This window comes from Callithrix jacchus, chromosome 11 (genome assembly GCF_049354715.1).
Source record: "Callithrix jacchus isolate 240 chromosome 11, calJac240_pri, whole genome shotgun sequence".
In the NCBI taxonomy this organism is placed as follows: domain Eukaryota; kingdom Metazoa; phylum Chordata; class Mammalia; order Primates; family Cebidae; genus Callithrix; species Callithrix jacchus.
The window spans coordinates 117,384,516-117,597,597 of record NC_133512.1 but is presented as its reverse complement, the minus strand read 5'-3'; the positions used below and the strand labels follow the sequence as shown (position 1 = coordinate 117,597,597).

Below are 213,082 nucleotides of genomic sequence, written 5' to 3'. Positions count from 1 at the left end.
TGTTTAATTTTGTATTTTCGATGTAAGATTTTTATCATATTAGAGTATCTGACAAGTTTCACAAAACAAGAGGCTTAACTAAGTCTGATGTTCTCTGACATTTTCTATTTCTTTAATGAAATGGTGGTCATGGCCCACTAAGTTACTTTTGTGTTTCATCAGTGGGTAATGGCCTGAGACCCTGGTAATGGTTAAAAGTACAATTCTGAGGTCAGGCTGATGACTTTCAGATCAGCCTGATTTTGGCCGGGCAGCCCAGATTGTGTAACCTCTACCTGTCCTTGTTTCTTCATCTGTAAAATGGGGTAATGTTAGTACCTACCCAGGCTGGACACAGTGGCACACCTGTAATCCCTGCATGTTAGGAGGCCAAGGCAGGAGGATGGTTTGAGCCCAGGAGTTTGAGACCAGCCTGGGCAACGTGGCAAGACCCTGTCTCTATAAAAAGGTTTTTTTTTTTTTAAAAAAAAAAAAGTGGATGGGCTTGGTGGCTCACGTCTGTAATCCCAGAACTTTGAGAGGCTGAGGTGAATGGATCACCTGAGGTCATGAGTTTGAGACCAGCCTGGCCAACATGATGAAACCCCATCTCTACTCAAAATACAAAAAATGTAGCTGGGCGTGGTGGTGGGTGCCTGTAATCCCAGCTCCTCGGGAGGCTGAGGCAGAAGAATCACTTGAACCAGGAGGCAGAAGTTGCAGTGAACTGAGATAGTGCCATTGTACTCCAGCCTAGGCAATAAAATCCATCTTGGAAAAAAAAATTAGGGCGGGCACCGTGACTCACGCCTGTTAATCCCAGCACTTTGGGAGGCTGAGGCGGGCAGATCACCCGAGGTCAGGAATTCGAGACCAGCCTGGCCAACATGGTGAAAACTCGTCTCTACTAAAAATACAAAATTAGCTGGGAATAGTGGCATGTACCCGTAACCCCAGCTACTTGGGAGGCTACTCAGTTCAATCACTTAAACCCAGGAGGTGGAGGCTGCAGTAAGCTGAGATCATGCCATTGCACTCCATCCTGGGCAAAAAGAGTGAAACTCAGTCTCCAAAAAATAAAAATTAAAAAATTAGCCAAGTATGGTGAGAGGAGGCTGAGATGGGAGGCTCGCTTGAGCCCAGGAGGTTGAGGCAGCAGTGAGCTGTGTTTGTGCCACTGTACTCCAACCTGGGAGACACAGTGAGACCCTGTTTCAAAAGTTAAAAAAAAAAAAGGTAGTCCACCTACCTTGTGAGCTCTACTGAGAAAGAAGGTAATGTGCATAAAGGCTTACAATAGGGCCTGACACATCATGAGGGCTTAAGAAATGTGGGGAGTAGGTACTGGGTGTGATGACAAAGGGCCTAATGCACCAAATCTTAGGAGATGAAAAAATGCTGCCTGGAGGCAATGGTATTAATGTTGGAATTTGAAAGAATAGTAGGAATTATTCAGGTTAGGATGCAAGTAGGTGAATAGATGGAGTAGGGAGAAATGAAGAAGCTGGGCATGGTGGCTCACACCTGTAATCCCAGCACTTTGGGAGGCCAAGGCAGGCAGATCACAAGGTCAGGAGTTCAAGACCAGCCTGACCAACATGGTGAAACCCCATCTGTACTAAAAATACAAAAATTAGCTGGGTGTGGTGGTACACGCCTGTAATCCCAGCTACTCCAGAGGCTGAGGCAGGAGAGTCGCTTGAACCAGGGAGGGGGAGGTTTCAGTGAGCTGAGATTGCACCACTGCACTCCAGCCCGTGTGACAGAGCAAGACTCAGTCTCATAAAAAAAGAAAAAAGAGAAATGAAGAAAGTTCTGGGCAAAGGGAACAGCCCTTGCGACAGCTGTGAGGTGGCACAACTTCCAGGCTTCGGTGACCCGAGAGCTTCCCAGGTTTGAGTGTAGCCTGAGAAATGTCTGTGGCAGATGAGGTCAGAGATGGCAACGTGGATGAGATCACCAACAGCCTGCAGCCATCTCAAAGAATTTTAGACTTTAACCTCCGTGTTAATGGGATCTTATTAAGAATCTTAAACAGGGAAATGACATGATTTTCTTTCTTGAAAGACCATTCAAGCTGTAGTGTGGAGAATGGATTTGGAGAGGACAATTTCAGTGGCAGGGAGACCAGGAGGATTCCATGGCAGTGTCTGTAGGAGAGATGATAGTAGCTTGAACCAGGGTAAGAATTGACAGGGAAAAAAACAGTGGTTTTTTTGTTGTTGTTGTTTTGAGACAGAGTTCTGCTCTTGTTGCCCAGGTTGGAGTGCAATGGCACAATCTCAGCTCACCTCAACCTCTGCCTCCCAGGTTCAAGCGATTCTCCTGTTTCAGCCTCCTGAGTAGCTGAGATTACAGGAATGCGCCACCACACCCGGTTAATTTTGCATTTTTAGTAGAGACAGGTTTCACCATGTTGGTCAGGCTGGTCTTGAACGCCTGACCTCGTGATCCTCCCACCTTGGCCTCCCAAAGTGTTGGGATTACAGGCCTGAGCCACCTCGCCCAGTGTGGAACAGTTTTAAAGATATAATTGGGACCAGGCACAGTGGCTCACAGCTGTAGTCCCAGCACTTTGGGAGGCTGAGGCAGGTAGATCACTTGAGCCTAGGAGTTCCAGACCAGCGTGGCCAGCAAGGCAAAACTTCGTCTCTACTAAAAATACAAAAATTAGCAGGGCCTGGTGGTGGGCACCTGTAGTCCCAACTACTGGGGAGGCTGAGGTGGATCCTTGAGCCTAGAGAGGTCGAGGCTACAGTGAGCAATGATCGCACGGCTGCCCTCCAGCCTAGGTGACAGAGCGAGAACCTGTCTCACAAACAAACAAATCTAATTAAATGCGGGGACTCTAGAGAGAGGAAGGAGCAATGGATCATTTCCACGTTTCTGGCTTGAGCATCTGGGTGGCTGGTGGTGGCAGTCTCTTAGAATACAGTGGATAAAAATATTCAATTTTTGGATATGTTGAACCTTGATAATTAAAGCTTCCTGATTTTGTTAATCCGTTTTCTGACACCCTTTAGCCATTCTCTAATGCAATGCTTTTCACGTTATTATGTGCATAGGAATTACCAGGAGTGTGGAGGTGGGGATGCGAAAATGCAGGTTTCTAGGCTAACAAGCCAAGATTCTGGAGATACCAACTGGGTCCCAGGGCTGAAAACAATCAGCCTGAGTAATTGTGATGGAGGGAGACTCCTGACAACACTTAAGAAACAACGAAAACGACCCCTCTGTCGGGCGTGGAAGCCTGTAATGCCAGCACTTTGGGAGGCCGAGGCTCGCTTGAGCCCAGGAGTTCGAGACCAGCCTGGGCAATACAGGAAGACCCCCTCCGCCCCCCGCGTTTCTAAAAAAAAAAAAAAACCATGTGTCTCTACCGTTAGGTTGTTTTCCCACTGTCCACCCCTCCCTACTTCTCAGGCAGCTGCTTGGGGGTCCCTATTGCTTCGAATAAGCTCCGTGGGAGCCAGGACGTTGTCTTATTAACAGGTGCACCTTCAGCGCTCAACAGTATCTGGCACAGCACTGGCCCCCTAGAAATGTTCGCCGAACAATCGAATGGCTGAATACATTCATAGGTTGCTTTGTACAAAAACTTTTGCTTTGAAATATCTGGAAGAGTTCGAGATAGAAAAGCAGACGTCATTCCAAAGAGAGAGAGAGTGAGGATGCCACCGGGAAGGCAACGCCGAAAAAACCGGAGGAGAGCCACTTGCCGATCCCCCAGGCATAGTCTGGAGGTCCCAACTCCCGCGGTAGGGGGGCGAGAAATGCCACTCTTCTGATCAGCAACCATTTTGGGCCCGCTTGCGCCGCTTCTCCAGGGCGTCCGCGTTGTGCTAATCCAGTTGCTTTAGAGGTTCGGGTCCCCTCCAAGCCTTTGAGGCGCCCAGTGCACGCGACGCGGCGGCGGGGGAGGCCGAAGCTCTAGTCGCGAGCCCTTTCTGCGGCTCACCCGCCGAGCAGCCGCGCCGACCTCCTCATCATGGCGGCGGCCGGGCGGGGAAGCCGGGCCGTGCGTCACGTGCGTGCCCTCTTCCTCCCCTCCCCCTCCTCGGCGGCGGCGGCGGCGGCAGAAGCGGCAGCGCTCGCCATTGCCGCTGGTGGCAGGAGGCTGCGAGGAGCCGGCGCGGTCGCAGTCTCCACGGCGCAGGCCCACGGTAGCGCAGCCGCTCTGAGGTGAGTGCCCTACCGCGCAATCTCCAGCTATTTCAGCCCCGGCGCAGCCGCAACACGCCGCCCGCCCGCCGGCCGGCCGGCCCGCCCCGCAGCCGGCACCCTGCCGCCCCCGGCTCCGGGCCTGGGCCCCCGCCGGATTCGGCCCGCCTCGGGCGGGGGGCCCCGGCCCGGCCCAGCCAAACCGCCACCCCGAGGATGCGCAGGCCGCACTAGGCCCCAGGCGTCCTGGCGGGCTGGGGAGGGAGGCGCTGCCCTCCCGAGAGCCCCAGGGTTCCGGCCTCCCCCGCTGCCTGGGGCTCTCGGGACCGCGGCCTCCTCCCCGCCGTGGAACCCGGGGCCCGGCCTTCCCTCGGCTCGGGAGCGGGAGGCGCGGGAGAGTGCGCCGGGCCCGGGAGCGGGAGGTGGGCGGGCTGCGCGGGACCGAAGCCGCGGCTCTTCGCTCGCCCCCTCGGCCCTTCCCGGCTCTAGTCCGCGGGCGGGCGGCGCGGCGGGGCAGGGCTGGGGCGCAGGAGCCGCTGTCTCCTGCGGGAGAGGAGGCTGGCTCTTTGGGCGACCTCTGAAGCTTCCCTCCTGCCGGGGTGGCGTGGGCTTGTTACCCAGGTAGACTGGGGGACGCTGGAATATGGCGCGATGCCCACCTTCTTGCAAGTTAGGAGGCGGCCGGGGCGGCAGTTCGAGGAGGAGGGCGCAAAGTCCTTTTGTACGCCGAAATAAGGAGCGACATTGTGTTTTCTTCCCCAGCTGAGATGTGCCCGCGGAGGGGCCGCGGTTCTTCCTGTGCCTGGGGTGGTGGTCCCCTGGGTGGGGAAGAGGGGGAGTGGCACGCCCCTCCGAAGGAACCGAACCTTTTGCCACTGGAAAGACAGGGGCTCCGGGATGGCCGTGTGCATGGTATTTTCCCACATCCCCAGACCGTTTCGGGTTTGTCATTGTATGTTGTGCACTCCACCTTGCAATGATGTCTGCTGCCTCTCTCACCTGTTGTGTCGTGGCTGCTGGTCCCAAAGTTTCTGTAGTGCATTTGGCTGTTCCCACCAGAACTTGAAGTTGTTTAAAAATCTTAATATTTGGGGGGCTTCCAGTGATATCTGCTCCAACCAGTTGGAGGAGCTGTTGCCTGTTCTCCATTCTTTTCAAGCATTAGATTAGAATATATTAATTGCTTATTTTAGAACTGGTGTCAGTCGTGCTGAATTCTTTCTGTGGTCAGAGCAAAATTCACATTTTCCTAAGTGTTCAAATACCGTGTTTTGGGAAACGCCTAAGGAGAAAGATAGTGTGAGTGAGCCTATCAGTTTGGAAGGTGTTGGGCAGAGCTTTTGTCCTGGGACATCCATCATCTGTGCTCGCAATGATCCTTTTTCCCATTCCATCTCAGCCCAGCCTTTTAAAAAATTCTTTCTCCTTTGGGCTTGACCAGTAAGTTATTGGGAAAGGGGGGCGTTAGAGTCTTGGAGATGCTGTTTGGGTATGTGTGTTCGATTCATTAGTATCCCGACTCCCTAAAATTGTGTTTGACAGTTCTTGACAGGTTACCCCATAAGACAGTGAAAATATGACTAGTTCTCTCGGTGCATCTGAGTGTAATTTTCTTATTTTATGAGTGAGAAAGCAGACATAATTATCACATGCAATATAGAATATTTACTCTTGGATCCTAAATTGTGTACAGAATTTTTTTTTTCTTTTCATGGGACTTAGACAGTGGCTTTCAACAGGGGCCATGACCAAAACAAAAAACAATCAGATTAAGAAAACTCTTTACTTAATCTTTTGCCTCATCCTTACTTGAAGTCCTTTAATTCCAATCTCAAACTCAACATAGAGGAGGGATATTGACTTTATGTTTAGTAGTCAGTGGTCATATATTGGAGGGAAAATGACTTTCTTAGTAGTCAGTTGTCATATTCTCATGTAGCAAAGAAAATTTCTTATCCCCAAGCCATGGGTTTTTGTGAAAATAGTTGTTTTTCTTTTCTTTTTTTTTTTTTTTTGAGATGGAGTCTCTGTTTCCCAGGCTGGAGTGCAGTGCTTCAATCTCGGCTCACTGCAGCCTCTGCCTCCTGGGTTCAAGCAATTATCCTGCTTCAGACTCCAGAGTAGCTGGGATTACAGGTGTGGGCCACCATGCCTGGCTAATTTTTGTATTTTTAGTAGAGGCAAGTTTCGCCATGTTGGCCAGGCTGATCTCGAACTTCTGACCTAAGGTGATCTGCCAGCCTTGCCCCCCCAAAGTGTTGGAATTACAGGCGTGAGCCACTGCACCTGACTCAATAGTTTTCTTATAAAAATATATATATGTGTGTGTGTATAATATATATACACAATTTTTTTTTTTAAATTAGAGGTGCGGATCTTGGTATGTTGCCTATGCTGGCATTGAACTCCTGGACTCAAGCAATGCTCCCACTTCAGCTTCTCTAGTATCTGAAACTATAGGCAAGTGCCACCATGCTGGCAGGGGCTTTATAACAGGTTTTAAGGAAATGTAGCTCCTGTGTTTAAAGAAGGAACTATAGAAGTAGGAGATAATGAGGGCCCTTGTCCAGATATAGAAGGGATTAAAGGAGAAAGGATTTCAGGTTTCCTTCTGAATTCCTGTGTATGTTGTTAGAACCCCAAATTGTAGGTTTTTTGTTTTATTAGACCATAATTAGGCACTTGGCTAATTTTGTTAAGGAACTGAAGGCCAGCTTCCCGTGATTTCAATACCTGAATTTACATTGCCTGCACACTGTAGGTCCAACCAAATCTCTGGGTTGTCTTTAGAAACATTTTATGTGAAATAACCACAAATGAGTGACTTGTTTTAAGGGAAATTTAAGCTCCTGTGGTCTGGGATTAAATTTTTATACCTTTTCTTGTATGCAATAAGGCATTCAGTAAATGTTGGGGAATGATAACGATGAACAGTAATTACTGAAATTAATTTTTTTTCATGAGTATTTTGAAAGGCATGCTGATTTTTTGGTTTCTGAAGGGACTATGAACTGTCAGTCTTTAGAAACAGTCTGCAGTCCTACCTCAACAGGAAGTTAATATATACATTCAGCTTCTGTCAGATGTCTTTAGACAAGCCTAGTGCTTCATGCTGAAGCAGGCTTATTCATCTACACAGTGCTACTGTGAAAAATTGGAGGGTGAGGGGAGACTCTGTGGGCTGTTGAATTTCACAAATGTCTACTTTAGATGCACCTTTCCTGGGCCTGTAATCATCCAGGAAATGGGATATCTGAATTTAGATGTTTGTGTGTGACTATGTGTGATGCTTATTAACATGTATATATAGCGTATTTGGAAAATCAATCTTAAAATACCAATCTTTGATTTTGTAAAAAACATTTCAGAAAATGTTCTAAAGGACATTTTCCTTCTGTTCTTTCATGTTTTCCTTGATAGCTAAAGCTAGTGTTTTTAGTCTGAGCTTACCCAAATATAATTTTCCATGAATGCTTAGTAAAATGGCAATGAAAAAGAAACACACTTGTTACATTTTTTAGAAACATTTTATTTAGACCAAGTCCAATATTTTTTGAGTCTCAGGATACATGTTAATTTTTGTGCCCTATGTATCATACATTTCCTTATTAACTAGAGGGTGGATTACCCACTTTCTTGGGTTTTCAGTTAGTACTTTTATCCATCAGTATTCTACTAAGGTAAACAGACTGGAAGATAAATAGTAAAAGGAGGTGAAATCAGATTAATTTCAGGTGTTTCCAGAAGATTAAAACCACATTGAGATATCGGAAACTTTTAATCCTTGAGCAACAAGAATGCTTTGTTTGAAGTTATTTGAATGTAATATGGACAAAACTTGGGAAATGAATTTTTGACTACTCAAGGAATATAAGTGGATTGCTTGTAACTTAGTATATATATATTTTTCTAAAGTTCATTTCAGAATTAGGTTAATGCCTTTTTTTTTTCCTGAGACGGAGTTTCGCTCTTGTTACCCAGGCTGGAGTGCAATGGCGTGATCTCAGCTCACTGCAACCTCCGCCTCCTGGGTTCAGGCAATTCTCCTGCCTCAGCCTCCTGAGTAGCTGGGATTACAGGCACGCACCATCATGCCCAGCTAATTTTTTGTATTTTTAGTAGAGACGGGATTTCACCATGTTGACCAGGATGGTCTCAATCTCTTGACCTCGTGATCCACCCGTCTCGGCCTCCCAAAGTGCTGGGATTACAGGCGTGAGCCACCGCGCCCGGCCCTAGGCAAATCCATTTTTAACCTGACTTAATGCAGTGTAGTTAGCAAAACATCAGAAGGCTTCATCCTGTTGTCTTTATACCTAAAATGTTTTAAAATGTGAACATTTATGTGATACCAAGTAAACTTTCTATGACCCAAAGAAGGGCTAGGAATACAACCTTATAGATATGTTCTAATATATTAGAAAACAATGGCTGGGCATGGTGGTTCAGGTTTATAATCCCAGCACTTTGGGAGGCCAAGGCAGGAGGATTGCTTGAGATCAGGAATTAAGACCAGCCTGGGCAATGTAGTGAGACCCTGTCTTTACAGAATATTAAAAAAAAAAAAAAAAAAACTAGCTGGGTATAGTGGCATATGCTTGTAGTTTGAACTATCAGGAGGCTGAGGCAGGAGAATCACTTGAGCTTGGGAGTTTGAGGTTGCAGTGAGCATAATCGTGCCGTTGTGTTCTGGCTTGAGTGACAGACCCTGTCTCTTAACAAAAACGCCAGATTGCTGTTTAGGTAGGCCTACCACATTTGTGATCTCTTGAGGCAAATCTGTATTGTATCTCTAAGAGCAGTCAGCAGTCACTTAGAAGATAATCTGACTGTAAGAAATGGTCTGCTGAATCCCCGATCTGGTATTCTGCCTTGCCCAATCACAACATGGTTTGTGTAAAACTCCAACTGCTACTGAACCATCAGATAATTCTTGAGGAAGCTGCGTCTCGTAAGGAGGTGTGTGTGTGTTTGAGGGAGTGTGGTGGGGAGAAGAGGGGGAAAGAGAAGATGATACTAGGAAAAGAATATAGTTTTATAGATTGGGATGATCCCTGGAATTTTTTAGATGAAATATTCTCGAAGCTATAAGAGCTACTTTTGTATGGGTTATCAGTTTGCTGATTTAGACTATTTCTTGTAATTGGATTGTTTTATATGTAAGCAAAATATTTCAATTAATTCATGCATGCTGATTTCTGTGATTACAAATGTGAAAAGTTTGGCTGGTAGCTTAAGTGAACATTTTCTTAAGAACTCTTGAAGTGGTGCCTTTTGGGATAAACTATGCCAAGCCATTTTCTGAATCTTCATGAAGAATGAGCTTTATATGCATATATACTAAGACTGTTTTTAAAAAGCATATATTTTACTGTTGGTAATTGTAAAGTCTTTGCTTTTTAGAACTTTAAGAGTCTGTTTTGTTGCTACTACTGAATGCTAATGTGGTTAGGCTGGCAGCTAAACCTACAAAGAACAAGGGGAAGTGAGGAAATGTCCCTGTGAAACATTGCTTAAAACTATTTGAGCAGTGGACTAGAAATGGGGAGTTGGGGACTAGGGGACCTGAGTCTTGTTTTATGTTCAAAGGAGAGTGAAGCATTCTCTCCATTGAGAAATAACCTCCTTTAGTGTATTTTCACTTTGGAGTTTTGCCACTCATTCACCAAACAATGATTCCGGGCATGTGCTAGGTGCTAGAATAACAAATATTGGGCCTTGTCTGGTAGGGCAGAAAGGTATGGTGGGTTCAACCAGCTATGTTACAACTTCTAGAGAACCAAAATAGTGTAAAGAAAGAGTGGTGTGGGATTGTAGGAGGAGGGAGAAATTCTAGGGAGAGGAGAATGATACACAGAGAAAGGTGAGCTTAGGGAAGACTTTTCATATAGGGGAGTTTGAGTAGGACTTAGAAGGGTGAGTTTAGCTGCATTAACTGATGGAGAAAAGGGGGGCTGAGAGGAAGGGCATCAGAAATCTGATTTGAGAACTAGCAAGTGGATTTTGCTCTGTTTGGAGAATAGTGGACTGATAAGGTTGTGGCCTGATTGGGAAGAGTTTGTAATTTCATGCTTATGAGTGTGGACTTACTCTGTAGGCATTTAGGAACTGTAAGAGATTTGAGTAGGACATCTCTGGTTTTTAAAAATATGACGTGAAGGTTGGACTAGAGACTTGTGAGACTATTGAATTGTGGTGTTAAAGGACATAAATTCTGGAGATCATTTTTACTTCACAGTTGTCAGATTTGGGTTACAATTGAGTAAAGGGGAGAGTTAAAGATTACAGTTTGGTTATTGGGTGATGATGACGGCTTTAAGATAGGGAATGTATAGGAAAAACAGGATTTGAGGAGGAAGGTAATAGAGTGTGATTCCAGGTGTGTTTAGATATCCGGGAATCAAGAAATGTCAAGTAGGTACCTGGATATTTGGGCTGGAGCTCAAGGGGGCGTTGGGATCAATTAGGGGATTTGCATTTATCAGTATAATGCCGTATAGAAACTGCAGAAAGTCAGGCATGGTGGCTCACACCTGTAATCCTAACACTTAGGAGGCCAAGGCAGAGGATCACTTGAGGCCAGGGGTTCAATACGAGTCTGGGTAACATAGTGGGACCCTGTCTCTATAAAAATTATAAAAATTTGTCAGGTATAGTGGTAGCCACCTGTGGTCCTGGCTACTCAGGAGGCTGAGGCTGGAGGATGACGTGAGCCCAGGAGTTTGAGGCTATAGCAAGCTATGATAGGGCCATGCACTCCAGCCTGGCTGTCAGAGTAAGACCCTGTCTATAAGAAAAAAAAAGAAGAGGCAAATAGTACAGGTTGAGTATCTTTTATCCAAAATGCTTAGGACCAGAAGTGTTTCAGAGTTGTTTTTTTTTTTTTTCTTTTACTTTGTAATGTTGATATACCCATAATGAGATACCCTGGGGATAGGGCCCAAATCTAAACTAGAAATTCTTTTATGTTTCATATACATCTTACAACTCAAATGCAGTTTTATACAATATTTTAAATAATTCTGTGCATGAAACAAAGTTCTGATTCCATTCTGACTGTAATATGTCCCTGAGGTCAGGTGTGGAACTTTCCACTTGTGGCATCATGTCAATGCTCAGAAAGTTTCAGATTTTGGAGCATTTCAGATTTTGAATTTTTGGATTAGGAATGCTTAACCATATCAAGAGTGAAGGAAAAAAAAAAAACTAAGGGCAACCTTGGAGAGAGCATCTACGTCTGAGGGTCAAGTAGAAGAATAGAAACCTATGAAGTTGAGAAAGAGTGGCTAAACAGATAAGATTATAGGATTGAAGACGCTGAAGAGAGGAATGAGTGAATCTTGACAGGGAAGTTAGCAGTGGGAAATACCAGAGTTCACTGGTTTGGAGGGCAACGCCAGAGGATTGCTTAAACTCAGCACTTCGAGACCAGCCTGAGTAACAAGATGTCATCTCTTAAAAAAAAAAAAAAATTCATTGGATAAAAACTGGAGTTGGCATTTAAGAGATAAAAGATTTTCTGAATGTGTACGTATATATGTATATATTGTTTTTCTAGGAACCATGATAGTTTAGACAGAATAGATTGCCAGAGCATTACTAAATACAGGGGTAGGGTCTACAGAACCTAACTTCGTAGATGACCCATGCTTAGAAATAGGTCCTGTTCCTCACCATCTCTCATGGGAGTTGCAGCTAAAATGCTTTGGGAGATGATCCCCAACAACAGGGCTGCCTAAAAATCTCCATATATATTTTTTTGGCCCTTTTTTACGTTGTCTTACGTTCTGAGAATTGGAGATTTCATTTGAGTTGACAGTGTCTTAAAATACAAATTCCTCTTGCAGAGTTTTGAGGTTTCTGATATTAGTATGTTAAGTATGAGGGTTTTTAACCTAGGGTTTTATGGTTCTGGGGTTCATGTATTTTTGTTATGTGACCCTGAATCCCTTAAAATTGTATGAAAAGTTATGTATGAGTGCCTGTGTGATTTTTCTGGGGATAGAGTCCACAACATTTATGAGATTTTCAAGGGGGCTGTTGACAGAAAAGTCAAGGGCCTTTACGAAATGTTAATGATTAAATCAAGTGTTGGATGTGTTAGTTGGCTGAAATCAGTTATCTTGACCACTGGGATAGATCAAGGGAAAGAAATCTTGAGTAGGTGTCTCAGGTGAAGAACTTTAGAAAGATATGAGGAACTTCTTAGAGACGGGAGTAGGAGCACCAGAAGGAAGGTAGGAGGAATGCCGAAGCAAAGCTTAACCAATTTCAGAATTTTGTCAAGTCTCTGGATTCCTTGTTTTTTTTATACTCTCGGACTCACACTTAGTATATGTTTATTCATGCTCTGTAGTTACAGTAGGCTTTGTGAGGTAGGGGAATCAAATTACTATTGTTTTAAAGAGAAAGTATTTTAAAGAAAATAAATTGATAGATTGTGCTTTTCGGAAAACAGTTTCTCTACCAAGCTGGCTCACTTGTCAAAATTCATTTTTAAGTTAGGTTTTGCTTATGCTTTGGAAAAAATTTTAAATGCACAAATATTTCAATCTAGTGATACGGGGCAAGACATTTATTTTTTCCTTGCTTAACTTTTCTGACCATGAAATGAAACCACTATTGATGGTTTTTATAGTGTCTTTCTGAAATATGACGATTATGGAATACTTTGAGATCCAATATGATTTAATGCTAAGAAATTGCTGGCATTCACATTTCTAAAGTCATGAATAAAATTAAGAAATTGAAGCACATTATGTGTTCACTAGATCTTACATGATTTCCAAAATATTTCATTCTGAAATTTTAGATAACTGGTAATTTTTACTTCCTTCTCCTAATCTTTGGATCTTTGAAATTAAGAGACAGTTTTGTCAGCTAGGCCCTAGTTTCTGGGTCAGTGATGTCCAAACTTTTGCTTGCCACCCTCAAAGTAAAATAAATAATGCCACTTGGCATTGATTTGTGATTTTTCTGGGGAGAGGGTCTACAAGTTTCATTTATTTTACCAATAGTCTTGGTAACTATGTGAATAAATATGTTAGATAATCTTAAAGTTGTGTTATGTGATTTGTAATTAGCTTGTGTTTGTGGATGATCTTTACATTTACTAAATCTATGAAGGGCACAGATAGAATGGAGTAATTTGTCTTTTCCTTTGGGAACTTTTTTTGGTTCTTTCTTTCATTAAACAATTATAAAATAAAATTTTTGGCAACAGATCTTCCATGTAAAAATAGCCCACACATCAAAGAACTAGCCAAGATTTGCTAAGCAAGAACACCATCATACAACTAGTCTCTTGACCCAAAACTAGCTGTAAGCACGAAGTCTAAAGAAGAAGTAATTCTGATCTATTACCAGAATTTTGTGGTAAAGTGGCTGAGTGCTAAAATTGTTGTCTTTAATTTTTGGCTCTGTATTTTAAAAGTTTTTCTCCGTTGAAATGTATTGATAGTGAAAAATTTAGAAGAAAAACACTCCACATTAGTGATTATCTTTGATCTATGAGCTTATAGGTGATTTTCATTTTCTTTCTTGTACCTTCCATTGTTTTTCAAGTTATCCTTAATAAAAATGCATTAGCTTGTATAAACAGAAGAAATAAATATAGATAGTACAATTATGGCCCTAATGACTTCACTGTTAGATTTTGGATAGGCAAGTTACTTACCTTTACTGGGCCTTTTTCCCATTTGAAAAATGAGGAGGACAGAAATGAAATTTAAATATTCTTCTAAATTAAAGTTTCTTCCAAAATTGATCCTAAGTCTGTGTTACACGTTAATAAATATATTTTCCTCTTAAGCTTATGTCATATACGTTCATTGTAGAAATGAAGAAAAGTAGAAATCATAATTCTGCAATACAAAGATATTTTGATATGTATGGTTTAGAAATTTTTCTTTTCTTTTTTTTTTTGAGACGGGGTTTCGCTCGTTACCCAGGCTATAGTGCAAGGCGCGATCTCGGCTCACCGCAACCTCCGCCTCCTGGGTTCAGGCAATTCTCCTGCCTCAGCCTCCCGAGTAGCTGGGATTACAGGCGTGCGCCACCATGCCCAGCTAATTTTTGTATTTTTAGTAGAGACGGGGTTTCACCATGTTGACCAGGATGGTCTCGATCTCTCGACCTCGTGACTCACCCGCCTCGGCCTCCCAAAGTTTTTTTTTTTTTGAGACTGAGTCTTACTCTGTCGCCCAGCCCTGGAGTGCAGTGGTGTGATCTCAGCTCATCGCAATCTCCACCTCCCAGGTTCAAGTGATTCTCCTACCTCAGCCTCCCCAGTAGCTGGGATTACAGGCGCCTGCCACTGTGCCTGGCTAATTTTTGTATTTTAGTAGAGACAGGGTTTCACCATGTTAGCCAGGCTGGTTTCTAACTCCTAACCTTAGGTGATATGCCTGCCTTGGCCTTCCAAAGTGCTGGGATTACAGGCTTGAGCCACTGAGCCCGGCCAGTTTAGATATTTTTCTAAGCACACATGGATATACACAATACATACTCACACTGTCAGTTTATTTTCACCTTGAAACATTCTTAATGAGACAGTTACAGATCCATTTGTTTTAATGAAACATAAAAGATATTTAAAATTTTTCTTTCCTAATACATATTTGTTGAGGAAATGCTTACTGTTTAATGCTCTGTATGGTTTTGCTGAGGTAAGGGTAACTTGGAGTACAGGTGTAAGGGCTTGCCCATGAAAGCTTGCTTAGTGCAGAATGAAAGCTAAATACTGGGTTAACCTCAATTTTGTTCACATATTAACTTGCTTTTTCTCCACTCTGCCATGATACTCCCTGAGCGAAAATTTCTATTTGCAGGATAGTTTCTGAAGTGAAGAACCTGTCTCAAGATAGCATTGGTCTTTTATTTACCCTGGGACCTTCTGAGTTGTTAGTCCCATTGTCAACACATGAAGTATTAGTAGCAGCAATAGTATAACGCAGTAGTGTTAAAAATACCTGTTTGTTTTTAGCATCTGTAGGGTGTTCGAAAGATTTTGTATATATAAAATATATTCAAAATGCTGTGTAATTCAATTCATACAGTCAATGAAATATGTGATATATATAATTCTAATTCTGTGTAAAGAATAACTGGAACTTTCTCAAAGATATCTTTCTTAAAGATTTTATATGGTGGAATCCTGTTTAGAGCTAGTAGTATAATCCAATTTTCATGCCTACTCATTTAATTTTGTTTTTAATCCCTTTGGTGGCTGTTTTTTTTTTATATATATATACAAAATGGAAAGCAAATCTAGGGTAGTTTCTTAGTTACTGCATTTGGTTTCTAAAGTAACATCATTTTCCCTCAAGATACAGTAAAGCCTATAGAGGTGACAATGACAAAAAAAATCCAACTTGTTCATTCTCTTCCCTTCTACTTTGAAAAATTAGGATCTTTTCCAAAAGAACTTTTAGAATGTATGCTTGACAATTAAGATTCTTAAATCACTGTCTTTCAGACATCATGGAACGTGGAGAATCTGAGAATAAAAAATACAAACTTTTTCTCTCTTAAACTTCTGTATCTGAAAGGTATGAAAGCAAGAGCTAATTCTCACTTGAGAATCTGCCACAGTGATTGCTTACATTCTGAAGAAATCCATTTTGTCGCCAAATGGTATTTTTCATCTGAGGATACAGAACCTGTGGATGTAGAGGCCCAACTGAAGGGGACATGAATATCTGTGGATTTTAATCCCTCCCCTTGCCCCCCGCAAAGGATGACTAAATCCATCAGGTCTCCTCTCAAACACAATTTCCTTGGGGAAGTTTTACCTGGTCTCCCTATATTTTTGCATTTTTCCTTCATCATAGGTGGTCATTTGTATAATTTTATATAAGTTTGCATATTGTTTGATGGATGTCTGTCCCACCAGATTGTAAGCTCTGTGAGAGTAGATACCGTGCTTCTGTGCATTACCAAGCACAGGCCTGACACATAACAAGCAGTGTTTATTTGAATGATTGTAGAAACCTGGCAAAACTCATTTGTAACATTGTACCTTATGCTTTTGTGGATCTAATATTTTATAATTTTAGGAACTCAGGGTGGGAAGAGATTCTAAATCATCTAAGACAGCTCTGCTTTCCAAAGTTGAAAGTCTTCAGTCTCTCCTTGAACACATTCAATGATAGGAAATGTAACCACCTACCAAAAGTCTGGTTAGTCTTTAAGATATTTTGATGGTTAGAAAATTTTTGTTAAGGCAGTGCTGTGGGAAAAAAAAAATTTCTAACTGAAAGTTCTCTTTTTTTTTGAGACAGGGTCTCTGTGTTGCCCAGGAGGTTGCTCTCAAACTCCTGTGCTATAGGGATCCTCCTGCCTCAGCCTCCCAAGTGGTATCCCTAAAATTTTTACCTACTGATTTTACTCTGTTCTGTATGGCTTGCAAAAGCAAGTATAGTTTTCATTTTCCTTATTGTCTGAGTTGTCCCTATTTTAGTTTACATATCCCTAGATCCTTCAATCTTGGGAAGGTAACGGAATGCTGGAGAGTTTGTGGACTGTATTCATTTCCTGGGGCTGCCATGAAACCACAAACTTACTGGTTTTAAGAGACAGAAATGTTTTCTCTCACAGTTCTGGAGGCCAGCAGTCTGGAATGAAGGTGTCCACAGGGCAGCACTCCCTCAGGAGGCTCTGGGGGAGAATCTGTTCTTTTTCTCTTCTAGCCTTTGGTGGTGTTCCTTGACTTGCGGCTGCATCATTCCAGTTTCTGCCTCCATGGTCACATTGTCTCCTCTCTGTATAATCTCGAGCTGCTTCACTCTTAAAAGGACACTTGTCACTGGATTTAGGACCCACCTAGATAATTGAGGATGGTCTCAGAATTCTTGGTTACATCTCTAAAGACCCTTTCTTCAAATGAGGTAATATTCCCAGGTGCCAGTGGTAAGCATGTGGACATACCTTTTTGGGAGCCACCATTCAGTCCACTATAGGACTCTGGGCTTATATTTTGTTAATGCCACTTACTAAGTTTGCAACCTTGAGCATGTTAATTGACCTTTCTGAGTCTGAATCTTCTTAATTTTATTTATTTTTAAATTTATTACTTTTTTAGAAACAAAGACTAGCGCCGTCTCCCCAGTTGGAGTGCAGTGGTACAATCATGGCTCACTGTTGCCTTAAACTCCTGGGCTTAGGCAATCTTCCTGTCTTAGCCTCCTGAGTAGCTGGGACTTCGGCATGTGCCACCATGCCCAGCTAATGTTTTCATTGTTGTTTTAGAGACAGGATCCTCCTGTATTGGCCAGGCTGGTCTCAAACACCTGGCCTCAAGTAATCCTCCCACCTTGGCCTCCCATAGCAATGGAATTACAGGCATGAACTACTATCCCTGGATGAATTGCCTTAATTTTAAGGCAGGAACAATAATGCCTTTATTATTGATTTGTGAAGATATAAGGAAAATTCATATGAAGTACTTGGCACATGGCAGCTAACTTATTCAATGTTGCCAGTGTTGCCCTTTACTTACCAAACTACTGTGACTATAATGCACTGCTGTCAGGGTCCCTGAGTATCCTGTGTGGTGTAGAACCCGGCACAAGTTGTAGGGCTGGTCTGATAAATACAGACTACAGTGGCTCTGATTTTATTGTGTTCTGGACACCATTTAGCCAACTGTGAGGTAGTCTAAGTTTGAATTAGGTTTATCTGTAGCCACATCATACAATTGGCTCATTAAACCTAGAATTGGTCAAAACCTCTAAATCTTTTTCATTGGTGATTCAACCTGTATTGGATAGTTAAGTGTTTAGATCCAAGGGCAACCTCTAACATATTACCTTGTGTGTTACAAGTGTTACATTAAATCATACTGCCTAGTGCATAGTAGGAGTTGAATGAATGCTGAATTTAACGTTGCTGGGTGACTTAAAGGAGCATTTAAACTTACCTGCTTTGGTGCTATTCAGATTTCTTAAATACTGTGATGAATACAAAAAGGGAAAGAAGTAGCAACCACACCAATTATATTGGACAGATGGATGCATCTTGATTCTCCTTCTGTAATCAGGAAATCAGGTGCTGCTTCAGGTAATCAATGGCTGATCACCTTCAGGTGATGGACACCTTGCTTTAGATGCTTCTGTCAAGTGTGAGATGTTTATCCATTGCTAAAGTAACAAATGTACATCTAATGATTTTCGTATCTCCAGTATTTTTGGAATTTGCATTTGAGATAAAAGACAAGAGAAGTAGGCGAAATGATATTTTTAAAATATTCAAACCTAACTAGGTTAGTATTGAATTGAGTAAGTACTACGTGCACATGGTTAAAAGGAATACGGTAAAAAGTGGGTTGCCCAGTTTCTTTTCTGGAAACCACAACTACTACCACTGTCTTACATATTCTTCCAGGTAGGCTAAGCAGAAATTGTGTGTTTGTGCCCTTCCCTTTTTAAAAACACAAATGATAGCATATATGCATATGGTTCTCCAGAAAGTGCTTTTATTAATTAATTAAATAAATAATTAATTTTTTGAGGCAGGATCTCCCTCTGTTGCCCAGGCTGGAGTGCAGTGGCACAATCTCAGTTCACTGCAGCCTCAGCCTCCCCTGTTCAATCCTCCTACCTTAGTCTACGTGGTAGCTGTGACTACAGGTGCATATCGTCATGCTTGGCCTTCTTTTTTGGGTCGATACAAGGTCTTACCGTCTTGCCCAGGCTAGTCTTAAACTCCTGAGGGCAAGCAATCCTCCAAATTGTTGGGATTACAGGCATGAGCCCCTGTGCCCAGCAAAAGTGCTTTTTAAAAAAAGAATAATGTTTTGTATCCTGATCCTCAAGACCATTGTAGGGCTCCCGAGTTTTTTGTCCTATTAATAGATAGGGCACCAAATTCCTTAGCTTTCCATTACTAATTTGATTGTACAAGGTGCATTTTCAAGGGAATTGACTGTTATATAGTCTTTTGTGAAAGAATTGTCTTTATATGCTGACTCAGTTTCTACCAGGGAAATAAAACTAATTTTAATTCAGGTTGCTTATTTAGAAGGCAAGTAAAGAAAAACCCATCAATTGAAATTAGTTTAACGCATTATCTTGGTATTGCTTGTACCCTTTTCATGCTTGCTAAATGAATCACTCATTTTTATTATATTGACAGCAGAGCTAAATAAATTATTTCAAGAGTCTGGTAAGTAGCATAGGTCTAGTTTAGGAAGAGCTGGAATGCCCAGGAGTAGTAGGGCTCTGGCAATCACATTCTTCCTTGGATTATTATTTGTGTTTTTTTTTTTCTCTCTTATACTCTAAGCCAGTAGTTCCTGATCTTTGGTCTCATGACCCTTTTACTCTCATTAAAATTATTGAGGACTCCAAATATAATGGCTTTTATTTATGTGTGTTATAACTTTTGATACTATATTAGAAATTAAAACAAATTTTTAAAATATTTCTTAATTTAAAAAATGACCCTGTACATGTTAAAAAGTTAATATTTTAATTGTTAATATTTTATGAAAAATAACTTTTTTAAAACAAAAAGGAATTTAGTGAGAAACATGATATTTTACAGTTTTTGCAAATCTCTTGAATGCCTGGCTTGAGAGAAGACAGCTGAAGTCTCATCTGCTTTTGTACTCAGTCTGCTGTAGTATGTTGCTTTGGTTAAAGTATAAAAAGAAGATCTGGTCTCATACCAAATATGTGGTTGAAAGAGTATTTTAGGAGCCTTTTCAGATAATTGTGGATATTCTTTGGTATATTAAAACTCAGCAGTGGTAGTTTCTTAAAGATGAGTTGTAATTTGAAATCTGAAATTATAACTGTACTCTTATATTAAAGCCTATTGGTTTGTCATGCTCTATGAATGGATCTTTTAACCCATCTGTAATTTTGTAACATCATCTATTGGTGATTTGGAAAATATTAATTCATACAAGTTTATGGAGATCTTCCAAATATTGACACAAAAGTCACATTCTTTATCATCACCACTAATCTCATCAGAAAAGGCTTTTAAGTAATGGAAAACTTTCAGGCTCACTGTAGCAGATACAAGTTTTCCAAAATTCTAATTATCACTTCAAATATCAAATTTCATCATTGGCAACAAATATTGTCAGTTATTTTCATTGAAGTAACAGGCCCACTTTTAAATTTTGAGAAAATATCTGTAAAATACCGAGGTCTGAAGAACAATATAGTTTGTCAGCCACTCTTAAGTAAAAATGGTATTCCCACTGAAAAAAGCAGCTAATTCAGCTTGCAACATAAAACAAGGCATGCACGCTGTTTTTTGTTTTTTTTGAGACGGAGTCTTGCTTTTGTCACCCAGGCTGCAGTGCAGTGGTGTGATCACAGCTCATTGCCTCCTGTGTTCAAGTGAGTCTCTTACCTCAACCTCCTGAGTAGCTGGGATTATAGGTGCCCGCCACCACACCCAGCTAATTTTTGTATTTTTAGTAGAGACGAGGTTTCACCCTGTTGGCCAGGCTGGTCTCAAACTCCTGACCTCAGGTGCCCGCCTCAGCCTCCCAAAGTGCTGAGATTACAGGGGTGCGCCACCGCACCCAGCCCACACACACACTTTTTGAAACAGCCATTACACTTCTGAATGCAACTGGAGTGCTTTATGCATACTTTCCATTTGTTACACAGAATAGTAAAAAGACACGAACTTTGGGGAGAAGAGTCAATAAAATTAATATTCACTCTCATCAAGCACATTCTTAAATAAAATGGACATTTTTTCTCCTTTTTACCATGAGCACATGAAGGCAAAGGATATAATGGCTATAGTATAGTTTGTGATGTTACCTTAAATTGTGCTAAGTGTTAGTAGGTTTACCCCACCATTGCTTTTGCATCATAAGTGTAAATATAAATGCATTGAAAAAAGGCAAATAGCATTTTAGTTATTATGAAAATAATTTTGACCTCATTGATCACTTGAGTCTCAAGGACCCCCAGAGTCCCATGGGTTACTTTGAGAAATACTGTTAAGCTATTTGAGGGTCAAACTAATCATCCTAATATCCCCTTTCAGTTCCTGGTCCAGAACTTTACACAGAAAAGGTGCCCAAAGGATATTTGTTTAATGAATGTGGTATGCTGACATTTAAACAGGACAAAACTTGGTGAGTAAAATTAATGTAGGCAGTCTCCCATCCATCCAGGCGGTCTTGATCAGGCAGCTTTTCCATAGACATTTGTGATGACAAATGGAATGTATATGATATACACTTGGTAAATGCAAATGATGAAATAGAAGAACAAACTATAAGGTGATAGTACTTACAGAGCTAACAGTCTGAGCCTTGCCTGGCTCCTATTAATGAGTCCTCTATTTTTTGTGTCTTTAAATTTGTAACAGTCTCTTAGAGAATCCTCAACTAGGATGGATCTGATCTGAAAAGCAAACATCCAATTTAAATTTCAGTAGTTCTCTGCTTGTGCTTGATCTAGTAGTCTTTTCAAAAGGGATTATAGAAGGTGACTGTTAAAACAAATCATTTTGATTTCCCATAGTGAGTTAAGAAATACATTTTGTTCCTCTTCTGCTTTCTAAATAATATGTTGGGCTTCTTTCTGTTTTGTTGTTGTGAGACATCCGAGGAAACCTTTGTTTTCTATAAATCTTTATATTCTTTGGATTTGAAGAGGCGGTTTTCTGAATAAGAAAGTCTGACCACACTGGGTATATTGTCAGATTATTTTGTCCTTACAGAAATTAAATTGTAAAATTGGGTGAGGGCATTGCTTTAAAACATAGTATTTTTACTCTTTTAAAGAAGGTAGATTAATGAAAAGATTGATCAGTTCAAATACTTGGAATATTTAAACCAGTTTTATATTAACCTAAAAAATTATTTTGTAGACATTTTGAACTTTGACCTCCTGTTTGTCCTAAATTGATTTTAAATCAGTATCCAATGCTGAGGACCAATAAATGAAACACTCATATGTTGTCTTCAGCAAAATTTTTTATATTATGAAAATATTATAACTTTGAAGTTGATACTTAAAATACTTGAGCCGAAGTTTCTGCCTTTATCCTAAATGTGGAACATTTTCATGAGCTTTCTCATAAGTTTGCTTACTTGCTTTTCATAAAGTTGAGTGAGACTATTACAAGAGACCCAGGGACATCTTAACATCCTTGAATCTCAGGAACTTGATTAAAAAAAAATTTTGTTGTTGTTTTTGAGATAGGGCCTAGTTCTGTTGCCCTGACATGATCACTGCTAACTGCAGCCTGATCTCCCAGACTCAAGCAGTCCTCCCACCTGAGCCTCCTGAATAACTGGGATCACAAGTGTGCACTACCATGCCTGTCTTCTTTTTCATTTTTTTTTTGTAGAGAGGGGGTCTCCCTATGTTGCCCAGCCATCCTCTCACCTTAGCCTCCCAAGTAGCTGAGACTACAGGCATGCTGGTGCATGCCTGACTAATTTTTAATTTTTTTCTAGAGATGAGGTCTCACTATGTTGCCCAGGCTGGTCTTAAACTCCTAGCTCAAGCAATTCTCCCACCTTGGCCTCCTGAAGTGTTGGGATTATAGGTGTGAGCAATGGAGCCTGGCCAGGAATTTGATTTTTAGGGAGAAGCCTATTCAGTGTTTCCTTAAATTTCCTCTGCCTGGTTGTACCACAGCATACCATAAAATGATAAACTGAAACCATCTGATAACCAGGAATGGTTAGAAATTATTTGAAATCACCGATTTGGAAAATACCAGTCAGAAATTAATGCTATTTTTATGATATTCTTAGAAGACTGTTTGAAACTGACCAAAGTAAAAAATATTCTTTCAGAGTTATAAGTGTGTTTAAAATAAAAAAGCATATTCAAAATAAAGTATGTATTTAAGTTTACTGGACAGATTTAATCTTGAGTTCTGTGTGTAAGGCATAGACTGGAATGTTTGCTACAGATATTTTGTGGAACACAGATTCAGATTGCTGTTTGCTTAAACATATACATGACTGCTGACCTTCAGAACTGCTTTAAATTTCTCAAAAAAATTTCTCATTATATGCCAGGCTCAGTGGCTTGCATCTGTAATCTCAGCTATTCGAGAGGCTAAGGCAAGAGGACTGCTTAAGCCCAGGAGTTCGAGACCAGCCTGACCAACATGGAGAAACCCCGTCTCTACTAAAAATACAAAATTGGCCAGGTGTGGTGACACATTGCCTGTAATCCCAGATACTTGGGGATTTTTTTACGCTGAGGTAGGAAAATCGCTTGAACCTAGGAGGCTGAGGTTGCAGTGAGCCGAGATCCTGTCATTGCACTCCAGCCTGGGCAACAAGAGCAGAACTCTGTCTCAAAAGAGAGAGAGAGAAAAAAGATAAATTTATCTCTGATTTACTCAGTATTATAACCCCGTTTAAGTAGTTTGAAGAGATTAGGGTTAAGTCCTACTACTTTTGGTATGACTCCAGTAGTTGCCACTTTAAATAATTTTTGAAATACTTTAAGCATAAAAAAGGATATAGAACGATATGATAAATTCCACACACCTACTACCTAAAGTAATAAAAATCACAGTTATTGATGAAGCTTGTTGGGCACCCCTTCCCCATCCTAATCCCCTCCCTTCCCAGCTGTGACCATTATTCTCAATTTGGTATTTATCATTCTCCCCCTGCATTTTTACAAACTTTTTCTATATGTGTATGTATCCACTGAAAAAAAGTAACAATGTTTGGATTGCAGGGAAAACTAAAAAGTATAATGTTTTATATGTTTTTAAACTTTGTATAAGAGGTTAAACTTAATTGATACATATAGTTATAGTTTACTCATTTTAAATGCTGTAGATACTTGGTATAATGGAGTGTGAAAGTAATATATGTTTTTTGTAGAGAATTTTAAAAATGAAGGGAAGTATGAAGATGATAAAAATCTGTCCCCAGCTATCTGATACCACAGTCAATATTTTGTTTTTCCTTTGTGTCTTCTCTTCCCACTTAAATGTATGTATTTTTTGGTACCCTTTAATCTAGAAGGGACCTGGTTTTAAGGATTACATAAAATTGCAAAACAGCTACATAAAGCCTGTAATCCCATTTTAATTGATTCTTAGTTGAAAAGGGAAAGAAAATGAATGAGCATTATATATCAGACATACCTGCTAAATTTACTACCTATACCAGATATTGATAGTCTATTTCTTAGTATGCAAACACTGTAGAAGTGGCATTTGGAAAGAGGTTGTATTGCTGAACATGCTTTTAAATTTATATGAGATGTTTCTAGTAAACTGATTTTCCAGATAGGTGATGTGTATCTCTTTAAACATTAAGTACTGTTTTGGTTTTAACCATTTTTTATGGGAAACAGGAAAAGCAAAAGCAGCCTACAAGTATTTCTGTGCTCATTAAGCCAGAATACTGTGGTATGTTTACAATTTTATCTTTTCTTGGCAATTCGATGTCACTGTGGAAAGCACTGATTTACTGAACTGCATTGTGACTCCTGTTGTTCTAAATGCCTTTGAACTCTTGTGCACTTTTTAGTTAGATCTTTATTAACATACTATGCCACTACAGGGAGGGAGCTGGAAAAGCATGATACACAATTTAAGACAAGTGCCACCAAAGGCTAGTGTTGGCGAATGAGCTCCACCAAACCATTGTTTAAAGTGAAGAAGCAGTCGTCTGAGGCATTTCTCTCACCAGTGGCGGTAGGGGGAGGCCTCCACCAGCATCAGGGAATCTTCACTGGATGCAGCTGACCCACCCTCCTGACTGCTCAGTCTTCCCACCACTGTTCATCCTTTATTTACGTTCAGATGTGTTCAGCACTAGGTAACCATACTTATTAACTATAAGTGATATGTGTGCACAATATATATAACTGTAAGAATATTTATAAACTGTAATATATGCATAACAAATTTGTAATATATAAACTATAGATCTGTAGAAGTATTCAGTATTATATAACAGCAGGCTGTGGTGATTTAGATTGGAGGAGCTCCTGACCATGCCTGAAAATCCTTGTACCCCTCTTTGACCATACCATGATTTCTTAAGGGAATATTGTTTTGTTACATCTGTATTTAAAAATATTTATACTTTATTTTTTACACAGTTTTAACTTTATAGAAAACTTAAGTGGAGAATATGGAGAGTTACCATATCCTCTCCTACCCGTTTCTTTTATTAACATCTTGCTGTATTTGTTATAGTTGATGAACCAATATTAACAGAATTCCATAGTTTACATTCAAGTTCATTCTTTGTGTTTGTGCAGTCTGTGAGTTTTGACAAATAGATAATCATACAGAATGATTTCACTACTCCAAAAGTATCCTGGTACTCCCATCTTCCCTTTCTCTAATCTCTCACAACCATTTTTTTACTGTCTCTCTAGCTTTGCCTTTTCCAGAATGACATATGGTTGGACTCATACAAATGTAGCCTTTTCAAACTGTCTTCTGTCACTTAGCAATATGTATTTAAGATTCCTCCATGTCTTTTCATGGCTTGATAGCTCATTTCTTTTTAATACTGAATAGTATTTCACTGTATAGATATACCACAAGTTGTTTATCATTCACACACTGAGTGACATCTTGGTTGTGTTCAAGTTTTAGCAATTATGAATAAAGCTACTGTGAATATTTATTTGTGTGCTGATTTTTGTGTGGACTTGAGTTTCAGCATATTTGGGGAAATACCAAGGAGTACAATTGTTGGATCCTATGGTAAGAGTATGTTTAGTTTTGTAGGAAATTGCCAAACAGGCTTCCAAAATGGCTGTTTTGGAATACAAAATGTATTTTTAGGTTGCTCATGTGTTTTTCAAAAACACATTACTCAGGTATATTAATGGAATGCTTGCCTTTTGATAAGATTACAAGCAATTGAGGTCTGTAGCACTGGTTGTCCCTACATAAATAATACCAGCTGCTTGTACTTTGCTTGTTCTTGCTTTCTCTTTTATTTTTTTTCTTCTTCCATATGTTTTTACTCTCTTTATTTTGCTTTACCACTTCTGCTTTGTCGTGAGAAATCAGAGGACTATATTTGTGTACAAATTTAAAAGGCAAAGTAAAATAAGTCTAAGTCCTGTTAGGGATGGTTAAGATTATAGCATTAAGTAAGGTATTGTTGGAGCATTAATCTCACCATATAGAGTATAATCTTCAGAGATGGGAAAAGGGAAACAATACATTAACTTGCTTTCCTTTGTAATTTCTTAATTATAGGGCAACTGTATAAAATGTTTTAAGACTATGATAGAAGAGTTTTGGTTACATTTCTCTGAGAGACCTCTCTTCAGCTTCTGCTGTTACAGTTTTTTTGTTTGTTTGTTTTGTTTTTTTAAAGCACACACCACCTTTGGGAGGGTTAGAGATCTTGAAAGAGGACCAAGCCTTCCCTTAGAGCTAGCTTCACTCCATTTTGTGTAATTCTGTTTGTATGTACATTTGTACGTACCCCCAACTGCATCAGAATATCAATAGATTCTACTCTCCCAGGTGAAAGGCAAGGACTGTACCCAGTCTTATCTGGGGTATGTATCCAAATGACCTGAGACAGTCTTCCTAACATATACTTTTGGACCCCAGGGTTCAGACTCTCCTGGGGTGGAATCTTTTTGTTACCTTTCTGTCTGTCTGCTGGTTTGAGTGGGGATGCATGAAGGCCCACGTCTCCAGTGCCTCCAAGTGGTTGTCTGGGATTTGCATGAAGACATCTAGTGATGGGAGAACACACACTGCTTCCAGCCACTGTCTGTACACCCCCGTTAGAAAAATGATCTGTTGACCAGAATTCTGCCATAATTTCTTACCTAATTTTTTTAGGTCTAATTCTTCTTCCTCATAATGGTCTTTTAATATTTTATGAGAGAGATTTCTAAAGTCCTTCTTGAGATTGAAACACCTCTTATTTTTTTAACTGTTCGTTAATTAAGCATTTTCATAGTCCCAGTGAAATATAACAGGGTGTTTCTCACATCTTGAGAAAGTGGAGTGCCCATGACTACATACAGGAGTGGTCATTGTTCACATTGTGCATATGTTGCTTGTCATATGATGCTTTTTTTTCATACTAAGTTTATTGTGAACCAATATTTCTGGATCTGTTTACTTTTTCTGTGGTGATGACACAAGTCTCCATCATCCCATTTTTCTTCAACTGGTTTTTACCTTCTTTTTTTGAAACAGAGTCTCAATTATTGTCCAAGCTGGAGTGCCCTGGTGTGATCTCTGCTCACTGCAACCTCCTCCTCCTCCCAGGTTCAAGCGATTCTCCTGTCTCAGCCTCTCAAGTAGCTGGGATTACAAGTGTGGGCCACCACACCTGGCTAATTTTTGTATTTTTAGTAGAGATGGGGTTTCATCATGTTTGAGTCATGGTGTCAAACTCCTGACCTCAGATGATCCGCCTTCCCTGGCTTCCCAAAGTGCTGGAATTACAGGCGTGAGCCACTACACCTGACCTTTCAATGGGTTTTTTTAGATCAAAGTTTAGAATAATATGCTTATGCCTGTGAACATTTATCTTGTTAGATTATGCTCATTAAGCCATTGGAGTCTTTGGGGGATTTGATCAATGCATTGTTCCCATCTCTTTTCAGTTTTTTGTTTGTTTGTTTTGAGACGAGTCTTGCTCTGTTGCCCAGGCTATAATGCAGTGGTGTGATCTCAGCTCACTGCAACCTCCACCCCCCTAGGGGTTCAAGTGATTCTCCTGCCTCAGCCTCCAGGTAGCTGGGACTGCAGGCGTGTGCCACCATGCCCAGCTAATTTTTGTATTTTTAGTAGAGATGGGGTTTCACCGTGTTAGCCAGGATGGTCTCAATCCCCTGACCTTGTGATCTGCCCGCCTCGGCCTCCCAAAGTTCTGGGATTACAGATGTGAGCCTCCGCACTGGCCCACTTGTCTTCCCTCAATAGCTGATTCTAGTTTGTGTTAACCTCGATGGATAGGTATGGCTAAACATAAACCTCAGACAATATAAAAATGTATTCATTTGCAGAGCTACCAGGGTGCATGGTGTGCTTGAATCATATTGAACTTCAAGAACCATTATGTTTCTTTTTGATGTTTAGTTATACATTTATTACTTTTAATTATTCAGTATTCTTTTGGTATATTGGAGCCAATTTGTCTGTTTTCAGTTTCTCTTAAACTTTTAGTATGTCTTTGAAAAGCTTGCAGGCCCCAGTTACTGTGTCTATAATGCCTGTTAAGTAAAGTGACCCACAGACCAGTCAATAAGACAGGCCTTGACTGAAGAGTAATCCTTGGGCCTCAGTTTCCCAACTGTACAATGAGATACTTGGATTAATCACAGTGTTTCCCTTTGTGCTCTGGAGTTCTGAATATATTCAGAGGGTACTGCAGGAGGTGAGGATGAATAGCTTTAGCTCTCTGCATTCTCATGCCCTTCAATAGAATAAATTCCACTGTTATCTTACATTTTGAGGTTCCATACAGGATTCTGCCTAAAGAAAAAGCTCTGCTTTAAAAAAAAAAAAAAAAAAAGGTGCATTGGAAACCTCTGCAAAAAAGCAAGAAAGAAAATGGCTCTCAGAGGACATTGGGCAGCTTGGAAAGTCTATATGTGTCCCTCATTTCATGAGTTTGGAGGCCTCTGGTATTTCATTTGGTGAAAGGAAGAAGAACTTACGCTGTTTGTCTTTTATTTATCAAACCTAGACATAACAATGGTTATAAATGTAATCACATTCTTATGATTTTAATGGGAGAAAGAAATCTATAAAGCAGAAATAAAGTTCTTATCATCCACAGTTCTATTTTGCATAGATAAAAAGCATTCGTAATAGTTTGAGCATATCCTCTGAAATTATTTTGTTTGTTCACAACCATGTTTATTTACACTTTCAAACGATGAGACCGCACTCGTTCTAGCAGATTTGATAACCTGTTATTTTCGATTTCCATCATTTTGTGGACATTTTTTTGTGTGTGAGTACACATCAGTCTACTTCATCCTTTAAGAAGAGCTTGTCCAACCTGTGGCCCACAAGCTGAATGTGGCCCAACACAAATTCATAAACTTTCTTGAACCATTATGAGGTTTTTTTTTGGTGATTTTTTTTTTTTTTTTAAGCTCATCAGCTGTTGTTAGTGTTAGTGTATTTTATTTGTGGCCCAAGACAGTTCTTCTTCTGATGTGACCCAGGGAAGCCAAAAGATTGGACACCTCTGCTTAAGGCTTCTGTAATATTTTTCTGTACCAAGAGTTAATATTGTTTATTGCACAGCGCATGGAATCTATTCTAAAGTATGACCCTAGTTTTATTTGTACATTGCTACTGGCACACTTATTTTTTTTTTTTTCAGTAGTTTACTCTTTGGGGATGGGGGTTGTGATATGTGGTGTTTTTTCTGGTTGCTTCCATTTCCTCTGGTTTGACTACAGATCAAGACCTCAGTGTTAGCCCAGTCAAGCTAAAGATGCAGATTGCCCTTTTCTTTCAGTCAATAGCTAATTTAACGTCCCCTTTCATAGTTACAAGTCTTTTCTTCAGAACAAAATCTTGGCAGCAAGAGTTATGCTTGACACTTTGTTCTAGCATATTACTGCTGGTGAGAAAGACAGTTGACTTGTTTTGACCCAAGTGAAATTCCTTCTAAGAGACCAGGAAGGTAGATGATGAGCAGCTTTTGGGGGTTTGACAGCCAGCTGCAGAAGGTCCATTGTGGCCAGGACCAAGTAGCTGCTGATGAATGTGTGTATGGTGAATTACATTTGATGGCCTCTTTTCCCTTTTGTTTTTGAGAATTTTATCAAAGATCACACTGAGAAAGTAGTATTGAGAAAAATATTTTTTATTCCTATAGGATAATTATTACCTTCTCTAGCTTATACTTGTTCTAAATGGCAACATTGGTAGTAGTCATGGAAAACTTTTGGTGATTTGTTTTCCTAAACAGGATATATAGTGTAAATGTTATATAGATAGTTTTCATTTCTTTAGGAACTTAGCATTTCTTCCTGCCCCGCACCCCCGCCCCCAACCTGGGGATGTTACTGTAAGTTTAGTGATATCTTTTGTAGATTTAAATAAATTCTGAAATGGAGTTGTTATGCCTAGTTTTAGGTAAAATCATTTTAGTTTTATGTTCAGCTACGTTCTAAATCTCGTTTGTGTCAGTCTTCATGTGCTTCTTTACTTTAACATCCTCGGGTAGGATTCTAATGTGATTTTTTTCCTTCTTACTACTGTGCCTGTAATTTTGATTATATGATAACCTAAATTTAATTTTCTAAGTAATTCAAGATACAGTTTATGTCAATGAATTAACTCACAAAGCAAATATGGGAATTTTTTTTGAGACAGGGTCTCACTCTGTCCCCCAGGCTACAGTGCAGTGGCACAGTCTCTGCTCACTTTCACTGCAACCTCAACCTCCGGAGCTCCAGTGATCCTCCCACCTCAGCCTCCTGAGTAGCTGGGATTATAGGGGTGTGCCGCCACACCTGGCTAATTTTTATATTTTTAGTAGAGATGGGGTTTCACCATTTTGGCCAGGCTGGTCTTGAATTCCTGACAACTTATGGGAATTTTGGTTATTCAATCTTGACTCTTCTGTATAAACTTGATATCCTGTAATTGGCCTGGCTCCACTTTTACACTTTGTTTTTTGTTTCCTTGTTTCTAAATTTATATAAATAGTAATCTGTACAGGCTTTCATACCTTTTAAAATAATTTTTATAAATTGGTTTAATACAAACATAAAAATGGTGTGCCCAGTTCTCCATTTTCCCTAAAAAGTCAGCTTCTTGTCCCCCGAACTCTCTTTTTTATTATTTTATTGAGATGGAGTCTAGCTTTGTCGTCACTCAGGCTGGAATGCAGTGGTGTGATCTCGGCTCACTGCAACCTCTGCCTCTTGGGTTCAAGCCATTCTCTTGCCTCAGCTTCCCAAGTAGCTGGGATTACAGTTGCATGCCACCGTATCTGACTAATTTTTGTATTTTTAGTAGAGACGGGTTTCACCATGTTGGTGAGGCTGATCTCTAACTCCTGACCTCAGGTGATTGAAACACCTCGGTCTCCAAAAGTGCTGGATTACAGGCATGAGCCACTGTGCCCGGCCCCACCCCCCACCCCTTTTTAAAAAAAATATTTTTTTTCTCTTTGCATCTACTGAAAATGGGAATGGATAATTAGCTAAACAATTTAATATAGGTGAATAAGAACATAAAGTCAGTTGAACACTCTGGTGCTCACAGGAGACTTCAGCCTCACAAAACTGTTTTGGCAACTTTATGAACTGCATTTATTCCTGTGGCTGAGAATCATGCTGTCAGGCCTCTCAGTTTGTGGGAAGCAGTTCTCAAAGTAGCGATTGTATATTATCTAAGGCAGTTATGGATTGAGGGAACAGGAGGTGTCTTAGAGGGACCAGGATGGGTGACTGCAGGTACAGTTTGAAAAATCAATTTAACATGCCTATCATTTATAATACAAATTCAAGACTGGGTGCTGCTGTGGTTCGCACCTGTAATCCAAGTACTTTAGGAGGCCAAGGTAGGATCACATGATCTCAGAAGTTTAAGACCAGCCTGGCAACATAGTGAGACCTGGTCTCTACAAAAAACATTTTTTTCATTAGCTGAGCATGGTGGCTCATGCCTGTAGTCCCAGCTACTCAGGAGGCTGAGGCAGGAGGGTCCCAGGAGGCAAAGGCTTCAGTGAGCCATACTCAAACCACTGTACCTCCAGCCTGGGTGACTGAGTGAGACCCTGTCTCTTAAAAAACAACAAAACCCAAACTCACCATTCCCCTAGTAAAACCCAAATTTTGGCTTGAAGATGTATATTAATACATAATAGCTTGCATTAGCAGTTAAGAAACCCAAGCAAATAATGAGTGGAGACTCTGCTCGGGTACAAAGGCTGGATCTCTGGTGGAGCAGCTAGAACACTTGACCGGAAAGCAGGAGATGGGGGATCAAGTTTTAGATTTGACACCAATTAGAGATGTGACTTTGGGTAATTCACTGGGTCTTTCTTGGTCACAATTTGGAAAATGAGAAAATCAAACTAGGTAGTCTCCAAAGTCTTAAGCATTTTAGGTTTGCCTCTGGTTAAAGGAATTCTCTGTGGACAGTTAGATTTGACCAGTTATCAAGGTAAGATTTTATCATTTGGGAAGCCAAAGTAAACAGTTCCAGATTTCTCCGTCAATCTTTATCAGGGTATTATTTGTACATCCTAACAACTCACAGAGCCGTGGAGACCTTATGGTGAATAACCATGAGCCTCCTGCCGCTTCCCTTTTCTTGCCATCCCATCCCTGCTATCCAGAGACAGCCTTTAAAAACTATTTCACTATTTCTGTTTTTAGCTTTCCTTGTGGTTGCTTCCATAAGACTAAATAATATGTTTAGACTTCTGTTCCTTCATTTATCAACTTTAGACAGTATCTGTGAATTTTTTTGATGTGAAAAATGAGAATTTAACTCACTTTTTTACCCCTTTCTCTCCCTGTATATTTGATATAAAATCAAAGATTATTTGATATTTTTATTACTTTGGAAGTCACTTAGTATCTTTGTAATTTTATTTTTTATTTTTAAATTTTTTTCTTTTTTTTTTTCAAGGACTTCTGTCAAAATCTTTATAGTTTTAAATGATAAACTTAAAATTTTTGTTCCATCATCTTCCTGTAGGGCCTCTTAAGTTGCCATTTTGGAAATTGGGGTTGTAAGTGCCCCCTTCACATTGCAATTTTTATATTCTACCTTCTGACAGCTGTACTCTACTTACATATTGTCTAGGTTATAATAGATTAATATTTTTATTCTGTCTTCCATTTACCACCCAGTATTGTGTGCTTTCCTTTATATTTAGATTGCTGGTTTTACTGCATTCTCTTTGTCTGTTATGAACATATGCATAATCATAACTGTATGATTACTCAAAATGTTTATGTCCTTTAACAGCTAAGGAAGTAATTTGGTCTGTGCTTAAAGACTCAGCTTATTTTATTTTTTGAGATAGAGTCTCTGTCACCTAGGCTGGAGTGCAGTGGCACAACCTTGGCTCACTGCAACCTCTGCCTCCCAGGTTCAAGCAGTTCTCCTGTCTCAGCCTCCCTAGTAGCTGGGATTACAGGCACTCAACGCCACATCCAGCTAATTTTTTTGTATTTTATTTTCATAGAGACAGGGTTTTACCATGTTGGCCAGGCTGGTCTCGAACTCCTGATCTCAAGTGATTCACCTGCCTCATCCTCCCGAAGGGCTGGGATTACAGACGTGAGCCACTGTGCCTGGCCAAGATTCAGCTTATTAAACCATTTGTTTACTCACTTAATTCAAGAGGTATTTATTGAATACTACAGTTATCATCATAGTGCTATTTATAATACTGAAAAGTTAGGAATCACCTAAATGACTTCAGAGGATTAATAAACTACTGTACATTCTTACAGTGAATGCTCTGTAGACATTTTTTAAATGATACAAAAATGTTAACAGGGAATATTTTAATCTATATTAAATGAAAAAATATTTGTAATACAGCCATATAAGAAATTAGGGAAAATGCTGGAAGCATATACATAAAATTGTTAAGTTGGTAATGTGGCTATCTCAGGTGATAGAGATTTGTTAAGAATACATTTTTTTTTAACTTTAAGAAAAAATTAGATGGAGTGGAGTGCAGTGGTGCAGTCTCAAGTCACTGCAACTTCTGCCTCCCAGGCTCAATCCATCCTCCCATATCAGCCTCCCAACTAGCTGGGACTACAGGCATGCACCACTGCACCCAGCTGATTTTTGTATTTTTAGTAGAGATGGGGTTTCACCATTTCACCCAGTCTGAGAATACACTTTCTTTTTCTTTTCTTTTTTTTTTTTTGAGATAGAATTTTGGTCTCGTTGCCCAGGCTGGAGTACAATGGTGCAATCTCAGCTCACCGAAACCTCTACCTTCTGGCTTCAAGCGATTCTCCTGCCTTCTCAGCTTCCCTAGTAGCTGGGATTACAGACATGCGTCACCATGCCCAGCTAAACTTTTTTGTATTTTTAGTAGAGACAGGATTTCTCCATATTGGTCAGGCTGGTCTCGAACTCCCAACCTCAGGTGATCTGCCTGCCTTGGCTTCCTAAAGTGCTGGGATTACAGGCGTGAGCCAGTGTGCCCAGCCGAGAATACACTTTTTAAACTTAAAGATAATTAAAAAATTAGAATTGCCAGTCATAGTTTTTCTTGGAGTACTCATGCTACAATAATGTAGGAGTACCTGGTAAGAATTCAGTAAATATTTGCTGAGTGAATGAGAGAATGATTTAATTGCAGATTCCTTGGTCTCTAGTATTGGCACTTAAACACTTTCATAATTTTATCCAGAAACAAATCCAGTTATTTCAGAAGAAAACTCATGCATTGAACTGTCCTGCAGAAGCTAGGAAACAGCTTTAACTGAACGTTGGTTATGTAGTGTCAGATCCAGCAAAATTGAGCCTGTCACTGAAGCAGCCGGGCAACAATGCTGTTTCACAGTACGAAGAATCTGAATAAAAATGTCCTTTGTGCTTATCTGAGACTGGGGGGTTGGACTTGAGGCAATTTACATTGTTTTTCCATAATGGAAATTGAGGCAGCCTCTAATCCTGCTATCACACATGGCAACTACTTCTTTGATTTTTGGTAATTTGGGAGCAGCTGTGGACAAACAATTATTCTGCAAAAAGAGTCATGCCAGCTGCATTCTGACCCAGTTGCAAATGCTTGGGTAGACCAAACTTCCTACTTACCATCTTTCTAAACCAGGGATAACTTCAACAACTCATCTGCCTTTTACTGATATTGGTAGCTGCTGGTAAGCATCTATGTATTTGAGCATGCACTCTCTAATGCTTTTTTATCGTTGTCACCAACATTCACTAGGCACCTACTTCATTCAGGCACTGTGCCAGACACGGGGTTGTAAGTGGTACGGTGTTGTTATACAGTGTGGATAGACTGCTTTCATTTTGACAGGTGGGTCAGCATTAGCTTTATTTTTAGTAGACTAAATTGCAGTGTAAAGAAAGAATCTGGTGTGGAGGCAGTTGAGAGCTGTGTTCCTTTGGTCCCCAGACTCCCCTGAATCTGCTGTCTGGGTGTTCATTGATGTCCCCTTGCTATGCCATGTGCTTTCACAAGCTGTTGCTCCTGCCTGCAGTGCCCTTTTTTTCATTCTGGAGGCTGACAAGCTTCTGGCTGTAGACTCTGTCTTTTCCTTCAGGATGCCTGCCCCATGTCATTGCAGTTTTGTCTTCTCTGTGCTCCCTTAACCCTTAGCAAATATCACTAGAATAGGATTTGTTTTTTAAATGGCAAAAGCCTACATATTCATTCAGTCTTTCAGTATACACTTAAATTTTTTTTAAGCTCTTATATAACCCAGGGGCTTAGAGATATGTTTCAGTAAAGAAACATAGTTAGGCATTAGGTAGATAGGGTTATCTATAATGAGTAAAAGGACAGCTTTACTTTTGACTGTGAACGTCTGTAGGGCAAGGAAAAATACTGACAGTTTTTATTTCTATCTCCATAGTGCTAAATTCTCACAAGGCATGAATTGGCCTGAATAATTGTATGAGCACACTCTATTAGAAATTACTTTCATGCTGATAGATAATAGCCTGTGATAAGAAGCAAGTCAAAACTTTTTAGAATGTAGAACCGTACTGTTCAGTATTGTGGCCACAAGCCACATATGGCCATTTAATATTAATTAAAATTAAACGTTTAATTCCTTAGGATCTCACATGGTTAGTAGTCCACATGAGCAACTGCTGTTTTAGACAGCACACATTTAGAATATTTCCATCATTGCAAAAAGTTCTATTGGGCAGTGCTAATCTAGGACCTATAAGAGAGTTGACATATTTTAAAGCATTTGATGAAGTACATTCACTGAATTATTCTCTATGAAAAAATGTTCTGGCAGGCTGAAATTTCCTGTGCTTTCTTTACATTTTGTCCTTTGGTTGTGGCACCCTCTAGTGTTTTAGCAGTACAATCATGAAATAGTCTGTGATTTGAATTGAAGAACATTGGAATATTTTGGAAAATTCTGTATGTATATGCATTTTTCTAAGGAGGAGGTCTGTAGATTTTACCCATCCCCAAGAGAGTTTATGATTCAAAAATGATTAAGAACTACTCTATGATAAAGGCATTTGTATGGTCCAAACTTGTAATGTGATCTGTAAAGATTATTTCACCCGATGTAGAAAAAAAAAATCATGTAACTGTCCCTTTGATATTTCTTTGCTGTCCCTGTCTTTGTACATGGAATAATAAGTTACACTTATATAGCACTCACTATATACCATGTCCCCTTAAGCCCTTTTTGAAATAGTACTTCATTTTGTCCTCAGTAATTCTATGAAGTAGTTTCTGTTATTTTCCTTCATTTGACAGATGATACAACTAAGACATAGAAAAAATCAAATGAAACTTCTGTAAGTTGCTTGTAAGTGGCAGAGCAGGAAATGGAATGCAGTGTTCTGGTTCCAGAGTCTGTGCCACTCTGTTGCAGAAGCAAGGATGTGTTTAAGCACGTGTGAGGTGGAATGGAGAGGAGATTCTCCAGGCCCTTGTACATGCTGAGTCCAGTTGTATAATAAGAAAAAAGAATGAACTCTAAATCGCTCTTTCCCATGCTGGAAATGATAGCCATTACCCACTATTGATTTTCAGTAGGTCTACGTAGTCTGCTAGAGAGTTAGAGTTGTTGATTGAAGTCAAAGATGCCATTGCTACCAGATTTTTTTTAATTTGGTTTCCAAAACCTCATTTGTTCATCAAATAATAGGACAATCATTTTCTGTTTTTCAATATTATTTCTATAAAGAGACATTTAACATAGTACTCTGATGTTGATTTTGAGGTTTGCAGGAATCTTAGACTTACAGAGTAGCTAAGACAGACTCACAAACCTAAGTTTGTGTTGCTATCGCCTACTTTCCTGTCTGTACTCCCTTCTCACTTCTAAGTGTCTGTTTCTGTCTGTATGAAGTATTTTATTTTATTTTATTTTTATGTGTTTATTCGGAGAAACAGTTTCACTCTGTCGCCCAGGCTGGAGTGCAGTGGCACAATCTCAGCTCACTGCAACCTCCAACTCCTGGATTCAAGAAATTCTTGTGCCTCAGCCTCCCGAGTGGCTAGGACTGCAGGCATGCACCACCACGCTGGGCTAATTACTGTATTTTTAGTAGAGATAGGGTTTCACCATGTTGGCCAGGCTGGTCTCGAACTCCCATCCTCATGTAATCTGCCTCCCCTCCCAAGGTGGTAGGATTACGGGTGTGAGCCACTGCGCCCGGCCTGTGAGACATTTTATACTCTATACTTAGCAACTTTTTAATGATTTGTTCAATTTAAGATTGATCAGTGTCTGAAAACAGAAACTATAATTGTAGTCTTATAAAAATGTGCTTAGCATCACTTATTTACTGAGAGTATGAGAAGCCCAGATTGCTGCTTACCAGCACTCTGAGTAATTTTGAATGCAGGTACATATTTTCTTCTCTTTGTATTAATCAAGGCCTAGAAAACCATGTGTGGCATTTCAGAGAATTTAATTCTGGGATTTGGGTACACAGGTGTTAAAAGATGAAAGAGTACGAAAGACCCTGAGGTAATCCAGATAGGAAGCACTACCACCCATAGGGTTGTAGGAACAGAAGAAAACCTGGAATCTCAGAGAGGTCTTCTCGAAGCTGGTAATCTGATCTCTGAGTGGGATGCCATTCGACTGGTACTCAACTACCAGGAGAGAAGGGGCACAGCTGGAGTTTGGGAGGTGCAGCTCTCCTCTTGCTGGAGCGATATAGCAATGAAAACAACAAAGAAATCCCTTCTCTACCCTTCCAGGCTCCCTAGGTGAAACCTAACAAGATACTGGCAGGAACGTCTGGAAAACATGGTTGGCAGACTCAGCCCCAGAGCTGGGAACAGTGCAACTTGGGACAAGAATGGAAAACAGGGCTTGGAAGTGAGGGAGACAGAGAGAGATACAGAGAGAGACAGCCAGCACAGCCTTATAGGAGAATTACAGAAACTATAATTGCCTGGGTGTAGCTATAGTAATTAAAATGTGCAACTGATTACCTGCAATCATTTATTAAAGAGCACATTATGATAGATCTATTCATAGAGACTTTATGGACCCAAGCTCTGACTTCAGCAAGCTTACAGTATTTTCATAAAATCATCCACTCATCCCTAAGTCATTATGAAGTTGTGTGGTAAAGCCTGTTTTTCTTAAGTATTATGTATGTAAAAGCATCGTTGTTAACTGGATTCTTGCATTCTTAATAAGTGTTTACAAAGTTAATCAACATACTGGTATGAAAAATATTTGATTCGTCATTACAATTTTGTTAGTTTTAGATGCCCCAAATTAGAAGTTAGTTTTAGTCAAGGCAAGGCTATTTCTAAACTTGAACTCTGTTCTTAGAATAAGAAGGGGGCTTTATTTCTCTAGTGATGGTTTACTCTAGCATGTCATTTAATTTTAATTTTCAAAAGGATTAGTTTGGAAGACTGTATCATAGCTATCTGTTTTTAAAGCCTATTTCGTTAAAAGTCAAAGAATTACATTCATATGATAAAAGATCAAATAGAAGGACTTACAGTTAAAATCAATAGTCTTTTGCCATTCTTTCCCTATCCCAGGTCTCTTTTCAGAGACAATGAACTGCTTTTTGTTTATAGTTTAACTGTTTTGTTTATAGTATCATCAAACAGTAATGCCTCCATAACTCTAAATAATATGTCTATACCACTACTTCTTGGTTTCTCAAATGGGCATTATTGACTTTCTTTTATGGAAGATAAGGTATTTTTTTTAAGTACTTTTCTTTTCCCTTCTCCTTTTGATAATTACATTGTAATAGTAACTTTTTCCATCTCCTCCTGATAGTCTCTCCTGACTCCCTTGCCATTCTTCCACCTCTCCGCCCCTCTCCTGCCTCCAAATTTCTGTCAGCTTTATCTTTGCTTTTTCATCATCATGGTTCCTAAGTTTTACATTGTGTTTTGCATGATACTTCATTTTCTGTATTTTGGTCTATAGTTGGAGTCTGGATATGGAACTACATATACAACTATACCTTCATATATGTTTTTTTCTCTCTAGAGCCCAGTGGTGTGGGAGGATTTTTTTTTTTCTCTCCATATCTGATATCATCACTCATGTACTCTTTGAAAGAGAATTATCCAAGGTCAAATAGATTCTTCTTTTCTTATGTTCTATTTTTACTCAGAATTAAGCTACATTTTAGTTTCCTTCTATTTTCACTCTGACTTGAGCTGTGGAATTGTTTTATAATTTTTCCTGCTGTGTTGAGATGTCTATTCATTACTCTAGCGTCCCCTGAGAAGCAAACCCGATAGTTAACTTTAGGCTTCTGTAGGCTTTGTGAGAAAAGGTAAAATTTCTATCCAAGTTATGCAGTTTATATTCTGGATATGTCCAAGAACGTAAGTTGCATTTACCTAGGTTTTTTTGTTCTGCATTTGGACTGTAGACAAAGGTTAGGTCTCAGATTTTCCTTTAGGCAGTTCTTGCCGGTTTTTCTTTTGATATGATAATGCTATTGATTACACTAATGCCTTCTTTTACATTTAGTTACACTTTGATTAGATTTCCTGGCCTGCTGTTCTTTCTACTTTGATTTTTAAAATACTCTACACTTAATCTCATCCATTATATGTGGATTAGACTAAATTTAACTCCCTAGGACATTTCCTTTAAATTCCAATAGCTCCTTAGGTGTTATTGACTACAAGTACCAGGGTGCTCTGGGCCAAGACAATCTTTTTCTGTGTTCTCTTCCACTAACCCACCCATACTGGTACAGTACAAAAGTAGGAACGCTTCTGTACCAGATTACCCCCACCCAACCTCTTGTAGTTTATATAGTAAAGGATTTTTTAATTTAATTTTTTTTTTTAAGGGAGAAGGTCTGGCTCTGTCACTTGCACAGGAGTGCAGGGGCGCGGTCTTGGCTCACTGAAGCCTTATCCTCCCAGGCTCAAGCAGTCCTCTTGCCTTTGCCTCCTGAGTTGCTGGGGCTACAGGCAGGGGCCATGATGCCCAGCTAATTTTTCATTTTTTTGTAGAGGCGAGTCTCCCTGTATTGCCCAGGCTGGTCTCGAACTCTTGGGCTTAAGCGATCCTCCCACCTTGGCCTCTCAAAGTGCTGGGATTACAGGTGTGAGCCACTGTGTCCAAGAAGTACCTTCAGATGAAGCATATATTGTACCCCCAGGTGATGATCCAGGCTAAGAAAGGTTTTGGTAAAATGGTTACCATGTTAAGTTACTGTTTTGGGGAATTTTTTTTTTAAATGAAGTATTAACTAATCTGTTGAATGCCGCTGGCTCTGGGTGATGGACAGATATGCCCTTTTATTTGGATGTGGTTGAGTCACAGGTCCTTATGTGTTGCTGGTGTTTTTATTACCTTTCATATCAGTTCAGACGAATCACTCTCAGGTCCATCTGCTGCCTCTTCATTTTTGCACTGTTGTGAAATTATGTCAGGGGCCTTGGTTTCCTATAGTTTCCTTATTTTATGTCTAGGAGAACATTATTTCAGTTGCTGGAGTTAATATACGGCTTTTTAGATCCTGATTCAGTCTCTTACACAGTTAAGAAAACTATATCCTCAGAAATGACTGTCTAATTTAAAAATGAGGAAATCGAGGCCCAGTGCTTGTAGAACTAGTCAGGTAATGACTCAGGGAGGATAGAATCAGGAAGACATTGAGATTCTGGCATCAGCATTATAATTAATGTCAGGTACTTATTACTGGGCACTGTGTTCCTTACTTTATCTGGATTATCTCATTTAATCTTCATATCATTTTTTTTGAGAATAGGTAGTCTTTTTTTTAATCTAAAAAAATTGATAGAATTGTAGCTTAGAGGTAAAGTAACTTGTCCAGGGGTTCTAATTTTTTTGGTGATACTGTGCTGCTTATAAAATGCAGAATACTTAGTATGTTTTCACCTTTTGGCAGTTCACATCACTTTAGCTATTCGAGGAATCTAACTCCTCATGGAGGAAAGCTAAAATGCTTCACTAAATTGACTTGGGGGAGTAGGGTCTGATGATGTCCAGCAATATGTCATATGACCTATCAGTCATATCTGGCATTAACCAGCCTGCTTCCTTTATGGTTTTATGGAAACATTATAAGTATCATTCATAAGTCAGAAATACTTTTGCCTTTGATTTTTTACAGAGTGTTCTGAATAAAAATGGTTAGAGAGACCAGGCATGATGACTCATGCCTATAATCCCAACACTTTGGGAGTCCAAAGCAGGTAGATCACGTGAGTCAGGAGTTCGAGACCAGCCTGGCCAATATGGTAAAACCCCAACTCTGCAAAAAGACAAAAATCAGCCAAGCTTGGTGTTGCTCCTGTAATCAATCCCAGCTACTCGCGAGGCTGAGGCACGAGAATCGCTTAAACCCAGGAGATGGAGGTTGCAGTGAGCCTAGATCACACCACTGCACTTGCACTCCAGCCTGGACAATAGAGTGAGACTCCCTCAAAAAAAAAAAAATAGAGAGGCTGAAGAATGGGATAGGGTAAGAAGTGGAAAGAGATGAGGCCCTGGGCAGAAATGGCAAGCCTGTGAAGCAGACAGCCCTATTGATTTATGCTGTGAACTGCATTCTGGAGCAAAGAATTGAAATCCATTATGCCAAGTGCATGGCCTGCAAATCCCTTTGAAAAGCAATTAGGTGCCATCTAATCCCAAATCATTTAAAAATAATTTTAAAGTACTCAGAATTCTAAAATGCCCTAAGCAGTTTGTCTTGAAAACAGTGAAATGGATGGAAAAATAACATTTTAATGATATCTTCCTCCCATATATTTAATTGTGTGACTTAGTGTGTTAAATTGCATTTTAGGTTAGTACAGATCTGGGGGCTAGGATATATTCCCTTGGATATTCTGAAACTCACATAAAATAGGATATGGAAGGGCAGCTTATCAGGTAGTTTAAACATTCTTTTCTAATTTTGCCATAATTTCAGACTTTTGGAATAGTTGCAAAAACAGTACAAAGAATTCCCACGTACCCTTTACCCAGATTTTCCAAATGTTAACATTTTACCATGTTTTCAAAGACCTCAGAAAGGTAAAGATTTGGTTATCTACATAGAAACAAATCATTTGAAAAATAAAGACATAGCGGGATTAGTTTAAGAGAACAGTTACTCAGAGGAACAAAGGATCTTAGAATCAGAAGATCTCAGGATGGAGAAAGACTTCTATAATAGAGTAGGATCAAATAAGAGAAAAATTTTATATAAATAAATAATTACGTTCTTTTTACATGTAGCCATAGAAGTCATATTTCTATATCCATGTGGTTGACATTTTTTGGTAAACTCCAGATGTGTAGTGCTGTGTACTGTTACGTGATAGTCAAATTTTAAATGTGTGTATGTGTTTGTGTGGGTTTGTATTAACATGAGAGATGGTGTTGGTGTACAACTAAAGCACTCAGCTTTTCATCGTACGTCAGAATTTAAAATACATATGCCTTTGACCCAGCATTTACCTTGAAGAGTTTAATATTATTAAAAAAGAGAATTTATTTTTTAAAATAATCATCAAATAGTATGCAAAATTATAACTATAGTATTCTGTAAGATTAGTCACTTCTTTGCACAGAAATTACACAGATGTAAAGGGTAATTTAAAAACTTAGTTGGAAAATATACATAACAATAAATTTCCTATCATAATCACTTTTAGGCATACAGTTCAGTAGTGTTAGGTACATTCACACTGTTGTGCAGCAAGTCTCCAGAACTCTTTATCTTGCAGCACTGAAACTCTGTACTCCCAGCCCCTGGCAACTACTAGTCTACTTTATGTCCATGAAAGTAGGTACTCTAGGTACCTCATATAAGTAGAATCATATAGTATTTGTTCTTTTTCATGGCTGGCTTATTTCACTGAGCAGAATATCCTCAAGGTTGATCCATGTTGTGGCCTGAGTGAGAATTTACTTTTTTAAAAAAACTGGTTTTAAATAAGACTTTATTTTTTGGAGCAGTTTTAAGTTCACAGCAAAATTGAGTGGACATCCGGCACCAGAGTCGTACATTTGGCTCCACATTAACACATCATTATCACCCAAAGTCTGTAGTTTACATTAGAGTTCCCTCATGGTGTTGTACATTCTATGGATTTGAACAAATGTATAATAACTTATATCCACCATTATTGTATCACAGTAGAGTAGTTCCATTGCCCTGAAAATCCTCTGTGCTCTGCCTGTTCATCCTTCCCTTCCCCCTAATCCTTGGAAACCTCTGATCTTTTTACCATCCCCATAGTTTTTTGCCTTTTCCAGAAAGCCATGTAATTGGAATCATAAGTGTGTAGCCTTTTCATATTGGCTTTTTTCACTTAGCAATATGCATTTAAACTTCTACATTTTCTCATTTCTTTTTAGTGCTGAACGATAATCTATTGTCTGGATGCACCACAGTTTACCCATTCACCTATGGAAAGACATTTTGGTTGCTTCCAAGTTTGGGCAATTATTAATAAAGTTATAAGCATCCATGTGCAGGTTTTTGTGTGGGTGTAATTTTCTACTCCTTTGGGTAAATACAAAGGAGGATAAATTGCTGGATTGTATGGTAAGAGTATGTTTAATTTTGTAACAGACTGCCACACTGTCTTCGAAAGCGTCTGTACTATGTTGCATTCCCATCAGCAATAAATGAGAGTTCCTGTTGCTCCACATTCTCAGCAGCATTTGGTGTTGTCAGTGTTTTGAGTTTTCGATATTTAAATAGATGTATAGTGATATCGCATTGTTTTAATTTGTAATTCTCCCATGACATATGATGTTGAGCATCTTTTCATATGCCTATTTGCCATCTGTATATCTTCTTTGGTGAAATCTCGTCAGGCATTTTGCCTACTTTTTCATTGGGTTCATTTTCTTATTGTTGAGTTTTGAGAATTCCTTATTTTGGATAACAGTCCTTTTTCTGATTCATCTTTTACAAATGTTTTCTCCCTGTCTGTGTCTTGTCTTCTCATTCTTTTGGCAGTGTCTTTCACAGGGCAGAAGTTTTTTCTTAACGGAGTCCAGCTTAACAATTTTTGCTTTTATGGTTTGTGCTTTTGGCATTGTATCTTAAAAGTCATTGCCATGCCCGAGGTCAACTAGATTTTCTCCTATGTTATCTTATAGGAGTTTTATAGTTTTTTTTATTTTACATTTAGGTTTATGATCCATTTTGAACTAATTTTTGTGAAGGGTATAAGATCTGTGTCTAGATTTCATTTTTTTGGTGTGTGGTTGTTCACTTGTTCCAGCACCATTCATTGAAAAGACTAACTTTGCCAAACTAATGTATTGCCTTTTCTTCTTTCTCAGAGATGAGCTGGCTGTATTTATTTGGGTCTGTTTCTGGGATCCCTCTTCTGTTACATTGGTCTATTTGTCTGTTGTTTCACCAACATCACACCATCTTGATTACTGTAGCTTTATGGTAAGTCTTAAAGTTTGGGTGGTGTCAGTCTTCTGATTTTGTTCTTCCCTTTCAATGTTTTTTCTGGTTGTTCTGGGTCTCTTGCCACTCCATGTAAACTTTAGTGTCAGTTTGTCGATATCCACAAAATAACTTGTTGTTTAATCTAGAGAAGAAGAACTGAGATTTTGACAGTATTGTGTCTTGCTATCCATTAGCATGGAATATCTCTCTTTATTTAGTTTTTCTTTGATTACTTTCATCAGAATTTTGTATTTTCTTTTTTATATAGATCTTGTACATATTTTGTTAGATTTATACCTTCGTATTTCACTTTTTGATGGGTGCAAATGTAAATGGTATTGTATTTCAGATTCTGCTTATTCATTTCTAGAATATAGGAAAACAGTTAACCTTGTCCCTGCAACCTTGCTGTAATTACTAGTTCCAGGAATTTTTTATTGATTATTTTGGATTTTCTACATCAACAATAATGTCATCTATGAAAAAAGACAATTCTGTTTATTCCTTCCCATTCAGGGTACTCTTTATTTCTTTTTAAAAATCTTATTGCATTAGTTAAGACTTCTAGTACAATATTAAAAAGAAGTGGTGAGAGGAGATTTTCTTGTCTTTTTCCTGATCTTTTTTTTTTTTTGAGACAGAATCTCAGCTCACTGCGATCTCCACCTCCTGGGTTCAAGCGATTCTCCTGCCTCAGCCTCCTAAGTAGCTATTTTTTTGTATTTTTAATAGAGACGGGGTTTCACCATGTTGCCCAAGCTGGTCCCAAACTTCTGACTTCAGGTGATCCACCTGCCTCAGCTTCCCAAAGTGCTGGGGTTATAGGCATGAGCCACCATGCCCGGCCTTCTTCCTTATCTTAATGGGAAAGCTTCCAGTTTTTCACAATTAAGTATGATGTTAATAGTAGGTTTTTGGAGGCTGTTCTTTATCAGGTCGAGAAAGGTCCCCTCTTTCTAATTAGCATTTTCTTCTTTAAGACTGAATAATAGGCAGTATGTGTATACCACATTTTTTTACCCATGTATTCATCGATGGTTACTTGGGTTGCTTCCACATTTTGGCTTTTGTGAATAAAGCTGCTATGAACATGGGCGTACAGATGTCTATTCAAGACCCACCCTGCTTTCAGTTTCTTGGTGTATATATCCAGCAGTGAAATAGCTGGATCATGTGGTAGTTCTATTTTTTATTTTTTTTAGGAATTAATATGTAAAATTGTATATACAAGGACACATTTTTATACTGCATTGATGTTTGTTTTATAATAGCAAAAACTTGGAAACATTTGATCAGCAGGCAACTGGCATATAAATTACGACACATGCATATAATAAAGTATTATGCAGCTGTTTAAAAAGATATGGTAGATCTGTATGTTTTGACATGTAACAATGTCCAGATATATTGTAATATGAAAAGGACAAACAATATATATAGTATGAACTTGTTTTTATTTTAAATCTATGTATGTATGCTCGAAATTTATTTTTCAAAAATAATGAACTTCTGGGGTGAGGGGGAGTAGAGATTATAAGTGTGATAGAAGAGCGAACTTTTATTCTTACTGCTTTATAAATTATCATTTTGAGGTTTACAAGAAGCACAGTCTTGATGTTTTTTTTTTAGATAGAGTCTGGTTCTGTTGCCCAGGCTGAAGTGCAATGGCACAACCGTGGCTGACTGCAGCCTCCGACTCCTGGGTTCAAGCAATTCTCCTTCAGCCTCCCAAGTAGCTGGGATCACAGGTGCCCACCACCAGCCATGTTGGCCTGGCTGGTCTTGAACTTCTGACCTCAGGTGATCCACCCACCTGGACCTCCCAAAGTGCTGGGATTACAGGCGTGGGCCACCATACCTGCAAGAAGCACAGTTTTATAAGCAGAAAACCAATTTGAATTTTTGGGAAGAAAGTTGTTTGACCCTCACTTGTCTTTGACATATAAAGAAAATGTTAAGTATTTCAATTATTTACTAAGTGTTTTTATGCCCACAAGGTCAAATGCTAGTCACTGAGATATCTTAAATATCTTTTTATTATTATATTTGAATGTCTTTTTATTATTAAGGGTATCTGTTATTTTGTGATCTGAGGCATAAAATTAGTACAGCGATTTCCATCAAAATGGTTTCATATAAGGAACACCACTGGACCATTTTTATGTCACATTTGAATAGTGCTTCCCATTTCCTATGACTTGGTGTGGCACAATAAGTAGTAAAATGGAAAGTTTGTCAAGGTTCCTCTGCTCTTGAAGAAAATATCTTTAAGCATTGTGTTATATTACACACTGATTCCTGTTCTTTTCCTTTTTCATCTTATAGTAGAACTTCATGGAGGAACACGGAGTGACCCAAACTGAACATATGGCTACCATAGAAGCACACGCAGTGGCCCAGCAGGTGCAGCAGGTCCATGTGGCTACTTACACTGAGCACAGTATGCTGAGTGCTGATGAAGACTCGCCTTCTTCTCCCGAGGACACCTCTTACGATGACTCAGATATACTCAATTCCACAGCAGCTGATGAGGTAACAGCTCATCTGGCTGCTGCAGGTAATGTTGTTTGGATTAGAAGCTCTTCTTTAGTTTTAATTTTTTTGGTTTTGTTTTTTGAGACAGGGTCTCACTCTGTTGCCCAGGCTAGAGTGCAGTGGCACAATCGTGACTCACTGCAGCCTCGATTTTCTGGGCTCCAGTGATCCTCCCATCTCAGTCTCTGGAGTAGCTGGGACTGCTGACATGTACCACGACATCTGGCTAATTTTTGTATTTTTTATAGAGACAGAAATCTCACTGTTTTACCCAGACTGGCCTCAAACTCCTGGGCTCAAGTGATCCTTCTGTCTTGGCCTCCTAAAGTGCTAGGATTACAGGTGTGAGTTACCATGCCTGGCTTTTATCACAGTTTTTTTGAGCCTTGCAGTTATAACTTGAGCCTGTATTATACTGAGACTTGAGGTCTGGGATCACTTACTATTAGTGTTATGGCTTTGGTTTTATTTTTTCATCTGTTCTGCCCGTGTTTTGGCTTTAAACTAAAGCATTTATTCCATTTGCATTAAACAGGATGGCTGACACATATTTAGATTTAAATTTACCTTCTTTTCTATATACTTTCTATTTACCCTATCTGTTTTGTTTACTTTTTTCTTTCTTGGCATTTTCTTTTGTAGTAATTGAAAATTTTGTATTTTTTTTCTTTTTTGTTAGTTTGAAAGTTATAAGCTTTTACTATTAGTGATACCTGTAGAAATTATAGCATACATCCTTTACTTACCAATGTTTTATGTTGACTGGGCTCAGTGGCTCATGCCTGTAATCCCAGCGCTTTGGGAGGCCAAGGTGGGCGGATCACTTGAGCCCAGGAGTTTGAGACCAGCTTGGGCAATGTAGTGAAACCCCATCTCTACCAAAAAAAAAAAAAAATTAGCTGGGTGTGGTGATGTGCTCCTGAGTCCCAAGTACTTGAGAGGCTGTGGTGGGATGACTGATCACTTGAGCCCAGAGGTTCGAGGGTGCAGTGAGCTATGATTATACCACTGCACTACAGCCTGGGTGACGAGTGAGAGCCTGTGTCCAGTTAAAAAGGAAAAGCAAAAAGTTGTATATACTTGGTACTTTTAACCTCTACAGGGTAATACAAATTTCTTAGAACACTTGAATTTCATGCACCCACCATGTATGCTATTGTTGTCCTTTGTATTCATTTTTGGTGTACAGTTGGCCCTCTTTATCTGTGGGTTCCACATCTGCACATTCAACCAATTTTGAATAAAAAAAATTAGGGAAAAAATAAAAAATAACAATGTAACAATTAAAAATAATACCAGTAAAAGGCCAATACAATATAGCAACTATGTATATAGCATTTACATTGTATTTGGTATTGTACTTAACCTACAGGTGGTGTGGAAAGACATGCATAGGTTATGTGCAATACTACACCATTTTATTTCAGGGACTTGAGCATCTGTACAGTTTGGTACCCTTGCCCACGGGGTCTTGGGGGAAGGGAGGGGAAAGTCAAGATCCTGGAACCAATCTCATGAGGATTTGAAAAGACAACTGTATTTTACACACCACAAGACAATATTTTTATTTTATATGTAATGTTAATTTTTTTCCCCTGCATCTCCAGCTGGTCTCCTGAGATGGTTTTTCTTCTGCCTAAAAACACCTCTTAGTATTTGCTTTAGCATGGATCTGCTAGTAGGAAATTCTGTTTTTGCTTGTCTATGAATATTTTTATTTAAACTTCAACCTTGAAGTTTTCACTGAGTATGGAATTCTGGCTTGGTGGTTATTCTTTCCTCGTGTTGAAGGTACTGGTCCACTGTCTTCTGCATTCCACTGTTACTATTGAGAATTCAGCTATTTCATCTAACAGCTACTCTTTTGAAGATTCTCTCCCATATGGCCCACCCCCTCTCCCCACTCAATTGATTTTTCTCTTTAGTTTTTGTGATATATTTGGCTCTGATTTATATTTATTTATTTATTCTGTTTAGGATTTTTTATACATCTTGACTATGTGGATTGATGTCATCAATTCTGGGAAATCTTAGCCACTAGATTTTGCTTCTGCTGCAGTCTCTCTTTTCATTCCATGGCTCCACTTACTTATGTTAGTCTTCCTCACTTGTGTGTCTCTTACCATCTATTGTGTATGTACCACCTTTCTGTGTAGTTTCTTCTGTCTTTCAACTTGTGATTTTCTTCTTTAGCTATTGTATTAATCTGTTTTCATGCTGCTGATAAGAGATACCCAAGACTGGGAAGAAAGAGGTTTTAATGGACTTACAGTTCCATGTGACTAGGGAGGCCTCACAATCATGGTGGAAGGCAAGGAAGAGCAAGTCACGTCTTACATGGGTGGTAGTAGGCAAAAAAAGAGAGAGCTTGTGCAGGGGAACTCTTCTTTTTATAATCATCAGATCTTGTGAGACTTATTCACTATCACAAGGATAGCACGGGAAAGATCTGCCCCCATGATTGAATTACCTCCCACTGGGTGCCTCCCACAAAACATGGGAATTATGGGAGTACAAGTCAAGGTGAGATTTGAGTGGGGACATAGAGCCCAACGATATCATTCTGCCCCTGGCCCCTCCCAAATTTCATGTCCTCACATTTCAAAACCAATCATGCCTTAACCAACAGTCCCCCAAAGTCTTAACTCATTTCAGCATTAACTTAAAAGTCTACAGTCAAGTCTCATCTGAGACAAGGCAAGTCCCTTCTGCCTATGAGCTTGTAAAATCAACTTCCTAGATACAATGGGGGGTACAGATATTGGGTAAATACAGCCATTCCAAATGGGAGAAATTGTCCAGAAAGGGCTGTAGGCCCCACGCAAGTCTGCAATCCAACAGGGCAGTCAGATCTTAAAGCTCTAAAATGATCTCCAAACTTTTATATTCTTTTGTTATAAAACTGATTGCCTTTAACAGCACCCAGGTCACCTCTTGAATGTTTTGCTGCTTAGAAATTTCTTCTGCCAGATACCCTAAATCTTTTCTCTCAAGTTCACAGTTCCACAAATCTCTAGGTTGGGGCAAAATGCCACTAGTCTCTTTGCTAAAACATAACACGAGTCACCTTTGCTCCAGTTCCCAACAAGTTTCTCATTTCCATCTGAGACCACATCATCCTGGACTTTATTGTCCATATCACTATCAGCATTTTGGGCAATGCCATTCAACAAATCTCTAGGAAGTTCCAAACTTTCCCACATTTTCCTGTCTTCTACTGAACCCTCCAAACTGTTCCAACCTCTGCCTGTTACCAAGTTCCAAAGTCACTTCCACATTTTTAGGTATCTTTTCAGCAGCACCCCACTCCTAGTACCAATTTACTATATCAGCCTGTTTTCACACTGCTGATAAAGACATACCTAAGACTGGGATGAAAAAGAGGTTTTAATGGACTTACAGATCAACGTGACTGGGGAGGCCTCACAATCATAGCAGAAGGCAAGGAGGAGCAAGTCATATCTGTATGACAGGAGGCAAACAGTGAGAGACCTCTTTAGGACCACCACATCTCATGAGACTTATTTACTATCACAAAAACAGCACAGGAAAGACCTGCCCCCATGATTCAGTTACCTCCCACCAGGTCCCTCCCACAACATGTGGAAGTTATGAGAGTACAATTCAAGATGAGATTTGGGTAGGGACACAGCCAAACCATATCAGCTGTGTTTAAAGTGTTTTTTTGTGTGTGTGTGTGTTCTCTTTTCTTTGTTTTTTTCTTTATTTATTAAGGTGCTTTTAAATCTGTTCATTGACTTCTTAATTTTGATAATTGTTAACAGTTTAACCAAAACTACTAACCAAGTATTTTTTTTAGAATTTCTGTTTGTGTGTGTGTCCCAAATTTGCACTGAACAATTTCCAGTAGTGGGAAAAAAAATTTTTTTAACAAATATGATTTTATAATTTATCTAGTAATTTGCTCTTAAGTTCCAGTGAGTCTGTTTTTGTTACATGTTGTTAATGCCATTTCTTGTTCATGTTGGCTGTTTTCTTGGTGTACTGTTATATTTGAATGAATGCTGAATGATGTGTTTGGAAAATTATTTTTAGAAATAATTTAGGGTCTTGTATAATGTTATCTTCATTTAGAGAGGATTTTTTTTGCTTCTGCCAGCTGCCTGAGGGCACTAGCAATCCTGGATCATCTTAATCCAATTAAGGTTTTGAGATTTTTCTGGGCTACTAAATGACTTAAAGCTGGGCTACATTTTATATCATTTACTTTCTTATTTACATTTGAACATTTAGCACCATGGTGAAAAGACTTCATGTAAACTATGCCTTAATGGGTATAGTATTAGTATTGATATTAGAAGGGTATTTAGAAAAGCTGGACAAGAAAATGATCAGGAGTGGCCAAAATACTACATGTTTTGAAAATATGCTGTATTTAAGAGGAGGAAGATGCAACCTTATTACTGTCAGTTATTATCCACTCTGTATTTCTGGAGTGGTGAATTTAAAAATCAGTCTTAGCGGCAAAAGACTTAAAATGTTTGTAAAATATATTTTGTGAAATGCTTATATGTTCCAGCAGAGGGCATCCTAACATTAATGAATCCAGGTCCACTGCTTTTCTATGAAGGAAGATGCTTTTGAGACATGGTTTTGCTGTATTACTGTACTGCTTAGTCATAGTGTTAGGACCAGGAAAAGACTTAGTTTGACCCCTTCATGTGACAGATGTGGAAAGTGAGACACAGCTGGTACAGATGACTTACCATTTGATCATTCAATATTCAATTATTGTGCAGCTAAAATGCACAGTACATATATGTAATCTATGTAGACACTATGAACCAGCAGGTAAGAGTTTGCTTCTTAGAGGTGCAAAAGGCTTATTGGGAGGAGGGGGAAAGAGTTTGTTTCTGAAGGAGCTTTCATCCAGTGGTGGGGGAGGGCTACAAATAATAAAGTAAAATGATTAAAGTAAAAAAGAAAGCATTGAATGTGCTGAAGAAAATAATGAGGGAAGTAATGGAGAGGGAAGGATAGCAGGTTGCTGCTGGTTAGGGTGGTCTGGGAAGGCTTCTCCGAGGAAGCAGGTTGTGACTGACAGGCAGTTCGCTGTCAGCAAAGTGAAGTGCATTTCAGACTGAGAAACATTGAAAGCAAGGACTTGCAGATGGGAAATGGAAAGGAGGCCAGTGTGGTTGGAGCCCTGTGAGGCAGGCCTGAGTCAGACCACCCAGGATCTGGGGGCTGTGTGTGGTAAGGGATTTTGAGAGGCAACAGAGCACAGTGCTTACCTGCCCAGGCTCTGGAACCAGGCTTCCTGGGTTGGAATCCCGACCCCACTTAACCAGCTTGGGGATTTTTCTGAGGAGCTGGTCTATAGCATTTAGCATATCTGAAAGGTGACCCAGAAAAGGTAAATGACCATTCAGTATATTGAGTTGCCCCTCAAAAACACTTAGAATTCTCTGCAGCACAGACGGCCCCTGATTATTGTTGATTTTCAAAAAGAAAGTTGATAAGTAGTGCAACTAAATGAAATCTTCAAGTAATAAAAACAATATCTCAAGTTGGTTGACCTTTTTTAGTATCAATCATCAATTTTTTATTTTTTATTTTTATTTTTTGAGGCAGGTCTCACTGTGTTGCCCAGTGCAGTGGTGGAATCACGGCTTACTAAGCCTCAGCCTCCCTGGGCCCAAGCGATCCTCCCACCTCAGTCTCTTGAGTAGCTGTACAGGTGCATGCCACCATACCCAGCTAATTTTTAAATTTTTTTCAGACATAGCATTTTGCCATGTTGCCCAGGGCTGGTGTTGAACTCCTGGGGCTCAAGCGATCCTTCTGCCTTGGCCTCCCAAAGTGTTAGGATTCCAGGCATGAGCCACTGAGCCCAGCCCTAGAAGACTTCTTTTTAAACAAATTTGGATTTTTTTTTTCATTTTTTGAAATGATAAGGGATAGGGTAATAAAGAAGCAGAGAAAGATTCACATGGTCTGTAGACATAATTAGTACCTTGAAAGTAATAGTTCTGGTAAATTGTCCAGCAAGCAGAAAATACTTGAATATTTGAATCATACAGAGAAGTATCAAGATTGACATAACCAATGCACATGCACCCACTACCCAGCTTTGTCAGTTCAGATATTACTGCTTTGACATGTTTATGTCAAATGTTTTTCAAGAAATAAAAAGTATAGATGTGGTTGAAATTCTCAGTGGAACTCTTTCTAATCCTGCTCGCCTCCCTCCCTCCACTGAGGTAACCAGTATTCTAGATTTGGTCTTTGTCCTCTTGCATTTGTCTATATTTGCTATTATGTGTCTGTATGATTAAACAATATTTAGCATTGTTTTGCATGTGTTAAATTTTATATTAGATTGTGTCACTCTGATACCATTTCTGTAATATTATGTTTATCTCATTCAACATTATTTTTCTGAGATTTACTGTGTTGATAATATGGCTGGTTTTTTAAAACTGTTATTTGGTATTCCATTCATTATCTAAATATTTCTTTTGTTGTTGTTGTTGTTATTTTGAGATGGAGTCTCACTCTCTTGCCCAGGCTGGAGTGTAAGTGGCATGATCTCAGCTCACTGCAACCTCTGCCTCCTGGGTTCAAGCATTCTCCTGCCTCGGTCTTCCAAGTATCTGGTACTACAGGCACACACCACCATGCCTGGCTAATTTTTGGATTTTTAGTAGAGACGGGGTTTCACCGTGTTGGCCAGGCTGGTCTCGAAATCGACCTCAAGTGATATGCTCACCCTATCCTCCCAAAGTGCTGGGATTATAGGCGTGAGCCACCACACCCAGCCTGAATATTTCATATATTGGTAGATACTCAGGTTGTTTATAATTTTTTGTTTTGACAATGGACCACAGTAACACATTTTACATTGTGACCCAAAATAAATGAATACACCTATAGCCAAAACTATAATTTTAATGAAATAATACTTACCCCTACTACAAATTATATACTTGGTGATATGTTCTAGTATAGTCTATTAAAACAATACATACTCAAGAGCCACTGAAAGGTCACACAAGCTATAGCTTGAAAAATACTACTTGAGGATATACCCAGGAGGGGACTTGGAGGGCCAAAGATGTCCATTTTCAACTTTACTAGATATTGCTAAATGTCTCTCCAAATCGTATTTATTTACATCCCCACAGGCAGTGTGCTGTAGTGCCGGCTGCTTCTCATTCTCACAGTCGGTGTTGCCAGTCTTTTTTCATTTTTTCCAATCTAGTAGGTATAAAACGGTATCTCAATATTGCTTTAATTTGTATTGTTGAGCTAGAGGTTCCAGCCAGTGCAGTAAGATGAGGTAAATCACCATTTTAGATCTTTATTGACTTCTTGATTTTCTTTCTTTGCCTATTTCCTGTTTATACCTTTGCCCATTTTTCAAATCAGTTTTTGTTGTCTTTTTTTATATCAATTTGTAAAAATTATTGATATATATTTTGTATTCCTTTCCCAATAATACGTGTTGCAGTCATTTTCCTCCAGTTTGTTGCCTACCCCATTTGTTATTTTTTTGTTCATGAGATTTTTATTTCTATTATTATAAAATTTATTAATCTTTTACCTTATAACAGTATATAAGGTAACATTTTATCCTTTTGGGATCTTGTTCAAGGAGTTCTTCTTAACTCTGACTTTATAAAATATTCGATGGTAGTTTATTATAGAAATTATAATTTTCATTTTTAAAAGTTTGTATTTATTTTTTAGGGATAGGATCTTACTCTGCCACCCAGGCTGGAGTGCAGTGATGCAATCATAGCTCTCTGCAGCCTCAAACTCTTGGTCTCAAGTGATCCTCCTGCCTCAGCATCCTGAGTAGCTAGGACCTCAGGTGTGCAGCACCGAGCCTGATTAAGTTTAAAATTTTTTTTTGTAGAAATGGAGTCTTGCTATAGTGCCCAGCCTAGTCTTGAACTCCTGGTCTCAAGCAGTCCTCCTGCCTTGGCCTTCCACAGTGCTGGATTATAGCCTTCCTTTTGTTTTTCATTGTTTTGTTGAGGTTATTGTTTTACATTTAGGCCTTTAATCCACCTGGAATTTATTTTTGTATGTAAGGATCTAATTTCATTATTTTTCCATATGGATAACCGGCGTCATATATTTAACAACCTATCCTTTTTTTGTCTTTCTGACACAGGAGGATGTTTATGAAATCTGCAGTTCAGTTGCATTGGTTTGTCTGTCCCTGAGCCAGGTCCACACTAGTTTAATGACTATAGATATAATCTTTTTTATTTATTTTATCTCATCCTTCTAGTCAGTGGAGATATAACCTTAATGAGTATAGCTTTATAATTATTAATATGTGGTAGGATGAATGCCTTCAAATCCTTAAAATCTTATGAATCGTTTCTGCTATTTTTGGCCATTTGCACTTAATGTAAATACAAGGATCAGTTTATCAAATTCCACAAAATCCCATGTTGAGAGTTTTATTTGAACTGTATTGAGTTTGTAAATAAATGAAGCAGCTTTATGCCCAATAGCTGAAAACTGGAAATAGTCCCAGTATCCATCAGAATAATGGATAAACAAACTGGTTTACTCAAACAATGGAATATTACTTGGCAACAAAAAGGAACAAACAACTGATTCATATGGCAACATGGATGAATCTAGAAACATTCTAAGTGAAAGAAGTTTTAAATGAAAGAGTATTTACTATATGATTCCATTTATCTAAAGCTCCAGAATAGGCAAAACTCTAATGTACAGTGAGAAAATGAGAATAGTAGGTATCTTTGAATGCATAGTGGTGCATAGATATCTTTGAGAAGTAAGGATGGGAATTGACTGAAAAGGGACATAAAAGGACTTTCTGGAGTGATGTTATTATTATAGGTCTTGAGTTTCTTTCTTTTTTTTTTTTTTTGAGACACAGCCTCATTCTGTTGCCCAGGCTAGAGTGTAGTGGCATGATCTCCATTCACTGCAACCTCCGCCTCTGCCTCCCAGATTCAAGCAGTTCTGCCTCAGCCTCCAGAGTAGTTGGGACTACAGGTGTGCACCACCACGCCCAGCTAATTTTGTATTTTTAGTAGAGATGGGGTGTCGCCATGTTGGCCAGGCTAGTCTCAAACTCCGCACCTCAGGTAATCCTCCTGTCTTGGCCTTCCATAGTGCTGGGATTACAGGCGTGAGCCACTGCGCCTGGCTAGATCTTGAGTTTCATGAGTATATACATTTTTTTAATTTATTGAATGTATACTTGGATTTGTATATTTTATTATATGCAAATTTTACCTCAAAAGAAAAAAATTGTAAAGAAATATTGAACTCTAGCTAATGCTATGCCTGCTGAAGTGTTTACAACTCAGCAGCAAAAAACGAAAATAACCTAATTCTAAAAGTGGGCAAGGGACTCTAATAGACATCTCTGTTAAGAAGACATATAAATCACCAATAGTTAGATGCTCAACATCACGGAGAACAACAGTAGGAAAATACAAATTGAAACCACAGAGAAGAGACCACCTCATACCTACTAGGATGGCTGTTCAACATAACTAGTGGCAGTGAGGTTGTGGCACAACTGGAACTCTCATATACTGTTGGTGGGAATGCACAGTGGTCCAGCTGCTATGGAAAACAGCATGGAGATGCCTCCAAAAAGTTAAAAATAGAACTACTGTCTATGATCCTGCTGTCTCTCTTCTCAGTATTTATCCAACAGAATTGAAATCAGGACCCCAAAGAGATGTCTGCACTCCCTTGTTCATTGTATTGTTCACAATAGCAAGATGTGAAAACAGCCTAAATACCCATCAGTGGATGAATGACTAATGCAAATTCGATCTGCATGTACAATGGAACATTATTCACCCTTAAAAACAGAAGGAAATTCTGTCATATGTGACAACATGGTTCAACCTTGGGACATTATGATAAATGAAACAAACCAGTCATAGAAAGACAAATACTGCATGATTCTACTTATATAAGATATTTAAAATAGTCATAGAGACAGAGCAGAATAGCACTTGCCAGGGTCTGGGGTGAGGGACAGATGGGGAATTGCTCTTCAGTGATGCAAGGTGAATATGTTCTGGATAGCTGTACAGCGTTGGGCTTATAGTTAGCAATGATGTGTTGTACGCTTTAAATTTTAAGAGAGTAGATAACATGTTAAGTGTTCTTACCACAATTTTGAAATATAAAATGTTGGGAAATGCAGCAATAAAATTTTTTTCCTAACAGCTATTTATGATGGAAAGAAAGGTAAAAAGCAGTTGCTGATTTTTTATTTGCTTTGATGTTCTTTAGAGGGGTTTATTTAAGTCAGGCTGATTATATTACTAACAACATGTAGAGAAGTTCATTTAGGTTTACAGGGAGGCTTATTTTATTTGAGCGACTTAGACTTATATATGCCAGCATCCAGATGAGCAATTAAATTTCGTTTTTATTTAAGCCTTTTAAATAAATAAGGATTCACAAATAAGGATGAAGTTGAAATGTCTTTTAAAAAAGATTGTCTTTGATATGTTGAGGTCCCAGGAATCAGAGACTTCAATAGTTCCTTAGAGTCTACCCTCCATCTCCCCTTCAAAAGGCAAAACAAAACATTATACATTAGTTTCAGGGCAAGCCAGGCCAGCTTTGATTAACATTTTCTCACAGTGGGAAAGTTACCTCTTTTCTGCCAGAATGCCTTCGTCAACTTGACCTTGTGTTGAACATCTCCTTTTTGGGCACAATTCCCAGATCAACAGGAAAGTTTTTCAGTTAAGATGGTATTCATCCAGATACCCCTTTAGGTGTTGTGGGGTTCCAAGTATGAGTGATTCTCTCCAACTTCTTTAACTTGGCAGTGTCTTGGAGTAATGGAAACGGGCACAGGGATAGAAGTACGTATTGAAAGCTGTACGTTTTTTCAGTTTTGGCAAGCTTCCCTTCTTGGTGCTGCAGTTTTTTCTAGCACCTCTAAGAATATTGCCTTAACAGTATGGGATGCTGGCAAAACAAAACCAAACAAAAACAACGTCATGCAAAATTCAAACTGGTGTGTGGTGGGGAGGTGTAAGTCATTTGCTTTTTAAAAAGATTCATTGTATGTTTTATTGGTAAATCACAGTATGAATCATGTTAAGCAATAGAGAAGTGTATTGATAATATCAGGACCAATAGTGAAGTATATGGGTAATATCAGGACCATTCTCTACAACATATGAAGAAAGCAACATACTAGGAAAACATGTTAGGACAACATATTAGGAAAGCTATGCTACCTTGTTTGTACCTTTAATTGTTTCTGTCTTGAACAGTTTATAGGCTGCTGCCTAATCTCAGCATGTACGTTATTATTTCAGGTCCTGTGGGAATGGCCGCCGCTGCTGCTGTGGCAACAGGAAAGAAACGGAAACGGCCTCATGTATTTGAGTCTAATCCATCTATCCGGAAGAGGCAACAAACACGTTTGCTTCGGTGAGGGCTCCCTTATCCATACTGTTACTATTCCTCAAATACTTCCTTTAGATGACAGACTTAGAACATATGTTATTTAGTTTGTCAAGGATGCTTGGTTCGATTCCTTGATGACAGATAAGTCTTAAAAGTATTCTTACAAAATTAAATATATGAAAACCAACAGATACATGATATCACATGAGTTCATTCAGAAGAGTTATATGCCTGCTGTGTGCCAGGCATTGTTCTAGACATTGGGCATAGCAGAATGAGCAAAACAAATTGCCTTAAAGGCTTGTATTCTGCTAGAGGGGGGAAGAAAAAATAAACTTGCAATATTTCAGGTGACGATAAGTGCGATGGGAAAAAAAGTGGTGTAAGGAAACTAGAAAGGTCAGGAGGTAGGGGGACAGAGTCGCTTTTCTCATTTACGGGGTGGTCTGAGAAATGCTTTTTGGTAAGGCAGCCTTTGAACAGAGACATGAAGACGCCGAAAGAGCACCCATGCTGATGCTGAGGGGAAGAACATTTCAGGTAGGGGGAGGATCAAGAGCAAAGGCCCTGAGTTGTGAATGTGGTAGTTATGTGTGAAGAACAGCCAGGGGGATATGAGAGGATGTTCAGAGTAGCAGAGAAGAGATGCACCAGGAGATCTTTTTTTTTTTTTCCTTTTTTTTGATAGATGTGGTCTTGCTATGTTGTCCAGGCTGGTCTCAAACTCCTGACCTCAAGCGATCCTCCTGCCTCAGCCCCAAAATGCTGGGTTTTTTTTTTGTTTTTTTGTTTTTTTTTGAGATAGTGTCTCACTCTGTCACCCAGGCTGGAGTGCAGTGGTGCTATCTTGACTTACTACAACTTCTGCCTCCCAGGTTCAAGTGATTCTCCTGCCTCAGCCTCCCGAGTAGCTGGGACTACAGGTGTATGCCACCATGCCTGGCTAATTTTTTGTATTTTTAGTAGAGACAGGGTTTCACCGTGTTAGCCAGGATGGTCTCAATCTCCTGACCTCATGATCCACTCACCTTAGCTTCCTAAAGTGCTGGGTTTATAGGCGTGAGCCACCATGCCATGCTGACTTATATTTTTAAAGAAACATTCAGGCTACTGTGTTGAGAATAAATTCTGGGGATACAAGAATGGAATCAGGGAGACCAATTAGGAGGTGAATATAGTAATCTAGACCAGAAATGATAGTGTCTTAAAACATGGCGGCAGCATGGGTAGTAAAAAGTGATCAGGTTCTAGATATATTTCAAAAGTCAACTCACCATGATTTGTTCATGTGGAGTGTGAGAGGAAAAAAAAGAGTGCAGGGTGATTTTTGGTCTGATTATTAGAAGGATTGAGATGACATTTACTGAAGGAGGAGCGAACATGGCAGTGAGGGTGAGACAGAATCAGGAATTTGGTTTTGGACATGGTAAGTTTGTGATGCCTCTAACCATTAAGTGGAGATACAAAATAAGCAGTTGGATATATGAGTCTGGAATGCAAATGAGAGGCCTTAGCTGATGATATTATAAGCATATAGGTAGTATTTAGAACTAGGAGACTGGATGAGGTCACTTAGGGAGTGAGTGTGGACTGAGGCCTGAAGCACTCCACCTTTTAGAAGTTGGAGAGATGAAAGGAACCAGCAAGAGTCTAAGAAGCAACCAGTGAGTCAGGAAACAAACCAAGAAAGTGGTATCCTGGAAACCAGGTACAAAAAGTGTGGCAGGAAGGAGAGCGTCTGATCAGCTATCAAATGCTGCTGATGGGTTGAAAAAGATGCCAACTGACCGTTAGATTTAGTAACATGGAGTTCACGACTGAACTTGACAAGAGTGTATTTAAAGGAGTGGTAAGGATGAAAAGATTGGAATAGCTTTAAGAGAGAATGGGGAGAGAGGAAATGGAGGCAGTGAATATACACCATTGTTTCAAAGAATTCCATCAGATTTCTTGTTTGATAAGTGGTCCTTTGCTCACTAGTCTCTTCAAAGGGTAGAAGACTTTCCCAGGAGAATTCTGAAATGTAGAACTTTAAAATAATTTCCTGTGATTTCAGAGGGAAACACAATGTTTCTCTTTAATTCATTGTTACTATATTTTAACAAGCTGTTTTCAGGTTGACAGGTGCAGCAAACCACCATGGCACTTATATACCTATGTAACAAGCTGCACATTCTGCACATGTATCCTGGAACTTAAAGTAAAACAAATTTTTTTTTTTAAAAAAAGCTGTTTTCAGCCGGACATGGTGGCTCACGCCTGTAATCCCAGCACTTTGGGAAGCTGAGGCGAGCAGATCACCAAGGTAGGGAGTTCGAGACCATCTCAGCCAACATGGTGAAACCCCATTCCCACTAAAAATACAAAAAATTAGCCAGGCGTGGTGGCAGGCACCTACAATCCCAACCACTTGGGAGGCTGAGGCAGGAGAAGAATTGCTTGAACCCAGGAGGCAGAGGCCTAGGCGACAGAGCGAGACTCCATCTTAAAAAAAAAAAAAGCTGTTTTTATTTCATCCTAACTTGTGAAATACTATAGGACTGAGAATAATTGTTTATATCACAATGGAAATCTGAAGCTACAGCATTTTTAAAGTGTAGATATACCTTGGAGATACTGCAGGTTTGATTCCAAACCACTGCAATAAAGCAAGTGTCATACAATAAGTCACAGAAATTTTATGGTTTCTCAGTGCATAAAAAAGTTATGTTAACACTATACTCTGTTAAGTGTTGCAGTGGCATTATGTCTTAAAAAAACAATGTGCATACTATAATTTTAAAATACCCTTTTGTGTGTGTGTGTGTGTGTGTGTGTGTGTGTGTGTGTGTGTGTGACAGAATCTAGCTCTGTTGTCCAGCCTAGAATGCAGTGGTGCAGTCATTGCTTACAGCAGCCTCAATCTCCTGGGCTCAAGTGATCCTCTCACTCAGTAGCTGGGACAGTAGGTCCATGTTTCCATACCTCACTAATTTTTTCTTTTTGTAAAAACAGGGTCTCACTGTGTTGCCCAGGCTGTGCTTGAACTCCTGGGCTCAAGCAGTCCTCCCACCTCAGCCTCCCAAAGTGCTGGGATTCCAGGTGTGAGCCACTGGGCCTGACCCCTAAAACACTTTATTGCTAAAATATGCTAATGCCCATGGAGGCTGCACTCAGTCGTAATCTTATTGCTGGTTGAGGGTCTTGTCTTGATGTTGATGACTGCTGACTGATCAGGGTGGTTGCTTGTTGCTGATGGTTGGGGTGGCTGTGGCAATTTCTTAAAATAAGATAACAAATTTTGCCATATCGATGGACTCTTCCTTTCATGAATGATTTCTCTGTAACATGGGATGCTGTTTGATAGCATTTTACCCACAGTAAAACTTTCAAAATCAGAGTAAATCCCCTCATTCTGCTGTTGCTTCATTAATTCAGTTTGTGTAATATTCTAAATCTTTTATTGTGATTTCAACAATATTCATAGCATCTTCATCAGGAGTAGATTTCATCTCAGGAAACCACTCTTTGCTCATCAATAAGAAGCAACTCTCATCCATTCAAATTTTTTCATGAAATTATGACAATTCAGTTCCATTTTTAGTGTCCTCTTTTAATTCTGGTTCTCTTGCTGTTTCTACTGCAAGTTACTTCCTCCACTGAAGTGTTGAACCCTGTAAAGTCATCCATGAGGCTTGGAATCAAGTTCTTCCAAACTTCCATTAATGTTGATAGTTTGACCTCCTCCTATGAATTGCAAGTACTCTTAATGGTGCAGTCATTAAGGTGAAAGTACTTGCAATCTTGAAAGGTGAATTCATTCCAGGTTTGCAATTTATTTTACCCAGATCCATCAGATGAATCACTGTAGCAGCTATAGCCTTTCAAAATGTATTTCTTACATAATAAGACCTCAATGTTGAAATGACTCCTTGATCCATGGGCTGTAAAATGGATGTTATCTTAGCAGGCATGAAAACAGCATTATTCTTGTATGTCTTGGTGCATTCATTGTCAGTGGGCAACAATAGTTTGAAAGGAATCCTTTTTTTCTGAGCAGTGGGTCTCAACAGTGGGCTTAAAATATTCTATTAACCATGCTGTAAACAGATATGCTGCCATCCAGGTTTTGTTGTTCTGTTTATAGAGCACAGGCAGAGTAGATTTAGCATTTTTTTTTTTTTTTGAGACAGAGTCTCGCTCCATTGCCAGGTGCCAGGCTGGAGTGCAGTGACGCGATCTTGGCTCACTGCAACCTCCACCTCCTGGGTTCAAGCAATTCTCCTGCCTCAGCCTCGTGAGTAGCTGGGACTACAGGTGTGCACCACCATGCCCAGCTAATTTTTGTATTTTTAGTAGAGACGGGCTTTCACCATGTTGGCCAGGATACCACGATTTTTAAAGGACCCTAAAGTCACTAGCTGAATTAGCCCCTAACAAGGGAATCAGCCTGTCCTGACTGGGCGTGGTGGCTCACACCTGTAATTCCACCATTTTGGGAGGCCAAGGCTGGCAAATCACTTGAGGTCAGGAGTTCAAGACCAGCCTGGCTAACATGGTAAAACCCCATCTCTACTAAAGATACAGAAAATTAGCCGAGTGCAGTGGTGCATGCCTATAATCCCAGCTATTCAGGAGGCTGAGGCAGGAGAATCACTTGAGTCTGGGAGGTGCAGGTTGCAGTGAGCCGAGATTGTGTTCCAGCTTGGGCAAGAAGAGTGAAACTCCATCTCAAAAAAAAGACCCCCCAGACAGTATCTGTGAAACATAAAATAACAAAGCACAATAAAACTCGGTATGCTTGTAGCATTTTTGGACAAAATTATGTCAATGAGATATAAACAATGACTATATCAATAAGAAATAGTAAAAGCAAATCATTTGAGCCCCTTTTATTAAGCATGGAGATATGATAAATTCTGTAAGAGCACATCTTCGTTGTGATTTTTATTTATTTGTTTATTTTTGAAACAGAGTCTCACTCTGTCGCCCAGGCTAGAGTGCAGTGGCGCCATCTTGGTTCACGGCAACCTCTACCTCCTGGGTTCAAGCAATTCTTGTCCCTCGCCTCCCAAGAATCTGGGATTACAGGCATGTGCCACCATGCCTGGCTAGTTGTAATCTTTATAATTGTAAGTATCAGTAAGTGGTGTTGCTGAGTTCAAGAAGAATGATACTGTGTTCAAAATTGTGTCATGGCTGTATCCCCAAGGCAAAACCTTCAGTTGACCCTTCTATCAGTAGTCATTAAGAAAAAGGTATGTACATATTTTTGCTAAATAGGATAGAAAATCTCACATTCTCTTTTTCACATTTTACGTAAAAGAAAGCGCATCTGATTAGAGTAAGTCATTTGTGTCTATGTCACTATAATTTCTACCTTTTTAAAACTTATTATTCTTTTTTCCTTTTCTGATTCAGGAAACTTCGAGCTACATTAGATGAATATACTACTCGCGTGGGACAACAAGCTATTGTCCTCTGTATCTCACCCTCCAAACCCAACCCTGTCTTTAAAGTGTTTGGTGCAGCACCTTTGGAGAATGTGGTAAGTGAGAACCAAGCTGTTCGCAGATGCCCTTTGCTTTCCGTCAGTTGCTCCCATTCTTCTGATCCTCTGTGTAGTATAACAATTGGCATTTCTGTTACCCCTAATCCAGCAGTGCGAGCGGGGACTAGTTTTCAGACTACTTTATTCATATCAAAACAAGAAGATTATTACTATTTTTACTTCCTGTGTCAAGGTATTTTACCTCACTAGATGCAATGGGTGGTCAGGGGAGGGTTTTAGATTTGTTTTAGCTTTTCGGTACTAGAGAAGAGAAGACATGCCAGATTTCATGGTTGTCAACAGTGTGACAGTAAACGCTATTTCTCAGGCACTATTTTGAACTAGAAGCCTTCTACTATATTCTTCTAAGGAAAGGTCATAATACATCCTAATTGCAGGGCTTCAGGAATTTTTGGGAAAACTCAAAAATGTTAAGAAATAACGACATTTCAGAGATAGGAAGATGGTGTGAAAAAAAAATACAACAAACAGAATTTCTATCAACAAATTAGTAATTCTGAACTCAAAATTTAATGCCTATATTCAATATAGGAGACATCTACTAAATGTCAGTTGATAGAAATTCTGCTTGTTGTATTTTTTTCAAACCATCTTCCTATCCCGGAATGAGAGGGGGCAGGGAAACACGTTGTTTTCTTTATTAGGAAACTAATGCAGGATTTTGTAACAAAATGACTGATTTATATCAGAAACAAAATAGTAGATAATTCCAAGGTGTTGACTTCATGAGGGAAACCTGGGGGCACTTTATTGATCTTTATTTGAGTTACATATTTGAAATCTACATTTTTTCAAAGAATTGATTTAATACTCTGCTCCAAATATAGAAATATATTTGAACATTTTGATTGTATAATTATCCAGAGCTAATTTTATAAAAAATAGTCTTTTGCCCCTGTGTACTTATACAATAAGAACTATTCTTTCTCAGGCCACATTAACTTTGAATCATTAGTAGAATAATGATCTGTCTGGATTTAAATTGCATTTTGTTTTTATTAGGATAAAATTTGTTAGCTTAAAACGACATTTATTAGATGTCTGCCATATTGAATATAGGCTTTTTTTGAGTTCAGAATTACTAATCCGTTGATAGAAATTCTGTTTGTTGTAGTTTTTTCATACCATCTTCTTAGCCCCGAAATGTTGTGGTTATTTCTTAACATTTTTGAGTTTTGTTTTGAGTTTTTCCAAAAATTCGAAGCCCTACAATTAGGATATGTTACAACCTTTCCTTAGAAGAATATAGTAGAAGGCTTCTAGTTCAAAATGGTACCTGAGAAATAGCCTTTACTGTCACACTGTTGACAACCATGAAATCTGGCATGTCTTCTCTTCTCTAGAACTGAAAAGCTAAAACAATACTACTACTGATAGTGGTAAAGATGGTGCAATCTATGAAAACGATTCGTCTAGAAGACTCAGAAAAATACTTCTGAAAATTACTGCAAAAAAATTGTTTTTAAGTTTAGGGAAACTGTTGAAGTTCTCCATAGAATACAGGAAGATACAGACTCTGTTAAACAGTGTAGACTAGACTAAGATAAAAAGCTTTTACCTTTGACTGACTAAATATAGGTTAGGGAATGCAAGTACCAGTAAAATTTAGAAGCAGAATATATTTTCCAGAATACTAAAGAAAAAAGAAACAAGACCAAGTCTCTGTATAAAACACAGAAAGCAAGGAAGGAGTTTTTAAAAACTAAATAAAACACATAGTCTAGAACACAGTAATACAAGTGAGGCCAGTTAACTCTGTTATAAGCCATACATATAAATGGGTTAAACTGCCTCGTTAAAGGCATGATGTTCTTTCAGGTTGGAACGACAATCCAAATCAGACCCACCTCTGTTCAATGTATATGTCATACTCATAGCCGCTCACAAATGTTAAAAGCAGATTCAAAAGTAACAGAATCAAGAGAGTAAAAAGACAACACACAGAATGGGAGAAATATTTGCAAATCATAATGTCTGATTTTAAAAAACTTGTGTTGAGAATATATAAAGAATTCTTACAATTCAACAATAAAAAGACAACCCAATTTAAAAATAGATAAAAGGGCCGCATATAGTGGCTCACGCCTGTAATCCTAGCACTTTGGGAGGCCGAAGCAGGTGGATCACTTGAGGTCAGGAGTTCAAGACCAGCCTGGCCAACACAGTGAAATTCCATCTCGACTAAAAATACAAAAATTGGCTGGGCACAGTGGCAGGCACCTGTAATCCCAGCTACTCCAGTGGTTGAAGCAGGATAATCACTTGAACCCAGGAGGCAGAGATTGCAGTGAGCCAAGAACCTGTGCCACTGCACTCTAGCCTGGGAAATAGAGTGACACTGTCTCAAAATATAATAATAAAAATAAAAATAGGTAAAAGGTCTGAATAGATATTTCTCCAAAGAGATATAGTAATGGCCAGTAAGCACAAGAGAACTAATGATAAATAATCATTTGTTATTGATCACTATTTATCACTAGTCTTTAAATAAAGACTAATCACTAGTCATTAGGGAAATGAAAATAGAACCACATTGAGATACCACTTCATACCCATAGGGATGAGTATAATCAAAAAGATAACAAAAAGTGTTGGTGAAGATTTGGAGAAAGAAAAGGCAAAATGATACAGCTGCTTTGGAAAACAATTTGTCAGTCTATCAAAATGTTCAAAGTAGAGTTGCCATGTGACCTAGCAGTCTGTTCCTAAGTTATACCCAAGAGAACTGAAAACATGTTCACACACAAACTTGTTCACAGTGTTTATAGCAGCATTGTTGATAATTGCCAAAAAGTGGAAACAACTCAAACGTTCATTGGCTGATGAATGGATAAATAAAATGTGGTATATCCATAGGGTAGAATATTATTCAGCAAGAAAAAGGGAAGAAGTACTCATTATACCACAGCATGGAAGAACCTTCGCAACACTCTGCTAAGCAATGAACCCAGTTACAAAAGACCACATATTGTATGATTGCATTTATATGCAATGTCCAGGATAGATAAACCTTATTTATATAGAGAGAGTGGATTTGTGGTTGCCAGAGACTGGGGAAGGGGAAGGGAGGAATGGGGAGTGACAGCCAGTGGGCATGGTTTTCTTTTAGGGGGAATGAAATGCTCTAAAATTAGATTTTGGCGATAATTTTAGGACCCTATAAGTATAAAGTCATGCTTTAAATGGGTGAATTGTCTGGTATGGCAAACTGAATTATGACCCCCAGAGATGTGTAGGTCCTAATCCCTGGAACCTGTGAATGTTACTTACATAGCAAAAATGCAGTTGTAATTAAGAGTCTTGAGATGGGGAGGTTATTCTCGATTATCTAGGTAGGCCCTAAATATAATCACAAGTATCTTTATAAAAGGGAAACAAAGGGAGATTGGCATAGAAGTAGATGTGCTGGTGGAAGCAAGAAGTTGGACGCAATGAGGGGTCCAGAGCCAGTGATACAGGCTAGACAGAAGCTAGACAAGGCAAAGAGACGATTCTCCCTTAGAGCCTGCGGAAGGACCTGGCCCTGCCAACACCTTGACTTTAGCCAAGTGAAACAAGAAAGTAAATTTGTGTGGGTTTAAGCCACCCAGTTTGTGGTGATTTGTGGGAGCCGTAGGAAACAAATCCATATAGTGTGTGAACTGCGTATCAGTAAAGCTGTTATAAATGTTAAAAGTAAGATGTAAAATAGCAGGCAGAAGTCTGTCAGACAAATGCCTACAATAATAAATCATGGATCACAGCGTTAATATCAGACAAAGCCTAATTGTCGAGGCAAAAAAGTATCAACTGAGAACTCTGGGTAATTTAGTTTTAATAAGAAGTATTTAGTGGCGACATCTCAGCTCTCTGCAACCTCCACCTCTTGGGTTCAAGTGATCCTCCCGCGTCAGCCTCCTGAGTAGCTGGGAATACAGGCATGTGCCACCATGCCCGGCTAAGATAAGATGTACATATTTATAATGAACCTTTATATTCTTCAAGTAACTTTAAAACAAAAATGATGAGGCCAGGTAGTGGCTCATGCCTGTAATCCCAGCACTTGGGAAGCCTGAGGTGGAAGGCCAGGAGTTCAAGACAAGCCTGAGCAACATAGTGATTTGGCCAAGATTCCTCAACTTCTGAATAGTAGAGTCAGTGTAAGAGAAGTTTTTTGTATATATGGAAGACACAACATAAAACAGACATCAGAGTACTTCCAAAAGATGTGACTGAAAGAATAAGAAAGAGAAAACTCTTTCCTTGGATATCTTAATAGCACCTCAAACTCAGCATGTCTAAACTAAATTTAAATCCCGCTTCCCACCCACCAGCCATTAAGGTGTTTCCAGTATTTGTCCCCCCCCCGCCCCCTGCCACCCCCATCCAGTTACGCAAGCTGGGAACTTGGAACCATTTTTGGCATTTTTCTCTCTTCTTTACCCCATAGCCCATCATTATTTTGTTCTTCATTCATTTCCTAAATGTCTCTCAAACCAGGTCGCTTTTCTCTATTTCTTTTGCTACCACCCTAGCTATCAGATCTGATGTCCATCCAGGTCCCTTTTCAGCGGCAAGAGTTCCTTACTTGACTCTAGCTGTCCCCAGCCTCATCTTGCCTGGCTCCCCCAATTCACTCTCCACTCAAGCCACAAGGCTCTGTTCAGTCTCTTATACAGACTCTGCTGCTTTCCTCTGCAGAACTTTTGTGTCTATGCTCTTCCCTCTGATTTGCTCTCTTTTACCTGGTTTTTCACTTTATTGACTTTTACTCAGCTCAGTCAACACTTCATTCATGAAGCTTTCTCTGACCTCGCTGAGCAGGTCAGAGCACCTATTCTATCCAAAACTCTCACGGGACCTCTGAACACTTACTAAAGACACAGTTTTTTTGTTTATGTGTGAGATTATTCTATTAATGCCCATCCCAGCTAGATTACAGGGACTGGATCTACTTTGCCCTCCATTATGCTTCCAGTACCAAGCACTGTGCTTGTCACAGTAGTTCCTCAGAAATATTTGTTGAATGACTAAAGCATCTGAAATGGGTTGGCAGCACTCAGAAATGTTAAAATGCAGATTTAGTTGATAAAGTCTATTCCCACATTAGATCTAAATTGATACCTTAAGTAGTAAAGAGCTATGAAGCTGGATGTATCATCCTTTATGGCACATACACCCATTCTGTCGTCTAGGCCAGAGTGCAGTGGCATAGTCTCATCTCACTGCAACCTCTGGCTCCCAGGTTCAAGTGATTTTCCTGCTTCAGCCTTCCGAATAGCTGGGATTACAAGCTCCCACCACCACGCCCAGCTAATTTTTTGTATTTTTAGTAGAGACAGGGTTTCACCATGTTGGCCAGGCTGGTCTCAAACTCCTGACTTCAAGTGATCTGCCCACCTTGGCTTCCCAGAGTGCTGGGATCACAGACATGAACCACCATGCCTGGCCTAAACTTTGATTTTTTGAATGGTTCTCCACATTGATTTTTTTCTGTCTGTGACTCAGTGTCCTCAAATGTAAAATAAGGATGATAATACACACCTCACTTGGGAGCAGTAGAAATTAGTAAAAGTTGATTATCATCCTCCTGTATATAAAATGCTTAGGAAGACCTGGCATAAAAAGCATTGGCACATGGTAGATTTTAAAGATGCCATTCCCTGAGGGCATTCTCTTTGTGGCTTACTACCATTCATATACTTTAATGAGTTTTGTAGGAATAGGCTTAGAAATATTTTGTTGTGGAACACAGAACTTCCTTTAATAAAAAACAAAAAAGAAGAAGAACTGTGGGAGTTTCTGAAGGTGGAGCTCTTTCCTCAGTCGATAAGCCACAGCGTTTGGATGGGAATACCGGATATGACTAACCAGTTTTGCAGGTGCAGAAATCATTCCCAGTCACAGGGGCAAGAAAGAGGTAGTTCTGGGGTTGTCACCAGCTTCTTGGAAATTGTCCATCTGCCTTTGTTTAATCCTTCCTTCTTAGTAGAAAAGTGGACTCTGGAGGCAGTCTTGATTTCTTCTAAGTCATCCATTTATATAGATTTTGAAAAATGGCTTCAAATTGCATGCAGTTTGGAAGCATATGTGGAAAGTAGTGTAGCGAAAGCCCCGTTGCTCATGTGTTAGTCAACATATTTAATACTATCGGATACAAGGTATGATATAAGGATTCCATCTTAGTCTTTGGGGTTTCAGGGTTCAAAACTGGGAACCCCAAGGGACTAAGGGGAAACTACAGCCCTGAACTGAGGTAGAAGAAAGGAGGCAGACACTGGAGCTGGAGAGACAATAGGACGAAGCCAACATAACTTCAGGGGCCACAGCCTGCGGCCTGGCTCAAAGCCAGATGTGCTTCACAGTCACAGGTCTGAGGGCAGTTCTTTGTTACATACCTCAGATGACAGTATGTTTTTAGTCTCATAGGGGCTTGTAGAAAATTTTTTTTTAAGTTTTTTATGAGACCTTCCCAAAGACTCTTCCTTTATTACAGATAAGCATCAGAAATAGAAAAGAATTGTGGTATCTTGTCTGGTACTATTTTTGCAACCTAACTAAAGGCCCAGTAACTTATAGCAAACATTGTAAAAAGTAGCCAAGTGTGGTGGCACACGCCTGTGATTCCAGCTACTTGGGAGGCTGAGGTGGGAGGATCACTGTAGCTCAGGAGTTCAAGGATACAGTGAATGAGCCTGCTTGACAGAGCAAGACCCTATTTCAAAAAACAAAACAAAATAAAACTCTAATGCCTCTTAAATACCCTAAACAGCCTCCATTTCTGGTCATTATAAATGTTTGTTAATGTTTTACCTGTATATGTCTGAATATGTGAAATATTTTATAATATTTCAGCCTGGGCAATATAGTAAGACCATGTCTCATTAAAATACGTGTGTGCGTGCGTGTGTGTATGAAAAATAAAAGACCTGGTCCCTATGCTCAGCAATGTCAGGCACTGGTTGTGTATAGTGTGTTCTGGAAATAACAGTATAAGTGACACGTGCTTAATTGTGTCAGTAGGAATTTAAAGGAGGAAGATAATTATGGCAAGAATACTTGGGAAGTTTTTTCAGGGCAAGTGGGAATTGAATTGGGCCTTGAAAAATGGAATTTTTTTTTTTTTTTTTTTTTTGAGACGGAGTCATGCTCTATTGCCCAGGCTGGAGTGCAGTGGCGTGATCTCAGCTCACTGCAATCTCCACCTCCCAGGGTTAGGCAATTCTCCTGCCTCAGCTTCCTGAGTAGCATTACACCCAGCTAATTTTTGTATTTTTTAGTAGAGACGGGGTTTCACCATAGTGGCCAGGCAGGTCTCAAACTCCCGACCTCAGGCAGTCTGCCTGCCTCAGCCTCCCAGTGTTGGGATTACAGGCATGAGCCACCGCGCCTGGCAAAATATTGAAAGTATTGGATAAGAAGCAGGTTTATGTGGTGGCTCACCTCTGTAATCCCAGCACTTTGGGAGACCTAAGTGGGCAGATCACTTGAGGTTAGGAGTTTGAGACCACCCTGGCCAACACGGCGAAACCCCATCTCTACTAAAAATTCAAAAATTATCTGGGCATGGTGGTGGGTGCCTGTAATCCAAGCTACTCTGGAGGCTGAGGCAGAAGAATTGCTTGAACCCAGGAGATGAAGGTGGCAGTGAGCCAAGATCACACCACTGCACTCCATCCTGGGCAACAGATCAGGACTCCTTCATGAATGAATGAATGAATGTATGAATGAATGAATGTATGTATGTTTCTAGACGTTTCAAAGGAAAGAATTTGCTAGATGCCAAGGTTAATGATGAGTTGGGCAGCTAAAGAGGGAAGAAAGTGAGTAAAGCTGCTCAGTGTTATAGGACTCCATGGAGGTGGTATGCTGGGAGCTCAAGAGGTGTCGTTCACATAGTCTCCAGGGTTGGCAAGCACTACTGTATATGGCGGCTCTCGCAGAGGAGTATTGGGAAAATAAGTAATTGGAAAGAATGAATTGTGGGCCAGAGAAGCTTGGGCTTCATCCTGTAAGAAGTGGGGAACTATAGCAGTTTCTTGAAAAGAAAAGGTAAATGATAGTGATGTGGCTAACCGTACCAGCTTTGGAGCTAGATAAAAATTTGTTTGATTTTTTAGCTATACTTCTTACTAATATGATTTGGGGAAAGTTACTTAAGTTTATTAAGCCTCAGTTTTCTCATTTGCAAAATGCGTATAATAATATTTTCCTTATAGAATTATGGTAAGTAGTATTTGAGAACAGTGTATGTAGTGCTTAGCACAAAGTAAGTGCTCAGTAAATGGTGTTTGATGACAAGTGTTTCCAAAATTTCAAACGGCAATGGTATACAGAATGAATTAAGGGAAAAGAGTGGCAACTGATTTTAAGTGGTTGTTTACCATAGTTGTGAAACCAACTAGTTGACATATTGGTGTGAACTGACAAAGGCATAAGCTACGGTTTTTGGAATAGAAAGCATAAGTTGGAACATAAACGCATATTTTATTATCTTATCTATAACACCATTGATTATAAGATATGCTGTTATTTGTGTACTATGAAGAAAGAAAAAACCTTGATGAATATTGACACAATGGTATCACTTAGAATTTTTATTTTCCTTTTTTTTTCTTCCTGAGATGGAGTCTTGCTCTGTCGCCAGGCTGGAGTGCAGTAACGCGATCTCGGCTCACTGCAGCCTCCACCTCCTGGGTTCACACGATTCTGCCTCAGCCTCCCGAGTAGCTGGGACTACAGGCACACGCCACCACACCCAGCTCTCTTTTTAGTAGAGACGGGGTTTTACCATGTTGGCCAGGATGGTCTCAATCTCTTGACCTCGTGATCCGCTCCCCTCAGCCTCCCAAAGTGCTAGGATTACAGGCATGAGCCACCATGCCCAACTGGAATTTTTATTTTCTACTTATTGAAAGAGCTCTTTCAAGGCTTACTTTGACATAGCATTTAATCATATATCATTTTTGTATATGTATAAAAAGGAAAATATAAGTGAAATAAAGTGTTTTTGAAATTTCTTCACATTCAGAGTCCAACCCTTTTGAATTACTTCTTGTTTCAGTCATCATTGTCTGTGTTTTTTCATGTAATATTGTTCTCTGTGCCATCATGAAAATGGGCAGTGCTCTGTTTCTTTAAAAAGTGCTCTGTTATTGTCTCCGATTTCCCCCCTGCAAGCTGCAACAGGTTTGATGCAGGTGCTTCTTTTTTTTTTGAGATGGAGTCTTGCTCTGTTGCCCAGGCTGGAGTGCAATAGCATGATCCCAGCTCACTGCAACCCCTGCCTCCCAGGTTCAAGCGATTCTCCTGCCTCAGCCTCCCAAGTAGTTGGGATTACAGGCCCCTAGTACCACACCCGGCTAATTTTTATATTCTTGGTAGAGACGGGGTTTTGCCATATTGGTCAGGCTGGTCTCGAACTTCTGATCTCTGCCCACCTTGGCCTCCCAAAGTGCTGGGATTACAGGTATGAGCCACCGAGCCTGGTGGTGCTTCTTGATCTTACCAGAAATTGTCATTGGGAAGGTTATCAGACAACAGCCAAGACTCACATTCTCTTCTCAAATGGTGCTAAATGATTTGCTGACTAAAGAGGCCAGGGATAGCAAACATGTTGACATGGCTGCCGGCAGTGACCGCTATGCCCTGTTATTGCCTTGTCCAAAGCAATTTTAAGATTTATCTTAACTTCAGAAGACAGATAAATATTAAAGGAAAATGCATCTCAGAATTGATAAATCAGATAGAATTTAAACACTAGGTCAGTAATTCTGAGAAAGTTACTTAACTTTAGTAAGCAAGCTTAGATAGAAATGCTCCAGTTATACCTGAAGTTGTTTTGTTGCAAATTACTCAGGGATGCCTTATCAGAACTAAAAAAGATATTTTAAAGGAATTATATAGCACTGATAAGCTGACTCATAAAAATTGTTTGAAATTGTTTGAAACTGGCTAATAAAGAAGTAATAACCTAATGATTCCACTTTTGAATGCCAGGTGTTTCTAAAAGCTTGATAAAATTTGTTTTTATTTTTAATTTTTAAATTTTTACTTATTTATTTTTGAGACTAGGTCTGGCTCTGTAACCCAGGCTGGACTACAGTGACATGATCTCGGCTAACTGCAACCTCCACCTCCTGGACTCAAGGCATCCTCCTACGTCAGCCTCCCGAGTAGCTGGGACCACAGGCACATGCCACCATGTCCAGCTAATTTTTGTATTTTTAGCAGAGACAGGGTCTCACTATGTTGCCTAGGCTGATCTCAAACTCCTGGGCTCAAGGCATCTGCCTGCCTCAGCCTCCCAAAGTGCTGGAATTACAGGCATGAGCCACCACACAGCCTGTTTTTCTAGTATGATCATTCTTCCTATTGGCTTATACCTAACATAAGGATTTAACCTTATAAACCTTAAAGTTCTAAGACCAGAACCTAGGTGTATTAGTCCGTTTTCACACTGCTATAAAGAACTACCTGTGACTGGATAATTTGTAAATAAAAAAGGTTTAATTGATTTATAGTTCTGCATGGCTAGGGAGATCTCAGGAAACTTAACAATCATGACAGAAGGGGAAGCAAGGCATGTCTTACATGGTGGCAGGAGAGAGAGAGAGAGACAGACACAGATACAGGGTAGGGGATGCCAGGGGAACTGACAAACACTTTTAAAACATCAGCTCTTGTGAGAACTCACTATCACAAGAACAGGATGGGAGAAACTGCCCCCATGATCCGGTCACCTCCCACCAGGTCCCTCCCTCAACATGTAGGGATTTCAATCTAGATGAAATTTGGGTGGGGACACAGAGCCAAACCATATCACCAGGCTCCTAAGATTTGTTTGTGTGTGTCTGTGAGTAGGCAGCCTAAACACTGTCTAGCATACAGAAACAGCAGAAAATATAATCCTGTAAAATTGCTGTGGCAACAACAGCTACTTATGTTGCAATAAATGTAATGGCAATAATTTTTTAAACTTTCCTTTTTATTAGAGACTGGGATAAAACTGAATCTCTGGAAAGATAATGAGTCTAGAAGTTTGTGCTATTTTTCTCTCATCCCCTTATTGACCTATTTGGAGGATTCTTCAACTGCAGAAGTTGTACTATGTAGCCAATAATATTTATTTTTTCAGATGCTTGGGGTAGAGCATGGGAATTTTTCTTTTTTCATCCACATAATGAGATATTTATTTATAAGGAAATGTGTAGAGTCCAGCCAACTCACAGATAACCCAGGTTTCAAACACTGTTGGAACTTCTAGACAAACCTCATTGTCTCTTTCCTTTTCTTTTCTAAAGTAATGCCTTGAGCCCAGAAAGCAAGTTAATTTCCTATCCCACTTGTCACATTTCCATAATTCCATGGCTTCTTTGTTATTCCCAGGGGTTTCCTCATCCCCCTTATGTATCCTCCTAAGTGAATGAACCCATTTTTCCCCCTCCAAGTTCCAGGCATTCAGATGAACCCATTATATTGGTGGTTGGAGGACCCAGCATCTGTCCACCCTTTCTGTTCATGATAGAAGAATGTGGGCATGTCTCGTGTATTACCATTAAGTTTTCTGTCTTTTGAGAGACATTTCACTGACAGTAATGGGAATGCAGACAACGAACAGCAATATCTGGTTCCAGCCTGGGCTAGAGATAAAGGCATCATGTGTTGGAGGTTCATTTCTGTCACCAGGGCCAACAGAAGGAAGATTTGACCTATGAGGCTCCCTCTGGCCCAGGTCTTACCAGTAGTGGCACTCAGCTACAAAATACACTTATCATTTTTTTTTCTCTGATTCTTTTCAATCCAGTCTCTTGTATGCTTGAATCTCCTGTCTATTTGGTAGTCTGGCTTTGCAGGAACATAGCAGCAGTTTTGAATGAATAGATTACTTGCAGTTTTAGAATTGTAAGTCCTTGAAGATCTTGAAAATGATTTTGGTAATGAGCTGCCACAGCTGGCTGTGCATCCTATGGCCGGGAAATGCAGAACCGTGAATACCATGCCTGATAGACCCGGAACAGGCAATGGCACCTTCATTGAGAAAACGTGATTTTAACTGAGAAGCAGTATTTCTGGAAACATTTTCCACTGGCTCTTCTATTGTTGTTACCTGTAATTTCATCATCTTTTCATTTAATTCCGTTCAGCGTGATGTCTTTGGGACCAGTGGGTATTTGTATTTGCTTATAGAAGTGTCTGTTCTTAGGGCTATGCAATGGCTCGGAAGGCCAGCCCCACCCACTCTCTTGTTGCTTGGCACCAATCCTCCCTGGTTGTTGCGCATCTTGTTTACCTCTGCCCTTAATTCCCTGCAGGTGCGTAAGTACAAGAGCATGATCCTGGAAGACCTGGAGTCTGCTCTGGCAGAACACGCCCCTGCGCCACAGGAGGTTAACTCAGAACTGCCGCCTCTCACCATCGACGGAATTCCAGTCTCTGTGGACAAAATGACCCAGGTAAGAGGCGGGAGATGAGGAGGAAACACAAAGACAAGTGGCACAGGTGTGGGCGGGCCTCTGATCACTTTTCTAGTTTTGTCTGATGTGACCAGGGGATGAGATGCAGATTGGAGTCTGCTGAAACAGTAGCAGCCTTGGAAAAGACACCTCAGTGCCAGCAGAGTGCTCCCAACCAAGAGCATGGCTGTGGTCTCCTCTTTCTTCTGGCAGCTTTTGTTTTCGCCCTTTCACTTGGGCCTTTGGGTTGGATTTTAAAAAAAAACAACTTTTAGCTTGGGGTTGGTCTGAGAAGAACATTAGGAGTTTGATGAATCACAGTCAAAGTGGGCAAGTAAACTTTTAGCCTTTCAGGCTGCTCTGCTCCTATTTCAATGTCAATTCTGCATACTACCATGTTATCACTAAGTACAGCTCCCTTCCCCAGGAAATAAGAATGTGAAACTCAGAATAACAGTCTTTGAGTCATTGATTTCCTCTTCCTTTTAAAAATTTTTATTTAAATTTTAAAAATTTTATGATTTCTAAAGATGGAGTCTCACTGTGTTGCCCATGCTGTCTCAAAACTACTAAGCTCAAGCAATCCTCCTGCCTCGGCCTCCCAAGGTGCTGGGATTATAGGCGTGAGCCGCTGTGCCAGCCTGATTTCCTCTTTCTTTAAGAAGGGAAGTCAAAATGGCTGGGTGTAGTGGCTCACACCTGTAATCCCAGCACTTTGGGAGGCCAAGGCAGGTGGATCACCCGAGGTCAGGAGTTCAAGACCAATCTGGCCAACGTGGTGAAACGTCTCTGCTAAAAATTAAAAAATTAGCCTGACGTTGTGGCAGACACTTGTAATCCCAGCTACTTGGGAGGCTGAGGCAGGAGAATTGCTTGAACCTGGGAGGCAGAGGTTGCAGTGAGCTGAGATCATGCTATTGCACTCTAGCCTGGCAACAAGAATGAAACTCCATCTCAAAAAAAAAAAAAAAATAGGAAGTGAAAATGCACTTAGCCTGATAAATCAGCATACCTCAGAAATTTTTATGAGATTATCTTTTTAATATATTTTTAGCTTAGCTTAATCAAAATCAAACACCTTTTAACATATTTTCTCATCCTATTTCTTTTTTTGTTTTTTGTTTTTGACACGGGGTCTCGCTCTGTGGCCCAGGCTGCCTCTACCTCCCAGGTTCAAGCAATTCTTGTGCCTCCAAGTAGCCGGGATTACAGGTGCAGGCCACCAACCTGGGTAATTTTTGTATTTTTAGTAGAGATGGAGTTTCACCATGTTGGCCAGGGTGGTCTCAAAACTCCTGACCTCATGTGATCCACCCACCTTGGCCCCCTAAAGTGCTAGGATTACCAGCCACCATGCCTGGCCCACCCGATTTCTTTATTAATGTTCTTCTGTCTTGCTAAATCCACTTGTTAGGTTTTTTTCCTTACCTTATTCAGTCTTCAGCAGCATTTGACACAGTTGATTACTTCTTAAAGCATTTTCTTCTCTGTGTCTCTTCACCTCACCCTCTTCTGAAGATCCTTAGTCCTCACTGGGTGATCTCATCCCTCACTGGGTGCTCCCCTCATCCCTTCTGCTGGCCTCTCTGCCTCTTCTCACCTGATCATCGATAGGCTATTTACACCCAGCTTACTCTCACTGTTAGATACAGCTCACACCTGTGATCAAGGGTACACCACACACCTCAAACAGAACCTTTGGTTGTTCCTGCTCTCCACTTCACATCCCTTCCTCTCCAAGTGTTCCCCATATCAGTTAATGGGACTACTATCCATCTGGTTGCTCAGGGCCCAGCATTAAGTAATCCTGATTTCCCTGTTTTGCCCTCTCCCTCCACATCTAATTCAGCAGCAGGCCATGTCAGCTCACCTCTGAAATGTACCCTGACTCTTGCCATTCTTCTCAGTTCCCATCAGCACCCAAGCCCAAGCCCCTTTAGCATCTCTCATATAGTCTGTCTCACTAGCCATTGGTCTCCCTATTGCCACTGTGGTCTGCTATAGTCCGTTCTCCACGTTGCCATCATAGTAGTTTTTTTAAAAATTTAAATCATGCTGGGCATTGTAGCTCACATCTATAATCAAGAAGGAGGAGCCCTTGAGTCCAGGAGTTCAAGATCAGCCAGGGCAGCAGGGTGATTTTTGTCTCTACAAAAAATACGAAAATAAACCAGGCATGGTGGCACATGCCTGTAGTCCCAAATACTTGGAAGGCTGAGGTGGTAGGATTGCTTGAGTCTGGGAGGTTGAGGTTGCAGTGAGCCGAGATTGTGCCACTGCACTCCAGCCTAGGAGGCAGAGCGAGATCCTGTCTCAAATAAATGAGTGAATGAAATAGATGAATAAATTTATTTATTTATATAATTCAAGCCATATCACTTCCTAGTTTAAACTCTTTAATAGTTTTCAGCTATTTCTAGAAACAAATTTAGACTCTGCTGTGGCCTTGAAGGTCCTATGGTAATCTGGCCTCTTCCTGCCTCATCTCGTTCTTGCCCTCAGTCACTGGACTCCAGCCACTCTAGCCCTCTTTTCCTCAAATATCCTGCATCCATTCTTTGGCTTTTGCTATTCCCATTGCCTGAATATTGTTCTCCCAGATGACTGCATGATGGACTCTCTCTTATTCAAAGTCCAGCTCAAATATCACCTCCTGAGACAAGCCTTTCTTGATTATCCCACCTAAATGAAGCTTTCTTCTCCCCACCAAGCCGCTAATACATCCTCTGTCTTCTTGTCTGTGTAACACTTGTTACTACCTGGAATTATCTCATTTATTAACTTTTATACTTATTTGTGTTCTGTCTCCCCTGCTAGAATTTGAGGAATTTAGTTTCTATCCTTTACTTCTGTTCATTATAGCCGCTCAGCCTCTGAAATAGCATGTCATGTAAATAATAGTATCTGCTCAGTAAATGACCGCAGGGTTAGAGCAAAAATGAGTTAAGTGTAGTGGTGGGGAAGAGGATTGCAAGTCCCCTGGGCAGGTTTTTACTCAGTGTGGACACTGATGCTGCTGCACAGGGATGGCACTTTTCTTTTTTATTCCATCTGGACCAGCAACTTGGTCTGAAGTAATGCTGCATTTTATAAATATAAAGCTAAATAGTGATCTTTTGCTTGTTGAATTCATAGCCCTTTCTTTGGACACCAGAAGGATCTCTAAACCATTGTTCAGAGAGGAAAGCATTGTCTAAACCAAGCTTGTCCAACCCACATCCTGCAGGACGCATGTGGCCCAGGATGGCTTTGAATGTGGCCCAACATAAATTCGTAACTTTCTTAAAACATTTTGAGATTTTTTTGGTGATTTTTTTTCTTTAGCTCATTGGCCATCATTAATGTTCGAGTATTTTGTGTGGTCCAGGAATAATTTTTCCTCCAACATGGCCCCGGGAAGCCAAAAGATTGGGCACCCCCTGATCTAAACTTTTCGTTACTGTCTTTTTTACAGTTTCTATTATTCTGTTTCTGGAGGCATTCTGACTAGTTCAAGTAAAGAAAACATAAAGGGAATTATTTTTTTTTCTGGTTGATGTAAAGAATCTATTCTATCTCAGATGTAAAGTACATCTAAAGCTGCCTAAGCCTTTGGTTTCGAATACTGTGTTAGGTAAACTCCTGTGATGGGTAATTTTTTATCTTTTGTCACGTTTGGTATGTTAGGGTAAAGCAGTCTGAGGTTTTGATTATATTGAATCATTGTGGATACTGGTTTTTATGAAAATTGGCCACTGGCCACAGAAGTCAGAGCAAACAGTTTAGTTGTCATTTTGGAGCTAAGACAGTTGAAAAGTGTTGTTTTCCATTTTTTTCAAAACTGTACTCAGTCGAGCTTGGTGTGGTGGTGGGAGCTGGTTCTCAGTTGTCAAATACATAGATGCTTTATTGGAGCATTTCCTGTATCATTCGCTCCCTCCTTCCCCTTCTTACCAAAGATGATGACTAAAAAGTCAAACATAACAAATACAACGAAACAAACAGATGAGAAGGAAGAGTGAGCAGGGTGATGAAAAACCCAGCTCCCAGTTGAAGGGGAATTTCCACGTATTTGGATCCTGGCATTTTCCCCCCCTCACCGTTTTATTATTGTTTGTTTTGTTTTCCTCAAATACTTTTTTCTTAACTTGAGCTAAATAGCTTCCTTTTATAGTTGATCCTAAAGCCTTTCACTATTAAGGGGAGTAAAAGGAGGGTTTTTTTTCACACCCAAACCTAGATAGGTAAGGGTATATAGGACTACAAGCAGTTTAATACAGTTGGTGGGAATGCAAATTGGCACCCTTTCTCTAGAGCGCAGGTTGGCAATGCATATCAAAGTCTAAAACGTGTATATCATGCCCTCCAATTAAACACATATGTAAATTGTTTATTACAGCATGTTTACAATAGGAAAATTGGGTAACAGTGTGATCGGTTAAGTTACAATAGTGTTTAGGATTTATATAAGAAGAAGAGCAGCATAGCCCAAAAGAGATGATTCAGTGAACTATTAGACACTAAAAATGATGATTTGCTCTTTATTACAGTAGAATAATATTTGTGGTATATTAAGTTTAAAAAAACTGATTGTAAAGTAGTATTTCTTTTTTCTTTTCTTTTTCTTCAGGCAGAGTCTCACTCTGTTGCCCAGGCTAGAGTGCAGTGGGATAAACTCAGCTCACTGCAACCTCCGCCTCCTGGGTTCAAGCGATTCTCCTACCTCAGTCTCCTGAGTAGTTGGGATTACAGGTGCCCACCCCCATACCCAGCTAATTTTTTTGTATTTTAATAGACACAGAGTTTCACTATTTTGGCCAGGCTGGTCTCAAACTCCTGACCTCAAGTGATCTGCCTGCCTCAGCCTCCCAAAGTGCTAGGATTGCAGGTGTGAGCCATTGTGCCCGGCGTAGCATTTCTTATATACCGTAATTTTAGGGGGTTAGGGCTTTATTTTTCTGTTTCTTTTGGGAGATTTTAAGAAAAATTCTGGGAACACAGAATTGAGCTGATTTATCTCATTTTCTAAAACATTAATAAAAAATATGCCCGCCTCTGTGTATATACAACTTGGAGGGATGTACATAACATTAACATATTAACACTAATTATGCATGGTGGCATTATAGGTGATTTTGATTGTCTATCTAAATCAGCATGAATTGCTTTTATAATCATAGAAATACAAAAAAACTTTTCATATTTTATATTAAACTTGAATTTTTTAAAGTGCAAGTTTGATAATGTTTCTGCTTTGTCTTGCCCAAAGATTTTTTTTTTGAGACAAAGTCTCACTCTGTCACCAGGCTGGAATGCAGTGGCGTAATCTCGGCTCACTATAACCTCCGCCTCCTGAGTTCAAGTGATTCTCCTGCCTCAGCCTACCAAGTAGCTGGGACTACAGGCTCGTGCCACCACGCCCAGCTAATTTTTGTATTTTTAGTAGAGACAGGGTTTCACCATGTTGGCCAGGATGGTTTTGATCTCTTGACCTTGTGATCCACCCGCGTTGGCCTCCCAAAGTACTGGGATTACAGGCATGCACCACCTCACCCGGCCCCAAAGATTACTTCTATTTATGTTAGCATGAAGATGTTAACAACTCTCTTTTTCCCCCCTTATTTTTCTCAAATAGATAACTGCGTGTTGGAAGGCACACTGCTAAGTTCTTTACAGGGGCATCTCATTTAATCCACCCTTTGTGTGTGTGTGTGTGTGTGTGTGTGTGTGTGTGTGTGTGTCTTAAAAATTCTTATTTTATATTCAAGAAAGCGGAGCTCAGATATGATTTGTAGCCATAAAGAACAAATATATTTTACTGGACATTAATTCTAGATTTCAGAACATGTGGGTAATTTATGACTTCCTTGAAGTGATGAAATTCCAGAACTATCAAACTGGACTGTAATATGAATAGACTTGGGTTAACCAGACAGCTCTATTAATCATCTTATCTTCACTTATTCTATAGAGATGACTTGATATTGATGACCCTAACTTACAACTCTATATAGGATCCTAAGATACATTCTGAATCATCTAAAGAGAGTAAACTATATTCAATATTGTTTTAATATTATGTGTTCCATTATGTTATGTCCTTACAAATGAGAAAGTCAGCATGATTTATTGGAAAGAATACTAAGTCAAAAGATCTACTGTCTAGTCCAATTCTACTACATATAACTGTGGTTTTCACTTTCATCTTCTGATGAAATACATGCCCTCCTGCCTTAAGGAGTCAAAGGAAGAAAAATAAAGTTTGGTGTAGGAAAGTGTTTTGAAAACTAAGGCATCACACCAAGGTATTATTACTGATATTAATGGAAATTATATGGATTGCCTATATTCACTTTTGAATAAACTGAACATACCATCTCTCAGCCATGCTTTATTAAAGTTCATGAACCAAGAGTTTTAATTTTTCTCAACAATTAAATGGGACAATACAGGTAGCATTTTTCTTTTCTTTTCCCTGGTGTCTAAGGAAATAAAATATGTTTCAGATTGAAAATCGAGGCATAAATAGAAAATTTATGAAGCAAGCTAGTGACAAATAGAATTTAGGGTTGCTTTCATATTGCCAGTGCTTTTTAAAAAATCTTTTTGTGTAAAACTGTATTGTGTTCATTATTCAGACTGAATCTCTCAGCTAGTCTACACTAAACATTTACCTTTTTTTCGGAGACAGTCTCGCTCTGTCGCCCAGGCTGGAGCAAAATGGTGTGATCTTGGCTCACTGCAACCTCTGCCTCCTGGGTTCAAACAATTCTCATGCCTCAGCCTCCCCAGTAACTGGGATTACAGGCATGCACCACCACGCTAGGTTAATTTTTTGTATTTTTAGTAGAGATGGGATTTCACCATGTTGCCCAGGCTAGTCTCTAACTCCTGAGCTAGGCAATCCGCCACCTCGGCCCTCCAGAGTTTTAGGATTACAGGCATGAGCCACTGCGCCTGGTCAACATTTACTTTTTAGAATAATTTATTTACTTGCCCCCAAAACTCTCAAAAGTGTCTCCTATACGGATAGAAATTGCACATAACAATTTATGAAGGTCTGTGAGAACTAAATGCTCTGTTCTTTTAGGAAGCAGCTCTTTCAGTTTTTGGCTTTTGTCTTTTTTGTTTTGTTGAAAGTATGATTCTTTATTAGTAAACAGGATGTTTTTCCTGAAAAATTTGTTTTTGCTATCATAACTATATTAAGTTTTTCAGTATCTTCCTTTGGTGCCGTGACTTGGATTATAGTTCCTATTTTTTTGGCGGGGGATATGCGCATGTGTGTTAGAAAACTACGTAACTTTGGTATTTTTAGTGATTACAATGAAAACTTGGATTTCTAGGCACCTTTAAGAATAGTGGCTGGAACTTATTCCATATCTGTTTTAGAATTGGAGGAAGTGGAGATACAGCTTAGCAAAAGAGATCCTTAGTTTGGGATAGGCTCTGCAACCCCAGAATTCATTCACAATGAATGCCGTGAACTCCTTTTTCAGATTTTGAAAGTCAGGTTAGCAAATTTGTTTTAGGATACTACAGACCAGGACCTAGTGGATGGGCTGAGTCAGTGTCTCTGAAACTTGGGAGTGCAGCAGTCACCTGAGAAGTGGAGTTCAAACGCAGATTGGGAATCAGTAGGTCTGGAGTGGGCCTGAGGTTCTGCCTTGCTAGTGAGCTCCCAGGTAATGTCAGTGCTGCTGTTTTTCAGACTGTGCTTTGAGTTCAAGGAGTTACATCGCTTCTTGAAGAGTCTTTAAGCAATAATTATGATTTTACTAGTAGAAAATCAGTTCTGCTTTTTATCAGACTTGAGTCCTATAGGCTGCTCTTGTTCTTAGGAGGTGGTAAATCTTTTTGGAATCTGTATTAGAAGACATCCAGGCAAAGATTACAATTATAGAAGAAGCATCGTTGGAAAGACCTCTGCAGTATTGCTGATTAAAATCCACTCTTTTTTCCCTTCTCCTTTCCTTCTCCATCCCTGAACTTACTGCCTTCTTCTTTCCGTTACTGGGGCAATCTTTGTCACTTTAATATTCCCATGGCATGGTGATGCAACAGGATGGTAATTTTCAGCAGTTTCAGGTAAACCTTCTGAAACGTTCAGCACAGTGTTTGCTTCATTAGGAAGGAGTTATTCACAAGGCTTTTGAGATGTTTTATAGAAAGCAGTCATTCATCAGCTTAGGTTTTTGAGAGTTTTGTTCTGTTTTGAAAAAGCATAGGTATTACCTCTTCTACCCAAAGAGTAGAAAACATTCTGCTAAGTGAAATAAGCCTGACACAGAAGGAAAATATTGGGTGATTCTACTTGTATGAAGTATCTAGAATGGGCAAAATGATAAAGATAAAAAATAGAAGTGGCCAGGCACGATGGCTCACGCCTGTAATCCCAACTCTAGAAGGCCAAGGCAAGCGAATTACTTGAGGTTAGGGTTTCAAGACCAGCCTGATTTGTTTGGGATGATAATTTAAAAGTTCTAGAAGTAATGATGATGGAGCTGGCTGTGGTAGCTCACGCTTATAATCCCAGCACCTTGGGAGGCGAGGCAAGCGAATTACCTGAAGTCAGGAGTTTGAGGCTAGCCTGGCCAACATGGTGAAACCCTGTCTCTACAAATAATACAAAAAAAATTAGCTGGACATGGTGGCGCACGCCTGTAATCTCAGCTATTCAGAATGCTGAGGCGGGAGAATCAGTGGAACCCAGAAAGCGGAGGTTGCAGTGAGCCGAGATTGCACCATTGTATTCCAGCCTGGGGAACAAAAGCAAAACTCCACCTCAAAAAAAAAGAAAAAAAGAAATGATGATGATTATACAACATTGTGAACGTATTTAGTGCCACTAAATTGTATGTGTTAAAATTATAAATGTTATATGTATTTTATCATTATCATTATTATTTTGAGACGGAGTTTCGCTCTTGTTACCCAGGCTGGAGTGCAATAGTGCAATCTTGGCTCACCACAACCTCCGCCTCCTGGGTTCAGGCAATTCTCCTGCCTCAGCCTCCTGAGTAGCTGGGATTACAGGCACACGCCACCATGCCCAGCTAATTTTTTGTATTTTTAGTAGAGATGGGGTTTCACCATCTTGACCAGGATGGTCTTGATCTGTTGACCTCGTGATCCACCCGCCTCGGTCTCCCAAAGTGCTGGGATTACAGGCTTGAGCCACTGCGCCCGGCCCACCATTATTTTTAAAAAAATTTTTTTGAAAAGAAGGGTAGATAAAAAATTCTTTATTTTGGTGGTTCTCAAAAATGGCTGCATATAGAATCACCTAGGGAACTTAAAATCCTAGTGCCCAGGCCACGCTCCAGACCAATTAAGTCAGAGTCTTCAGGGATGGGATCTAGGCATCTGCGGTGTTTAAACTCTCCAGGTGATTCCAATATGCAGCCAACTTTGAGAACCACTATAGTGAATCACAATTCCAAACCGCTTCTCCATACTGTCATGTCAGAATTTACTGGCAAAGCAGGCTCTTCTTACTGTCTGAAATTATCAAAAAATGTTTTTGTGTATGATGCCATGCCATGATTAGTAGGCATGAGATTAAGAGAATATATAAGGGCCAGGTGTGGTGGCTCATGCCTGTAATCCCAGCAGTTTGGGAGGTTGAGGCAGGAGGATGGCTTGAGGCCAGAAGTTTTGAGACCAACCTGGGCAACACAGCAAGACCTCATTTCTACTAAAAATTTTGAAAATAGCCAGGCATTGTGGTGCATCCATAGTCTTGCCTACTTAGGAGGCTGAGGTGGGAAGATCACTTGACCCCAGGAGTTCAAGGCTGCAGTGAGCTATGATCGTGCCACTGCACTTCAGCCTGAGCAGTGGAGCAAGGCCCTGTCTCAAAAAAGAAAGGAAAAAGAGAATATATACATAACAAATAAAAACATTGGATGTGTTCTTAAATAGAACATAGCATATTTTGAGTAAAGAATAAAGATATATTCAGAAATACTAAAGAGAAGGAAATAGCCATATAAATTACTTGTATAGGATACAACTTGACTAAGGAAATATTTGCAGTTTACATTACAGAATTAATATCCAGAACATATTAATATTTTCTTCATATTCATAGGAAAAAGATAAACAGAAAAATAAGCAAATATTCTAAGCAGTTCACAGAAAGGAAAAATAACCAGTAAACATATAAAAAAGATTCTCAACTCACTAGTAATGGAAATTAAAATAAGAAACCATTCCCCCATGTCAGATGAGCCAAAATAAGAAAATTTGTTAATAAGGCTAGGCGAAGTGGCTCATGCCTGTATCCCAGCACTTTGGGAGGCTGAGGTGAGTGGATCACCTGAGGCCAGGAGTTCAAGACCAGCCTGGGCAACATGGTGAAACCCCATCTCTACTAAAAATACAAAACAGCCGGGCGTGGTGGTGCATGCCTGTAAGTCCCATCTACTCAGGAGGTTGAGGCAGGAGAATTGCTTGAACCCAGGATGTGGAGGTTGCAGTGAGCCAAGATCACACCACTGTACTCCAGTCCAGCCTGGGAGTAAGATGGAGTAAGACTGCTTCAAAAAACAAAGAAAGAAAGAAAGAAATTAAAGGAAAAAACGAGGAAACTTGATAACAAAATGTGGAAGAGGATGTGAAAATGGGTATTGTCTAGTACTCTAAGCGACAGTGGGATTGGCACAGTCTTTCTGGAGGAGAGTTTGGTAGTGTGTTAAAATGCTACATCCCTTTAACCAGCAATTCCAGTTCTCTGAATTTCTTTATAGAAATTCAGAAAAGTAAAATTGCTGGTTAAAGCATATATGGATTTAATACTTTCTGCTGAATTTCTCTGCACTAAGAAGCATGTACAAGCACTGTTTGTACAGCAAGAAGAACTGCAAGCAATCTAAATGTTTATCAGTAGGGGAATGGCTAAATAAAATGGAAATTCTATACTAGGCAACTGTTTAAAAAAATTAGATTATTCTGGTTGTACTACCGTGAGAAGATCTCTATGACAAAATGTTGAGTGTAAAAAACAAGTTATAAAATAGTGTACAGTATGGTACCATTTGTGTTTAATCACATTAAACTGCCTTTCTAGCATGTATTTATGTAAATGTATAGAATCTGGCCTAGAAGGAAGCTCATGCCTCTGGACAGAAGATTGAATTGAGGGAGAATAGATGGCAAAGAGGACTTTGACTTCATCTGTATTATTTACATTTTTGTAGAGAAGAGTACAACAAGCATAAGGTAACAGAAACTAACCAATCTGAGTCTTCTTCAAAGAGAAGGTAGGATGTTAAGAGCATTTTGATTAATGAGAGGGAGACAGTTTGATAGGTTTAGGGTTCAAGATACAGAAGCAGAAGTCTTGGCTTGAGAGAGGAGTCTAAATGAGTGGCCATTGGCTGGCCTTCAAATTCACTACTTCTGAAGTTACAGTGATCTTTTCTCCAAACTTGCTCTTCTTGTGTTTTCTATGGGAATGTGTTTTGAGGGAAAATGAGATTAAGAGAAGCCAGTGTTTCTGCTTGGCACCACTAGGGAATGGGTGTTTCTGATAATAGCCCCATAGTGGCCGATCTCTCTGAACAGAGATCAGTAGTACAAATACTTTCAAATATTGGGCAAAGGATCACTTTGCTTTAGCTCTTTAATGCCCTTTAAATATCAATTCAAATAAAATTGGGTCTGTCAGCCTGGGCAGTAGTAATTTTAAGTTAAAATAATGTTGCCACAGTCCGAAAAATCTCCATTTTTTTCTTTCCCTGCCACATTCCTGTTTTCCTGTAGGCTACACAAAACATAACCTTTCAACATGGTTTGCTTTCTGCCTTCTCTTTATATTTATTATGTATTCTCCAACCTCTTCAGTAGAGGTAGAGTTCACAGATACGTTGGTTTAAAAGACCTTTTCTTGGTAATTGAGTCTAAATGGACATCATTCAGGAGCCTCAAAATCCCTAGACTCAGGTAAATGCAGAGCAAAGACAGAGGGAACAAGAGGAAACGGTATTTGGGGGTTGTATAAGGATAATGTGTTATTGGATAGCAAAGAATTAACTGATTTACGAAGGAAATTTCTAGCATAGCAAGAATTATTTTTTATTTTGATTGGATCAGACATTTTAGAGTTTTAGAGAATCTTTTATTTTAAACCTATCCGTGCTTTCCACATAAATCTTTACTTTTCACTGACACAGGCATGAATTTGATACCCTTATCTTTGCTAATTGTCCCCTGGAAGTGGTAATATTTTCTATTCTTTGCTGATTTGGTGTGGGTTTACTGACTAAGCTAGGCTACCGTAGGCCCACCTAGAGCCTTAAATCAGAATCAGAGTCCAGGAAAGCTTGTTCCAGCCCAATTAAAGGACAGTCTGAGAGGTTAGGCTTTAACTTTGCTGATCCTGTTGATTGTCTCCCTGTGGATTAGACAAACCTTCCTTAACAAGCACATCAAGAAGCTTTGGTTTCCAAAACTCTCCAGGACCAGTAATTAATTCAACTGGTAATGAGAGCACAGTTCTGAATTCTGGAAAGGAATCATTTAACTCTTCCTGTACTGGACTGCTAGTTTCCCTTTATTAATAGTCTCTTTAGCCTTTGCACTGTTTATTTGGGACAGTATAAAAATAACCTGTAGGAAGATTGCTTTTTTTAATGAAGTCAAATTATCTCTTAAGCATTTAAAAGTAAAAACTACCCTTCATCCCCAAAATGTACACACCTGAAAAATGAACTTTTACAGTAGAAAATGCCTTTTACTTCTTTTGGTGTAGGAACAAATTTTATGTACTTGATAATTAGCACTTCTAAAAGCTATGTTCTGTTCCTGAATTAGAACTTGTATGCCAGCAACTGATTTCACTCTTGTTCCATTTTTTGGGTTGATAGGGGTTCTGCCTGTGGAAGTAGCCTTCTTTCTATGCTGTTTCTGTTTCTCCTGCCTCTCATATTGTCCTCTAAGATCATCTTCCTAGGAGTTTGAAACATTTCTCATCCAGAGATTTCTAGCGTATTTCTAGATTTCTCAAAGTCATCTTTGAGAAGTTTCCCAGTTCTGTCTTTCCTTTAATTATGGTTACCCTTGTGTCACATTTTCTGACATATTCCATTAGTAATCTGCTCGTACATTCCCCCCCTTTTTTTCTTAATTGAGGGGGGAGAAAGAGCACATGTGTAAGAGGGAGCTGCTTATAATAATACATATTTTTAATGCTCAAGGACCCAGCAGAATCTATTGTGGGTGGGTTGGTAATAGCTTGCTTGCTTCAAAGCAATAATTAGTCCAAATGGTCAGTTTGTTCCTTCTTGGTTCTAGCACCCTTAATTTCTCATTCTCAACCTTGTCTGCACAGATACATACATGCTACCTGCTTTTTTCCACTTCACTCATCCTTGAAAACTAAGGGTGCATGTCTTTATGTACATTACAGTGTGCTCAGTATTAGTAAATCACTTTAGAAAGCTAGCTGTTTCTTTGCATTGGAAGAATAGATTCCCTATTTTCCCTGATTTAAAAGTAAAATGTCGTTTAACTTTGAAATATTTCTTTTTGGCAAATGGTCATATTTAGACTTTGATAGAAACTTCATATAGATTGAGTACCCCCGGTCTGAAATGTTTGGGACCCCAGAAGTACATTAGATTTCATATATTTTTGGATTTTTTAACATTTGCATATGCTTAGTGAGATACCTTGGGGATAGGACCATGATCTAAACATAAGATTTATTTGTGTTTTATATATACCTTATACACTGTAGCCTGATGATAATTTCATATGGTATTTTTTAATAATTTTGTGCATGAAATAAAATTTTGACAGCGTTTTGACTATGACCCATCACTTGAGGTCATGGGTGGGATTTTCCAAATGTGACATTTAAAACATTCCAGATTTCAGATCTTCAGGTTAGGGATGCTTAACCTATAGCAGATGAAGGATTAAAACTGTGCTGGATTAAAGCCGTGATGTTTCTGAATCTCATTTGTTTTACATTTACAGTAGTTTCATTTAATAGATTTGGAGAGTGGATGCTTAAAGCATCTACTTAAAAAAAAAAAAAGAACAGTTTTTCTTATTATACAATCAGAATTATCAATCAGTTGCCAAAGAGCTATAATGCACCGAATTTTATAACAAATTAAGCTCTACATTTTAGAATAAAAGTTATGGATGCTGTAGAAGTTGCTGAAGAAAGATGGCTTGATGACTGACGTAATAATAATAAAACTGCTATTAACATGATGCTATCGCAGCCTCTTAATTGACCTTGTAGATTTGCTAGTATTACTACTTTTAATATTTTTTTAAATTAAGATTCAGGGATAATTGGGATTCAGAGCCAAGTCTGAGTCTTATGGTCTTTGTTGTTGTTGCTGCTGTTTTGAGATAGAGTCTTGCTCTATTACCCAGGCTGTAGTGTAGTTGAGTGATCATAGCTCACTGCAACCTCTGCCTCCTGGGTTCAAGCGATTCTCCTGCCTCAGTCTCCCAAGTAGCTGGGATTACAGGTGTGTGCCACCATGCCCAGCTGATTTTTGTGTTTTTAGTAGAGAAGGGGGTTCACCATGTTGGCCAGGCTGGTCTCGATCTCCTGACCTCAGGCAATCCACCCGCCTTGGCCTCTCAAAGTGCTGGGGTTACAGGTATGAGCCACTGAGCCCAGCCCTGGTATTCTTTTTGACAGAAAGTGCTAACTTTAGAGAAGTGAGGCTGAGTGCAATGACTCACACCTGAAATCCCAGCACTTTGGGAGGTCAAGGCAGGAGGATTGCTTCAGGCCAGCAGTTTGAGACCAGCCTGGGCAACATAGGGAGACCGCTTCTCTACAAAAAAGAAAAAAAAAAAAACAATAGCTGGGTATGGTGGCACACGCCATTAGTCCCAGCTACTGAAGCCTGAAGCTAGAGGATCCCTTGAGCCCTGGAGGTTGAGGCTGCATTGAGCTGTAATTATGCCACTGCACTCCAGCCTGGGCCACAGAGCAAGATCCCATTGAGAGAGAGAGAAAAGAAAAAAAAAGAAAGAAAGAATACTTAGTGTATGTTCCACAAAGAATGTAGGACTTACTGGGAACTAAAGAATGGAATAGCAGCATGGAAAGTAGTCCAACAAGGGGACAGAGCAAAGGCAGAGAAGCAGGAATGGGCTTAGCAGTCCATCAGACAGTGCAGAGACTTATCTGATGGAGGATCAAGGCTGCATGGTGAGAATTCATGGGAACTGACTGTAGTATGAGACCAGGTTGTGGAGGGTCTGAAAAGCTGGGCAGAAGGATCTAATTTAGTTTCCATAAAGGACATTCGAAAGTGTTTTGAGCATTGGAGCTCTGTAGGTAACATTTAGGAAAACCTGTCTGACAAGGATATGCGGGAAAGAGGAAGTGAAGGGAGAACTTAGAGTCCCCAAGAAAGCCAACTAGAACGATACACTAGCTTTAGGCTAGAAAGTTAGAATCAAGGTGAGGCCGGAGAAGAAAGGATAGACACCAGAGACATTTCAAAGAAAACAGAAGAATTGGACTTACAGTACATGACTAGATAAGTGTTGAAGGAGAGAAATAAAGACAACTGACATTTTGAGTTTGAGCGGCTGGGGAAAGCGTGGTTTTCTACTTGCAGAGATAAAAAGGTTGAGAAGACAAGTAGATTGGAAAGAGGGTAAGGGTTTAAGTGAGGAGGCTGATGCTGAGCCCACCTTTCAAGGCCAAGTGGGAGAGCCAGAGCCAGACTGAGGATGAAAGGTGTCCATGTCCAGGTGCCAGCGTGACCCAGAACTGAGGAGTATAAGGAACTATTGGTGCAAATAGGGTGAGGCATCAGAAGTGAAGCTATCACCAGAATTATGGAATATCGGGGATTCCAGGTGGATCTGAGCAGACTCTGTCAGTCTGGTATCCTCCACAGGGAGTGCCTTCTGACCACTTTAAGATTTGTGGTTGGTTGGTTAGTTGGTTGAAGACAGGGTCTTGCTCTGCTACCCGCTTTAGGATTTTTGTTTGTTTTGTTTTGTTTCTTTGAGACAAGGTCTCACTCTGTCACCCAGGCTGGAGTGAAGTCACGGCTCACTGCAGCCTTGACCTTCTGGGCTCAAGTGCTCCTCCCGCCTCAGCCTCTCGAGTAGCTGGGACTACAGGCATGTGCCACTGTAGCTGACTGAGTTTTGTATTTTTGGTGGAGACAGAGTCCCACTGTATTGCCCAAGCTGTTCTCAAACTCCTGGGCTCAAGCGATCTGCCTGCCTGAGCCTCCCAAGGTACAGGGATTACAGGTGTGAACCACTGTACCCAACCCACTTTAGGATTTTGTTAATTTAGAATTATTTAGTCTTCTCATTTCATTTTCTGCAGATTCTCCTAGGTATGAATATAACAGATTCTCCTTTTTGGAAACTGTTAATGGTATTCAAATAAAAAGGAGTTTATGAAAGTCTATGTCAGTTTGTTTCATCTATACCTCTCAGAAAGCCATTTTCTTAACATGAATTAATATACAATATTGTGTGAGGAGTAAGCCCTTTCCTGCTTTGAGGCTAGAAAAAGACACATTCCCAAGAAATCAGGATAAAGGGAAAAATGACTTTGAGATGTACTTTCTTAAAATAACTGAAGTAATGACCGCATGAGCCAGCTAGCTGATGGGTTTGCAAATGGATATGTTTCTATCAGCCTGCTGCTTGATGCCAGAGCCAAATATACATGGAGTGTATTATATCATATCCTGTAGGCAGGAGACTGTCAGGGCACTGGGGGACTTAGAAAGAGAGGTGAAGTGGCAGGCTTGGCACAGGAATTAACAGCATGACTATCATCAGCCAGAACTTTAGTAGGTAAATATTACTGATTGGGTTCATGGTTCCCTACTATATAACAATTTGTATCATCTCTAGTAAAATAATATCTAATATTTATTATAATAAGAATTATATGAACACCTGATATTTACAGAAATCTTGAATATTATAATGTTGGTATACTCATTCTCTCATTAATACTTAAGTATTCCCATTCCTGTTTTTTTCTTGTTTTACTTTATAACTGCAAATCCACATCCCTAAGTGTGACTCATTGCTAAAAGTGGCCTCCTTTTGGTTTTCAGCTGCAGGGTCAGTGTAGATGCATCCTTCGTTGCAGGATGCTACTCATCTCTGGGGTGCTGTAGACCACCAGGTTAGAAGGAAAGCAGGAGGTCTCGGAAGGAGGCACAGATCATAACTTGATAAACTGCTTTTCTTGCCAAAAATCATTATCAGCGATTAAGAATATTCACAAAGTAGACCGACCGCCAACACACAGAGTGTGGTTACTATGCCAGGAAGTAAGAATGGCAGCCGTCTTTGTGGTTTAAAGCCTGTTTGGTCTGGATTTGATTTGTAAAATTAATCTGAATGAAGTAAATAATGCATTTAAATTTGTACATGCTTTACTGTATCTATATGTCAGACTCATGGACAGTGGTCTAGCTTACTAGAAAATTTCTAGAAGAGTTTTAGGGTTATTTTTCATTTTTTTTAAAGTTAAAGGCCTGTTTATTTTCATATATTTTATAATCAACCACCTTATTGAATTCTCTTATTGTTTATAGTAGGATTTCATTTGATTTTTTGAGATTCTCTAGACAATAAGGTGACTTCACCTATAAATAATGATGATTTTATCTGCTCCCCTCTTATTTCTCTCTTACCTAATTGCATTGATTCCTACTTCCAGAGCAGTGTTGAAAACACCCTGAACTTGGCACCCTACATGCATGGAAACTGTAGAAGGGAAATGAGTTCTAGTACCAGTAATATCTTGGGAAGCAAAAATTAAAAATTAAGCTTAGGGTCAGATATTCTTACTGTTACAGAGAAAAGTCTACAAAATGCAGCCTAAGATGCACTTTACCAACATATGTATAATTCTCAACCACCTATGGAGCTATAGGAACCTATGGAAAACAGTGGGTTTTCATCAGTCACATCTCAGAATTCTCTGGGACCTTCCTAGAAACCTCTCTGTTGTTTAAGGTTAGAATTTAAGGAGTCGTAAACACACCCCAGATGACTTTCATGAGTACTGATGACCATACTGTTCTCTTCCAGGCTCAGCTTCGGGCATTTATCCCAGAGATGCTCAAGTACTCCACAGGTCGGGGAAAACCAGGTTGGGGGAAAGAAAGCTGCAAGCCCATCTGGTGGCCTGAAGATATCCCCTGGGCAAATGTCCGGAGTGATGTTCGCACAGAAGAGCAAAAGCAGAGGGTGAGAGTTCCTCTGACTGAGTTGCCTGATTGCTTTTCTATCCTAAGTTAACCGCCTCAATTTTTGTCATTTCTACATCTTGTGCTGTAAAGTCTTTGTGTAATAGGTTAGCCTGTCCCTCCAAAGATTGATGCTTTTTTATTTATAGCCTTTTCCATTTGTCGCTCCATCACTATACTATAAATAGAAGACTGGGATGAGTCCATGAGTTTACACTGTGTCTTCAGGGTTGCCTTTGGAGCAGTTTTGTTGTTGCTTTTTGAGATGGAGTCTCGCTGTGTCACCCAGGCTGGAGGGCAATGGTGCAGTCTTGTCTCACTGCAACCTCCACCTCTGGGTGGAGCAATTCTCCTGCCTCAGCCTCCTGAGGAGCTGGGACCACAGGTGTACGCCACCAAGCCCAGCTAATTTTTGTATTTTTAGTAGAGACAGGGTTTCACCATGTTGGCCAGGATGGTCTCAATCTCTTTTATTTTATTTATTTATTTATTTATTTATTTATTTATTTATTTATTTATTTATTTTTGAGACAATCACAGTTTAAAAGCATGAACCATATAACAAAAAGTGGAATAAAGATAAAGCACTTCTTCCCAAAGGAAATTATCAGCTAGTGAAAAATTAGGCACTTCATCTCAGTTACCGACTGCAAGTCTCTCTCCGCTCTAGCTCTCAAGCTTTGGGTGAATGTTCCTTCAAAATATATCTTCAACTTGAAAGTTCATACTCAAATCAAAAACTCCTTTTACTGAGTTTGCAGTACTGTATTTGCACTGTTTGTATTCCTCTGGGCCTTTATTGCTACTTTTGCTTTCCTTTGTTACACAGATTTTGTGTTGCACTTTGTTCTCCAGCGGGGTGTTGTAGAGCCTTGGTTGTATGAGTAATACCAGTGGCAGTGTCCACAGCTCACATGCAAGCCCATTTGGCATCTCTCCTCTCCTCTCTCTCAGAGGATTTATTATGCATAGAGTATGAAGAGTTGTGGTCACAACTTATTTGAAAAAGTCAAAAAATAATTGCTTTCTTCCGTTTCTTTGGTATTAATTCACAGGATTAGGTTTTACTTGAAAGAAAGCTATAAAAACTTAAAAGCAGGGAAATGGGAGTGGAAGGTCAAAAATAAGTTACTAAGAACAAACTCCGTGAGACTTGACTTCACTTATGATACATGGATAGAAAGAGCAAGTCAGCCACCTTCATTCTGTTTTTCAATCTTTGCTCTTGGATTAAGAGGTGTGAATCTCCCACTTCCTGAGGTGGCATTTAGTGGAGAACAAGAATTACTAGTAGCCCCGGAAGATCTTGTATTTATCCCACTGACGGGAGAGACAGTACTACATTTTGAGCTTTCTGGGGCTTCTGCTCCTGAAATAGATACCTCAATTGTCCTCTTTCCTCCTTCAGACCATGCTCTGAGAGGTAACTGAACAGGTGACGCTGGTGGAGAAGGATTCAAACCAACAAGTTTCTGCTGCTCTATCAACTGCATAGTTTTCCACAAGCCTCCATACTTTGTCGATTCAATTCTGCAGTCCGTTCCTCCGTACTACCTGGTGCTAGAGACTGTGCTACTGGAAACGTAGAAGTCATGTCACTTGTACTTTCTTGTTTCTTCAACTCCCGGAGTCCATCCCCTTGCTCTCCTCCGGGCTCAATAGTATTATTCATATGTGCCTTGATAGCTGGATTCTGCAGTGTCAACTCAGCAATTCGTGCCACTATGTCCTTTCTTTGTATTAATGCCTCATTTGTTCTCAGCTGCTGCCCATCTCCCAGTACTGGGGGCTCTTCCGAGAATGTAGGGTTTCTTGAATGTTGACTGTTGGAATGGGAATTGCAGAGGGGCTGTGAGAGGTTAACAAAAGGAGACTGAGTTTTGTTCTCCAAATCTCCCATGTGAGAGACTCTCCACCTCTGAGTGAAGAGACAACTCTCTTCACTTGAATTCTGAATGTCTATATCAATAGCTAAGGTCTTTTTTTTTTTTTTTTATGAGACGGAGTTTTGCTCTTGTTACCCAGGCTGGAGTGCAATGGCACGATCTTGGCTCACCGCAACTTCCGCCTCCTGGGTTCAGGCAATTTTCCTGCCTCAGCCTCCTGAGTAGCTGGGATTACAGGCATGCACCACCATGCCCAGCTAATTTTTGTATTTTTAGTAGAGACAGGGTTTCACCATGTTGACCAGGATGGTCTCAATCTCTTGACCTCGTGATCCGCCCGCCTCGGCCTCCCAAAGAATAGCTAAGGTCTTCTATTCCCAATTTTGTTCCTTCTCAATTATTTCCACAGTTGGAGGCATTCGTGGAGCAGGACGAGTTTGAACAGTCTTTCTCAATACGTCCTGCAGAGGAGAGAATTCTGAGTTGCTTTTCTGCTAGGGTAGTGTTAACAACACAGCTGGCTCAAAAATATGTGCTGGAAAATTCTTGGCCAGATTCATGCTATCTGGAGGATTTGGTCTCAGTCTCTTGACCTCACGATCCACCCACCTCGGCCTCCCAAAGTGCTGGGCTTATAGGCATGAGCCACTGCGCCTGGCCTATGGAGCAGTTTTAATTTTATGAAGTGCTTGGGAAAGTCAAAGAAACTTGAAGTAAAATTATTAATCACTTTGAACACTTAGAAATGCTCTTATTTCTGGGTACTAAAAATCATTGAAAAATGTAAATAAGGAATTAGAGGGATATGAAATCTGCCAGATGAGCCTGCTAATAGCAAAACTTTTAGAAGAAAGATTAAACTACATACCGTTCCTTACTTTTTTCCTTATTTATTTTTCATTTAGCTTGGAGGTTTACTGAGAATTAATATGCCATTCTTGATCAGAATAATCTTTCTTGGGCCAGGTGCAGTGGCTTACGCCTGTAATCCCAACGCTTTGGGAGGCCGAGGCGGGTGGATCACCTGAGGTCAGGAATTTGAGACCAGCCTGGCCAACATGGCAAAACCCCATGTCTACTAAAAATAACAAAAATTAGCTGGGTGTGGTGGCGGGCACCTGTAATCCCAGCAACTCGGGAGGCTGAGGCAGGAGAATCACTTGAACCCAGGAGGTGGAGGTTGCAGTGAGCCGAGATCATCACACCATTGCACTCCAGCCTGGGTAACAGAGTGAAACTCCATCTCAAAAAAACAAAAACAAAAAAAGAATAATCTTTCTTTGTAAGAAGTTTAAGAGCTTTGGCCTCAGGTTAGAATAGAGTGTAAACCAGGCTTTGATCAAGAAACCAATGGGAAACCCTATTTGATACTTGTACTCAGCTTCTTCTACCAGAACCAGTCTGCGGGAAGTAATCTTAGGAGGGTTTACAAGAGGTTTGGTTTGGTTTGATTTGATAAAGGAGTAGCTGCTTATTACGTATTGGGACTAAATAACCAAAGTTCTTTGTGGCTTAATATGCTTTTCCGGTCTTTTGGTGACAGGTTTCATGGACCCAGGCACTACGGACCATAGTTAAAAACTGTTATAAACAGCATGGGCGGGAAGACCTTTTGTATGCCTTTGAAGACCAGCAAACGCAAACACAGGCCACAGCCACACACAGTATAGCTCATCTTGTACCGTCCCAGACCGTAGTCCAGACCTTTAGTAACCCTGATGGCACTGTCTCACTTATCCAGGTGAGTAAACCTGAGGACTACGAGACTGTGGTTTCTGAGGTGGATCCGTGGGCGCCTCACCTCAGACTGGGGAAAGTTTCCTTGGTGCGAACTCTTGTGTGAACTTTATATAGCTCCTCAAGAGCTTCCTACCTGAAATTGATTTCTGAAGAATAGTTTAAATTCTTTGCATTTGCTAAATACAGAGCTATGAGTAGCTTTCATGAACATTTCCAAAACAAAGCACTTTTAAAGGGCTTTTTTTTTTTTTTTTTTGAGACGGGATCTCTCTCTGTTATCACAGCTCACCGCAGACTCAACCTCCTAGGCTCGAGTGATTCTCCCACCACAGCCTCCCGAGTAGCTGGGACTACAGATGTATACCACCAGGCCTGGCTGATTTTTTAATTTTAATTTTATTTTATTTTTTGTTTATTTTTTAGTAGAGACGAGGCCTTGCTATGTTGCCCAGGCTGGTCTCAAACTCCTGAGCTCAAGCTATCCTCCCACCTCAGCCTCCTAAAGTGCCAGGATTACAGATGTGAGCCACTACAGCCAGCCTTAAAATGACTTCTGTTTTACAGTTTCAGGGAATATTATTTAGTGATCAGGGAATATTCCTTCTGAATTACCTCTTCTGAGGTAAAACACAATTCTTTTTATTTTTTTTATTTTAAGACAGAGTCTTGCTCTGTTGCCAGGCTGGTGTGCAGTGGTGTGATCTCAGCTCACTGCATCCTCCACCTCCTGGATTCAAGCAATTCTCCTGCCTCACCCTTCCCAGTAGCTGGGACTACAGGTGTGCACCATCATGCCCAGCTAATTTTTGTATTTTTAGTAGAGACGAGGTTTCACCATGTTGGCCAGGGTGGTCTCAATCTCTTGACCTCATGATCCACCTGCCTCGGCCTCCCAAAGTGCTAAAATTACAGACATGAGCCACCATGCCCGGCAAAACATAATCTGTCAATTGGGAACCTCTAAAGTTCAGGTTGGGGTGAGAGTAAAAGTTGGTTGGCCAGCAGTGGACATGGATGTGGTGATGTGATAGCTCTTCTAATATTGACTTATTTGGTTGAAGTAAAATCCTGAAACTCGTGATAGTCTATGAGCTATAATTTTAGTGAGCTATGATTTTAGACTTCACATCATAAGGCATATTCATTGTTATCTGTGCTGAATTTGGGATTAAATGAGTCTTAGCTTCTGAGTAAAGGAGAGGTAGAAGGATCCATCCACTGACACCACTTTCCATATTTTTCTTTAGGTTGGTACAGGGGCAACAGTAGCCACATTGGCTGATGCTTCAGAATTGCCAACCACAGTCACTGTTGCCCAAGTGAATTATTCTGCCGTGGCTGATGGAGAGGTAAGAAAGAGGATGCTATCTGCATCTTCTTAAGTACTTGAATGTATAATGAGGGAGAAGTGAGGGTCCAGAAGGTGGAGTAGTCTGAACATCTGCAGCACTCATTCATTTAAACCTTTTGAAACATCAGACCATGAAAGTTTTGGAAAGTGTCTTATGCTATATGTGTTAATTGTAACAGTCAAGATTCATGGATCATTATGACTCAAACTTCAGGAACTTAAAATTTTACATTTGAATGTATAGCATTTGGTATGATATGCAATACAGAGAGATTATCCCTTTAATGTTTTTATGCTGTGAATCCCAAAGAATTTCATCTTTGGTCTTTATGAAACGAAATGGCGCATTAAAACTGGAACTGCCTAAGGGAAACCTTCTTTGAAGGGAAAAATATATTTGCATGTCAGTAACATGATTTATGCCTTTGAAAAGATTTCTTAGAATCCTTCCTTACCAAAATTGGGGTAATTTTGGGATGTTAACCTAACGACAGACAACCTTTGTTGATCACTTGGTGGGCTAAACATTCGACCCTGTGGAGTACAAGTTCTGTTTTCATCTTCACTTTAAAGATGAGAAAACTGAAACATGCCAAGCTTAGGTGATTTGCCCAAAGTCTCAGAGCAGTGTTAAAGCTGGATAACACATTGAGAAAAACATTATCTAGGCTCTGAGCCATTGGTAAAGATTCAACAAATGAAGGAAGGGGTTTGTTAACATCACCATGAGTGTTTCCCCCTGAAAATACTGGTGTGGTGTCCTGAGTTTGAAAAACAGCCAACAGATGTCAAAGAGAAGTATCAGGAATAAAGCTAAGAGTATTATCTCACCCTTGCTGAGAGTCATGGAGCATTTCCCCTTAGAACACCACAAAGTCACTTTCATTTGTGCTTCTCAGGAGAAGGGGAGAACTGGCAAAGGCCGCATGGCTGGAAGATGGAGGGAGAGTGCACTGCAGGCTCCTGGGCCAGCCTGCACCTACCAAGCCCCTGTGTAGCGGCAGCTGTGTAGAGTTGATTCGCATAGGATCCTTGCTGTCATGGGACTCCAGTCTAGTGGGGAAGAGATGTCTATGTGAATGAACTCTAGCCCTGCTGTAAGGGATGCTGCAAAGCGTGTGTGCCTCCTTTGCACCTAAGGAGCCTGGGAAAGTTTAGGACACTGAAACACTTGGTTATTGGGTGAGGAAAGGTAAAGGTTGACAGGACATTTCCTTTCTAAGTATATAAACATCATTAAAGGATATGGATTAGCAAAGCAAAGGATTTGTCAGTCCTGGCACACTAAACGAGATAACACTCCTTAAAGTCTGAAAGAGGTGGAAAGACAAGGAGGGGTACAGTTAGGAGGTTTGTTTGTTTTTGGCTTAAAGTTATCAACCATATCTCTCTACTGAATGTTTCCTGGTACTATTTAAAGAAAGTAAGTTTGTATTTCCTTTAAAAATTTTTTTTGACACATAATATTTATAACGTATTTATGGAGTTGTGTTTCTTTTCAGAGTCTCGCTGTATTACCACGCCGGAGTGCAGTGGTGCGATCTCGGCTTACTGCAACCTCCGCCTCCTGGGTTCACGCAATTCTCCTGCCCCAGCCTGTCGAGTAGCTGGAACTACGGGCATGCGCCAGCACGCCCCGCTAATTTTTGTATTTTAGCAGAGACAGGGTTTCACCATGTTGGCCAGGTTGGTCTCGATCTCTTGACCTCGTGACCTGCCTGCCTTGGCCTCCCCAAAGTGCTGGGATTTCACACATGGGCCACCAAGCCCAGCCAGAGTTGTGTTTCTTAAACACTTCTCTAGGACTAAGTCCATGAAGTATACTTTGCTAGATAAGATACAAAAGTAATCAATGTATTCAGATATTCATAGAAAATATTTTTAAAATCTCGGTTGCATATCTGTGGCTTTTCTGGCATACTAACGTCATTGTTAAGCCAGCTATTGTGGAGGTTGGTGAATGACATATATAAAGTTTTTATAGCCTTTTGGTAAATGCCTGGATTCAGTAAGATGAAAAGAAAATACTCTTCCTACACTTCGAGTGAAACGAAAACGACAGAGAGAATGCCTAGGTTATATCAGAAAGTGACATGTTGAGATTATATTCTATTTCCATTTGCCGTCTGATTTCTCTTGGATGTTGCAATAATTGTTAGTTTTGAACCATAAGAACTGTAATTACTCAAATATCTCCCTGAAGTGGGCTATATATGGCCACATCAATGCCAGTGAAGGATTGTATGAGGTGACTCGGTAGGAACATCCTATTTCTTTATACTTAGGTCTGTTCTCCCATGGGACAGAAAGTATTTTATAGCAACAAACAGTACCCATACTTTTAGCAGTCATGTGGTCATTTTGCTATCCCAGCCTTCCCAGTGAGAGCTCTCACCATTACCACACTGTCTTCAGCGACCAGTTACATTTATGGGAAGGGTCATTTGGGGGCCTGCTGAGCTGAGAATACTCAGTAATCTGAGTAGTTACAGAGCAACAAACTCTCTAGCCTTTAGCAGTTAAAAATTAGTGACACAGAACAAGTTACATAGACGTTTATAATTGAACAAGGAAGGCATTTTAAACTAATTTGAAATCGTGTTTGATTTTAAAATATACAAATTTTATTTTGATGGCATATTGAAAGATGCAGATGAGTTTGAGAATCTATTCTGCTGTGTGATAAGACCAGGTATTGGTGATACTAATTGCATTAGGTGTCAGAAAAGTCTAAATTTGGAATAGAATGGTATCTGATGATAATGGTGTATGTAATTCTGTTAGAAGAAAAGAAAGCCAAAGTTCAAAAACATTAGAGACATGAATTTTAAACTGAACCATCAATATATGTCACAGTTTTGAATCGCATGACTCATTGTAGATGCATTTTTATGAATGTCAATTTACCTTAAATATGGGCAGGCTGAAGAACAAGTAGGAGAAACATAAGTAGTATTTTTCCTTCCATCCATCCCTTCAGTAAACACTTTTTGAGCCCTGCGCCAGTTACTATAGATACTATAGATAAAAGATAGTAAAGACTCCCCTTTCCCTTAAGGAGCACATAGGTAGATAGTAGAGAAAAGCAAAGCACAATTGCAGTGACATAAGGGTCTGTTAGCAGCAAGCCCAGGGTGCTGCGGAACAGCAGAGGAGAGCCTCTCATCTTGGACTTTAGGGTAATGGAATTATCTCAAGAAACACTTCCCAGAGGTAGCCCCTGAGCTTAGACTAGAGGGGTAAACCAGCAAAACAAAGGAGAGAGGTGGGACTTCTACTGTGTCAGATGGAGCAGCACGTTCAGTGCATTGACTTGTGAAAGCGTGGAACAGCCACAGTTTGAAGGGCCACATGGTAGTGGGCCTGTCTCAGAAATGCATAGTAGCTGATAGGACATCTTCTGAATATCTTCCCCTCCCAGGGCCTGTGGTCCTTTCTTTGTGGCATGGTGACATCCAGGCACAGATAACTACACACCAGCCCCCAACAGATGGGAAGGAAGTGCAACAAAAGCTTACACAAACACAGTTTAAGAAAACAGTGAGACTCAGAAATAGGAACTTCCAAAGAGATGTCAGCAGCTGAGCTGATTTCTTGATCACCTGCCATATTTCTGATTAGAAATCTCTTCCTCTGTTTCTCCTCGTATTTTCTCTTCACCTTTTATTGTCATTCCATGCCATATAATTTAATATTCTTAAATTATACTGTATATGGCAGTATTCTAATGCTATTTTCACCACAAATATAATTGTAACTAAATGTGTCTATATTGACTTGCTGCTTTTGGAGTTTGAGGACTTGAGAGCTCAGGTGAGAGCAGCAGCATGGGCCGGGCTAAAATAGAGACGCAGATCAGGAAAGACGAAGACTGTTCACTGGCAGCCCGCAACAGTGCCGCCCGCCCGGCTTCAGTGGATGTTTTGAGTGGACTCATCAGCACCTAAGAATTGATGGTAGTGTAGCTTGCCTCTTTCGGTGGCAGCACTGGCAGTGATGTTCATTGGAGCAATGAGATCAAAGCAACCAAGCTTGGGAAGCAAGAGCTTTGGTGTTCCTAAGAGGAACTGTAGGATATCTCTGCCCAGGAGTGATGGACCCTGAAGGCTTGGTGGCACAATTCACTGCCCATGAGAACTCAGGGCAAGCACTAAGGTAGCTCAAAGGAATGTCTCTTTCTCTGGGAGGCTTTTGGCAAACATTCTGAAAAGCATTATCATAATCTTAAGTATGATGACAGAACTAAAGCAGGAGACATTTAAAATATCTACCTCCTAGAGCTTGGGGCACTTTCTTTGGGACACAGTAAAAGACAGGCACAATATAACTAGGCACTAGGCCCCAGCATGTGAAGTAGGAATAGCAAGAGCTGCAATAAGCACTGCTAAGGTCCTGAGACCCAGGAGTCCAAAAGACATATATATACCCTGAGCTGACTGACCACCTACCGTACTTCTCATAGAAATTGCTTTTGCTGCCCCTGCTGCTTTTCAGTTTTGAGGGTGGATAATTAATCAACCAGTATTTATTGAGCAAAACGGACTGAAGTGACTAGATACAACTATTCAGAACTGTCTCTAAATGCAAACAATTACACTAAAATCGGTGGTCCTGTACCCCGGGCCAGAGGGAACATTTGGCAATATCTGGAGACATTTATTACAGTCCTGAATGGGGAGGGTGCTATTGGCATCTAGTGGGTAGAAGCCAGGATGCCACTAACCATCCTGCAGTGCACAAGACAGCCTCACCACCAAGGATACCCGGCCCAAAAATCTTAGCATGCCAAGACTGAGAGACTGTGCTTTGTCTAGCAAACCTGCATTCTCATGTACTCTACCACCAGAGAGTATGGTTTTTGTTTTTGGGTTTTTTTGCAGTGGACAGGGAGAGAGTCTTCATAATTTCTCTTCTACTAAAAAAGAAAGCGATTTTTGTTACAACTTAAAAAATTAGTTTCTGAGGCCAGGCACAGTGGCGCACACCAGTAATCCAGCAGTTTTGGAGGACAAGGCGGGCAGATCACTTGAGGTCAGGAGTTCAAGACCAGACTGGCCAACATGGTGAAACCCTGTCTCTACTAAAAATACAAAAATTAGCCGGGTGTGGTGGCATGTGCCTGTAGTCCCAGCTATTGGGGAAGCTGAGGCAGGAGAATTGCTTGAACCAGGGAGGCAAAGGTTGCAGTGAGCCAAGATCGTGCCACTGCACTCCAGCCTGAGGGATAGAGTAAGACTCTGCTTCTAAAAAGAAAACTTTATTTCTGAATTTAGCAATTTCCATCAAAAAATAAAAAAGCAAAAATAAGTTTGATCTATAATTCTACCTCTAGACATTTATCCTATAAATAGACTCACATGTGATATACACAGTATAGTAGTATATAAGGATCTTCATCACAGCACTGTTACTAGCAAAAGACTGGACACCACCTAAATGTGCATTAAAAGATGACTTGTTAAATAAATCATGATGTTTCTATATAATGCGATGCTTCCCAGCTCTTTGGGAGGCTGAGGTGGGCAGATCACCTGAGGTCGGGAATTCGAGACCAGCCTGACCAACATGGAGAAACCCCATCTCTACTAAAAATACGAAATTAGCCAGGCGTGATGGTGCATGCCTGTAATCCCAGCTACTCGGGAGGCTGAGGCAGGAGAATTGCTTGAACCTGGAAGGCAAAGGATATGGTGAGCCAATATCACGCCATTGCACTCCAGCCTGGGCAACAAGAGCAAAATTCCGTCTCAAAAAAAAAAAAAAAGAAAAGAAATAATGCAATGCTATGCAGCCATTCTTAAGAATCATGAATGAGTAGAGTAGTTTTATATGTTCCAAAAATGGAATCATTTCAGAGATGTACTGTTTGTGAAAAAAGCAAGATACAAAAGATATGTCGAATATGCTGCCATTTTTATTTTAAAGAGGAGGGAGTAGAAAGGGGAAATAGGGGCTGTATGTGTGTAAATATAGTTCCATATAGAGGGAATAGCTCTCCAAAGGTACACGAGAAAATAGTTGTATTACTATGGAAATATTGTGTAATGATAAAACTAATAAAAGAAAAACAAGGAAAATAGGCACAGTTGTAGACCCTTGGAGCAAAGGGTCTAGAGTACTGGTATCATATTCCCTTTGATACAGTTTGAAATTTTGGTATACTTTGAATTTTTTTTCCCTCCCATGGCCTATTTCTAACCTTTCAACTTCATTTATTTACTTATTATTTATTTATTTAAATTGACAAAAGTTGTATATATTTATCATGTACAACGTGTTGTTTTGAAATATGTATATATTGTGAAGTAAATTGAGAAACATATTTAGAAGTGTACAATGGGCCTGGCATGGTGACTTATACCTGTAATCCCAGCACTTTGGGAGGCTGAGGTGGGTGGATCACCCAAGGTCAAGAGTTCGAGACCAGCGTGGCCAACATGGTGAAACCCCATCTGTACTAAAAATACAAAAATTAACCAGGAGTGGTGGCACACACCTATAGTCCCAGCTGCTCGGGAGGCTGAGACAGGAGAATCGCTTGACCCAGGAGACAGAGGTTGCAGTGAGCTGAGATCATGCCATTACACTCCAGCCTGGGCAACAGAGGGGGACTCTGTCCCCCCAAAAAAAGGGTACAGTAGAAGGTCTTGCTTTCTGTCTCCCATCCAGCTTGTTTCCAGCTGCTCTCAACCCCACACATACAATGCAGAGAATATATTCAGAGGCTTCTTTTGTGTGTCCTTCCAGAATTTCTTTATGCAAATGCAAGCAAATTCAGGTATATGTTCTAATACCCCCTTTTTTATGCAAAAGGTAGCATGCTTAAAACTCTGTTCTGTACATTGCAGGTCATGTTAACTTTAAAGAGTATGTGTATTTGGCCAAAAAGTAGCAATTATTAGAAAAATTACTTTTAAAATTGTCCTTTTGTGGCTTTGTTTTTTTTTTACAATCTTGTCCTTTCTGCCTCAGGTGGAACAAAATTGGGCCACGTTACAGGGAGGTGAGATGACCATCCAGACAACGCAAGCATCAGAGGCCACCCAGGCAGTGGCATCATTGGCAGAGGCCGCAGTGGCAGCTTCTCAGGAGATGCAGCAGGGAGCTACAGTCACCATGGCGCTTAACAGGTGGTGGCAAGAGTCCGGGAATAAATGAGGATCGTAAATCTGTCCCTGCAGATATGGGTGGAGGCCTCTTAAAGAGAAATGTATCTCAGTTTGCCACAATTGGCAGTTGGAACTTAATGCTCTCAACCCATAAGATATTGTAGTTTGGCCTATAATAGGTCAGTCCCTACCAAGAAAAGTTAAACTTCTTTCTTTTGGGTGTGCTTAGGAAAGGTGATGTGAAATGGAATCCTCCAGTAAAAGGTTTCCAAAACTCAATTGTATTGTTTCCTGCTTAGTTCCTTCTACTGGCTGTGGATGGAAAGATCATCCCTGCATCACTCTTGACACTACCCAGCCCCAACACCCAGTGCAGCCTTTCTGACCTCCAGCCCAGGCCTGCTGGTCAACCCTTCCCCTTTATCCTATTCTGTATCCATTCACCAGAAGCAGCAAGGCTTGAGTGCTTTGTGTTTTCAAGGGACACAGAACAAGTTAAGATGCTTCGAATTAATTGTCCTTTTACCCTACAAAAGAAATTGTATTTTGGGGGGTTATTCATCCATGTTGAAGCATCAAGCAGCTGATTTTACTTGCTTTTGAGAAAATGTGTTGCCCTTGCTTATCAGTGAGCTCAAGATAAATAAGTTTTGGGTTATTGGAGAAAATAATGAACTTTTCTCTTGAGGTATGTTAGGAAGGATGCTGCTGAATGGGTTGCTCCAAGAGCTGGTTTCTAAAACTCGATTGTATTGTTCCCTGCCTGACTCCTTCTGCTGGTGTTGACAGGAAAGATCACCTTCATATCATTCTCCTTCTTCTTCATTCCTGATGCAGTTGTATTTTTAATGAACCCAGGCAATTTTAATTAATGGTCAAAAGTGTGAGAACTGACACCAGACTACTGGGGTTTGAAGCCCAGCTCTGTCACTTACAAGCTGTTTGGCATCGAGCAGTTCATTTGAACTCTCAGTAGCCAGGATCTCCTGTGAAATGGGGGTGATACAGTACATGCCTTCGAGGGGTGTTATGAGAACCGAGTTACTCCATGTGAAATCCTTAGGTCAGTGCCTTGCATGCAGTAAGGCTACTCTTCTCATGCATAGCAGCTATTAGTGCCTTATAGTCACTGAACTTTGGTGGCATGCCAGCACGCTGCTGGGTAAGGTTGTAAATAGAGAAAAGGGTGCTCTAGCATATTCTCTTCTCAAAGAAGTCATACTCTTATTGGGGAGACTGACTTAAGTAAAACACTTAGCAAACAGTATGACTTAGAGTATAACTCACTATTGAACTGTATGGTAAAGACTATGAACATTGTAGAAATTCAGAGGAGGGGGATCACCTCCCCTAAATATAAACTCAGTGAAAGGTTTAGATTGATCGTGATAGATGCTAGAAAGCTGTGATGGATTTGTGTACAGTTCACGGTATGAGGCTGTATAGTGCAGGGTTCCAGAGTCATACAGATTCAGGTTTGAATCCTGGCCCCACCACTCACTAGCCATTTGATCCTGAGAAACACAACCTCTGAGCCTTGTTTTCCCTGTTGTTATCATGAGGATAATACTCATCACACAGAATCATGTATATGAGATGATATAGATAAAATTCTCATCGCAGGATCCAACCCATAGTTAGCACTTCAAGAATTATAGTTATTATCATTTAAGTTGTATTTTAAGAGTTGTCTCTTCTGAATTGATTATAGTGAGAGTAGATTAGAAGATCAGTTAGGAAGAGGCACTCCAGGTATGCCTTGTTACGATCTTAGAAACTAAAGTAGTAAGAATGGAGGTAAAGTGATTCATTTTAAAGGAGGTATGGCCAGGGCTTGGTGGTTGATTAGGAATAAGAAACTGAAACACACACACACACACACACACTCTCTTTTTCTGTTTCTTTCTCTCTCTCTCTCTGTCTCTCTCTCTCTCTTCTTCTCAGTTACCCAGCTAGTTCCTAGTGATCAAAACATTTTTTTCAGCCCATTGAGCCATGTTGGTCTTCATTTCTTTTTTTCCCCCACTCAGGTATATACCCACCATGTTGCTTTTCAGTAACATGAAAGTCTTATTTGGTTCCTTACACTTGGCTCAATTCTACTCCTCCCTTTGAGAGAGACACTCAGATAAACTTCCTGAAAGGCATAGCCAAAGTGAGACCATCCCTCACTTTAGTTCAGAACCCCCCACCCTACTGTAGCTTGGGGCCTAACAGGCCCTCATTAAAGACCAGCAAAACTTGATTTCATTGAGACTTGCGGCCAACACCTTAGATAGTCCAATGAAGTGTGTATGCCCTGCGAACTCTGTACGTAGTGGAAAATATGAGGCACATTTGGGCTCCCTTTGTTGTAAGGACCAGGGCTTATTTCTAAAGGCAAGAGGGTAGTGGTATCCCCTGAGGGCTTGTTAACAAACTCAGATGCAGCTGAGGTGGCTACAGTGTTTACTCCAAAGGAAGGAGAATGTGTTCACTGTGGCATAGAGGAGGAATAAAGAGATGTTGAAATCTCATTGCAATCAGGTAGTTCGATGCCCCAGTGAGTGTTAGGGGTTGGTGTATTGCACCTTCTGCTGGGGATGAAGAAACCACACTTGGCAGCAGAGACTAGACTATAGCAGACCCTTAGGGAAACATCAGGGCTTTCTGAACCCAAGAGAGGTAACCCACGGTCTAATGTCTTAGTCAGGAGGGTTGGATGTAAAACACAAGCCCTTAACATTTGCTTCCTTGTAGACAAGATGCACTAGAATCATTTCGTCCCTGCAATCTGAGCCTCGCCACAGAATTAATGCTGGAAGTCATCTCAGTGAGAAATATACAGAGAAATCTGGTCTTTGTTCCTGTGATGACAAAGCAGTTTCATAATCTGCCCTCTTGCACCTTGTCTCTGTTTCGGGTGGAGATAAAACAAGCATGGTTCTCTAATAACCACCTGCACCTCTGCTGCAATGTAAACAGCAGATGTGGGCTCAGGGTGAGAAGGGAGAGGAAGCTACGTGCAATGGCAGGCTGGGGAGTAAGGAGCAGAGGGGCTCCTTCATCTTGTACAGGGTAAAATGCAATCAGGACAGTTGCAGGACAGACTTGTTTCTCAACCATGCTGTTAAGAGAGTTTCATACTGCAAGTCACAACGGGGGCCCAGGGCTCTGCAGCCTTTAGCCCACCCTGGCTTTCTAACAACCCCAAGTGGGTATGGAGAAATTGTCCTTTAAAAACCTAAAAACTATGTTAATTTTCAATTACAAAATAAAGAATAAATCAGAACTTTTGGAAAGGAAATTAGAAAGGAATCAAAGTGAACAAATGAGCAGAACATCACAGCTTTAAAACAATTTGTGTGTGTATATACATACATACATACATACATATATATATATATATATATATATATATATATATATACATACACACATATGGCTTATATGTATAAACTATTTAGCCTGAACAACCTAAGAGGAAAGGAAGTGATGTCATCATTTGCTTGGGAGACAGTGATTAATTTGAATTTTCAGTTCTTTGGTTAAGCTGTCCCGGACTTGTAGTTCCTCTTAAACATGTCCTTCTACAAAACCATTTCCTGAACATGGCCTGTATAATTCTTGCATGTAGAGATCATGATAGGTCTTTGTAGACTTACTCTACATTTCTGAAGTAGTGGAAACTTACTTGATAGTATATTGCCAATACTGAGACAGTATTTATTGTGTGCAGTGCTGTGACTCAGTGCTATGGAGAAATACTTAGATTAATTCCTCTTCTTAGGGAATCTTAGAATGTCTTTTTTTGTTGTTGTTGTGAAGATTTTGCTTTTAAAAAGTGAGTCATATTTTGAAAGAAAAATTTGCTCTTAATCTTTTTTTTTTAAATTTATTTATTTTTATTTTTTATTTTTTTGCTCTTAATCTTTAAGATGAAAATATTATTGACTTAAAATTAGACATATTATTAAAATAAAATAGGGCTTTATATACGGACTGGTATTTGTCCAATAACATGGGATGGAAAACTTAGATCAGAATTCTTGTCTGGAATAGAGGTCAGGGATGATACAACTGCTTTTCTTTCCTATAGGTAAAGATTAGACACAGATAAAAGGTTGATGGAAACCTCTTATTTGTAGCTCTGGTTTGGAAATGACTTTTGTCTAAAAATTGTAAAGTGGGTCTAGCTCAGGGACTTTTTAATCCCATCACCTTTTTAAGTGAAGGTAATCTTTTTCTAGCAGTTTCGTTTGATCATTCCCCGTAAAGTTGAGCGTGAAAGGTTAGAATCGCTCTGGAAATGATAGCCCACTTGCCACAGGCATCAGCATTTTCTTTATGCCCTATGTAAAGACCCTAACTAGGGGCAAAATGACTAATCATACTGACCTGTCAACCTGTCACCACCATTGCATTGGACCCCTCATATGAGCCCTGGCATTCCAGATTGTTTCAGGGTGTTGCTGATTTTCAGCCTTTCTTCTACCATACCATATTTTAGAAAGAAGTTAAAGAAAGTAACTTCAAGTTTTTAGGGCTTCAAGTAGAATAAAATGAGTGCAATGAGGTGCAGGTACACTTTCATTCCAGGCTTGAGGAGCTGCCCTCTCCCTTCGTTGCCCGTGAAACTCATCCTGCCAGAATGTGTTCAGGAGGGGCAGGAGGGGCGGGATGTCATCTTTGATGGTTATAAAGATGAGATTATTGTAAATTACAAGAAGAATTGTAGGGAATAAGCAGTCGTTGAGGTGACCTTATAAGATCATATTTCCATATAAACTATTCTCATTTAGTTTTCTTCTTTGGACTATCACACAACTTTTCCCAAAGAACATACTTTTCTACTTTCCATAAAGCCTCAGATCACAGTGTAAATATTTGTATTATTAATCATTGACAGGTGGATGCTGTAAAATTGGCTGGTCGTATATTTACTTATTTATTCTTTCTCTTTTTTTTCTCTGATATAGGTAATTAATAAAATTTCCCAATGGTTGGTAGTAGTGTTTATTAATATAAATTTTTTTTATTTTATTTTTTGGAGACAGAGTCTTACTCTGTCACCAGGCTGGAGTGCAGTGGTGCAGTCTCGGCTCACTGCCACCTCCACCTCCCGGGTTCAAGCAATTCTGCTGCCTCAGCCTCCCAAGTAGCTGGGACTACAGGCGTGTACCACCGCACCTGGCTAATTTTTGTATTTTTAGTAGAGACAGGTTTTCACCATGTTGGCCAAGATGTTCTTGATCTCTTGACCTCGTGATCCGCCTGCCTTGGCCATCCAAAGTTCTAGGATTACAGACGTGAGCCACCACACCTGGCCCTATTAATATAAATTTCTTAGCAAAATATTAAAAAGTAAGGCCTTAGGTAATAAAAATTATTCATTAAAGTCTGTCTAATAAATACTGACAAAGCTCTTTAAAATTAAGCTCTATCATGAAAAATGTAAAGAACAGCCTTAGTAGTAATTCCAGATCAAGGGTCCCCTTAGTCTCTGAGTTCACATTACAGATATTATGGATAACTGGCTGTGGATGCCAGATCACCAGGAGGTGTGTCAGCAGAGAGCATAAGCTCAGCTCTACGGTCTGCCTGTGAACTCAATGATTCTGCTCAGCTTTTTGCACAACTTCAGTTATGTCCCAAATTCTTTTATGAAGGAAACAAATAAATGTAAAATATGTCATCATGACCTTGTAAGTCAAAGGAAACCTAGAAATTAAATTTTGTTTATTTTTTCCACATGAAAGCAGTTGCCACATCTAAACAACTCAAAAACAAGGAAAAATCCATTTCACATTTAATTTATCATTTTGAATAAATGTCAGAGAATATAGAATGGAGGAAATAGAATGTTAAGTGAAAAAAGCAAGCTTTTAAAACTATTTGTATGAAAAAAATACTGACAGTAACTAGTAGCCTTATGAAGAAAGAAGGATTTCAGTAAAGGTAAATACATTAATATTATTAAGATGTCAGCTGGGCGAGGTGACTCATGCCTGCAATCCCAGCACTTCAGGAGGCCGAGGCAGGTGGATCACCTGAGGTTGGGCATTCAAGGCCAGCCTGACCAACATGGAGAACCCCTGTCTCTACTAAAAATACACAATTAGCTGGACATGGTGGCACATGTCTGTAATCCCAGCTACTCAGTGGGGCTGAGGTAGGAGAATCACTTGAACCCGGGAGGCAGAGGTTGCAGTGAGCCAAGATTGTGCCATTGCACTCCAGCCTGGGCGACTAATTTTTGTATTTTTAGTGGAGACAGGGTTTCACCATATTGGCCAGGCTGGTCTTGAACTCCTGACCTCAAGTGATCCACCCGCCTCGGCCTCCTAAAGTGCTGAGATTACAGGCATGAGCCACCATGCTTGGCCCTTCATTTTTTTTTTTTTCTTGGTAGAAATAGAAAAGCCTATCCTAAAATGTCTGGAATCTCAAGGGACCCTGAATAGCCAAAACAATATTGAAAAAAGCAAAACTGGGCCAGGCATGGTGGCTCACACCTATAATCCCAACACTTTGGGAAACCGAGGCAGGTAGATCACCTGAGGTCAGGAGTTTGAGACCAGCCTGGCCAACATGGTGAAACCCTATCTCTTCTAAAAATATAAAAATACAAAAAGAAAAATAGCCAAGCATGGTAGCACGTGCCTGTAATCCCAGCTACTTGGGAGGCTGAAGCAGGAGAATTGCTTGAACCCCGAGGCAGAGGTTGCAATGAGCTGAGATCAAGCCACTGCACTGCAGCCTGGGTGACAGAACAAAACTCTGTCTCAAAAAAAAAGAAAAGAGCAAAACTGGAAGACTCACACTTTTTATTTCAAAACTTAACACAAAGCTGTAGTAATCCAAACAGTATGGTACTGGCATAAAGACAAACATATAGACCAGTGGAATAGAACTGAAAGTTTAGAAATAAACCTTCACATACATGGTCACATGATTTTTGACAAGGGTGCCAAACCAGTCAATGGGGAAAGGACTGCCTTTTCAGCATTGAAAACTATTAAGAAAACTGGATATCTGCATACAACAGAATGAAATTGGACCTTTACCTAATGCTCATGTTTAAAAATTAACTCAAAGTGGTTCCATGACCTACAACTATAAAACTCTTTGAAGAAAACATGGAAAAACTTCATGACATTGGATTTGGCAGTAATTTCTTGGATATGACAAAGAAAAAATAGGATTTTATGAAAATTTTAAAAATTTGTGCATCAAAAGACACTATCAACAAAGGAAAAAGGCAAGCCACAGAATGGGAGAAAATATTTGCAAATCATATTTGATAAAGCATTGATGTCCAGAATATATAGAGAACATCTAAACAACAACAAAAACTCTATTCAAAAATGGGCAAAGCTCTCGAATAGACATTTCTCCAAAGAAGATATGCACGTGGCCAATAAGCACAAGAAAAGATGTGCAACATCACTAATCAAAAGTACAGCGAGATATCTCCTCACACCCATTAAGATGGCCGCAATCCAAAAACAGAAAATAACAAGCGTCAGTGAGGATGTGGAGAAATCGGAATCCTTGTACACTATTGGTGGAAATGTAAAGTGATATAGCCACGGTGGAAAACAATATGATAATTCCTCAAAAGATTAAAAATGGAACTACCGTATGTTGCAGCAAATCCACTTCTGAGTATATATCCCAAAGAATTGAAAGCAGGATCTCAGAGAAATATTTATATGCCTGTGTTCGCAGCAGCATTATTTATTCACAATAGCTAAAACATGGGAGCACCCAGGTGATCATCAACAGATGAATGGGTACACAAAATGTGGTATATTCTACACAATGGAATATCACTTACCCTTTAACAGGAAGGAAATTCTGACAAATGCTATGACATAGATGCACCTTGAGAACATTCTACCAAGTGAAATAAACCAGACACAAAAGGACAAATACTGTGTGGTTGTACTTAAGTGAGATAGAGTAGACAGAATCATAGAGACAAAAAACAACTGTGGATCTAAGACCTAAAACTATCAAACTCTTAGAAGAAAACATGAGACAAAACATAATGACATTGGATTTGCTGGTGATTTCTTAAATATGACAACAAAGGCACACATACCTGTAGTTCCAGCTATTTGCATCAGGAGACTAAGGCAGGAGGATCACTTGAGCCCAGGAGTTCGAGATTAGCCTGGGCAGCATAGTGAGACCCTGTCTCTAAAAAATAAAAACAAAAATGAAAAAAATCATTGAGGCAGAAAGTAGAATGGTGGTTGCCAGTGGCTAGGGAAATGGTAGAACAGGAAGTTTAATGGTCCAGAGTTTGAGTTTTACAAGATGACGAGAGTTGTGGAGATGAATGAAGCATTCTGAGCCATTGAACATCCCTGAACTGCACACTTACGTGTTAAGAATGTAATTTTTTGTTATGTGCATTTTACCACAACAAAATAATTTTTATAACTCCACAGTACAATCCTAATGATTATCTTTTTAAAGTTGTAGTTAATATAAAACACTGCTGAGAGAACTTAGAGACCACCTATATAAACTGGAAAATAACATGTTCATGGACCAGAAGATTGAATATTATTAAAATGTTGATCATCTAGAAATAAAAAAAAAATAAGATAAAGTTGTAATTAAGATTAGAAGGAAATATGATAAATTTTCTTTTGTACTTGGGTTTGCCCAAGCTATCTATAAAAACAAGTATAGTGCTTTTATTATCAGAAAAAGATAACTGTGTAAAACACAGGCATAAAAATTAGAAAGCAAGACAAATTAGTAAGAAGGGGAAATTTTTCTATTTAATGAGACTTTTCTGTCCATTCGGTATCTTTTACTGCTTCCTAAAATCTTTACAGTGACTAGGAGGTCTTTTGCAGGGGAATTACTCTGTTGTCTTACTTGTCTGCTGTCTTAGGTGAAAGTGACATTACTGAGTTTGGTACCTGTGGCTTTGCCCACAGCCCTAACATGTTTACCACAATTAGTCCCTGTCCCCTTCCCCATCTCCACTTACAGCTTGCGCTTGCGAGACCGCTGCCATGTTACAGCTAAGTCTGCAGCTTCAGAGCAAAGCTGACTCAACTGGCTTATTTATCCACTTCTGCTAACTAAATGGCACCACCATCTCTATTCCATGCCCACTTTCCTTTTTTTTTATTATTTTTTATTTTTTCTCCATGCCCATTTTCAATAGTCCCTGAGTAACTGCAAATTGACACCTGATACTTTCCCAAAAGGGATCATGAAATTTGGATGGCAAATTATAATCTTAGAATTGTCAGGAATTTTTCTTCCTTACTGACCCATAAAAATAATGGTATGTCTTACAGTTTGTAGCATCATAGAATCAAGAAAAATGGGTATTTATGCATATAGTAAAAGCATATCACAAAGAAAAGAAAGAAAAATGAGACACACTGCTAAAATAATACTTGATATAAACAAATGGTTAATGTCTCAATTCTACAGAGCATTTGTGTAATGTAGGGAGGTTTATAATTTTGTTGTATTTATAGAGGCAAACAGTTTGGACTTGTAGTGCTAATTTTACATTTTAAGTCTTTGTTTTAGCCCAGCCTGCATATACAGTGGGTCAAAAGGAAGAGTTGACTTTTCAGGATATTAATCACCCATTACTTTGTATTTGAAAAGCATGACTGTAAGTCAAATTATTATTTAATATGAATTGAAGAGTAAGTCCAGGTTGCTGCTAATTCCTCACATTATCATTCATCCTTGGCTGTAAAAGGACAGTCTCAGATGGTCTGCCTTGTGTTACTGTAAGGAGAAAAGAGAAAAGGAAAACCTTGTGATTGACAACCAAAATGGCTTTTGCATTGTGAATGTGGATCAGAGCTTCCACTATGGCTTGCAAGCACTGAATTGATACTGATAAGGAAGAAACTGATAATGAGTGCCTTCTGTCCTCAAACACTCATTACCTAGGTTCGAAGAAACTCTAGCCATTAATATTAGCATTTCAAAATTACTCTTGGCTTTATCCATTAGCACTGTTATCACGTATTTGCTGGTAGGATCACAACCATGGAGTCAGTAGAGACCCGCGGAAGGCGTTGAAAGGATGGTTTGTCTTGGCTGCAATCCTGTTCCTCTATTCATCTTACACATCCCCTCTCTCCTGTTCCTGTACCCGCAGCGAAGCTGCCGCCCATGCTGTCGCCACCCTGGCTGAGGCCACCTTACAAGGTGGGGGACAGATCGTCTTGTCTGGGGAAACCGCAGCAGCTGTCGGAGCACTTACTGGAGTCCAAGATGCTAATGGTAAGAGAGCATAAATATTTTATTGAATTTCTTCCCTGTTTCCACTTAAACCTTCCTGACATGACTGGCAACAAACCCTTCAGACAGAGTTTGAGCTTTGATTTTTTTTCTTCATTGGTAGACATTTGATGTCTAGGAGTATTCTAGGACCCTGTGATTCCTTTCACTAGTAGAAGATGTGGGGGTTCCTGAAGGAAAATGCCATAATAATAACTACCTAATTGAATTGTTACTTAAAAAGGGATTATCTTGTTGTGACAAGACTTGCTGAGAGGCACCTTAAAATTTGCTGTGAAGCATATTTTGTCTTTTACTTCTCATCAGGTAGGGTAGATCAGTGTCCTTTACTGTAGCAGAGACTCTCCCATGGGCAGGCCTGTCGTGGAATGTTCTGACTACATCAAGGAAGGCTCCACCGTCTCACCTGTGCTCAAGGTCAGGCAGCAGGCTGTGATGCTGGTGCCTCTCTGGTTGGTACTGTGGATCTGCTTCCTGTTATATGTAGCCTCACCAAGGACCTCTGGATTTAGCCAATTACATAACCCCACCCTGCGCTTCTTCCCCAGCTCTTTGACTTCCTGGACATTGGTGAATAAGAGACAAAATTCATAGAAATACGGTGGCAAAAATATACAATTCCAGCCCAGTTTTTGGGTCCACTTGGTAAGGAGTCAGTTGGCAAGACTTAGGCTGTTCAAGGAAGTGCCTCGGAAGTCTGGGTCAAGGAGGAGGGCCACATATTTTCTGTGAGATTCTATGTGATTGTTTGTTACATTTTTAAATAATATATAATTAGGCAGAACAAATTAAATACTCCATGGCTTTGAGGAAATTGTTGCTTTAAAGTCCTGGAATGAGGCCGGGCATGGTGGCTCATGCCTGTTAATCCCAGCACTTTGGGAAGCCAAGATGGGTGGAACATCTGAGGTCAAGAGTTCAAGACCAGCCTGGCCAACATGCCAAAACCCTGGCTTTACTAAAAACACAAAAATTAGCCAGGCATGGTGGCATGCGAGGCTGAGGCAAGAAAATCTCTTGAACCCGAGAGGCAGAGATTGCAGTGAACCGAGACTGCGTCACTGCACTCCAGCCTGGGTGACAGAGTGAGACTCCATCTCAGAAAAATAAATAAATCCTGGAATGAGGATAGATAAATAACATTCTTCCATTATTTAGGCAGAAGGTTCATTAATGGCATTAGTGGCACTTTGTTAATGGTAGGTCCCTAAGAACTGAATGCTCTGTTACTTGGAAAAGTCTTTGAAGAAAAACATACTGCTGAGTCCTCCTTTGGAATAGGAGGAAACAAAGTACCTCTGTTCCCCCAGAGAAGAACATAGGAAATGCAAAGAGCCATCGTGGCTTCTGAGAATTATTTTCCAAAAATGCTAAACAAATTCAATTCTAAAACTATAGCCCTACTTTTTCTGTAGGGCAAGAGGCTCTCGTGAACTAACCTAAATCTAGACAGAGTTGGTCTGAGCCAGAATGCTGCAGGACAAAGGACATCTTATAGCCACACATGTTCAGAATGAAATGGACCATGGTGGGAATTAAGAAAAACCTCTCTCTCTAGTTAGAATCCTGCTTCTATTTTTTTACCTTTTTCTATTCCTCAGCAGAGTCCTAATCCACCCTGAGCAAAGGATAGGATATCTGGCTATGTGGCATTCATCTGAAGTGTGATTGCTATTATTCACTATGGAACTGCTAAAAATAACTTCCTATGTGGGTTCGGTAGGAAACTTTATTATCCATTCTAATCAACTTGACCTGTCTGAGAGAAAACAAACTGCTTTATAGTTCTGGCTCCCCCCCAGCGTCACCTTTTCAGATGGATGCATTTATAGGTAAGTCCAAGGACGGTCTGGCTCTCGGCCAAGTAGACCTGTTCAGCCATATAATAAAGTTGAACCACACCCGCTACTATTGATTACTGGAAGCTGCCTCTTTTCAGTAGCATTGGGTTGTGTGAATCATTTGGTGTGATTTCACATTGTTGGCTACATTTGTGACCTGGGAATACTCTGGTTCACATCCTAGAAGCCAGTAGTTCCCCCAGAGCAGGCCATCCGCAGTGTATGACTGCCAATATTTGCTGAACTCAGGCCTTTTGAGAATTGGAAGTTATCCCTTTCTCAATGCAGCTTTTCTGTATCAAATCAGACCCTTGAGTTGTGCCATATCCCAGCAGTTTTAGGCAAAGGCCAATCATTTCATCTGCCCTTGGAAATCCAAAGAATTAATCTAATATTGGATATGATCCAAATAACTTTGATAATCCTTCTGTCTTCTAAAATTTTTACCCACAATGCTAGGGTATTTACTTCAGGATTGGAACCAGATGTTTCCCTCTTAATCAGCAATTTTGATATCTGGCTAGACTTTTAGAGGTTCTCTTTTTCATTATTCTTTCAGGTTGTGTCCTGTTGCCAGTGTTTATCACTTCTTTTTTTGTGAGGGGACAGTCTTGCTCTGTCACACAGGCTGGAGTGCAGTGGCATGATCTCAGCTCACTACAACCTCCACTTCCCAGGTTCCAGTGATTCTCGTGCCTAAGCCTTCTGAGTAGCTGGGATTATAGGCATGCCACACCATGCCTGGCTAATTTTTGTGTTTTTAATAGAGATGGGCCACGGCTGATCTTGAACTCTGACCTCAGGTGATCCACCCACCTCAGCCTCCCAAAGTGCTAGAAATACAGGCATGAGCCACCATGCCTGACCTGTTTGTCACTTCTGAGCCGACAAGCTTTTGGTATCTGCCAGTAGGTCACTTTTTTATTTTTAACTTGTTTCTTTTTTTAATAGGAATGAGGTCTCTCCTTATTGCTCTGGCTGGTCTCAAACTCTTGGGCTTGAGCGATCCTCCCACCTCGGCTTCCCAAAGTGCTGGGATTACAGGCATGAGCCACCACAGCCCAGACAGTCCAAGTTTTTTCATCAGACAGTTTATTATCAGGAAGACCAGATGAGAGCAGAATGAGGTGCTATTTGTTGACATAGAACTAACTTGGAAACAGATACTACTTAGGGGAAAAAATGTATCCCGTATTTCAGAGTATGGTTTACATAAAAATTGGAATAACAGATGACTCTTCTAAGAGCAGTTTGGATATTATTCAGTCCTGAAGTAGAAAGAGTTTGTTGGATGGAACTAGCAGGGATAGAGGACCACTGCATGTGGAGCTTGATAAGGTCCACATTGGACTTCATTGGCTGGGGCAGGTGAGGTTATGAGGCAGTATCCTGGGGATGGTGTTTTTCCAAGTTAGAGCTAATAAGCCAGGCACGGTAGCTCAAGCCTGTTATCCCAGTGCTTTGGGAGGCTGAGGTGGGAGGATTGCTTGAGTCTAGGAGCCCAAGACCAGCTCGAACAACATAGTCAGACCCCATCTCTATAAAAAATTTAAAAACATAGCCAGGAGTGGTGATGGACACCTGTAGTCCCAGCTACTTGGTGACCTGAAGTGGAAGGATTGCTAGAGCCCAGGAAGTCAAGGCTGCAGTGAGCCATGATCACACCACTGCACTCCAGCCTGGGTGAGACGTAGAGACCCTGTCTCAAATAAAAAAAAAAGCCAGATGCAGTGGCTCACACCCATAATTCCAGCACTTTGGGAGCCCAAGGCAGGTGGATCATCTGAGATCAGGAGTTCAAGACCACTCAACCAATATGATGAAACCCTGTTTCTACTAAAAATACAAAAAATAAGCCAGGTGTGATGGCAGCACATGTAATCCCAGCTACTTGGGAGGCTGAAGCATGAGAATCGCTTGAACCCAGGAGTTGGAGGTTGCAGTGAGCCAAGATCATGCCACTGCAATCCAGCCTGAGTGACAGAGCAAGACTCCATCTTTAAAAAAAAAAAAAAAAAGATAATGACCCATGCATGCCAGAAGTTTAAATTCTGGATCACCAAAGCAGACCTGACAAAGACATTGCAACCAGCACCTGTGCATCCTGAAGACTTCTTTCTTCTGGCCATCTACCCCAACACTAAAGGAACTGCCCAAGCACTCACATTACTTTATTTCCGTGTTCTGTCTTTTTCAATAGGCTTTGGTCTCTTAGGATGGAGTTTCATGGTTGAACTCAATATAAAGATTTTCACAGGTGCTTTTCATTTAGATGTAGGTAGAATTGCCTAAGACTGGGGAAGGCTACTAGAAGAATTCCTTCCTTTATTTCTTTGTTTGTTTGTTTTGAGATTGGGTCTTGCTCTGTCACCTAGGCTGGTTCACTGCAGCCTTGACCTCAAGGTCAAGCTATCCTGCCACCTCAGCCTGCCGAGACTCTGGGACCGCAGGTGTGCACTGCTACACCTGGCTAATTTTTTAAATTATATATTTTGTAGAGATGGGATCTCCCTTTGTTACCCAGGCTGATCTCAAACTCCTGGGCTCAAGAGGATCCTCCTGCCTTAGCCTCTCAAAGTGTTAGGATTATAGGCATGAGCCGCCACACCCAGCCCTTTACTTCTTTTTTTGAACACAGTTACCCTCTCAATACTGTTTTTATCATATACACCTTAAGGTAAAGGTAAGCAGTTATACAGTTCAGCCCATTTGTTTTTCTTCACTCTACCTACCTCTTTGCTGGTCCCCAGAAGCCCCTGTGTTCCAGGACTCCTGACCTCCAGGACCGACAAATACGGGCCTTCACTACAAATACAGGCCTTCACTCAGGCTTGAGGAGCTCTTTGTTGAGTACCTCTCACCTCTCACCCAGTCCTTCACACCCATTGTTGGCAAACCTCAGAAAACCAGGTCTACAGACCTTTCTCTTCCTTCCTATTGCAGCAAACATAATGAAAGATAAGGATTATATTGGCACTTGGCCATGTCAGAAATACTCTTTTATCTGAGATCTTACCGCAGATTCATACAGCCCCTATCTTTCATTCCTGAAAAGTAGATGGGGGAAAACAAGATAGATAACAAGTTCCTAAGTATTGGTTGGTGCAAAAGTAATTGTGGGTTCTTTTTGACATTAAAAGTAATAGCAAATTTGAAGTTGGTGCAATTACTTTCACACCAACCTAGTAAGCCTCTTACCAGAGCTGCTAAGAATGCATCAACATTTTCTAAAATAGCTGACACTTTTCCTAATGATGCCGTAAGAAAAAAGAGAAGATGTAGCATTTTTGCTGGTTTGGGGTGGGGTTTTTGGGAGTTTTGTCCTTTGGGTTTTTTTGAGGTGGAGTCTTACCCCGTTGCCTAGACTGGAATACAGTGGCACTACATATACCATTTATTCTATTAAAAAGGTTGAAATACCCAGCCTGGGCAACATGGCAAAACCCTGTCTATACGAAAAAATTAGCCAGGTGTGGTAGCATATGTCTGTAGTCTCAGCTACCCAGGAGGCTGAGGTGGGAGGATCACCTGAGTTCAGGAAGTCAAGGCTGCAGTGAGCAGTAAGCCACAGTCTTGCCACTGCACTCCAGCCTAGGCGACAGGAACAAGACCTGTTTCAAAAAAAGCAAAAAAAGGTTGAAATTCATCCTGTCCTTCCTACACTGATTTGAAATATCATCATTATGATGTGCAGAATTTTTAAATAAACTGTGTACAGTCTAGTGGCAGAGGCATTTCTATTACCATTTATCTATTTGGCTGTTCTCGGTCAGGCGCAGTGACTCACGCCTGTAATCCCAGCACTTTGGGAGGCTGAGGCATGCAGATCACTTCAGGTCTGAAGTTCCAGACCAGCCTGACCAACATGGTGAAACCCCATCTCTACTAAAAACAAAAATTAGTCGGGCATGGTGGTGGGCACCTGTAATCCCAGCTGCTCGGGAGGCTGAGGCAGGAGAATTGCTTAAACCCAGGAGGCGGAGGTTGCAGTGAGCTGAGATTACACCACGGCATTCTAGCCTGGGCAATAAAGCGAGACTCTGTCTCAAAGAAGTAAACAAACAAAGGTTCATCTTTTAAATTTGAAAAAAAAAATTTCATTCAAAAGTCCATAGAGTGTTTTGGGGATATGAACTTTACGCTAATTTTAAAGTTCATTTGAAAGAATAAAACCTGATGTTAGCCATTTTTTATCCACCAAGCCTTTCAGCAGAACCACTAACAAATTGTAAAATTGACTCAAGTTTTCTCCTCTGCTTCTACCCCAGCCTCCCCAGGTTTGGGGTTATGGGGAGTTTTCATCGCAGAGATGGACCAGGTGAGGGAAGCAAGTGTTCTTGCACTTTGAAATTTCACTTTCTCCTTTCTTTTCTTTTGATTTTTTTCAATTTCATTTTTTGTAGTAAAGATGTTAGTCAGGGCCAGACATAGTAGTTCCCACCTGCAATCCCAACACTTTGGAACGCTGAGGCAGGTGGATCGTTTGAGCTCAGGAGTTCAGGACCAGCCTGGGCAACATGGCCAAACTCTGTTTCTACAAAAATTATAAAAATTACCCCATCACGTTGGCTCACAGCTACAGTCATAACTACTCGGAACGCTAAGGCAGAAGGATTCCCTGAGCCCAGGAGGTCGAGGCTGCAGTGAGCCAAGATCGCGCCACTGTACTCCGGCGGGGTTGACAGAGTGAGACTTCATTTCAAAAAAGAAAGAAAACAAATTTGTTAGCAGGGCATACCCCACTGAAGAGCTCTCTGACCTAGGACATCCACATAATTCTCAGCTGTTGACCTTGCATCCTCTCGGTCCTGTTGTATCATTAATTTATTCATTTAACAAAATTTATGTAATACTTACTATGTACAAGCATTCTAAGTGCTTTCCACGCATCGTATTTAAAACACATAATAACTCTGAGGTGAACACTGTTAAACTCATTTAACACCTAGTAAAGCTAAGACACAGAAAGTTTCAATAACTTAACCAAGTTCCCATAGAGAGTAGCACAGATGGAATTTGAATTCAGGCAATTTGTTTCCAAACCACTGTACTACACTGTCTCCCTTTGATGTGAGCTCTGGGTTCCTGTCTAGACTCCACAAATGCAGGGTGATAACCGTTGTTGAACAAATAAATTTGGGAATGTCAAGCCTTTCCCCACCACTGCCAGAGGCTGCTTGCCTTTGTCTAGTTTAGCCACAGCGCCCATCTGCCCAGCTGTTCTGAGGGCTGTGGGGTTCTCTGGGGGTTCATGCAGCCGAGTGTCCCCAGCTCAGCAGCCCTCTCTCTGCACAGCACAGACTTCCCTTTGCTGGCCCATAGTGGCCCACGGGTCTGTATGCTTCTCCAGTTGCAGAACTAGTCCTTGGCTGGCTGGCAGCCTTAAATATTTTCAGTGAGCAGCGTACTTTGCAATCAGTGAATGTGTCATCTTGATTGGAGTTGGGTGGTAGCCTATGGGGTGCTCTTTAGAACCAGGGAAACTGAGGGGAAGTTGATGATGTTCAGAAGGAAGAAATGCCAGCAGACTCATTGTTTCCTCAGCTCCTAGAAGCCTCTGCTCAAGCCCTCCTGCTGCACTTCAGTTTAGGCCAGGACTCTGAGCCTTCCCACTTGTGTCTAGCAAAGTTGAGACCAAGGGTAGGGCTGCGGATCCTGGGGAAGGGGCAGGGGCCTCTTCGTTTTTGCCTGGAGCAAGTTTACTGGCCAGTTTCCCCAGCTCCTCACTGGGTCCTCCACTTGGCTCTGCCTACAGCCCTTGCTTGGGGTCCCCCAGAGAGTTTGAAGAGTATATCTGTCTCTGCTGTTCAGCACTGAAGACTCAGAAACCACCTACTACCTATACTGCCCTGGTTAAGACTAGGGGTCTCAGCTTTCCCTCCTCATGTTCTGAATGAAGGGAAATGCACTGGAGCGCTGTTTAAAAATTAAAGCAAATGACAAGTTATCGTCATTACACTTAGAGATGGAGCAGCCCTTTGCATGTATGTTCAGAGTAGTGTGTCCTGTGTTCTGTGCTGGTCCTGGCAACAGTCTTGCTGCTGAGGTTCCACCTTAAGACTTCAACATAACATTTTCTAAAACTAAAAGACTCCACTCTGCCTTGCTGTGCTGTAAAACAAACGTACATTTTACTGTGCATTCCAACTGCCAAGTTAAATCAATTTAGACATTCCTTTAGGAAAAAACATTCTATCTTTATAATAAACAATCTTCACCTTTTCACATCCCTGTTTTCTTTGACCTTATTGAAAACTTTAAGAAAATATATGTGTTTTCCCAGTAGAATTTAATCTCAACTATGATCATATAATACTTCCTTAAAAAGTAAATTTTTTGGCCAGCCACAGTGGCTCACGCCTGGAATGCCAGCACTTTGGGAGGCCAAGGCGGGCAGATCATGAAGTCAGGAGTTCGAGACCAGTATGGCCAACGTAGTGAAACCCTGGCTGTACTAAAATACAAAAAATTAGCTGGGTGTGGTGGTATGCACGTGTAATCCCAGCTACTCGGGAGGCTGAGGTAGGAGAATCGTGTGGACCCAGGAGGCAGAGGTGTTGCAGTGAGCCAAAATTGTACCATTGCTCTCCAGCCCAGGCAACCGTGCAAGACTCTGTCTCAAAAAATATTTTTAGCAAGAAGAGTAACAGAGAAGATGATTGAGGACCAACAAGAGATTCAGATAAGAAAGCAGGATTCTTGGGTGGGTTCCTTGCATGAGAGATTGGAACATACGTTTCTATTCTGCAAGGCCTCCCAAGTGAGACAGGATGGCTCTAAGGCCTGTTCTGTACTGATTATAAAGTAGAAAACCCAATGTTTTAATTGCCCATGAAAACCAACTTTATATATATTTTAAGAACAATAGGATTTTTTTTTTTTTTTTTTGAGACAAAGTTTCACTTTGTCACCCAGGTTGGAGTGCAATGGAACGATCTCAGCTCACTGAGATCTCTGCCTCCTGGCTTCAAGTGATTCTCCTGCCTCAGCCTCCCAAGAGGCGTGCGCCACCACACCCAGCTAATTTTTTATATTTTTGGTAGAGATAGAGTTTCACCATGTTGGCCAGGCTGGTCTTGAACTTCTGACCTCAAGTAATCGGCCCTCCTCGGCCTCCCACAGTGCTGGGATTTCAGGCATGACCCACCATGCCCAGCTCAATAGAATATTCTTAACCTGGGATCTATGGACCCTGAGAAATTCTGTACAAAGGTATTTGTATTTTTTTGGTATCTATAGCTTTTTCTTTTCTTTGCTCCCACTAGCAGCAGGGAGGGTATCTATAACTTTGATCAGATGTGTAACTAGACCAGAGGCATTCCCACCCCCACCCCCACCCCTGCTCATCTGTAACTCACAGAAAAAGGTTAAGAACCACTGTCATAGAAGATGGTGGTGAGGATCATTTAACTTTGTAGGTCTCTGGTATAGCACTGAGAGTAGAAGGAGGGGCAAGGGAGAGGGGAGGTCCCGAAGAGCTGGGTACCCTAAAAGCTGCACCTCTAACAAGGTCTGTAATCTTAGGCAAGCAAATTAACCTCTCTAAGCCTTAGCTATAAAAATTAGGATAATGATAGTTCTGTACTCAGAAGGAAGTTATGAGCATTAAACAAGATGATTCCTGTCAAGTTCTTCGCATAGAACCTGGCACAGGGATGCATCATAAATACAGAATTCTTTAGCTGTCAGCATCAGTTTCTTCTCCATCATTCTCACATGTTAGAGGGCACAGTCCTATGGAGACGCTGCTTTCCTGTCTTTAAGACAATCTGAATGCTTGCCTTATGCAGTTGAAGATGTATATTGCAGAGGTAGATCCTGTGAAAATGGGAATAGAGCCAAAGCCCTTTCTACAGCCTCGACTGAAGAAAATCTAAGGTGACATTGTTGAAAGGCTCCTACTGGTGATTCTATCACTTGCCTTCATCTAGCGCTGCTGTTCTCTTCTAGCACATAGTTTGCAGTAATGAGTGTGGCCTTTTTACTCCTTAAATGGCACAGTCTGTCTTCAAATCTCAACAGCTGCATTGTATTTCAGCTCCATCACAAAAGGTAACTTTTGCCACTTTTCCCTTTTTGTCACCACCACCATCATCCATTTTTACTTACTACATGTCCTTCTATTCCAGCTCTATAAAAATGAGAGGTACAATGCCAGTCCTCCACATGTTAGACTGTAAAACACGTCTCTCCTTCCACCTTTTTCTGTACTCCTCATTCCATGGATACATCAGCACACGGGCTTGTTCTCACAAGAGTCCATTGAGATGTAAATGTTAAATTAATTTAGGAACTGTGTCATTGTTTCTCCCCTTGCTAATGTGCTGTTCCAGTGTCTACTAAATCACTTTTTGACTTATTATTTTTATTAATACTTAAATAAATGAATGCATTAAATAGTCTTATTGTAAGAGTACATTTCTGGCACCATAATGCATAATGGCTTTAAAAGTGCTGTTGTGTTCTGTGACACTGTGATACCGTTTGTACCTTTCATCCAAAAATGGTAAGCTCGGTGCCTCAGGACTTGTCTCAGACAGCCCCTCTGCAGCTGTTTTTTGTGTGCTCTGAGTCCCAGGATACAAGCCTCTCATCTTCAAGGTCCCCAAAGAGCAGCACATTTGGTAGCTGTGAATTTTTAGGCTGCCCTCCCATAAAGTAAATGGTCTTTTCCACCTACCCCCTTGTTGGTAAGAGTGTGAAAGAAAATGAAGACACTAGGGTGCTGGTCTCAGTCAGACTACGCTGAGACATTGTCTGTTCTGTAAGAAAAAGCAAATGAAGATTCATTTGTATTGCAACTGTTCCTCTTTTGGAATCATAGGTCTTTTTTAAATAGTACAGGACGGGGCATAGCCCTAGACCTGAAAAGATTCCTTCTTATAAGGAGAGCTGTGTGCTGTGACTCAAAATGAAGAGGAGTGAGGGGAGTATGGAGCGGGGCCTGTGGCTCCAGCTGAGTTGGGGGCTGGCAGCTGTGCCTGGGAACCGCCTCAGTGTATGTGCTGCAGCACCTTGGGATGGTGATGTCTCTTACCGTCCTCCACGTGCCCCCTGGGAAATAGGCTTTCTTGGCAGATAGGGATTTTCCCATTTAAGTCAGCTAACTTTTCTCTCAGATGAATAGTTTTCATTCTAGGAAGCATGTTGGTAGATGTCATACCAGGAAAATAACCATTTCAGTTGGCTCTAATTTTGCCTTTCGGCTGTATGCATTGAGCATAATTCTTGAGGGTCTTCATCTTTTTCCTTTCATTGTCCATTCTTTCCTTTATTCTTTTTACTACTGCTACAACCATCACTGACTGCCACCATCATCTCCTTGCAAATGGCTAAGCAGTGTCTGCATTATTCTACCTTCGCCGGGTAAACTGGGTAGAACAGATCTTCTGAGCCCTGTTCAGAGGCAGCTAAAGCCAGGACTTGCCCAGGGTCTGTCAGCTGTTAAATGGTAAGACTGGAAATCATACCAGATCCAGTACTCTTTCTACTGCCCAATGAACGCTTCCTTCTTCCCCTTCACACTCTCTTAGCCAACTTATCCAACCTAGGAAGTAGAGAAGGCATAACACGAATGGAAATCATGGTCTTTATTGTTCATCTGGTTATGCTGGTACTTGGTGTGGTGACTCCTTTGCAGGATTGTTTTGAGGAGTGGTGGCAATGATGTTTAAGTCAAAGAGTTACAGTAAATCTTAACAGAGGCAAAAAACGAAAACACCATGATATCAAAACCTAACATCTAAATCTGCACTGTCCAGTATGATAGCTATTAGCTACATGTGGCTATTTGAATTTAAATGCACGTTAATTTAAATGAAATAAGATTTAAAAGGTAGTTATCAGTCACAATCATATTTCAAGTGCTGAATAGCCACATATGGCCTGAGATGCTGAATTTTTAATTTAATTATAATGTATTCACATTTAAATTTAAATAGGCACATGGACCTAGTAGCTACTTTAATGGATTGTAGATACAGAACATTTCCATCATTGGAGACAGTTCTAATCGGTAGTGTTGGTCTAAGGGCTATAGCAATAACACTGAGGTCTTCTGGCAGGTTGTACCCCCTCTGCATAGGGGAGGACAACACGAATACTTCATGAGCCTTGTCTTCCAGTAACCTTCTCAGCTCATAAACAGCATGGCTTTAAAAAAAAAAAACCTACCCATGTGACTGCAGTAATCCGCAGCCAGTAAACAGCAGGGTGGGAGGGTTGCAAGGAGAACTGATCTGTTTTTATGCACTGCAGAGTCCAAGCCGGAAAACCTGAGTGGCAACACCTAGACTCACTTCCTAGTTAGTGTATTCATGACTCAGGTCACCTGCATGTTTCCGCTTGGATTCCTCACAAGTGCAGCTTTCTCTTCTAGGCTGCAGGTATCTGCATCCAGGTGCTCTAATGGATTTATAGTAGCCCGCCAAAAGATCAAATATCCAAAGCCTGATGGGTCACAAGGCTGAAAGGAGCCATGACTACTGGATGAATTCTAGATTTCACAGTGAAACAGAGCTGCTGCTGAGAAATGGGAGCACAGAGATGTTCACTGGGGCCCTTGATTCTAGACACTCAAAGAGGGGTACAGTACTCTGCCCCATGTGTGTTTCTCACCCAACCTTTTTCATGGTGTTGAGGAAGGGAAGGGACAGCTGAGTGGTGATTCTTCACTTCTGAAACGGGTGCTCCTTCCTGTCTTCATGATGACCTCCTAAAGTCCAAAGTGCCTTCCAAAATAGCTCTTGGAAAGAGGTGGCAGTTTTCCTGACTCCCCAGTCTCCCCCATCCTGGGAGATGTATTGATGGCACTAATTTGAGGGGGGAGCAGAGACTACTGAGTCCTACTCTCTTTAGCGGCTGGGGCATCACAGGCATGCAGTAACTCTTGACCACCACTACTGCAACTGCTATTATGACTATTCCCATTATCATTATTAATCACTCACACTGAATGGGAAGGGAACTAGCCTTCAGAGGTTCACTCTTAGTACTTCTGGCACACATGCTTAGACTAGGCCGGTGAGTCTTCATTTGCAGAGAGGCGGTAGTGAATCTCCCACAATGATCCCGGCGTCAGGAAGCCTGTGTTCCTGGTGGAAGTACGTCATATCCCTCAGGCATACTAAGTTTCTGTTCTCTAGAATTACCAGGCCTTTCCTGTTGCTCCTCAGGCATAACCCCCATAGCTGGAGAGATTTCCAGTTGCCAGGGTTCTTTGGTGCATTTCTTTGTCTCTGCAGAGGTGCTGAACTGTGGACACCTTCAGAAGGACCAGCACTGCCTCCTGAGGGTATCTCCTGCCCCTCTTTGCAGGTTTAGGCTCCTCGTGTAATCTGCGTGTCCAGAGGGGATGTGTCATTCTCTACCATTATAAACTGGAGCGGTTTCGGGCATTCATCATTTGTAGGCCAGGAATTGCTAATCTAGGCTCTGCTATTTGAAGGCTTAAAGACTGAGATCGGAAGTGGATATAGAGGCCTTTACAATAAGATGATAGGCCACTGGCTGTCAGTGTCTATTCTTAGTGCTCATCTGAGCATGGCCATATCCTTCAGATACAGCTTTTAGATGTTTTTCATGTGAAAGGCTGGTTGCCTCCAGTCGAAGTGTCAGGGCCCCAAAGGGAATTCGCACAAGTTGTCAAGCCCCCTTGGTATGCCTTCATATACTGTCTTTTTGTTTTTCTGTACTTCAGTAGATGCAAATTCATTTACTCTTTGGTCTGCCTGTGTCAGGTATTCTCAGCTTGGGGAGACTTGATGAGCCAGCACACCATTCTGTGAACAGAACACCAATCTGAGCCAGGGACATTCCAGGCAGACAACTCAGGTCGGGGCTTCCGGAAAGATTCCCAAGAAGGTCCCTGCCATCTGGCAGATGGACACCACTGACTGTGGTCTCCCCTCCATCCACGGTGTCCTCAAGGCCAAGTTACATGTTTCTTTATCTCATTCTCCTTCCCTTTAGGTCTGCAGATCTTTCCAAGTCTTTGTATATAAAGGTAGATTCTGGTCGTAGATTATTCCAGCTCTTTATAAACCAAGACTGAATCTTGTGTCTGTCATTGTGAGCGCTATTCTGTAAAGGGATTTTTTTTTTCTGACACTCCAAATCCAGAGCCATAATTGGACAAGTTTAATTGGAATCATTTCTATTCAATACATGGATGGAAAAGTGGGTTTTAACTGAGCATGTAAAAAGGGCATTAATCATGATTCACACAAGAATCAGAATATTAGAACAGGAAAAATTATAGAATAAAGTTTTTCAGGTTCTTGGGTAAAGGGGACTTTCCTCTTTTTATTTATGCTTCCATTAGATTTTGAAGGAATGTCAGTGTACTGTTATTAACTCTAATAGCATGTACCTTGCAGCCAGGATGGTTTGGGGCCCCCTGGCTCTCAGGTTACCTGTGTAAATACAGGGATTCACTTCCCAGCACCCAGCTCTAACATTTGCTTAATAAAGAGCAAATGTGCAGAACCCAGCATCAGCCTGGCAGAAGCAGTAATCTGAACAGGATAAACATGCTTCCTCTTTGTGTGATGCTCTTTCTCCATCCTCCTGCCAAGAGGAGGATATCAAATGAAGGGGAGGTTGTAGTTGGAGTCAGTAAAGTGAATGTCTAAGTGGCACCTGCTTCATTCAACAGATCTGCTTTCCTGGGGCCTCCCAGTGCACATCTGCTCCTGACAAAGCCTCTTTTCTCCTCCTGTTGGTCAGACTGAGAGCAAAGGCCTGGCAAGGAGACATGTTGGTTTTGCTTTGTCAGCACAATTGCCTGTGACATTATAATTACACCAAATCTTCATTATTAGAAAGGCCCCAATTTAGAGATTTTTCAGAGTCTAAATGGGATTTTCTAAGTGAAATTGATTTTTTAAAAAATCTTTGCCGTCGTAAAGCCTAGCAATTGGATCTGAGAATCATGGAAGGGGTCTAAATATGGAAACCGAGACACTGGTGTGAGCTAGACTACAAAGACCATGCTATCAGATTGGATCACTAGAGAGGTGTCCAGCAGCCCTTCTGACTCCGCCCAGCCCAGCCTCTCCTCATTCCTTATAGCACCATAACGTGCATCTACACTGCATTGCTCTCGAATGCTGTTAGTTTCCCCTGTAGAGGCCTAGGGGGCTGGAGGGTGTTAAAATAAGTAAAGGAAAGAACCTGTGATTTAAATAAGGGAAATGCCAAGAAAAACTATATTTTAGGTGAATACAAAGCATCCAATTTCAGATTGAGTTTCCATTTAAACAAAGGCAACTGTTAGAATGTTACACAGTCTGAGTGCACGTGTCTGTTGGAGGCATGTTTATGATACAGAGTTGGCATACTGGAAGCTCTGGAAAAGTTTTAGAGCTGTGCTCTGGCTATTTAAACTTAATTAAAACAGAATAAAACTGAAAAATCAGTTCCTCAGTCACGCTGGCCACATTTCAAGCGTTCTGTAGCCACCGTGTTGGACAGCACTCAAACAGAACGGGCCCATCATCACAGGAAGCTCTAGTGGACTGCACTGTTTGAGATTGGTCTGAACCTCTTGAAATGCCTCAACTGCTTAAGGAAGCCTGGGAGTTCCTATTGCAGTCCTGTTGGAAGGGAAAAATGAAATTTGCCCGAATGTTTCTGGAAGAACTCCTCCAGCCATGTTACCTAGATTGTATTCTTTTTCACCTTTTTGTATTTTTTTGTCTCCAAGAATTTCATGTCCTTTCCCCACTCCTACTCCTTGTTAAAATATATTTATGCTGAAATATAGCCAATGAGAAGGGAATTTAATTTTAGGAATGTCCACTTTCAGTTGACCCTCTCCTTGGCCTTCTCCTAATTAAGCTTTCACAGCCCTGCTGTTGGACCAGACAGTCCTTTTCTCATTAAACGGAGCATCTTATTAAAACAAGAGGGCATGTGAACACTCAGGCTAAGAGTGTGTAAACGAAGTGTGCATTGTGTGGACAATGCTGCTGGGTGTGGAACACTGGGCTGCCAACACTTTCCATTTTCAGCAGCTCTTGGGACAAGGACAGGCCCTTTCTTCTTGCTTCTTCCATTTGTCTATGTCTGGTAGCTGCTGCACAGTTGCTTTAACTCCTGGAGAAAGCCCATGTAAAATAACAATACTCCCTCAAATTTAGACAGTGTCTTTTGTCTCAAGAATTAAAATCATGCAAGCATGATGTTATTTATCCTCATAGCGGTCCTAAGATACAGAAGTGGCCTGTTGGTTTTACAAATGTGAGTATAGTCAACTCTTACTTGTTACCTACAGATTATCTGTCATGCAGATTACTTGTGACACATTTTAAATCCTTGGACAATTTCTCTAAGCAAGCCATTGTAAGCCAAGACCATCTCCTCCACCCCCTGACCCAGCTGCTGGGTACTTAGGGAATATAAATTAGTTTACATATTAGCTTAAAGAAGACATAATTAGGAAGGTAAGTCTGCTACAGGAAAATCACATCACAAATTCCAATTGCAAGGGGGTAATGCGAGGGAAATGACCTCCCTCCCTTCAACCAAACTAAGATCTGGTGGTCTGAGTGCACACTGGCACTCAGCGCTGGCATGCTTACGGAAGGCGTTCCTCACGGGTGGAAGGAGCAAGGCTGTGCACCCGGCACCGGATGTGCACGGGAAGCTGCAGCGCCGCAGCGGGGCTGGTGGCCCATCTTGCCCGGTGCTTTTTTTTTTTTTTTTAACAGTTCTGTGTTATTGTCAGGCCTCTTTATGGCAGATCGTGCAGGTCGCAAGTGGATCCTGACTGACAAAGCCACAGGTGGGTTCATCTTTGGGGAAAGAAGGAAGCAGCTGGAGGATAGAGTGACTGTGAGGCTGTCATTCCAGGTGCTGCTTCCTGCATGGATGGTGGGATTCCTCTACTGTGCAGTCCCCCTTACTCGGTCACCTGATAGTTTTAGTAACCATTGATAATCTGATTTTTCTAGTGTTAAATGTTCCCTTTTCATTTATTGGCTGGAATTATTTATTTATTTTTTAAGAGACAGGGTCTTACTACTACGTTGCCCAGGCTGGAGGGCAGTGGCTATTCCCAGACATGATCATAGCACACTACAGCTTCAAACGCCTGGCCTCAAGTGATCCTCCCACCTCTAGTTGGGATTCTTTTATGAAGAACTTGTCCCCATGAACAATTTGCCTATGCTAAGTACAGTTCAGATAGGAAAGGCAGGATAAAAACTTGATCAAGATAAAGTGTATTGGGATAGATTTCTTTCCATCTGACTCTAAAGCCCCATTACTGTCTATTTCTACTGTTGGTTCTGCTTTTTTCGGGCATCTCACTGCCTAACGCAAATTTAATTCTGCCCTTTATGTGCTCTTACAAAGTTTTGGTTTTTTTGTGGTTTTTTTCCTAAGTGGTGCTCTACAGATTATGCTGAGTGAGGGGATGAAAAGTCAAGAGTACATCTTTGGAAGCTTCCCTGCCTCAGCCTATCCCTGCTCAGATAGAAGAGGCAGGGGCTGGATGACAGGCACATGGAGTTCACTGTACTACTCCCTCTCCTGGTGCCTGTTTGAAGTTTTCCATCATAAAAAGTTTGAAAATAATAAAAAAATAAACAAATCTCCATTCCTAACTCCGAGTAACTCCTGATTGGGCCTGCTGTTCATTTCTGCACTTGACTGTTGCAGACTGTTGGTGACTTCCTTCTTCTGAGGTTTGTCATCTGGGATTCACTTTCCATTTTAAAATACTGCTGCACCCTGCATAGTGCCATTTCTATCCTCTGGGACACAGACTTCAACCTTGAGCGTTGTTCCTACCCTTCTTCCTAGTGATTTCTTCTGGGAATTTACTGTGTACCCCTTGCCTTTCGTCTGTACAGTCAGATCAGATGTCCTCCAGAGCAGAGATCCCCAGCCTCTGGCACAGGAGGAGGTGAGTGGCAGGTGCACGAGCATCACTGCCTGTCAGAGCAGCAGCAGCATCAGATTCTCATAGGAGAACGAACCCTTTTGTGAACTGATGATTTCAGGTGGAACAGTTTCATCCCCAAACCACCCCCACCAATCCTGCCATCCATGGAAAAACTGTCTTCCACGAAACTGGTCCCTGGTACCAAAAATGCTTGGGACCACTGCTCCAGAGCACGTGCATATTCCACAGGCTTTAGCAGAACGCTTTCTTTCCTGCCATTTTCAGTTTAAAGCCTTCTTGGCAAGATCAGTAGGCCTTGAAGTTAGCTTGTTCATCCCCACATTGGGAGCTCAATTTTGAGGGTAATAAACCATGGTGGTTCTGAGCACTGAAACACAGAACCCTGACTTCATCAATGTCCTGGGCATCTCCAGTAATTTCAAGAGGAAATTATATCTCTAAAATAGGTTTTGAAATACATTTACTAATAAAGTAAAAATGAATTCAGTTTTCATACTTGGTTTGTGGGACGAGGGGCATGAAAAGCTTCCTGGTGGTCTGCAAAATCAGGCAAAAGATAGAGTGACCCTCTCTCAGCCAGATCACTGCTTTGAATGTTATTCCAGAAGGAGTTTTTCTTAGTCTTGAGATGGTCCAGCAAGATGGAAGACAAACCCTGGGTGCCGAAAAGCAGCCTGTACACGAGCACACCCGTGAGGCTGCTCTCGGCTTCATGAGAATATTCAGTACTTCACAGATGTAAGACATATTTTAATCCATAAATCCCCCAAATGTACCCAAAAGCCTTGGACTTAGGACACACAGAAAAGGGAGATTAAATATCCCAGGAGCAGCTAATAGAACAGAAACAGAACCACTGGGAAAGAAACGCTTTTTCCCTCCCCCCGCTTGCCCTACTATCATGAGGTTACTCGGACCTCCTTTTGGTTTGACATTGACATTCTTTTCATGCCCTTCCTTTTCTTGCCCTACATATGTCCTCTTTCCATCTAGTCCTTGGTATTCTCAGCCTCTCTAACTGCTGCCTGCCTACTAGACTAGCTTCTCTACTGATTTCCTGTTATCTTCTTCCGCTTCTATACTGGCACATACCATGTATGTTTTTCTTCACATAGTGGCTTTCCTTAGACGTCAGCCATTGATGTAAATATTTTTCCAAGCCTGTAAATGGAAGATTTTTAAAGGACTTCCTTCTGCCTATCACCCCTACAAACACCTGTAGAAACCCTTCCTGGCTCCTTAAAATCTCAAGCAATATAATCTGTAATTTCATTTCTTACTCATGCATTCCTCTCCTTTAATCATGGTCCTGGTTCCCGTTTGGGCCAGTATTTCCCTGATGTACGTAGTTAGCGTTCATGTTCATAAACTACAGAAGGCATTACAGAATGTAAATTTTCCCTTGGGTTTTAAGAAGTGTTTCCCTTCCACCAACTGTCATGTTTATTATTTGTTTCGCTCTTTTTCTCTCAACAGCCATCAGTATTTTTCTCACAACTAAAGCTATTTCCATGACCAACTTGGAAGGCCTTTGGGCTGAAAGATTCAGTTACAGCAAACAACAATTCCCAAAGGTTTCCCAGGCTGTGAGGGCAAATGAAAGGCCCATTCTTCCTCAGGCTGTCTGTCCTGCTCTATCTTGTCTTGGAGTGAGGGGAGGGCCAGCTCTGCTGCTGGATAACTTTGACAGCCCTGCAGCACTGTGCTCTGCTTGGCTCAAGCCTGTTAGTTTCTGGAGGAGTTCAGAAATATATCAGGGTGATGACATCACATCAGACTGCCCTGATCGTATTTTCAACACTCTTACTATTGAGGAGTGGTTTTGCCTGGTTGCTTATTGACCAGTGTGCTAGATTAGCAACTGCTTTGTCTACATCATGGTGCAGTGCCAGTGCCAGTCCTGGCCATCGCTGTTTCAGACGGGAAGCTGCCTGCCAGTCCGTCTGCTTTGATTTCATGGCTTTTATCTCTCATCTTTACATCTTCGAAGGCCTTTGACGGATGATATGCTTCCTGGCAGGAGAAAATCACTGCTGAAAGGAGATCTGTGCTGTCTCTGCTGTTCTTTCTGTTTCTTGAGAGCTTTAGTCTAACGTCTGTGACCCCAGCCAGACTCCATCAAACGTCGTACTCAAAGTCATCTTCGAAAAGCAGTGGCGTTTATTATATCCCTACTATGTGCCAAGCACTGTAGTAGATTTACTCTGTCATCCCCTGTGGTTCAGCAGCCCTGTGAGATGAGTGTTCACCATTTTCTATATGAGGAAACAGGCTCACAAGCCATTAAATAGCAGAACCAAGGTTCACATGTAGGTCTTTTTGACTCAGAAGCCTTTAATGGAAATAAACAGCCTGTTTTTTCCTCACATAAAATGCACCTGAACTACCGCACCATAAGAATGTTGTTGTGGAGAAAATTCGGCTTCATTCTGGATCAGAGTCAAAGCTGTTAAGGCTGTTCGGTCTGTGGAGGGCAAGACTAAAGGGAGCAGCACCAAGTTTCTGAAAATTATGAAGAGTATGATCGGTTACACATTTTCATATACTCAGTTATTGAGCACCTACTGTGTTCCAGTTGCTCAGCATTCAAAGACAGTCCTGCCAACAATGCAAGCTTGCAGATTTATAGAGAGAAAAGCAGCAACTCCTTGGGAACAGGTCAGCACATACCAGGGGCCAAATGAATGGTGGCGGCAAAAAAGTCACAGGAGGGAGAAACCTGGTGGGCTGTCCCCTCAGGCAACCCCATGCACTGTGTGGAAACTGTCAGAAGAACTGGACTGAGTGGCAGGGCATATTTCCAGACAGAGGAACCTGCCTGAGGAAGCTCACGTGGTATCCAGGGGACACGTGGCTGTAATGAGAGGATGGTGTAGGGTGTTTATGGAAGAGGCTATATGTAAACTCCTCCAACTGTTAGCTATTTGTATTTTATTTTCCTGATAGGAGGAAGCAAAGGAATTTTTTTGGTGGGATGGGATGGCTTTTTCCAAACAATATTTGACAATGTAGTTAACCATGTTATATATACTTCTTCATCCAATAATACTGAATACTGAAAGAAGTTAGCCTTGGGAAAAATTAATTCCCCCAAATAAATAAATTCCATTTCCATGTATACATGCACATATGCGTATATGTGTAAATTCCATATACAATAGGCAAGTGATGAAACTCGCTGCCCCAGGAGAGATCTGGAATAGAGTAGATTGGCTCGTGAATGATAAATCTAGAGTGTACAAGGCTGTGACCCTAACCTTTAAAGTAACTCTCATTGGCGCCCCTGTGTTCCCACAGTGTTCCCCTGGTGTTCTACCACAGTGTTCCCCTGGTGCCGCCATCAGAGACAGACCACTATAAAGCGTCATGCTGCTCACTCTGCAGCGTGCAAGGCCAGGCTTCTGAGTAGATACAATCTGCCACCCTTGTAATGTGATTTGAGAGGCATCACTTTGTATGGAAGTTTTAAAAGATCCCTTTGGCAAGTGCTAAGGTAGGGTGATCACAAAGGAAGGCAAAGGGTGGTAGTGTTCGTCTGGGGAGGCAGGAGGAAAAGTGTGGAATTTGGGGTCTGTATTCAAAGGGAGAGCATTAGCTGGTGTGTTGGATGTGAAGTCAAGGATGACTTCAAAGCTTTTGGCCTGAGCAACTAGAAGAATGTCATTGTCATTCATTTGGGAAGAGAGGGACTTAGGAAAAGCATGTTTCACCATTTTAGCTCAAGAGTGATATTCAACTCATTAAAAAAAAAGAGCTGTGTCAAGCCTCATTGTCCTTGCCAAGGGAATGTGGTCCTGCAGCCAGGAGTTCTTCCAGAGATATGGGTCCGACTGCTGTTTGACAAGGAAATCTCTGTGCTGGCACCTGAAGTTTCTGAGTCACCTATGACCTTTTTTCCATTTTGACCAATTCTATAAACCTTACCATGAAGCTTGAGAAGAAAAGCAGCAGGGGGCCCAAAGAGGACATCCCTCTCCCTTCTGAGTCCTTCCTAGCCCTCATGTTAGGTGCTAAGGACATTCTGATATATGGAAACACTCCCAAATCAAAGGCCTGGGCCCCTGGCTTTACCATAAACTCAGTCGTTTGGGGAACAAAATCAGTCCTCGGTCTTTATTGAGGTTTTTGGGTTTTTTTGTTTTGTTTTTTTTTTTTATAAAATTGTTACGTTTACTTTTGAGTTCAAATAAAAAGACGGGTTGTATTTACTAAACTCTTAAGGTTTTGTGTAGCTTTGAAATACAGGGGTACTAGAATCTTCAGGATGTTAGAAGTATGTGCCTTTATGATGAGCCCGTGGTTCTGGTTCTCACTTGCAAAGGGTAAGGAGCCCTGCCCTGTGGACCTTTCTAGGGTCTCCGCCAAAGTCAAGTGACATGCAGTGGGTATGAGAGGGCTTGGGAAGGGGCTGTACTGAGGCCAAGGGAGTCTTATTACTAGGACTCTCTAGGGGCCCTGTGAGAAAGAAAAAGGAGCACTTCCACCCCTTAAAGTAGAACACAAAGGGCTTCCTGTTGCTTAATCAATTGAAATGACCCAGAATACAAACTAGGATTACCATGTGCCTCTAGATTAGGGCTAATCAGGAGCAGGCTGAGCAGATGTGGGGACAGTCCCAGCCTGATTACTGTACCTCAGCATTTAATCATCTCTCTTCCAAGGGCAGTCGCCCGACTTAGTGCATGCTGGGTTTCCAGGCCTCCAGCCCCTCCCCTTTCCCTTGCCAGGGACATGAGGCTGCTAGGTCAGAGACACTGAGGCGATTTAATCTAATCCCATGTCAAAATGGCTATGTGAGAGAGAGGTCTTAAACCCCTACAGTGGGATGGTCATGCGTTTATTTAAGGTGGCAGTAGACCAAAAACTCTACGTAGAAAATAGGAGAACTGGGGTCTCAAGGCATGCGGGGTTATGAAATGACTCCCATCATGCCCTCCCTCTCCTGGGCTTCTAAGGTGTATGGCTGTCCTCACCACTTACTCTTCCCTGGGAGCTTTGGGTGGGGACCATTTCCTCACCCAGGTGTGGCAGAATGTGCTTCTTCCCTGTCTGCGGTGGAGTACAGAAGATGGAGTCTTTCAAAAACAGCTTAATTTGGATGAGTCTTGAATGTAGTATTTTTTACATTGCTTTTTTTCTGGGCTGGGAGCTCTTGTTCCAAAACAGCCTCATCACCTTAAGTCTCACCCACCTTAATCACGCAGTCCCTAGAAGGGACACATGTTAAATCTTAGAGGGCAGGTTTCATTCATGATAGCGAAAACACTCATGGGCACCTGCTGACTGCTGGCCACTCAAAGATGGAGACTTAATCCCTCCCTTAAGGACTCTATAGCCTCCTTGGGGACAAGACATGCAAGCAGTGAGGATGAATGAGGCTGCTGCCTCCAGGAAGCCTGTATAGTGAGCCGAGGAGGAGCATCAGTGAAGAGGACCCAAGATGAGGAGGAGAGAGGCTGGGGCTAGCTCTCGGAGGAAGAGGAGGAACCTCCACCAGGCAGAAGGCATGGAGGTGCGTGCTTGGAGAACCTCATTCAAGTAGTTCATGTGGCTGGCATGTGAAGTGAGTGGGGATTAGTGGATCACCAGGCTTAACTGAACAGTGGCCGACGTGAAGAGTTTAAATACCTGCAAAGGGGTTTGGACTTTCTATCCTGTGGGCCACTAGAACCACTGAAGAACTGTGAAGGAGAACAGCAAGATAAGGTCAGATGTTCCGAAGATCATTCTGATTATGGCAGCACCAGCCAGTAGATACATTTTTGCAATGGAACCTTGCTTCGTTTTATTCTGGGAGAAATCTTTCATGATAATATAAGAACTATTTTAACAACAGTATTGGGCATGGGCTCACATCATAGGAAACCCAAACACATCACAGCCAGGGTGAAAGAAATTTACCTTCGACAACTCTTTTAGTCTCTGTTCACACCAGCCCTAACCCAGATGGTCGCTCATTTAGAAAAGATCTCCCTGCACACTGTAGTCTCTGTAGTTGTAAAACAGGGGACTTGTTCCCCAAGGCTGGAGCTTTTGGAACTGAATGGAACCCAAAGGCAGGAGCAGTGAAATGAGGCTGACCGTTGCTTCTGGTTTTGCTTGCTACTTGCCAGCATGTGGGTTCCCTGGAGGATCGCACAGGTGTCTTGGCCTTGCCACTGGGCATTTTGGGTAATTTTGTTAACTTTGCCTGTTTTGACCAGAGGAGAACATGACTGTGATACACAGGGAGGAGGCAGGGGGCTGACGAGGTTGTACGGTCTTCACATGTATACACTCAGGCCCAGGCCTTGAGTCTAGAGGGTAGGGAGAGGGTCCAGCTGCACATTGGTTGAGGCCAGCAATACATGACCCTTGAGGCTATGCTGATAGCAACTTGTGGTACACTTTTTACTTCATACTGTGAGGAACATGAAATAAGCCAGAGCCACGCCTGATCTTGAAAGAACCCTCTGTCAAGTGGGAAGGCCTGTTGCAGACATGCATCAACTAGCCCAGCCAGCTTATCCATGCCTGTCCCTGGGCTTCCTGAGAATCCAGAGGAGGCTGCCCCAGCATTGATGGGGCTGGCATGGGGCAGGTCCCACAACAAGGGAAAGCTGACCCAAGTATGAAGGGAAAGAGTGGGGGACAAGTCTATCTTGTGAACAACCTGAGCAAAGGCCCAAGAGTGTGGCTGCTAGATTGGGGGAACTGAGAGTAGTCTGGGGGAAGGGGGGGTACCTAGAGCACAGGGTACCTGCAAGAGAGTGAGGGAAATGAGACTGGAAAGATGGGACAGGGCAAATCATGAGAGGCCTTGAAGACCATACTAAATTATTTGAACTTTATTACAAGCTTTGGGAACATTTTCAATGCCATGGCATTTAAATGTTTGAGATGAGGGGAGTAACACATTATGGAAAGATCATTTGGCTGGGTGTAATGGCTCACACCTATAATCCTAGCACTTTGGAAAGCTGAGGCAGGAGGATCACTTGAGGTCAGGAGTTCAAGACCAGCCTGGGCAACATAGTGAGGCCTCACCACTATTTGATAATAATAAAGACAGATAACTTGAGTGACTAGGAAGGGGTGAACTGAAAGAGGGATTGATTAAAGACTAGAGCCATTTGCAAAGGTTTCATTGAAAGAAATTGAAGCCCACAGTTTGTAGGCCAAGGCCTGGCCCTTCAGCCTGTTTTCCACCATGCCCATGTGCTCGTGGAGGCTGGCTGCCGCCTCCTCCCTTTCAGGCCTGAATTGCCAGTGTCGGGGGGGACTGGCCACATCTTCCATTTGTGTGAGGGCACACCAGAGGAGCCGGGGTTTCCAGCGATCTGTCACCAGAACAGCAAGCCTCACCGCATGTCTCATTGCATCGCCAAATGCTTATCCCTAAAGTGGCAACACTTACTCCTAGAAAACAGTTGCATACAATTTAACATTGGAAAAGAAAATCTTATATTTGATTTTTTGCATTAGAAAATATTTTGACAATCCTTTTTTTGATTAATTTTTATCTTCATCAAAGTAGCCTATGGTTTAAATGTCAAAGAGAACTAAAAGGGGCCTCTCCGGGTCAGTTTCTCAATACAGTAGATGAACCTCAGAGGCCCAGCAGCAAAGGTCTCTGGGTCTGGATGTTGGGATTGGTCTAATCAGTTAAATTCAGACTTTCACTAATTCTCATTTTTAGCCTCCTCCCCTCTTTCTGCAGTAGCTAGGGCTCTACGTCCTGAGCCCTGTGTGGGTGTAGGAGTTGCCCTTCCACTTCTCTGGTAAATCAGAACCATTTCACATTTGCATTGCATCTTCCAAAAAAACGTTGACATCCCTCATTTATATCCTTTTTGCCCATTCACTGTAATTCTAGTTTCAGAAGGAACAGGAGATGGATGTATACATTAGTTACAGGGAATCCTTTTTAAAAATCTATTATCGGCTTTCCTTTTTTGGGCAGGCCTACCTTTATGGAGGATATGTGTCTTCCTTTAAACCATCCTTTCTACTCTGAAATCATAGTGATACTGGGGAGTAGTTGGGGTCTTTTAAGTTGACCCCAAAATGTGTTTTTACATTTTACTGGTATGTGAAATCTAAAAACCAGGACACAAGTGACCTAGGCTTTTAAAAATGATAATAAGCTTGACTTTGAAAGAAGGCATGTAGATGGGGCAGTGGCCAGAAGACAGGATAAGAGAGGGAGAAGCTTTTACTCTTCAGGCTGAGAGAAACTTGACACAGGCAGAAAGAGCGTGGAAGAAGGCAGTGTAGCCAAATATCAAAGAAAGGTAACGGTGGCCTGTTCCGAGAGGGAGAAGGCAGGCAGGGGACAGTCACACCTGACAGGCCTGTGCTTCCTAGATACGAGGGCAGGCAGGGCCCTCTCACGGCAAGCTGGGGAGGCCCTACCCTGAGGCATGTTTCCACAATTTCTCCAAACTCTTCTTTCCTGATAGTCTGTTTTAAAAAAGTTTAAATGGCCAGGCTTGGTGATTTGCACCTATAATCCTAGCTATTCAGGAGGACAAGGTGGGAGGATCGCTTGAGGCCACGAGTTCAAGACCAGCCTGGGCAACATAGCAAGACTCCATCTCAAAATATATATATATATAGATATATATATATATTAGCCAGGCATTGTGGCACACGCCTGTGGTTCCAGCACTCAGGAGACCGAGGTGAGAGGATGACTTGAATCCAGGACTTTGAGGCTGCAGTGAGCTGTGGTCACGCCACTGCACTGCAGCCTAGGTTACAGAACCAGACCCTATTTTTTAAAAAATAAAAAGTTTAAATGGAAAAAGTTGATTGCATAGAAGTAGAGAATAGAATAATAGTTACCAGTGTCTGGAGAAGGGTGGGGGAGGGGGCAGGAGAGGTTGGCCAGCAGGTAGGAAGAGCAAGTCCCGATGTTCTGTTACACAGTAGTGTGACTGTACGAATAACAATGTGGTCTATAGTCCAAGATATCTAAATTCTGAATGTTGTCACCACAATGAATGATAAATTTTTAAAGAGATTAATATGGTAATTATCTCGATTTGATCATTCTACAATGTATACATGCATTGAAACATCACAGTGTACCCCATAAACATGTACAGTTATGTATCAATTATAAATCTTAAACATTAATGAAAATAATTTTAATGGGGTGGGAGAAGGGATATCTTTGTGCCTGGGCCATGGGTATATATGATCACCTGGGGCTGGTGACCACGATACCTCAAAGGCAAGAGCTGGGTGCCCCCGTCCAGCCAGCAAACAGGAGCTTGAGCAAGAGCCCCACCAACGGTCTTCCCTCTGTCTCTCCAGGCCTGGTCCAGATCCCTGTGAGCATGTACCAGACTGTGGTGACCAGCCTCGCCCAGGGCAACGGACCAGTGCAGGTGGCCATGGCCCCTGTGACCACCAGGATATCAGACAGCGCAGTCACCATGGACGGCCAGGCTGTGGAGGTGGTGACGTTGGAACAGTGACATACAGCCATATTATGGCATCGTTTTGTAGTCTACTTCAAGATTTTTTACACGTTTGCAGAGGTGCAATCAAATGGAATTAAGTCTCTCGACTTTGGAAGAAAAGTTTTGTTAACCTTTTTTTTTTAAAAGGAAGAAAGGCAGCAGATTTTGGAATTGCATTTTTTAAAGCACCACTCTTGATTTTCTGGGATTGGTGGAGTAAGAAACTGCGTTGTCAATTTCACTGTCCCAAAAAAGCCAGATTGTGGCAGGACTTCTTTCTGCGGAAATGTGTGTGTATACTTCTGTGTGTGTATGTGTGAGTGTGAATATATGTATATGTGTACATATGGACATACACATTTACATATATATAAAGTATATATATACATATATATATATATGTATGAAACCCGCATGGAATTATCTGTATGAAATCAAGGTGAGCTGTGGAAACAATAATTCACCCAGTTTAGTGGGTGGTAGGGTACGTGGCCAGACACAGTCACCCATTTTTTGTTCATACCAGGGTCATGCGTTGAGCTACTGACAAACTCAGGCGGAGGTGACCATGCCCTTCACCAAAGCTGCCTCCCAGTGGCCACCCAGAACTCTCTCGGCTGGACTCACCTGAGGAAGGAGTTCCAGCATGGCGTGGGTCAGAGATGCGCTTGCAAGGTCCGGGGGCTGTGTGGTCTGCCAGCTGAGACGCTCCTCGGGCTGGCCCAGGTGCTGACCTTGTCACAGGCAGATGAATGTCTTGAAAGCTCCTGGGCCTGGGACAAGAGGGTTTTCCTCAGCCTCCCATCTCCTCTCCTTCCCAGGTATCCTTCTTGGTCTCATGATTATTAAAATGTTCCTCTGGTTTTAAGGTCAGTCCTGAATTGGTCATATATATGAACTGAAGGTAACAAGTATTAAGGGTTTGAGGAGTGCGTGCGGGTAAGTGTGCTTGTGTGTGTGTGTGTGCGCGCGCGTGTGTGTGTGTGTGTGTGTGTGTGTGTGTGCGTGCATGGTGGTGGAGAGGATGGGAAGGGGGTGGGAGGGGTTGGAAGGGAAAGGAAGGAAAGCAAAATCTTCCTAAACCAGGATACTCCCATGGGAGCAGTTTTCTCTAGCTGTCTGTAGCTTCACAGAGGAGGCGCTGGAGCTAACAGGAAGGGACACCTGGCCTACAGCCACAGCACCCTGAACGCCCCTGATCTTGTGTGCTCTTGGAAGCAGGGTTGGGCCTGGTCAGTACGCGGAAGGGAAGGGACACCTGGCTCGTGGAAGGCTGGCCATCACAATAGGGTGTGTTAGAAAACAGCTGAGGGCGTTTGCTGTGTTCCCGAATCAGGCCCTGCTTCCGAAGGGACTCCTGGAGGCTCATCTTCCTGGATGCAGCCTGGTGGCCCAGGCTGGGAACAGCTTTCCTCCTCGGAGGTGTCTGGGTGTTCTTGGTAACCGTTAACTCTTTCTCAGCTGCAAGCCCTGAGTCTCCAGCGGCTAAATTCACCTGACTTTTCGACAAGCCAAATCTCTGCTCCTTGAGTACAGGGACAGCTCCTCCTCCCTCCTCCCAGCTCTCCCCATGTGTATGATCGTGTATTTAATGTGTTTTTTAAATGCGACATTAAAAGATTCTTCATGTCTTGCTCAACCTTTGAGAAAAGATTCAGATTCTTGTATTTGCTTGTTTTATATAAAACTAATGTTCTTTATATGTTCTTTTCTGTACGTAATGGGGGGACGGGTGGGAAATTTACATATAAATAGTCCTAGTTCTACAATTTGTTATTTTTTTAATTATTATTTTTTATTGTCATTGTGAAGTTGTCCAGGGACTTTAAAGTCCGTGTTCCTTTGTGGTGAAATAACCTCCAAATAGTTTGAGAAGTTGCCAAGAAGAAAAAAGCAAAACCCCAGTAGCAAAGCATGGATTCTGTGTTGTTTTCCATTCTGTCTTTGACTGCCTCATTCAATAAATAGTTAAAAATGTGGCAACAGGAAGTGGAATTGTTCATCTCTATAGAAGCACTTGGCTTCTTAGGCAAAAGGAACTTTATCTTGGGGCAGCTCATTCTGCTTTTTAAAATGTAGTCCTACTCGAGACCAGTGATGTCCGGCCTGTACTGTTCCGAGGCTGAGGAGCTCTGTAACGAAGACACGGAGGACTGGCCAGAGCCCCATCACCAGACCAACTCCATTTCATGCATTTCATGTATAATGTGTTTTCTTATGTTCCGGGGGAAAAAAATCCTTAGAAAAATTCTTAGGAATTTAAAAAATCCTAAAGATGGCTTGAGCACCTCTGGGTTGTTGTTTTTTTGGTTTTGTTTTGTTTTGTTTTTGAGATGGAGTCTTGCTCTGTCGCCCAGGCTGGAAGGCAGTGGCGTGATCTCGGCTCACTGCTACCTTTGCCTCCTGGGTTGAAGCGGTTCCTCTGCCTCAGCCTCCCATGTAGCTGGGATTACAGGCACCTGCCATCATGCCCGGCTAATTTTTGTATTTTTGGTAGAGACAGGGTTTCACCATGTTGGTCAAGCTGGTCTGGAACTCCTGACCCCAAGTTATCTGGGCGCCTCAGCCTCCCAAAGTGCTGGGAATTACAGGTGTGAGTCTCATGCCCAGAAAGGATTAATTTAATATCCACATTAAAAATCAGGGTGGAACCGGGCATGGTGTCTCATGCCTGTAATCCCAACACTTTGGGAGGCGAAGGTGACCAGGTCACTTGAGGTCAGAAGTTCCAGACCAGCCTGGTGTTCAGCCAACATGGTGAAACCTCGTTTCTACTAAAAATACAAAAATTAGCTGGGTGTGGTGGCTGGCGCCTGTAATCCCAGCTACTCAGGAGGCTGAGGCAGAAGAATTGCTTGAACCTGGGAGGCAGAGATCACACCATTGCACTCCAGCCTGGGGGACAGACCAAGACCCCATTTCAAAAAAAAAAAAATGATGGTGCCTCTCCATCTTGGGAAGTTCTCCCAACATGACTGTTGTTTACTATTGAAGTGAATTGTCTTTCTCCAGGCAGAAGCCTTAAGCCATGAATGTTCCCCTGCATCCTCACTCCCTTTCTCACACAGCTTACTCTCTTAATGTGGTAAGAGACCCCAGCGGCCTGCACCTCCATGCTTGAGCATACCCTAGGCCTCAGCCTAGAGGACCTGCTGCCACCCCCACCACCCCTTTCTTTGTGTTGTTGGGTGTCCTGGCTGCTTTCCTGGTGATCATGACTAGGATGGTTGGATGGGGAGGCCAAGAAGCCTTTTCCTTGGTGCCTGATAGTGGTTCCATGAAGCCAAGTGCCTACCTCTCCCCACTTCTTGCACAAATGGCTACCCTCGCCTATTTTTCACCAGAGAGAAGGGACTAGAAAAAGGATTGAGTACAGCCGAATCAACCACACATCCGTGCTACTGACTACCATGAAATAGCTGGGTTGTCTAGAGTACCTGCTGACCAGGGGTCTCTCCAGAGGTGCCTTCTAGCTGCTGTTTGCCTGGCAAGCCTCAGGTGCTGCCTTTGCCACAGTCATGCATTGACAACTGGTTTTGGTGGGGCCAGTGAACACCTTCCCTTCCATTCCTGCCTAAGTCACCAATGGGAGCCACTAACTCTGCTGTCTACTCCAGGGAGGTCACATCAATGAGGGAAGCCAAGGCAATTCGGTGTGAGAGGAGGGAGTGATGGGCACAGGCAGAGTGGACAGCATTCATCTAAATGGAGCAGCCAGTCCTGGGTGCTGACTGTCACTGTGCAGGAAGATGGACCGTATGCCCCATCTTCAAATTTTTCCAGAGAATCTGGGGAATCCAGAGTTTTGTACGAAATATGATTGCAACAAATAAAAAATGTACATGCTCTACAGGCAAAATAAAACCCATCTGTAGACCAGACCTGACCTGAGGGTCAGCTGCATTTAACTCCGTGAATGCCTGTCATGTGCCAGGTGAATGGAGCGTGGTAGTGGCCCATGAGAAACAAGGAGAGAGGAGGAGACCTTGACATAAACTGACTACAGCGGTCCACGGTGATGAGGTGCCGTCGGGACAGCGCTAGCGCAGAATGAGCAGTCACCGCGCTCTAGCCCCTCAAAGCTTCTCCGTTAAGTAGTTTATCATCTAAACTGCACACAAGAATCTGGTGCTCACAGAAACCGGAGACTGGTCTAAGAATTCTTGACTTCAAATCTTGCATGAGAAGGCCCACTGGTGACACTGGTGACTACTGGCATTATCCAAACACGAACAAATGAGCTGAGGAGAACCGGAAGGGCAGAGAAGAGGGGCTCCTTGCCCTGAGCCTCACTCAGGCCCAAGCAACGGTCTGTCTCCCCCTCTCAGTAATGCCCTTGAAGCTTGAGTGCTGGGCGTGGCAGAATCGTTCCAGGCCTGTGGTGTTTACTTTTGGTGTCAGCACCAAAACTCATCAGGGAGGAAAGTGGAGCTGAATTATTTAGAGCAGAAGCTATGTGGGGTGAGGGAGTAGAGCCCATGTTTTCCCTCTCACTCCACCTCAGCGGGCTGTTAGCACCTAAGTCATCACAACTGGGGCTTCAGACATCCCATCTGTGCACTCCCACCGGCCTCTGCTGTTAACTCCAGGAGGCAGCTCTTGGAGATCACTCAGGATGGCGGCAGCGTGGAAGAAGAGGTACAGTAGAGAGGGGAGGCGGGGCTCTGGGACTGGGCTCCGGGACTGGGCTCCGACTGATATAGCTGAAGAGCACAGGTTTTCTCTTAGTCCCCAAGCCCCTCTGAATTTGAATTTCTCCCTCCTGAAAACCACTGGGCTGCTACCAAACATTTGTTGAGTATTGGTGGCATGGAGTGTATAGTGGGTAAAGAAGGAAGAGGGGATCTGCGGAGGGGAACCAAGGTCCCCTAAGAACCTGGAGCCACCTTGGGAGGCAGGAATAGGCCTGGGCCCTGAGCCCTGTCCAGGGCCTTTGCTAGCTCTTGTTTATGAGAACTATGGCCTGACTACACAAGAGAATATGGTAGCAATGATGAGAGTGAACACTTAGCCCATACAATGTGCCTTGTATTGTACTAAAAGATTTACCTATGTATTAACTTATTTAACTTTTTCAAAATACTATTATCCCCATGTTATACATGAGCAAACTGAAATCCAGAGAGATTACGTTAAATAACTGGGCCAAGTTCACACTGTTGGTAAGAAGCAGAGCTAAGATACAAACTTGGACAGGCTGGTCCCAGAATCTGTGCCTGGAAACACGACTTGATAGGAATTTTTTTTTTTTCCCTGAGAGGGAGCCTCATCACTCTCACCCACGCTGGAGTGCAGTGGCACAATCTCAGCTAACTGCAATCTCTGCCTCCCAGGTTCAAGCACTTCTGCCTCAGCCTCCCTAGTAGCTGGAATTACAGGTGTGTGCCACCACACCCTGCTAATTTTTTTTGTATGAGTAGAGATGCGGTTTCACCCTGTTAGCCAGGCTGGTCTTGAACCCCTGACCTCAAGTGATCCACCCACCTCGGCCTCCCAAAGTGCTGGGATTACAGGGGTGAGCCACTGCGCCCGGCGCCGATAATAAACTTTTCTTGTCGCCTGGAATGGATGAAAGTGAAGGATATAAGAACATTCTGTTATTTTTTAAGTAGTTTAAGATTTGGGGGATTCCCCACCAAATTTAATGCACTCGGCAAATAAAATTGTTAGTGAAATTTTAAGTTTACTAGGTCTCAACTGAAACTTCTGAATTTATCTACCCTTTAAGAAACTTAATATACTTTAGGAGGCCAAGTAAGACAGATTGCTTGAACCCAGAAGTTAGAGACCAGCCTGAGCAACGTGGTGGAACTCCATCTCTACAAAAAATATAAAAATCAGCCTTGTGTGGCGATACATGCCTACACTCCCAACTACTCAGGAGGCTGAGGTGGAAGGATGGCTGGAGCCCAGAAGCTTGAGGCTGCCATGAACCATGATCATGCCACTGCACTCCAGCCTGGGTGACAGGGCAAGACTCTGTCTCCAAAAAATAGTAAGTTACAGCTATCAATTACTAAATGGCTACCAGCATTTTACTATGCAAAATACCTTACACCCTTTTTTTTTTAAGATGGAGTCTCGCTCTGTCGCCCTTATTTCTAATCCTCTTCACAATCCTGTAGGGAGAGACTCCATTTTATGGGGGTGGAAACAGACTCAGCATCTTCCCTAAGAACTAACAACTGGAGGGCTGTGGTCAAGCCCTGATATGTCTGTCTGTTGCAGCTCTGCTCTCTGTGCCAACCACTCAGGCAGCGACCAAACTGCCCATCGGGATTATAAAGTAAACTCCACGTGTGTCCTGAGCTTGCCAAACCTGAAACAGCCTCTGGTGGCTGACCTTTTTACCACACATGCACATGCTTACATGCAGCAGGGCCTCAATTTATCACATAGGATGAGTGAATCTAGTTTTCCATTGGTTCTTTAATTGGAAAATTCAGGGAACCCAAAACATCTATTCCTACACATTTTCATTACTCAAAAATGTTCTGGCCAGCACGGTGGCTCATGCCTGTAATCCCAGGCTTTAGGAGGCCAAAGTGGGAGGACAGCTTTAGGGCCAGGAGTTTGAGACCAGCCTGGGTGTCAACGTGACACCAGCCCCTAGAAAAAAAAAAAAAATATATATATATATATATATATATATTTTTTAATTTCTGCAAAACCCCAGTGTTAATAATTTTATGTAAAAATAACATTGATTTTATTCCTAAGAAAAACCTGGGTATATCCTGCCAAGGGTGAATAATAGTGAAAATGATGCTGAGCACATTCTTGGTCACTAACACTTCATTGTGTTGTCTTTTTTTTTTGAGATGGAGTCTCCCTCTGTCACCCAGGCTGGAGTGCAGTGGCATGATCTCAGCTCTGCAACCTCTGCCTCCCAGCTTCAAGCGATTCTCCTGCCTCAGCCTCCCAAGTAGCTGGGACTACAGGCGCTCGCCACCACACCTGGCTATAGAGACAGGGTTTCACCATGTTGTCCAAGATGGTCTCCATCATCTCCTGACCTCGTGATCCTTCCACCTCGGCCTCCCAAAGTGCTGGGATTGTAGGCCTGAGCCACCGCAACCAGCCGTGTGTTGTCTTTTTTAAAGACCCCAGGCCTCAGTGAGAGTGGGAAAACTCGAAAACCCCTGGGTGATCAGGAAAACAAGCCAAAGCTTGGCCCTCCCATAGTGTACTTTAAATCTGGGAGGGAAGTTACCCACCACTTCCCATGAAAGTTCAAGCCCCTGGCCGCGGGGCTGGCTCATCACCCCAAATGCACCCTGCTCCCTTTCCTACTCAGGTCCTCTGGCCCGGGTTTACCACCCAGATTCTCAAAACCTGAAATTTTTAATTTAGAACTTACGTATATTTCCCTTACCAGAGCTATTTTTATAGAAAGAGCAACGTTTACACCAAATAAAGTATAACTCTGGAATTTACCAAAATGGCTGCAGAAAACAACCACGAAGATAGATCCTTTTTAAAATGTTTTTTTTAAATTAACAAAAGTTCGGGATAACTCATCACGTAATAGGATTCTCTACCTTGGGCCTCTGGATACTCATCTGTCCAGAACAGTGGTCAAACAGCAAAGACGAAGAACACTTCAAGGGCCTGGCTGAAGTTCTTGGCTGAAGAGCGTTCGCCGAGGCTGCAGGGCCCGGCCGAGCTGAGGGTCCCTGGCCCTGGGTCCTCCCGTCCATGCCGGTGCCCACTCCTCCCACAGGGCCCAGCCAGTGCAGGCCATCCCTGTCCGCCTGACCAGCCTGAACGCCACGATGCAGGGAAGCGCCTGGAGCCTGCCGGGGCTCAACACCTGCCCAGCTGTGAGCCGGGAAGCCCGCAGGTAACCAGAGCGGAGGCAGGCCCGGATGCGGGGTCACGCAAAGCCCACGTGCATCCCGAACCCAGAACAGAGCGCCGTGGGGGGCACACCCGATTGGCCGGCTGAGGCCACGTGTCTGCCTACGGCCCAATCAGCGATGGCGGGGCATCCGGGCGCTCTGGTCGACAGGGTCGGGCGCTCTGGTCGACAGGGTCCGGCGCTCTCCTGGAAGCAGGAGAGGAAGTGCGATCCCAGAGTGACTGGCCGGCTAGACGGCCCAGGGTGCTACACCCAGGCAACGTCAGCGCAGGCATCCACGGCTTCCCCACGGGCCGCACTGCCTGTCCAGGTCTGTGGAGGCCTGCCTCCGTAAATTAGGGGTCATTCAGGTAGCTGTGTGCCATCCTCCCCTCCCACCATCCCCATTAGCCTCGGGAATTTTTGTTAATTGTTTTATTGAGATAATGTACATACCACTAAGCTCATCCAGTTAGAGTGTACCATTGAACAGTCTTTTGTATATTTATTTACAAAGTTGGACAGCCATCACCTAATCTAACTTTGGAATCTTTTCATGATCCCAAAAAGCAGGGTTTTTTTTTTTTTTTTTTACACATTTCCCTACAAAATAACTTGAAGCAAATTACATAAAAGATGTATACAATGAAGTTAAAAAGAAAATAGAAATGAGGATCCAAAGACCAACGGAAGCAGGTCACATTTGTCAGCCTGGGGTCAACGTCGGTGGTGTGATGAAGCTGCCCGTTTAACTCCGGTCTTGGCTAAGAGGTTCGAGTTACTAGAAAGGGAACAAGACACAGTTACTCAAAGAAACAAAGCACTAAAAAAAAACATATATACACACACACACACATATGGTTGTTTTTTGTTTGTTTGTTTTTTGAGATGGAGTCTCACTCTGTCACCCAGGCTGGAGTGCAGTGGCGTGATCTCTGCTCACTGCAACCTCCACCTCCTGGGTTCAAGCAATTCTCCTACCTCAGGCACGTGCCACCATGCTCAGCTAATTTTTATTTATTTATTTATTGTATTTTTAGTAGAGACAGGGTTTCACCGTTTTAGCCAGGATGGTTTCAATCTCCTGACCTCGTAATCCGCTCGTCTTGGCCTCCCAAAGTGCTGGGATTACAGGTGTGAGCCACCGTGCCCAGCCGACTCTTTTTTTAAGTTTAAGAGAATGCCAAGTTATGTTACCTTCAGCATCTTTCACAACATTCTTATAGCCAAAGAAATAGCTTTATTTCCTTAGACCTTTACATCTCAATTTTGAACATATTCTGGGAGAAGCCAAACCAATGTGGCATTTCAGTGTATTTACAGAGCATTAAGGAGGGGATGGAGGAGAGACGAGATGGTGAACTGGCCATCTGAAATGGTTGCAGCAAGGAATAGCCGGCAACTTTTTCCATCTCCTGGGATGGGTGATCAGAGCCACAACTGTGAACAGAGTTCCCTCTCCCCCATAGTGGAACCCCACATTCTCAAGAGAACCACCTGCCACAGAAGCACAAGGATACAACAGGCCCAGCTGCCCCTGGCCACCCCTATGGTCCACCAGGGCCATCTAAGATCTGCAGAGATGGGAGGAACTATTAGGGTCTCAGGTCTGGGGGAAAATGCCTAAGGATTTCTGCCTTCCCTTTCCCATCCTCTCTCCTTGCCCACCCCTCTACTCCCCCACACAGCCCTCCCACACCATTTCTGGAGGATCCAGACCATGTGCAGAGAAAGGAATTGTCTATGAGGCAGACCATGCCCCCGGCACCCAGGTCCTGCCTTCACTCAGGAAAAGGGCAGCAAATGTACTTGAGATTGAAGCTTGAAAGTGATGGGTAGAATTGATGTTACATGCTTAAGGAGTTACAGAATTCACCCAAAATGTCATTAAGGAGCTAGAAGGGGCTGGGCATAGAAGAGACACGAATCCATTTTTATAAGAGTGACCCTGACCCTGCTCCAAGGATATGGGGGATGGGCACCTCTGCCTGCAGCTCACCTCCCCTGACAAGCTCCAGTGGAAGCTGTCCTTCCTCTTCACTGGGAGGCTTGTTCAGGAAATCCAGTTCATTCCATTATTGGGAACGACTCGTCCACTGCAGGAAAAGTTGAAACTGGAGGTTTTAGCATCTGATGATGGAGCCTTCTCTGCAGGGGCCACTGCCACCCCAAGGCCTGCTGCCTCCTTTTCCAGCTGGCCTCTCACCCCAAGAAACCCCAGCGAAGCCAGTGCACTGACAGGCCTCCAGTCCCTGGAAGGCTGGGGTCATGCCTGGGCCAACACCTGGCAGAACTTCAAGAGCCTTCCCTATAGGACTTGCCCGCCTCCCACTGCAGGGGCTGACTCTTCAGCGTCTGCTCTTTGAGAAAAGACACATCTGCTGTGAATGCAAAACTCTGTGTTCAGTTTTCTCATCACAGCATTTATATTTAGGGAATTTAGGGAGTTGTGAGAGACCCCACCTTGGGTGAGGAACCAGTCTCAACATACACTTAGGATTGTCCTGCTGACAGGGCATCTAATCTGGTCCCCACCTGAGGCTGGCATCCCACCCAGCACCTTTGTTTGGCCATCTCCAGAGATGGAGCGTTCAGCCCAAGGCCCTCAATCTCGCAGACAGGAAGTTCTGTGTGACATTCAGAACATGCCTGTCTGTGGTTTGCCACTGCCCCTGCTTCACTCTCTAGTCACAGAGAATTAGAATTCCTTCAACTACTTGAAAATAGCCTCAGGCCAGGCTCAGTGGCTCATGCCTGTAATCCCAACACTTTGGGAGGCGAGGCGCGCAGATCACGAGGTTAGGAGTTCGAGACCAGCCTGGCCAACATGGTAGAACTCTGTCTCTACTAAAAGTACCAAAATTAGCCAGGCTTGGTGGTGCACGCACCTATAGTCCCAGCTACTTGGGAGGCTAAGGCAGAAAAATCGCTGGAACCAGGGAGGCAGAAGTTGAAGTGAGCCGAGATTGTACCACTGCACTCCAGTCTGGGCAACAACAGAGCGAGAATCTGTCGAAAGAAAGAGAGAACGAAAGGCAAGAAAAGAAAAGGAAAGAAAAGAATGGAGGGAGGGAGGGAATAGCCCACATTCCCACCAAAATCTTCCATAGCTAAAATCTCCAGTTTTTCCATATTTCCTGGAGATGGTGACTTGTTTCCAGAAATGGAGTGAACTGGATTTCCTGACTGGCCCCCAGTAAAAACCAAAAATCCTGGGTCATACGTTTTTTAAAATATCTTTCAATGCCCAGCAATATAGCAAGTAAGCCACAGAAGGGCCCTGGATAGCAAGACCCTCCCTGGTCTGGTCCAGCTCACACCACAGCATGGGTGCCCTCCCAACTGAGCCCAGATTGAGGGGCAATGTCAGGGGCTTCACAACTTTCATCGCCCATGATTCTCCACCAGGGATCTGCTGCCGTCACTTGGCTGCAGCCTGTCCTTCCAAGTGCCACACTTTGCCCCCATGTTCCTCTCCCTGGGGCCTGCTCTTTCCCCCTTCTTTATCCGCTCAGACTCAATGTAGGTACTCCCTCCACTCAGAGCTGGGAGCCACACCTTTCTCCAGCCCCAGCACCTCTTCCTGTCTGTACCACACATAGCTGCCCCATCCACACTGCCCACTGGGGCTTGAAACCATGCCCGGCCCACCTTCCTAGTTGACCTGTGTGTCCCAGGAGGACAGACCCATCAGCATTGGGTGCCATGCTTCTTGCAGCAAGCCCAGTCCTTTGCTGTTAATGTTTAACAAGAATATTGCACTTTGGGAGGCCGAGGCGGGTGGATCACGAGGTCAAGAGATCAAGACCATCTTGGTCAACATGGTGAAACTCCGTCTCTACTAAAAATACAAAAAATTAGCTGGGCATGGTGGCGCATGCCTGTCATCCCAGCTACTCAGGAGGCTGAGGCAGGAGAATTGCCTGAGCCCAGGAGGCGGAGATTGCGGTGAGCCAAGATCGCGCCATTGAACTCCAGCCTGGGTAACAAGAGCAAAACTCCCATCTCAAAAAAAAAAAAAAGAATATTGGTGGGATCCGGGTGTGGCGGCTCACACCTATAATCCCAGCACTTTGGGAGGCTGAGGCCGGCAGATCACTTGAGGCCAGGAGTTTGAGACCAGCATGGCCAACATGGTAAAACTCTTGTCTGTACTAAAAATACAAAAATTAGCCAGGCCTGGTGGCAGGTCCCTGTAATCCCAGCCACATGGGAGGCTAAGGCAGGAGAATTGCTTAAACCCAGGAGGTGGAGGTTGCAGTGAGCCAAGATTGCACCACTGCACTCCAGCCTGGGCAACAGAGCAATGCTCTGTCTCAAAAAGAAAAAGAAAAAAAAAGAACAGATGACTTCAGCCCTAGCAGACTCTTCCCCTGCAGGAATATTGGATGCCTCTCAAAAAAAAAAAGAATATTAGTAGACTTAGTGCAGCCATCTTCTTTCTGCTGGAAGACTGGTCTTTTTTTTTTTTTTTTGAGACAGAGACTCTCTCTGTCACCAGGCTGGGGTGCAGTGGTGCAATCTCAGCTCACTACAACCTCCAACTCCCCGGTTCAAGCGATTTGCCTCAGCCTCCTGAGTAGCTGAGTATTACAGGCACACAGCACCACTCCCAGTTAATTTTTGTATTTTTAGTAGAGGTGGGGTTTCACCATGTTGGCCAGGATGGTCTCCCACTTCTGACCTCGTGATCCACCCACCTCAGCCACCTAAAGTGCTGAGATTACAGGCATGAGCCACCGCACCCAGCCTCACAAGTGGTTTTTATGGTACTTTGCACACACCTACTCTGTGCTCCAAAAGGTGCCCAGGCCCCAGATACCTTACCTGGAAGAGCTGCCTTGTAGAGGCATCTGCGCGTGTTGGGCCCTGACACCAGGGCAGTGCCTCCCTTTCGGAGGTCAGAGCCAGGCAGGCCTCTCTATGACCTCAGGGGACCTATGGGCTACCCATGCATGAGGGCCCCTTCCACTGCGGGAACTGAGACTCTGGAGGGTGACCAGACTTTTGGAGGTGCTTGAGGTCGGAGGTTACACAGAGTATGGAAGTCAGAAGACATCACCCAGGTCTGTGGAATTCCACGGCCTCCCTGCCACATGCCAGGCACCACACCAGGCCAAGGCCAGCCCTGGGCATGAAAGTGTGAGTGAGCCGGGCACAGTGGCTCATACCTGTAATCCCAGCACTTTGGGAAGCTGAGGCAGGTGGATCACCTGCGTTGGGAGACCAGCCTGACCAACATGAAGAAACCCCATCTCTGCTAAAAATACAAAATTAGCTGCACATGGTGGTGCATGCCTATAATCCCAGCTACTCAGGAGGCTGAGGCAGGAGAATTGCTTGAACCCGGGAGGCGGAGGTTGCAGTGAGCCGAGATTGCGACACTCCAGCCTGGGCAACAAGAGTGAAACTCCCATCTCAAAAAAAAAAAAAAATGTGAGAGGCAGCCTGGCCCCAGAAAGCTTCCAGTTGACAGGTGATGCTGACCCACTAACCTTAACCTAATCCCTAGCCCTGTGGTTTCAGCACCAGCAGGCTAGGAAGGTGTGCACAGGGCATTTGAGAGATGCTGCGTGCCTGCAGCTTCGAAGGGAGGAGGAGCTGGCGGGGAGGGGAGGCCTCCCAAGGAAGACGAAATAATTTCCTCCTGGCAAGCAGAAGACAGGTGTAGGGGGAGGGAAGGTAGCTTGCATGGCAGGGCTGGGTCAAACCAGGCCCCATAAACCAGGTAAGGCGCTTGGGCTTATCCCAAGGGAGAGGCTGCGGATAGTGTGGTCAGATTAGCTCAGAGGACGGTCAGTGGAGCAGGGCAGGACAGAGACGGGAGGTGGCAGTCGTGATGGCAGCTGGAACACTCCGCTCTGTGGGGGCAGTCCCACTGATCAGGCCTACCTTCCCACCACCCTGGTTCTAGCTCTGCCACCCCCAGCAACCATGTCTCCTAGGGAAGGGCAGAAGTCTCTGCAGGGGCCACAGGGGCTACAGGGGCTACAGGGAGAAGGCCAGGGTCCACTGGCCACAGCGCAGCCCCCTCACCTTCTGGCTGTGTGGTGAGGGGCCTGCAGCCTCTAGGAGCAGCTGCCAGGGCCTAGTTCCTGCTCCACCACTCACCTTGGCCAAGGACTTCATCATCCTGATCCTGTTTGCTCATCTGTGCTCCGCCCGTAGTTGTGAGGATTTTTTTTTTTTTTTTTTTTTTTCAGACAGAGTCTTGCTCTTATTGCCCAGGCTGGAGTGCAATGACACAATCTCACCTCACTGCAACCTCCACCTCCCAGGTCCAAGTGATTTTCCTGCCTCAGACTCCCGCCAATTTTTGTATTTTTAGTAGAGACAGGGTTTCACCATGTTGGCCAGGCTAGTCTCGAACTCCTGATCTTAGGTGATCCGCCCGCCTCGGCCTCCCAAAGTGCTGGAATTACTGGCGTGAGCCACCTCACCTGGCCAGTTGTGAAGATTAACTGAAACCATGAAAATGTAGCACAGTCAGTGCTCAAAGATCAGTAGCTTTACTATAACTAAATCTGCCCAAAGCCCCGATTTCTTCTTCAGTGCCCACTCTGCCTAGGCCCCCATATTCTATTTCTGCCAACCTAGAGCAGCAGCAGCTGTACCAGCCAAGTGAGGCTATCTGGGTGGGGGGAGATGATGATGCAGGGCTCCTCCATGCCAGCTCTGGCTTGGACTATAAAACGCGTACTAATCACTGGTCTTACCTCCACGCTTAGCACTTAGCAGAAATGCCTGGGACCACGATTACCCTGCTGTCAATAGCTACACTAATCCGTTCAGCCCACGCCTCCTCGTTTTGTTATTTACAAGCTTCAGAACAGAGAGCAGAGCCATTTCAGATCCTGGACTCCAGCAGACCCCCGCTCACCTTCCTAGGGATGTATCCAAGGTCCTCCTCCCACGGTGCCTGCTGCCTCCGCCACCATGGACCTAATGGCCGGGTCCGCCGGGTCCATCTGCTCCTTTCATCCTGCACACAGCCGAAAGAGCTATCCTGCCAGAACACACATATCACACCTCCTCTGCCTGGGTGGCTTCTGTGGTCCTCAGGTTCAGCAAATGCAGCCTTCAAACGGCCTGCCTTCTGGCCTGGCATGGTCCCCAGGGTCATCTGTGCGCTCTCCAACAGGAGTCTCCTCCTCTCCCTGAGGGTCACTCATCCTCCAGGACTCCCCACCACTCCACGTGTTCCAGCAGGTGCCGTGCGGCCCTAGCTCAGGGCAGCCTTCTTCATGCCCCGCACAGCCAGCCTGTTTACACAGCGTCCACGTGTGCCCATAGCATCTAACACGCACAGTGCTGCCTGCAAGACGACAGTCCCCTTCTCCTTCTGTCTCAAGAGCTTCGGGCTCAGACACTGTCTTCTAGGGATGCCCTACTCCCCACCTTCCCTACTCAGCCTGTGTCTTCTCAGAAGAGCACAGTGAGCTGCGTGGAGCCTGCAGCCACCAGCCGATGCCACAGGGGCTGGTGGGTCATGGAATCACCCAGGACTTTCTGAGGGCAGGTGAGGGGAAAGGAAGGTTGATGGGGGCTGATAGGAGGGGTTTGGGGGATGGGGAGCAACAGAGATGGAAGGCTCCCCCTGAGGGCTGGGGAGCAGGGGACAGGCCTTCACATCTGCGTTTGCACGGTTCCCGGCAGGCCAGGCCACACTCACACACACACTCAATACCTGCACCCACACCCTCTCAACCACACGTTCAGCCCCCACTCTGGCTCCCCTGAGCCATCTACAGGCACAGGAGACTCCAGGGCTGGCTTCCCCAGCAGGTCTGCCCACCAAGCCTGGCTCTCTGGCAACTGCCACTCATTCCAACCGCAGAGTCAGGTCCCACGACCCATGGTCCGGCTCAGGGGAGCTCCCACTGCAAACACAGGCTCTGGGAAGGTGAGTGGAGACTTTGTCACAGGCTCTGAGCCATCAGGAGCCCATCCATGAAGCGGAGAGCTGGAGGCACAGAGGTCCAGTCCATGGGCCACCCACACCCCAGGGGCCAGTCCTTCAAAATAAAATTGTTGGTGAAGCATTGACTTCTCAACCCTCCAGACCCTGGCTGTCTATAATCTTTGTCTTCCGTGTACCCCCCTATCCAGGTTGGAACCCTTTTGCTGGACAAGAGTTCCTGGCAGATGTGCCCCCCAGATCTGCCAAGATCACCATGGCCGTAAAAGAAAGGAAGGGAGAGGGTGCACCAGGCCTTAACTGCTTCCAACGGGAAGTGACAGTCATTGCTGAAACTGGGAGGACTTGCTACACGTCCCACTTGTGGGTGATTACAAGGAGTCAATAGAACCCTGAGCCTGGCTCAGGCGGCGGCTCGCGTGACGGGACAGGCAGCAGCAATAACAACAGCGGTGGCAGCAGCACCCCCGCGGCTCAGGCGGCGCAGGCAGCAGCAACAGTGACGGCAGCAGCACCCCCAGTGGCTCAGGCCGGGGGTGCTGCTGCTGCCTGAGCTGAAGCCCGAGCCGCTCTCCTCCCACACATCTCTGGAGGCTCATCCCGTCTGGCCTTCCATGGCCTCAGCAGGATCACAGGACATCTGCGATGCTCCTTGCCCTCATTCTCCCAGCCAGCAGCCCAGGAAGGAAGCGCTCTTGGTGACATGCAGAAGGGAAGGAAGGAGACCCTCCCTCGGGGCTCTAGAGCCCACCCTGAACAGGGCCTTTCAGGGGAGGGGGTGAGAAGGTTCACCAACCTGAGGAGCCGGGTCAGAGCCCTGAAACCTTGTGTTCCCCGCTCCCTCACTCCCCGATTCAGAACTCAAGACCCAAAGCCCAGAACGGAACTGGACCCCAGCTCCTCTGGCAGCAGCCCCTGAGCGCCAGAGGACAGCTTCCCAGCTGACTTGAGGACCTGTGACCTCAGGGGATGCAGGGAAACACCAAGTGTCACTTCCAGCTGCACCTGCCCTCTGCCACTGCCCAGCAGTCCCAGGACCCGAGTCCCCTCCTTCCTGGCAGAGCAGCAGGTCCAGCACGGCTGGCCCCTTCCTCGGCGACTGCACACAGGGTGCTGGCTGAGCCCTCGCCCCATAGTTGGCAAGTCTAGAACCACCGGATCCCATTACCTCACCAGTGTGAGTTCTACCATTGCCAAAAACGGGGAGAGGCAAGCGGCCATGGGGCCAGGGAGCTGGGGAGACTTCGGCCTGTGCTAGCTAAGGGAGAGACAGGGATAGTTAGGATGGTCCAGGCAGGGCCAGGGCAGCGGCGCCCATCCCCGCAGCTGCAACAAGGTCTGGTGCATGGTCCTTCCTGCAGGGTCGCCCTGATGTGGAGGCCCTGCCTGCTGGTCCTGGTCCCTCCTCCCCTCCTGCCTCTTCCCCACCCCCCACTTCCCCCCCACCACCTCTCCTCCCTTCCCCTTATATCTGTAACCCTCAGTCACTGTGGGCAGGGATGGAGCAGACACCATCCCTAGGGCAGCCACCAGGATCTAACCCAGGCCCCCAGATGTGGTCACCGCTCCCCAGGGAACCTGAGAGCACCTCCACTCCCAGCACCTGACAGCAGGGGCTCCGGGAACCGGCACCAGCCAGGCCAGAGAGCTCTCTCCCCCACCCACCACCCGGAGCGAGCGCTAGAGAAGAGACGTCTAATGTGGGCTGGGTTTTGTTATTTACTAAGCCCACATCACTGCCCCATTTAATCCATGGAGACTGCTCCCAAGTCATTCCCCAGAGCCTAAAGCTCACAGGCTGCCCACCCCAAGGGGAGGAGGGGGTTGCTGCTCAAACATCCCTCCTCTCTATCAAGTACAAAGGAGGAGGAGCTTCCACTTCCCAGTCTCTTCCCTGAAAGCAGTGGATGGACACTGGGGCCGGGGCCTTCTACACAAGAACAGACACAGGCAGCCTCTGGGACCATCAGTCCACAGCAGGGATGGTCCCGGCTCCTCCTCAGCCCCTTCCTCTCCTCCCCGCCCCTCATATCTGTAACTTGCAGTCCCCGTGGGCAGGGATGGAGCAGACACCATCCCTAAGGCTAAGCTGAAACCTGCCAAATACCTCCCATCCAGACAGCATTCTCCTGACAGCAGAACCCACCACACACCCAGTAGCCCCTCAAACACCCAGACCCTTTGAGGGCTGGCTGCAATCTGATTCCTGGAATGGTACCTCCCCAGACCTCCAGTCACTTACCTAAGGACAGCACACTTCTGCATTCCCACATCCCCTGATGAGGCCAGGTCCTTTCCCAAGGGGTGCTGAAGCCCCTTGAAGGCATCTCAAGTCTTTAGCAAGGGTGAAGGCTGCCTGCCCCCCACCCCGCACCTGCATGCCTCCCCTGCAGCCTGGAAGGGACTCTTTGCTCCCAAGCCTCCTGGGCAATACGATCCCACCAGAAGCAGGCTCATTTTCCAAATAAGCTCTAGCTGGGGGAGTAGCTGACTTAGGGCAGGGCCCCTGAGATAACAATGCCACCACCCTTTCCACCCTCCCTGCCCTTTGGGGTGGCATGAGATGGGATGATGGCTTGAGATGCAAACAGATCCAGGCCATCCCCAGGGCCAAGTCCAGGACCTCAGCGGCACCCACACTGGACTGGCAGCCTGGACTTGGGTGTTGGGGAGGATACCTCTGCTCTGAAAGGAGAGGCCTGGTGGGGAGGTTTGGCCTCTGTGCAGAGGCTGGACACTGGAAGCCTCTCTGAGGGTGGACGGGCCTGCTGTGGGATGCCAGCAGCACTGGGCTGTCTTGGTCCCATGGAGCCCCCAAGCCTGAGACTTGGTGAGGAATCCACTCCCACCCTCCTCCAGTTTGTCTGTGGAGGGTCCTGTCCTCCTCCCCACCCAGCTGTGGCTGCTGCAGTCGGGCTCCATCAGCGATCAATGGAGCCGGATCGCATTTCCACCCGCCTGAGGCAGGGCAGAGACCAGGATAATGGCCTGGATTGAATAAGCAAATGGAGTGCTGGGGGAGGGCAGGGAGTCTGGAAAACCCACTCACACAGCCCTCCAGGGAGCTGCCCCTCCTGCCGCCCCACACACCCAGACAGGCACAGCAAGGTGTCCGACATGGTGGGTTAGGCCCTAAACCTGGGCACCTGGGAGCCGCTGCTCTTGACAAATACAGAAAAACAAAGCAAAAAGTGCCTCTGAGTGACCCTTCCACTCTGGCAATAAAAGCCTTCGGGAGAGCGTTCCGGCCTGATGGTATACCGTTGGACAGATCGTGGCCACAACCTTTTGCCCAACTCACAAACTTTCCGGAAGCCACACAAGGGAGGATCCAGGCCCTGTCCTGTAGGGTGAGGAGGTGAAGAGGGGCCCTCTCCCATCCTAAGTGCCCCCAGCATGGGTGGCGGGAAATTGTCTTCGGAGAGGAGGGCCAATGTGGCCCCCACTCTCTGGGACAGTCATTGTTGCAGGTGAGCTCACCACCCAGGCCTGGCCCAGATCTAGGTAAATTAGGGATAGAAACCAGCTCTAGCCTGAGGTCCTCCCCTGGAGTGCTGGAGCTGGGCCCCAAAGCATCCAGGCCTGAAGCCTGGCAGAGGCACACCCCCACACCAGTGCTGCACAAGGGGCTCAGCAAAGGCACCCACCTAGGCAGGTGTGAGGAACTGCAGACCACCCAGTGGCTGAGGGCAGCTTCTGTCATCCGGCCTTCCCTGCTAGGCAGGAAGGAACAGAACCCTGGCCAGACACTTTCAACACTTCAGAGGCTCCAGGGACAAGCTCTAGAACCAGTCACTGCCAGGGGCCTTCCAACCCCCCTGGCTGGGGGTCTCTGTGCCCACCCCACCTCCAGGGCTCATTCTCACTCAAGCCGGAAACTCCCTTCTCTCCTGCCCCTGGGACCTGCAGCAGGGAGTCCTAAGGAAGCACCCAGGGGCAGAGGGCTGGAGCACAGAGACAGGGGGGCACAGGCCAGCCAGGTTCTGGGGGGCAGAGGGGGAGCTGGGGCCATCAAAAAGGAGACCAGCTACAGGGATACCTCACCAGGGCAGAAGTCCCCTCCTATCCTGAAATAAGCTCCTCCTTTTCTCTGCAGGGGTTTGGAGAGCTTCTGCAAAAAAACGCTGGTACCACACCCCAGAGGGGATTTATCAGGGGCTCCTCCTGATAGCAAACTGGCAAGAAAAACGAATGGCCCAACCCACCCAAGACAGTCCCCAGGGCACCCCAGCAAGCAACACTGGTGGCTGTGTCCCCACTGCACAGTCAGTTGGACCCGTCATCCTCCAACTGACAGCTTCAACCTCACGCAGCCCCCACCCCAGCACTCCCTGGCTCAGCCACCTAAAATGACTCACTGATCTGGGCTAAGTCCACCAGCCCTTGCCTGAGGCTCCCCGGGAGACACAGTCCCATCAGGGCTTGGCCCAGTGACCTAAGGGCATGACAGCTCCCAGCTGGTCGGTGTCCCAAGTCGGCCACTGGCTTCCTGCTTGATGGCTGGCCAGGCTCTCCCCAGCTTTAACAGACTAGATCCAGGCCTCCCAGCCTCAGTATCTGCCATCTGGGACATCCTTGGGAGCCCAAGCCTGTAGGTTCAGAACTGAGATCAGGCCCTGGGTGCCTCCACAGGTGTGGTAGAGTCACAGTGACCCAGCTCTACTACTCACCAACCTCTTCAGCTGAGCCTCTCCTCTCAGAGCCTTAGGGGCCCCATCTTTCAGATAACTATTTAAAAACTACAACCCCACAGGGCAGAGGTGGGAACTGATGGGATTCTGTATGTAAGTCACCTGACACAGATGGACAGCACAGGCCAGTTATCATAGCCTGGATCCAGGGACCCAGGAAGCCACATTACCAGTGTGTGTTGTGGTGTGTAAAGGGAACATTGGCCTCTGCCCCAGAACCTTCCAGGGGCAGATCTGAACCATGCCCTCTAACTCCAAGTCCCACTAAGTATCCACCTCCTCTCAGAGCTGTCCAGAGATCACCCACTCCATAGCAGGCTCCAGCTCCAGGGATGGTAGTCTGCCAGAAACACCCAGGCTGACCTCAAGGGCATCCCACCTGCCTGGGGCTGCCCCCTTCAGAACCTGCAGCAGAAGGCCAGCTCCTGTGTTGCCAGCCAAGGTCTCATCCCAAGCATGTGCTGGGAGCCCGTGTGGGCCTTTCCAACCCACGGCACCATTCAGGATGGCCCTACAGATGGCTTCAGACTCCCCCACCTCTGCCCTGGGCGGCCCCATCTGCTGGTCCAGCTCAGATTGCTGGGCTCCCAGCTCCACCGTGGCCCCAGGCAGTGTAAGGCGATCTGGCTGCCCACCAGCGCTGGGCCCTCACACAGCAGCTGAGCCAGATGGGCTGGGGAGGCAGCGAGGAGGCCTTGAGGAGAAGCAGGCTGGGGCCCCAACACGAGGATGCAGGGGAGGCAAACGCAGCTGCGGCATCCTGCTTTTCCCATATTGGCACTGCACATGATTGCTCAGAGCGGAGAGAAAAGCAAAAATGTGCTAGTGCCAAAATCGGCCAAGCAGATGACACTGGTGCAGGCTCTCTGGGGACGCACTGGACAAGAAGCCTTGCATCCCTGCACTCTTGGAAGCAGCCTGTTTCCGACATCCAGGCGCACTCGAGGCAGATGGGGCTGAGGCGCTCCCGAGGCCCTCGAGGATCTGTCTCTGCTCTGTTTATGGCCCTTCGGTAATTCACTGACTGAGACTGTTCACAGTGAATTCTACCAGTGCCATACACAGAACAGGAGTCACGTTCTGCGGCCTGCTGACCCTGCGGAGAAACCAGTGGCCCACAATCCCCCATCTCGGCGCCCAGTCTGCCCACCCTCTTGGGGGCCCCAGCAGGCCTGCAGCAGCGACTGCTACGGTCTCCACCCCCGACCCCAGCCCTCCTCACCCTCCTCTCACAAGCTCCACGTGCCCCATCAGCAAAAGATGACCTTCAAGGAGACGGGACAGTGGGGGAGAGGGTCTGACCTCCTGGCCTTGCACAGGGTGGAGGGAAAAGACCCTATCAGGGGTTTCCTGTCTCTGCCTGAAGGCCTACCTCCCCTCACATCACCCAGGCTGCCCCACCAGGCTGGGGAGAGAGTGGGACAGGACTGTCCACCTCCTTGCCAGAGTGACTCTGGCTCAGAGTGGCAAGCAGCTGGCCATAGCCTCCTCTCTACCCATCCTGCCACAGGGGCAGTGACCAGCGGGACATCCAAGCTGCCTCCTGTGGCCTCTGAGCCCAGGCACCTGCAGCCCAGGCTCCTAGGCACTGTCTCCATTATCCCCCCATCCCCTAGCCTGCCCTGTGGCAGAAACAGAGCCCCAGGAACAAACCAGATCTGCTGCTCACCCCCACTCCCATCCCAAACCAGACGAGACTGGACCTGACCATGAACAGCCCAGGCTGGGCATCTCTGCTGCCAGCCTAGGACCAAGGTGGAAAAGGCCAGGATGGGAGGGCAGGAGGGAAGTCCTACAGCCACTGAGGCAGCTCGGAGGCAGTCAGAGGCACAGATGCACTCTAGCAAGGGAGTGGCTCCTGGCTGGCTCTAGAGTGACTATGGAGGAAAACGGAGGCCCGGGAGCGAGGGAGGGGCCGAGAAGATTGCATCAGTGGTTGCCAGAGCAGCTGCCTAGAGAGAAGTTGCTGTGGAGGCCCCTGCCTCTGGTGCCAGGGGCTCTGGGGAAAGATGAGAAGGAGAGAGAGGGTAGGAGGGAGGGTCTGTGGGGACCTGGTGCCCAGGGCATGTGGGCTGAGGCCTCCACAGAGCGGCCACTAGAGTCTCAGCCTACTCCAGGTCAGCCTGTTGCCCAGAAGGCAGGGTAGCTAGAAAGCACCCTGGAAGGTCCAGAAACTATGCAGACCTCTTGGCAATGCTACCCCCTGGAACTACCTCCTGGGGACCTCAGGGCTACATCCAGTAACCCAGGCCAAAGCCATTTGCTCTGCCCTAGACACTGCTTAATGCTCCACCCTTCCTGTTCCCAAGGACTGCTTGTCCTGCTTCCACACAGCCCCAGTGCAGGGCTCTGCTCTTCTAGCCCGCCCATCTCCCCAGAGGACAATCCAGCTTGATGAGGTGGTGGTCTTGGGAAGTCACTCCCAGCCTTCTGCCTCAGTTTCCCCTACTACAAGCTTCTGAACTCTACTAAAGAGACCAGACTTCCCAGCCTTGGGTAGGGGGTGATGGCAGGGTGTTAGCAAAGGGTAAGGGGAGGGTCGTGATCAACATTGCTTAGGGTGTAGGCAGAAGCATCACCCAAAGAGCCTGTCGAAATGTAGATTCATGAGCCCGCCTGGAAATCTGCATTTTAATAGGCATCCTGACAGCTCAGCAAGGGGCAGGGTTGGGAAGAATCTACTTTGAGAAATCTTTCCCAAGAAGCCTCACCCCAGGATAATTAAACAGAATGCAGAATTTTTCTTTCTTCTTTTGGGGGCAGCCAGGGACGGGAAGATGCAGCAACTTGCAATCAAGGAGCCAAAGAGGCCTCAGAGCTGGAGAACAGAGGATGGGAGTCAGGGATTCTGCTCTCCCCAGCCCAGGAAGGAATAAAAGGGACCCTAGGTAGAGGAGAGAGCCCTGTAACAAAGCAGCCAAACATGTACGTTCCTTCTGACTAATTTCGGCATCTCCATTAAGCTTCCATATCTGTTTTTCCTCATCTTTGTAACCAACATGGCATGGAGTACAGGGAGATGCTCACAAAGCCAAATCCCCTTCCAGCTTCCAGTTCTAGTCAGCTGGGCCAGGCTCCTCCCCTGCGCCTGCCTCACCCCTCCTAACCCAAATGCGACAGAAAGCCCAAGTGCCGCAGTGCCTGGGGGGTGCCACGCCCGCTGGGGACTCTCCAACCCAGTGAAGGCAGGCTGGGGCCTGGACCCTAGGGAAGCAAGGTCTCTCTCCCACCTCTCTCAAAAAGGGGGTGAGTGAAGCTCTAAGATATCAGCAGCAGACTCCCCATTCAGAATCTCAAAATGGAAAACAGAGGCCTCTGGCTTGGGGTAAGTCAGGATGGCAGCCTCTTCTGCCCTCCCTGCAGGACATGGCCCTGACCTTGACATCAAAGGCAAAGAAATCTGCTTCTGGAGTGGAAGGTGAAGACAGGGTCTCCCACTCCCGCTGGGCATCAGCGCCTGGCAGTGGACCTAAGGAGATGCATCTAGCAGGCCAGGCTGGGCAGCGAGGGACTCAGAGGGTGTGTGGGGGTCCTACCCATCCTAGGAAGTCTCAACTAAGCACCGCCCTCCCACCTTTGGTTGCTCTCAGCCCCACCCTCCTGAACTCTACTTGGGCCTTCCTAAAACTTAAGAGTCCCCTTTCCCCTAGGGGTGTCCCTCTCTGGACACTGGTGCCCGAGGCAAAGGGCAGGTCCCCAATCCCTTGCGGTGTTAGAGGTGAGTGTTGCAAGACTCTCGGCCTATCCACCCCCGGCTCTCCTCTCGACCTTTACACAATGAATCTGGAGTCTGGGGTCCCAGCGGCGCCAGCCACAACCGGTCCGGTCCTGATCCCTCGAGTCTCTATCAAATGCCCCAGCGATCCCAGGGGCTAGGGGCCGCCGGGGCCCTTGAACGGGCAGGCCCGGGACACTCCGCTGTCGCCCTGTCTCCCCATGAGGTACCGGGAGAGGGGCCCAGAGCTGCTTTACTCGCAGCACAGGCTGCCACAGAACCATTACAAACTCAGGTGTCTGGGGTGCGGGGCTCACTCCAGGAGCCACTGGGCCCCGGTAGTAGAAAAAGAATAAACGAAATCCTCACAAGTGAGGCCGGCATCCTGGAATTTTCTCTTCTTTGTGTAAGGCCAACTCCAGAGGTCCTTCTAACTCCCCCGCAGGCGCATGAAGGGGAGGCCGTGAGCCTTAAAGAAACGAGCAGTGGTGGAGGCTGCCGCTCCGCGCCGAGGTCCGAACCGAGAGCCGCGCGGGGAATGTGGGGATCAAGGCTGAGAGCTGGGCTTGGGGCAGATTCCTCTGGGATTGTTCAGGCCACGATGAGGCCACCAGGACAGTTTTCTCCGAAGACTGCCTCGGATCAGAGATCCGCAGAATCGTGCCCATCGGGCTCACTGCGGGGACAGGCAGAGGGTGATGAGCACCCGTGCTGCAGAGTGACCCAACCCGAGAATCCGCCACCTGGCTTGCAGGATTTTCGGCCTCAGGGGCTTTGCGAAGCCGAGCGGAAACCTGGGAGGCTCGCCGCCGCCCCTCACCGGTGGGGGTGGGGAGGTCGATTAGGGCACCGCCCGCCCTCGGCCCTAATCTCTCTGAGCCGGCCTTAGTGCCTCTGCCCCCCGGCAGGTATTACTATACACGATGTCGGGGAGCCGGGGCTGGAAGGGCAAACGAATGGCTCAGCCTGGAGGGCTCCGCAGAGTCGGGAGACCCCCGGGTGACACCCTCACTGCCCACATCCCTAGGATGCACTGACTGCTGAGGCGCCCGAGGCACGCCGTCCAGCCGCCGATCTTGGCGCAGGGCTGGGGACCCGGGTGCCCCTAGTGCCATTAAGAGGAATGGGGCAGGCACGGGCGAGGGACGACGTCTCATCTGGGTGCGCCGGGGTTCGCGGGATGAGTGGCCCCGAAGTGGAGGCGCGAGGGAGGTCCGAAAGCCGCTTTCCCCCAAAGACTGGGCGGGGCGGCTTCGTGCCTCGAACCTGCGGCGCAACCTGGGAAAGGCGTTGGAGGAGCCAGCTCCCCGCAGCCCCCTCCCCGCCTGGCACTTCTACCTGAGCCCACCAGGGCGGCGAAACGCCGGCCCGACCCCAGCCAAACTCCTCTCGGGCAGGCGCTCGGGCCCGCGCGGGTACGCACCTCGCCAAGCACCGGCCACACTCCGATCGCGGCCGCCCCCGCCCGAGAACAGCTCTGAGAGCTGGGCAGACGCCACTGGGGGACCTGGAACTCCGACGCCCCGTGAGCGCCTCCACCTGAAGGCGCGGGAGAGCGAGTCCGCACTGCCGCGTCATCCCCGAAGGCCCTCCGCGCCCGGACGCCTGCCCAGCACCGGGTTTTAGCGCGTCGGGCCCCCGGCGCCCGCCTCCGCCTCCCCTCCTGCGCCTCGTGCAGGCTCCGCCCGCCGACCCCCCGGACACTCACCTGCGCCGGCTCCGGGCTGGGCGCACCACCGCCTCCCAGCTCCGCGCGGAGTCTACACTGGAGAAGCCAGGCAAAAAGGACCCGGGTTCAGAAAGGGCGGCAGGAACGGAACTTGAGGTGCGCCCGGCCCTGGCCGAGGGCGGCGCCCCAAACCTCCACTGCCCCGCGAGAGGAGGCGGCGCCCGAGCGCGGAGCCCGGCGGGGGAACAAAGAGAAGCCGGGACCCGGCCGCGCGCTTCCTGGGTGTCGGGTGACAGGTCTACCGGGGAAGGCCCCGGTCCGGCCACCTGAAGAGGAACCGCCTCCGCGCGGCAGGCGGGGGAGGGCCGGAGGGGCGCCGGGGCCCGAGGGCCAGAGGAACAGGGGGCGCGGGCTGCCCAGGACCGCGCGGCTGGAGGGAGGCCCTTTGGCTCCCGCGCTGAGACGCGGGGACTTGACGGAGTGCAGAGAGAATGACTCCGGGAGGGCTTTACCGTCCCCCGGGCCCCGCCCGCCCCCCGCGCCGCGCCATTGGCTCAGGTGCCGCGAGGCGGGGAGGGGCAGGGGGCGGGCCGGGGATGATTCACCTTGAATGTGGCTCCGGTTGGTGCTCAGCCCAGGGCACGCCCGTTCGGGACTGCGGAGACGCCGGGAGCCCCGCCTGCTCGCCCAACCCAGCGGGGTCTGGTCCCAAGGGGTCTCGCCGCCCGCCTTCTATCTCCGCCTCCTGCCCTCGGGCTGGGGTGCCGATAGCCGAGGTGCGCCCGGACGCCCTGCCACCCCAGCGCCCTCTGAGCCCGGAGCTAGCCGAGGTGTGTGTGGCGTGGCGTGCTTGGAAATCCGATCCTGGGCGGGGGGAGGGGAAGTGCGTTGGGAGCTGGGGCGCACCTTGGGGCCATTGGACGGATCTCCGAAGTCTGCCAGTAGAAAGGTGCTCAAGGCTGACCTGTCTCAGGGGGCGCACCCGGACCCAAGCGCAGGGCTGGAATGGGGATGAGGGGCCTCCAGGTCCTCACACGCCCACCCTCGGCCAGTTCTGCGGCCTCACAGGTGTCTGGCCTCCGCTGCCGCCGCCGCCGGGAACAAAGGCTGTCTGTCCCGGGAGGGGGAGGGGGAGGAGAGCCGCCCCCCAATCCGTTCCCATCCCCCTCCCTCCTCCCACTGCGGCAGTGGATCCCTCGGGAGGGGGCGGGGCCGGCCGGGGCTGGGGCGAGGACGCGGATTAGATCCTTCTCAACCATCCTTTGGTCGGACACCACCTGGAACTTTCAGAGGGGGCCCGAAGGGCAGGGGCTAGGGCCCTCCAAGCTCTCAGCGTTGGGGTGGCCTCTTCCTTCTTCCACAGCATCCTGAGAGCCGGAACGCCCCCTCCCTCCCTGCTGCTTTGGCTGCCCTTGCCAGTCCCAGCTCCGCCCCGCCCGGCCGCCCCAGACGGCAACGGCAGCTCAAAACCAGATTAAAATAAAACGTTAATCCGCCCTTCTCCTTTTTAGCTCCTAGTTCTTCCCAATCGACCCCCGCAGATCTGGCACCCTAGAAGCCCCTATAAAATGAGGGTGGTGCTTAGCCGATGCTCCCACCAAACCTAATCCTTGCACTTAAAGACCGTTAACACCCTCTCTTGGGCTAGAGCAAAGGAAGAGGGTGAGGCAGTGGAAGCGAGGGCCGGGGAATCTATAGTTCCCCTCTCCCTGCTCCTGCTGAGTCAAGAGGGGCCAAGGGTGACAGCACGGATACGAACCATTCAGTATGCCAGACTCTAGGGCAGAGCCTGGGCAGGGCGTAGATGTCGCAGCCAGATAGATCCGGAAGTAAGATCCCCCACCCCAGGTGGATAACTGGACTATTCTCAGAGCCTCGGGGCCCGTCTCCCCATGCAGCCAGGGATGGGCGCAGTGACCCAGAACCCCGACAGCGAAGATAACGAGCAAGTCACAGGGCCCAACGGGCCAAAAGGGGGGTGATAGCTCCACATTAACCCCTCCTGGTCCTACACGCATTCACCCGCCCATCTAGGTCGCCCTGAGCCTCCCTGGCCGTCTCCGCACCCGCGACCTACCTGGTCCTCAGGCTCATGGAATGCAGGGCAGCCTGGACCGGGTGTGCCCAGGACTGCAAAGCGGGAAGCGCAGGCCTTGCGGACTGCGAGTGGCCCCCGCGGCCTGCGGCTCCCCTTTATAGCGCGCGCCCCGCCCCCCGCTCTCCGCGCGCCCCGCCCCGGCCCATTCACCTGCTGTCGAGAACCGGACACCGCGCTGCGAGCTAGCCGCGGGGCCGCGCGGTCCGGCCGTCGGAGCCGGTGGGGCGGGGGCGCCGCCGAGACGGATCGGATTTCCACCTTTTCTTAAATGCGCTGCTGAAAGTCGAGACCGCCCTGGCCTGGGAGCTCGCGTCGCTTCCTCCCCCCGCAGCTCACCTCGTACCCCGAGTCCCCCAGCCCTACTCCGGGAGGGGCCGCGAAACTGCACCCGCAAGGACCTCATACATATTTTAGGGAGCAGGCCCTGCAGGTAACCGGAGCTAGACTCGGACGGTGAGGGGGCGGCCCTCGGGGACCTGATACCCTGGATCCCTTACGGCTCAGGGCTCAGACAGGGGAAGAGATGGCTCTGGCCGACCTCCGGTCCTCACTTTGCTGGCCTTTCCAGCGCACCCTAAGCCCGCGTGTATCCTACCGTCCTTCTGCAGATCCGATGTCCGTCTGGCAGTTGCCTCATTCCTCCCGCTGGAGAGATCCCTTCCCCCTTGCCGCTGGCATCTCACGCTGCCCGGAGTTGTGCGCCTCGGGACGGGTAGTTTTGGGTTCCTCGACGCTTGGCCAGGTTTAGGAAAGACCCACTGTCTTCCTTGCTGCCCCCACCTAGGAGACTCGCCGCCTCGAGTTCTGTCCTTTTTTCTGGTGTCGCGGCCTGTCCCTCTCCACAAAGCTCCCTTCGCCAGCTGCATGACAATCCCCCTCGCGCTGAAGACCTTGGGCGAAGAAGTAACCAACCGTCGGTCCTCCTCTCCTTTCCCGTTAGTCCCGCGGCGGAGCTGGGGGGAAGGGTGCCTGGGATACAAGCCCCTTACTCAAACACACTGATGCGGAGGTGGTTCTGCCATTGGCCCCTCTCCCAATGCTGAGTTTCTCCTGCTAACCCTCGGCCCCTTGGCATAACTTGTAAACCCCAGTGAGAGGAGCCCAGAGTTCAGTCTTCCCCTGCTCAATGTATGATCTTGATCTCGAGGGATTCACTTCACCTCTCTAAGCCTCAGTTTCCCGTTTGCAGAACGGAAAGAATGACTCGCACCTCATGTGATCACGCGGGTACTTGGCGACCCGGAGATCTCTGCAAACTGCAGGCCCAGTGAGATGCCCATTGCACGCCCTGCACCCTCGCCCGCCCGACGCCCTCCGGGTGCCCGCCCCAGCCGCTTCCTCCTCCAGGGCCACGTGCTGGGGAAGCCAAAGCGGGAGTCTTTCGATCTTGGCCCAGCCCTTAGCCCTCGGTTCTTTGCTCTAGAATCTAGATTCGCGTGGGTCGACAAAGGCACTGAAAACCGAACGAACTTCCCGACGTTTTTCAAAAAACCGTATGCGCGTGCTTTTGTGCATTTTTTATCCGATCGAGGCAGGGCCCCTTAGGGTTCGGTTTGGACGGAAGGCCAGGGTGGTTCTGCCCCAGCTTCGGGCGTGGAGGATCCAGTAGGAGATGCAAAAGAGCAAGAAGCAGGGACTGTTAAATGAAAGGAGATCCTGTCTTAGGAATCGACCCAGCTCTTTAAAAGAACGAGATAAACATAGGGTCGTTAAATATCCTGGAAAGTAGCCTAGGCATTCAGTGAAAAACGCAAAGCGCACGTGGATTCTTTGTGTAAAAATATAAATGGGACAGGGGTTTAATCGTCAGGTTTTTTTCTGCACGAAAGATGTCCGCCCAGAGGGCTGGAGATTTTTCTTTTAATTGTCTTTTGGGACTATTCGAAGCCGAAGTGTGTTGTTGACCATATTCTTGCATTGAATTTTCAATTAAAAAAGAAACTGCAGGAATTGGCGGGTGTTGTTTGTTTTCTGGGGTTGGTTGGTTGAAGAGAGGGTCTCGCTCTGTCGCCCAGATTGGAGTGCAATGGCGCGATCTCGGCTCACTGCAACCTTTGCCTCCCAGCTTCAAGCAATCCTCCTGCCTCAGTCTCCCGAATAGCTAGAACTACAGGCGTGTTCCAACACACCCAGCTATTTTTTTTTTTTTTAAAGATGGGGTTTCACCATGATGGCCAGGCTGGTCTTGAACTTCTAACCTCAGGTGATCCACCCACCTCAGCCTCTCAAAGTGCTAGGATTACAGGCGTGAGCCACTGCACCCGGCCTTTTTTTTTTTTTTTTTTTTTTGTATCTTTAGTCGAGATGGGGTGTCACCGTGTTAGCCAAGATGGTCTCAATCTCCTGACCTGGTGATCCTCCCGTCTAAGGAATTGGGTATTTCGAAAGCAACCTGGGCTGGGCGCGGTGGCTCACGCCTGTAATCCCAGCACTTTGGGAAGCCAATGCGGGCGGATCTCCTGAAATCCGGAGTTCGAGACCAGCCTGACCAACATGGAGAAACCCCATCACTACTAAAAATACAAAATTAGCCGGGCATGGTGGTGCATGCCTGTAATATCAGCTACTTGGGTGGCTGAGGCAGGAGAATCACTTGAACCCGGGAGGCGGAGGTTGCAGTGAGTCGAGATCGCGTCATTCTACTCCAGCCTGGGCAACTAGAACGAAACTCTGTCTCCAAAAGGAAAAAAGAAGAAAAGAAAGAAAGAAAGAAAGAAAACCTAATTTGGGTGCTGAAGCCTGGAGGAGACGACTGAGAGGGCGAGCTGCAGAGCGGAGGCACTGGGGCAGCAGGCGAGGGCACCCCGGCTCTTTGCTCCCAGCGGGCGAGAGTCCAGAATCCTCGCTCAGAGCAAAGGCAAGGGAAGCGTGCAGGCGTGGCTCTCGCGCTTTGTCAGGCGACACCCCGGTCGTGTTTGACCCCCGCGCAGGTGAAACTTGAGCGTCCACCCCAAAGATGTTCCCTACCCGAGTCATTGGAGAAGGTGGCCAGCCGGGATAGGGGACCGAGTCCAGCCTTGGTTTCCTCGTCTGTAAAATAAGCTGAGAATGTCCGCGCCTTTTTCTGGAGGAGGCTGGAAGGATGCCAGTGAGAAACTGCCCGCGGGCCCTGGCAATAAGCCCTGCCAGCCCCTGCGGAACTCTGCTCGGGCAGGATCCCTCTGGCGTTAGAAATCCTGCTTCTCCACCCCCACCCAGCCGGGACCCACGGTGCATCCCCCAAAGACCCCCCAACCCGCGCTGCACTCAGACCCAAGAGTCGGCCTGCGATGCACCACGTGCGTGGAGCCCCGGGTCCCAGCCCTAAGAATCAGGGATGGCTTCAGGGCTCAGAAGACTTCAGCAAGGTTCACTCGCAGATTGTGTCTGCCGTCGTTGGGGGAGGGACCCCGTAGCCTTCAGCAGATTATCCAAAGGTCGGTGACCCAGATATGGTTTTGGCCACGTGCCATGATTCACTTCCTGTGCCCCAAGCAGAATTTAGCCGAATAGACCCCAAACCAAGCAAAAACGCTCTTATTTCCGTTTGGGATTCTTTGGAGAGTTGGGATTTATCTGTCTCAAATTAGAATAACCTGCATTATTAACCACTTAACATTTATTTGTTGGTCTGCTGCCCGACCTTTCTGAGCCTCAGTTTCTTTGTCTGTAAATTGGAGCTTGCCCAGGTCAGAGGACTGTTGGAATTGGAAATATTCGAATAAGGAAATGCTTTTTTTGTTGTTGTTTTGTTGTTGTTGCTTTAAAAAAAAAAGAAAAAGATGGGGTTTCACCAGGATGGCCAGGCTGGACTTGAACTCCTGACCTCAGGTGATCCACCCACCTCGGCCTCTCAAAGTGCTAGGATTACAGGTGTGAGCCACCGCACCCGGCCAGGAAATATTTTTGCAAGCACTTTGTAAGCAGCAAAGCGCACAAAGTGCTTCTTCAGGAGTCCATGTTTTTTAGCTCTACAGTCACCACCCAAATTCGGAAGATCGTTGTGCCTTTCTTGGATGAGGATGCCCGGCTCCAGCGCGGGGTGGGACGGTCTTTTCCTTGCTGAGAACCCGCTGTAGCGGGGACGAGGCGCTCTGTCCAGGGCCTTAGAGCCCCTTTCTCCCTCCACCCTCGGCTCACAGCTCTCCCGGCGCGCACCTCCTCTTTGCCCCCAGCCTGCGGTGCGCTCTTCCTCTGCAGACGCCTCTTCTGTGCTCTGCACGCCGCCGGCCCGACTTGGGGTTGCTTTCTGCCGCGGCGTCTTCGCGAATGTCCCCTCTTGCTCTCTGCCTTGGCATCCCTCCGGGTTACCCCACGCATGCTCCGACCCTCCCAGGGCTCCGCGCGGGAGGAGGGGCAGGGCGTTGGCATTCCTGTCTGGGCCCTGACTGGGAGTCGCGTGGTCCAAATCCCTCGTTTTTCAGAGGAGGGATCTGAAGCCCAGCTAGGCCCCTAATTCCGGACAGAGCTGGCCAAGGAGCCCAGTTCTCTGGATGCCTGCCTGGGGCTTTTTTCACTGGGCCAGGTTACATGGGTCCAGAGAGAACTCCCACCGCGGGAAATTAAATGTGGAGAGAAGCCTTAGGGAGTGGGGCTACCCTGGTTCCCTGGGCAGGCTCCTGCCTCTGGACCAGTGGGGCAGCAGAGGCCTTGGGAGCTGCAGAGATTTTCCTGGGGACACTCCTGAGGGGTAGGTGCGAAGCTCCTGCTGGGATGCCTAGAAAGGGGGTTATCATGGGTTGGCTGGCTGCAGGCTCACAGCTGCTCCTGTCCCGGAGATAAGCAGGACAGAGGGTGGAGAATGCACTGGCTTGGAAGAGAGGAGGGGACACGGAGGAGAAAGACCACAGGTGGCTTGGGTTGTTGGGAGGGGAGGGTAGGTGTGGTTTGAGGGGTGTGATCTAGAATGATCAAGAATCCCCGAAGCTTGGCCGGGCACAATGGCTCACGCCTGTAATCCCAGCACTTTGGGAGGTCAAGGCGGGTGGATCAGGAGTTCGGTCAGGAGTTCAAGACCAGCCTGGCCAACATGGTGAAACCCCATCTCTACTAAAAACACAAAAATTCGCCAGGTGTGGTGGCGCGCCTATAGTCCCAGCTACTCAGGAGGCTGAGGCAGGAGAATTGCTTGAACCTGGAAGGTGGAGGTTGCAGTGAGCAGAGACGGAGCCATTTCACTCCAGCCTGGGCAACAGATTGAGACCGCTTCTCAAAAAAATAAACATAAAAAAGAATCCCCAAAGCTGTTTGGTCTTTCTTTGAACTACTCTTTAGGACCCTCCACCAATAACCAGCTGTGGGAGCCTACGTGGGGGGTGTGCCTTGGAGGGGAGGGTCTGGCCAAGGCAGCAGTGAGCCCTGCCCTAAGGCAAGCAGTCTGTGGCCTGTGTCAGGGACTTGGAGCTGCTGTGAGCTCCCTGCAGAGACTGGGTCAGAACCTCATCCTAGCCTCCAGATGGGCTGGCCTGGGGGGATTCCTGCCCAGCCTTTAGCATGAGTCCCTCCTGATAGAAAATACAAGCCCCACCAGGGCAAGGACCACAACTGCCTTGTACACTGCGGTTTCCCCTGCCTGACTTTCTCAGAAGGTGCTCCATGAATACGTGTTTGAATTAATGAGCAATGTGCTGTCACAACCAGGGGCCCGCAGGATTCTCCCTGCAGGACAATGACAGGAGAAACTGAGGCTCAGGCTGCCCAGCCAGCACATGCCGCTGTAGACCTCTTTCTGTCTATTGCAGCTACCTGCTCTGCGCTACCTGCTTTCAGCTAGCAATGGCCATGCCTGGGCTTCCTCTTGGGAGGTTATTTCAAGGGAGGCAGAAACTCCTCAGTCTGAGTTTAGGGGTCCTTTCTTCCTCCCATTTTTCCTGTCTCATGGATCTGGTCCTTGACTGAGCCAATTCTCCTTCTAGGCTTCAGTTTCCTCATTTGTAAAGTAAGGGCTGGAAGGAAGCCTTCCTGTCTTCCTTCATCCCTTTATTTTTCTTTTCCAAGACACATTGAGGCAGAAACAGAGGCAGACAAGCTGGGCTGCAGCTGGACCAAAGGAGCCCACTGTGCTCACTATGCATGGGACAGCAGATGCCCCAGGCTGCTTCTGGATGTCACATGCTCTTCTGACTGGTTAAACTAGCACATGCTACTCCGGGAACTGAATCATCAAGTCCAACAGGTCGGGTTTTTTGTTTGTGTGTGTGTGTGTGTGTGTGTGTGTGTGGAGACAGACTCTTCTCTGTGTCACCCAAGCTTGAGTGCAGTGGCGTGATCTCAGCTCACTGTAACCTCTGTCCAAGTGATTCTCGTGCCTCAGCCTCCCAAGTAGCTGGGATTACAGGCACATGCAACCACACCCAGCTAGTTTTTGTATTTTTAGTAGAGACAGGGTTTCACCAGGTTGGCCAGGCTAGTCTTGAACTCCTGGCCTTAAGTGAGCTGCTTGCCACAGCCTCCCAAAGTGCTGAGATTACAGGTGTGAGCCACTGCTATGCCCGGCCGGCTGGTCTGGATCTTAAAACAGGGACCATGTGGGCCTTCGAGGAGCTCATATTCTCCTTGAGATGAAAAGGAAGCATGCTGGATAATGCCCCCAGCTTCCGCTGCAGAGAAACCAAAGCTGGCTTGAAACTCCCCTACCAGCAGAGGCTGAGTGGGGTAGTCTGAGATTGAGGAGCCAACAGACTCAGCAAACACATGCTCCTCATTTGATCTTATTCACCAGCAGAGCCCCATGGGTATGGATCCAGCTGTCGGGTGACAGGAGTCGTGGCTGGGCCAGGGCTGCATTCTGGGAACCCTCCTCCTCTTCCCCCCACCTCCCCAAGCTAGGGGGTCAGAAATCTGTTCTAACCTTGGGCTCCATTCTCTCCTCTGTTTTAGAGCTGGGGAACTGCTCCCCTCCCTTCCTACTTCATTGGGTCTCCATCTCAAACTCAAGCCTCAGCCCCAGGCCTCCTGCCAGTTGATGGGGTCTCTTTAAGGAATTGATTTCCACAAGTCCCTAAAGTGTTTCTTCTGCAATAACTCTTCTGCCACCCAGGCTCTCTGGCCCATGAATGATTTAGCGACTCAGAGGGGTTGGAACTCTCTTCCTGTGCAGTGGAGGCCTGCCGTGGTGACATCACAGCTGCAGTGCTGATGGATGGACTCCGCTGCCCTAATGGGGAGGAGAATGCACAGGCCGTCTGGGAGGGGGTCGGGCCATGGAAGTAAGTACCCATCTGGCTCCACAGATTTCTGGTTTGGGGGTCTTACTGATGGACCAGCTAGCTAATTGCCCTCAGAGGTGCCTAGAGAAAGGGCTCGAGTCCATCTCTCTGTCCCCAGCCCAGAGGGACCCACGCTCATTTCACTTTGAGATTCGTCTTTCCAATTCCTAAAGTGCTCTGGAGAAAGAATTGTACTGAGTGTCGTCTTCTCTTGCTCCAGTGACAGCACACACACCTGCATGGGCATGAACACGCCCACTGTCCTCAAGAACCCTCTCAGGAAGTTCATCATTAGGTCCCACCTAAACGTTTCTTGCTACTGGGGAAGCCCATTTTTCTCTGATTCCATCTGGAACTGACAGAGAACAGCTGGTCACTATTAGCCATATGCTCCCCCTCCAAGCACACGTGGTGAATGCTGGTGTGCTCTTGGTCCCTCCTGCACTGAGAGCCCCCTCCCCCATCATCTTCCTGCTCAACATCAGTGACTCTAGTTATCTCTGTTCCACAAGCCTTCGGGGGAAATGACAAGGCTTTACTCAGTCAGTATCCATAGGGTGCCAACTTCTTCAAGGCAGGGTAGGAAGTGGAGGGAGTGATCTCTGAGGCAGGGAGTAGCCTCTGCCCACTCTTGCCATCCCTGACACCAGCCAGCCCTGGCCTATCTTCCTGTGTCCCCAGCCAGGGGACAGAACGAGTAAGTGTAATTGAGGAGGGGGTAAATTTCCTGCTTTGAAATAGCTTACCCTCATTCCCTATCCTATAGAGGCAGCAGTTGGGTTGATTTTTCTCTAAGATTGGAACTGGGGTATGCCTCGTGCAAATTCACTGACATGGGGCACACCCTGGACTGGCACTGGGGGGGACACAGTGTGAATTCGCTGGTATCACATACATGTTAGCATGTCTTAGTTTGGGCATTCCAGTGCGTGTGTAGTGATAGCTCATGGTGGTTTAAATTTGCATTTCCTTGATGGTAAATGATGCTGCGCATCTTTTCCTGGGCGTACGTGCCTGTGTGACTGAGTACGAGGGGGACAGAAGAAGCACTTGGCTCTGGAGTGTTGAAGGAATGGAGGGCTCCAGGCACATTGGAGCCACTATGGAAACTGGGCACAGCTGGGCCAAGAGAAAGCCACTGAAGCAAGCAGCCTCAACGGAGGCCAGATGGGTCACAGTTCACGGATTCTTCCCTGAACAGTTCCATTTTTTTTTTTTTTTGTGAGACATTTGTCACCTAGGCTGGAGTGCCACAGGGGGTGATCTCGCTCACTAAAACCTCCGCCTTCTGAGTTCAAGTGATTCTCCTGCCTCAGCCTCCCAAGCAGCTGGGATTACAGGCACCCGCCACCTCACTGGGCTAATTTTTGTATTTTAGTAGAAACTGAGTTTCACCATATCGGCCGGGCTGGTCTCCAACTCCTGAGCTCAGGTGATCTGAGGTGGAGGCCCACCTCAGCCTCTGAAAGTGCTAGGATAACAGGTGTGAGTCACTATGCCCAGCGTAAATCACCTTTTAAAAATTTTTTTAAGACTCAGTCTTGCTCTTGTCCATGAGGCAGGAGTGCAATGGCACCATCTTGGCTCACTGCAACCTCCCCCTCCCGAGTTCAGGCAATTCTCCTGCCTCAGCCTCCCAAGTAGCTGGGATTACAGGCACCTGCCACTACACCTGGCTAATTTTTGTATTTTTAATAGAGATGAGGTTTCACCATGTTAGCCAGGCTGGTCTCGAGCTCCTGACCTCAGGTGATCCACCTGCCTAGGTCTCTGAAAGTGCTGGGATTACAGGCATGAGCCACCCCACCCAGCCCCAAACACTTTTTCATTTTTCCTGGCAGATGAAGGCTCAGACTCAGGTGTTCTCGCTCCCGACCCCAGAGTGCCACTTTGCTGTTTACAAAGTACTTTCAGGCACATCATCTCATCTGATTCTCAGGATAACCCCATTTTACAAGGGAGGAAACAGTCTCAGAGAGATTGAGTGGCTTGCTCAAGTCAGACGGCTAGTGAGCGGCAGAGCGGAGACTCCTCTGGCTCTACTCTTTGTCCCTGGGAGCCGGGCTCATCTGGCCTCCACCTCTATTGTTGAGATTGACAGAGCCGGCCCTGCTTAACTCTACTGGGGGCAACTGCAGGAGTATACTCAGACCACCTGGCCTGGGTGCTGAGCCAGTTCCAACTTAGTTTAAGCAGAGCCACATTTAGAGAACTGTTAACAGGGTGGTGTTGGCCTTACCTGTAAGACCCCTGGACACCTTGCTCAGGTTGCTCTTGCTCATGAGATTAGAAAACCAAGATATTGACCCGGTGCAGGGGCTCACACCTGTAATCCCAGCACTTTGGGAGGTGGAGGAGGGTGGATCACAAGGTCAGGAGTTCAAGTCCAGCCTGGCCAATAAATATGGTGAAACCCCATCTCTACTAGAAATATAAAAATTAGAAAAGGGGAGGACCAGTGGGAGGGGGAGGTGGGGAGGGATAGCCTGGGGAGAAATGCCAAATGTGGGTGAAGGGGAGAAAGGAAGCAAAACACACTGCCATGTGTGTACCTATGCAACTGTCTTGCATGTTCTGCACATGTACCCCCAAACCTAAAATGCAATAAAAAATTAAAAAATAAATAAATAAATAAATAAATTAGCCTGGCATAGTGGCAGGTGCCTGTAGTCCCAGCTACTCAGGAGGCTGAGGCAGGAGGATGACTTGAACTTGGGAGGTAGAGGTTGCAGTGAACTGAGATCGTGCCACTGCACTCCAGCCTGGGTGACAGAGCAAGACTCCATCTCTAAAAAAGAAGGAAGGAAAGGAGGGAGGAAGGGAGGGGAAGGAAGGAAGGAAAGAAGGCAGGCAGGCAGGTAGGCAAGCTGAGGAGTTTAATAATATGGTTTCTCAGCTAGGATGGGGTGGAGCCAGAATTTGAACTGTCCATCGTATGTGAGAAGAAAAAGTCTGGGTATCTCTGGATGAGCCCAGTGGCTTCCAGTGGGCAGGGAGCCAGTCTGAGATCCTGGGCTCTAGGGAGGCCTTGGCCTTGTCAGGCTGACTGTGTCACTCACAGATTCTGGTCACAAACTATGAATTTCAAACTTTACAGCTGTGCAATCCAGCATCAGCCAAATAACAGAGAAAGCCGCTCTGCTCCAAAGTAGTAGACTGTAGTCCAGGGGACTTTCCAGTCATTTGGAAATCAGCAGTCCCGCCCCTGCCATCCCAGCCTGTGCCTGTCTCAGGCCACGCTCAGTAGCCATTTGCAGCCTGTGGTTGCTACTGGCCAAGGTCACCAGAGGCCCAGATCCCAGTGCGATGGTTCCCTGCCACCCCTGGGGAGGAGGAGAGAGGGTTGTTGTGGAGATGATAATGCTACTCCATTAATGTCCAACTTCCTGAAAAACACCCAGACACATTTCGTTTATGTGCTTGTTTCCCTCATGCCTGCTTCCAGAGGGGCTCCAAGGAGCAGATAATGAAAGACCACCAGCAAAAGAGCTGTTCACGGGCTGGGCATGGTGGCTCACGCCTAAAATCCCAGCACTTTGGGAGGCTGAGGCCGGCAGATCATGAGGTCAAGAGATCAAGACCACCCTGGCCAACATGGTGAAATCCCATCTCTACGAAAGATACAAAAATTAGCTGGGCATGGTGGCATGCACTTGTAGTCCCAGCTACTTGGGAGGCTGAGGCAGGAGAATTGCTTGAACCCGGGAGGCAGATGTTGCAGTGAGCCAAGATCGCGTCACTGCACTCCAGCCTGGCGACAGAGTGAGACTCCGTCTCAAAAAAAAAAAGGAAAGAAAGAATAAAAAAGACCACTGACACAACAGCTATTCATGGGCCAGGCACAGTGACTCACACCTATAATCTCAGCATTTTGGGAGGCTGGGGCAGGTAGATCACCTGAGGTCAGGAGTTCGAGACCAGCCGGGCCAACATGGTGAAACCCTGGCTCTGTGTGGTGGCTGGCGCCTGTAGCTCCTGCTACTTGGGAGGCTGAGACAGGAGAATCACTTGAACTTGGGAGTCCAAGGTTGCAGTGAGCCAAGGTCATGCCAGCCTGTTTGACCGAGCGAGACTCCACCAAAAAAAAATAATAAAGTCCATCTCAAGAAAAAAAAACTGTTTACGGAAAAGAACAGCAAAAGCCCCAAAGAAGGAGGGGACAGAAATACACAGAACCTTGAGCAAGTGCAGCGGTGGTGAGCGGTGCTCACCTACATACGTGCCGACCTCAGGCTCCCAGCAACCCCTTCGATACACATGGCAAAAAACAGTCTTCAGGTGGCCTTGGTAGCAGTGTGGCTGCTTCCCCTGGGTTGTGACTCACACCTTTCCTCCACCTGAATGTCCAGGGGACATGAGGGGACTAGGTCTTGGGCAGATGCCAGATGTGACCATATATCACTCAGGATTCTCTCACATTAAGAGACACAGGCTCTGGCAAAGGTGCCTAGCGTGAGTGGAATTTGGGGACACTCTGGCCAGATGGTTGGCACCAAGCGTTTCCCTGTGCCCTGCCCTCTGGCTGCAGCTTTTTTGTCAGGGTCGCCATGGCCCTTTCTATGGAGACCAGCACCCACCATGGGCAGGAGCAGGGCATGAACAGGGCCCAGCCTGGAAGGCCTTGCCCAGCAGGGAACCCTCAGTAGGAACACAAAGGTGCAGCGATACTTACTTCCGGGGCCCCAGGAGGAGCTTATCACCTTTCTGTCTCTCTCCCTCACAGCCCATTCTGCAGGGGCTTGGTGGGGGGCAGGGAGGCTGGTGAAAGGCCACCTGAGGCTGCTTTTCAACGAAACTATCTGTGCGCAGGATAGAATTACTTGTATCAAGTACACCAAGACTTTTAATCCATTTTGTAATCAAACAGGGCATCTCTCTGGGCCCCTACCAGCCTGAGTTGCCAGCGTAGTTCCACCCACTTCACAGGTGGGGAAATTGAAGTGAGGGGGAGGGTCAGAATTAATCCATTTCAGCCCAGAAGGCACCAGGGAATTCAGAGCTCTGGGCTCCCAGGTCATCCCAGACAGGCTGAAGAATGAGCATCACGCCGCGCTGGGTTCCTCCTTCTGCCCCCAGCCAGGATGGGTTCTGGCTCTGGTTGGAGCTGTCCACCATCTCTCTGTACAATTTTGGACTAGATGTGTCTGCCTTGGTTTCCACAGTGCTAAACCAGGTGGTGCTGGCTGGTCCGCCTGTTGTCTGGAGTGGCTGTGCACCTCAAATGAGACACAGGAGTGGAGAGAACTTTGCTAAGCATAAAATCCTAGACTGGGCTGGGCGAGGTGGCTCAGGCCTATATTCCCAGCACTTTGGGAGGCCAAGGCAGGTGTATCATCTGAGGTCAGGAGCTTGAGACCAGAACATGGTGAAAACCCATCCCTACTAAAAATACAAAATTAGCCAGGCATGGTGGTGCGTGCCTGTAATCTGAGCTATTCAGGAGGCTGAGGCAGGAGAATTGCTTGAACCTGGGAGGTGGAGGTTGCAGTGAGCTGAGATCATGCCACTGCACTCCAGCCTGGGCAATAAGAGTGAAACTCCGTCTAAAAAAAAACGTAAGTTCTGTGATCCTCAGTTTCCTCACCTGCAAGATGGGGCTAGAAACATACCTTCCTCTTGAGAGCATTGGGCTTAAATTCAATCATCTAGGTCAAGCTGTCAGCACAGTGCACAGAAATGGGACACCCTTGAGGTATATTTCTTCTCTTTGTCTCTGCTGGCCAGGAGCCAACTCTGTATCTTATTACACAATAATTAACCAATGGGGAGGCAGGGAGCGCCCCCAACCCAATCTCAGAGGGTCCTGCGGACCCACTGCAACTCCTGAACGCACCATGTGTGGGAAGCAAAGAGAATTTTGCTCTCAGCAGAGGCCTGAGGAGGCCTTTCCCTTTCTGGGCCAGAGCCCAGGAAACGCAGCCGGCCTTACGGAGAAGAGTCTGGGGATGGAGACCCTCCCTCGGGAGGATCTTATTACCTGAGTGAGAGAAGCTGGGGAAGAAGCTGGGGGCGGGAGTGGGAGCGTGTTGGGGGTGGTGCCGGGCCACACATGCCTGTGTGCCTTGGGTGTGTGGCCCAGGATAATTTGTTGAATGCCTTGGGATTTTATTTTTCTTTTTTCTCTAGTTCCCTTTGAAAATGTATGTTTGGCCCCCATCACAGAAGTCCTGCCTGGATTGCAGAGAAGCCCACAGCAGACCACACGAGCCCCAGAAGAGCGCTGGCTGCCGTGTGCTGCAGGTTCCTGCGTCTTTTTTCCTATGTGCCCTTTGTGTTAATTAAAAATGAGACCATTTTGTACACACTGTTTCTGAACCTTCCTTTTCTCACTGAAAAACCTTTTCCCGTTTGGGAAAAGTCTCTGCTGTGACAATGACCAGCGGCATCATGCTTCATCTTCTGGCTTTGACTTCAAAGCCCATCCTAAGGACAGCTGAGCAGTTTCCAATTTCTGGCTCTTGCAAAAGAGTGAATTTTTTTAGCATACATTCTGATGAGTGGTGTCTCCGGGTCAAAGGTGTGTGAATCGAAAACATTATCGGTTCATATTACAGAAGCCTCACGCACACACACATAACACACTCGCTGTCATAAGTCCAGCAGGCACTGGGTCCTGGCTGCGGGTGGAGGCTCCCGGAAGGCTGACTCGGACTGAGCTGATGATGTGGCCTGCTGCCTAGGGAGCCTAGAAAGTTCTTTTTTTTTTTTTTTTTTTTTGAGACATAGTCTTATTCTGTCACTCAGGCTGGAGTGCAGTGGCACGATCTAGGCTCACAGTAACCTCCGCCTCCTAGGTTCAAGCAATTCTCCTGCCTCAGCCTCCCGAGTAACAGGGTTAACAGGCATAAGCCACCACGTCCAACTAATTTTTTTGTATTTTTCATGGAGATGGGGTTTCACCATATTGGCCAGGCTGCTCTTGAACTCCTGATCTTGTGGTCTGCCTGCCTTGGCCTCCCAGAGTACTGGGATTGCAGGTGTGAGCCACGGCACCTGGCTAGAAGGTTCTTCATGGGGAGGAGAGGTGGGACCTGCCCTGCTTGTCTGTCCTCAGTTCAAGGTTGGCCATCCCCCCACCTCAGGCTGCAGGGGCCCGGCACCCACAGAAACATGGACAATTCAGTATCGAAGCCTGGGGACCTGGGACCTGGGCCAGCTGGACTGGGTGGCAGAAGAGAGCCAGCCTTCCTACCTCACCTTTACCCCAACCCACCCCATCTACCCCCAGCCCACATTCAGGCCCACCTGAAAAGCTGCTTCTTGGAGGGTAAGAACTTTCCATGTGTCCCATAGGCAGTAGGGGAGGTGAGGATGGGCAGGAGCAGAGGGTGGGAGGGGAGGAGACAGCTGGAAATCCCAGGGAGAACACTGGGTGTGAGCATGGGAGAGAGAGTCTGCGGGGCTTCCTAGAGGCAGCTTCTAGAACTGACTGTTGTGCTGATGGTGGGGCCAGAGCTGAGAGAAGTATCAAAGCCCCAATGTCCAGGCATCCCTAGCCAGATACATGGGGTTCAAATCCGGCTCTTTCGGGTCCCTGCAGCGTGGCACCATGATGGCTGCCATGTCCTGGCTGGCTGAGCTCGTGCAAGGCACCGCATTTCCTGACCTATGCATGGGGCATGACAACTGTACCCACCTCAAGGGGCTGTGTGGGGTCAAAGCAATGGGTGGAAAGTTCGGGCACCCCTTAGCGCCCTGGGCTGGCACCACCCGTCTCTCAATCTGTTTCCTTACCTGGAGTAGATGAGGCTCACGTGCCTACCTTGCAGGCCCAGCTATGGGAAGCCTTCAGCATATTAGGGGTAAGAGTTCAAAAGCCTAGTAACTAGGGGGCTTACTCCTTGTGCCCATGGGAACTGCTGTGGGACCCCCGTGGCAAGCCTGGGAAGCTCTGGTATGTTACAGGGTGCCCCCTGAGGGGTTGTGCACTGTCAGCTGGGGAGGGCCTGCGGAGCTCGGGGACCCCACCCCCAGTAGCCTCAGGAGACTGAACACAGGCCCAGGTGCCCACCCAGCAGAGAGCTGCCCCTGGCTTCCAGCCCTGGGGCCACAGAATGCAGAAGCAGCCCCTGCCCAGTGGACAGGGGGCAGGGAATAGGGGTGCCCAGGTGCCCCTGCGCCCTTCTGCCAGCCAGGCCCCAGGAGCTCCAAGATAATCACAGCAATTGTAGTGACACAGGACTCCCTGCTTGTGGGGCAGTGGGATGCTGGAGTAGGTGGGGGGCCAGGAGAGTGGCAAGAAGGTTCCTCAGGCAGAGCCACTTGTCCCACCAGCTGGGGTGCCAGGCCCCCTCATCCTGGAACCCTGCGATCCCACCCAGCCCTAGTCCTGGTGTCTAGGAAGTGTTCTGAGGCCTTTTGCTCACACGAGCCTGTCGTCTAATGAGGGAGAGGAGCATGGGTGGGGAGCACTGCGGGCCGCCTAGAACTGACTGTTTAGAGTTTAGGTTATCTTTGTTTACCGCTGAGAAAACATAAAGTTGAACACAGGTATTAACTGTGCCCACCTGCTCCTGCCACTGATTCGCTCACCCAGAGTTGCAGCCCATGGTGCCAGCAATACAGGAAATTGCTTTTGAAGTTGGCAGAGGCTGGAATGAAGCTCCAAGACTGCCTGGCCCTGTCTCTTCTAGGTGGCAGCTGGGCCCCTTCTCACCCACCTGTCCCCCAAAGCCAAAGACATGTAGTTGTCACCAGGGAGCTGGGCAGAAGCCTCCAATCCTGACGTGTGTTTTTTTCCAAAAGACTCTCTGCTGCCCAGGTGTGGTGGCTCACACTTATATTCCCAGCATTTTGGGAGGTTGAGGCAGGAGGATATTTCGAGCCCTGGAGTTCAAGTCCAGCCTGGGCAACACAGGGAGACCCCATCTCTACAAAAATTAAAAATGAGTCAGGCCTGGTGACACGCATCTGTGGTCCCAGCTACTCAGGAGACTAAGGTGGGGGGTATCACTTGAGCCCAGGTGGAGGCTGCAGTGAGCTGAGATTGTACCATTGCACTGCAGCTTGGGTGACAGAGCAAGACCCTGCCCTCAAAATAAAACAAAAAGCCTTCTACCTATGTCTCCCAGCCCAACATGGAGCCATCTGTCAGGGCTGCAGCATGAGGGCATGAGGAGAGATGCTCAGTAGGACTTCCTGATGAATGGCATCTGCAGCATGAGGAGGGCTGTGCACTCCCTTCCCGACAGTCCTCTGGGAAAGCAGTGTCAGGCCTGGGGAATCAGAACTGGACAAGGGGGCCTTCCCGCCCTAGGACACGCTCATCTGCACGCCCTCCAATGACCTGAGTAGGGGACCCACTAAGATGTCTCACCATCAAGGAACTTCTCTGCTCTCAGCTCCCATTTCTCCAGGGCAGGGGGCTTCAGAGAGGCGGATCATTACTGCAGTGCCTCCCAGCTCCATCTCCCACGCCCTTGTCCTCATCACACCAGGCCACAGCCTCCCTGTCCCTGCAGAGTCTTTCCCGACTGGCAAACCAGGGTCCTTGCCTGGGCTCTTCTTCAAGGTTGGGGTAGTAGAGTCAATAGTGTCCCCCAAAAGATACATCCACATCTGGATCCCCAGAACCTGTGAATGGGATCTTATTCGCAAAAAACGCTTTTTGCAGATGTAATTAAATGAAGGGTTTTTTTGTTTTTTGAGATGGAGTCTCATTCTGCCACCACGCTAGACTGCAGTGGTGCAATCTTGGCTCACTGCAACCTCCGCCTCAGCCTCCCATCTAGGTGGGACTACAGGCATGCACCACCACACCTGGCTAATTTTTGTGTTTTTAGTAGAGACAGGGTTTCACCATGTTGGCCAGCATGGTCTTGATCTCCTGACCTCGTGATCTGCCTGCCTTGGCCTCCCAAAGTGCTGGGATAACAGGCTTGAGCCACCACACCTGGCTAAAATAACAATTTTAAGATGAGGAGGTCATCCTGGTTTATCAAGTGGTCCCTTAGTCTAATGACAAGTGTCCTTGTAAGAGACACATAGGGAGATGGACCCAGCAGAGCAGAAGGCAAACTGAGGTGCAGGTGCAGCTTAGAGTGACAGGTCTACCAGGAGCGCCAAGGACTGCTGCAGCTCCCACCAGCCAGGAGAGACCCTGGGAACAGATGCTCTCAGCAGGTAGGGGAGGCCCTGCCCACACCTTAATTTTTAACTTCTGGCCTCCAAAACTGTGAGAACCAATTTCTGTTATTTGAAGCCCCACATTGTGGTCAGGTGTCATAGCAGCCTCGGGAAATTAATGCAGCTGATGTCCTGGGTTGTGACCTACACCCTTCACATCCATGACCGCCATAAACTGATGATGGCCAAGTCTGTCCCTCCAGGCTGGTGTCCATCCAAATTTCAGATCTCTATTCCCAGTGGCCCCGTGGGCAGTGTGGTATAATATGAAAACTATCTGGTCTTTGTCCCTGGGTCCTGGCACAGAGTTCCCAAACACTTGGAATTTTCTGAGTGATGGAAGTCTCTTTTCTTTTTTTTCTTTTTCTTTCTGAGATGGAGTTTCACTGTTGCTACCCAGACTGGAGTGCAATCAATGGCACAATCTCAGCTCACTGCAACCTCCGCCTCCTGGGTTCAAGCAATTCTCCTGCCTCAGCCTCCCGAGTAGCTGGGACTACGGGCGTGCACCACCACGCCCAGCTAATTTTTGTATTTTTAGTAGAGACGGGTTTTCACCTTGTTGACCAGGATGGTCTCGATCTCTGGAAGTCTCTTTTCTTCTTGACAAGGAGCCCTTTGGTCAAAGGCAGGTCTGCACTCCTATGGATGCTCACCTTAAGTATATGCAAATTCAGGAGCAGATTATGCAGACATTTCTAGAAAAGGGGTAGTAACTTCCAGGTCATCGGGTCATTGCCATGGGAAGAGGCGGTAACTTCCGGATCTTGCCATAAAAGGGGTGGCAATTTCCAGTTGTTGCCATGGCCACAATAAACTGTCAGGCATCTGTAGGCGTTTCATATGCGGAGATACTTTCACCCCATTTCTGTTGGAGCTAGAGGTCAATTCTGTGCAGTGTCCCAGCCTGGCCTCTGGAGTCATGTCCTGCCTCCTGAGTGGAGTCCTTCCTTCTACCTCAGGTGGATTGAGCCCAGGTGTTCGAGACTAGCCTGGACAAAACAGCCAGATCTCATCATGAGTTAGAGTAGGCGCCACCACCTGGGTTTGTGTAAGTTCGCCCTGAGCTGTTCACAAAATGATGAAATCACCTAACGATGCATTTCTCAGGGAGTATCCCTATGACTACTCTCTTTTGTGGACATTTGGGTTGTCAGGTCTATTTCTGAAGAACATGGAAACCGTCAATTCTGGCATTTTAGAGAAGTTCTCTATCTGCAGCCTTGTTCTGATCTCTTTCAGAAGATGCCCTGGTTTTAGAAAGTGCACCAATTGGCCAGGGCGGTGGCTCACATCTGTAATCCCAGCACTTTGGAAGACTGAGGTGGGTGGATCACTTGAGGTCAGGAGTTCGAGACCAGTCTAGCTAATGTGGTGAAATTTTGTCTCTACCAAAAAAAAAAAATGCAAAAATCAGCTGGGCATGGTGGCACGTGCCAGTAGTCCCAGCCACTTGGGACTGAGATGGGAGGATCACTCGAATCTGGGAGGCGGAGGTTGCAGTGAGACAAGATCACAACACTTCACTCCAGCCTGGGTGACAGAGTGAAACTCCATCTCAAAAAAAAAAAGACATGCCCCAATTACTTTTTCATCTCTATAAAAAGTAAAAAAAAAAAAAAAAAAAAATGCCGAGTGTGGTGGCGTGTGCCTGTAGTCTCCAGGTACTCAGGAGGTTACCGTGGGGGATGACCTGACCCCAGGGCTTCTAGGTTGCAGTGAGCCAAGATTTCGCCACCTCACTCTAGCATGCACAACAGAGCAAGACTGTGTCCCTTTAAAAAGAAGAAAAGAAAAATAACAATAGTAAAACCATTACATGTTAACAAAAATAACACTTTATGAAAATAATCACTTTAAAAAACAAAAAATTGTATTTAATAAGAAGAGAGGCAATGTCTTACACTTTTGCAGGTGTCATTAACGTCTGGATTCTTTTTTTTTGAGATGGAAACTTGCTGTGTCACGCAGGCTGGAGTGCAGTGGCATGATCTCGGCTCACTGCAATCTCTGCCTTCCAGGTTCAAGTGATTCTCCTGCCTCAGCCTCCCGCGTAGCTGGGATTACCGGTGCCCGCCGCCACACCTGGCTAATTTTTGTATTTTTAGTAGAGATATGGTTTTGCCATATTGGCCAGGCTGGTCTCAAACTCGTGACCTCAGGTGATCTGCCCACCTCAGCCTCCCAAAGTGCTGGGATTACAGGCATGAGCCACAGCGCCCTGCCAATGTCTGGATTTTTATATTCTGCATTCTCTCAGTTGTGATATGCTCTTTGGGTTAAAATATGTGAAGAAAATCCTAGGACTTTGTGGCCCCCCTGACTCCAGGATCACACTTGAACTGCTCCACTAGATCTACTGCTTCATTAAAGGTCTCTCAAAGGTGCTATTCTAACTCCCTCACTCCTTTCCTCTGATTAGCAGCATTACTTTCATGGAGAAGCACTACTTCCCTGCCTTGCCTACTATTCAGTCTACTGCTCTTGGTATAGTTCATAAAGAAAAGTGGGCCGGGCGTGGTGGCTCACGCCTGTAATCCCAGCACTTTGGGGGACCAAGGTGGGTGGATCACCTGAGGTCAGGAGTTAGAGACCAACCTGACCAATACGATGAAACCCTGTCTCTACTAAAAATACAAAAATTAGCCAGCCAGGTGTGGCAGCATGTGCCGGTAATCCCACCTACTCAGGAGGCTGAGACAGGAGAATCACTTGAACCTGGAAGGCAGAGGTTGCAGTGAGCCAAGATCACACCATTGCACTCCAGCCTGGGCAACAAGAGCAAAACTCTCTCAAAAACAATAAAGAAAAAATAAAGAAAAGAGACAGGATGCATATTTGTTCCTTTCTCTTTGTCTTTTTTTTTTTTTTTTTTTTTAGAAAGCACTATTGAGAGTTTAATGTTACCCCGGCATTCTTAGGCAAAGTAATGTAAAATCTATAGTCTTAATTTGTGACCATTATAACTAAATTTAAATTTTCATGTGGAGACGAAACATAAAATCTTCCCTCAGGTCAGCATAATTTGAGAGATAAAGACATCGAAAAAAAGGAAAAAGAGAAAAGAACGAAAACTTGATTTTTGGAAATAGTTTTCTCCACTTCTGGTGCAGAGGGTGGCTGGCTGGGGAGCCTGGGTCTCTCTGTCCTCCCCACGGTGGCAGTGGCCGATGTCTGCTCAGGCATGAGGGGCACCGCCCTGCGCTGGGCCTGAGGCTTTCTGGCCCAGCCCCTCATCCCTTCCCTGGACTCTTCACAGTGTCTCTGGGCCCCTGCTAGTTGCCTTTTTTTTTTTTAAGAATGCAGTGGGTTCATAAGATACTCCAAAGATGCCCGATGAGAGGTGCCTTTAGGGGAGAAAGATAGGAGCGCACTGATGAGTTTCAACCCGTTGCAGTTACTATCCTATTGGCGTTCAGATTGTCTCACCTTTAGGCAGCTGAAGCTCACGCAGGTTAGTCCTGGGACCTTTTGACATAACACTATTGTTCCTTGAGAGCTTTTTCTGCTTTATATGACAGGTTCCAGGTTCATTGGAATCAACAATGTCTCTGAGTATATCAGTTTCCTTTTAGTGGGAGAACATCTAGGGACGATGGCCTGATGTCGGGGACTCATTGCTACCTGACTAGTCACTAGCTCTAGTCCCTTTCACTCAGCAGAGCTAGGAAGTGTCTTTTCGTTTTTCATTTCGTATTGAGTGCTGTGCTGTCTGGCATTCTCACCGGCAATGAGTGAGTTCCTGTTGCTCTGCATCCTCACCAGCGGTTGGTGTTGTCAATGTTTTCTTTTTCTTTGTCATTTCTAAAGAATGTCCTCATTCTTTCTTATAGCTTCATAATGTTTATTCTTTTTTTTCTTTTTTCCCCTGAGATGGTGTCTCCCTCTGTCCAGGCTGGAGTGCAGTGGTGAGATCTTGCCTCACTGCAACCTCCACCTTCCAGGCTCAAGCGATCCTCCTGCCTCACCCTCCCAAGCTCCCAGGCTCGGGCCCTGACCTGTGCCACAGCCTTCCAAATAGCTGGGACTACACCACCATGCCAGGTTTTATGTTTTTTGTGGAAATGGAGTTTCGCCATGTCGCCCAGGCTGGTCTCAAACTCCTGGACTCAAGTGATCCACCTGCCTTGACCCCTCAAAGTGCTGGGATTACAGGTCTGAGCCACTGGGCCCAGCCTCATAGTAATCATTCTACAAACGTAATAAGTTATTTAACCAGTTCATTGCTGATAGTCGTTTCGATTGTTTCATATAGTTTATTATAATAAATAATTTACCTTTTTTTTTGAGAGAGAGAGAGAATCTCTGTTGCCCAGGCTGGAGTGTAGCCACGTGATCTTGTCTCTCTGCAACCTCCTGGGTTCAAGTGATTCTCCTGCCTCCCCCTCCCAAGTAACTGGGACTACAGGCGTGTGCCACTGCACCCAGCTAATTTTTGTATTTTTAGTAGAGATGGGGTTTCACCATCTAGTTGACCAGGCTAGTGTTGAATTCCTGACCTCAAGTGATCCTCCCACCTCAGCCTCCCATAGTGCTGGGATTACAGGCGTGAGCCACTGCACCTGGCCTCTTCACTGCTACTGGGCTTCGGAATCCATTTGATTCTTCCTTCCCACCTGGGCACCTTCCTCACTCTGTTTGTCTTCTGACACTGCATGCTGGGTGGCCTCCCTTAGGGATGCCCTTCTCATCCTGCTTGGACTCTGGCACCTGTAGTGGGTGGCAGGACTGGCTAGTGATGCCTTCCTTACCTGCTCCAACTCTGAACCCCAGGTCACCCCCTGCTGCACCGTTGCCTCCTTACCTGGCTCAGGCCCCCACTTGCGTCACAGCATGGATGTCTGCCTTGTTCAGCCTACTTGACGGCTTATGGAATGAACTATTCAGAAAGGGAATGGATGAGAAAGGAGAGGAAAAGAAATTGCTCTACCTGTCAACTGACCAATTGGCTTTATTTAGTATATCTGGGAAGTCACTCCTTAGGAGTAAATAGCATGGGCTGGGTGCAGTGGCTCACACCTATAATCCCAGCACTTTGGGAGGCCAAGGCGGGCAGATCACTTGAGGTCAGGAGTTCGAGACCAGCCTGGCCAACATGGCGAAACCCCGACTCTACTAAAAACACAAAAATTAGCCAGGTGTGGTGGCAGGTGCCTGTAATCCCAGCTACTCGGGAGGCTGAGGCAGGAGAATCACTTGAGCGTAGGAAGCGGACATTGTAATAAGCCAAGACTATTCCACACTCCACTGCACTCCAGTCTAGGCACCAGAGTGAGACTCTGTATAAAAAAAAAAAAAAGGTAATTGGCCAGGCGTGGTGACTCAAGCCTGTAATCCCAGCACATTGGGAGGCCGAGGAGGGTGGATCACTAGGTCGAGAGATCAAGACCATCCTGGTCAACATGGTGAAACCCGTCTCTACTAAAAATACAAAAAATTAGCTGGGCATGGTGGCACGTGCCTGTAGTCCCCGCTGCTCAGGAGGCTGAGGCAGTAGAATTGCCTGAACCCAGGAGGCGGAGGTTGCAGTGAGCCAAGATCGCGCCATTGCATTCCAGCCTGGATAACAAGAGCGAAACTCCGTCTCAAAAAAAAAGTAGGCTGGGCGCAGTGGCTCACATTTATAATCCCAGCACTCTGGGAGGCCGAGGCAGGTGGATCATGAGGTCAAGAGATCAAGACCATCCTGGTCAACATGGTGAAACCCCGTCTCTACTAAAAATACAAAAATTAGCTGGGCGTGGTGATGCGCACCTGTAATCCCAGCTACTCCGGAGGCTGAGGCAGGAGAATTGCTTGAACCGAGGAGGCGGAGGTTGCGGTGAGCTGAGATCGCGCCATTGCACTCCAGCCTGGGTAACAACAGCGAAACTCCGTCTCAAAAAAAAAAAAAAAAAAGTAAATATCATGATTCCTCATTTAAAAAAAAATAGTTGGCATAGTATTGCATTATGTAAATACACTCATGTGCTGTGAAATAATGTTTGGTCAGTGATGGACTGCATATATGACGGTGCTCTCGTAAGATTATATTAATAATACCATATAATTGTTGTACTTTTTCTGTGTTTAGATACACAAATACTTGCCATGATGTCACACTTGTCTACAGTACGCGGTGCAGTGCTGTGCAGGCTTGTCGCAGCCTAGGTGTCGTGGGCTCCACCATCTAGGTTTGTGTAAGTACACCCTATGATGTTCACGCAATGACAAAGTCACCTAAGCATGCACTTCTCAGGGTGTGTCCCTGTGACTACTCCCTGTTGGTGGACATTCGGGTTGTGAGGTCAATTTCTGAAGCACCCGGAAACAATGAATCCTGGCATTTTACAGAGGTCCTGTACCTGCAGCCTTGTTCTATGCCAGCCTCCTGGGCGTCTCGTTCAGAACATGTCCCAATTTCGGAGAAATCCACCCATCATCCCGTCCATGGTCAAGGGCACTAAGAATTAATGCTTGAGCCAGACATTCAACCACAAACTGCACTTCAGGGAGGCCCACAGCCTTTGAGGAGGTTTGGAGTCCTACCGCCTCACTGGGGCTCTTCTCTTGGAAGGTAACATGGGAGGCCGTCAGAGACTGTGCTGTAGGAAGTGTGACTCCATTGGCATTCACAAAGGAAGCTTCTAAGCGCTCTGACGGTATCCCAAATGGTGCTGAGGTCTGTTTCATACGAAGAGTCTTAGAGACCAGGATTCAGCTGAGGAGACAGAGTCCTGTCCTCGGGTTTTCCTGCCATATCTCTGGAAGGCAACCTTGAACCCGGTGGATATGATTCTTGCAGTATATCAAATATGTCTCTCTTTTTTTTTTTGAGACGGAGTCTTACTCTGTTGCCAGGCTGGAGTACAGTGGCGAGATCTCGACTGACTGCACACTCCACCTCTCAGCTTCAAGTGATTCTCCTGCTCAGCCTCCCGAGTAGCTGGGACTACAGGCATGTGCCACCATGCCCGGCTAATTTTTTTTTAAGAGATGGGGGTTTTACTATTTTGGTCAGGCTGGTCTTGAACTCCTGACCTCAAGTGATTCACCCACCTCAGCCTCCCAAAGTGCTGGGATTACAGGTGTGAGCCACCACGCCCAGCTTGTATTTCTTTTTTTTTTAAGTAGAGACGGGGTTTGACCATGTTGGCCAGGATGATCTTGATCTCATGACCTTGTGATCTGCCCATCTCAGCCTCCCAAAATGCTGGGATTACAGGTGTGAGCCATCAAGCCCAGCCCCTAAATACGTCTCTTTTCTCAGTCATGCTATTTATTTACTCAATACTTTTTTTTTTTTTGAGATGGAGTCTCATTGTGTGGCCCAGGCTGGAGTGTGGTGGCACGATCTTGGCTCACTGCAACGTCTACCTCCCTGTTCAAGCAATTATCATGCCTCGGCCTCCCGAGTAGCTAGGATTACAGGCGTCTGCCACCCTGCCCAGCTAAGTTTTGTACTTTTAGTAGGGAAGGGGTTTCCTGACCTCAGATGATCCTCCCGCCTTGGCCTCCCAAAGTGCTGGAATTACAGGCATAATCCACCGTGCCCAGCATTTTTTTTTTTTTTTTTTGCATATAGGGTGCAAAGGTACATTTTCTCCTGCTCTTATCACAAATGTCAAATTATGAATTAAAGATGTTTTATTGTAGCTGCTCTTACAATGTGAGTGTGTGTGTGTGTGTGTGTGTGTGTGTGTGAATGTCTCATATTTGCATTTGGGCCAGACCCGAATGAATGACTTTAGAATGAGACTCTAATGAGGATGACACAAGGCAACTTTCGAGGGACGAGACCTTCCTGGAGAAGGACAGAGACATTTGGCTGTCTTCTTTCCGGAGGGTAAGGATTTGCCTAAGAATGTTAAACACCCAGACCCTCCAGCTCACAGGAGCAGGTAGAGAGCAGGTAGCGGGAGTGCAGAGAGGCCGGTATCAATGTTCCAGGAAAGTGAGAAGAGGGGCGTGGTCCCTGCCTGCCCTACCAGCCGGGTGCAAATAATTCATGGGAAGATACACAAGTCCGGTGGAAGGAGCCTGGCTGACGATAAGGAGATCAGCCTGTGGCCTGGGGTATGTTCTGGTTTTTCTTGAGACAGAATTTTGCTCTTGTTACCCAGGCCGGAGTGCAATGGCGCCATCTCGGCTCACTGCAACCTGTGCCTCCTGGGTTCAAGCGATTCTCCTGCCTCAGCCTCCCGAGTAGCTGGGATTACAGGCACGCGCCACCACGCCAGCTAATTTTATATTTTTAGTAGAAACGGGGTTTCTCCATGTTGGTCAGGCTGGTCTCAAACTCCCGACCTCAGGTGATCCGCCCTCCTCAGCCTCCCAAAGTGCTGGGATTACAGTCGTGAGCCTCTGCGCCCGGCCGACCTTGGGTGAGTTCTGTTTGGCTTTGAGCAAGTTGCTTAAGCTCTCTATGCTGAAGCACCTGTGGCCATGCATGGAAAATGGGCCAGAGATTGGCTTCTGCCTCATGAGACTGAGTGGGTTGCTAGGTACAAAATGCCTGAAGTCCCTTCCACAGCAAGGCAGGGCATAGACAGACCTGTCAATAAAACTGAACGCATCAGGAATCCTGGTGGGGATACTGAGGCCCAGCCCAGGAAAGCCCTGTGCCCAAGAATCCAGGGAACATGTCCATCCTGCCTCTGGGGAAAGCAAGCTAGCCATCTAAGGGCTGTGTAGGGCACCCTGGGAAGAGCAAGGAGACCATCCCAGGTGGAGGCCCTGCCAGGAACACAAGCCATTTCCCTTGCAAAGATGAAATTCAAATCTGAGGTGGCATCAGTGCCAGGGGAGGCAGCTGGGCACAGATGTGTCTTGGGAGGCTCTGGGGGCAGTGGATCATGGCACATGAGAGCACCGAACCGGGATTCAGTCTGAGCCCTCCCTCCTGTGGCTCTGAGCCCTTAGGCTTCGGGGACTGACTGACCCCCACCCAAATCATTCTAGGCATTGCCCCAGGGCCATGGCTGGAGTCAGGGCTGGCATAAAGGGGCCTGGGCCGACCCCAGGCTCTGAGGCCTCCAGGCCCCTCCCGGCGGCCCAGCTGGGGAGGCTGAGATGGCCGCTCGGCCCCCGCCAGCACATGCATTAGTAATGGCCACCGATCCTGCTGGCCCAACGCCCTGTTTCCAGAGTGGGGCAGTAACCTGAGCCCGAGTGCCCACTGCCCCCAGGCTCCACCCGACGTTGCTGGGGCCACTAGATGCCTCCCCTTTTCCTTGTCCTCAGCGCTGCATAGAAATGAAGAGAAACACAAACCAGCGATGTCTCCTTAATGTCCTGGGCATTAGCTGTTCCCACTATCACTTCATTTTATTTTTTTTTTGAGATGGAGTCTTGCTTCTGATGCCCAGCCTAGAGTACAGTGGCCCAATCTCAGCTCCCTGCAACCTCCACCTCCCGGGTTCAAGCGATTCACCTGCCTCAGCATCCTACGTAGCTGGGATTAGAGGCACCTGCCACTGTGTCCAGCTAATCTTTGTAGTTTTAGTAGAAATGGGGTTTCACCAACTTGGCCAGGCTGAACTCCATCTCGAACTCCTAACCTCGTGATCCACCCACCTTGGCTTCCCAAAGTGCTGGTATGACAGGTGTGAGCCACCGCACCAGCCCTACTGTCACTTTCTAGAGAGGGTTCCGGATGGGAAGCATTAGGAAAGGCCCAGGGAAGCCTGTGAGGATAACTTTGCGCGCATGTGAGGCCTGCCTGGGCTGGGCCTCAGTTTCCTCACTGCGGTTGATCAGGTCTGTTCTGAGGCCATCACTGGCACTGATGTTCTGGCGCCCTGGGGCCCATTCCTTGCCCTGACTGGGGAGGTCACCCTGGTGGGAGGGAACCAGCCAAAGCATAGCAGGCTAGACTGCATGTGGTGAGAGCAGCACGGTCCAGCCGCAGAGGCTCCTGGGGCGAGGGCACCAGGATGAAGCAGGCCTGGAGGATGGGTGGGTGTGGAGAGAACTGGCAGGTGTGGGGGGGTCTCAGCTCAGGGGGCAGGCCTGCGGGAGGGAGGAGCCCTGGGACATTCGTCTATCCTGGGACTGGAGGCAGCTCCTCTTCCCTTCCTGGGAAGGGCTTCGGCCCTGCTTCTCCTCCTGCACCCACCCGACCGTCCCTTTCCTCCCAGCAGCTCTTGGATGTCCCCCAACAGACCCAGGCTCTGTCCTGGGCCTGTGGCCTGTCTTTGGCAGCTGCCCTTGGGTGGGAAGGTCCTGGCTGGCCCCAGATGTTTTTCCTAAAAGCCTGTAATTCTCCCCGGAGAGATAAGGCATGGTTACATGAACTCATATCACACTGGCAGAGAAAGCGCCTCCTGGAATTAGGCCACCAGCCAAGGGATGGGTAGGCCTGTGGAGGAAGGCAGTCTCTCAGGTGGAGAAAGTGGGGGTGTAGGGTAGCCGAGGGCACTGAGAAAGTGGGGAAGACCAAGTCTTTGTGGGAGGGTGGGACCAGCCCAGGCTGTGGGGGCGGACTGCTCTGTGACCCCAGAGACACTACAATCCCCAGGAAGGGGATGGCACAGGCCACTTCCTGCTCACCCACCTGTGACCTGAGTGTGCCCCAAGATGGATCTGAACAGGGCTGCCTGCCTCTGCGGGCGTGGGGTTTGTATGCGGCTGGTGATGGGCGGTCACCAGGGAGCAGGGCCAGTGTCTGGTGGGCAAGGGACTGAAGTGGTTGTTTCTGGCTGAAGTTTTCACAAGGGTCTTGAGTTTCATTTTGTTTTTTTTTTTTAAAGACGGGGGTTTCACCATATTGGTCAGGCTGGTCTCGAACTCCAAACCTCAGGTGATCCACCCACCTCGGCCTCCCAAAGTGCTGAGATTACAGCCGTGAGCCACCGCGCCCAGCCTGGGTCTTGAGTTTTCATGGACTGCCTGACGCCAGGTCCCCAGGTATCACCCCTGTGGCAGCCTTGCCCCCAGCGCCCCACCCTGCCCAGTCCCTTGAGCTCCCCAGCACCACATCTGAGCCTTGGGACGCTGGTGGCCAGCCTGGGACTCAGATGAGCAGACAGAGGGTGGGAGCTGAGCCCTGGACCAGGATGAGGGCACAAGCTGCCACTTGGAGCTTTGTCCTCAGTGGCCCACAGAGGGGCCAGGACTAGCCAAGCAGTGCCATGAACCAGGCTGTGGCTCCTGGAAGTGGGTATGAGGGGAGGGTATCGGGAGGGCATGGAGCTTCTCAGCCCAGCTCAGAGGCCCTGCACGAGGCCACGGGTGACTCTCTGTGGAGGTGCAAGGCCCCCTGTCTTCTGCATCCCTGGCAGCCAGCAAGAGCAGTCCCTGGCACTTGCCCAATGGCAGTCACAGCTGAGAGGCAGGGGCTGAATTCAGCAGAGCTGAGTCGCTTCACTCATCGTGGGAGGCCCACTGGCTGCCTGTAGCCTCCACCTGGGCAGCGAGGTAGATCCCCAGCCTCCCCTGGGTTGTCACACCCCACAACTGCTCACAGGCACAGGCTCCACCCAGACCACGTCCAATTCTGCTCCCCCCACCTCTGCATTCCCTGCAGCTGTGACACTGCCACCGTTGTTGTCTGCTCCTGCTTCTTGCACCACCAGGCCTTTCTAGTTCCACCAATAATCCCTTTGATCCTCGGCACCTCTCCACTGGCCTGGCCTCTACCTTGGACCAAACCTACAGTCGCCTCTCCTAGACCACGTGACAGCCCCAGCTGGACTCCCTGCCTGCAGAGTCCCCCGCTATTTGCTCTGCACGTTATGGCTTAGGACCTAGTCCGGCCGTTTCCTTCCTGCCTCGGGCCCATTCCTGGCACCTGGGTGTCAAGATTTATTTCCCACTTCCCAGCCTGGTTCTGCAGTCCCTGAATGGCCCCTGGCCCTGCCTGCTCTCCACCCCCTTTTTTGTTTTTTTTTTTTTTTGAGATGGAGTCTCACTCTTGCCCAGGCTGGAATTCAGTGGCATCATCTCGGCTCACTGCAACCTCTGCCTCCTGGGTTCAAGCAATTCTCCTGCCTCAGCCTCCCAAGTAGCTGGGATTACAGGCATGTGCCACCACACCTGGCTCATTTTGGGTTTTTAGTAGAGACAGGGTTTCTCCGTGTTGGTCAGGCTGATCTTGAACTCCCAACCTTGGGTGATCCGCCCGCCTCTGCCTCCCAAAGTGCTGGGATTATAGGTGTGAGTCACCGTGCCTGGCCAGTACCTGCTTTTTATTTTTATTTAACTTTTTGAACTTAAATTATGGGTTTATCAGATGCTCTACTTTTTTTTACATTTATAATTTTTTTGGTAAAATACACATAACCCAAAATGGACCATTTCCATGATTTTTAAGCGTACAATTCATTGGCATAAAGTACATTCACTCTATCGTGCAGCCATCACCACACCCATTTCCAGAGTTTATCATCCCAAACAGAAATTCTTTACCCTTTAGGCAGTAACTCCCCATTCCTCCCTCCCCACCAGCCCCTGGTAACCACTATTCTACTTTCTGTCTCTATGAATTTGCCTATCTAAGTACCTCTATAAGTGGAATCAGACAGTATTTGTGTTTTTGTGTATGGCTGTTTCACTTTGCATAATGATTTCAAGGTTCATCCATGTTGCAGTAGGTATCAGAATTTCACTCCTTTTTTTTTTTTTTGAGATGGAGTGACCCAGGCCAGGGTGCAGTGGCACAATCCCAGCTCACTGCAACCTCTACCTCCCGGGTAAGCAATCCTCCTGCCTCAGCTTCCCCAGTAGCTGGGATTACAAACAAGCATGTGCCACCACACCCAGCTAATTTTTGTATTTTTGGTAGAGACGGGTTTCACCATGTTGGCCAGGCTAGTCTCGAACTCCTGACCTCAGGAGGTCCATCTGCCTCAGCCTCCCAAAGTGCTGGGATTATAGGCGTAAGCCACTGTGCCCAGCCTCATTCCTTTTTAAGGATAAATAATAACTTTGTATGGCTGGGTGCAGTAGCCATACAGAAGTTTTCTCACGAGGAGATTGCCATGGCGACTGTCACAGCGCTGCGCCGCACGGTTCCCCCTGCTGTCCCTGGCATCACCTTCCTTTCTGGAGGCCAGAGTGAGGAGGAGGCATCCATCAACCTCAATGCCATCAACAAGTGCCCCCTGCTGAAGCCCTGGGCCCTGACCTTCTCCTACGGCCCACCCTGCAGGCCTCTGCCCTGAAGGCCTGGGGTGGGAAGAAGGAAAACAAGAAGGCGGCGCAGGAGGAGTACATCAAGCGCGCCCTGGCCAACAGCCTCGCCTGTCAAGGAAAGTACACCCCAAGCGGTCAGGCTGGGGCTGCTGCCAGCGAGTCCCTCTTCATCTCTAACCACGCCTACTAAGCGGAGGTGTTCCCAGGCTGCCCCCAACACTCCAGGCCCCGCCCCCTCCCACAGTGTCTTGAAGAGGGGCCCTCTTACTCCGGGGCTCCAGGCTGGCTTGCCCACGCTCTTGCCTCCCTCGTGACAGTGGTGTGGTGTCGTCTGTGTATGCTAACTCCATCGCCCTTTCCAGCACACTGCCAATAAACAGCTATTTAAGGGGCGGGGGGGGGGGGGAACTCCTGAGTAGCCTGTGGTCCCAGCTACTTAGGAGGCTGAGGTGGGAGGATCGCTTGAGCCCAGGAGTTCCAGGCTGTAGTGTAATATGCCAATCAGGCGTCACACTAAGTTTGGTGTCAATATGGTTACCTCCCGGGAGCAGGGGACCACCAGGTTGCCTAAGGAGGGGTGAAACGGCCCAGGTCAGAAACCAAGCAGGTCAAAACTCCTGTGCTGATCAGCAGTGGGATCGCGCCTGTGAATAGCCGCTGCTGCACTCCAGCCTGGGCAACATAGCGAGACCCCGTCTCTTAAAAAAAAAATTGTCCAAAAAAAATTTATTTAAAAAAAAGAAAAAATAATAATTGTGTGTGTATGTATCACATTGCGTGTACATAGTCACGTTCTGCCGATCCATGCATCTGCTGATGGGCACGTTGTTTCCACCTTTTGGCTCTTGTGAATCAGGCTGCTATATAGATTGGTGCACAGTATTTGACTCAACAAAAGATTGGTTAGTCATAATCTGGTGCATCAAGACAGTAAAGAGTTGGTTAAATACGTCTAATATAATGGAATATTATACAGCTGTCAAAAAGAACAAGGCAGCTCTACGTGTGCTGATATAAAAGTGTTACTATGTAAAACAAAGGAAGATGCAACACAGTATGTGTGAATTGTTCTCATTTACACATAAAGAATCTGTTACTATATACCTGAATACACAGGGCCCATGTGTATGACGCTGTAAAGAGTGGCTGCCTCTAGGAAAGGAATCTGATCATGAAGGAGTAGTGGGGACATGGAGATTTGCTTTTCATTTTATAAATGTTTGTGACTTTTTGAAAAAAGTACAGTTGTTTGTTTGTTTTTGAGACAGTCTTGCTCTGTTGCCCCGGCTGGGGTGCAGTGGTGCAATCTCAGCTCACTGCAACCTCCACCTCCCAGGTTCATTCAGTCCTCCTGCCTCAGCCTCCTAAGTAGCTGGGATTACAGGGTCCCCACCACCACGCCCAGCTAATTTTTTATATTTTTAGTAGAGACGGGGTTTCACCATATTGGCCAGGCTGGTCTCAAACTCCTGACCTCAAGTGGTCTGCCCACCTTGGTCTCCCATAGTGCTGGGATTACAGGTATGAGCCACCATGCCCAGCCAAAAAACGTTTTAAGATGGGTTCTCACTCTATTTCCCAGACTGGAGTGCAGTGGCATGATCTCAGCTCACTGCAACCTCCACCTCCCAGGTTCAAGCGATTCTCCAGCCTCAGCCTCCCAAGTAGCTGGGATTACAGGCATGTACCACCACCCCCAGCTAATTTTTTTGTTTTTGTTTTTTCTTTTTCTTTTTTCTTTTTTTTGACCGAGTCTCTCTCTATTGCCCAGGCTGGAGTGCAGTGGTGCAATCACGGCTCACTGCAACTTCTGCCTCCCAGGTTCAAGCAATTCTCTGCCTCAGCCTTCTGAGTAGCTGGGATTACAGGCACCTGCCACCACGCCTGACTAATTTTTGTATTTTTAGTAGAGACCGGGTTTCACTATGCTGGCCAGGCTGGTCTTGAACTCTTGACCTTGTGATCTACCTGCCTCAGCCTCTCAACGTACTAGAATTATAGGCGTGAGCCAGCGCCTGGCCAGAGATTCATATCTTACGTTTCTGGGGGCTGGAAAATCCAAGGCTGAGAGGCCTGCCTCTGGGCTTCTGGATGTGTCTGTCATCCCATAACAGGAGGTGGAACTGCAAAAACGTATGGGGCAGGGGGAGGAGGGAGGGAGAGAGGAAGAGAGGGAGAGAGACAGAGAGAGAGAGTGAGAGAGAGACAGAGAGAGAGAGAGAGAGAATGCAAGAGAGTACCAAACTTGCTTTTATAATAAACCCACCTAGGAAGGGACCTGACTAGCCTGCTGATAAGGACATTAATCCATACAGGAAGTCAGTGCCCTCACAACCTAATCATGTCTCTTAAAGGTCCCACGCTCAGCACTGTTGCAGTGGGGATGAAGTTTCTGACACGGGATCATTGAGGGACACATTCAAACCATAGCAGTATTTTAAACAATATGGTCCTTGGCAAAATAAAAGCTTCAATAAGTGAAACAAGATAAAGAGTTTGGAAGTAGATCTAATAAACATAAATATTTGATGTGAGAGAAAGCACGATTGAAAGCAAGGAGGTAGGAAAAGCAAACCTCTATCTGCCTCTCTCCCTAGGGAACCTCATTCAGTGTCATAGGCTTTCAACATTATCTGTGCGAAATGACTCCCAAATTGAATATATCCACAAGGCCTTGCCCCTGAACACAGCACCCATTTCTATAATTTCCTGCCTGATTTACAGTTATGTTTTCTTCTAAAAGTTCTATAGTTTATAGTTTTAGCTCTTACATTTAGGTCTTTGATTCACGTGTAGTTAATTTTTGTACACAATGTGAGATAGGGATCCAACTTCATTTGTTTGCCTACAGATAGCCAGTTGTCCCCCTACTATTTGTTATTTAAAAAAAAAAAAAAATTGAGAAAAGGTCTCACTCTGTTGCCCAGGCTGGAGTGCAGCAGCGCAATCACGGTACACTGCAGCCCTGACCTCCCCGGCTCAAGTGATGCTCCCACCTCAGCCTCCTGAGTAGCTGGGGCTACAGGCGTGTGCCACCATGCTTGGCTACTTTTTTATTTTTTGTAGAGATAGGGTCTCACTGTGTTACTCAGGCTGATCTCTGGAAATCCTGGGCTCAAGCATTCCTCCCGCCTCAGCCTCCCAAAGTGCTGGGATTACAGGCATGAGCCATCACACCTGGCCTGTTTGTAGCTTCTTTTTGTTTGTCTGTTTTGTTTTGCTGCTTGCACTGTAGGACTATATTTGTTGAAAAGATGACTGTTTCTCCCCCATTGAATTCTGTTGGCAGTCTTATTAAAAATCAACTGACAGGCTGGGCATGGTGGTTCACACCTGTAATCCCAGCATTTAGGGAGGCCAAGGGGCATGGATCACCTGAGGTCGGGAGTTTGAGACCAACCTGACCAATATGGAGAAACCCCATCTCTACTAAAAACACAAAATTAGCCAGGCACGGTGGCACATACCTGTAATCTCAGCTATTCGGCAGGAGGATCACTTGAACCCAGGAGGCAGAGGTTGCAGTAAGCTGAGATCATGCCATTACACTCCAGCCTGGGTGACAACAGCAAAACTCCATCTCAAAATAATAATAATAAAATAAAGCTTTGTTTTCCACCTGTTCTTTTATCTGCACTTTTGGAAGTCTCTCTTCCTAAGGCTTAGAATATGGCCTTTCCCATTTTGGCCACTGCAGACTCTAAGAGGACTCAGTAACCTTGGCCTTGTAACTGCACCTTTCAGCTTCCTCACCTGAATACCAAAGATGTGTATTAGTCAGGATTATTGTATTAGACAGGATTCTTGATTGCAAATGACAAGGAGCTTGATGTTTTCCCCTAAAGGAGAGGTCCAGGGAGGTTCTCAGGCAGGCTCTCTGCAACCTGGCCCTAGTCTCACCAGTGCTGAGCTTCACAGCCCCAGAGGGAAAAGCCTCTTCTCTTTCCCAGTGGTTTCAACAGAAGCTCCCGCCACGTACTCCTCTCTGAACTGAATAGAGGACCTGACTGGCTGGCTGGGTCAGAGGGCCCCACCACTGACGGTGGGAGAGTTTTGGAGTTAGCTTCCAAAAACCACGTGGATGAGGTAGGGAGGAAGTGTTGTTCCCTCAGATAGCCTTGCGGCACTGATGCCAGAAGAAGGAACAGATGCTGGGTGGGCGGAAATAACAGGTGTCCAGTGCAGGCTGATCCCACCAGCCTCATGGCTTGGCTGTAAGTTAAACCCTTAGCTGCGGGTCTGAAACGTTAAAACACTAGCTGCTGATGCTGTTATTATGACTGTCTCACTGTTAACAGGGAGACTCTGTGGCTCGCTTTTTAAAATCCTGAACAACACATTCCTTTGCTAGGGCCAGAAACAGGCATGGTGTCTGCTTCCCTCAGCCCCCTGGCCATGCAGTTGGCAACGAGCCGCAAAGCCTCCTGATCTCATGCTCTTCTCTCAGATGGGTCTCCTCTCTTTCTCAAGACCCCATTCATCCCTGCCTCCTCCTCCAGGGAGCACACCTTGGCTTCGCCTTCTCACATGGAACAAACAATTTGCCACATATTTAGCTCCTATCTTGGAGTGATGACTTGGAGTGTGTGTTGTTGCTTTGTTATTGTTGCTCAAATAAATTCTAAACTGCTTGGGACTGGGGCAGGGTCTCACATGCCTCCAGCTAAACCCCTTTCTCCCTTATCCTAGGCCTACAAGGCAAGTCTGGCCACAAACGATCCAGTAAGTCCCAGGCAATTGAGGGGTCTAGCTGGTGGCATGGACTGGAGGGAGGACATCAGATCATGGAGCATTGGGCCCATCTCTGCCAGTTAAGCACTGGGGTCTGCTGCTGTCACTGTGACAGAGCCTGCTCTACATGCTGGCAAAGCCAACCTCTCCTATTCCTTAGTAATAGTAATAGGATCCTGGTTGCTTAGAACTGCAAAATTTCAAATATAGATCTGAAGACTTTTACTTAAAAACAGACTAAAGGCCAGGTGCAGTGGCTCATGCCTGTAATCTCAGCACATTGGGAAGCTCAGGCTGGTGGATCGCTTGAGGTCAGGAGTTCAAGACCAACCTGGCCAATATGGTGAAACCATTCTCTAGTAAAAATATGTTTAAAAAATTAGCCAGGCATGGTGGTACGTGCCTGTAGTCCCAGCTAATCTGGAGGCTGAGGCAAGGGAATCTCTTGAACCCAGGAGAGGGAGGTTGCAGTGAGCCATGATCGTGCCATTGCACTCCAGCCTGGGTGACAGAGGAAGACTTTGTCTCAAAAACAAAAACAGACTAAAGAAACTTTTATTATGAAAAATGTATAACCTATTCAAAAGCAGAAAGAAAGGTGTGAAGAATGCCTATCATTCAGCTTCACACATGGCTAACCTTGTTTCTTCTTGTACATTCCTGCTCATTACTGGATAATGTTGAAGCAAATCTGGACATATAATTTCATCCATAAATTCGGTATTTCCAACAGGTAGTTTTTGAACATATACACTAATAAATATATACATATGCACAACATCATAGAAAACACAATACCCTTATCACAAAACACAACACCTTTTTATCACGTATAAGAAAAATAGTCACCAGGGGCAGTGGCTCATGCCATAATCTCAACACTTTGGGAGGCTGAGGCAGGAGGATGGCTGGAGCTCAGGAGTTTCAGACTAGCCTGGGCAACATAGTGAGACCTCACATCTTAAAAAAAAACCCAAATACCTGCACATGGTGGCATGCGCCTGTGGTCCCGACTACTTGGGAGGCTGAGGTGGGAGGATCACTTGAGCCTGGAGACTGAGGCTGTAGTGAGATATGATTGTGCCTCTGCACTCTAGCCTGGGCAATAGAGTGAGATCCTTTCTCAAAATAAAATCTTTTTAAAAGTCCGGGCATGGTGGCTCATGCCTGTAATCCCAGCACTTTGGGAGGCCAAGGTAGGTGGATTACAAGGGTCAGGAGATTGAGACCATCCTGGCTAACATGGTGAAACCCTGTCTGTATTAAAAATACAAAAAGGTAGTTGGGTGTGGTGGGTAGTCCCAGCTACTTGGGAGGCTGAGGCAGGAGAATTGCTTGAACGCAGGAGGTGGAAGTTGCAGTGAGCCAAGATTGTGCCACTGCACTCCAGCCTGGGTGACAGAGAGAGACTCCATCTAAAAAAAAAGAAGTACATTTCCCAACTTCCCTGAAGCAGGGCGTGGTCCTGTGGCTCAGTTTGGCCCAAGAGGTTTAAGTGGAAGCCTGGGAAGACTTCCAAGACTCTTTAAAATGACCTGTCAGACTGGGGCATGGTGGCTCTGTAATCCCAGCACTCTGTAATCCCGAGGCAGGTGGATCACTTGAGGTCAGGAGTTCAAGACCAGCCTGGCCAATATGGTGAAACCCTGTCTCCACTAAAAATACAAAAATTGGCCGGGCGCGGTGGCTCATGCCTATAATCCCAGCACTTTGGGAGGCCGAGGCAGGTGGATCATGAGGTCAAGAGATCGAGACCATCCTGGTCAACATGGTGAAACCCCGTCTCTACTAAAAATACAAAAATTAGCTGGGCATGGTGATGCGCGCCTGTAGTCCCAGCTACTCGGGAGGCTGAGGCGGGAGAATTGCTTGAACCCAGAAGGCGGAGGTTGCGGTGAGCCGAGATCGTGCCATTACACTCCAGTCTGGATAACAACAGCGAAACTCCATCTAAAAAAAAAACAAAAACAAAAATTAGCTGAGTGCGGTGGTGGGCGCCTGTAACCCCTCCTCCTCAGGAAGCTGAGGCAGGAGAATCACTTGAACCTAGGAGGTGGAAGTTGCAGTGAGCCAAGATCAGGCCACTGTACTCCAGCCTGGATGACAGGTGAGACCCTGTTTCAAAAAAAAAAAAAAAAGAAAGAAAAGAGCTTGGCGTGGTGGTTCACCCCTGTAATCCCAGCACTTTGGGAGGCCGAGGCGGGCGGATCACGAGGTCAAGAGATCCAGACCATCCTGGCCAACATGGTGAAACCCTGTCTCTACTAAAAATACAAAAATTAGCTGGGCGTGGTGGCATGCGCCTGTAGTCCCAGCTACTTGGGAGGCTGAGGCAGGAGAATTGCTTGAACCCAGGAGGCAGAGGTTGCAGTGAGCTGAGATTGCGCCACTGCACTCCAGCCTGGCGCCCGGTGATGGAGCGAGACTCTGTCTCAAAAAAAAAGAAAAGAAAAGAAAGGTAGCTGTCACCTGAGAAATGAGCACCTTTTCTCTGAAGCTCCAGCAGCTGTATTGAACCACGAGGTGCCCTTGCAAATGGAAGTCAAAGCTGCAGTGGCAGACAGAATAGGAAACGAATTTCCCATTCCATTGTTATTTCCAGTCTTTATTATAGAATCATTTAAGATTAGATTCAGTTGTAATAAGTAGAAAATTAAAAATTTTGGCCAGCCACGGTGGCTCACACCTGTAATCCCAGCACTTTGAGAGGCCAAGGCGGGTGGATCACGAGGTCAGGAGATTGAGACCATCCTGGCCAACATGGTGAAACCCCGTCTCTACTAAAAATACAAAAAATTAGTCGGGCATGGTGATGGGCACATGTAATCCCAGCTACTTGGGAGACTGAGGCAGAAAAACGCTTGTACCTGGGAGGTGGAGGTTGCAGTGAGCCGAGATGGTGCCACTGCACTCCAGCCTGGGCAACGGAGACTCTGACTCAAAAAAAAAAAAAATTATAGCAGTGACTTAAATATTCTACAAATTATTATTACTTTTTTTTGAGACAGGGGCTGGAATGTAATGGCACGATCTTGCTCACTGCAGCCTCAATCTCCTGGGTCAAGCGATCCTCATACCTTAGCATCCCTTGTGGTTGAGTCCACAGGCGTGCGCCATCACGCAGGGCTAATTTTTAATGTTTTTTTGTAGAAACAGGTCTCCTTATGTTGCTCAGGCTGGTCTGGAACCCCTGGGCTCAAGTGATCCTCCTGCCTTGGCCTCCTAAAGTGTTGGGATTACAGGCGTGAGCCACCGTGCCTGGCCTATTTTTCGGTCTCACATAAAACTAGTTAAGAGATAAGCAGTATGGGGAAAATACAGTGGTGCCCCAAAAACTGTAGACTATTAGGATTGCATGGATTACACCCAAAACCCAGCAGCTTAAAGCAGCATACACGCCTTCCCCTCTGTTTCCCAGTTTCCGAGGGTCAGGAGTCTGGGAAGTTGCTCTCAGGCTGCTTGCTGCGGCTCAGGATCTCTGATGAGGCCTCGCTGCGGCCCTTTCCTAGCTGCACCGGGTCTGGCCATCCATGGCCGACTCACTCGCTGGTTGTCGCCAGACCTCAGCTCTTGCTGACTTTTGATTTAGGGCTTCGGTTCCCAACCAGGTGGGGCTCTCTAGGAGAGAACAGCTCAAAAACAACCCTCTGGCTTCCCCCAGAGCAAGTGATAGGAGACAGAAAGAGGGAGCTAGAGAGAGCCTTGAAGGTGGACGCCGCAGTCTTCATTCAATCAATCTCCCCAGGAACGCCCTGCAGGCCCAGGTATGCTTCCTGTCCCTTCCAGCTGCCCGAGTGCTCCGGGCCCCCCAGACTCCAGCCCTGCAGCCCCAGCCGCGCCCACTGTCCTCGCCTCCCGCCGGCAGCTCCGCCCTCCCGCCGCAGATCTGGGTCTCTACCTTCCTCCCTTTCGCTCTCTCACTATCCTTTGCTTTGTGCCTCTGATGCCTAACCTGGCCCCAAGCCAGCATTCCACCAGTCCACCCCCTCCCCACCGTGCCCCCCGGCCACGTGCCCCCGGTCCAGCCGTAACGCTGACCCCTCCCCCTGAGTCCACTCACCGCTCCCCGCACAGCCCGGGCCACGCCCCACCCGGGTGCCCTCCCTTTACCCAGCTCCTTCCCATCCAGCCGGGTCCTGGTCCAGTCCCCTCTTCCAGGCTGCCCCCTCCTAGAGGTGTGTGAGGCTTTCTCGACCCTTCTTCCTCCTTTTCCGACAGATCAGCGGAGGAGGTGGGCTGAGCCGCCCCTCTCGTCACCCCTGCTTTGGCCGCCCCGCCCTGCTGGGAGGGTTTGGTGACAGTGGCTGGCACATGACAGTGCCCATGTCAGCTCTGGCGCGTCTGCTGAACTCCCTGTTTTTGGGGCTTTTTCTCCTACAATGGTCACGTCGATGAGGAATCTACATCCGTCTCCTCCCGGTGCCCACCACTCGGGTGGGGCAGATGCCAGAGGCTTCCCAAGCACACGCCCGCGGGCCTCTTGGACCTCCCCACCCTGGCCGACCCCGCCCCACCCAGACTCCAGCCCGCGAGCCGGGGCCGTAGCACGAGGCACGTGCGCCCTCTGGTGGCCGAGATGGGCAGCGCGGGCTCCGCAGCCCGGCCCCGCCCCGCCTTCCCCGCCCAGTCCCACCAGCTCCGCCCTGCTCGCCTGCTGGACCGCGCTGTCCACGCCTTCGGCCCGGGATAGCTCGGATTCCGGGGAGGACACGTGTAACCCACAGAGTGATTCCCTAACCCGGGCCTGCTAGGCTCCGGCCCAGGAGGCAGGGCTGATGGCGCTCTCACGTGCTGGTAATCACGCCCCCAAGGGTACCGAGGCGCTGCCCAGGCGCCTCTGCCTGCCAGCTCCGGCCCCGCCACACAGTCGGCCCCCAGGGACAGGACTGAATGTGCAGTCCACCCTTCCAGACTCTGGAACATTCTCTATGGATTGGGAGGTTCTGGGTTCTGCCCTAGATTCCCAAGCAAAGTTGCTCCTTTGCTCTTGTGACTTGCCAGCTTCGTGGTTTTGTTTGCTTGTTTCTGAGACGTCTCGCTTTGTGCCCAGCCTGGAGTGCAGTGGCGCGATCGGCTTACTGCAACCTCCGCCTCCTCAGGTTCAGGCGATTCTTCTGCCTCAGCCTCCCGAGTAGCTGGGATTACAGATGTGCGCAACCATGCTTGGCTAATTTTTGTATTTTTTGTAGAGACGCGGTTTCACCACGTTGGCCAGGCTGGTATCGAACTTCTGACCTTAGGTGTTGCGCCCACCTCGGCCTCCCAAAGTGCTGGGATTATGGGCATGAGCCACCGCGCCAGGGCTGCTTCCCTAAAAATCCCTGCTGCACGGAGAGGCTGCTAGGGTCCACCTTCCCAATAGTTAGCCACAAGCTAGATGTGGCTTTTGAGTATCACATTTTTTGTGGTATATAATTTTAAATTTTAAAATGAATGTAAATTGTTCTGCAAAACAACTTTGTTTTGTAGGACTATGTGTCACCTTAAATGTTGAAAATTTAGCCTCTAAATTGAGATGTACTTTGTGAAATACCCCTGGATTTCAGAGTTAGCATAAAAATAAGAATGTAAACTATCTTATTCTTTTACTGTGAATTACATGCTGTTTTTTTTTTTCTTTAGACAGTCTCACTCTGTTGCCCAGGCT

At 44.8% G+C, this 213,082-nt stretch overlaps 2 protein-coding genes, 2 long non-coding RNA genes and 2 pseudogenes across 30 annotated transcripts; 3 read left to right on the top strand and 3 right to left on the bottom strand.

Annotated features, from left to right (window-relative positions):
* The first annotated feature begins 4,075 nt into the window (after nt 1-4,075).
* On the top strand, nt 4,076-146,334 carry NRF1 (nuclear respiratory factor 1). Of its 21 annotated transcripts, none has more exons than XM_078343779.1 (15): nt 4,076-4,161; nt 21,157-21,247; nt 24,665-24,922; nt 44,541-44,655; nt 46,987-47,215; nt 58,509-58,623; nt 64,000-64,126; nt 76,444-76,584; nt 94,627-94,785; nt 98,214-98,411; nt 99,658-99,759; nt 106,734-106,891; nt 117,006-117,130; nt 133,718-133,774; nt 136,376-138,017. In XM_078343779.1, exons 3-15 carry the CDS (start codon nt 24,840-24,842, stop codon nt 136,738-136,740), a joined length of 1,974 nt encoding a protein of 657 aa, XP_078199905.1. In that variant the 5' UTR covers nt 4,076-4,161; nt 21,157-21,247; nt 24,665-24,839; the 3' UTR covers nt 136,741-138,017. The 21 variants fall into 21 exon arrangements, with proteins under 21 accessions (XP_078199905.1, XP_078199906.1, XP_078199915.1 ...); XM_078343777.1 differs by lacking the exon at nt 4,076-4,161 and adding an exon at nt 5,602-18,198; XM_078343784.1 differs by lacking the exons at nt 4,076-4,161; nt 44,541-44,655 and adding an exon at nt 23,153-23,286 and having other exon boundaries at nt 5,602-21,247; nt 46,984-47,215.
* On the bottom strand, nt 57,584-58,275 carry LOC108592964 (uncharacterized). Its single transcript, XR_001913299.3, has 2 exons — nt 57,832-58,275; nt 57,584-57,742 (listed from the first exon to the last, which is right to left on the bottom strand). It is a non-coding gene; the product is annotated as an uncharacterized LOC108592964 (long non-coding RNA).
* Nucleotides 95,948-96,756, bottom strand: LOC144578305 (spindle and centriole-associated protein 1 pseudogene; annotated as a pseudogene).
* Nucleotides 131,416-170,665, bottom strand: LOC118143786 (uncharacterized). 4 transcript variants are annotated; one of them, XR_013524277.1, is made up of 4 exons: nt 170,221-170,665; nt 159,069-159,194; nt 151,890-152,969; nt 131,416-145,121 (listed from the first exon to the last, which is right to left on the bottom strand). It is a non-coding gene; the product is annotated as an uncharacterized LOC118143786 (long non-coding RNA). The 4 variants fall into 4 exon arrangements; XR_013524275.1 differs by lacking the exons at nt 159,069-159,194; nt 170,221-170,665 and adding exons at nt 154,188-154,284; nt 155,077-159,062; XR_013524276.1 differs by lacking the exon at nt 159,069-159,194.
* Nucleotides 167,742-185,754, top strand: LOC144578450 (uncharacterized). 3 transcript variants are annotated; one of them, XR_013524273.1, is made up of 3 exons: nt 167,742-168,122; nt 168,448-171,011; nt 185,593-185,754. XR_013524273.1 is itself a non-coding variant. In XM_078343791.1 (3 exons), exons 1-3 carry the CDS (start codon nt 170,792-170,794, stop codon nt 173,548-173,550), a joined length of 453 nt encoding a protein of 150 aa, XP_078199917.1. In that variant the 5' UTR covers nt 170,785-170,791; the 3' UTR covers nt 173,551-174,229. The 3 variants fall into 3 exon arrangements, 1 of the variants encoding a protein (XP_078199917.1); XM_078343791.1 differs by lacking the exons at nt 167,742-168,122; nt 185,593-185,754 and adding exons at nt 173,064-173,214; nt 173,469-174,229 and having other exon boundaries at nt 170,785-171,011; XR_013524272.1 differs by lacking the exons at nt 167,742-168,122; nt 185,593-185,754 and adding an exon at nt 171,545-171,682 and having other exon boundaries at nt 170,790-171,011.
* A 7,567-nt stretch (nt 185,755-193,321) lies between these two features.
* Nucleotides 193,322-203,090, top strand: LOC144578247 (fructose-bisphosphate aldolase A pseudogene; annotated as a pseudogene). The gene is made up of 2 exons (XR_013523679.1): nt 193,322-193,358; nt 202,516-203,090. The product of XR_013523679.1 is annotated as a fructose-bisphosphate aldolase A pseudogene (transcript).
* The last annotated feature ends 9,992 nt before the right edge of the window (nt 203,091-213,082 follow it).

Bases quoted from the DNA above. Each gene is read 5' to 3' on its own strand.
- NRF1 (XM_078343779.1), top strand. From the start codon at position 24,840: ATGCAGCTGACCCACCCTCCTGACTGCTCAGTCTTCCCACCACTGTTC. The intron at 44,656-46,986 runs GTAAGTCTTAAA...ATCTTATAGTAG, and splicing joins TTGATTACTGTAGCTTTATG to AACTTCATGGAGGAACACGG. The intron at 76,585-94,626 runs GTAAGAGGCGGG...GTTCTCTTCCAG, and splicing joins CTGTGGACAAAATGACCCAG to GCTCAGCTTCGGGCATTTAT.
- LOC144578450 (XM_078343791.1), top strand. From the start codon at position 170,792: ATGTGGCTCCGGTTGGTGCTCAGCCCAGGGCACGCCCGTTCGGGACTG. The intron at 171,012-173,063 runs GTGTGTGTGGCG...GCCCCCACCTAG, and splicing joins TGAGCCCGGAGCTAGCCGAG to GAGACTCGCCGCCTCGAGTT. The intron at 173,215-173,468 runs GTTAGTCCCGCG...TCCCGTTTGCAG, and splicing joins CGGTCCTCCTCTCCTTTCCC to AACGGAAAGAATGACTCGCA.